The 220,298-nt window shown below is 39.5% G+C and overlaps 1 protein-coding gene and 2 long non-coding RNA genes across 9 annotated transcripts; 1 reads left to right on the top strand and 2 right to left on the bottom strand.

The window, feature by feature from the left end:
• Positions 1 to 23,557: 23,557 nt before the first annotated feature.
• Positions 23,558 to 59,158, bottom strand: LOC145545214 (uncharacterized). The gene is made up of 3 exons (XR_014081947.1): positions 58,994 to 59,158; positions 44,043 to 44,130; positions 23,558 to 28,002 (listed from the first exon to the last, which is right to left on the bottom strand). It is a non-coding gene; the product is annotated as an uncharacterized LOC145545214 (long non-coding RNA).
• Positions 59,159 to 65,579: 6,421 nt separating this feature from the next.
• LOC145545023 (uncharacterized) lies at positions 65,580 to 76,660 on the top strand. The gene is made up of 3 exons (XR_014081798.1): positions 65,580 to 65,693; positions 72,607 to 72,759; positions 74,714 to 76,660. It is a non-coding gene; the product is annotated as an uncharacterized LOC145545023 (long non-coding RNA).
• An 11,425-nt stretch (positions 76,661 to 88,085) lies between these two features.
• Positions 88,086 to 213,619, bottom strand: RERG (RAS like estrogen regulated growth inhibitor). 7 transcript variants are annotated; one of them, XM_081589162.1, is made up of 7 exons: positions 213,403 to 213,619; positions 209,237 to 209,397; positions 107,773 to 107,882; positions 101,512 to 101,568; positions 91,838 to 91,911; positions 89,622 to 90,060; positions 88,086 to 88,562 (listed from the first exon to the last, which is right to left on the bottom strand). In XM_081589162.1, the coding sequence occupies exons 3-6, from the start codon at positions 107,858 to 107,860 to the stop codon at positions 89,653 to 89,655; spliced, it is 627 nt and encodes a 208-aa protein (XP_081445288.1). In that variant the 5' UTR covers positions 107,861 to 107,882; positions 209,237 to 209,397; positions 213,403 to 213,619; the 3' UTR covers positions 88,086 to 88,562; positions 89,622 to 89,652. The 7 variants fall into 7 exon arrangements, with proteins under 7 accessions (XP_081445288.1, XP_081445291.1, XP_081445290.1 ...); XM_081589165.1 differs by lacking the exon at positions 107,773 to 107,882 and having other exon boundaries at positions 88,086 to 88,565; XM_081589164.1 differs by lacking the exon at positions 107,773 to 107,882.
• Between the last annotated feature and the right edge of the window lie 6,679 nt (positions 213,620 to 220,298).

Genomic DNA, 220,298 nt, shown 5'->3' with positions numbered 1-220,298 from the left:
TAAAATCAGACTGAAATTGAAGAAAGTGGGGAAAATCACTAGACCATTCAGGTATGACCTGAATCAAATCCCTTACAATTATACAGTGGAAGTGACAAATAGATTCAAGGGATTAGATCTGATAGACAGAGTGCCTGATGAACTATGGACAGAGGTTCATGACATTGTACAGGAGGCAGGGATAAAAACCATCCTCAAGAAAAAGAAATGCAAAAAGGCAAAATGGTTGTCTGAGGAGGCCTTATAGATAGCTGAGAAAAGAAGAGAAGTGAAAGGCAAAGGAGAAAAGGAAAGATATACCCAAAAATAGCAAGGAAAGATAAGAAAGCCCTCCTCAGTGATCGATGCAAAGAAATAGAGGAAAAGAATAGAAGGGGAAAGACTAGAGATCTCTTCAAGAAAATTAGAGATACCAAGGGAACATTTCATGCAAAGATGGGCACGATAAAGGACAGAAATGGTATGGACTTAAGAGAAGCAGAAGATATTAAGAAGAGGTGGCAAGAATACACAGAAGAATTATACAAAAAAGATCTTCATGACCCAGATAATCATGATGGTGTGACCACTCACCTAGAGCCAGACATCCTGGAATGAGAAGTCAAGTGGGCCTTAGGAAGCATCACTATGAACAAAGCTAGTGGAGGTGATGGAATTTCAGTTGAGCTATTTCAAATCCTAAAAGATGATGCTGTGAAAGTGCTGCATCGATATGCCAGAAAATTTGGAAAACTCAGCAGTGGCCACAGGACTGGAAAAGGTCAGTCTTCATTCCAATCCCTAAGAAAGACAATGCCAAAGAATGCTCAAACTACTGCACAATTGCCCTCATCTCACATGCTAGCAAAGTAATGCTTAAAAATCTCCAAGCCAGGCTTCAACAGTACATGAACTGTGAACTTCCAGATGTTCAAGCTGGTTTTAGAAAAGGCAGAGGAGCCAGAGGTCAAATTGCCAACATCTGCTGGATATTTGAAAAAGCAAGAGAGTTCCAGAAAAACATCTACTTCTGCTTTATTGACTATGCCAAAGCCTTTGACTGTGTGGATCACCACAAACAGTGGAAAATTCTTCAAGTGATAGGAATACCAAACTACCTGACCTGCCTCCTGAGAAATCTGTATGCAGGTCAGGAAGCAACAGTTCGAACTGTACATTGAACAACAGACTGGTTCCAAATCGGGAAAGGAGTACGTCAAGGCTGTATTTTTCCACCCTGCTTATTTAACTTATATGCAGAGTACATCATGAGAAACGCTGGGCTGGATGAAGCACAAGCTGGAATCAAGATTGCCGGGAGAAATATCAATAATCTCATATATGCAGATGACACCACCCTTATGCAGAAAGAGAAGAACTAAAGAGCCTCTTGATGAAAGTGAAAGAGGAGAGTGAAAAAGTTGGCTTAAAGCTCAACATTCAGAAAACTAAGATCATGGCATCTGGTCCCATCAGTTCATGGGAAATAGATGGGGAAACATTGGAAACAATGACAGACTTTATATTTTTGGGCTCCAAAATCACTGCAGATGGTGACTGCAGCCATGAAATTAAAAGATGTTTACGCATTGCAAGGAAAGTTATGACCCACCTAGACATCATGTTAAAAAGCAGAGACATTACTTTGCCAACAAAGGTCTGTCTAGTCAAGGGTATGTTTTTTCCAGTAGTCATGTATGGATGTGAGAGTTGGACCATAAAGAAAACTGAGCACTGAAGAATTGATGCTTTTGAACTGTGTGTTGGAGAAGACTCTTGAGAGTCCCTTGGGCTGCAAGTAGATCCAACCAGTTCATCCTAAAGGAAATCATTCCTGAATATTCATTGGAAGGACTGGTGTTGAAGCTGAAACTCCAATACTTTGGCTGCCTGATGCGAAGAACTGACTCATCGGAAAAGACCCTGATGCTGGAAAAGATTGAAGGCAGGAGGAGAAGGGGACGACAGAGGATGAAATGGTTGGATGGCATCACTGCCTCAATGGACATGAGATTGAGTAAACTCCAGGAGTTGGTGATAAACAGGGAAGCCTGGCGTGCTGCAGTCCATAGGGTTGCAAAGAGTTGGACACAACTGAGCGACTGAACTGAACTGAACTGAGGCCCTTCAGTTGTATTGACTCATTTAGTCTTTGCAACTACTGCCTGTTTTACAAATGGAAAAAACCAACACAGCTTATCCAATTCAAATAGTATTTCGATTATAAATCTGTTAAACTTTTTCCTTAGAGCTTATGCAGTTTATCATTCCATAAGACTACCTCTCGAGAGAAAGTGAACCTCATCAAAGTATGCAGATGTTTGCTAACATTTAATACTCCTTAATGTGGGGAAGGCCATAGCATGTAGTTTTCCTTAGGAGTTCCTCCCGACAAAAATGGGATCCAATCATCATCCTATCCTCATCCTGACCCTGTCATTACAGCTAAGACATCAGAGAGGACGTTAACTTCTTACTGAGAAGCATTTCCATCTGCTGACCTTCCACAGGGGTCAGTAGCGTTACCTGTGACTTAGATTCTTCTTCACAATTCCATGAAATTCTTTGTTGTGAAGGTTAAAGGCACTTTCTATCAGAATCATTTTTTTTTTTTTAATGGGAAAATCTAACTTATGAAAAAATACATGAACCTTTGAAGGCCAAGTAACCTGTAACCTGACTTCACAGAACAACTGACATTCACATGCTGAGTTTCACTGTTAATTCATCTCGATTCTTGAAGACTGCTCAGAAGGTTCATTGCATTTTTAATTTCACTGCTGGCTTAGCTGATGGGCTCTGTTTTTCTTATCTGAGTCCTATTAAGAGTCAAGCAAGATCTTACATCATTCTACAGGAATAAATTTATAAACTCTGTTTACTTCAAATTTCTAGTTGACACATAAATTTAGCAGCTACAAATTACAGATAGCATTACCAAAAAGCTATTAGGCTATTCTCTTAGAGATAATATTTATAAATGAAATATAATTACCACCTAAAGCATGCTCTTTCCAGAGCTAAAAGCAATAAAGCTAAAGTAATAAAGAGTTTACAATTAGTTCTCCTGGCAGGAGGAGGCCTCCAGCAGAGTGAGAAGAAGCTGGGGTGATTCATGGGCCTGGGATGGGGAAAGTAGGAAGAAGAGAAGGGGATAAAGAGAGGAGCTTGGCTTTTCCAGACAGTGGGTATATTCCAGGCTGCGCTAAGAGAGCAGACTTTGGCGTCCAGAGAGACCAAAAGTCTCTTGCCCTCACTGGGGGAAGAATTTTTAAAGTACTTTTCCAACCTGATAGAAACTTTCTCATGGGAATACTTTGTTCACAGATGTTTTCCCCGAAGAGTTCTCTTATTTTCCCAGATAACTGCATCTTGACAACAAAATTAAATGAATACAACCCCAATAACCTACCTAGTATGTGGCCATTGTCCTTGATGTTTAAATTCAGGTCAGTAAATAATTATCGAGCAGCTACTATATACAAGATACATTGTAGGTATTTTGAGAGTATCAACATGGAGTAAGATATGATCCCTGTACTCAGAAGTTTAAGATTTCGAAGGGGAGGGAGTTTCCTTGTGGTCCAGTGCTTAAGACACCATGCTTCCACTGCACGGGGTGCAGATTCAATTCCTGATCAGGGAACTAAGATCCCACATGCCATATGGTGTGGCCAAAAAAATAGAAAAAAAAAACCCAGTATAATGAGATAGCTTTTTTAAAAAAAATTTCAGTTATTAAAAAAAAAAAAAATTCAAAGGGGAGAGAAGATATGTGATTGCAATCACTAATATTAGCTATTCTGTGCCAGGCTTTGTTCTCAATGCTTTACACATGTTAACTCATTTAATCCTCGTAGTAACCATACAAGAAGATGGCGTTATTTAACTTAATAGATGAGGAAACTGAGTTTGAGCCTTATTATATAACTTGTCAAATGTTACACAGCAAAGTTGAAACTCGAGACAACAAGAGATGAAATATTTGCCTTTAATTCTTACACTAAATCATTATCAGAGCCTGGGCTATAATTCAGTTGGAGCCCCCTGATTCTCTGCACAAGGCTCCTTTTATTAAAGTACGAAGTCTTTTTGTTTTTTCCTTAATAATGAATGGGGCTGGAAAGGATTTCCATGCTCAATCTGAGACTCCTGCTTGCTTATTCTGAGAAAGCAATTAACTTTAACTCAAACTTTGTTTTTCTAAAGAGCCCCCAAAAGTATTCACTAAGGGTTTTATGAAACCTTAAGCAAAGAACTGTTTGTACAAATACCATCTTGAAAGAGTTTTCTGGCTAGAACTAATATAAACGTACATTTACTGTTGACTTTAGGAAGGCCTTCATATGAATATCAGTTTTTGAAGTTTATTTATTTTTAAAAAAATCTCTCGTTTATCTAAAAATGTATGTTTTGGTTCAGCATATTGGAATCAAAGTTTGTTAGATAATGTTTTTATTGGGAAAACTGGTTTTATTTACATAAAATATCTAAGGCACAACTTAAAAGAAATACAGTGATTTTAAAAATATCCTCGAAGCGATTTTTATGCTTAGTGAAATGTCAGACAAAAACAAATATTTTATGTTATCACTTAATGAGTATAACAACACAGAAATGGACTTAGCGAGATAGAGAACAAACTAGTGATTACCAGGCGAGTGGGTGGGGGTGAAATAGAGGTATGGGATTAAAAGACACAAATTACCATGTATAGAATGAATAAGCAACAAGGATAAATTGTACAGTACAGAGAAGTATAGTTATTTTTAATAACTTTAAATAAAATATAATCTACAAAAAATATTGAATTACTATGTTGTGTACCTGAAAGGAATATATTGTAAATCAACTATGTGAGCATGTGTCCCTAGTCACTTCAGCCATGTTCAACTCTTTGAGGCCCTGTGGACTGTAGCCTGCCAGGCTACTCTGTCCATTGGATTCTCCTGGTAAGAATACTGGAGTAGGTTGCCATTTCCTTCTCTAGTGTACCTTCCTAACCCAGGGGTCAAACGCACCTCTCCTCTGTCTCCCACGCTGGCAGATGGGTTCTTTACCACTAGCATCACATGGGAAGCCCAAAAACCTATTATAGTGCAGTACTATATAACTGATTGCACTATTACATATGGTACCCAGGCCAACTTCTTCAGATCTACAAACAAATTTGACTTATGAAAGCACTCTTGGAATGGAGTAGAACTCATTTGTATGTCGGGGGCTTACTGTACTGTTTTGTCATAATTTTAGTCTCCTTTTATGTCTGATTGGAAATATCCAATGATCTCCTTTAGTCCGACATCATCTCAAAAAGTCGTGGTGACAAATGTCCTTATGACTTAGGAGAAGAGGGAGGGTTACTTTGTTCAGATTAATTCATCAGCTTTGCTAATTACCTTTCTGAAGAGCAAATAGAACTTTGTATGTCTTAAAAAGAAATGATTGTTAAAAAGGAGAGACAGTCACTTGAGTATGGTGGACAGACTTGAATTTTTAGTGTTAGACCAACAGTTTGAGTTTCAGTACTGCGTGTACTAGTTTCCTAATCATGAGAAACTCTCTTAGCAACAATCTCTGGGAAATTAAACTTACATCCAGGTTTGGTTATTTTCAGGATTAAAGAAAGACACAGTAAGTATTCATAAATAATGGCTAGTATGTTTCCTACATTATTAGTAGTAATAATAGTAATAATAATTAATAATAATACAATAATAATAATGTTACCCCAAAGAGATAGAAATGGCATCTGAAATGCATTTCATCTTTTCACAATTTTGAGGAAGTTAATCCTATATTCCATACCCAAGAAGGGAAGAGTAAGCTATCTTAGAATGCTGAAACAAAAGATTCAGTATTTATTGGCGTGGTCAGACCTCCAAACTCCTCATCCTTTGTAAGCTGTGTTCAGCTCACCTATGTCTCACCTCCGGCAGAGTAGCTGTGTTGGACCTGCGAACTCCCAGGCCCAGACCCGCTCTTCACAATGTAGCAAAAATTCCACTCTATAACCCTCCCTTGCCCACAATAATTTTGCTGTGCCAAGAAGGTAATGCGTGGAAGTTGGAGAATTTCTGAAGAGCTGGCCATTTCTTTCAGATAGCATCTTTCAGGATTCTGACTACATGTGAATTTCAGATTGGTCAGTTTGGTTTTTTACCATCACCTGATAGATCAGCTTCTTGCTCACTGCCTCTCAACCCCTCCCGTTAGTCCCTGGTTTCCAAAATAGAGTGCTGGCTGATCACTGAAACTTGCTTAAACCTGGCTGGCTTAGTCCACACAGTTTTTTTTTAATGCATTAGAGAAACTTCAGTAGTCATTCCACACCAGTTTTGGTCTCTGTATTTCTGTCTCAAGCTCTTTGGTGGCTTTCCTGCCTCTCCTGATCTGCTCCCCGTATCAGCACTACCATTAGCACCAGTCTGGCCCAACAGTCTGTGACTCTTCCTCTGGCTCCTGGAATAAAGCATTCAGGCAGAGATGTCTTTCTATAAAGTGCTCACTAGGGAGCAGCACATTGAAAGCTGTAAAGCCCTTGTGTATGCTTCCACTGGGTGGATCCGTTTAACCTTCTATACAGCATTTTTTTTTTTATAAAGGTAAAATGTATACTTTCACAAGAAGTTCTTAATTGACTATTTTAAAATTAGACTTTCAGAACAAAAACAAACTGGTGATAATACTGACCTGGCACTGACTTGTTAGAGAAGTTAGGTTTTGTGGTATGGTAAAACAGGCCCTGATGCTGCAAAAGATTGAAGGCAGGAGGAGAAGGGGATGACAGAGGATGAGATGGTTGGATGGCATCAGCAACTCAATGGACCTGAGTTTGAGCAAGTTCCAGGAAATGGTGAAGGACAGGGAAGCCTGGCGTGCTGCAGACCTTGGGGTTGCAAAGACTCAGACACAGATGAGCTACTGAACAACAGCAATAAAAAGAGATTCAAGGTTTACTTTGCAAAGGTCAGAGGACACCTTATTTTTCTTGTCCTAAATGACCCCTATCCTTCCATTTTGAGGGGAAAAAATCAAGAAAAATGTTGTCACACAGTTCTCTCCACTTCCTTCATTCTGTCTTTTTTTTAAATATGTGCTACTGCCAACAGCAAAGAACTTTCTAAACAAAGCAAAAACTTGTCTTTGCCAAAGGATAAAAAACAGTCAAGCATTGGGATAGACTCCAATAGTGAATGGAAATTAATGCGGTCCTAAATTCCTCTTCTTGGCATGATCCTTAAGCTTGGAACATTGACATGGAAGAGCAAAGGGTCATTGTGTTATGTTGGATGTACTACAGCAGCCAGGGACACAGGTAGAAACTTATTTAAGAGAAATAATTTCTGTGACCTTTGTGTGAAAGTGAAAGTGTTAGTTGATCAGTTGTGTCCAACTCTTTGTGACCCCATGGACTGTAACCCACCAGGCTCCTCTGTCCATGGAATTCTCCAGGCAAGAATACTGGAGTGGGTTGCTTTTCCCTTCCCCAGGGGATCTTCCCAACCCAGGGGTCCAACCTGGGTCTCCTGCATTGCAGGCAGATTCTTTACAGTTTGAGTCACCAGGGAAGCCCCATTCTATGACCTTTAAACATCTGAAAATAATATCCTTTTTCTCTTTTTTATGATGGTCTCCTTTTCTCTCCCTCTCACACGTACATACAGTCACACACACACCCCACAGGTGTTAATTTTGCTAATTTTGTTAATTTTGCTCAAAACTGATCGTGGAAAAGAAAAATGTTAGGAGAGCTCAAGCCCCCTTATCTCAGTAGATGAATCAGACTGTGACAGGTGGGTTGTAGTCAGATGAGATGAAAGCTCAAAATAAATGCTGTTTTCCATGAGCAGTGACAAGTAGAACTTACATACCCATACAGTTTCAATCCTAATGTACAAAGGGAAAAGAACTGATGTGTGCACATGTCATGTTCTGGTAATAGAAAGCTGCAGTAAGAGAGGGACGATTAAAAACTAAATGCCTCTGCAGTTGAAACTGGAAAAATGTCAAGTAGAGAGCGTGGAAAAGTGTCAAATGTGAAACAAAGGTCCAGAGGGCAGATAACAAAGATTGGTCCCTGGATTTAAGCTACGTGGGAAGGGAGAAATTACATTGGATTGGGGGAACTGGAATGGGAAAGACAGAGGTTTAAGGAAAATGTTTTTGAATGTTTTTCGAACATTCGTTTTTTGAACAAAAAATGTTTTTTGAAAAAAACATTAGACTTAAGTAATGATAGCACATTTATTATTTATTTATTTAAATTTATTTATTTTTAACTGGAAGATCATTGCTCACAACATTGTGTTGGTTTCCATCATACATCAACATGAATTAGCCATAGGTATGTGTATGTCCCCTCCCTCTTGAACCTCCCACCTCCCACCCCTCTAGGTTGTCCCAGAGCACCTGATTTGAGCTCCCTGCTTCATACAGCAAATTTCTACTAGCAGTGATGATGCATTTAAAATACTGTGATACATGTCATGAATGTAAAAATGGAGGGACAATGGTGTAAAAGGACATCTTTGTCCTTTGAGCTGGTCCCACGTGAGGGGTAGACAGGAGGAACTAAGAACAGAATTGACAATGCCAGAGAGGAAAGAAAGGAAGCTTGTAACTCAGAGCAAATTGTTGTTTTGTCCTCGAGATGAAATGGAATTTTGCTCTGCTGGTTAGAAATTTACATGACACAGGTCTCAGAATGAATTTTTATAAATATTTCATTCTCTAGATGGAATGGAATTAGAAGGCCTCCAGCTCTGATAGATTGAGCAAAGGCAGACCACGGATTTCACATTCAGGTTCTCACATCTGCACTGTGATTCTCACCGTGGGATACTATTTTTTTGTAAAAAAATATACTTTTTTTCTTTTAATTCTGAAGGCATAAGCGTTTCCTGTAGTTGCCTGGGACTCATTTTACCCAGAACCCACCCAAAGCAGGAGATCCACTGTGGAGCTCACACAACAAACCTTGAGTGTGTCTGAGATGGAGAACCTCATGGTCACATTCACGTCTCTGTTTTCCTCACTTGGCAAGTCTGCTATGTCACCAGGAAGCAGTCTTGCAAAGCTAATGTGATTTTATGGTGTCAAGAATGACCAGGTCACACAGTCCAACTAGGCTATTACTTCAGTGACCTCACTGAAAACACCACCCACTCTTGCCACTCTCCACTCCCCACTCCATTGAATCCTATTACTTTCTCCAATTTCCATGGTGACAGAAAGTCCTGATGTTGGTCATTCTTTGGGGGAAATGGTTGTAATAAATATTTCAGGGTAGATTAAAGCTCTAAGTCAAGGTTTTTCAATCTTTACATTTGGGATGCTATTGATGTTTGGGGCTAAGTAATCTTGATGCTGGGAAAGGTTGAAGGTGAAAGAAGAGGGGCCAGCAGAGGATGAGATGGTTAGTTCATATCATTGACTCAACAGACATGAATTGGAGCAAACTCCAGATAGTGGAGTGCAGAGGAAACTGGTGTGCTGCAGTCCATAGGGTCCCAGAGAGTAAGACATGACTTAGCAAATGAATAACAACAATAGTTGCCCTCTACCCAGTAGACCCTGGTAGCACAAAATGTCCCTAGACATTGCCAAAGGACACTTTGGGGGATAAAATCACCTTCTCAATCACCATTGAGAAGCACTGCACCAAACCACTGTCTCCCATTAGTTATTTATGAATCAGTCAAAGCAGTCTAGCAGGGCACTGAGAAAAATGAGAGGTTTCTGGAGCTCAGGGAAATCATCACCTCAGGAAGCCTCAGGAAGTGGCTACAAAGGATAAATACACACTGGCTCTTATGGGGCAGAGGTAACTTCCAGAACCACTATCAGAAGACTGATGAGGGGAAGATAGAAGTAAGGGCACAAAGACAACTGAATAGAAAAAGAAATATTAAGAACAATGTTGCTTTCACTCTATGACTTACACATGTGTGCTTCCATGCTAAGTCACTTCAGTCGTGTCCAACTCTTTGTGACCCTATGGACCTTAGCCCACCAGGCGCCTCTGTCCATGGGATTCTCCAGGCAAGATATTGGAATGGGTAGCCATGCCCTCCTCCTGAGGATCTTCCCGACAGAGGATTGAAACCACATCTCTTACATCTCCTGCATTGGCAAGGGGGTTCTTTCCAGAAGGAAAACCACAGTGAATAGTCAGGAAACCAAGGATCTGGTCTCCACTGTGCTCACCTCTTGGTCTTTAGACCATGGGTTTATCCTTGGTTTCCTGATCTATAAATTGTAGCAGTGTTTCCAGACCTGGTTATCTCAGATTGTTGTGTTAAGGTAACACATGAGAACATGTTTTTTAACTGTGTTCTCTATGAAATTGTCAAGAATCACTGTTTTTGTACAGCTGTGCCTCACATATAAGTCAGAAGGCTGAGAAAATGTTTCTCAGATCTGTAGAGGGCATGGGGCTGGAGTGAGTCAGATTCATCCTAGAGCACAATCATGTAGTTTGGTGAAAACCCAGGTCATACTTCATAACCTAGCCCTGGATTCTTGGGCATCTGGAACAGTTATAAACAGCATTTAAGAGTGTGTATATCTGGGACATCCCTGGCAATCCAGTGGTTAAGAATCTGCTTTATTACTGCAGGGGTTGCAGGTTTGATCGCTGGTCAGGGAGCTGAGATCCTGCATGGTGTGTGGTATGGCCGCAATTTTTTTTTTTTTTAATTTAAAGAAGAGTGTATATATCTGAGTATATAGCATAGTAAAATTTAACTGTTAATATCTCCCATATAAAGGAATTTCTGTTAGTCTCAATACATGCTTACGCGTCTTCTCAAAGGGAAAACCTTAGTAAATACAAGTAATAAGCCCACGATACTGTTCATACTGCTTGTGTTCTGTAGTAGAAAGAAGATACTTGCCTGGCAAAAACTTAAAAAAAAATTAGGTAACTGTATACAGTTATCATTTCTATTTCACGATAAATCTTTTCTCTCTTCCGACCTTGCTAATTTTCTTTTATCTACCAGGACCATTGAAACCTGGGAAACGTTTTGCAACCATGCACCATGAAACCACATGTTCTTTCCCATGAGAAACAGTAGTGTAATAAATGTCTCCTTCCCTGCCCTGCTTAGTAGGGTCAATAAACGACGCCGTGAAACACTATTTTCTCATCACAAAATAGACAAGAGAGAAGCAGAAGATATTAAGAAGAGGTGGCAAGAATACACAGAAGAACTATACAAAAAAGATATTTATGACCCAGATAATCACGATGGTGTGATCACTCATCTAGAGCCAGACGTCCTGGAATGCGAAGTCAAGTGGGCTTTAGGAAGCATCATTATGAACAAAGCTAGTGGAGGTGATGAAATTTCAGTTGAGCTATTTCAAATCCTGAAAGATGATGCTGTGAAAGTGCTGCACTCAGTATGCCAGCAAATTTGGAAAACTCAGTAGTGGCCACAGGACTGGAAAAGGTCAGTTTTCATTCCAATCTCAAAGAAAGGCAATGCCAAAGAATGCTCAAACCACCGCATGATTGCTCTCACTCACATGTTAGCAAAGTAAAGCTCAAAAATCTCCAAGCCAGGCTTCAACAGTACATGAATCGTGAACTTCCAGATGTTCAAGCTGGATTTAGAACAGGCAAGGGCACCAGAGATCAAATTGCCAACATCCATTGGATTATCAAAAAAGCAAGAGATTTCCAGAAAAACATCTGTTCCTTCTTTATTGATTACGCCAAAGCCTTTGACTGTGTGGATCACAAAAAACTGGAAAATTCTTCAAGAGATGGGAATACCAGACCACCTTACCTGCCTCCTGAGAAATCTGTATGCAGGTCAGGAAGCAACAGTTAGAACTGGACATGAAACAACAGACTGGTTCCAAATCGGGAAAGCAGTACGTCAAGGATGTATATTGTCACCTTGCTTATTTAACTTATATGCAGAGTACATCATGTGAAATGCTGGGCTGGATGAAGCAAAAGCTGAAATCAAGATTGCTGGGAGAAATATCAATAGCCTCAGGTACACAGATGACACTATACACAGTGAAACTAAAGAGCCTCTTGATGAAAGTGAAAAGAGCAAAATGAACACGCTGGCTTAAAGCTCAACATTCAAAAATCGAAGGTCATGGCATCTGGTCCTATCACTTCATGGCAAATAGATGGAGAAACAATGGAAATAGTGACAGACTTTATTTTCTTGGGCTCCAAAATCACTGCAGACGATGACTGCAGCCATGAAATCAAAAGACACTTGCTCCTTGGAAGAAAAGCTATGACCAAACTAGACAGCATATTAAAAAGCAGAGACATTACTTTACCAACAAGGGTCCATCTAGTCAATGCTATGGTTTTTGCAGTAGTCAAGTATGGATGTGAGAGTTGGACTATAAAGAAAGCTGAGTGCAGAAGAATTGATGCTTTTGAACTGTGGCATTGGAGAAGACTCTTGAGAGTCCCTTGGACTGCAAGGAGATCCAAGCAGTCCACCCTAAAAGAAATCAGTCCTGAATATTCTTTGGAAGGACTGATGCTGAAGCTCCAATACTTTGGCCACCTGATGCGAAGAACTGACTCGTTGGAAAAGACTCTGATGCTGGGAAAGATTGAAAGCAGGAGGAGAAGGGGATGACAGAGGATGAGATGGTTGGATGGTATCACCGACACGATAGACATGAGTTTGAGCAAGCTCTGGGAGTTGGTGATGGACAGGGAAGCCTGGCGTTTTGCAGTTCATGGGGTTGCAGTCAGACATGGCTGAGCGACTAAACTGAACAGACTGAACTGTATCCAGAGTAATCATGGATTTTTTTCTCATATTTTATATGGAGAGCTGATAATATTTCTTAAAACAATTTTTTTTTTTAAGATGAGGATTGGCTAGTGGACAACAGGGAACAACAGGGAAGCAAGTGAAAACACCAGGTTGAAAACTTAAGACATCAAAACCTTTTGGAACTTCCTAAAAGATTATGTGGAGAATCCACTCGAGTTTAAAAGAAAGATTCAGTGCTTATTTGTTTAACTGCAGTAAAAATAACTAAATCATGTTTGCCCTCGGGAATCTAGACTATTGTACCTGGCCAAAAGGAAGAACCATGTTAGCTAAGATTAACCCAGTTCTTTCTGGAACATATGTGTGGTAGAATTGAGAAGTGTAGGAAGCACAAGAACTGGATCGTCCTCACTTTCTATTTACATAGGAAGTTGGACATCACCTTTTCTCATTTTCAATTTTCTGTTGCCCAAACTACAAATGGGGTTTCCCAGGTGCCTCCAGTGTTACAGAATCTGCCTGCCATCCGCAAGAGACGCAGGTTTGATCCCTGGGTTGGGAAGAGCACCTGGAGGAGGAAATGGCAACCCACTCCTGTATTCTTGCCAGGAGAATCCTACGGACAGAGGAGCCTGGTGGGCTGTATTTCATGGGGCCACAGAGAGTTGAACCTGACTGAGCAACTAAGCAGCAGCAGCAACAGCACAAACTACAAATAAAAACTGTGTGGAAAATGTTTCTGGGTTTCTGCCTCTGAAATACTGTTGGAAGTTGCAGTTGTGCTAAATTAGATACTGAGAGCTTAATTATAGTAAAATCTGGTAGTGTAGGAGGTAGCCATTAACTGCTGAGACAGCAGACTGCTTTTTGTTTCTGTCTGGTTTTTGTAGATAAATTCTCACTTTCCCCTTTTATACCTGTTTCACATTCCACTTCCCCAAACCAGAAAGCTTAACCTATTTGCAAAACATTGTTATTGCAGTCATCTCCTGGTGTATAATTAACCAGTAACCCCCAGTTTAATGATATAAAGAATAGAATGGCTAGTTGCCAAAAAGGCAAAGGTGACTTGAAAGATGTTATAAGATTTTGAGGAAAATCCTTGCTTTAAACTGGTATTGGATAGCTGCTTTATTTCTGTCAAATTCTGGGATTTCAAGACAAGCATCTCCAGGACAGTATAGAGAGTAGTGTTAAATTTCAATGGTGAGGTTTATTAAAAAATGGGGTAGGCACCCTCAAAGTTTGTGGGTTCCCTATCACTGAATGATTTCTGATAAGAAGAATGATTTCTTTCCGTGTTAAAGAAACACACAAAGCAGATAGACAAACCCTTATGTTTCCCACTTAACTTGAAATTGCATGATTTATACATGGTATTGGCTTCTTAGAACTTTTGGGAGAGAAACACTGAAGCCATGTTTAAAAAGCAGGTCCATGGTATATAGTACAACATGGATGATGCTGGAGGACAACAGTGTGGTGGTGGTTTAGTCGCTAAGTGGTGTCCGACTCTTGCGACCACTTGGACTGTAGCCTCCCAGGCTCCCCTCTCCATGGGTTTTCCCAGGTAAAACTACTAGAGTGGGTTGCTATTTCCTTCTCCAGGGGATCTTCCTGAACCAGGGATTGTACTCAGGTCTCCTGCTTTGTAGGCAGATTCTTTACCAACTGAGCCACCAGGGAAGCCCTGGAGGACAATGAGCCCATTACAAAATGAAAAACACTGGATGAGTCCAATTATATGAAGTATTTGAAGCAGCCAAACTCATAGAAACAGAGAGTATAATAATGATGGCTGCTGGTGGCTGGGGGAGGGAGAAATAGAGAGTTGTTTAATTGCTGTAGAATTTCCAATTTGCAAGATGAAAAAGTTTTATATATCTGTGGTACAACAAAGTGAAAACACTTACCATCAAGGAACCAAACACTTGGAAATGGTTACAATGGTCATTTGAATGTTGGTTAAGTGACTTAGAAAAAGATGTATCATGTAGTCTTCCAAAAAATATTTACTGAAAAAAGAGGAGGCCAATCATTGTGCCAGGTGATAGGGATTCAGTGATGAATAAGACTGGTTTGCATTTTCATACTTCAGTCTACTGCAAATTTCCTCCTGCTGAGGTTGTCAATGACCTTCTAGTGACTAGTTACATTAGAAGCTGATTTACAAGGCTTCCCTAGTGGCTCAGATGGTAAAGAATCTTTCTACAATGCAGGAGTCTTGAGTTTGATCCCTGGGTTCGTAAGATCCACTGGAGAAGGGAATGGGTACCCATCCAGTATTCTTGCTTGGAGAATCCCATGGACAGGGAAGCCTGGCAGGCTATAGTCCATGGGGTTGCAGAGAGTCGGCACTTTCACTTTTACAGAGCCTGATTATTTCCTTCTTGAAACTTTCTTCTCTATTGGCTTCCTTGACTTCACCTTCACCTGATTCTTTTTTAACTTCAGCAGCTTCTTCTAGCTACTCCATAAATATTGGTATTCTCTAGAGTTTCATCCTAGACCCTCCCCCCTCTTCTTCCAAGTACATACACTGTAGGAAAAGTCATCAGTTTGCTGAAGTGAAAGTGAAAGTGTTAGTTGCTCAGTTGTGTCTGACTCTCTGTGATCCCATGGACTGTAGCCTGCCAGGCTCCTCTGTCTAAGGACTTCTCCAAGGAAGAATACTGGAGTGGGTGGCCATTCCCTTCTCCAGGGAGGTCTTCCCAACCCAAGGATCGAACCTGAGTCTCCCACATTGTGGACAGATTCTTTACCATCTGAGCCATCAATTAGCTAATGACCCTCAAATCTTACCTCCAGCTTAAACATCTTTATCTGGGCTCCAGAATGCTACATCTTATATACATACTATCAGAGAGCTCTACCTGAATGTCCCAAACTCAACAGATTTAAAACTCAACTTATTATCTTTTCTGATACTCTTTTCTTCCTACGTGCTTTTAAATATCAGGAAAGCACAGCATCAGTAATTCGATTGCCCAAGCCAGAGCTTGGGAGTCGTTCTATATTTCTTCCTCTGGGTCGTCCTCATCAAGAAGAACCCAAAATAGTCTGTTAATGTCATCTTTTTTATAATGCTTAAATATGATTCATCCTCTCTTTCATCCTGCTGTCACTGCTAGAGTTCTCATTTGAATGATCGCAATTGAATTATTTCAATAGACACACTGGTTTTCACCCACCTTGGCTTGACTTTCCTTAACCCATCTGACACGTTGCTATCAGGCTGACCTTGCCACACAAAATCTGATTATGTTGTTTTCTCTGAAGAAAATTCTTTAATAGTTTCCCATTACCTCTAGGATAAAATCTTCACCCTTGTCAATGTCTTTTGAGATCTCTCTTTGCCCTCTTCTTAAAGCATTGTCTCTTGTTACCTTTGCATCCAACTCTCAAGCAGGATTGAACTCTTTAGTTTGAGACTCTTTTATAAAAGAGATGCACTTTTCTTAGCCAGATGGAGTCCTATTTATAAGTGACTCATGGCTATGTTTTTATTATTTTATTGATTTTACTGATAACGCTCTTGTTGCTGATCACTTTCCCCATAAACCTAAAATTACTAAAAAAAAAAAAAGGTCTATTACATATTTTAAAAGTATACCCTAATTCCTGAAAACAGACAAATAATCAGTTTGTTTACCATTTATCTCTGCTTTATTAAAACTGGTTCCCTGATAATACTGAACACAGGAATGTTAAGAAACTAAAGACGGTATCAGGGAAACACAGGCAGACACTTATTCCTTGGTCTTGTTATAGTGCCGAACATTATGGGGGAAGAACTGGTGATTCTTGGGACGCTCGTGAAAATTTTGTCTTTCTGTGAAGTGGAATAGATTCTCAAACGAGCCGGCACTGCCATACCATTGGGAGCAAATGAATAATTTGTCATTTAAAGCAAGGAAAAAGTATCTAGTTAATAGCTATACATCTTCCAAGGAGAGAATCTTAATGACCATACTACTGCATTTGAAAAAGTAAACTTGGGATTTCTCTGATGGTCCATGCTGCTAGTGCAAGGAGTGTGGGTTCAACCCCTAGTTAGGGAACTAAGATCCCACATGCTGTACAGTGAGACCAAAAGATAAAAAATAATAGTAATGTAAAAAAAAAAAATCTTAATTCTCCTGATGATGATGGTAATGATAGCAGCAGTGAGCATTTGTTGAAAAACTTATCCTGTGCCAGGAACTAAGCATTTTTACTCATGAAGTAGATGTCATCATTAGGCCCATTTTCCAGATGAAGACTCACAAAGCTGAAATCTCTTGCTGAAGGTCACTCAGCTATTAAACAAAAGTGTAATATGAAAACCTCTTTGGCATTATAGTTACTACTGCCTCTAAGAGAATGTAGAAAAAGAGAATTTGGAAGTGAGAGAAGGTTTGGAGATCTAACTTCTTAGGACCTGACACACCAAACATTTCTCATTTCTTTACTCCAAAAGCTCTCCCTCATTTCAAGAGATCTGTACCACTTCAGCCAAGACATGTGAGAAAGACCTTTGTCATAGTTTTTTTAAAACCCAGATTCTATGAGAGCTGTAGCTTCATTATCTCTATATTAAGTCACAGCTGGAGGAAGACGACATGAAAAATGAATATCTGATAAGTATTCTCAGCCTTGGGCAACATCTTCCTTTTGAATTTAAAAGAGAGAGAAAATTGTATATCTCTGTTATGAATGTGGGGAAGGGAAAATTCATAAAACTCAGATCCTTTGTTAGAGATTCACACAAAACAACAAAGGGAGTGTGTGATTGCTTTTTGCAGAACGGAAGCTCCTTTGCTGGCTTAGGCTGAACATGAAACAACATTGGAGCAGGGTTTCTGAAAAGGGAATTAGATATCTTGAAATTTCCAACAAGACAGAACACAACCAGACTCACACTGCTTACAAAAGCCATTTGGCACTAAGTGGAATGCAGAAAAAGCCTTGAAGGGAAAGATTAAATGGGTGACTCATAGCCTCTCCCCTCTCTGCAGCCAGTCACACCAGGGCAGTAAGCTTTCAGAGAGAATTTTCCCTGGAAAAACAAAGGTATGGATCCTATCTTCACATTTCATCATGCTTTATTCTTTCCCAATCATGTTCACATTTTATCCTCATGACAAATTTGTGATGGCAATAAGGCAGGTACTAGTATTTCTATTTATTCAAGAAAAAAAAAAGTCAGAGCCAGTGAGGTATTATCTGGGCTGAGTTCAGGGAGCTAATAAGGGGTGGGATATGTACTAGAAACAGGGATGGTTCTGTACTCATCGCTCATTAGGTCAAATCAAATAGAAGGAAACACTGGACCTCACACATTCTACTTGCAAGGTCCAGGCAAGTGTATATGAAGTGCAGAAACATGCAGTGGAAGAAAAGATCATGTAAAGCCCACCAAAATTCACTCTTAGATTTGTGGAGTGAATGTGTCTTATTTTGGGCTTGTAATGAACAGATCCCAATGCAAGGATGTTAATGCAAGAAATTTGATTGAGAGGTGGTGATTCCAGGAAAAACCAGATGGATAGTGGGAAATCAAGAAAAGGGAGGGAAATAAGTTAATAAAGGGTGCAAATCAATTCAGTTACCACTGTTTGTAACAGGAGTGTAATTCTCTCAATATGTTGAAAATACACCTCATAGTTTGCTCCTCCAAAGCGTGAGGGTTCAGAAATGTCACAGAGGTGGGTGTGAGGTGGAAACATTGATTCCTCAGCACTTCTAGCCAGATTTATGCAAGCTCTAACCTGCAGAGAAAGTCCTCAGAAAGTTGAAAATTGGCTGGTTTTTACTCCAGTGATAACATCAAAAGAGGGTGTGAGTGGGGACTTATAGGATCCACATCATAGTATCTCCAACAGAGTTCAAAAGTGGAAGAGGAGACATAGAATATTCTCATTCAGAGAAATATGGTATCATAATTGATTTTTCTCAGCATCAGAGGTAGTATCAGAAATGTGTGTGTGTGTGTTAGGCACTCAGTTGTGTTGACTCTGTGAACCCTTGGAATGTAGCCCTCCAGGCTCCTTTGTCCATGGAATTCTCTAGGCAAGAATACTGGAGTGGCTTGTCATTGCCTTCTTCAGGGGATCTTCCCAACCCAGGGATAGAACCTGGGTCTCCTGCATTGCAGGCAGATTCTTTACCATCTGAGCCACCAGGGAAGTCCTCACTTTGTATCAGAAGACCACTTTCTAAAAATTTTAATTAACATTTCATTGATCTTTTCCTGTATCAGTACTATACTCTTTTAATTATTTCAGCTATATACTAAGCCTGAATATTGGGAAGACTGATTCCTCCCACTTTATTTTTAATTTCCAAAATTATTTTGAAAAATAAAAGTCTAGAGTCTCTTCCCTACTGTATAAATTTTAAAGTAAGTTTATCTATTTTTGCATAAAAGTTTCAGAGATTTTGATAGGAATTTTGATAAACATATACATAAATTTAGGGAAAATAGACATTTATTACATGGAATTTTCCAATTCATGAATATGGCATGTTCTCTCCAAGTATTAAAGTCTTCTTTGATTATTTTCCTCAGAATTTTCTTATTTCCCCATACAGATCCCATACAAGTTTTGTTAAAAGACTCTTTTGCCCTCTGATGCTGTCCTTCTGTACCAGTGTAAATCCAATGATATTTCTGTTACCACAATCAATGTTTTTGGAAGGGAGATTTTTGAGGATTTTATGGAGCTAAAGCTATAGTAACTGTCACTATATAAATATATGTAATATATGTAACACAAAACCTGGAAGTGACAATACCAATATAAAAGTTGTGGTAGGGTAGCAAGGTTATGGGATTTTATTTCCTCATGAATTCTGAAATAATATTCAAATTTAGTTTGGAACTTAATATATTGTATACCTTATAGCTTTGATAGGAAAAAAAGATGTAACTGGGATTTTAGTTGGCCCAATTTACCTGCTTCCAGAGAGAAGGGAACATAGGACTTTTTATGGAAGTATAGTTTTCTCACGTTCCTCCCCATCCTGCAAGGAGCAATAAGGGAATTTTCATGATTGCAAAAAACAAAGAAGGAAAGGACAGCTCTGGCATAGTGGGGAAATTGCTGTATTTTGAAGCAGTATGTTTATGTTCAATCCCTGATCCTAGAATTACTAACAATGTAATTTAGAAAAAAATCACTTTGTATCTCTTAGCTACAATTTTCTGTTCTACAGAGCAGAGTGCTTACTTCTGAAAGGTACCCAGATTGGTTCTCCAAAGTTGCCTCCATGTCTCATGTTAGAAGAGAGTTGTTTCCTAGTGCAACTAAATAGCTGTTTCCACTAGATGGGATTAATCTCTGAGCATTACTGATGAAAACATTTTATGCATTGGTTCCGAAATTTGACCAAGCTTTAGAAGTTATAAAAGCTGGGATTTAGATCCATCCTAAACTAAGTGAATCAGAATTTCCATGGGCAAGATACATGACTCAAAATTTTCAAAAGCTCTTCTCGGTGATTTTGATGATTGGCCAGATTTGCGAAAACTAGGGCTTTTTAAACTTTAAAGTGCACATAATTCACCCAGGGCTCTTGTTAAAATGGAGATTCCAATTTATGGACCTGGGCGGGTGGAGGGAGTGGAGCTCAGGTGTTCTCAGGGGACACAGATGCCATGGATTGAAACAGCAGTACCACTCCTTAAGCAGCAAGAAGACTCTCCTTTGGGTCTTCTTCTCTTTAAAAGGGCAGGTCACACACTGTCAAGGAGGTTCTTTCTAGGAAAAGAGAAACATGATTTTAATTCAGAGATCCCTTAAGTTCTGAGTATTTCAAATACTAAGGAATCATAAATTATTTCTGAAAGGATTAAAATATAAATGCTTGAATGTGTAATGAAAATGTCAGCTTCAGTTCAGTTCAGTTCAGTCACTCAGTTGTGTCCGACTCTTTATGGCCCCATGTACTGAAGCAAGCCAGATCTCCCTGTCCATCACCAACTCCCGGAGTTTACTCAAACTCATGTCCATTGAATCGGTGATGCCATCCAACCGATTCATCCTCTGTCGTCCCTTTCTCCTCCCACCTTCAATCATTCCCAGCATCAGGGTCTTTTTAAATGAGTCAGTTTTTCACATCAGGTGGCCAAAGTATTGGAGTTTCAGCTTCAACATCAGTCCTTCCAGTGAATATTCAGGACTGATTTCCTTTAGGATGGACTGGTTGGATCTCCTTGCTGTCCAAGGGACTGTCAAGAGTCTTCTCTAACACCACAGTTCAACAGCATCAATTTTTTGGCACTCAGCTTTTTTTAGAGTCCAACTCTCACATCCATACATGACTACTGGAAAAACCATAGCTTTGACTTGATAGACCTTTGTTGGCAAAGTAATGTCTCTGCTTGTTAATATGCTATCTAGCATGGTCAAAACTTTTCCTCCAAGGAGCAAGTGTCTATTAATTTCATGGCTGCAGTCACTATCTGCAGTGATTTTGGAGCCCAAAAAAATAAAGTCTGTCACTGTTTCCATTGCTTCCCCATCCATTTGCCATGAAGTGATTGGACCAGATGCTGTTATCTTAATTTTCAGAATGTTGAGTTTTAAGCCAAATTTTTCACTCTTATCTTTCACTTTCGTCTAGAGGCTCTTTAGTTCTTCACTTTCTGCCATAAGGGTGGTATCGTCTGCATATCTGAGGTTATTGATATTTCTCCCGGCAATCTTGATTCCAGCTTGTGTTTCATCCAGCCCAGAATTTCTCATGACCTACTCTGCATAAATTAAATAAGCAGGGTGACGATATACAGCCTTGACGTACTCCTTTCCCGATTTGGAACCAGTCTGTTGTTCCATGTATAGTTCTAACTGTTGCTTCTTGACGTGCATACAGATTTCTCAAGAGGCAGGTCAGGTGGTCTGGTATTCCCATCTCTTGAAGAATGTTCCACAGTTTTTTGTGATCCACACAGTCAAAGACTTTGGCATAGTCAAGAAAAAAGAAGTAGATTTTTTCTGGAACTCTCTTTTTTGATGATCCAACGGTTGTTGGCAATTTGATCTCTAGTTCTTCTGCCTTTTCTAAAACCAGATGAACATCTGGAAGTTCACGGTTCATGTACTAGTGAAGCCTGGCTTGGAGAATTTTGAGCATTACTTTGCTAGTGTGTGAGATGATTGCAATCATGCGGTAGTTTGAACATTCTTTGGCATTGTCTTTCTTTGAGATTGGAATGAAAACTGACCTTTTCCAGTTCTGTGGCCACTGCTGAGATTTCCAAATTTACTGGCATACTGAGTGCAGCACTTTCACAGCATCATCTTTTAGGATTTGAAATAGTTCAACTGGAATTACATCACTTCCACTAGCTTTGTTCATAATAATGCTTCCTAAGGCCCACTTGACTTCGCATTCCAGGATGTTTGGCTCTAAGTGAGTGATCACACCATCATGATTATCTGGGTCATGAAGATCTTTTTTGTATAGTTCTTCTGTGTATTCTTGCCACCTCTTCTTAATATCTTCTGCTTCTCTTAAGTCCATACCATTTCTGTCCTTTATTGTGCCCATCTTTGCATGAAATGTTCCCTTGGTATCTCTAATTTTCATGAAGAGATTTCTAGTCTTTCCCATTCTATTGTTTCCCCCTATTTCTTTGCATTGATCACTGAGGAAGGGTTTCTTATCTCTCCTTGCTATTCTTTGGAACTCTGCATTCAAATGGGTATATCTTTCCTTTTCTCCTTTGCCTTTTACTTCTCTTCTTTTCTCAGCTATTTGTAAGGCCTCCTCAGACAACCATTTTGCCTTTTTGCATTTCTTTTTGTTGGGGATGCTTTTTATCCCTGCCTCCTGTACAATGTCACGAACTTCCGTCCGTAGTTCATCAGGCACTCTACCAGATCTAATCCCTTGAATCTATTTGTCGCTTCCACTGTATAATCGTAAGGGATTTGATTCAGGTCATACCTGAATGGTCTAGTGATTTTCCCTACTTTTTTCAATTTCAGTCTGAATTTGGCAATAAGGAGTTCGTGATCTGAGCCACAGTCAGCTCCCAGTCTTGTTTTTGCTGACTGTATAGAGCTTCTCCATCTTTGGCTGCAAAGAATATCATCAGTCTGATTTCCGTGTTGACCATCTGGTGATGTCTATGTGTAGAGTCTTCTCCTGTGTTGTTGGAAGAGGGTGTTTGCTAAGCCCAGTGCATTCTCTTGGCAAAACTCTATTAGTCTTTGCCCTGCTTCTTTCTGTACTCCAAGGCCAAATTTGCATGTTACTACAAGTGTTTCTTGACTTCCTACTTTTGCATTCTGGTCCTCTGTAATGAAAAGGACATCTTTTTTGGGTGTTAATTCTAGAAGGTCTTGTAGGTCTTCCTAGAACTGTTCAACTTCAGCTTCTTCAGCATTACTGGTCAAGGCATAGCCTTGGATTACCGTGATATTGAATGGTTTGCCTTGGAAACAGAGGTCGTTTGTCATTTTTGAGATTGCATCCAAGTATTGCATTTTCGACTCTTTTGTTGACTATGATGGCTACTCATTCCTTGTAAGGGATTCTTGCCCACAGTGGTAGATATAATGGTCATCTGAGTTAAATTCACCCATTCCAGTGGAAGAAAAATGTCAACTTCAAGAAGACATTAGAAGAAAAAAGACAGTTGATCAAATATCATTCCTTGTTTTTATGAGATACTCTGGGAGATACAAGCAGGAGTCATGGTTTGTTTTGCAAGTTCATAGATAAGGAAACTGATTATTATAACAATTTAGAATCATTTCAGACAATGGCCCAGGTGATAAAATTCCTTTTTTATTGGAAAATTTCCTCAACACTGGAAATTAACTGGGAAATTCCATGTTTAATCATTCAAATTCAGATTTCTCATAAATATTGAAATGGGGTCAATAAACACTTTTAATAATCAAAACAAGCTTTAATGTTTTAGATGAAGTAAACATTAAAAGCAACAAACTGACTTGATGAATTCATCAAGATCCAAGATCTCATTTTCAACTTTGTATGTTCAAGATACTGTGTTATAAAATTTAACCCTAATATCAACATTATTAATTTACACTAAGAAATAAAGCTGTTTGGTACAATTGTTCCCTTTTTTCTAATCCATACAGATTTTCCTATAGGCAAACTAATTATGATGCTACCCAGAGGTATGGTCTCAGAACAAAAGAATTAATTATAAGCTCTAAATAATTAATATTATCAAATTCTGATAATTTGTTGTTTTGATCTCCACAGTGGGGTTGCCTCTATAATAGGTAAACACATACCTCAACCCAAACAAATTGGTACTGTCCTCAGTTAGGACTCTAGCTATAATCTACCAAAATGCTTCATACTTGCTGAATACCAGCCCTGTGTACACGGTAAATAGGACATCTGAGTCCATCAGGATGTTCTAATCTTGAAACAGTGAATGACAAAGTCAGTGTTTCTTATTTTCAAGCTTGTATTCCCAATCACTACTGTCTCTTTTCTTAGTCACACATTAAATACTGCTTTTCTCTTCCTTTTGGGGAAAAGAAGAAAATTGATCATACTCCTCAAGTTATGGTTAATTATGGTCATGTTTATTTTGTGATATTTATTATTTTCCTTTACTAGCAACTATGCTCAACCCCATTTTCTTATCTCTTCAGTAGGTACCCACTTTGTATCTGCCATGTAAGTCTTTCCAATCCACCTTCCACAACATACTTTAGTTTTTGAAAAATATAAGGTGTGATTTTCTGTCAGTTTAATACATGTAGACTTAATGCTGTAAAATAAAAGTTATAATTGTATTATCTTTCTTACCATTTCCCCGCAATATTAGGTTCTCAATGACCATCAATGTTAGGAATTCTAGTTCATGACTTCTGACTGTTGCAATAATAGTTCCACTGTATGGGTATATTGTTACTTAGCCATTCTACTGGTGGTACTCCAGAGGTTATGTCCACCTCTGCTACTACAAGAACTACCCTGTTAATATTTTGGTGCACTCAACATCTTGATTGAGATTTTTGGTCTAAGAATAAAATGACCAAATTAGAAGTTATTTACATTGGGTGTCCAATATTTTCCTTACTTATTTCAGGAGTTCCTTGTATATGCTCAATATTGAATTCTTGTCAGTTATAAAAAAATACAAATATTTTTTCCAGTCTATTTATTACTTTGTCTAAGATGTCCTTTATTGAAGAACAGTTTCAATTTTGATGTAATCTAATGAATATATTTAATTTTCCTCTTATGACTTGAACTTTTAGTATATTAGTTAAGACATTGACATCTTAGGAATACATGAAATAAAATGGATGGGAATGGAAGAATTTAATTCAGATGGCCATTATATCTACTACTGTGGGCAAGAATCCCTTAGAAGAAATGGAGTAGCCCTCATAGTCAACAAAGAATCTGAAATACAGGGAAATCTCAAAAACAGCAGAATCTCAATTCACTTCCAAAGCAAACCATTCAGCATCACAGTAATTCAGGTCTAAGGTCCAACCACTGATGCTGAAGAAGCTAAAGTTGACAGGTTCTATGAAGATCTGCAAGTCCTTCTAGAAGTAACACCAAAAAAAATATCTTTTTCACCAAAGGGGATTGGAATGCAAAAGTAGGGAGTGAAGAGACACCCAGATTAACAGGCGAGTTTGACCTTGGAGTACAAAATGAAGCAGGGCAGAGGCTAACAGAGTTTTGTCAAGAAAGCACACTGCTCATAGCAAACAACCCTTTCGAACCACACAAGAGATGGTTCTACACATGGACATCACTAGATGGTCAATACTGAAATCAGATTCATCATGTTCTTTGCAGCCAAAAATGAAGAAGCTCTATATCCCTATTGCAAAGTTCAGGCTTAAATAGAAGGAAGTAGGGAAAATCACCATGCCATTCAGGTATGACCTAAATCAAATTCCTTATGATTATACAGTGAAGGTGACAAATAGATTCAAGGGATTAAATTTGATCGACTGAGTGCCTGAAGAACTATGGATGGAGGTCATAACATTATATAGGAGGCAGTGACCAAAACCACCCCGAAGAAAAAGAAATGCAAGAAGCCAAAGCAGTTGGTTGAGGCAGCCTTACGAATAGCTGAGGAAAGAAGAGTGAAAGGCAAGGGAGAAAGGGAGAGATATATCCAACTGAATGTAGAGCCCCAGAGAATAGCAAGGAGAGGTAAAAAGCCCTTCTTAAATGAACTGTGTGGGCTACTGATCACAAAGAGGGCTAAGCCTGCCAACTGCCATCAGGGAGAGCATGAAGGGAACCAGCTGGCTGTGAGGCAGTGCAATACAGGGAAATAGCAACATCCCAGGCAGATGTAATCACTGGAAACACAGCCAGAGCTGGTCTCAACAGACCACATCATTGGAGGCAGAAGGAGAATGCTGCCAGGCTTAATATGAAGTTTGCTCCTTGTTTGATTATTTCAGGATAAAATAAAACCAACAAGGAATTATGTATCCAATCCATAGTTGAGGTAAGCTACAGCTGTTTCTGGCATTTATTCAATGAGACAGAAAAAATTCATGAACACTATTCCCTTATAGCAATTTCTTAAGTACCTTGAAATACATGACGAATGGACACCTTAACCTTAGACTCAGATTTAAAAATCAGATTCGGTTAACTTTTCCTAGGTTCCTTTTGCAATCCTTTCATTATTTTTCTTCCCATTTTCAGGTCTCACAATCTTCATTTTAATTACGCAGGACATTGAAATACCATACACATATCAGTAAATCTGAAAGGATAAGAACAGGGGCTCAATAAAACACAAGAATTCTGCACATTAAATGGGAATCACATGAACTGATGGGACATGAAATTGACCTGCAACTAAAGATAATGGTTCAAATTACACTGGCATTTTCAACAGAGCAAAGCTGTCAATAAAGAAGTTCTAAAGCAATGTACTGCATCCAGAAAGGGAAACTAATTTTTTTTTTTTAAATGGGAACATGGTGAGAGGTCCAAAAAAGGAACATTTTTGCTTCTGTAAAGTCCTCGTCAGGCTCAGCAGGCTTGTCAATTGGATTTGCATGTGAGAAGAACTCTTTCCAAATGTGCAGGCTTCATTGCCATCTGCAAGATAGGACTTTGTAATCCTTCCATTGGCTCAAATTCAGAAATGTCTTCCTCCATAGAGTGTCCACTTACCCATCTTGATCTCTTTTCCTTGCATTTTTTTTTTTTTAAATTCAAGACACTAGGAAGCCCAAGCAAGCAAAGCTTCCTTGAAATGTTTAGGCTTGGAGACAGGGTTTTCAGATGGTTCTTATTTTTTGCTTCATGGAAATGGAAAATTGCACATAGCTTTTCTTTGCTTAAGAGTGAAAAATCACTTACACAAGAAAGAAAAATAAGGGAGGGGAACCCGCGTAATTAGTCTGTTTCTATTGTGTTTAGAATTAAGATATAGGCTCTGTTAAATATTTGTAGGTGTGTTCTTAGCCATTAAACTCTCAGCACTGCATTTCTGGTATATGGAAGTGGCTTGAGAAAGACAAAAATTAGAAAGACACACTCTCTCAGCTTGCTATGTGTAATATTATACATTAATTTAAAATTTTTATTTTGGTACCTGAATATGGTTCGGAAATTTCTGTAACCTCACAGGCTTATACTAAGTACACATACACACAAACACGCAAGGAGTAATCACATGACCCATTTCTTATCCCTGAGGGCTACTTCTCAGGGAGAAGTGTTGATCAGCAATTTTGGATACTGCTTCTAGAATTTACATCCATGTTTCTGTAGTACGCTTATTGGCTATTTCTTGATTTTTTTCAACTTACATACTGGCTTCCTACCCTGGAAGATGAAGATTTAGTTCTTCTTTATATCCTGCTCCTATGCACTTCAATTTCTCATCCTTGCAACACATTTGGTTAAATCAGCACTAGGTTTAGATTGCTAGAACCATGTACCCGTTGTCCACGGAATGTTTGGTATACTACAACTACATTTTTTCTTGTGTAACTTTTCATTTCTCTTGAAGTTAACAATGGACTTTTTCTTTTTTTCATTTGCTTTGTTTTCTAGGTACTGTCTAGAAGGTGAAGGAAAGCCTTGAACCTCCTGGTATTTCTGAGGGCATGGATTTCCAAAGCAGCTTCATTTCTGAGATCCACTGAGAGTAACTCTCCAGCTGGCACATGTGTAGGGTCAATGGGGAAACTGGTCCTAGGAGACAGGATTCATAGGCAGCATATGATTGCAAAGTCTTGATATCTTACTGGGGTGCAGAAAGGGATAAAAAAGTCTGCAAAGAAAGAAGGGCAATAAATTGCTTGGAGAAGTTGTGTGTTAAAAATTAGAGAAGCTCTACTTATAAACAAGCACCAGTGGTTATGTGAGAAATAATTTACACCAAATTCTTGCCCGGGCTACTAAGTACATTTTCTAAGGGAAAATGCAAATTAAAACTTTTTAAATATGTGGGATCGAGGGGCAAAAAGAAGGGTTATGGATACTCAAATGTCTCAAATACTCTGAGAGATAAAGCAGTGCATATAGACGGATTCTACCCCCAGGATGGAGCAAGCATATTATGACAATTAACCTCTCCGTGGGAGGTTTCTTAGAAATGAGTTTCAACTCATAGATCATGAATTTCAGACTATTGTTCACGGACTGAATGGCATCCTTATCTAGGATGTCCTGAAGGCAAGACATTTCTTCCTTTATCTCTTATACTTCCTGTCTACCATTCTTTCCAAGATAATACCGGCACTTCTGTAGGTATGTGTAGCCTTAAATTCTTGAATATATATATTTTTTCCCCTAGGAATATACCCACAGGGGCCAAAGTTTGTTTCACAGGTTTTATGGGTATGAGGACTGTGATATGATAAACTGTATACCCTATTGAGTGTGACTGGAAAAGAGGTACACACAAGTTTTAAAGTTGAAATAGCAACAGCTTGGGAGTTGCCAGTGGAAGACAGGACAGGATGCACCAAGCTGCTGAAGAAACCGAGATTAAGTGAATATCCTCTAAGCTGAGCTAAAGAGAAAACTGATTTTGAACTTAAATTTTTTTAATACATGAGAAGGATATTCCATTTAGGAATTTAATCTCTCTGGCAACCTCATATTTAGACAATCTATGTTATTACTTTTTAGGGCATTGTATTATTTGGGGTATTATTTATATTGTCACATGCTTCCCTGGTGGCTCAGATGGTAAAGAATGTGCTTGCAATGCAGGAGACTCAGATTCAATCCCTGGGTCGGGAATATCCCCTGGAGAAGGAAATGGCAATGGCAACCCACCCCAGTATTCTTTCCTGGAGAATCCCATGGGCAGAGGAACCTGGCAGGCTACAGTCCATGCGGTCTCAAAGGGTTGAACACAACTGAGCAACTAACACTCCCACTTTCACTTCAGGGAAAAAATAAGTTAAAAAAAAGTGAAATGTCTCTCAGTTATGTCTGACTCTTTGCAACCCCATGGACTGAGGCCTCTAGACTCCTTGGTCCATGGGATTTCCCAGGCAAGAATACTGGAGTGGGTTGCCATTCCCTTCTCCAGAGGATCTGGAGATCCAGGGGTCAAACCTGGGCCCCCTGTTTTTCAGGCAGATTCTTTCCCATCTGAGCCTCCAGGTTACTTTGCTCTAATATGAGGAAAATGGCAACACTTTTGTCAAAAAAGGCAGTTGATTTCCCTTGTTCTTCTAGTCCCCTCGATGAAAGAGAAAGGTCCAGTTATCCAGCTCTCTTTGTTCCAACTTCTTTAGCTTGCAATCAGGTGAGTACATCATATCAACCCTGTCTATTTTTGATGTTGGCAATTTGGGGTTGGAGAAAAAATGGCCTACTGGGGTGCTAAAATCAGTCTTGCCAAAGAACACTGTGCTTTAGGAGAGAAATGAACAATCCGACTGACCATCAAGAAAGCTGACATCTTAAGTCTCATTAACTATACTGTCTTTGTACCTATACTCTATTAACTACGGGATGGTGAGTCTTGCCATTCCCTCCTTCACAAGGCTTTCCAACTCACTGAATGACTGTGCAATAAGCTGAGATATGGCACCTGTAGCTGCCAACCATGACCACATCGATACACTCTTTGGTAGGCCAAGCTGACAAGCACGTGGCAAAGGGGGTCTCAAGCCTGGACTAGAATTCCCTGGGGGGTATTTTAAAAATTATAATGTCCAGTCCTATTCCCTGGAGATTTGCTTTAATTGGACTGCGTTGGAGTCTTGGCATCAATGGTTTTATAAAAATCTAAGAGTTTTTAAAAATGCAGAGTTGAGACCTAAATCAAATCAGAAGCTGAACAATAAATCCTCTTACTTCCCCTGAAACAGACAGGGAACAGGTTTCTCAGTACTAGAAATGCTCCTTTCATTAAGACTTCTGTTTTCTTCTCCCATTCCTTCACTCTAGTGTCCTCAACAGGGGAAGAGCTATCATTAATAATTTATAGACATTATGTGTTCCAAGAGCCATAAGCAGTATAGTTTCAAGTATTTAATACTCACCACAACAGTTATATTTTCATCTAATTGTAGAATCAAAAGCTAAAGGGAGGAGCTTCCCTGGTTGCTCAACGGTAAAGAATTCTCCTGCCAATGCAAGAGATACTAATTTGAGCCCTGGTCCAGGAAGAGCCCACATGCCTTTGATCAAGTAAGCTGGTGTGCCACAGCTATTGAGCCTGTGCTCCAGAGCGCAGGAGCCTCAACTACTGAGCCCACACACTGCAACTACTGAAGCCCGTGTGTCTAGAGTCCATGCTCAGTGACAAGAGAAGCCACTGCAATGAGAAGCCTGCATACCACAATTAAGAAGTGGCCCCTGCTTGCTATAACTAGAAAAAAACCCATGCCGCTACGAGAAGCCAGCATAGCCAAAAATAAATAAATAAATAAAATTATTTTTTAAAAAAGCTAAAGGTGGAATAACTTTTCTGAAACCACACTTCATAAGTGAAAAAATAAGATTAGAACACCCATCAGTTTGAATTATTCCGTTATTTTATTGCAAACTTACGTAGTAAATAATTTTAAAAGTTTACATTTTTGGGTGGTTGTATCTTTATTTAAATTCAGCTTATTTGCAACTGTTTTAGGAGAGAGAAATGGAATAAAAATGCCTTTGCCCTACTATTGCAGTTGTAAGTCAGGGGTGCAATTTCACCATGATTATTATCTCTAGTTCCCCAAATGCCAGAGGTGGTATAATTTAGTAGTTAAAAGAGCATGGGTTTTGGAGTATGACCGCATCAGTTCAAATCTCAGCTCTGCTTATCTCTGTAACCTGAGAAGTCTACTTAATGCCTCTTGACCTCAATTTTCTCATCTGAAAAGTGGGAATTTTTTTTTGGCTTTGTTCTGAGGCTTACATATGCTAGTTTAAATTAAGTGTTGAGAACAACATCATATTTAATCAAAAGCGGGCTTTTAATATTATCTTGGTGTTGATGAGTAGCATTTGATCTAGTGAAAGTACACTGTTGCTACAATAGATCTTCACTAACTTACTTTTTGTCAGAGAAGAAGATACTCTAAGATAGGTCGATTCTAGATCCCCATTAAAAGGATTTGTTCACCAAAAGATGTACAATGAATTTTGACTTTCTTGAGCATTTGCTCCATGTCTGGCACTGTATTAAGCATTAATATCATTCTGTTTATTCCCTACAATTGTAAGATGTATTATTTCCTAACTGTGTAATGGAGAAAATATTTTTGCACAGTACACTATTTAAAAAACTTACAGAAGAATCCCTTATATATTTTCTTTCTCATGTATTTCTCATTTGTTTAAGCACTAGTGTTAATAGTTGTATTATTGGAGTATTGGTTTCAGGTGTTAGAATATTGGTCTTAGGTATTGCACACTAAGGTTTTCTTGCTAATCCATCAATGTTCCCATTTTTGCCTCAGCCCATTCCTCATTTTTAACCCTTCAGGAAATAGCTGTAATAGCCTAGTAGTCTAAATAAAGTTTCTTAGGCTTAGTGTGTTGCAAGCTACCCAAATATTTTTTCTTGAGGGTAGTACGCAAACCAAAACTATTTTGACGGCAGGTGTTAAAACTTGTGGGTCTTGGCAGATTTAACAAATTCTTGATGCTGACAGAATAAGCAAAATGCTTAGGACTCTACCCGTTGGGTAGGATTGTGGCTTGGGAAACTCAAAACCTGTAAAGATGGCTGCGTGCCAGCCCTTTGAGGTAGAGGCTTTGAATGTTTCTATAGAACCTCTGTTGGCCAGCTTCATGACTCCAGTGGCTGCCTGCAAAATAAATAAATAAGGGGCTGATGTGCTGTACAAGTTACAAGTACTGTAACTTGCTTGTCGTGCTGGTTTAGAAAGCAAGGGTGTCTGTTCGAAACTTGTCATGTCGAAAGCTGTGAATTCCTTTTGAGTCTGGACCATTGTGAGAGAGAATAATTCAAATTTATCTTGGCAAGAGTACTAATATGTACCTGTGATTTGTAAAATTATTCTTCTTATCTGCTTTGCTGCAACAATGTCATTACCTATGTTCTTAGCCATTATTAATAATTTATAATCAATTTTCATATCTTGTGTCACCCTTTTCAAGATTACATGGTAATTACAGAAATATTAAACCATTCAAGTATGCTGAGTGTCTCTAATTAGTACATTTATAACATCACTGAGCAGACAAAAATATCTGACCAATGTGAGTTTGCAGTTTAGATAATAGGATAACACATAAAATATGGACAACATACAGGACAGTATACAAGTATTCAACGTCACAAACTTCAAAGACAAGACATATGATCAGATAAGTTTTCATAGAAAAGGAATGGCTTGAAGGAAAAGCCCTAAAGGAAGTTTCATTTGCTTGGCAAGATTTTTGTTATATGGTAATGACTTGAATTTTGGTACTGCCACAGGAATAAGTTAGAGAAGATCACTAATGATAAATTATCAATAGATACATCAGCTCAGCTGGAGGAAAGATTTGTGTTCAATTTAAGATCTCTTTTGAGAAAAACACACATCTAAAAAAAGTCAAACATTAATTGGAAAAGATACATGCATCCTAATGTTCATAACAGTATCATTTACAACTGCCAAGATATGAAAGCAACTTAAGTGTCCATCAGCGGATGAAAGGATAAAGAATATGTGGTCCATATACACAATGGAACACTACTCAATCAGGATAAAAATGAATTTTTCTATTTGCAGCGATATGGATGGACTTGGAGAACTGTACAAAAAAGATCTTCATGACCCAGATAATCATGATGGTGTGATCACTCATACTCACCTAGAGCCAGACATGCTGGAATGTGAAGTCAAGTGGGCCTTAGAAAGCAGCACTGCGAACAAAGCTATTGGAGGTGATAGAATTCCAGTTGAGCTATTTGAAATCCTGAAAGATAATGCTATGAAAGTGCTGCACTCAATATGTCAGCAAATTTGGAAAACTCAGCAGTGGCCACAGGACTGGAAAAGGTCAGTTTTCATTCCAATCCCAAAGAAAGGCAATGCCAAAGAATGCTCAAACTACCACACGATTGCAATCATCTCACATGCTAGTAAAGTAATGCTCAAAATTATCCAAGCCAGGCTTCAACAGTACATGAACCGTGAACTTCCAGGTGTTCAAGCTGGTTTTAGAAAAGGCAGAGGAACCAGAGATCAAATTGCCAACATCCTATGGATCATCGAAAAAGCAAGAGAGTTCCAGAGAAACATCTATTTCTGCTTTATTGACTATGCCAAAGCCTTTGACTGTGTGGATTACAATAAACTGTGGAAAATTCTGAAAGAGATGGGAATACCAGACCACCTGACCTGCCTCTTGAAAAACCTGTATGCAGGTCAGGAAGCAACAGTTAGAACTGGACATGGAACAACAGATTGGTTCCAAACAGGAAAAGGAGTATGTCAAGGCTGTATATTGTCACCCTGCTTATTTAACTTATATGCAGACTACATCATGAGAAACGCTGGGCTGGAAGAAGCACAAGCTGGAATCAAGATTGTAGGAAGAAATATCAATAACCTCAGATATGCAGATGACATCACCCTTATGGCAGAAAGTGAAGAAGAACTAAAGAGCCTCTTGATGAAAGTGAAAGAGGAGAGTGAAAAAGTTGACTTAAAGCTCAACCTTCAGGAAACTAAGATCATGGCCTCTAGTCCCATCACTTCATGGAAAATAGATGGGGAAACAGTGACAGACTTTATTTTGGGGGGGCTCCAAAATCACTGCAGATGGTGACTGCAGCCATGAAATTAAAAGACGCTTACTCCTTGAAAGAAAAGTTATGACCGACCTAGACAGCATGTTAAAAAGCAGAGACATTACTTTGTCAACAAAGATCCGTCTAGTCAAGGTTATGGTTTTTCCAGTAGTCATGTATGGATGTGAGAGTTGGAATATAAAGAAAGCTGAGCACTGAAGAATTGATGCTTTTGAACTGGGGTGTTGGAGATGATTTTTGAGAGTCCCTTGGACTGCAAGGAGATCCAACCAGTCCTTCCTAAAAGAGATCGGTCCTGGGTATTCATTGGAAGGACTGATGTTGAAGCTGAAACTCCAAAACTTTGGCCACCTGATGCGAAGAGCTGACTCATTTGAAAAGATCCTGATGCTGGGAAAGATTGAAGGCAGGAGGAGAAGGGGCTGACAGAGGATGAGATGGTTGGATGGCATCACCGACTCAATGGACATGGGTTTGGGTAGACTCTGGGAGTTGTTGATGGACAGGGAGGCCTGGCGTGCTGCTCTTCATGGGGTCACAAAGAGTCAGACACGACTGAGCAACTGAACTGAAGTGGCTGGACTTGGAGGGCGTTGTGCTAAGTGAAATAAGTCACACAAAGATGAATACCATATGATATCATTTGTATGTAGAATCACACACACACAAAAAAACAACAGCTAGTGAATATAACAAAAAAGAGACAGACTCTTGGATGGATGTAGAGAACAAGGTAATGGTTACCAGTGCAGAGAGGGAAAGGGGGAGAGGCAGTATAGAGTTAGGAGAACAAGAGATACAAATAAGTAAGTACAAAATAAGCTATGAGGATATGTTGTACAACAAAGAATTATAGACAATATTTTATAATAACTACAAATAGAGTATAACCTTTAAAAATTGTAAATCACTTTAGAAAAGGGCTTCCCTGGTGGCTCAGATGGTAAAGAACCCACTTGCAATGCAGGAGACCTGGATTTGATCCCTTGGTTTGGTTTGGAAGATCCCCTGGAGGAGGGCATGGCAACCCATTCCACTATTCTTGCCTGGAGAACCCCATGGACAAAGGAGCCTGGTGGGCTATAGTACATGGGGTTGCAGAGAGTCGGACATGACCGAGTGACTAAGCACAGCACAGTATTTTAAAAAAGACACATTTATACATTTACTTGCCTTTTTGATGAAATTCTATTCACTAATACAGAAGTCATGTTGAAGTTGCTCCTTTTATGTACTTTAAGAGCATATCTCTTATATTAACTTGTTCACTAAATGTTTATTAGTATTAGTGCTAATTAGTACTGATCTCTGAGATCATCCTTCTCTAGTAGTGGTAGAAAGCAGAAGGCTGAAGACTACATTTTCACTAGTAACTGTTTATCATCAACCTACTTTTTTGTGCTTGTCACATTAATGATGCTGCATGTGTGTGTGTGTGTGTGTTAGTTGCTCAGTTGACTTTTTGCAACCCCCTGGACTGTAGCCTGCCAGGCTCCTTTATCCATGGATTTCTCTAGGCAAGAATACTGGAGTAGGTAGCCATTCCTTTCTCCATGGGATCTTCTGGACCCAGGGATTGAATCAGGGTCTCCTGCTTTGCAGCCAGATTCTGCTGGAGAACTTATTTTCAATCCCACATAGGCATTCCTTTGCTTCCCTTTGCTGATAAACTAAAATCTCTTGTATAAAGTCATATTGGCATCTCTTTTTGTTTATTTTTTAGTTTTTTTTTAAAGAATTTAATAAACATGGATTTAATCTTTCAAAAATAACATACTCATAATGACCTTTTATTGATGCCATGTCAATGATATTCTAGTAATAGTAATGATTTATGGTAAATAGTTTACAACAAATTTTGTAGTTTAACAAGTAAGAAATTAAGTTGAACTAGATATAGGCTCATAGACAGAAAATAAACTCATGGTTACCAAAAGGGAAATGCAGGTAAGAGATAAACCAGGAATCTGAGATTAACACATGCACACTACCATATACAAAATAGATAACCACCAAGGACCTGCTATACAGCACACTGATTGTTTGTTTTAGCTCTTCCTACTAATAATTGAGTGGAGGAGGATGGATATATGGGTATAAGAAATACTGAAATAATCCTTAGATTTCTGAGAATGGGCTTATACTTCCCCTCTTCTCAAAGTAACAGTAACAGAGATTTGATTGATCAGTTCAGCATTTCTATGACACTGTGGTTAAGATTATGAATTATGGAACCAAATTGCCTGAGTTTGAATCCTGGCTCTACTATCTTCTAGCACTGATAACTTGGTTAAAATATATAGTTTCTCAGTCCATCTGTACTTTTATGTGTAAAATGGAGATAATAATAAATATCTACCATTTTGGATTGTTCTGAGGTTCAAATAATTAATACTTGCATTTTTAAAAATGCGAGGCGCAAAGAACACAAACTGTTATATAATTATGGTAAAACATTTTCTCTTTTATTTACCACTGAATATCTTTTTTTAGCACTGAAAATTTACTACCATACAGGCTTTAAAAAACATACTTGGTGACTCAGTCAGTAAAGAATATGCTTGAAATGCAGGAACTCATGCTCAATCTCTGGGTCGGGAAGATCTCTTGGAGAAGGGAATGGCAACCCACTCCAGGATTCTTGCCTGGAGAATTCCATGGACAGAGGAGCCTGGTGGGCTGCTGTCCACAGGGTCGCAAAGCAATTAACATTCTCACTTTATACTTTTTATCTTTAACTATCATCTAAAATGTGTATTCTACTGGATACAAAGACTTGCTCTGCTACAAGACTCCCAGTATTCTACCTTGACTTTCCAGGGATGGAAAAGGAAAAACAAAGAAGGATTTTCTACTTGCACTCTAATCCTCCCTCATTGCCTCCCCACCCCCAAACCTGCCACACGCACAGACATATCGGCACTGATTTATCTTAGGAGAATATAATAAGAAAACATGAATAAGGACTTTCAGTCTTCCACTTTTGAACTTTTGGACATAACTTTATACAAGTTTGGCATATGTTAGCCATATGTTTAAACGTCAGCCAAGTACTTAGATGTCTAATATTTGAACATAAACTGCAAAGTGTGGAATTGCAGTAGAAAACTCCCCCTTTGTTCAGAGCTAGATTCACACAGTGGAGTTTCACGTTGCATGATTTGAAGGGCACCGAACAGCTTTTTTCCTCTGTCCCAAGAATATCCCCTTTTCCCATCTTGTTCTCAATGTCTCTTCCTTTACTAATTATCTTTGGGGAAAATGACAAAGACTTGCACGCTAAAGCAAGTTGGATTATTTTCTGTCCAGGGAGTACTAGGAAGCATGGAAACAGCCAATGTATAGGAACACAGAAGTAAGAAGAAAGATGGGGAAAAAAAGAAATATGGTTCTAAATTAAATCTTTGCTCATATTATTTTCTTACTTAAAGGGTTTCTGTTTTCACTTATATAAAATTCTTTGAAGACAGATTGGTTCAATATAAGTCCCCCTATGTTATTGGGCAAGACATAGTTACCTTTTAAAAAATGAAACCACCAAGACTGCTAAGAACTGAACAATATTAGCTAGATCCAAGGACTATGCCAATATAAACAAAGACAGGGACATTTCCCTTTGACAAATGATCTAACACAGTGTCTGTGATATTGAATGAAAAATATATTCACTTAACGGAAAACAAGGGTAGAGTATCCACTCTTTAAGCATAAATTATCCATTTCTTCAAAAGTGTTGCTGCTTATTTCTCTCTCTTGTTGCCGAATAAGTGCTAGAATAGAAGGAAATTCACAAAGTATCTGCAAGCCCCTTGAGTTGTTCAGTTGCTAAGTCGTGTCCAACTCTTTGTGACCCCAAGGACTGCAGCACACAAGGCTTCCTTCACCGTCACCTGGAGTTTGCTCAAACTCATGTCCAATGAGTCAGTGATGCCATCCAACCATCTCATCCTCTGTCACCCCCCTCTTCTCCTCCTAGGATGGTCTTTGCCCAGCATCAGGGTCTTTGCCAATGAGTTGGCTTTTCACAGCAGGTGGCCCAAGTATTGGAACTTCTGCAGTCCTTCCAATGAATATTCTGAGTTGATTTCCTTTAGGATTGACTGTGGCCACTGCTGAGTTTTTCAAACTTCCTGGCATATTGAGTGCCGCACTTTCTTTCCTTCCAAGGAGCAAGCTTCTTTTAATTTCACGGCTGCAGGCACCATTTGCAGTCATATGAGAAAAATTTTTAATGGATAAAGATAGAGCTGATCTATTCAAATTTTGGTTTTACCTCCATTTTCTTATTTGGAGTCTGTCCTTTTGACACTGTGTGTCAACACTTCTACTTCACGGATTTAAATTCTTGATCTTTAGACTTTTGGTATTAAAGGCTTGTAGGTTTGCTATTTCCCTTGGCAACCAGCTTTAATTACACAAATAAGAGTACTTTCTGTGATCATAAACTAGAAGGGCTATTTGTAGTTTACCTTTTTAAAATATTCCCTCTCATCTAAGATCTCTCGTGTTCTTTCATGTTATAAAAAAAAGCAGAAATTACTCATTACTACACAGGATTTGAAGTCCAGAGTGTATCTTTTTTTTCCCCCAGGAGATAGTTTCCCTCACTTTACTCAGTAGCAAATCACAGTATTTGTACACTGTCTCATCACATAAATCACTTTCATATTCTCATCTGAACTTTATAATAAGCCTATGAAATAGTAGACTTGCTTAGTGAACCCTTGGATTTTAGTAGGTCCTTAAACAATGACTGAAGGAAATGTAGATTTTAATTGTTGTTGTTGTTCAGTTACCCAGTCATGTCCCACTCTTGCGACCCCATGGACTGCTTGCTGCACGCCAGGCCTCTCTGTCCCTCATCATCTCCCAAAGTTTGCCCAAGTTCATCATGTCCATTGCATCGGTGATGCCATCCAGTCATCTCATCTTCTGACGCAGATATTAATGACTTATTTTTTAAAATAAGTATCTGAAGTATGCGGAGTGAAAATGATTTTTTAAGGTCACTAGGTAGAGTTTGAACTCACGTTCAGCTTTTTAGATCACAGGGCAAGTTTCTTTCTATCGTATTATGGCTTTAGTTTTTGTAATTGTTGTTTAAGGTAAAATTTAGAGTGAAATGTTCAGATACAAAGTGCACAATTTGAGTTTTGAGAAACACATTCACCTGTAAAGCCACCTGTAAAGCCAACACAACAGGCAAGATATTGAATATTTCTGTTTCTGCAACATTTCCTGGGGACATTTTCTGTAACTCCCAGTCCAAGCAATCACTGTTATGACTTTTTTTTAACCACCATAGCTCAGTATTGCCTGATCTAAACCTTCTGATAAATGGAATCTTATAGTAAATACTCTTTTGTATTTTGCTTCTTTTACTCAGCATAAATTTAAGATTTACCCACACTTTGCATGCATAAGAACTTCATTCTTTTTAATTGCTAAGCAATAGTCCATCACACGAATGTACCACAGTTTCTTCATCTGTTTTTCTGCCAATGAATCAAACTTCTATAAACATTTGTGTACCAGTTTCTTTATGGATATAAATTTTCATGTATTTTTTTCTTTTTTGAAAATTGCTGGGTTTACATGCTAGATGACAGGACATATAAGAAACTGCCAAATTTTTCCCAAAGTGGTTGTACTATTTCATATTCCCACCAATAATGTATGAATATTTCCCAGTGTTTCACATCCTTGTTGATATTTAGTATTGTCAATATTTTAAATTGTAACCATTGTGATGGATGGTGTTGCAGTTTGCATTCTCTTGGTTAACTTGCAGAGCTTTTTTTCACATGCTTATATGCCATTTGTGAATCTTAGTGAGGTGTTAAACCTTTTCCTTCATTTTTAAATAAGATTGTCTTTTTGTCATTGAGTTGTTGGCATTCTTTCATATTTTGTATGTATATCTTTTGCTAGATACACTGTGAATATATTCTCTGCATTGGTGGCTTGTCTGTTCATTTTCTATTGCTGTGTTGACTGACAGAATTGTAACAGTTTTTCTTTCGTTGCTATTGCTTTCTGCACTCTAAGAAAGGTATGCCTTACCCCAAACTGCAAAGATATGTTTTCTTCTAGATGTTTTATGGACTTAGATTTACATTTTGGTCTATAACTTTAACATTTACATTATGTCCATTTTGTGTTAACTTTTCAGTATGGTGTAAGGTGAGTGGTGAGGTTAGCTTTTTCCATGTGGATAGCCAGTTGTTTCAGCAATTTTCATTGAAAAGATGTTTATTATCTTATTGAATAATTTTGTCTTCTTTCAAGTCGATTGTGTAAATAGGTTTATGCTTGTACTACCTCTTCTGTTTGATTCTTATGCCGATACAATATCTTAATTACTCCACCTTAATGTGTCTTCCAATCATTTTGTCAAAATCTCTTTCACTAATATAGTCTCTTTGTATTTCCATTCGAATTTTAGAAATAGATTGATAATTTTGATAAAAATCCTTCTGGGATTATACTTAGAGTGTATTCCAATCTATTTTGGAGAGAATTAGTAGCTTAACAGTAATGAGTGTTTCAATCCATGAATTTAATATTCCCTTCATTTACTTAGGTCCTTAATTTCTCAGAAACCTGTGTGCAGGTCAGGAAGCAACAGTTAGAACTGGACATGGAACAATAGACTGGTTCCAAATAGGAAAAAGAGTACATCAAGGCTGTATATTGTCACCCTGCTTATTTAACTTATATGCAGACTACATCATGAGAAACACTGGGCTGGAGGAAGCACAAGCTGGAATCAAGGGGAGAGATATCAATAACCTCAGATATGCAGATGACACCACACTTATGGCAGAGAGTGAAGAGGAACTAAAGAGCCTCTTTATGAAAGTGAAAGAGGAGAGTGAAAAAGTTGGCTTAAAGCTCAACATTCAGAAAACTAGATTCATGGCATCTGGTCCCATCACTTCATGGCAAATAGATGAGGAAACAGTGGAAACAGTGGCTGACTTAATATTTTTGGGCTCCAAAATCACTGCATATGGTGATTGCAGCCATAAAATTAAAAGACACTTACTCCTTGGAAGGAAAGCTATGACCAACCTAGACAGCATATTAAAAAACAGAGACATCACTTTGCCAACAAAGGTCCATCTAGTCAAGGCTATGGTTTTTCCAGTAGTCATATATGGATGTGAGAGTTGGACTATGAAGAAAGCTGAGCACTGAAGAATGGATGCTTTTGAACTGTGGTGTTGGAGAAGACTCTTGAGAGTCCCTTGGACTGCAAGGAGATCCAACCAGTCCATCCTAAAGGAGATCAGTCCTGGGTGTTCACTGGAAGGAGTGATATTGAAGCTGAAACTCCAATGCTTTGGCCACCTGATGCGAAGAGCTAACTCATTTGAAAAGACTCTGATGCTGGGAAAGATTTAAGGCTGGAGGAGAAGGGGATAACAGAGGATGAGATGGTTGGATGGCATCACTGACTCAATGGACATGGGTTTGGGGGGACTCCAGGAATTGGTGATGGACAGGGAGGCCTGGCGTGCTGCGATTCATGGGGTCGCAAAGAGTCGGACATGACTGAGGGACTGAACTGAACTGAACTTAATTTCTCAAGGCAATGCTTTGTAGTTTTCAGTGTATAAGCCTTCAGATATTTTGTTAAATTTATTCCTAAATATTTTGTTTAGATGTTATTGTAAGAAGAAGTTTTGAATTTTATTTTTTACCTGTATTGTGCAAGTATAGAGATTCCCTGGTGGCTCAGACAATAAAGAATCCACTTACCAATGCAGGAGACCTGGATTCGGTCCCTGGGTCAGGAAGAGTCCCCTGGAGGAGTGCATGGCATCCCACTCCAGTATTCTCACCTGGACAGTTCCATGGACAGAGGAGCCTGGCAGGCTATAGTCCATAGGGTTGCAAAGAGTCAGACATGACTGAGTGATTAACACAGACATACACATACACACACGCCGACACAGTGCAAGTATGTAGAAACAAATTTTTTGTGCATGTTGCCTTGTGTAGAGAACTTGCTAAATTCACTTTGTAGTTGTTTCATAGATTACCTCAGGTATTTTTACATAAAAAATAAATCTGCAAATAGAGACAATTTTACTTTGTAATGCACTTTATATTTCTCTTGTCTTGTATAGTTGCACTATATAAGACCTTGTAAGGTGTTGAATAGAAATGATGAAAGTAGATATGCTCTTTATTCCTAATGTTAATATGAAAAGTGTTCAATGATGCACCATTAAGTAAGATATAGGTTTTTTAATATGTACAGTTAATCAGACTGAGGAAATTCTGTGTGATTCCTAATTTGCTGTGAATTTTTAGTAAGCCTGGTGAATAATTTTGTCAAGTCCTTTCTGTATCTGACGAGATGACCACCTGACTTTTCCCTTTAAACTGTTATTGTACTGACATACTGATTTTCAAATGTGAAGCCAACTTTACATTCCTAAAACGAACACCACTTGCCAAATTAATATGCTAAAATTGTTAAGAATTTTTACATATCGTTATTGCAAGCCTGCAATGCAGGAGACTGGAGTTCAGTCCCTGGGTTGGGAAGATCCCCTGGAGAAGGAAATGGCAACTAACTCCAGTATTCTTGCCTGGAAAATCCCATAAACAGAGGAGCTTGGTCCATGGGGTCATAAAAGAGTTGGACAAAACTTAGTGACTAAACAACAACAATATTCCATTGTATATATATGTGTGTGTGTGTGTGTGTGTGTGTGTGTGTGTGTGTGTGTGTGTGTGTGTATACCACATCAAGTCATCTGTTGGTGGACATTTAGGTTGCTTCTATGTCTTGGATGTTGTAAATAGTGTTGTTATGTACATAGGGGTGCAGAGATCTTTTGGAATTGTAGTTTTATATGGGTATATGCTCCAGAGTAGGCATGCTGGATCATATGGCAACTCTTAGTTTTTTGAGGAACCTCTATACCCTTTTCCATAATGGCTGTACCAGTTTACAAGGGAGTTCCCTTTTCTCTGCACCCTCTACAGCATTTATCATTTATAGAATTTTTAATGATGACCATTCTGACCTGTGTGAGGTGGTACCTCATTGTAGTTTTGATTTGCATTTCTCTAATAATTACCAATGATGAGCATCTTTTCATGTGCTTGTTGGTCATCTGGATGTCTTCCTTGGGGAAATGTCTACTTAGGTCTTCTGCCTATTTTTTGATTGGATTGTTTGTTTCTTTGCTGTTGAGTTATATGAGTTGCTTGTATGCTTTGGAAATTATGCCCTTGTTAGTCTCATTATTTGCAGATATTTTCTCCCAGATCTAGGCTGGTTTTTTGTTTTATTTGTGGTTTCCTTTGCTGTGCATACAGTGGCTCTGGTCTAACTACTGGATGGCTTGTTCAGCTTCTGCCTAAGTTCTGTGAAAACAGAAAATGTGTCTCAAACTTACCTGATTCCATAATTTTTTTTTATAAATAATTTTAATACAATTGCTATAGTCAGGTCACTTTCTTTGCCTCCATTTCTTAAAATGATTCTTCTTTTTCCTCATGTTCCAAAGGCCCATGGGTCTTCTCCCAAGGTTTTTTGGAACATGAAAAAATTTTCTTCATGTGTCTAATTGGTTTTGTTTTGTGGAATTATCATACTTGATTCTTCAGGGAGAAAAAATCGACTAAGAAATCTGATACATTTATTTATGGAGTAAACTTGTTTAAAGGAACATTATCTTTGTAGTTTCAAAGTTGATTACCCTTTTCAGGTTGAAATAGACCAGGGGAAATTTCCTTCTCAAAGGAATTCTGCCTTTAGGAACCTTATCAGTTGCGTTTTGTAGTTATACCAGGCCCTAGTGGAGAAATGAATGCCTTAGGATATAGTGGTTTGTTTTCTTGCCTCAGAAGTCAGGTCGTATCATACTAGTATCTCAGGGACTCAGAAAGTTAACAAAGCAAAACAAAAAATTGTTGCTCAGTGTAACTAAAAGCACATTCAAACAAAGATTGTGTGGTGAGTGTTCTAGAATTATTCCTGACTCTAAGCCAAATTTCTACGGGGAAGTTACAGGACTTTTTAAACTTCAGGTTCATTTTCTGTAAACTAAACATGATGTACAAGGTACCTCCTGTATGAAATCTGTTTATTCTTAGTTGTCTTACACTTTCATTCTCTTTTGCATCACAAATTTCTTCTTCTTGACTGGAATATTCCTGTGAAAATACAGATTTTTCAATATTTAAAATTTTTTTCATCTCTTTTTTGACCTCTTATCTCTACAACCACTGAAGGAAGTATCTCATCTTTCAGTCAGAAAATCTTTATTCTACAAAGCATTCCATGAGAACTTACTTAAAAGAGGAAGGGACGGGGTCTTTGAAGGCATAGCATGAATTTTATCATGAATCCTTATCATAGATCCTAATAAACACTAAATTTGTTCTAAATTGTAGTATTTATTATCCTTCTACTAACCTCGTAGCCTCAGAATTCTATGTATTGTTATGGCTTTCCCAGTGGCCCAGTGGTAAAAAATCAACCTGCTAATGCAGAATATGGGCTTTTGATCCCTGGGTTGGGAAGATCCCCTAAAGGAGGAAATGGCAAATCAGTCCTATAATCTTGCATGGAAAATTCCATGGACAGAGGAGCCTGGCGGGCTACAGTCCATAGGGTCGCAAAGAGTCGGACACAACTTAGCAACTAAACAACGACAACAACAAGTGGCACTTATCAGTTCTCTCCTTTACAAGTAAAAATACATAAGTTGGACACGACTGAGTGACTGAAATGAACAGAACTAATATATATATATTCAATTCAGTTGAGTTCAGTCACTCAGTCGTGTCCAACTCTTTGCTACCCCATGGACTGCAGCATACCAGGCCTCCCTGTCCATCACCAACTCCCAGAGCTTACTCAGACTCATGTCCATTGAGTCAGTGATGCCATTCAACCATCTCATTCTCTGTCATCCCCTTCTCCTACAGCCTTAAATCTTTCCCAGCATCAGGGTCTTTTCCAATGAGTCACTTCTTCGCAACAGGTAGCCAAAGTTTTGGAATTTCAGCTTCAGCATCAGTCCTTTCAATGAATATTCAGCACTGATTTTCTTTAGGATTGACAGGTTTGATCTCCTTGCAGTCCAAGGGACTCTCAAGAGTCTTCTCCAACACCACAGTTCAAAAGCATCAATTCTTCAGCACTCAGCTTTCTTTATAGTCCAGCTCTCACATTAATACATGACTACTGGAAAACCATAGCTTTGACTAGACAGACCTTTGTTGGCAAAGTAATGTCTCTGCTTTTTAATATGCTGTCTAGATGATCATAGCTTTTTTCCAAGGAGCATGCATCTTTTAATTTCATGACTGCAGTCACCATCTGCAGTGATTTTGGAGCCCCTCAAAATAGTCAGCCACTGTTTCCACTGTTTGCCCATCTATCTGCCATGAAGTGATGGGACCGGATGCCATGATCTTAGTTTTCAGAATGTTGAGTTTTAAGCCAAGTTTTTCACTCTCTTCTTTCACTTTCATCAAGAGGCTCTATAGTTCTTCACTTTCTGCCATAAGGGTGGTGTCATCTGTGTCATCTGAGGTTATTGATATTTCTCCCAGCAATCTTGTTTCCAGCTTCTGCTTCATCCAGCCTGGTATTTTGCATGACGTACTCTGCATATAAGTTAAATAAGCAGGGTGACAATATACAGCCTTGATGTACTCCTTTCCCGATTTGAAACCAGTCTGTTGTTCCATGTACAGTTCTAGCTGTTGCTTCCTGACCTGCATACAGGTTTCTCAAGAGGCAGGTCAGGTGGTCTGATATTCCCATCTCTTGAAGAATATTCCACAGTTTGTTGTGATCCACACAGTCAAAGGCTTTGATGTAGTTAATAAAGAAGAAATAGATGTTTGTCTGGAATTCTCTTGCTTTTTTGATGATCCAACGGTTATTGGCAATTTGATCTCTGGTTCCTCTACCTTTTCGAAATCCAGCTTGAACATCTGGAAGCTCACGATTCACGTACTGTTGAAGCCTGGCTTGGATAATTTTGAGCATTACTTTGCTAGCGTGTGAGATGAGGGCAATAGTTTGAACATTCTTTGGCATTGCCTTTCTTTGGGATTGGAATGAAAAACAGACCTTTTCCAGTCCTGTGGCCGCTGCTGAGTTTTTCAAATTTGCTGGCATATTGAGTGCAGCACTTTCACAGAATCATCTTTTAGGATTTGAAATAGCTTAACTGGAATTACATCACCTCCACTAGCTTTGTTCATAGTGCTGCTTCCTAAGGCCCACTTGACTTCACATTCCAGGATGTCTGGCCCCAGGTGAGTGACCACACCATTGTGGTTATCTTGGTGGTGAAGATCTTTTTTGTACAGTTCTTCTGTGTATTGCCTCCTTTTAAAATATCTTCTGCCTTTGTTAGGTCAATACCATTTCTGTCCTTTATTTTGTCCATCTTTGCAAGAAATGTTCCCTTGGTACCTCTGTTTTTCTTGAAGAGATCTCTAGTCTTCCCCATTCTATTGTTTTCCTCTATTTCTTTTCATTAATCACTAAGGAGGGCTTTCTTATCTCTCCTTGCTATTCTTTGGAACTCTGCATTCAAATGGGTATACCTTTCCTTTTCTCCTTTGCCTTTCACTTCTCTTCTTTTCTCAACTATTTGTAAGGCCTCCTCAGACAACCATTTTGCCTTTTTGCATTTCTTTTTCTTGGGGATGGTCTTGATCCTTGTCTCCTGTACAATGTCACGAACCTCCATCCATAGTTCTTCAGGCACTCTGTCAGATCTAATCCCTTGAATCTATTTGTCACTGCCACTGTACAACCGTAAGGGATTTGATTTAGGTCATACATGAATGGTCTAGTGGTTTTCCCTACTTTCTTCAATTTCAGTCTGAATTTGGCAATAAGAAGTTTATGATCTGAGCCACAGTCAGCTCCCAGTCTTGTTTTTGCTGACTGTATAGAGTTTCTCCATCTTTGGCTGCAAAGAATATCATCAATCTGATTTTGGTATTGACCATCTGGTGATATCCATGTGTGGAGTCATCTCTTGTGTTGTTGGAAGAGGGTGTTTGCTATGACCAGTGCGTTCTCTTGGCAAAACTCTATTAGCCTTTGCCCTGCTTCTTTCTGTACTCTAAGGTCAAATTTGCATTACTCCAGGTATTTCCTGACTTCCTACTTTTGCATTCCAGTCCCATATAATGAAAAGGACATCTTTTTTGGGTGTTAGTTTTGGAAAGTCTTGTAGGTCTTCATAGAACCGTTCAACTTCAGAGTCTTCAGCATTACTGGTCAGGGCATAGACTTGGATTACCGTGATATTGAATGGTTTGCCTTGGAAATGAACAGAGATCATTCTGTTGTTTTTGAGATTGCATACAAGTACTGCATTTCAGACTCTTTTGTTGACTATGATGGCTACTCCATTTCCTCTAAGGAATTCTTGCCCACAGTAGTAGATATAATGGTCAGCTGAGTTAAACTCACCCATTCCATTCCAAAATGTCGACGTTCACTCTTGCCATCTCATGTTTGACCACTCCTTGAATCATGGACCTAACATTCCAGGTTCCTATGCAATATTACTCTTTACAGCATCGGACTTTGCTTCTATCTCCAGGCATATCCACAGCTGGGTGTTGTTTTTGCTTTGGCTCCGTGTTTTCATTCTTTCTTGAATTAGTTCTCCACTGATCTCCAGTAGCATACTGGGCACCTACTGACCAGTGAGTTCATCTCTCAGTGTCCTATCTTTTTGCCTTTTCACACTGTTCATGGGGTTTCAAGGCAAATTATATATCGCCATATCCATATTATGTATGTGTATATACATATGTATTTAATTTATAGATATTTAATTTAAGGGTGTATATAGTTGGCTCAGAGGGTAAAGAATCTGCCTGCAATGTGGGAGACCTGTGTTCAGTCGTTGGGTTGGGAAGATTCCCTGGAGAAGGGAACAGCTATTTTGGCCTGGAGAATTCGATGGACAGAGAAGCCTGGCAGGCTACCGTCTATGGGGTTGCAAAGAGTCGGACATGACTGAGTGACTTTCACTTCACATATAAAATGTATATGCATAATGTAGTATATGTTTAGATGACATTATAATGTGAGAAGTATGCTTCTTTCTCTATGTGACCTATTGGAATGTTCAAATCTACTAATACCTTTCATCGTTGTCTTTTCTAAAATCTAATCAAAAGCCTTTGTTTTATAGGAGGCTCACTGTCCCACAGATTTGCTTCTAATATCAGCAGATTGAGAAATCTGGGATTCATGTTTGAAAATTTTATGCTTTGTAGTTTAATATATGCCTATTTACTGCTTTGAAAAAAATAATCAGAGAGAACAATGGTTAATCAAGTGTGCATCATTGCTTCAGACATCCTAAGCATCATTTTTTTCAACAGCAAATATTGTAAATGTTAGCAGGAAATGCTTGTTTATGTCCTAATGTTTTGTCTTATGTGAAATCTAGGCTGCATAAATAAAATGAGAGCTTTTACTTTCTCAGGCAAATCTGTTTTCAGTATAGTCACAGAGAAATCAGTTACCATGACTGCAAGATCATCTGGCCATTTATTCACTTATTAAATTACACTTTAGCAACAGTCATTCCTACTTCCTGGCCCAGGGATATGGTTTGACCCTTCATTTTGAATTGCTAAGTAAAATTATAAATTCATGTATTCAATTTCCTATTTAAAAACACTGGTTTTTATGTTTCCTTGGTTATCAAAGTTAATTTTTTCAGATTGATTATACTCAATGTTGTTATATGAGCTCTTGGGGGTGGAATCAGAGGTTATATTGGTGTCACAAGAACTCATAAAAGTTAATTGACTGCCTACAATGGAAACTGAAGTTTCTTTTCTTGGAAAATTATAGCATATTGATGAGTATCTGATACTGATGTTGCTACTGCTCACATATGGGATTTCTTGAAATGAATTCAATCATATCAGCTAGTAATGACCAGAAATTAAGTTTGAGGTAGAATTGTAGTAGTGATTCTTTTTTGCTCTGATGGTCAAAATTTTTTACATTAAAAACAGTACCTTTGGAAATAGAAGGCATATACAATATTTGCACATTATTTCTGTCAATGAAAAAATGTTGCCTGCTATATCAGTAAACAAAAGATGTTGCCTCCATCAAGCCAGCATATTATAGCTGCTTCGATGGTGAGCTCCGAGGGAACTCAAGATAGAAACAGGATGCCTACCATCAAGCCTTCAGCCACTGCAGCAACCTGCCAATGTTTCTGACGAGACTCAGGATGGGAAAACACAGAATATTGGCCCAGATAGCAGAGGTGTATGTCAAACGAATGATTCAATGAGCCCAGAATTTTGCATCTTCCCATACATACAAAAAGGCTAAATTCATTAACTTGAAATGTCTGGGGGGAAAAAAGTGTGTTTTAGTTGTTCAGTTGTATCCAACTCTTTGAGACCCCATGAACTGTAGCCCTCCAGGCTCCTGTGTTCATGGAATTCTCCAGGCAAGAATACTGGAGTTGGTTGCCATGCCCTCCTCCAGGGGATCTTCCTGACTCAGGAATCAAACCTGGGTCTCCTGCATTACAGGAGAAGGGAATGTCTACTCACTCTGGTATTTGTGCCTGGAGAATTCAATGGACAGAGGAGCCTGGAGGGCTACAGTCCATGGGGTCACAAAGAGTAGACATGACTGAGCAACTAACATGTAGATCTGGTTGGGAGAGGGGCAAAATTTTTGCATTTCTAACAAGTTCCCCAGAGACGCTGATGCACCCTTTGTGAATCAGTGGTCAACGTGATATGTTAAAACATAGTGTGCTCTTCACCAAAAACATTGTGGTAACACTTTGTTCTTGAAATGCCTAAAATATCCTTCACTTCCCAGTAGTCTAACAAAACAGAAGGTACTTGTATTGTACATCCTTAGCTCTGCCACCCACTCAGGGTGATCTTAGGTAAACCACAAAATCTATTTGTATTTAAACCTCTTACAAAGGAGAGCACAGTAATACTCTTACTCTGCAAATTCTGATTTTTCTAGATTGAAAACTCTCTGACTACAGAATTGAAAGTATGTAAGACTTTTGTGGGGGCTTCCCAGGTGGTACTAGTGGTAAAGAACCTGCCTGCCAATGCAGGAGACATAAGAGACACAGGTTTGATTCCTGGGTTGGGAGGATCCCCTGGAGGAGGGCACAACAACCCACTCCAGTATTCTTGCCTGTAGAATTCCTATGGACAGAGGAGCCTGGTGGGCTACAGTCCATGGGGTCGCAAAGAGTCAGACACGACTTCAGTTCAGTTCAGTTCAGTTCAGTCGCTCAGTCATGTCTGACTCTTTGAGACCCCATGGACTGCAGCACACCAGGCCTCCCTGTCCATCACCAACTCCCGGAGTTTACTCTAACTCATGTCCATTGAGTCAGTGATGCCATCCAACCACCTCATCCTCTGTTGTCCCCTTCTCCTCCCACCTTCAATCTTTCCCAGCATCAGGGGCTTTTCCAATGAGTCAGTTCTTTGCATCAGGTGGCCACACAAGCCTTTTGTGAAGAATATTAACTAAGCTCTAGTAATTCAGTTACATTTCCCCCAGAAGTTATTTTTATAATATTCTATCATCAGCCAAGCCTGGAATAATAACAACTGATATTGAGTATAACTCAAACCAAAGGTTGACCTTGACCAGTCTTTTATGCCTTCCCTAGTACAAAGATACTGGAAGTGCCTGATTTAGTTGGGGATATTGTCTCTCTTCTTCCCCATCACAGAAGGGCAGGCTACCCAGAAGAAAGTAGCCTTTGCCTTCTTTTATCTGTGTCCCAGGAGCACCTTAGTTCTTAAGACCTACACACATTCATTTGAACAGAAGTGTCATCCGAAATAAATGAAGTAATTTCCCGTTTCCCTGAGGTCTCAAGGCAAAAGCATTTCACACTCGATGTCTTTTTTCTTTTCTATTACAGAACAAGGTTCATGTTCTAAATTCAGTTATGTGGGATGAAATTTTTTACTCTATTCTTTTTTCCCTAAAGATTCAAATTCTAGAATCAGAACAGTTTTTAGGGGCTCTGTCTGTTCAAGGCTTGTGGATCTATAATAGCCGTATATTTTTGATCTTCTCTGTATGGTGATGCATGCACTGAGTTAATTGTGAGCACTTCAAGTTCACTTTCTCACTATTAGTTTCCATGCTTGTTCATTTTTTTTTTTTTTCTTTTTTTTCTTTTTTTTTTTTTTTATAAATTTATTTATTTTAGTTGGGGGCTAATTACTTTACAATATTGTAATAGTTTTTGCCATACATTGACATGAATCAGCCATGGGTTTACATGTGTTCCCCTTCCCGGACCCCCCACCCACCTCCCTCCCCATCCCATCCTTCTGGATTATCCCATTGCCCCGGCCCTGAGCCCTTGTCACATGCATCGAACATGGAATGGTGCTCTGTTTCACATATGACAATACACATGTCTCAATGCCATTCTCCCAGAACGTCCCACCCTCACCTTCTCCCTCAGAGTCCATAAAATTGTTCCATGCATCTGTGTCTCTTATTCTGTCTCGCATGTAGGGTTATCGTTACCATCTTTCAAATTCCATATATATGCATTAGTATACTGTATTGTTGTTTTTCTTTCTGGCTTACTTCACTCCGTATAACGGGCTCCAGTTTCATCCATCTCAGTAGAACCGATTCAAATGTATTTTTTTTAACGGCTGAGTAATATTCCATTGTGTATATGTACCACAGCTTCCTTATCCATTCGTCTGCTGATGGACATCTAGGTTGCTTCCATGTCCTGGCTATTGTAAACAGTGCTGCGATGAACATTGGGGTACACGCGTCTCTTTCAATTCTGGTTTCCTCGGTGTATATGCCCAGCAGTGGGATTGCTGGGTCATATGGCAGATCTATTCCCAGTTTTTTAAGGAATCTCCACACTGTTCTCCATAGTGGCTGTACTAGTTTGCATTCCCACCAACAGTGTAAGAGGGTTCCCTTTTCTCCACACCCTCTCCAGCATTTATTGCTTGTAGACTTTTGGATAGCAGCCATTCTGACTGGTGTGAAATGATACCTCATTGTGGTTTTGATTTGCATTTCTCTAATAATGAGCGATGTTGAGCATCTTTTCATGTGTTTGTTAGCCATCTGTATGTCTTCTTTGGAGAAATGTCTGTTTAGTTCTTTGGCCCATTTTTTGATTGGGTCGTTTATTTTTCTGGAATTCAGCTGCAGAAGTTGCTTGTATATTTTTGAGATTAATTGTTTGTCTGTTGCTTCATTTGCTATTATTTTCTCCCATTCTGAAGGCTGTCTTTTCACCTTGTTTATAGTTTCCTTTGTTGTGCAAAAGCTTTTAATTTTAATTAGGTCCCATTTGTTTATTTTTGCTTTTATTTCCAATATTCTGGGAGGTGGGTCATGGAGGATCCTGCTGTGATTTATGTCGGAGAGTGTTTTGCCTATGTTTTCCTCTAGGAGTTTTATTGTTTCTGGTCTTACGTTTAGATCTTTAATCCATTTTGAGTTTATTTTTGTGTACGGTGTTAGGAAGTGTTCTAGTTTCATTCTTTTACAAGTGGTTGACCAGTTTTCCCAGCACCACTTGTTAAAGAGATTGTCTTTTCTCCATTGTATATTCTTGCCTCCTTTGTCGAAGATAAGGTGTCCATATGTGCGTGGGTTTATCTCTGGGCTTTCTATTTTGTTCCATTGATCTATATTTCTATCTTTGTGCCAATACCATACTGTCTTGATGACTGTGGCTTTGTAGTAGAGCCTGAAGTCAGGCAGGTTGATTCCTCCAGTTCCATTCTTCTTCCTCAAGACTGCTTTGGCTATTCGAGGTTTCTTATATTTCCATACAAATTGTGAGATGATTTGTTCTAGTTCTGTGAAAAATACCATTGGTAGCTTGATAGGGATTGCATTGAATCTGTAGATTGCTTTGGGTAGAATACTCATTTTCACTATATTAATTCTTCCAATCCATGAACACGGTATATTTCTCCATCTGCTTGTGTCCTCTTTGATTTCTTTCATCAGTGTTTTATAGTTTTCTATATATAAGTCTTTTGTTTCTTTAGGTAGATATATTCCTAAGTATTTTATTCTTTTTGATGCAATGGTGAATGGTATTGTTTCCTTAATTTCTCTTTCTGTTTTCTCATTATTGGAGTATAGGAATGCAAGGGATTTCTGTGTGTTAATTTTATATCCTGCAACTTTACTATATTCATTGATCAACTCTAGTAATTTTCTAGTAGAGTCTTTAGGGTTTTCTATGTAGAGGATCATGTCATCTGCAAACAGTGAGAGTTTTACTTCTTCTTTTCTTATCTGTATTCCTTTTATTTCTTTTTCAGCTCTGATTGCTGTGGCCAAAACTTCCAAAACTATGTTGAATAGTAGTGGTGAAAGTGGGCATCCTTGCCTTGTTCCTGACTTTAGGGGAAATGCTTTCAATTTTTCACCATTGAGGATAATGTTTGCTGTGGGTTTGTCATATATAGCTTTTATTATGTTGAGATATGTTCCTTCTATTCCTGCTTTCTGGAGGGTTTTAATCATAAATGGATGCTGAATTTTGTCAAAGGCTTTTTCTGCATCTATTGAGATAACCATATGGTTTTTTTCTTTCAATTTGTTAATGTGGTGTATTACATTGATTGATTTGCGGATGTTAAAAAAACCTTGCATTCCTGGGATAAAGCCCACTTGGTCATGATATATGATCTTTTTAATATGATGTTGGATTCTGTTTGCTAGAATTTTATTAAGGATTTTTGCATCTATGTTCATCAGTGATATTGGCCTGTAGTTTTCCTTTTTTGTGACATCTTTGTCTGGTTTTGGAATTAGGGTGATGGTGGCCTCATAGAATGAGTTTGGAAGTTTACCATCTTCTGCAATTTTCTGGAAGAGTTTGAGTAGGATAGGTGTTAGCTCTTCTCTAAATTTTTGGTAGAATTCCGCTGTGAAGCCGTCTGGTCCTGGGCTTTTGTTTGCTGGAAGATTTCTGATTACAGTTTCGATTTCCGTGCTTGTGATGGGTCTGTTAAGATCTTCTATTTCTTCCTGGTTCAGTTTTGGAAAGTTATACTTTTCTAAGAATTTGTCCATTTCTTCCAAGTTGTCCATTTTATTGGCATATAGCTGTTGGTAGTAGTCTCTTATGATCCTTTGTATTTCTGTGGAGTCTGTTGTGATCTCTCCATTTTCATTTCTAATTTTGTTGATCTGATTCTTCTCCCTTTGTTTCTTGATGAGTCTGGCTAATGGCTTATCAATTTTGTTTATCTTCTCGAAAAACCAGCTTTTAGTTTTGTTGATTTTTGCTATGGTCTCTTTTGTTTCTTTTGCATTTATTTCTGCCCTAATTTTTAAGATTTCTTTCCTTCTACTGACCCTGGGGCTTTTCATTTCTTCCTTCTCTAGTTGCTTTAGGTGTAGAGTTAGTTGATTTATTTGATTTTTTTCTTGTTTCTTGAGGTACGCCTGTATTGCTATGAACCTTCCCCTTAGTATTGCTTTTACAGTGTCCCATAGGTTTTGGGTTGTTGTGTTTTCATTTTCATTCGTTTCCATGCATAATTTTATTTCTTTTTTGATTTCTTCTGTGATTTGTTGGTTATTCAGAAGCGTGTTGTTTAGCCTCCATATGTTGGAACTTTTAATAGTTTTTTTCCTGTAATTGAGGTCTAATCTTACTGCATTGTGGTCAGAGAAGATGGCTGGGATGATTTCAATTTTTTTGAATTTACCAAGGCTAGATTTATGGCCCAGGATGTGATCTATCCTGGAGAAAGTTCCATGTGCACTTGAGAAAAAGGTAAAATTGATTGTTTTGTGGTGGAAACTCCTGTAAATATCAATTAAATCTAATTTGTCTATTGTATCATTTAAAGTTTGTGTTTCCTTGTTAATTTTCTGTTTAGTTGATCTATCCATATGCGTGAGTGGAGTATTAAAGTCTCCCACTATTATTGTGTTATTGTTAATTTCCCCTTTCATACTTGTTAGTATTTGCCTTATATATTGTGGTGCTCCTATGTTGGGTGCATATATATTTATGATTGTTACGTCTTCTTCTTGAATTGATCCTTTGATCTTTATGTAGTGTCCTTCTTTGTCCCTTTTCACATCCTTTATTTTAAAGTCTATTTTATCTGAAATGAGTATTGCGACTCCTGCTTTCTTTTGGTCTCCATTTGCATGGAATATGTTTTTCCATCCTTTCACTTTCAGCCTGTGTGTGTCCCTAGTTTTGAGGTGGGTCTCTTGTAGACAGCATATATAGGGGTCTTGTTTTTGTATCCATTCAGCAACCCTTTGTCTTTTGGTTGGGGCATTCAACCCATTTACATTTAAGGTAATTATTGATAAGTATGATCCCGTTGCCATTTACTTTGTTGTTTTGAGTTCGTGTTGAAACATCCTTTCTGTGTTTCCTGTTTAGAGAAGATCCTTTAGCATTTGTTGGAGAGCTGGTTTGGTGGTGCTGAATTCCCTCAGCTCTTGCTTGTCTGTAAAGCTTTTGAATTCTCCTTCATATCTGAATGAGATCCTTGCTGGGTACAGTAATCTGGGTTGTAGATTATTCTCTTTCATTACTTTAAGTATGTCCTGCCATTCCCTTCTAGCCTGAAGGGTTTCTATTGAAAGATCAGCTGTTATCCTTATGGGGATCCCCTTGTGTGTTATTTGTTGTTTTTCCCTTGCTGCTTTTAATATTTGTTCTTTGTGTTTGATCTTTGTTAATTTGATTAATATGTGTCTTGGGGTGTTTCGCCTTGGGTTTATCCTGTTTGGAACTCTCTGGGTTTCTTGAACTTCTGTGACTATTTCTTTCCTCAATTTAGGGAAATTCTCAACTATTATCTCCTCGAGTATTTTTTCATGGCCTTTCCTTTTATCTTCTTCTTCTGGGACTCCTATGATTCGAATGTTGGGGCGTTTCATATTGTCCCAGAGGTCCCGGAGGTTTTCCTCATTTCTTTTGATTCTTTTTTCTTTTTTCCTCTCTGCTTCGTTTATTTCCATCATTCTATCTTCTACCTCACTTATCCTATCTTCTGCCGCCGTTATTCTACTGTTGGTTCCCTCCAGAGTGTCTTTTATCTCCTTTATTTCATTATTCATTCTATATTGATTCCTTTTTATTTCTTCTAAGTCCTTGATAAACATTTCTTGCATCTTCTCAATCTTTGTCTCCAGGCTATTTATCTGTAACTCCATTTTGCTTTCAAGATTTTGGATCATTTTTATTATCCTTATTCTAAATTCTTTTTCAGATAGATTCCCTATCTCCTCCTCTTTTGTTTGGCTTTGTGGGCATTTCTCATTTTCCTTTACTTGCTGAGTATTTCTCTGCCTTTTCATCTTGTTTAGATTACTGTGTCAGGCGTGGCCCTTCTGTATTCTGGTAGTATGAAGTTCCTCTTTGTTGTGGAGGTTCCTCACTGCGGTTGGGGTTGGATAGGTGGCTTGTCAAGGTTTCCTGGTTGGGGGGGCTTGTGTCGGTGTTCTGGTGGGTGGAGCTGGATTTCTGCTCTCTAGAGTGTAATGGAGTGACCAGTATTAATTTTTGAGATGTCTATGGATTTGGTGTGCCTCTGGGCAGCCTGTATATTGATGCTCAGGTCTATGTTCCTGCGTTGTTGGAGAATTTGCGTGGTATGTCTTGCTCTGGAACTTATTGTCTCTTGGGTGGAGCTTGGTTTCAGTGAATTTATGGAGGCTATTGGATGGTCTCTTATTAATTAATGTTTCCCCTGGCTTTCAGTCTTATTCTTGCAGTAGCCTCAAGACTTCTCCTTCCATACAGCCTCAATAATAAAACTTTTAGGTTAATGGTGAAAAGATTCTCCACAGTGAGGGATACCCAGAAAGGTTCACTGAGTTACATGGAGAGATGAGGTGGGGGGGGGTGGGTTGGGGTGACCAGGAGGGGAAGAGGGGAATTCAAATGTGGAGAGAGCAATCTAGCCAGTAAGCACTTCCCTCTGTGCTTTCCACAGTTTGGAACCCTCAGAGTGATTCACAGAGATACATAGAGGGGGGGGAGGAAGGTAACAGAGGTGAGCATGAGTAGAAAGGGAGGAATTGAGAGGGGAGAGAGAGATCTGGGCAGTATCCTGTTCCTGAAGTGTTCTCCGGTACCCAGAACACCCTCAGAGATTCACAGAATTGGGTTGAGAAGAGAAGGAGGAGGGTGGGAGATAGAGGTTCCCTGGGGGAGAAGAAAGAGCATCAATAGGGGGAGAGAGTGATCAGGCCAGTGATCACACTCCTGAGTGAAAATGCGTCCTAAAGATTGGGTTCTTAAATGTACAAAGTTGATATCAAATATGTAAAACAAAGATTAAAAATCTAGAGTAGAGGTTAGACTCTTATAAAACTTACAATCTAAAAAAAAAAAAAGAAAAAAGGAAACAGTGTAAAAAGAAAAAAAACAGTAAAACAGTAAAAAAAGAAACAGTAAAAAAATGTAGAACAGGAAAAAAACATTAAAAAAAAAGAAAACACAAAAGGTATAAGATATATGTATGTAGTTTGCTTCAAAAATAGGGGTTTTTTTTTTTTTTGCAAGTTAATAGTGGGTTATGAAGATGAAAGTTAAAGGTGTAATAGAGGACTTGAAGAAAAAGGAAAGAAGAGAAAAAAAAATTTTTTTTAATTAAAAAAAAAATAATAATAATAGTAAAAAATATATATATCCCGGACTTTCTCTGGAGCTGTTGTGAGCAGTGTGGGATCTGCTCAGTTTTAGATAGATCCTTATTCCTGCTTATACTTTTCAAGATCTATAGGTCCTTTTTAATGCAGTCGGTATTAACTACAGGGATCTTAATCTGTTGGCCTGTCCCTTCCAAAGCGCTTCCCTCTGTTTATTTGGCTTCTGTTTGGAGATCTCTTCAGTATCTAATTTCCGCCCTGCAACAAAGCGGTGGAGGTGATCTCTTTAGGTTCGCTTGTTCAATCGTGCTGTGGGGAGGAAAGAACACTGCAATTCTGGCGTGTGTGTGGTAAGCTCGCAGTGTCTCGGCCGCACTGGGTTCGCCCCCGCTCACGGCGTGTGTGCTTTCCCCGTCTACCCTGCTCAGGCTTCAGGTTACTCGGCCGGGGAGCGGGCCCTGAGCTGCGTGCACTTCCCAGGTCTAAGCCGCTCAGGTTCAGGCTCCCGGTTGCTCCACAAGGGCGCAGACTCGGTTTCGCCCGCGGCTTGTGCCGTTCCCGGTCGGAGCTGCCCAGGCGGCCAGGAGTTTGGCGAGGGCGCTGTCCCCTGTTGGGGCGGTGCGGCTTATCACCTCCCTGGTCCCCGCCTCGGTTTACGGGCGCGCCCGGCTCCCGTGTGCTTTGTGTCGGTTCTGAGGAGCTGGTCTCTGGCTGCGACCCTCCCGGCGGCTGTCGACCCTCCGGGATCTCAGGCAGTCTTTGCTTAGAAACTGGGAGCCTGTTTGCAGTTTGGTAGGGGGTGCCCTCTCTGGAGCCGAGTTTGCCCCTTTCCGGCTCTGGCGGGCCCCGCCTGCCCGCTGTGTCCCGCGGGGGATGGGGCGATCCGCAGCCGGCTAGCTCTCCTCTGGTATCGCTCAGTCCTTTGTTCTGTGAGCGGGCCGGCAGTGCCTTAGAGTTGGGCTTTTCGCGGGATAGTTCTCTCTCTCTCTCTCTCGCTGTCCCACAGTTTAGGTTACTATCTCACGTTAGCTCCCTCAGATTGCCCTCGGGGCACTCGGGCCCGGTCCTTACCCTAGGCAATGCCGCCCGCTCCTCTCCGTTCAGCCCCCACTTGCTGGTGGCGGATGATGCGAGCGTCTGGGGTTCTTTGCTGGGAGTTGCTTTAGGCACGTAATCTGTGGATTTTATTTATTTTTTCCTCCCAGTTACGTTGCCCTCGGAGATAAAAAAATCCTCCCCCACACCCGCCGGTGAGAGGGTTTCCTGGTGCTTGGAAATTCCTCCTCTTTTACGACTCCCTCCCCGGGACGGCTCTCCGTCCCTAACTCTTTTGTCTCTCTTTTAATCTTTTATAATTTCTCCTACCTCTTTTGAAGATAATGCGCAGTTTTTGTGAAAGCCTGACGTCCTCAGCCAGCCTTCAGAAGTAGTTTTGTGAAGTTTGGTCAGCGTTCAGATGTTCTTTCGATAAATTTGTGGAGGAGAGAGTGGTCTCCCGGTCCTATTCCTCCGCCATCTTAGCCCCGCCTCGCTTGTTCATTTTTTTGAGGGATGACATTGATTGATACTGTCTAGACAAAACCATTGATTCTGTTTCTCACTCTATAGTTTGGAGTGGGATTGATAGAGCATTGAAAGAGGTCAAGTTCCGATGTTGGACAGGTCAGATTTTGAATTTTCTGTTTTGCATATTTGTGAGTTCTCTTCATTGGACTGACATTTAGGTTCCAACAGACAGGAGAAAATGTTGCAGACAGAAAAAGACTGCAAACGTTTGATGAAAAACATGGTACTCTTAGAGGAATAATATACTTTACATCACAAATTACCTTTCCTTGGTATTGTGGCAAAAGTGTATTTATGAGTAGGATGAACGTAACAGCCATTTTTCCTGGGACAGTCTTAGTTTATGCTTATTTTCTTGGCAAACTTATTAATAATCCTCTCTTAAGCTCCAAAGTGCTTCAGTTTGGATGGTAAACATGGTCACCTTATTTTTAGCAAGTGTAAACCGTATTCAAACAACTACTTTTTGGTGTGTTTTTAAAAAGTAAGCTGGAAATATTTTCCAATTCCTTGAATGTTACTAGTCTCTAAAATATTGGGATAAACAACAAGCATTTACTTCAACAAATAATTAGCCTCTGATTCCAAGAAGGTCTACCGTAGACACCCTGATGGTATAATGGTCTCAAAACTTGAGCTGTGGCACCGGCGTGGCACACCAGTTCTTTCATCAGTGATAACTGGAAATTTATCACCAGTTGCTTCTATATCTGGAAGAAATGACTTGACATCATACTAAATATACTTTGGATTATAATTATTGCTGTCTTCAGTGCAGATAAATTCTAGCAAATAATTCTGAATTATACAAGAAAATAAAAGCAAATGTTATGGGTTACATTTATAAGTAAAGAGGTCCTCTATGTAGGGAAGAGCAGAAAGTTTTTTGAGTACAAGGGGTCTTCCCTCTGCTGTTCATTATCTATTATGCTTATTATTATCTACTTATGTTCATTATCTATTTAAGTCATAGGTACTCTTTCACAATATCAATAAACATGTTTGTCATAAAAGTTATATTCTGACAAGCTCTTTTCTGGTTTTAAATAAATGAAATCGTTGGCACCAACTTTATTTTTAGTACTGTCTTAGGTTCAAGAGTATATAGAGACATAAAGTTCAGTGAGGAAGCATGAGACCATTATACAAATGTAGATTCACAATAAATAGGATATAAGATTATGTGACAGAATGTATGACTTGAAAAACTTTAAAGACATTTTAGAGGAGGCAACTAGAATTTACCTGCTATTTGGGCCTTCGAATGATGCACAAAATACCTGTGCTTGGCATTTATATGCCAAACACTAATGCTTTATTGTCACTCATGCCAAGTGCTTGGGCAAACTGCTGTCGAATATGAAGCCAGAGGAAACAATTGGCATAATAAAGAACTGCGTTTTTATGTCTGAATCAGTTACTCAGACTTAGGGGCCATTTTCTTCTGCATGGAATAAGGCTGCTCCCTGGAAATTCTGGGCACAGAAACAGAGATGGAGGAAGAGATTGAAGTAATTAATGCTCTGAGAACATTAGAAGAAATTGTATTGATATGAACTGACATTAAATAACACCAATTCGAAAAATCCAAATAGCTACCACATTTAGAATTGCCATTCTTAAAGCTGCAGATTCAATTGGAGAGCAAGTGAGTACATGCTGAGAATTTACTAAAAACCCTTTTCCTCTCAGGAAGATACTACAACAGAAAGGAGCTTGGAACTATGGCAGTCTTTGCACTCCAGGATGAAGGTAGCTGATCTTGACCATGTGAAGAACTTGGCATCAGCTGAGTGGCAGCCTCTAGTTCCTTACTCTCTCTTTCTAGAACTATAATACTGATTTTTCTCTTTCCATTTACCCAGACCAGGGTAGTAAGCAGCACTTTTCATACATGCAGTTGTCATAAATAGCTACTAAAATAATGATTTTTCTTTAAGCCTTCAGGAGATACTGAGAAAAAAGGTTGCTATTTGTGGCATTTCAGGTAAGAAGAGGAACTAACAAATGTCCTTATTAAAGGAAGTAAGTTTTTCTTATTGTGAAGTTCAAGGTAGGATATTTTGAGACTGTGTTCAATGGTTTTAGCACTGTCATTTCTATTACTAACATCCCTTTGGTCTGTACTCTCAAGAAAAGAGGAGGGTATAACACTGTAGGAAACCTAGAGTCAGGAAAGTGAGGTAGACTAAAGCTACCCCCAGAGGGGAGCAGAGTCAGAACTTAAACTGTCCTCTCAACATTTAAGCTACGATAGCAAATTTTCCTTTAGGTAGGTGCCTTCCATAGCTCAGATACAGAAAAATTCTCAGTAGAAATATTTGAACAAAAACTAGGTAAAGCTAATTTCCTACTGTTTCAAAAGCTTATATTGCCCTACATAATATTCAGACATTCAATTTCCTAAAGGAAATCATTGGAAGGACTGATGCTGAAGCTGAAGCTCCAATACTTTGCCCACCTGATTCGAAGAGCTGACTCATTGGAAGACCAGGATGCTGGGAAAGATTGAAGGCAGGAGGAAAAGGGGGCAACTGAGGTTTGGATGGCATCACTGATTCAATGGACATGAGTTTGAGCAAACTCCGGGAGGTTGTGAAGGACAGGGAAGCCTGGTGTGCTATAGTTAGTTCATGGGGTCACAGAGAGTCAGACACAACTTAGCGACTGAACGACAATACTGAAAGAAACATTTTGTAAATACATCTGAATTATTGGATATTATTCTTCTCCATCTATTAAAGATTGTATTTATCTAAAAGGACCAGTTTTAAAATTCTCCACAGACAGAATTGATCTGAGACTTCCCTGGTGGTCCAGTGACTAAGACTCCGCGCTCCCAATGCAGGGGGCCTAGGTTCAATTGCTGGTTGGGAAACTAGATCCCACATGTGGCAACATGCAATTAAAATCCGGCATGCTGGAACTAAAAATCCTTTATGCTATAACTAAGACCCTGTGCAGCCAAACAAACAAAAAAATAAAATAAATATTTTTAAAAAGATGCTGTAAGAGTAAATCTTAAAAATTAAAAAAAAAAAAAAAAAAAACACCAGAGAATTGATCTAAATTGAAATAAACAAAAACCTGGTACGTAAGCAGCACTCTTTGCTTTTTCATTTGGCTGGATATCAAACCAATCAGTCCTAAAGGAAATCAACCCTAAATATTCAGTGGAAGGACTGATGCTGAAGCTGAAGCTCCAATACTTTGGCCACCTGATGCAAAGAGCAGACTCATTAGAAAAGACCCTGATGCTGGGAAAGATTGAAGGTAGGGGCAGAAGGGGGCGACAGAGGATGAGATGGTTGGATGGCATCACCAACTCGATGGACATGAGTTGGTGATGGACAGGGAAGCCTGGTGTGCTACAGTCCATGGGGCATGCTGCAGTCCATGGGGTCACAAAGAGTCGGACATGACTGAGCGACTGAACTGAACTGAAGTGAAGCAGCACTCCGGCCAATTACATCTATCTCTGGGAAACAGGAATGAGACCTTATTCTTGAAGGGCGTGTGTATTCGTTTGTTATAGCTGCCACAACAAAGCACTACAGGCTAAGTGACAAACAGCAGAAGTTTATTTTCTCACAGTTCTGGAGGTTAGAAGTTCAAGATCAAGGTGTGTTCATGTTCTTCTGAGGCCTCCCTCCTTGCCTTGAGGTGGCCTCTTTCTTGTGCTTTGTCCTCACATGATCATGTTTCTATCTGTGTTGTCTGTTCCCCTGTCTCCTCTTCTTATAAGGACACTGGTCACAGTGGATGAGAGCTCATTTTCATGCCTTCATTTTACTGTAATTTCCGTGTTTAAGGCCCCACTTCCAAATACAGCCACAATCTGAGGTACTCTGGTTAAGACTTCTACAGATGAATTTGGGTGGGGGCAGATGACAGGGAACAGCACAGTTCAGCTCAGAATAGCACACACTGGTTAGAAGTCCTACTTTAGGGGATCTCTGAGCTACTTCGTGACATTGTACAGGAGACAGGGATCGAGACCATCCCCATGGAAAAGAAATGCAAAAAAGCAAAATGGCTGTCTGAGGAGGCCTTACAAATAGCTGGGAAAAGAAGAGAAGCAAAAAGCAAAGGAGAAAAGGAAAGATATTCCCATCTGAATGCAGAGTTCCAAAGAATAGCAAGGAGAGATAAGAAAGCCTTCCTCAGCGATCAGTGCAAAGAAATAGAGGAAAACAACAGAATGGGAAAGACTAGAGATCTCTTCAAGAAAATTAGAGATGCCAAGGGAACATTTCATGCAAAGATGGGCTAGATAAAGGACAGAAATGGTATGGGCCGAAAAGAAGCAGAAGATATTAAGAAGAGGTGGCAAGAATACACAGAAGAACTGTACAAAAAAGATCTTCACGACCCAGATAATCATGATGGTGTGATCACTCACCTAGAGCCAGACATCCTGGAATGTGAAGTCAAGTGGGCCTTAGAAAGCATCACTACGAACAAAGCCAGTGGAGGTGATGGAATTCCAGTTGAGCTATTTCAAGTCCTGAAAGATGATGCTGTGAAAGTGTTACACTCGATATGCCAGCAAATCTAGAAAACTCAGCAGTGGCCACAGGACTGGAAAAGGTCAGTTTTCATTCCAATCCCAAAGAAAGGCAATGCCAAAGAATGCTTAAACTACTGCACAATTGCACTCATCTCACATACTAGTAAAGTAATGCTCAAAATTATCCAAGCCAGGCTTCAGCAATGTGTGAACCATGAACTTCCAGATGTTCAAGCTGGTTTTAGAAAAGGTAGAGGAACCAGAGCTCAAATTGCCAACATCCACTGGATCATCGAAAAAGCAAGAAAGTTCCAGAAAAACATCTATTTCTGCTTTATTGACTATGCCAAAGCCTTTGACTGTGTTGATCACAATAAACTGTGGAACATTCTTCAAGAGATGGGAATATCAGACCACTTGACCTGCCTCTTAAGAAACCTGTATACAGGTCAGGAAGCAACAGTTAGAACTGGACATGGAACAACAGACTGGTTCCAAATAGGAAAAGGAGTACGTCAAGGCTGTATATTGTCACCCTGCTTATTTAACTTATATACAGATATGAGAAACTCTGCTGCTGCTGCTGCTGCTGCTAAGTCGCTTCAGTCGTGTCCGACTCTGTGAGACCCCATAGACGGCAGCCCACCAGGCTCCGCCATCCCTGGGATTCTCCAGGCAAGAATACTGGAGTGGGTTGCCATTTCCTTCTCCATGAGAAACTCTAGGCTGGAAGAAACACAAGCTGGAATCAAGATTGCCAGGAGAAATATCAATAACCTCAGATATGCAGATGACACCAACCTTATGGCAGAAAGTGAAGAAGAACTAAAGAGCCTCTTGATGAAAGTGAAAGAGGAAAGTGAAAAAGTTCACTTAAAGCTCAGCGTTCAGAAAACTAAGATCATGGCATCTGGTCCCATTACTTTATGGGAAATAGATGGGGAAACAGTGGAAACAGTGGCTGACTTTATTTTTTTGGGCTCCAAAATCACTGCTGATGGTGATTGCAGCCATGAAATTAAAAGATGCTTACTCCTTGGAAGGAAGGTTATGTCCAACCTAGATAGCATATTTAAAAGCAGAGACATTACTTTGCCAACCAAGGTCCATCTAGTCAAGGCTACGGTTTTTCCAGTGGTCATGTATGGATGTGAGAGTTGGACTATAAAGAAAGCTGAGCACTGAAGAATTGATGCTTTTGAACTGTGTGTTGGAGAAGACTCTTGAGAGTCCCTTGGACTGCAAGGAGATCCAACCAGTCCATCCTAAAGGAGATCAGTCCTGGGTGTTCACTGGAAGGAGTGATGTTGAAGCTGAAACTCCAATACTTTGGCCACCTCATGTGAAGAGCTGACTCGTTGGAAAAGACCCTAATGCTCGGAAGGATTGGGGGCGGGAGGAGAAGGGGACGACAGAGGGTGAGATGGTTGGATGGCATCACCAACTCGATGGACATGGGTTTGGGTAAACTCTGGGAGGTGATGATGGACAGGGAAGCCTGGCGTGCTGCGATTCATGGGGTTGCAAAGAACCGGACACAACTGAGTGACTGAACTAAACTGAACTGAGCTATTTAAATGTACTGCTTAAACGTACACCAAGGAATGATTGGAAAAAATTCCATGTAGTTCAACACTTTGCTAACAATAGGCTGAGTCATGAAGGCAGTCTGTTAGAAGTCAAAAGCCCTGTGCTGTGAAACAGTATGGGATGGTAGAAACCTACAGTATTTGTCAATGGCAAAGACAGCTCTTATGAGCTGTCATATGTTCATATCATATGAACACGAATGTGAAAGTGAAAGTCCCTCAGTCATGTCCGACTCTTTATGACCTCATGGACTATACAGTCCATAGAATTCTCCAGGCCAGAATATTGGGGTGGGTAGCCTTTCCCTTCTCCAGGGGATCTTCCCAACCCAGGGATCAAACCCAGGTCTCCCACATTGCAGGCAGATTCTTTACCAGCTGAGCCATCATATGAACATAGGTGTGTAATTAACCGCTACTTTCTTTGTCTGAAAAATTGGAAGAACATCCCTCTTGCAAGTTATTTTGTAGGCTATAATATGTGAAGTGAGAATATAGTGCTGACAGATGGCAGTACTCAAATATTAGTAAAAATAGGGTAGTTTGCCCTCTGCCATGTGTTAACTTGTGTACATGTACTCATTTTCTGTTGAAAAAATGACCTCAAACGTATTGGCTTAAAACAATGTTGATTTATTATCTAACAACTCCAGAGGTCAGAAGTCTGACACTGGTTTAAAATCAAGGAGCCTGCAGGGCTAGTTTCCTTTCTAGGGGGTGTTGGTGAGGGGAGAATATATTTCCTTGTCCTTTGCAGCTTCTAGAGGCTGCCTGCTATTCTTGGCTCATGGCTCTCTTCCTTCATCCTCTAAGCCAACAATGGTGGGTTGAGTCAATATCTCTCTGACCCTGCTTCTGTCATTGGTACATCTCTTTCTTTGACTCTAGACAAAGAAGGACCAATGTGATTAGATTGGATCCACCTGGACCACTTAGGCTAACTTCCCACTTCAAGGTTCTCTACTAATTCACGTCTGCCAAGTCACTTCTGCTGAGTAAGATGACATATTCAGTGATTCACAATAATAAGGGCCATTATCCTGCCTACGACACTGGGGGCTCAGACAGTAAAGAATCTGCCTGCAAAGCAGGAGACCTGGGTTCGATCCTTGGGTTGGGAAGATCCCCTGGAGGAGGGCATGGCAACCCATTGCAGTCTTCTTGCCTGGAGAATCCCCATGGACAGAGGACCCTGGCAGGCCCTCTGAGGCTCCACGGGGTCACAGAGAGTCTGACATGACTGAGCAACTAAGCACAGCACAACACAGTATGCTTGAACACATTTTTCTTATGAGCCAATTCTTTAACAATAAAATGAACATATTTATTTTAGTTGGGGGCTAATTATTTAAAAAAATAAATAAAATAAAATGAACATATTATGGTCCCTGCCTTGACCTTGAGAGGTTTGTAAAATTTAATACAGGATTTTCTATTTGAGAAACAATACTTCAATAAGATTCCTTATCTTTCTTCTATAGCCATATGAGAAACCAAGACTAATTATCAAAACCATAAACAAAAATTCTATTGTTTCTCCTCACGTTCTGATAAAATTCTTACCTTTTTTTCTCCCCTGCACCTGACCTGACTTTTATCTCACTGATTCTCTTTTACTTTAGTGCTTTAGTAATAGTACTCTCTTATATTTCAGTTCCTATTACTATGGATTGGTCAAAAAGTTTGTTTAGGTTTTTCCATAAGTTATTACAGAAAAATCCAAATGAACTTTTTGGTCAATCTAATACTTTGGAAATGGACCCATAATATCTACCACATTTTAAAATTAATTAGAATACTTCATTTTCCAAGTGTTCTACACCAAATTTTTTTTTGAAACTTGGACATGATTCTTATATGTTAGATACTGAACTTGAAGCTGAGGTTAAAGCCATATTCTAAGATTCCTGAAAGCCACAATTTGTTGAGCTAGTCCTAAAATAAACTAAAGATATAATTTGGGAGTACATGTGAATATTTTTCTTGGTATGTTAATCTTTTCCAGTATGCATGTAGAGACGAGTCCCATACAATGTATGAGAAATAAGCGATAATCAATATATATTATATTTTAATCTGTTATATTCACAGTATAAAACAATACTTCATAATTTGGATATTTACAGTCAAAGATATAGAGGTTTAATCCTTGGTCTGCTGTTATTTACTAGCTGAATGGCCTTGGGAAAGTACCACCTTATATAAATTTTCATGTCCTCATCTGCTAAAAGGTGGTAATATTCTAACTTACAAATTTAATTTGAGGATTAAATAATGCATGAAATTTATTGACCACAGTGTCTAGCACACAGGAAGCACTCAATATTTAAATTTTCAGGTTTTCTAATGACTGATATGAAGAAAGTGGGAAAGGAGAGTAACTTAGACTGATGTTAATAAGTGAAAATGAGTTTTTCTTTCCTATGTGAAGACTGACAGGTATTTATAAAAGGCAGACATGATAAGCAAATTGAAAAATATAAACCATTTCCAGGTGTTTCCCCTCTCCCTTGTCACCAAAAATGGTTTCAGCTTTACTCTATCCATTTTTTTCCTCTTTATTGTCCACCCAAAGAAAAGCTTGTCACTTTTAGGTTTGTCCTTTGAGCTTCTATAATGCAAAATCTGGACAAATGTGCAAACAGGAGGAGAAATAATGGGAAGAGTTTTTAGCTTTTTTTTTTTTTTTTGAGGATTTGAGCAGAAATGTGCCAGAAGAGCTCTACTAGGAGTAAAAAGAAGAAAGGGAATTTAAAAACGTATTGTGGATTATCTATTCACTTCAAGATATTAAGGAATATAATTAAGACGTTATTTTCTGAGATTAGGTCTTAGTTATAAACATTCATTTGCTATACAGCAAATTGTGATAAGCAGACACTGAGAGAGAAAGAGAGAAAGGGAGGGAAACAGACTGGTAGAAAGAGGAGAGACAAATAAGGAAAAAGGAGGAGACTTAAGGCAAATTGCTTATTTCCAAATCCTGACTGAGGCTGGTCCAATCCTGCAATGTGAGTTGGTTGGGTCCATATTTAACTACGCAGAGTTCACATTTAAGGTCATATTTTTGGCAAGCCAAGACCACAGATCAATTTACTAACCTCAGATTAAAAAAAAAAATCTTAACAACTGTTTTATTCTGGGCCCCCTGGAAACAAATAACTAACTTAACTAAGCAGACATTTTTAAGCTAGTGGTTTTGGCTCGGTAGTCACAGCCGGGATCAAGGATCAAAACCAAGCCTTGATGGTGACTGTGTGGACACAGACATGTCAAATCAAAAGTGACATTCCTATCTCAGACCGAGATTACAGAGTACAGGCTCCCAAAGTTTAAATTTTGGTTTTGTCATTGGGCTATAATTCTAGTTCTGGTATGTTGTCCCTTTAATTTCACTCTTTTCTGGGAACAATAGCAATTTTCACCCAGAGACTGGTCTCATATTTAGGTAACTGATATCTGATGGCTCTTGTGATCAGATGCTGTTTTAATTTTTTTTCTTAAGTTCCTTGCCACATCCTCAGAAGCTCATTATATAGAAGATAGAAGCTGTCACAACAAAAAACTGAGGGAACAGCAATTTTTATGCTTTCAATTTAATACAACACATTGCAAATGAGTACTAAGCTTTTAGAAGACCCTGGCCTCAGGGCTATGGAAACCAAAAGCAAATAAGACACAACTTTTACAGTTAACTGAATGGTTATCTGATTCATGAGGCTGAAAAAACTATGAATCACCACAGTTCAGTTTAGTCGCTCAGTCGTGTCTGACTACTTGTAACTGCATGGACTGCAACACACCAGGCTTCCCTGTCCATCATTAACTCTCAGAGCTTGCTCAAACTCATGTCCATCGAGTCAGTGATGCCATCCAATCATCTCATCCTCTGTCGTTCCCTTCTCCTCCTGCCTTCAATCTTTCCCGGTATCAGGGTGTTTTCCAATGAGTCAGTTTTTTGCCTCAGGTGACCAAAATATTGGAGCTTCAGCTTCAGCCCTTCCAATGAATATTCAGGACTGATTTCCTTTAGGATTGACTGGTTTGATCTCCTTGCAGTCCAAGGGACTCAAGAGTCTTCTCCAACACCACAGTTCAGAAGCATCAATTCTTCGGTGCTCTGCTTTCTTTATGGTCCAACTCTCAAGTCCATACAAGACTACTGGAAAAACCATAGCTTTGACTAGACAGATCTTTGTCGGCAAAGTAATGTCTCTGCTTTTTAATCACCACAATGGAAGTTAAAAAGGGCTCATCATAAGCCAAGCAATCTGTGAATACAAAGAAGGAAAAGGAGAAAGGTCAGTGGAAGGTTCACTGAAAAGATGATGTTTAAGTTTAATCCTTAAGATTGCTGCTGCTGCTGCTGCTAAGTCGCTTCAGTCGTGTCCGACTCTGTGCGACCCCATAGACGGCAGCCCACCAGGCTCCGCCTTCCCTGGGATTCTCCAGGCAAGAATACTGGAGTGGGTTGCCATTTCCTTCTCCAGTGCATGAAAGGGTAAAGTGAAAGTGAAGTCGCTCAGTCGTGTCCGACTCTTAGCGACCCCATGGACTGTAGCCTACTAGGCTCCTCCGTCCATGTATTTATTTTTAGTACTGCAGATAACTTATTTTTCTTCTGAAAGTTATGCCTATGCAGATTATTTGACAAACACCAAAACTAGTAAAAGATAATTTTATTTAAAGATTTCATTTTTCTTCTTTTTAGACATAGTTTTTATATGGTTGAGATTTACATGAATTATTTATATCCCATTTATCTTTTTAAAAGTTTTCATAAGCACTTTCTTGTATTTTTTTAAAACTTGTAAATAATGGAAAATTCAGCAGTGGCCACAGGACTGGAAAAGGTCAGTTTCGTTCCAATCCCAAAGAAAGGCAATGCTCAAGAATGCTCAGACTACCACAAAATTGCACTCATCTCACACACTAGTAAAATAATGCTTAAAATTCTCCAAGCCAGGCTTCAGTGATACATGAACTGTGAAATTCCAGATGTTCAAGCTGGTTTTAGAAAAGGCAGAGGAACTAGAGATCAAATTGCCAACATCTGATGGATCATCGAAAAAGCAAGAGAGTTTCAGAAAAATATCTATTTCTACTTTATTGACTATGCCAAAGTCTTTGACTGTTTGGATCACAATAAACTGTGGAAAATTCTGAAGGAGATGGGAATACCAGATCACTTGACCTGCCTCTTGAGAAACCTGTATGCAGGTCAGGAAGCAACAGTTAGAACTGGACATGAAAAAACAGACTGGTTCCAAATAGGAAAAGGAGTACGCCAAGGCTGTATATTGTCACCCTGCTTATTTAACTTATATGCAGAGTACATCATGAAAAACTCTGGGCTGGAAGAAACACAAGCTGGAATAGCGATTGCCGGGAGAAATATCAATAACCTCAGATATGCAAATGACACCACCCTTATGGCAGAAAGTGAAGAAGAACTAAAGAGGCTCATGATGAAAGTGAAAGAGGAGAGTGAAAAGGTTGACTTAAAGCTCAACATTCAGAAAACTAAGATCATGGCATCTGATCCCATCACTTCATGGCAGATAGATGGGCAAACAGTGGAAATAGTGTCAGACTTTATTTTTTGGGGCTCCAAAATCACTGCAGATGGTGATTGCAGCCATGAAATTAAAAGACGCTTACTCCTTGGAAGGAAAGTTATGACCAACCTAGACAGCATATTAAAAAACAGAGACATTACTTTGCCAACAAAAGTCCGTCTAGTCAAAGCTGTGGTTTTTCCAGTAGTCATGTATGGATGTGAGAGTATAAAGAAAGCTGGACTATAAAGAAAGCTGAGTGTCGAAGAATTGGTACTTTTGAACTGTGGTGTTGGAGAAGACTCTTGAGAGTCCTTTGGACTGCAAGGAGACCCAACCAGTCCATCCTAAAGGAGATCAGTCCTGGGTGTTCATTGGAAGGACTGATGCTGAAGCTGAAATTCCAACACTTTGGCCACCTGATGAGAAGAGCTGACTCATTTGAAAAGACCCTGATGCTGGGAAAGATTGAGAGCAGGAGGAGAAGGGGACAATAGAGGATGAGATGGTTGGATGGCATCACGGACCCAATGGACATGGGTTTGGGTAGACTCTGGCAGTTGGTGATACAGGGATGCCTGGCATGCTGTGGTTCATGGGGTTGCAAAGATTCAGACATGACTGAGCAACTGAATTGAACTGAACTGGACAAGCAAAATTCATAGAGAAAATATAAAGATGATCTAACTTTTTAGGGATGAAATAGTGGGACTGAAGGAGGAGATATGGACTGGAACAACCCTGGCATGGGCCCAAGAGATCATTTCTTTTTTTAAATAAATATTTATTTATTTTATTTATGGCTGCGCTGGGTCTTCATTGCTTTGCCTGGCCCTTCTCCAGTTGCAGTGAGTGGGGACTACTCTCTAGTTGTGGTCCATGGGTTTCTCATTATGGTGGTTTCTCTTGCTGTGGAGCACAGGCTCTAAGCATGTGTAGGTTTCAGTAGCTTTGGCTCCCGGGCTCTAGATCACAGCCTCAGTAGTTGTGGCACAAGGACTTAGTTGCCCCACAGCATGTGTAATCTCCCTGGATCAGGATCAAACCCATTTTCCCTGCAATGGCAGGTGAATTGTTTATCACTTAGCCATCAGGGAAGCCCAAGCCCATTTCTTTTGGTTAGAACAGAGGGATCATGGAAAGAACCTTGGGAGGAATTTTTGGATGTTTTTTGGGGGAGCCTAGGTGCTGAGTGACATGAAACCACTTCAGATCTATCTGGAAGATCTTTTTTTACCAGGTCAGGAAACACCAGTGTGCCCAACCCAGCCACAAAGATTGGAGAGTTGAGAGTCTTTGCCTACTAGCTGTGATGGTTGTATGGTTGTAATAGAAGAAAACATCAGGCCAGGGGATGTTCTTTAATCAGCAATTGTCCCTTTTAGGGCTTCCCTGGTGGCTCAGATGATAAAAAAATCTGCCTGCAATGTGGGAGATCTAGGTTGATCCCTGGGATGGTAAGATTCCCCCAGAGAAGGAAATGGCTAGCCACTTCAGTATCCTTGCCTGGAGAATTCCCCCACGGACAAAGGAGACTGGTGGACTACATACAGTCAATGGGGTCACAAAGAGTAGGACACGACTGAGCGACTAACACTTTTTACCACTGAGCGATAGCAACAAAGAGAACTACATCTACTAGCACACTGGCTGTTTCACACAGAGCTCCATTTTGTTTGATTTTGTGCTTTAGAAACAAAAATACCCACTGCTAGATTCCCATTCTCCTAAAACTAGAACCTCTCTTTCTTATAGGGAAATCAGTGCATGTTATCTGGATGCAGCTGAGCTTTTCTCCAGCTAGAGGGGCTGGCAGCAAACATGATCGTGAGTAATTAGAGTACTCAACCTACTGAATACAATGAATGGCTTAAGGATGAGTTTAACACATGTGTCAGGACAAGCAAGGTATGTGGAATTTTTTCATAGCAGAAAATATCATCAAAAACTCTCTCTCCTGGGCTGGCCAGTAACTGTTTTTTTTTTTCTTCTTCTTCTTCTTCTATTTTTATGCTGTAATTGCATATTTATTTGCATAAAAACAGAAATATGAGTAAAATAATCAGGATACAGGAAAATCACATACAGTACTTTAAATATATATTTTCATTAAAGTTGTGGAGAAGGCAATGGCAACCCACTCCAGTACTCTTGTCTGGAAAATCCCATGGACGGAGGTGCCTGGTAGGCTGCAGTCCCTGGGGTCGCGAAGAGTCGGACACAACTGAAGCAACTTAGCAGCAGCAGCAGCAGCATTAAAGTTGAATATGTCTATTTAAGTCCTTTAGTCTCCTTTTAATCAAGTTATTTGCTTTTTTGTTGTTGATGGAGTGAGATTTTAAGAGTTGGTGTGTTCATGTGTGTGTGTGCATACCAATGTTTTAAGTAAAATTTAACATTATGTGCTATACTAAAATTTTAGATACAGGAAAGACTTAAACTGCTTCGATTTTTTTGCAATGCCAGTCATTACAACACTGATTCAGAAGGAGCTGAGAAAAGTGGTTGGAGATCATTCAGGTTCAGTAACTTTTTTCTGTCTTGTGCACAGAGAATGAAGAGAGACAAGAATCCTTTTGTACTCTAATCCCCTGGATCCATCAATGCCTGAAGCCCTTATCCCTAACCTTCACAATCATACTTAAGCTAGATTGCATAGTTTCTGTCAGCTATGACTGAAAATGTACTGATAACAACATTTCTAATGCTTGTTTGTGTGCTAAGTTGCTTCGGCTGTGTCTGACTCTTGGTGACCCCGTGGACTGTAGCCCACCAGGCTCCTCTATCCATGGATTTCCAGGCTAGAATACTGGAGTGAATTGCCATTTCCTTTTCCCCATGATAGAAGAACTTTCCCTGGAAAAGTTCAAGAAATTTGTGTAACAAAAACAAGACTAGATGGTCAATGACTCTTACAAGTGCTTATTACGTTTAAAAAAGTCAAACAAATTCAACATCGAATGAACATCTTATTGATTTTTTTCCTTTTTAATCTCAATGCCTTTTATTTTATTGAGTTGGAATATAACTGCTTTACAGTGTTGTGTTAATTTCTGCTGTACAATGAAGTGAGTCAGCTATATGTCTACATATATCTTCTCCCTCTTGGACCTCCCTTTACTTTTGTATAATGGATATCAATGAATTCCTATATACTGTTCTTTGCTTGCTAGAAAGTTTTATGCTTACCTCTCCTCTACAATTCCAATACAGTGGTTGTAAATTTGTTTTGCTTTATTGTATGCTAAGAAGTATTAATATTCTTTAGCCAGAAATGGCCCCTTTTTGGGCTTCTCTGATGGCTCAGATCATAAGAACTCTGCCTGCAATGCAGGAGATCTAGGTTGATCCCTGGGATGGGAAGATCCCCCTAGAGAAGGAAATGGCTCCCCATTTCCTTCTACACTTCCTTCCAAATAGTCAATTCTTTCTAGATTTTATAACTTTTAATTATTGGTGTCTAGATAGAAGATCTTTGCTATATGCAGAATAATCCGGATGCTCGATAAAAAGAGCTTCAGATGACAGTTGTAGTTATCTCTCCATGACTCTCCCAATAGCTGGTTTTAACAATGTTCCCTTTTCCCTTTAAGTTTTAGTCGCTCAGTCATGTTCGACTCTTTGCAACCCCATGGACTGTAGCCTGCCAGGCTCCTCAGTCCATGGAATTCTCCAGGCAAGAATACTGAAGTGGATTGCTATTCTCTTCTCCAGGAGATCTTCCTAACCCAGGGATTGAACGTGTATCTCCTGAATTACAGGCAAATTTTTTACCGTCTGAGCCACCAGGGAAGTCCAGGTATAATTTGGCCTTGGCACCACCTCACAAGCTTGAAAATGCTTCTTTTTTCCCCCTCTGCAGAGTAAAGTGAAGAGGTTCCTATCCTTGTACTGATGTCGCTGAGGGTGTTTAACTATTTACAGCCTGCTGGGAGACGCTGACCTCATGGGATACTGCCCTGTGGAGGTGAGACAAGCTGGTACCTGGAATCCTTTACTGCAGTGCTACGAAGTTTGCACCTGGACACACCTCAACTTGAGCAACAAAATAAGAAGAAACTATATGGCAGTAAAGATAACTGTGTGCATGTGCCGTTGGGGCAAATGCTGAACCAAGAGACACAATGACAAGAAAACTCCAACTGCCATTTCTGAAGAGTTGGGAGCAAAAAATTGTGTGTCAGGAGCAAAAGCAGGGTAATACCCGTGTCCCCCTGCACTTCACACCATATAGGGGTGGGCAAACCACCTAAGCCACCCTAAGCAAGTAAGGGTATCTGTTACTTGTTTTCTTTCCCTCCTATAGCAGGCACAGGAACCCCAATAATGCTTTGCCTGAATTTCTTGTTTGACATCTACTTAATTTCTATTGATTGGGGAAGGCCAAGAACACTGGTTGGTATCAGAAAAGTCAGAAATTAATCTGTCTCCTTCCTTCCATACCTTAGAACCATTTCTGCCCAGTTTAAGTAAGAATTGCCCATTAAAGAAACCTGATAAGTTGATGCCAAAGCTATTTTGAGACAAGGTCTATTCTGGATACAAAAAAAGATTGATAGAGAGACTTTGGTATTCAGGTGCTGGATGGTGGCCTCATTCATTATACCATTTGAATTAAACAATATTACTGTAAAGTTGAAAGTGAGAGGTTTCATTAGCATCTCAGTTTCATCCTGTCTCCAGGAGCTATACAAATTACCCAGGTGCTTTTGTCAAAGCTCTTATTATTCGGAGGACATTGGATAACTCTGTCTCCTACACAGAAAAGTGAAGATGTGGCATATTGTTTTGTAGGGTGGCAAGAAATGGTAACAATTTAGAGATATTTTCTCACCCCACGAGATTCACAGATTTTTCAGAAAATAGTTACTTGATATATGTGATATGGGTTTCTTGCTCTGTCTCATTGGCACTCCAGAAAAGACTGTCATTGTACCCAGTGTACATAGATGTACACCATCATCACTTAGAGAGTTGGTTAAAATGCAGATTTCTGGGCTCTGCTCCTATATATTCTGGCTGAGTTGGACTGGAGTGGGTCCAGGATTTAAATTGTAAACATGCTTCCCAGATGCCTCTATTAAAGGTATTCCATGGGCTGAATTTGGAGAAACATTGCCATAGGGAGTGGTGTACTCAGCTGCATCATAGAAGCCCAGGGATTCTGACAAGCTCTATCGAAATGGGACATGATGCTTGGCTGTAGTGTGCAGCCAGTAGCATCTGACCAAGTGGTTCCAGGAGAAACAGTTATTTACTTATGGGTTCAGATTTTTGCACTCATGATTCACCCTTGACTCTTTTGAAAGGACATGATTTGCAACATGGAGGTAACATCTGGTGGGTTGGCAATCCAGAGTGCAGTTTAGGTCTAGTCCCTGCAGAAATCAGATACACATTATGGTTTGTGTACAGGTGCCCAGTCATTAGAGTTAGTGAGAAGAGCTCCAATCTGCTTTAATTGGTCATGAAGTTTTATGGTCAAGATCTGATCATTTATCAGCATCATTATTTGTCCAGCAGAATTTTTGTGCCCCACTCTGAGCTGTGACTTTAATGGATTGTTTCGAGCCAAAGTGGTAGCTGGAGACAGGATGTTGATTCACTGTTAATAATTTCAGCTGGAAAGATTATCACAATAGCACCTCTCTTATTTGGCTTTTTGGGGCATTATTCCTAAGATAATGTTAGGGATATTATTATCAGCACTCTATATTCCTAAGATACCTGGGTGGATAGGGCTTTGTCTGCTTTGTTCTCACATATCCTTGGATCATATTCCTTTATTCCCATAAAAGCTTTTGTTTGATACACTGGTTGACTTGGATGTTTCATATTTACCTTTTGTATTATTATTATTTTTAATTTTAAGATTGGAGTATATTTGCTTTACAATGTTGTGTTAGTTTCTGCTGTACAACAACACAAATCAGCCTATTGTATATATATACATCCCCTCCCTGTTAAGTCTGCCTCCCATCACCCCATTCCATCCCTTTAGGTCATCACAGAGCACCGAGTTGAGCTCCCTGTCCCATACAGCATCTTCCCATTACCTAGCTATTTTACACATGGTAGTGTATATATGTCAATGCTACTTTCTTAACTCATCCTACCCTCCCTCTCCTTCCCTCTCTGTGTCCACATGTCCGTTCTCTACATCTGTGCCTCTGTTCCTGCCCTGCAAATAGGTTCATCAGCACCATTTTTCTAGATTCCGTATATACGTGTTAATATTTGATATTTGTTTTTCTCTTTTGGACTTAACTACACTCTGTAAGACAAACTCTAGGTTCATCCACATCGCTACAAATGACCCAGTTTCGTTCCTTTTTATGACTGAGTAATATTTCATTGTATGTATGACCACATCTTCTTTATCCATTCATCTGTTAATGGACATTTAGGTTGCTTCCGTGTCCTGGCTATTGTAAATAGTGCTGCAATGAACGCTGGGGTACATATGCACTTTTGAATTTTGGTTTTCTCAGGGGTACATGTTCAGTATGTACTGACAGTTAGACCTAGAGATTAGGTCAATAATGCTAAACTAGCAAAACTATAAACCCATTTATTACAGAAAATCAATATGGATGTGAAATGTTACAATTTTTTATTGAAGAATAGTTTGGTAAAGATCGCATAGATAAATAAATCTCAATTTTTCTACTACATGTCTTATTTTTTTTTCCTATTTCTATTTTTTTCCCCCAAGGCCAATAGAATGAGCAGGCTAGAGAAACTAACAAAGTAAATTTTAAAATTCAAGCTGTAAGTGACATCATTTGGCTTAAGGACAGAAGCTGAGCACATGAATGGAAGCTAGATGCCTCTTCTGAGAGAAATGGAGAACGACCAGCATATTACTGACTTGGCTGTAGTTGCTGAGTTTGTTATATGTTTGTACAGCTGACTTTGGGGTCTCATACAATGAAAATATAGCAACAGACAAGGATTGCTCTTTAATCTACAACCTACGCCCCATTTTTAGCCTGGCACCAAAAATGAGCAGGTGGCATCACTTTATGCAGTAGATGAAGTCTGGAAAATGTGTTTGCAAATTGAATTTTTATTTTAAAGAATTAAGTATTAAATTTTCTGGAGGTGGACCACTTTCAAGGGGAATTCTGTAGTGACTGTTTTTTAAGGTAAAGCCAGTGATTCTTTTTATAAATTCAAATCTTAACGTTTCCATTTTAAAACCATACAGTATATCAGGGACCAGGAGAATGTAACCTGCCTGCCAACCTCATTGCTATTTCATTACTTTGATGTAGAATTGAGAAGATTGCACTAAATGATTTTCAAGAGCACATTCATGTCTAAAATTTTAGGATTCTAATTTCAATTTTTTATGACTGGACTTATTCAGAATAAAGGAGGATTAAGACAATAGATGTTAAACTATTTTAAAGCTGCACCATCCAATACAGTAGCCACCAGTCACATGTGGCTATTAAACTCTTAAATATGATTGGTCCAAACTGAGATGTGCTGTAAGTGTAAAAATACACAGTGGATTTCAAAGATGTAGTACAAAAAATTGTGAAATATTGTGTGAATTCATTTTATAATGATTGTAGGCTTCAATGATCATATATCAGACATGCTGGGTGAAACAAAATATATTAAAAATTTTCATGTGTTTCTTTGTACCTTTTAAAATCATTTTACATATTTTATTTTTTGCCACTTTATTTTTTTAATTGAAGGGTAATTGCTTTACAGAATTTTGTGGTTTTCTGTCATACATCAACAAGAATCAGCCATAGATACACCCATGTCCTCTTCCTCCCGAGCCTCCCTCCCATCTCCCTCCCCATCCCACCCTTCTAGATTGTCCTAGAGCCCTTGTTGAAGTTCCCTGAGTCATCCTGCAAATGCTCATTGGCTATTTTACACATGGTATTGTAAATTTCCACGTTACTCTCTCCATACATCTTACCCTCTCCCTCTTCCCCTTCCCCTGTGTCCATAGGTCTGTTTTCTAAGTCTGTTTCTCCACTGCTGCCCTGAAAATAAATTCATTAGCACCATCTTTCTAGATCCCACATATATGCATGAGTATATGATATTTATATTTCTCTTTCTGACTTACTTCACTCTGTATATAAGGCTCTAGGTTCGTCCATGTCATTGGAACTGACTCAAAAGTGTTCTCTTTTATGGCTGAGTAATATTCCATTGTATATATGTGTCACAGCTTCTTTATCCATTCATCTGTCAATGGACATCTAGGTTGCGTCTGTGTTCTAGCTATTGTAAATAGTGCTGCAATGAACATTGAGGTACATGTTCATAGGGTCTTTTTCAGTTTTGGTTTCCTCAGAGTATATGTCTAGTAGTGGGATTGCTGGGTCATTTAGACAATTAATAATGATCTGATAAATTGAAAATAGAAAATTGTGACTTCTATGTATGGCTCACATTATATTTTCATTGACAGGACTGCTTTAAAGGGATAGTACAACCTACAAAGAGATGCTCCATTATTAATGGAAAACCGTGATGATGTAGAAGACACATTTTGATTGAATGAAAACATTATTTCCTAAAGTATATTTCGCAGAATCCCGTGAGGTGCACCCCGTAGCCAAGTGAGTTTAGGCAACACTTACTAATTCACAGCATTCATTAGCATAATATTAATGCTTGAATGAATGAATGCTTGTCTTGTATTAACATGCTGTTTTCCAATCATTTGGAACATAATCCTCTTTTAAAAATGATAACCAGTAGCAGTCTCCAGACTCAAGAAAGGTGTTACTGCAGCAAATGCTGTTGAATTAAATGATCACCAAGCTCCTTTTGTCTCTGTTTATATAAACTGTACTTGTTTTTGTGTATGCATCCTTCTTTGCTAAAAAAAATCATTTCCCTATTTTGCATAAAATAATTCCTTTCACTTTTCTAGGCTACTTGAAATATTACCCATTAGATATGCTTGTGGAATCAATTTTACTCTTAAAAAAATCCCTGACTTGCCCCATTTTCCAAAGAAAGTATATATGGTGAAGGGTTCAAGGGACAGGTGGTGGTGGTTCAGTAGCTAAGTCATGTTCAACTCTTGTGACTCTATGGACTGTAGCCTGCCAGACTCCTCTGTCCATGGGATTTCCCCGGGCGCTAATACTAGAGTGGGTTGCCATTCCCTTCTCCAGGAGATCTTCCCAACACAGGGATTGAACTGGGATCTCCTGCATTGCAGGTGGATTCTTCACTGATTGAGCCACTGGGAAGTGGAGGGGGATACCAAAATGTGTGGGAAAGATGAGAGGATGCTGGAAAGATGTTTATCCTTTTTGAAATGTTATTTTAAAAGTATTTCTCATCAAGAAAAATGCAATGTTATGGGTTAACAGGCTGCCATGGACAGGTTGGGGAACCTAAATATGATTTATAACTTTGTTCTCCAGGGAAATTGCATTCAACATCCCAAGAAGCCAATTTACAACCAAATGCTAGGAGCATAAATTGTAGCTGGACACTTCCTGTGTATAGATTGACTCAGAGGCTCAGGGAATAGAAGCAATCAATATCTTGTATTAGTTTCAATACCTACCTTGTTTTTCTCAATAAGCCCTTTGCTTCCCATAACAAGGAGAAGATGAAGAAGGTGATGGAACGAAAGTTTTCTATGACAATGTTTACAGGATCTCATAAATCATTAAGGAGCATCAAGAAGGCATCAACAAGCACTTCCCTAGATTGCTGAACAATGAGATTTTATTCTTAAAAATACTCTGTCAGGGAATAAACCAAATTATTTTCTTCTTTCATAAAATATGTAAAGAAAGATTAGACAGACACATGTACACATGCACAGTCCAAAACTCCATAAGTTCAGGTGCTCATTTGTGATTCCAAAGGAAAAGTAAAAAGGTCTTTGGGCCCACAAAAGAACAGAATGACATTCACTTGCAATGGGTCTCTAGTGACTAGAGGTAATTCAGGCCAGGGAGCCCAAAATGACATAGGAGCATGGACAATTAAATAAACCATTATTTTAAAATACAATATTGATTCTTTATTAAGAGTGGGAAAAATACAAATTAGAAACCTATTCTGAGATATTGAACATTTGTTTTAAATAGATTTCAGGATGGTTTTCTTTGACATGTCCCCCTTGCTGAATTGCCAACTGAAAGCTCAGCATTCTTGAGGTAGAATTCACATACAATAAATAAGCCAATTTTAAGCTTACAAACTGATGAGCTTTAGAAAATGTATGTAGTCATATGACTATCATAGCAATCATAATATAGCATAGTTCCTTCACCCTGGAAGGTTCACATGAGCCCCTCTATGGTCTATTCCACTTGTTACAATTAACATAACTAAAGATATTAAATTTACCGCTACCGTATTGCTCATGTTTTCTATTTAGCTCATCTGTTATTTTTTCCTTATTTCCTTTTTCTGCCTTTTTTTGAGTTTAGCATTTCTTTCATTTTATAAACACTACTGACTTATTAGCTACATCTATGTTTTTGTTCTTGCCTTTGTTTTTGTTTTAAATGGTTGTTAGATTTACATTATACTCATTGAACTTATCATTGTCCATCTTCAAATAATATAATTACATTTTATCATCTTTTGTTTCACTGTACACGTTTCCACCTACTATCCTTACCCTTGGCTGCTTTTTAAATGTTCTTTTTTTCATTGTTTTTCAGGAATTTGATTTTGATGTCCCTTGATGTTGTTTCCTCTGCTTTTCATTACTTGATGTCTAGTGAGCTTCTTGGAGCTGTGGAGCTTATAATTTGAGAAAACTGGAGCCGTCATTGGTTCAAATAGTTCTTTATTCCACCATCCCTTTCCTTTATTTCTGGGAACCTAATTATATATATGTTAGATTGTTTGAGTTTGTTTCAGATGCTATTGATTCTTTGTTTATTATTGTCTTTTTTCCTCTCTTTGATTTACTTTGGATTATTTCTAGTACTATGTCATTAAATTCCCCTGTGAATTTTTTCATACCTCATCTGGTGTTAATCCTACAGTTTTGTTATTTCAGATACTGTATCTTCAATCTCTAGAAGTTACAATTAAGCCTTGTTTATATCTTTCATTTCTGTCCTCATACTGTTCATGTCTCTATCTTAAGCATATGTGTCATATTTATAAGAGCTAAGTTACTTGTTTCTTAATGCTATCATCTGGCATATCTTGGTCTGCTCCTATTGATTGAATTTTCTCTTATTTATGAGTCATATTTTCCTATTTCCCAGCATAAATGGTAATTTTTGACTAGATGCCAGACATTGCAATTTTTATCTTGAGTGAAGGATTTGTTGTATACCTTTGTATAGTGAGTTGGGTATTATTCCAGCACAAAATCAAGTTACCTGGACTCAGTTTGAAAACAATTCAGACATCCTTTTTTTTCTTTTCTTTCCTTTTTTTTTAATGACTAGTTACTTTACAATATTGTAGTGGTTTTTGCCCTACATTGACATGAATCAGCCATGAGTTTACATGTGTTCACCATCCTGAACCCCCCTCCCACCTCTCTCCCCATCCCATCCCTCTGGGTCATCCCATTGCCCCAGCCCTGAGCATTTGTCTCATACATCCTTTTAAGCTTTCTTATGGCAGCTGGGTCTAGGGCTAATTTAGACTCATAATTAACACTCTATGTTTTTGAAGTCCTGTGTATTACCTGATGCCCTGTGTATTACAAGGTGTTTTCACTCTGGCCAGTGGGAATACAAATACTATTGTCAGCCCTATGTATGTGCCTCCCAATTTTTGGCCTATTTCTTTCCAGTGCTTTTTTTCTCCAAACTTGAGGGATTTGCTCTCACCATGCAAAGATCCATACTCAGCCAAAGACTATACGGAACCCTTCTGAAGATCTCTCCACGTTTGTGCTTCTCCTCAGTTGCTTCGGTCGTGTCAGACTCTTGAGGACCCCATGGACTGAAGCCCGCCAGACTCCTCTGTCCCTGGGATTTTCCCAGCAAGAATACTGGAGTGGGTTGCCATTTCCCCCTCCCAGGGATCTTCCATACCCAGGGGTCAAACTCTTGTACCTCCTGTTTTGAAAGGGTTCTTTACCGCTGAGCCTTTCTAGGCATTCTGTCCAATAGGGTCTTATCAACTTGGCCTCCACAAACTCCCATCTTTGTCTCCTCAACTCAGTACAACTGCCAGGTTCTGTTTTGATATATATTGCTTCTTGGAACCTGCCATTTGGCAGGAAACTGGAACGATTATAGGGGTTACCTCATTCTTTCCCTTCCCTCAGGGATTAGCATACGGTACTGCTTGTCATTCAAAGACTGAAAACCATTGTTTCAAATATTTTGTCTGGTTCTTTCTACTTGTTTAATATGAAAAGGTAAATCTGGTCTGGTCCCTGTTACTCCATCATGGCCAGATGAACGATACAATTTTAACATGGAAAATAGGACTCTGTGCCTACTGAAGCAAAGTGAATCTTGCTTCACTGCCACTCATACACCTAGTAATATTAACTTATTTAGAAGTGACATCAGCAGAATGACTTAATAAGCTGTCCCTCGCATATATCCTCCCCTCGACAACAATAATTTGACATGGCTTCCCAGCTGGCACAGTGGTAAAGAATCTGCCTGCCAATGCAGGAGATGCAAGAGATGTGTGTTCGACCCCTGTGTCAGGAAGATTCCCTGGAGAAGGAAATGGCACCCCACTCCAGTATTCTTGTCTGGAAAAATCCCATGGATGGAGGTGCCTGGCAGGCAACAGTCCATGGGGTCACAAAGAGTCAGACAGGATTGAACACACAGCACTAGCATGTACAAAAGTGCCTTCGTGGGAGCTTTGGGATCCAGATTGGAGGTTAGGAAACTGAAGTGTAGTCTAAGATTGAGGGCCATTTTAAGAAGGTAGGTTCACCACCATATGGCTGACTTGTGAACTGTGGTCCTGCCTACAGACAGAGAAACAGCTTCATATCTATAAGAACTCAGCTACAGCCCCTTTGGGTTTGGGTCTGTTACCAGCACCAGACACCAAGGAACCCTGGAGGAGTTATGCCCACCTGTGCACTGGATAACAGAAATAGCTCATGAACCCACTCCAGCCCCCCTTGACCACAGTCTGAGAACCCCTAAAGGCAAGCCTGTGAAACTTGGTCTGAATGTAAACTCTGAAAGGGTCTTATAACTGGGCTCCAGTCCATTCCAGCCAGAGTCCATAAACAATTTTGTTGGCTCAGGAATCCTGCAGGAAACACTCCTGTCTGCACCCCTGGAGATCCTGAAAGGGCCTTACACTGGGGATCTAAGGACCTAAGCGTCCCCATCGACAGATGAGTGAACAAAGAAAAGGAGACGCATACATACACTACTGAATATTATTGCACCAGGCAAAAGAAGAAATCTTGCCATTTGCAGCAACATGGATGGACCTTGAGGGTAGTAGGCTAAGTGAAATAAGTCAGAGAAAGACAAATATCATGTGATTTCACTTATATTAGAATCTTTAACAAAGCCAAACCAAAGTAGAATGGTGGTTGCCAAGGATGCAAAGTAGGGGAAATGGGGAGATTTTGGTCAATGTGTACAAAGTTCTAGTCACTCATTCAGTTATAAAGTAATAACTTCAGGGAATCTAATATTCAGTATGATGACTACAGTTAAAAATACTGTATTTGACAGTTGCTGAGATACTAACTGTATTTGACAGTTGCTGAGACAGTAAATCTTAAGTAGTCTCACCACAAAAAAGAAAAGGTAATTATGTGAGGTGACAAATATGATAAGAAATATTATTGTGATCGCAATACACACATGCATTAAATCATCAGGTTGTACACCTTAAACTTGCACAGTGTTATGTCAATTATATCTCAGTAAGGCTGGGGAAAAATAGACACTGCCTTCTAAGCACAAATAGAAAATCTTCCTTCTGATTCTATTTTTAGACCAAATAGGTACATAGTCCCAGAGTACAGTAATGCCCAAATCAAAAAATTTATTCTTAATTTTGATCACCTCAGGGAGTATCACTACTCCAGTCACAAATAAGCAAGCTTACCACTCTTATTATTGTAATTAATTCAGGATGAACACAAAATTTTACATGAAAATAAAGCGCAAATGTTCTCTGAAAAAAAATCATGTTATAATAGGAGTAATTATGACATATTATTGGGCTCAAATTTTAACATATCGTGGTTCTAGAGCATGAACAAACCGACCAATGAAACAGAACAGTCTCCAAATAGACCCAAGTATATGGGAATACAGAATCTGCTAAATGTAACACGCCAAACCTATAGAGAAAAAAATCATTTGTCCTTTTTCTTCTCAGACTCTCCCAATAAGTGTTAGCTCAACAACTTTACCCTTAATTCAACTTTACTTTGATTAAATTTGGCCAAATGAACTGACTACTTTTCTTATCCTCAAAGTGGACAGAGGCTGTTTTAATAAGAAAGCTTGATTGTTATCACACTTGGAATGCAAGATGTTGTGTTTATCTATGTTTATGTACCACAAATATTATTTAAAAGAAAGATCCTGCCTAATGGGTCCCTTCTCTCTGTGCCGTGAGGCATATGAGTACAAACACTATATACAGAAAAAAGTCTTTTGACTGTTGAAAGAAGAACAATGATAAGAAAGCAAATATCGGTAGTGATAGTGTGGTGATAACAACCCATCATTACTATTCAAGAACACACAGGTTTCTGTCATTAAAATACTGTGTAAAAGAACCAATGTGTTTATAACCTTCACTTGTGGAGAAGCCTGAGGCATAAGAGGAATAACTAATTTATATTTGTGCAATCTCAAGTTCTTCTGTAATTACCAGTTGGGACTTCTGCCAGTGGTTCTATATTTTAACAGGTCTGGATTTGTATACATCTGTCTAAGGGAGACGCTGGTATTGGGGACTGTAAAGTTCACTTCCTTAGTGTTTGGCCTAAGAGAGCATCCAGATATTACAGTAGGCCTCCTTAGCAGCATATTATTAATGGGCACTGGCTGAGCTTCATCCCCAAGTATAGCATGAGAGAATGAAAGAGATTGCATTTCTAGAAGATGCCATATTAAAAACAAATTTTCTCTGCTTGCATTTTTCCTACCCTGTCTAAATGGACATTACTGAAACTGAATCACAGCTAAGTTACCTACTTGGTCCTTTAATATGTAGTTACCTAAACTTGTAGTTTTATGAATAGATGTGACATGTTTTCTTTACTTCCAAATCCCTTATCTTTTTTTCTTTCTCTTAATCCCTTCTCTCTCCTTACCTACTTTTTTTCTTCTTGAAGAATGATATATGTGGCTCTCTAAAGTCTTAATTGCTACATTACCATCACCTTTCATGTCTCCCTATTTTGGTTCCGTGCTATTCCTTTTGATTAGATACTTTACCATCTTTCTTTCCTAGATAACTTGTATGTACAGTTGACCCTTGCACAACATAGGGTTGAACTGCATGGGTCCACATATGTGCGGATTTTTTTTTGAACAAATACATTGGAAAGCTTTTTGGAGGTTTGTGACAATTTGAAAAAACTTGCAGATAAAATACATAGCCTAGAAATATAGAAATAATTAAGAAAAAGTTAGATATGTCATGAATACATAAAAATATGTAGATATGGAGATCATACAGGCATAAGGTGAGTGATATTTACTATAAAATTGATAATGTGTTAGTTTTCTTACCATTTATAACTTTGTTTTCAAAGAATCATATTACAGTACAGTATACCACTCTCCTAAAATTGAAGAAACTATGTATCAGCTTACTATCATGGGTAAGAAGTTTTTTAAAAATGTAAATTTTCCAATACTGTGTTATGAATTTGACTGTAATACTGTACACCATACACATTTTATAATGGAGTCATTCATTGTGTATAAGCTAGGCCATCATGAAGCAATCATATTGATTACACTAGGCTACTATAAAGGAATCATATTGCTGCTTCATCATTATAAATGCATGAAATAAATATAAATTTCTTTTTCACAGATTTTTCCATTGTTGACATCAAGTATAATACATAACATCTACAGTGCTTTGTAATACCTAAGACTATATTTCTATATGTACTGATAGATGATTCATTTTATAAACAGATGACACAAACTTATAGTATTGATAAACACAGTGCATGTATACATGTTCAGTTGCTCAGTCGTGTCTGACTCTTTGTGACTCCGTGGACTGTAGCCCACCACAGTATAGTGTTGTGACTGTGTTTTCTCTTCCTTATGATTTTCTTAATAACATTTTCTCTAGCTTAATTTATGTAAGAATACAATATATAATGCAAAAAGCATACAAAATACGTGTCAGTTGACAGTTTATATTATTGGTAAGGCTTCTGGTCAACAGTAGGCTATTAGTAGTTATGTTCTGGAGAAGTCAAAAGTTACACATGGGTTTTTAACTGTGTGATGAGTTGGCACCCCTAGCCCCCTCCACTGTTCAAAGGTCAACTGTATTCTTCAAGGTTCAGGTCAGAAATCATCAGATGGACTAATGTGTCAAGTTACATGTCCAGTTTATCTGTAAATATTTGTTCATGAATAAATGAAAGCATAACTGAAACAGTTGTTACTGTTGTTTAGTTGTTAAGTTGTATCTGACTGTTTTGTGATTCCATGGATTGTAGCCTGCCAGGCTCCTCTCTCCATGGGATTTCCCAGGTAAGTATACTGGAGTGGGTTGCCATTTCCTTCTCCAGCGGATCTTCCTGACCCAGGAATGGAATCCTGTCTCTTGCATTGGCAGGCGGATTATTTACCACTGAGCCACCAGGAAAGACCCATGAATAAAACAAGTCTTCCCTAAATTTTCTCCTTTCAATTTCTTCATACCAATGACTCAAGAAGATGTCTACTAAGATACTATGGTGGATCACAGTATAGGCTTACAGTCTGACTTTGCCTCTCTGAGTTCAAATCTTAGCTTTACCCGCTAAACAGCTGTGCAAACTTGTTTTCCCTTTTGGCTTGGTATCTTCATCCTTACAACTATGACCATAATACTATCTCTTGTATAGGGGTATTGTGAGAATATGATGAGATAAGACATGAAGGGCCTACAATAGCATGTAAGGACTCTAAAAATAGTAGCGATTATTATGAACAGGTGCTTATTTCTTTGCATCACATTCAATAAGTCATCAACTTTGCAATTCAATAGTCTTCCAAAATCGCTCCTAAAATGGCAAACTTCTCATGTTACCACAAGAAAGACTGCCCAAATGTGACAGAACGTGAAATTTATGCTTTTTATTATATTCACATAAAATAGTCAATTATACTGAGTTGTCCAAATGCATTGGTGAATTAAAGCCTCCAACTCTAACAAAGTTTTATACATATATCTATGCATTTATAAATACACACATATGTAAAAGATATATATTTTCTTCTAAAATAAAGTGCCCAAATCTTAATATATGGGGGCATAATAGGGAAAAAAGAATCATAAAGTTTTATCAGTTATAGACTGTTTCACAATATAAGAATCTGTTTTATGCACATTTATTTAGGTATAGTGAACTCTAATCACTCATTTTTTTCTGAATTCTAAGTGAATTAATTTATCCAATATATTAGAAGTCATGTAGCCAGTTTCAATGAATCAGAGGCTAATTCTTCTTACTGTGCCTGGCACAGAACCTGGGCTCCCCAACAGAAGAGTAGTTAAGCTTCATTTTTAATTCTCCTGTTTATTTGAATGTTGTCTTTCTGCTAAGATGATCAACATAGAGAGAAATGTAAATGAATAAACTTCCAATTCTAAATTCTCTATTAGCATTCAATAAAGTCAGGGTTTGGTGAAAAAATTCCTTTTGTCTTTACTTCACCCTGGGCTTGATGAGAAATGGCTTGGCAGATTTGAAATTAGGGGTCCTGCTGTCTCTGTTATAGTTAAGTCTTGTTGGAATCACAGAAGAATAATTAGGATGCAATGATCAATAAACAGATCAAGGAGACAGTCAACTCAAATTGAAATGAAACTCTCTATGATAATGGGAAACTTCGTGAGTGCATGTTTGAATTTAAGAACAGAAGAAAGGTTAAAGAAAAACTAGATGGTTTAAGATCATTCAGAAAAGCCTCACTTCAAATAGAAACTAAGGCTCTATTCTTCAGTACAACGTCTCAGCTACTCTTCCTGTGTTTTCACTGTGTTTTCTATTGTGTGCATGCATGCTAAGTCGCTTCAATCATGTCTGACTCTTTGTGACCCTATGGACTATAGCCCACCTGGCTCCTCTCTCTGTTCATGGGATTCTCTCAGGCAAGAATATTGGAGGGTTGCCATGCCCTCCTCTAGGGGATCTTCCTGACCCAGGGATCAAACCAATGTGTCTCCTGCATGGGCAGGGAGGTTCTTTACCACTAGCGCCACCTGGGAAGCCCGTATTTTCTGTTATCTTAGATTTTTAGGATGATTATTTGTAGGTGTTGACAAGGAATAGAATTTAAAACGCTTTTGAAAAGACTTCAACCTATGGAAGTAAGGTGAAGATGCCTAAAAATAGCTTAATACGAACCCAGCCATTTTAGAATCTGGTGATTACATGTTCAAACTGCAATAGAGCATGTTTTATTCAAGCAGGCAAAAGAGAGATTGTCAGCACTGAAGTTGCATTAAAACACTCTGCAACTTCCCAACATATGGAAGGCTGGGACCAGTGGGAAGCCCAGACTTTTCCCAGAGTCAAAACAAGGAATGTAGTATCTTCTTTTCTTTGGAGGAAGAAAAAGGGCAAGAAAATGTTTCCAATTACCCAAACCCACCTGAGCAGGGTCTTCCCAAGGACAAAGCTGCCTAACTGCTGATTTTGGTGAGCATCTTATTAATGGCTTGTTTGACGTGCGTGGTGGAGCTGCGTCGCCTCGTCTTGCCCTGCACCATCCTCCGGCGACGAACCTCTCGACACAGCTCGTAGAATATCTCGGTGATGTTCCCTTCTCCAGTGCAGGCAGAACACTCGTAAAAAGCGCATGCCAGTTCTGTGGCCAGCTTCTCTCCTTCTTCTGTACTGACCTGTCTGGAGTGGTCCAAGTCAGCTTTGTTTCCAACCAAGATGAGAGTCACGTTCTTAGGCTTTTTGATCTCATCCAGGATGTTCTTAAGTGGCAGCACTTCCTCAAAACTTCCTCGGTCAGTAATGTCATAGACCAGCACAAAGCCTTCTCCCCATCTCATGTGTCCTTCCCTCTGAATGGTGTCTTCCTGTTGGAAGGGAAAAAACAGCAGTCGGGAGACCTGGAAGTAATTGCAGCATATAGATGCTGCAAATGCTAACAGTGATCCTTTAACGACCATTCCTTACATTCAGCAGCGTTGGAAATTCTTGGTAGACTGCCTGAACAAGCTGACCCTCTCAGTTTGGAATAGAAGCATAACTTAGGGAACTAAACATTTTCTAACTGCGTGGAACCTAACTTTGTGCTTCTAACTTTTTCTTGCCACATCATTAAATCTGTAATTGCAAGGACTATAAAGAAATTATCCTCCTAGTTGAGCACACTGCCTCTGAGATTTTTCATTACAATTAAACAATTGGCCAATAGGTAACAAACAAGTAGACCTTACGCCATCCTCTGAGAACAGAATTAGAGGCATGGCTTAGTGAAGTAGTTTTTATTTTGTTTTGTTTTTTAATCTTCTTTTCTTCAGATTAGAGACAATTAGCCACCAAAAATGAAAAAAGTGAAAAACTGTGTAGAGTCAAAGTAAAAGCTAGGGGATTTGGTCTTCATTTTCTATCTCAGCACCTTTGATATATTATACAGTCTCAATAATGATAGAAACTCAATTGCAGTGATTCTCAAAAGGGGTGAGCCCTCCTTCTTAAGAAGGTAGCATTTGAAAGCATTCTTAAGCAGGTGTGATTTGAAAATGTATTGCCATTATAGGCTCAAATGACTTCTCCAGGCATGTATTTTCCTGCTGTCTCTCTCTTTAGAATCAGTACTGGAAGGTGAGAGCATGTATAGGGAGCAGGTAGTGATGAGAAGGAAAACTGTACAATTAGCTGCAAATATATTTCTTGGATTAAATACTTTTATCAAGTAGTAACTGAAAGGCACCATGATATCCTTCAGCTTCCTAACTCTCATTCTTAGTGGTCACCCCTATTCTTGGGAGTTTTTGCCACTCCTATTCATGGGAGGGCTTCCCTTGTGGCTCAGCTGGTAAAGAATCTGCCTGCAATGCGAGAGACCTGGGTTCGATCCTTGGGTTGGGAAGAACACTTGGAGAAGGGAAAGGCTACCCTCTCCAGTATTCTGGCCTAGAGAATTCCATGAACTGTATAGCCCAGGGAGTTGCACAGAGTTGGACATGACTGACTTTCACTTTCACTTCTTTCTATTCTTGGGAACCAAGCCTTTCTATAAACTGTTTATAATTTCAGAACTGACTGGTTGCAAAGCAAATGTATATTAGTTTCCTTTTAAAATAAGTTGTGACTGTTCAATGATATGGCTCAAATTTTTAATCAGATGAGATGAGGTTTAGAAAGAATATTACAGAAAAGATTCCTAAAATAAAGTATTCTGAAAAAAGATTCTAAGGTTATATAAGTCGAGAATATAAATATTGTAGATTCCTTTAATATTCAACTTATATATAAGCATATTCAAGGTGCTGAGAACTTATCCAATAAATACATATATTTAACTTGATCAGAGTATTTCAAAACACATTTAACCATGAAAACCTAATATTAATATCTTGTGATCTCCCCATAATAGAGGTGGGCAATCCTACTTTAGATGATAGCATATGAATGTTAGGGTATTTTCAAAACCCTCCTGGAGCACTGAGTAATTTATATAAGGACACATATATAAGCTATTGCAAATAAACTAATATAAAGCATAACTAGATAATTAAGTCTTTAGGCATCACTAGTTAACTATAGAAAAGTGTCTTAATTTTGTTCATATTATGCACATCTTATTTTTATTTATCCAGAAATATTAGAGCTGAATTCCTTGTTCACCTGCCCAGCAGTATCTAGTATCTCCATGGTGACAACTTCATCATCAATGGTTGCTTGGTGTCGGTAGGTTGATTCTGAGGGAATGAGCAAAACGAAGGTAAAATGGTAAATAAATGCATAATTAGATTTGATCCTCGAAATTATAAATTAGTCTCCAGTGTACACCTGTTTCCAGAGCATTAAAAAAACGTACAGTCTAAGGGGTGGAAGAAGGTGCCATTTTTATACTCTTAAGTTCTTGGGAGTAATAGATAGGTTCTAATATGGGATCCACAGATGCTCAGGATATAGCATGGGGGATTCCCTTTTTCTATTATTTTACTCTCCTGTGAGGCCAGCTTTCTGATACTCTTTTCTCTCTAAAATGAGACTTCCACATCCTAAAATGAGAAAGTGATTCCCACAAGGGCATTCTACCTTGAGACTCCTAAAAATACAGTTTATGGAATCATGTTAATTCCTGTTCCTGACAAGATGGCAGATAGACAGGAGCTGCTCATTTGCATCTAGACCTCCACCCTAGGAATGTATTAAACATTAGAGGGAGGCAGATAGATCGCTATCCATGTACAAAATTACTGTGTAAAGCTAGGAGGAACCCTTGGGGTGGTAGAAGGCGGTTGGACCCTGGTGTTCAGGGGTTGGTAAGGAGCGGTCACCCAGAGTAGCGGAGGACCAAGGGGAGAGAGAGAACAAAGCAGAGGCAGAAAAATGAGGAGACTGCTTAGTACCAGTTGGAGGCGGGTGGCTCAGACAGTAAAGAGTCTGCCTGCAATGCGGGGTACTTGTGTTCGATCCCTGGGTTGGGAAGATCACCTGGAGAAGGGAAGGGCTCCACACTCCAGTATTCTTGCCTGGAGAATTCCCTGGACAGAGAAGCCTGGAGGGCTATTGAGTCTATAGAGGTTGCAAAGAGTCTGGCACGACTGAGGCTAACACATTCAGTTCAAGATAATATCAGAGTAGTCTTCAAGCTCTGCTGGGGTCAGGAGAAGTCAGGAAGAACACAACCACTAGGTGGCTCTGAGTGTTCTGACATGAAACGAAAACCAGGCGTTCAAATGGTGTTGCTCTGTATGAAAACCAAACAAATGACATAAAGCACTCAATACATGATTGACTGAGTTGATGAAGTGCAGGTTGAAACATTCTCCCAGAAAGTACTAGTAAGTGATAAAAAGAAGGAAAATATGAAAGCAAAATATAAGAGATGTGGATAATAGAAATAGACATGTTATTTTCTCCCATAAAATGAGCCTCAAAGAGAGAATAAAATCCATAGATGAGTGGAAAATAGTTGAAGCGGAGGCTGTAGTAACTGAGAGTGGCTCCAGGACTGGAGCCACTGAACGACTTCACATTTAAAGGACTATTAGTATGGAATAGATAAACAACAGGGTTCTACTGTATAGCACAGGGAACTATAGTCAATATTCTGTGATAATCCATAATGGGAAAAGAATATGAAAATGATGTGTACATATGTATAACTGAATCACTTTGCCAGGCAGCAGAAATTAACATTGAAAACTGACTGTACTTCAATAAATAAAATTTTTAAAAAAGGACTGACAGGACACACAAGGAAAAAAGCCCCACTTTCAACCTATTACAACAAAATGTAAGGATTTCAATGATAAAGAGGAAAATCTTTAAAGATCTAGAGGAAAAAAAAGTCCATCACCTGCAAAAGCATGTGACTCAGACTGACACTGGACTTCTCATCAGCAAAACAGAATTCAAGATCCTAACAGAGTCAAGCAAAGCAATAAAACTATACCAGAAGCAATTCAGAATCACAATTCTAGATAACACCAAAATATCAGGGTGGAGATGAGGGAAGAGACCAGAGGCAGGTTTGAGGGAGTTAATGTACTTGTATTATTCCAAATGATGACATAATAAAAAGGCATTTAGAACAGAAAAAAGTGAACAAATTATTCAACTCAATGATTAGAAGAGGAAAACAAAGCAAATCCAAGAAGATATGAGAAAAGTAAAAGAGAAAATAGCGGAAAAAATTAGATAGGGTTAGCAAAAGCAAACATGGCACTTGAAAAATTTAAAAGAAGTAGGTGGGGGGAGAGGTAAAGATCAGAGAAAACTAACTAGTAAATTAAGAGAGAAGGTTCAATCAAACAAAAATGAGCATAAAAATAGGAAGTAATTACACATTCTGGTAAAATAGAAATAAAATAATGTTATGAACTGTATACTAAACAAATTTCAAAGCCTGCTTAATTCTTTGAGGAGAAAATGCACAGATTGGTACAGTGAGAAAGAAGACATTTAACTAGGTCAATAGCCTGTGAAATTTAAATGCTAACTGTAGATTTCTTATGAGAAAAAATGACTACCCAATTGGATTTATAGATTTCTATTAAATATTAAACAAGTTGTTCTAGGGAAAAAAAAGGATAGTAGCTACATGAATTCCAACAAGAAATATTAGAAAAGTAATAAGAAGAGAAGAGAAAAAGGAAAAAAAAATGTAGGTTCATTTCATTTTTGAACAGATTCAAAAATTCTAAAGAAGTATTATCCATTTGAATCCAACAGTATAATAAGAAAAATACATCATAAAATAGAGTTTATTTCTGGAACTCAAAGTGTTTATAACTATAAGTGCAATTAACACATTAAAGAACTAAAGAAAAATCACATTTGTTACCTCTATAGGTATATCTATAGCATGATAAAATGTATACAAATTTAAAATATGTGCATATATAGAATTTTTTTCAAACAATATGTAATAACGAACACGTACTGCTTACCCTTCGAACACAAATTGTTCTAAATGCCTTACTCATGTTAACTTGTTTATTCCTTACAAATATTTCATGACATATGTAATACTATCAGATCTATTTTATGTGAAGAAACTGAGGCACAGCAACATTTAATAAGTTGCTGAAGGTCACACAAGTGTTAAGTGGTAAATGGTACAGTTAAGACTGGAGCTCAGAAGACTGGCTTTGGGAATTTAGACTTTGAACCACTGTGCTAAGTATCAACTGTATTAGATTATATGCCTTTGGGAATAGAGGAAGGCAATAGTGTCAGAATAGGGGATGCAGGAAAAATAAAGTGAATCATTATAAAGCCTTCACATACATATGACATGGTGCTAGGAATAGAGCAGCATGATTAACTTAAGTATTGACTCAATTATTTGCCCCTGAAGTACTCAAGTTACTAACCAATCAACCAACTAAATAAACCTAGAAATGTCTTTCCTACCAGGGTAACCAGTAAGCCAGAGCTTTTATTTTTCCTATAATCTATCTATCTACCTCTTATCTATTATCTATCTATCTCATGTTTCATTCATTTCTTCAACTCATCAACTATTTTACAGTTCTTTCTTGACTACAGTTTTATGTTAGTTTGCTGTTAATCTAATCTCCTACTCAAAATACAAACCACAGAAAGGGAGCTTAATTAACTAAGCAGTGTAACCTAGCCATCAGTCCTATGTGATGATCATTCACAAAGGCATGACACATTGCAGATGTATTTTCTGAAAAACAAAAATTTAAAATGAGGTTACGTTTGTTTTATTTTTTTTTAGACTCCACATATAAGTGATAGGATATAGTATTTGCCCCTATCTAACTTATTTCACTGAGTATAATATCCACCAGGTCCATCAATGTTGTGGCGAATGGCAAGATATAATTCTTTTTTTATGGCTAAGCAATATTGCATTGCCTGCATGTGTATATGTATATATCTCACATCTTCTTTATCCATTCATCTGTCAGTGGACATTTAGGTTGCTTCTTTATTTTGGCTATTGTAAATAACTGTACAGCACAAAGAATATAACCAATATTTTATAATAACTTTATATAGTGTGTAATCTATAAAATATCAAATCACTATGTTGTACACCTGAAACTACTATAATTTTGTAAGTCACTATTTGTCAATTTTAAAAAAATGAAAATGAGATTATGTTCAATATATTTTAATAAGTGTATCTTACATTATCATCATTCTCCTGTAATACGTAATCCTTACAGGGTATGTATGATTCTCAATTTTAGATCATTCCACTCCCCTCTGTTATGTTAAATGGGAGATTATTGTTTTGTATAATTGAAGGCTCTAAAATACCATTGACAGCCACTACTCATTTCTAAGTGTTCTCTCAATTACTTCCTTTTCATCTTCCGGGCTCCAGTCTGAAGAGGAGAAGCCCAGAGGGCAGTGCACATGCTAGGATCCACACCCTTTTCATTTCTCTCTCCACTGTTCTGCCGTGACCTTTGTGCTGCTTTCCTTTTAAAGGACTGGCATCAGCCCTGCAGCCTGGAAAACAGAGTTCTGGGCTTTAGTCCATCTCTGTGCACCACAAGTTGTCTGACAGACAGGGACATTTTTCTGAGTTGCCTCCATGCTAAATAGGATATGTATTTCAACCACAGAAGGCCACAGTAGGGGGGAAATAAAATATAATGAAAATGGTATGAAGTTGTGTGATTCTTTGGCTGTTTGTTAACTGAAATGAAAACAATGAAAGGCAGGAAATGAGGGAATGTCGGCCACAGACAGCAGCGGGAGGCAGCAGTGATTTCATCTAAGCTGAACACTGGTTTCACGCCATTGGCAGAATATTTTCTTTAAGTCCCTTCTCTCTCTCTCATTAGGAACTCATGGCTACATGTAAAACAGTGGAAATATTGCTTACAGAGGCAAAATGTACATCGGTGTGCTAGCTTTTCTGAAGATGATTCTAAAAAATGCACTAAGTACTGTTAGAATGGAATGAAACTCTACTATTCATTCTGGAAGTTAAGGAAAAAATGTGTATGTTTTTGTTAAGAAAAAATGGAGAATTGAAATACTTTTTGTTCATACTCACAAAAAAATGATCATTTTAAGTCTTTTTTCTTGAAGGGTAAGGGCATGATTGTTTAAGAGATACTTCAAAATGAACCAAATATTGGATACCGTAAGATCAACAGTTGGCATCACTGATTCAATGGACATGAACTTGGGCAAACTCCAGGAGATGGTGAGGGACAGGAAAGACTGGCATGCTACAGTCCATGGGGTTGCAAATAGTCAGACAAGACCTGGGGACTGAACAACAAGATCGACATTAGTTTCAAGATGGAATTGTGGTGCTAGTGGTGGTAATAATTTAGTTGTGATCGATTTTTCGTGAGCCCTGGACTGTAGCCTGCCAGGCTCCTCTCTCCATGGGATTTTCCAGGCAAGAATACCGGAGTAGGTTGCCATTTTCTCCTCCAGGAGATCTTCCTGATGCAGGGATTGAATCTGGCTCTCCTGCTTTGCAGGCAGTCTCCTGCATTGCAGGTGGATTCTTTACTGACTGAGCCACCAGGGAAGTCCAAGATGGAATTAGGCATATTAAATATATATCTCAAGTTCACTGTATAAGAGAGATACATGATTGAAAACCTGCATTCCATATCATTTTATAAGCTGAAGTATATTTTGCATACTAAGAGAAATTGATGCTCAGAGGAATGTTTTATACCATTAATCCTTTTACTAATTTAGCTCTTTTGCAAATTTCAACATATTAATATGGACATTGGCTAGTGTAACAACAGCAACAGTAATGTTGATTTGTGCTAGAGTGGGAATTGTACTAACTGGAGTTCTACTGCTGATCTAACCACAAAATACCCACGTAATCTCGGATAAACTGACTTCATTGGACTTGTTTTCTTATTTGTCAAATGACGATCTCAAAGTTCCTTGCTGTGCCAATATTAAATAGTTCTGTGAGTTGGCTAAGCACCTCTGCTTTAGTATCCAGTTGAGACAATTTGTTCTGAGTGTGTCTCTTTCTTAGTATGAGTTTTTCCAATCAGAGGGAACGGTAATTCAGGTAGGGAGAACCAGTCACAAAATCAGAGCACCAGTGGGTCCAATATGTCTCCCACTTCCCACCCTCATTTGTGTCTGAGCCTTTACTAACCAAATAGAGACACCATAATCCATTCAAATGAGTACAGTGGCTCCTAAGTAGTAATAGTTTTCCTCTCTCTCTCTCCAACTGCCCCCAACACACATGGTGTGCATGCACACACAAGCATACAAACACACACAACTGTACATGATCGAAGTCTTTGTCTGTATTCTCTACCATGATCAGCATTTTCTGAAGGTAATATGACTCTGGGAGGTAGAGACTCAGCTCTTTTTTGGAATTTAAACAGGACGCGGAAGCTGTTCCTCACCCAGAAAACTGTTTGCCACTTCTATCACGCAGGGAGTTTTCTTGGTTAGATGGTCTAGTCCCAAATTCTATAGGCTTCAGTGTGTGTGTGTCTGTGTGTGTGTGCGTATGTGTTCAGTCACGTCTGACTCTTCTCCTCTATCCAAGGGATTTCCCAGGTTAGAATACTGGAGCGAGTTGACCTTTCCTTCTCCAGGGGATCTTCCCAATGCAGGGATCAAATCGGAGTCTCTGGTGTCTCCTGTACTGGTGGGAGGATTCTTTAGCACCACCTGGGAATGGGTAGTTTTTAAATGCGATTCACAGACCACTTCTGACCTCTGACAAAGATTTCACTGGCCCATGGTGAAATGAGAAAAATGTAAGGAAAAATAATATTGTCCAATGTCAAGGACTGATTTTTTTTCTTAGATTATATCCTTCAAAACACCTGGATATTAAAAATAGTTCCTTATTATACGAAAATGGAAGTGCCACTATAATTTTTAATTCTCCCTCACCCTCTGAGCCCTCCATCTGTAACGGGAATTCCTATGAGAGTTCCTCTCCTTAAAAAAAAAAACAAAATCTTAAAGTTTGAAAGTCACTTGTGCTTATACTAGCAAACAATTTCTTTACAGAATTATCTCAGAGCAACAGATATTCCAGGGCTCTTAATACGCTGAAGGATGTTCACAGTCTTCAGTTTCTCATGGAACAAAAATTTTGTTACAGGTTGAAAAAAAGCACCATGTTTTTGAGGACAGCTCTGGAGTCAGAATTCAAAACTGTTTTTTACAAACAAGCTACTTTGCTTTCAAAGGTAGCTTTCCTTTTGGGTGGTGGTTTTGAAACTCTCTAATATGAAGTTATGCCCAGGAAGGGCTTCCCAGGTGGCGCTAATGGTAGAGAATCTGCCTGCCTACGCAGGAGATACAAGAGATTCAGGTTTGATCCCTGGGTCCGCAAGATCCCCTGGAGGAAGGCATGGCACCCCACTCCAGTATTCTTCCCTGGGAAATCCCATGAACAGAGGAACATGGCAGGCTACATACACAGTAGTGTATAGCGTCCATAGCGTCACAAAGAGTAGGACATTACAGATGCGAATTAGCACAAATGCACGCATGCCCAGGAAATGCTTGGTTCATCTTGAATCAAATGGATTGGAACTCCTGTAAGCTAGAACTTTAGTGACTTCTTGTATATGAGTGTACACACACACACACACACACACATAAACACACACACACCCAGTTTCCAGGGTGACTGAATGAAAGCCTCACCTGGGAGTGAGTCATCTATCTGATACCCTGAAGTCAGATGAGCCCCCTGTTGCCTAGCAGCTGCAATTCTTGTGGAGCAGAACAGTACAAGGTCACTCAATAAAGTTTCCTTATTCATAGCGAAGGAAGCCCATGGTACAAATAATTGGTGCAGGAGATTTCTATTAATAGCATTTGTTTTTCAGAAGCAATAAAACCAAAGGGAAAATGGTTGACCTAAGACTAATTAAAAAGCAACATTAGTTACTGGAACAAATCTCAGACAACATTCAAAAATTTTTAAGATTATCTTTTAGAAGCGTCATCTTTTGTTGAGTTGTACCAGTATAGATAAATAAAATTAGTATTTTTCTATTAAACTCCCACAAATCATTAAGATTCTCAGGGGCTATAAAGCTTATATAAGTAATAAAATTATAAGAGGAGAGTAAGCATTTACATAGATGGGGCAAACAATAGATAATTATATTTTTCAAACCAAGTACAATGTTTTAGATACAAATATATTATCTTAAGATTAAATTGTGGTTATATTAAAACCATATCAAAAATTATTGATGTTGAAAAACCTTTTATTTAAAAGCAAAACCAGAGAAGACTACTAAATGTAGAAACATGCTATTCTCTTAGATTAAAAGAATGAATATCATAAAGCTGTGAATCTTCTCAAAGGAATGTATAATTTTAATGTAATTACAATCAAAATTATTTCATACTAAAAATTGACCTGGAAGAATAAACTAGAGATAGGAGTCAAGATAATTTTGTTAAAAAGTAAAGAAGAAAGCTTTCTCTACTGAGTATCAACATGTCCTAAGGAACATACAATTATCAAAAGAGTGTGGTACTGGCATTGGATGTGAAAAGCAAATCTAGAATTGCATCCTTGTGTACATGATTCCATGTATTTTTAAAAGGCAGCATTGAAAGTAGTGGGGAAAGGTGGAGATAATTTAGTAAGTCATCGGAGGACAGTTGGTCAACTCTTTGGAAAAAATGTTGTATCTTCACCTTGTATTTCTCATTACAATAAATTCTATAGATTAAAAAGTTAGAAATTAGATAAAATATAAGATCACTCTCTATCCCCTTTCCTGTTCAGTTTCTCTTCATGGTGCTTATCACTATTTGACATATATTTGTTTACTGATTATTCTCTCTTCACTAAACTGTAAGTTTAACAAAGCCCATGCTTTCCTCTTCTGCCTATTGGTTTATCCTCAGCACCTAGAACCATCTAACTCATAGGAGGCATTTAATACATATTTCTCAGATGAATGAGTGAAAGCTGTGAAAGCAGCTCACAAGGGGAAAGAAAGTCCCCTTTTAAGCTGGATGGTGTAAACCTGTAGTAACAAACACAAAAACAGAAAAGAAACCGGGAATCGTCTTTGCCCATTTCATCATTCTGAGTAAGGCCAGATTGGTCTGGGACACTGTGCTTGGTAACAGAATGATGTATGTCTTTCCTTCTTCCTCTGGATTTCAGTGATGTTGACCTTTACAAAACTAACTAGGGTCCCAAATCATAACAAACAAAAATTCAAAGGCTTAGTTCAGAATCAAACTTTAGCTCAATTTGAAACCCATGGATTTTCAGTGTTATTTTGAAGATGAGAACTAAATAGATGACCAATAAGGACTCTGCTCTGGACTACAAAAAATACAGTTGATGAATACTTCATCCATCAATATTATTGCTACTTTCAAGATCAACAGATATCAACTTTTGCTCCTTTTTTATATTTTAAATAGGCTTAAATTGGATTCATTGGAGGGAAGAAGGGGGGAAAACATCGTTTATTTATACATTTTCCCAAAATGAGCATATACAAGCTTTATATTACTATTAATCTCTTTTCCCCATGCCCTTCTCTCCCATGCCCAATTATCCACATCCATTGCATCCTCTTTCTCCCACTAGAATGACGGAAGAGCATCACATTGTACCCACTTCTTTCTTGTCTCAGGTTTGACCTGATTTCATCTATGCATTAAAATCCTGCAGAGTTCTAAGCACAGACAGCATACAACACACATCCATCTTCTTACAGGGCCCTTTGCGTGATTTGATAAAGCACTTCTCAAACAGCTGCAAGATGCTTAAAAATGTTGCAACAGAAAATGTCATTCTCTCTTTCAGGTCAAAACTTTGATTGGAGAGGAGGATAAAACAAAATTTGACCTACCGAGGGTGGGATCATATTCCCAGATGAACCGTTTGGTCAAAAATCTCACTACAAGAGCTGTGGAAAAAAAGAACAACATTTCAATCAAATTTGTTAATTTTCTTAATAGCTCTTAACCCTCCTCCAGAAAGAGGAATAGCCCATAAAACTATGTGCGTTTTATGGTTCCTTGGCAAATGAACTCAATATATCTATTTATGTTTATTCAAATATTTCAAAATTTCATATCATGGCCTAAAAATTGGTATAATGTTTTAATGGTCTGTTGTAACTTAATGAACAGCTTAGATTTTTTTCCTTGAATCCTGGAGTTGAAAACTTCACAATGTGAAAATGCACACATACTCAATTTTTAGCAAAACAATGAATTCAACCATAAAGCATCACAATACTGGTGTCTAACGTTTGAATACTGATAATGATTGATATAGGTCAGTTAAAATGTGATTATTTTTATTGTAATGAAAAGATATTTGTTTTATGCTGCTGCTGCTTAATCGCTTCAGTCATGTCTGACTCTTTATGTGACCCTAGGGACTGTCCTGTGCCAGGCTCCTCTGTCCATGGGATTCTCTACGCAACAGTACTAGAATGGGTTGCTATGCCCTCCTCCAGGGGATCTTCCTGATCCAAGAATTGAACCTGGATCTCCTGCACTGCAGGCAGATTCTTTACCACTGAACCACCAGGGAAGCCCCATTTGTATTATAAAAATATTCAAAATTAAGGATTTTATTAGTGAATCATTAAAGCCCATCAAAAGTAAAGCTGATGAGGTAGTTATAGAAAGAATCAGGATCTGGAATTATGCTAAGCACCTCACTTCCACGATCTCCTGAACCAGTACTTCATCCCTGTGAGGCAGGTACTAGGACTGATCCCATTTTTCAGATAAGGAAACTGAGGCTCTGAGATGTTAACTCATTTACCTAAGCTCATCTGGCCAGTTAGTGGCTGAACCAGGATGTGACTCCAAAAAGGCTATTTCCAAAACCTATAACTTCTCCATTGTCTAAAACTGATTTTAAGGCGGAGGCCACCTGGCTGATACTTAACTGGAAGATGAGTCAGACCAAGAGCGATGCTGAGAGAGGTGGATTCTATTGTCCTTAAAAAACTGATGGGACAAATGCTGGACATTTTCTTAGACTTGTATTATAGTTGAAAACAATGGTTTTTAATCTTTTAAAAAATGTTTTTTTGGAGGAGAGCATCACTGATACTTTAAAAATAGAATGAAAGCTTTGGATTCTTTCCCTGGAAAAATGTATATACACACAATCTAGTATATAATTTCAGCAGGCTCACTAGCCCTTTTAATACCCTCATGGTCTTCTTGGGATCTCACTGACCCTAACTAAAGCATCAGTGTTTACTGAAATTACATTATTTTAAAAATATCTATTAGGGTAGCTTTATTTTTACTGAAATGCCCTGTATGTAGTATTCTAAAGATACTCCTTGGAGAAACAAGACTATTTAATTGAAAGGCACTGTCAGTCTTTCCTCTTCCTACTGCCTCTGTTAAGATCAACAGAAGTATACACTCCCTACCACGGTGGCCTATATGAGAGATTGCAGTGCAAATAGCAATGAAAACCTCATGAGACAGACCACGAGGATACGTGGCCTGGCTGTAGGCCGAAAGCTGCAATGTTCTTTCTAACTAGAGTGTGAGGCTGGATTTGAGCCAAAATATTTGCAGTACCAAAAGTAGCAAGGCCACTGACCCTGTGGTACTTCCCACAGTGCATGTACTTGTGGTTTTATCTTCAATTTGCAGAGTCTGTCACCATTCACTCTCTTGAGACTGAGCCATTTAAAATTTTTTTTGCATGTAAGAAGTAGAAAGCTCTAGACAGAATTTTTCTGCTTTTCAATTATCAGTGTGAGTAAACATAACTGCCTGCAGTATTCAAAGCGATTCACACTTTTGTTGGAATATGGAGTTTTAGCTTGAAAGTTTGTGACCTAGCAAAATTTATTTATCTGGCATCTTTAAGCCATGAGCTATTAAAATTAACAAAATTTCTCATACAACTGAAGTTTGAAGTACCCTGGTTCTTAAACCATTTAAACTTTAATAATTCCTCAAAGAAATCTTTCTAAAATATTTTAGACATGCCATTACCTTTCAAAACCTAGTATACTGAATGGAACTAAATCACTTTTAAATGTCTAGATCTTACCTAAGAATCTATCGGTGCCCTGTGTAGTTGTGGAAATACTTCTAGAAGCTGCAGAGTGGTAGAGGCAGAGCAATTCTAAAGTGCTATGGCTCTTGAATGATTTTAGTTTTTGGTTCTATAAATATATTTTTCACATTGTGTGTGTTCTCAGTTAGTCATGTCTGACTCTTTGCAACCCTATGGACTGTAGCCCACCAGGCTCCTCTGTCCATGGAATTTTTCAGGCAAGAATACTGGAATGGGTTGCCATTTCCTTCTCTAGGGAGTCTTCTTGACCCAGGGATTGAACCCCCATCTCCTGGGTCTCCTGAATTTCCAGGTGGATTCTTTCCACTGAGCCACCTGGGAAGCCTGCATAACACGTGATAGGCATTTAACACACACTAGGAAAAAGGAGAAGAGGGCAGCAGAGGACGAGATTGTTAGATAGCATCACTGACTCAATGGACGTGAATCTGAGCAAACTCCACGAGATAGTGAAGGACTAGGGAGCCTGGTGTGCTGCAGTCCAAGGGGGCGGGGTCCCAAGAAGTTGGACACAACTTAGGGATCGAACAACAACAAATAACCCAGTAAACAATTGAGACAAAGATTTTTGAACATACCAAGCTTATATTCTACTAGGAGACAGATAAAAAAAAAATAAATTATATAGTCTGTTAGAGGTGATAAGTACTAAGGGATGAAAGAGGGAGAGTAAGGTAAGGGGGAGTCCACACTGGGAGACGAAGGTGCGAGAGTTGCTATTTAAGACTGGGTAACCAGGGTAATTCTTGCTGAGAAGGTGATAGAAGAAAGAGATGAGGGAATATATGTTGGGGGAATAGTATTGCAAAAAGAGGGAACAGCCATTGCAAAGGTCCTAAAACAGGAATATGCACTTGATATGCTCAAGGAACATTAAGCAAGCCAGTATGGCTAAAGTAGAATGAGCAATAGCGAGCAAAGCTGATTAGATTATTTCCTTCAGTCATGCCTTCCCCTTCCATAAATCTACCATCAGCATCACCACCACCACCCTCACCATACTACTAATAACTAAAACAACTAAAATGCTTCTTTGTTATTATCATTATTGTTATCATTTTACTTGACTCCTTCTTTAGAATGTATATTTCATGAAGACATGGAATCTGCTTTATTCATCACTGTTTTCTAGAGTCTGGCATATGTAGACTTAAAAATATTAATACTTGCTGAATAGAAGAAAAAAGATGTATTAATCCACCATTCACTCTTCTTAATAGTTAAGCAATAACCAGGCATTGAGAGAATAAGCAGAAAAATTAACCCAAGAGAATTCATAGCAGAATCATGCCATAGTGTTTTCCTAAAATGTCATGTAAATATACAAGCTGAAATGTCTATTTTATGATGCTTATACAAATTACATTTCTTAAAGGTTATTAAAACTGTAAAATTGATCTAATTATCTTTTAAATATCCTGTGGTCTCCATCCCAACAATTCTAAGCAAAGGTCTTCTTTTAATGTAAAATGGTGGTATTGATAATAATTACTTCCACTAAGAGTCTGACATATGGTTTTGTTTTTTCCTAAGTTTTAATGTTTGACATATTTGATCCAAAGAATTTGATCCAAAGAAATATTATTAAAAGTGACATCAAGGTAATAAATAAATAGGGTAAAAATTCTGTTTAAAAGCAAGAGCTAGCAGGCAAAATTTCTACATTAAAATAGTCAAATTATTTCTAAAGGTTAACAAGGCGGGGCTAGTTATTCAAAATAATTCCTGATGTCATTATCACAATGAGGCAGACATCAGACGTACCAGCTTTAAGAATTAGAATAATATATTTAAATGAAAATTTACCAGATATAATCTGCACAATAAGCTAGCTTTTAAAAAGAAATGAACTTTTCAAAGTAAATGAAAACTAACACCCATGATATTCTTCCACTCAAAAAATAGTTAAGAGATATACTCAAGAGACATTCAGAAAGAACTTTCAAAGGTTACTTTTTGAGCTCATATTCTTTACAAAAAAGTTCTGTTATATCATTATTTTTTACTTATACCATCATGAAATAGCCTAATTAACAAGGCATCTGGTACAATTGTTTCATAAGACACTCAGGCATACTTAACCCCCTAAATATTTGTGATCATTGTCATTTCTATAGTTCTCTTAAAGACGTATTCTTATTATTAAAAATTTAGTCTTTTTGTCTGAAAGGAACTTTTATCTCGTTATGGATGTGTATCGAATGTGTTCTCAGTTAAAGCAGTTGCCAATTACCTGTCCTCTCCCAACTCTGGCTTTCTCATGAATAATATAATGATAAGAGCATCACCCTGTAGCTCCTGGATCCTCACTCTCATCTCCTCTGCAACATGAATTTCAGTCACTTTTCATAGCACTCCTTACATCACCCCAGGAGATTGATTGTACTAAACTAACATCATAGAAATTCATCTCTTAATGCTTCTAATCACATTGTTAGAAGGCAGCAGCCTTGAAAGTCTTTATGCAACTAATGAAATCCTAATCATCCTTCAAAATCTAACTCAAATATAACCTCCTGTATGAAACCTTTCCTTTCTGTATCAATTAGCATGTAACAATTATCAACTGCCATGTAACAAATATATTTAAAAACTCAGCAGCATATAACAATAAGCATTTATTATAGGAAAGTTACCGTGTGCCTATAGAATTTTGGGCAATTGATTGAAGAAAAGAATTTAGCTGAAAAGTGTTTTAAATGGCTAGGTCAGAATTTTTAGGATAGGAAAAGAATTTCTGCTTCAATTGAGAGTACTTCAAGGAATACTAATTTTCACCTGCCATTTTGGATAACTTTTGAACTTGCCATTGATCCTGGTAACACACTGAGTGAAAATCCTTGAAATCATATATATGCTAAGATGGTGCTTATTATCTTGTCTATTCACATCATAATGAAAACTTATTATGAATAATACATATTAAGTGATGTATGTGGTTTTTATTTGTAACCTGCAGGACTTTCATTAAAAAATATATTTACTTCCAAATTGTAAAACCAGGTAACTTTTAAATAATTTTAAATGACTTTCTACAAGAGTCTACTAAATTTCAGTTCAGTTCAGTTCAGTCATTCAGTCGTGTCCGACTCTTTGTGATCCTATGAACTGTAGCACGCCAGGCCTCCCTGTCCATCACCAACTCCTGGAGTCCACCCAAACCCATGTCCATTGAATCGGTGATGCCATCCAACCATCTCATCCTCTGTCATCCCCTTCTCTTCCTGCCCTCAATCTTTCCCAGCATCAGGGTCTTTTCAAATGAGTCAGGTCTTCACATCAGGTGGACAAAGTATTGGAGTTTCAGCTTCAACATCAGTCCTTCCAATGAACACCCAGGATCGATCTCCTTTAGGATGGACTGGCTGGATCTCCTTGCAGTCCAAGGGACTCTCAAGAGTCTTCTCCAACACCACAGTTCAAAAGCATCAATTCTTCGGCACTCAGCTTTCTTTATAGTACAGCTCTCACATCCATACATGACTACTGGAAAAACCAGAGCCTTGGCTAGACAGACCTCTGTTGACAAAGTAATGTCTTTGCTTTTTAATATGCTGTCTAGTTCGGTCATAACTTTCCTTCCAAGGAGTAAGCGTCTTTTAATTCATGGCTGCAATCACCATCTGCGGTGATTTTGGAGCCCCCCCAAATAAACTCAGCCACTGTTTCCACTGTTTCCCCATCTATTTGCCATGAAGTGATGGGACCGGGTGCCATGATCTTAGTTTTCTGAACGTCGAGCTTTAAGCCAACTTTTTCACTCTCCTCTTTCACTTTCATCAAGAGGCTCTTAAGTTCTTTTTCACTTATTCAAAACAATTATTTCACAAAGAGGTTTAATCATTCTGTGAAAAACTAAAAAGTTTGTTATAGGAAAAGAAAGGAAATATGGGCAATATTAGCACAGAGTACATTCTGAGTTGTAAGTATATTTACCACTTGTTACCTGAATTATTTTTTCTATTTTTTTTTGCAACCAATTTCTTCAGTGTTTAAATGAATATATAAGATTAAAAACCATGAGAAGACATTATAATAAACTTACACAGTATCCTAAATGCGAAACGTCTCAGTATTGTAATGCATAGGAGATAGAATAGCTCTTTTCTTCTTCCTCCTCCTCTGCACTTCATCACACTACTGGCAGTTTAATCACTTGGCCAGAAAAAATGAGAAGAGATGGTGATTACCAAGATTAAACGGGTGGCAAAAATCAGTATTAAATTGCTTTCAGCTTGAATTTTGTGACCTACAGGGAAGATATCACAATAGGTAAAGCATTTGAAAAATAATGGAAAAGGAGGAAAGGATTCAATACCACTTGGGAACGGTTTTCTCACTCTACTAAGCACAACATCAATCTAAACAATATCATAAAGATTATAATGGGAAAATAGTCAAAAAATAGGGCAGTTTTGCTCCATATTGTTATCAGGCTTTATTTATTGAGTGTGTGCTCGCAGGTCGGTGCTGTGTTATATCTCTACACGTACATCTTTACTTTTCATTGTTCCACAGCATGGGATACATATAGTACAGTATGTGACTACGTATATAGATGCACCTATATATAGGTATGTGCGTACTTCATGGAAGAAATTGAAGCATAGATCATTTACATCTCTTCCTGAAATATGAGCCAACTCCTGTCTGACACCAGGAACCACATCCTTTCAGTGTGTCACGCTCCCTCATTCAGTGGATGTCCCTTTTTTTTAAAAAATACAGATGAGGAATTTGCCACTGGAAAGTCTTGTTGGTATCCTCTTCTTTTGTTACTAAACTGTTAATTTGAAAAATTTCTGGGAGAAAGTCGTATGTACTTTTACATATAGGTCCCATTTTGAAGAAAATATATTCTTTAGTCACCTAAACACTGCTTTTGTGGCAAAAAAGGGATCAAAACTGTGGTGAAAATAAAGGCTTGAAATGTCTCTAGAAAAAAGTGAGTTTCTAGACACATGCTTCTGAACATTCCTGGGCTTCTTTTATTGCTTCTGTATGAAGCAGTGACTCACTCTTTTCATTCAAAATCCATGATGTACTAACACACAGACAATGCAGTCATCTTCATGATATATTTTGCTTCATGAAGTGGTTGGTTGTTGTTTTTGTTGTTCAGTCGCTCAGTAGAGTCCAAATCTTTGCGACCCCATGGACTGCAGCACGCCAGGCTTCCCCTGTCCTTCACTGTCTCCTGGAGTTTGCTGAAATTCGTGTCCATTGAGTTGATGATGACATCCAACCATCCCTCCTTTGCCACCTGTCTATTTATTACAATTTTACATACAATGTGGAGATCCTCACTTTGAATGTTCTGTAAATGATTTCAGGGCTTCCCTGGTAGCTCAGCTTGTAAAGAATGCTCCTGCAATGCAGGAGACCCCAGTTTGATTCCTGGGTTGGGAAGATCCCCTGGAGAAGGGATAGGCTACCCACTCCAGTATTCTTGGGCTTCCTTGGTGGGTCAGATGGTAAAGAATCTGCCTGAAATGTGGGAGACTTGGGTCCGATCTCTGGGTTGGGAAGATCACCTGGAGGAGGGCATGGCAACCCACTGCAGTATTCTGGCCTGGAAAACCCCCACAGACAGAGGAGCCTGGTAGGCTAAGGTCAGTGGGGCTACAAAAGAGTCGGACACGACTGAGCAACTCAGCACAGCAAATAAATGATTTCAGGCTGGTCCTTTTTTTAATTTTGCACCCTGGAAAGCCCAAAGAAGCTAAAACCTAGTAAGCATATTACGTAGGCAACCCAGAATGGAACTAAATGAAAGAAAGGGATAATGAAATATGTATTTAGAAAGCAATGAACTCATAGATAGTTACTGCTCACCCGAGCATTTCTATTTACGGTAACTAGTGAAGCACCACTTCCTCTTTCAAGTTTTTCTTGACTTTCCCAAGCCATTAATCACTGCCCACCAGTTCAGTTCAGTTCAGTAGCTCAGTCGTGTCCGACTCTTTGCCACCCCATAAACCGCAGCACTCCAGGCCTCCCTGTCCATCACCAACTCCTGGAGTATATTCAAACTCACGTCCATTGAATCGGTGATGCCATCTAACCATCTCATCCTCTGTCATCCCCTTCTGCTCTTGCCTTCAATCTTTCCCAGCATCAGGGTCTTTTCAAATGAGTCAGCTCTTTGCATCAGGTGGCCAAAATATTGGAGTTTCAGCTTCAACATCAGCCCTTCCAATGAACACACAGGACTGGTTGGATCTCCTTGCAGTTCAAGGGACTCTCAAGCACTGCCCATGGTGATGTGAAATTGTTATTTGTTTCTTCTCTATTACAGAATGTGCACAACTGCCATATAAAATATTCACTTACATTCCCGTATGTCTTACAAATTATGAATAATCTGAGGTCAGAAATTAAGCCTTGTTCCCCTTTGTCTCCTGGGGCTGGAATACTGCCTGATACATAATATGTGCTCAATAAATATTTGAAGAGATGAATGAGGAAGCAATTAAAATCTGGACAAACTATTTGACCCCCATATTACTACTGTACTCAAGTCAGTACTCTAGTGTGCTTTTATTATTTGAAAAAATCTTCTTTACAGTGGAACTTCCATTGAATATAAGGCATCACTTCTCAGGTTCAATGCCTAGTTCAGATGTCTATTGAAAATCTGATTGGTCAACCTAGAGACCCACCAGGCCCCTTCTCTTAGGCCAGAGGGAACCACTCTGTCCTAGACCTCATACTACCATCAGCCCTAAGTTTAACTCTAAACCTTCAGTGGTCATAAGCTTCAGAGAAATAAAATGAGCTTATTTTTCAAAAGTAGGTTGAGTTCTACTCTAGATCTGTGTAGATAGTTTATTCCTGAATGAATTAATCTTGTAGAACTCAGTACCCAGTTAATAACTATATGAGCTGTTGGATTAAAGTATATATACTTTTAGGAACGGAACACCAATAAGCAGATTTTAGCTATTATTTAAATAAAGACACTAATGGGATTTCTGGAATGGTAACTACCAAAAGGGAGTTTATATTGAATATTGACTACAAGCTTATTTATTTCTCATAAGCACTCTCAAAAGTAGGAATTAATGTTCCTATTTTACACATAAGAGATCTGCACTGAAAAGTAATAAACATGTCTGTTTTGCAGAGCAGGCAAGTGACAGAACTGTATTGAACCAGGTTCATTTACTCTAAAATGCATGCTTTTTCTAATGTCCAATATTTACCACTGTATTTTAATATTTCTATGAATATGATTTAATTCTGAATGGTTGAAATTGTTTTCCCTATGAGCTTACATCTGACGAAGAAGCATGCTTTGAAAAGCGCATTTTTTGACTGGATTTCTTCATCCAGAGTGGAGGGAATATCCATGACCAGAAACCATGGCAACACAGAAAGAGAATATGAATTTCAAGATGCAAGAAGGAAACTTTTACATAAATAAGATTTTTGTTTTTCTCTTGAAAAGGTCTTTACAAGATGCAGCAAAGGAAAAAAAAAAAACAGGTATGTCATGATACAGACATAAATTAGTATATGATAAACAACTGTTTTCTTACTTGTTTCCTCAGTCATTAACAAGTTCCTTCTTTCAGTAACGCCAATGGGAAGTCAGGGAACATGTTAGGCAGCAAAGAGGGCAGCACAGAAAATAAGATGCAGTCTCTACGTTTGAGAAGCTGAGAATTTGTACTTTTGCATATTCCAGGAAAAATCAAAAGACATAATTTAGAGTATTATCTAATTTGAGACCTGTTATGATGCCCAGGTAAAAGAAGGAAGGCCAGACTGAGGTGAGTTTAACCAACTTAAGTGCCTCAAAGGGAGAAAGCCTTGTGTTTTCCAGGAAGGAAAGTGTAAGAGACAAAATCAGAGTAATATATATAAATTGTCAATCCTATGACTGCTTCTGTTCCATCTTCAAGATGGATGGGGTTTGGCTAAAAGGTAAGAGGAAGTTCAGTTTTATCCTTTTCCTCCTTCACCTGGACCTCTATCATCCTCCTGTGAAATTAAGCTTCCAAATCAAATTTCCCTATTCTCCCCACCCCCATCGCACCTGGATCTGACCCTTCTGTACCTTAATCCTGGGTCTCTCTTGAACCACCAACCCAAGGTTCATGTTCTTCCTTTTAGCAGTCTTTTCTTTCTATGACTACACTAACCTCTCCCAAGAAACATGGGCCACTGTGCCTCAAATCGAGGAGGAAACTCTGCAAATCTCAGCACAGAGACTTGATCTAGAAAGACCTGTGGGGGCCAGCACAATTCTTTGAAGTCTGGGCTTAACAGTCACAAGTGGTGGCTGAAACCAAGAATATGGCACTTTGGAATCTTAGGACCCCTAGTCAAAGGGGCTAAAAACACTTTCTGAACTGAGAAATTTAACTGAAAAGGGATGGAAATAGGCTGGACTGGAAATGAGATGTCAAAAAAGCACCAGGAAATTGTATGACTTGAAATGTCAGTTTTTTTTAAATTTTTGTAAATTTTATTGAAGTATAGTTGATTTACAATGTCATGTTAATTTTTGCTGCACAACAAAGTGATTTAGTTATACACATTTATACATTATTTTTTATCTTTTGAGATGTCAGATCTTACAGAGAGGGGTTCAGAGCAAGGAATGTATACACAGAATTCAGATTTCAGATAAAATTACTGATATCTAAATTTAGTAATTTTCAAATGCTTCTCCATCTGGTTCTCTCATTAAGTCTTTCTCTCCTCCCCACAGATATGAGTTTTAAACACATTTATTTAATCATTAAATATTTATTGATCACTGTGCTAGACATGAAAGAAAGCAAGATTGAGAGGATTCCCTAAGCAAGATCTTCACAGTGACTTCATATTAGACCTAAATTGAGAGCTGAGTCTTGGATGAATTGAAAGTTTGCTAACTTAGGGAGAGCACCGTAAGCAAAGAGCACCATGTTCAAAGGCCTAGACATGGCAGACTCTGGTTGGTTTAGGAGTGTAAGTGGTTCAGGGTAGGTTGAGTGGTGTGTGGGTGGAACTATGCAAGGGGTAGTTTGTGAGGTTCTTCAGAGACCAGTCTATGAAGGAGCTTATACATCACCTTGAAGAGCTTGAATTTTACTCTGAAGTCTATCGGCACACAGATTCTGAGTAGAAAGATGGCTTAATTTGAGCTGGTTACCTATAGAAACTGTTCACTGACTAGCTGTAGAGAGTAATAGAGGGACTGGCCCATACGGAATAAAAGTATAGGAGTAGCATTATTCTCTGAGGCAGAATATAACGAAAAAATCAGTTAAGAGCATGTGAGATTGGACTTGAACATGAGACATTAATGACAATATCCAGGTAGAGAAGTACTATCTCTCCTTCCATCCATCCATCCATCTTATATCCTTTCATTCATTCACTCATCTATCATACACTCAATGTATATCTATTAAATACCTGTCATATCCCAGTCACAAGTAAGCATTGTCCCACAGGCAGCTGACATCACATCATGAAGCTGAACAGAATTGATCACTGCTAGAATGATCTAGGGATTTGCAAACGCATTGGGCATGGTTAAGATGCCCCATGTAGAAAGTTTAAAATAAGAACAGAGGACTGAGCACAGAACTCTATCTTCAGTCTCATCTTAATGGTGAACTCTTTCACTTCCTATGTCCTTCTCCATGTCAACTCCTCAACTTTCTAGCCAAACTAAAAAACTGAACAGATCAAAAAGTTGTTCATACAGTTTCTGAAGCAATACCACCCCCAATCCTCTACTCCCTGTTCCATTTCCTGTGATGGTCAAAATAAACTGAAATAAAAAAAATGAAGCCCCATAAAAACATAGAAATTGAGAAATTTAATGGAAATTGAAAATTAATGCAATATAAAAGTGGGTGCTTTATAATGCCAGAAGTTCAGATGAGAAATAAATTGGTTCCAGATGGGGGTCTAAGTATTGCTTTTAAATTATTATTTGTTTAAGCCTGAACATTTTGACTTGTCCTGTATTCTGACAAAAATATCACTTTGAGAAAGAGTTACAAAATTAATGTCAGTTCTCTATGCAGGGAAATTCTTAAAGATAAATGGTGTAATCTTCAAGAATTATTAGAGATGCGTTTGTATCTGGAAACCTAGCCACAGAGTCTAGCTTCAGTGCATTTCAAGTCTTGAAAATCGACTTATTTTGCTATGGAATGGTAAGGCAAGGATTTGGTACTGACAACAGGGCTTTAGGATGACAAATCAGAATGAGGAAAATGATAGGACCATGACTTGTAATACTTAATGTTTGATAGAGAGTAGAGGTTTGAGGATGCTTATAAAGAATGCAAAATCAAGAAAAAACTTTATTTTAAATTAAAAATTAACTTGTCTGATTGACTAACAATAAATTCTTCCTGAATTTAAATTGAAAGTAGAAACAAGAGAAGTTAACTTTGAAATATGGTAATCAACTATTTTGGTTTTGTTTCCTAGTTTGTATTTGAAAGTTAATAAGTGAAAAGCTTTGGATTCTGTGCCAAGGAATTCAAACCAGCTTTATATAAGTTGGAAATTATTATTCATTTCAATTATAATTTAATTGTAAGTGATGCTTAAGAAATAAGTCACTAAATTTCCTAGGAAAGAGTTTTTATTTTAATAATTTACAATTTATAATTATTTTCACTAGAATAATATTTCATACTAAGGCACTATATTGAAATAGAATTATGCATCTTATATTAAAGATTTTTCTAAATTTTTCAAAGGATTTGGTCATAAAATTTTAATTTTTAATTTTTACTTGTTTTTGGAAGAGAAACACGTTTGGTGTTAATTTCTGAGTTTCTTTTCCTGGGCTAGTGTTACTAAAACACCCAAGAAACTGGCAACTGGAAATGTATAGAATTTGTTGGAGCATTAAAGTGATTCAGAGTGACTCAGTATCCCAGACAGGCAGACAAGCAGAAGAATATCTCATATGATCCCCACTGAATGCCTTCTTTTATAAAGAACCAAGTATCTTACAATTTATTCTGCTTTCACATGGCCTCTGCTCCAGACTCATTTTGCTTCCTGCCTATATGGGCTAAGATCACGGCATCTGGTCCCATCACTTCATGGCAAATAGATGGGGAAACAGTGGAAACAGTGGCTAACTTTATTTTTGGGGGGCTCCAAAATCACTGCAGATAGTGACTGCAGCCATGAAATTAAAAGACGCTTATTCCTTGTAAGGAAAGTTATGACCAAACTAGATAGCATACTAAAAAGCAGAGACATTACTTTGCCAACAAAGGTCTGTCTAGTCAAGGCTATGGTTTTTCCAGTGGTCATGTATGGATGTGAGAGTTGGACTATAAAGAAAGCTGAGCACCAAAGAATTGATGCTTTTGAACTGTGGTGTTGGAGAAGACTCTTGAGAGTCCCTTGGACTGCAAAGAGATCCAACAAGTCCATCCTAAAGGAGATCAGCCCTGCGTGTTCATTGGAAGGACTGATGTTGAAGCTGAAACTCCAATACTTTGGCCACCTCATGTGAAGAGTTGACTCATTGGAAAAGACCCTAATGCTGGGAAGGATTGGGGGCAGGAGGAGAAGGGGACGACAGATGATGAGATGGTTGGATGGCATCACCGACTCGATGGACATGGGTTTGGATAAACTCTGGCAGTTGGTGATGGACAGGGAGGCCTGGTGTGCTGCAGTTCATGGGGTCACAAAGAGTTGGACATGACTGAGTGACTGAACTCAACTGAAATTAATAGATTTAAGTGGCTGTGCGTATGGCTCTAGTCTGGGGGTCTCACCTCTAGGAGTTGGGTGTCTCCATTTGTAGTCCCATCATCACTCCTACAGATACCTTCATAACCTCATAAGATAAAACCAAAACACAGGGCCTTAAAAAGTCACAAAGTACATGGAGAACTAGAACCTGGCAAAATAAGAGTGTAACTAGGAGGAGTTGTGAGTGATTAGACTGGAAAAGGACCCACATAATGAAGAGCTAAGACATTTCTTTCTAATTAGGTTTAAGATGATACCAAGCTAAGTTCTAATTGCGTTTAAGATGATGAGAAGCCATTAACATAGTATAAACACAAAGATGACATGATGCCTTTTTGTTTTACAAAGGTCATTGCTGTTTCAGTGCCAAGATGAACTAGGGGGATGTAGGTAAACCTGGAGATAGGAGGACTAGTGAAGGAGCTATTTTAGTACTACAGAAGAAAAAATTAAAAAACAGAATGACTGCTCCTTCACTCCTATCCACTAGTAAATGTGTCTAGTCTTAATTAGAATTATATGTGACCTTTTCAGTCTGACGTCTTTCCCTAGCAATGTGCATTTTAACTTCTTCCATGTCGTGCCCTGGGTTGCAAGCTTATTCCATTGTATGGGTATACTATAGTTTATCCAGTCACCAACTGAAGAATATCTTGGATGCTTCTAATTTTTGGCAATTATGTTTTGATCATGAATATTCACATGAAGGTATTTATGTAACCCAGACAATTTGGGTGAATATTTAGGAGTACAATTGCTGGATCATAGTAAGATTTTGTTGTGAATACTTCAGTGGGTTGCCATTTTCTTCTCCAGGGGAACTTCCCGGCCCAGAGATCGAACCCACATCTCCTGCGTCTCTGCATTGGCAGATGGATTCTTTGCCACTGAGCCACCTGGGAAGCCCCCTTCACTGTTTCAGGTTATAGTAAATCTTGAAGTCAGGTGGTATCAGTTCAGTTTGGTTCTCCTTCAGTACTGTGTTGGCTATTCCGGGTCTTTTCCCTCGCCATATAAACTTTAGGATTAGTTTGTCTATGTTCACAAAATAACCTTGAGACTTTGAATGGGACTGTAGTGAATCTTTAGGTTGAGTTGGGGAAAACTGTCATCTTGACAATACTGAGTCTTCCTATCTATAAACATGGAGTTTTTTAGGTTTTGGGTTTTTAAAATCAGAGTTTAGTAGCTTTCTCCTATACATCATAAACATATTTATTATGTATCCACTCAATCGCTTCATTTTTGGGGTGCTAATAAAAATGATATTATGCTTTTAGTTTCAAATTCCACTTGTTCATTGCTAGTATAAGGGCTTCCCTTGTGGCTCAGATGGTAAAGAATCTGCCTGCAATGCAGAAGACCCTGGTTCAATTCCTGGGTTGAGAAGATCCTCTGGAGGAGGACATGGCAACCCATTTCAGTATTCTTGCCTGGAGAATCCCCATGGACAGAGGAGCCTGACAGGCTATATAGTCCATGGGGTTGCAAAGAGTAGGACACGACTGAGCAACTAAGCACATTGCTGGTGTAAAGGAAGACAATGGACTTTTGTATTTTAATCTCATATGTTGCAACCTTGCTATAATCATTTATTATATCCAAGAGGTTTCTTTCTATTTGTCTACTTTTTGAGATTTTCTACATATATGATGATGTCATTGTGAACAAAGACAGTTTCTTTCTTTCTTTCCAATCTATTTCTACTCTTTTCTTGCCTTATTGCATTTTCTAGAATATTCTACACCGTGGAAAAGGAGTGGTGAAAAGGATCGTTTTTTCCCCCTGTTTTTGATTTCAGCAAGAAAACTTCTAGTGTCTCACCATTAATTATAATGTTAGCTGTTGGTTTTATGTAGATATTCTTTATTAAGTTGAGGAAGTTCCTCTCTATTCCTAGGTTGCTGAGAGTTTTCAGCATGAATGAGTGTTGGATTTTGTCAAGTGTTTTTTTGCACCTCTAATTACGATTCTGTGATTTTTCTTCTCTTGCCTGTTCATGTGATAGTTCTATTAGCTTATGTCCAGGTAAGCTAATCTTGGCTATCATTTTCTGTATTCACTTGTCTTTCTAGATTTCAGGATATGGTATATTGCTTAGCAATTTCACTTTTTTGGTTGGACCAGAAAAAGTAATTAACTTTATGTGTTCAGCTTTTTGTTGTTGTTGTTGTAAGGATAAAAGTGATGATTTAGAAGCTCTTTACATTTCAGGGCTGAAAGCAGATTGTGGTTTAGATTTTTTTACAGGATAAGTAGATTCCAGGGCTTCTTGATCTTATTGTTATTTCTGCCTCTTCAATACTCTCTTACTATTCTTTTAGCTCAGCTGTATGTTATATATATTCCAGCACTTTTCATGTGGGCAACGCAAAATGGATTTCCCTGACCTACAGTGGCATCATAGGGCTAGAAACAGCTCAATTAACAAGTATTTAATAATTCATTTTTAGTTTTATTTAGTTATTTATGACTCAAGTTTCTCACATTATCTAATTTCACTGACTATGTAAAAAATATATTTGGGACATATATATATATGAATACATACATATATGAATGTGAATATACATAGCATATATATATATATATATATATATGTATGTATGTTAGTGTTAGTCACTCAGTTGTGTCCTACTCTTTGTGACCGCATGGATTGTAGCCTGTCAGGCTCCTCTGTCCATGGAATTCTCCAGGCAAGAATACTGGAGTGGGTTCCATGCCTTCCTCCAGGGGATCTTCCCAACCCAGGGATTGAACCTGAGTCTCCTGCATTACAAGCAAATTCTTCACCATCTGAGCCACTAGGGAAGCCCATCTGTGGAAAATTCTGAAAGAGATGGGAATACCAGACCATGTGACCTGTCTCTTGAGAAACCTGTATGCACGTCAGGAAGCAACAGTTAGAACTGGACATGGAACAACAGACTGGTTCCAAATAGGAAAAGGAGTACGTCAAGGCTGTATTGGAGAAGGCAATGGCACCCCACTCCAGTACTCTTTTGCGTGGAGAATCCCAGGGACAGGGGAGCCTGGTGGGCTGCCGTCTATGGGGTTGCACAGAGTCGGACACGACTGAAGCGACTTAGCAGCAGCAGCAAGGCTGTATATTGTCACCCTGCTTATTTAACCTATATGCAGAGTACAACATGAGAAACGCTGGGCTGGAAGAAACACAAGCTGGAATCAAGATTGCTGGGAGAAATATCAATAACCTCAGATATGCAGATGACACCACCCTTATGGCAGAAAGTGAAGAAGAACTAAAGAGCCTCTTGAAGAAAGTGAAAGAGGAGACTGAAAAAGTTGGCTTAAAGCTCAACATTCAGAAAACTAAGATCATGGCATCTGGTCCCATCTCTTCATGGCAAATAGATGGGGAAACAGTGGAAACAGTGGCTGACTTTATTTTGGGGGGCTCCAAAATCACTGCTGATGGTGATTGCAGCCATGAAATTAAAAGACGCTTACTCCTTGGAAGGAAGGTTATGGCCAACCTAGATAGCATATTTAAAAGCAGAGACATTACTTTGCCAACAAAAGTCTGTCTAGTCAAGGCTATGGTTTTTCCAGTGGTCATGTATGGATGTGTGAGTTGGACGTTGAAGAAAGCTGAGTGCCAAAGAATTGATGCTTTTGAGGGACTCTTGAGAGTCCCTTGGACTGCAAGGAGATCCAATCAATCCATCCTAAAGGAGATCAGTCCTGGGTGTTCATTGGAAGGACTGATGTTGAAGCTGAAACTCCAATACTTTGGCCACCTCATGCGAAGAGCTGACTCATTGGAAAAGACCGTAATGCTGGGAAGGATTGGGGGCAGGAGGAGAAGGAGATGATAGAGGATGAGATGATTGGATGGCATCACTGACTCAATGGACATGGGTTTGGGTAAACTCCGGGAGTTGGTGATGGACAGGGAGGCCTGGCGTGCTGCAATTCATGAGGTCGCAAAGAGTCAGACACGACTGACCGACTGAACTGAACTGAACTGAACTGATACACACACACACACACACATATATATATAAACTACGTACTCTTTCTGTTGTTGTTTAGTCTCTCCATTGTGTCCGACTCTTTGTGTCCCCACGGACTGCAGCACGCTAGGCTTCCCTGTCCTTCACCATCTCCCGAAGCTTCCTCAAATTCATGTCTGCTGAGTTGGTGATGTTATCCCTCTGTGCTCTCTAACCAGAGGATGAGATGGTTAGATAGCCCAGAGGGATGAACCTGCCTGAATATCAATGCCAGCAGACACCTGCAGGGACAGTGGTGAAGAACTTCCAGTGCTTGATGGAAATCCATGCATTAATATCTTCCACATCACACCAGGAGATAAATAGGCAGCAACAAAACCCCACAGTGGACTGTAAGTCCACTGCAAAAAATCTGAAGTTTCAGACTAAACTCATAAAAATGGGCTATTTTAAGTTTATGACAGAAAACAGAATATGATTGGAGATTGAAATTAGGTGGTTTTAGAAAAAATTATACCAGCCACATGAGCCCACAGTTACACAGAAAGTGTGTTTACAAGCTCTTTGGGAGAAATTGTGGTATAGGGAAATACAATACTCTACACTTGAAATGGTAAGAATTAGATTTGAGTCCCACCTCTGCAACTTTCCAAAGAATTTAAAGCAAGGGAATTATGCTCTCTGAGCTCCAGTGGTTTTATTTGTAAAAGGAGAACAAGTAAATATTACAAGACTGCTGTGATTATAAAATTCCATGCTATATATAAAAGTGTTTTAAAAACTATTAATGTTCCAAATAAAAGGTAAAGAAATTGACACCAGATGCTACAATGTACCAGGCTCCTTGTATTATGATAAATATTATATGTATTATGTTATATTTAATATAGGTAATAATTATATTATAGGGTTTCCCAGGTGGCACTAGTGGTAAAGAACCCGCCTGCCGGTAAGAGATGTGGATTCAGCCTTTGGGTTAGGAAGATCCCCTGGAGGAGGGCATGGCAACCCACTCCCATATGCTTGCCTGGAGAATCCCATGGACAGAGGAGCCTGGTGGGTATAGTCCATAAGGTTGCAAAGAGTCAACATGACTGAAGCAACTTAGCACACACATAATTATATTTTATTACATTACCAAAGTGCCTTAGTATGCACATAATTATATTGCATTACATTATATTACATTATATTATGTTATATTATATTATATTCCTGGCTTTCCAGGAGAGCCTTATTTTACTGCTATTGCCTTGGCATAATTTTTAAAAATACCACTTTTACTCTCAAATGTATTTTTGGTTTAGATGATAAATTACATGGTCACCATGTATATATGTTTCATACAATATCCTTGCAAGATAAAGTAGGTATTTTTATTTTCTTTTCATAGATGAGGCACCTAAAGTTCAAATGGCCTGAGCAATTTACCTGTGCTCTCTCAGTGGGTTACACTGCCTTATCAGAAATCAAATCTAAGCCCACCAACTTGAAAGGCCAGGCTGTTCTATCTACTTTGCCATCATGGAAAGTACAAAGTTATTCTTTTGATTTGCCTTAGAACTGCCTGCGAGCATCTCAGTTGCTAAGTCATATCTGACTCTTTGCGACCGCATGGACCGTAGCCTGCCAGGCTCCTCTATCCATGGGATTATCCAGTCAAGAATACTGGAGTGGGTTGCTATTTCCTCCTCCAGGGGATCTTCCTGACCCAGAGACCGAACCCTGGTCTCCTGCATTGGTAGGTGGATTCTCTACCACTAAGCTACCTGAGAAGCCCTTGGTGTATAAAACTGAAACCATTTTTTTGAGGCACAGAAGATGGGACCCACCTAGATTGAAAGCAGCAAGTCAAGAACATAGTGAAGGTTAATCCTTGAATTTCTGAGCAGGCAGCCTTCCAAATTCTGTTTATCTTCAGGGATTTGGCCTTTGCATTGGACTGGCAAGCAATACAAAAGCATGCAGATTAGCTATAAGCAAATCAACTTAGAAAAAAATTACATTAACAACCCCTCTCTTCAGTTTCCTTTTTATTTTGGTTTCAGTCAAACATTCTTAAAAGAAAATCTCCATCTCCCTCAAATCTGCCTTTTCCTTGGTATTCTAAAGCTTTTAATTATGTCCAGTTTGTAAATCTAATTTAGTGAAACCTCAAAAAAGTGGGGGTGGGGGGTGGGGGGAGCTATGTTTGCTTAGGGAAGCCTGGAGTAAGGTTCATGCCAGATCTCATCTTAACAAAATGAATTCACTATCCCCTGGTAAACAGAGGATGAAAGTTATAATTATACTGGTGACCAGAAAGACTCTCTGGCTTTGGTTCACAGAATTCTGTGACCTTAAGTTAATACTATAAATCAAAAAGATGAAAATCTAGGTATGAAAATGAACATTATTCATACTGTAAAATTTGCTCTAAGCAAAAGAGTGTTTTGTAACATTCTTGAACTAAAACTGTGTCTTTAGCAGCCAAATGAGATGACTATTTGGGGGGATGGTTTTTAGTTAATTTTGGCTGAAATAATCTGAATAAAGATGGAAGAAAATGAAATTATTTTGTAACTGTAATTTTGCAGATATATTTATTTTTTAGAACAGTTAGTGCATAAATTAGCATCCTCTTATACTGACATAAAATGGAGGGAGACTGAAACTTTGAAAAAATAATACATGTATGTGTAGAACTTGTATCTGAAATTATACCCACTGATCCAGAATACCTCCATCAAAATGTGATGAACTATTTAGCAACATTCAACAGCAAACAAAACATTGTTCTAGAATGATTAACTGAAGACAAGATCCAAATGCATTAGAAGGTAGATTGTGAGACATTCATGTATTAAAATGCCAAACCAGAAAAGAGAGACCACTGGATTATTTTGTACTTGCAAAAAGGTATGTTCATAAAATTGGGGCTAATCCCACCACTTCTATAAAAATATGTCTCTGGAGTCAGGCAACATGTCTATGAGTCTTGATGGATAATAGTAGTCTGTGCACATGAAACATGCCAAACATATATGTAAAGTACATCAGGTTCCCTCAGAATAACATAGAGGCGTGTAAAATCTGAGATCTTCTCTTAAAGAGAAAGTGGTTAGGTAGACCTAAGAAAGCACTGCAAAAGTTGAAAGCAGAGACACAACCCAGCCAATGAGAGCAGTATCTCCTTAAACAACTGAACAGAGAGAAAAAAGCCAGAGGGAAAAACTTTGCAGAAGACAAGGTTACAGGTGCATTCAAAACAAACTGTAAGTGAATTGTAGGTAATAAAATCAAAGGACACAGAAGACTAGGCAGACTGGCCATCACAGGGACTTTTTGTATTTTCCAAAAGGAAAATACAAAATATTTTCCAGCTTTTTAACTGGAATAAAACAAGAAGGAACGAATAAAATATGTAGAGACCAGTGGAGCCTGTAATTGATCAAGCCTTGTTCTTACAAGTTTCCATTACACTCTGCTCTTATGGAACAGACATACTCTTCTTTATCACTTCCTGTATTTTCAAATAGTTTTACAAGAATCATGTTATTAATGTATGCTCAGTTGTGTTAAGTTTCTGAAATAAAGCTCAACTCAAATGATAAATATTTTTTTCAAAGAAACAGTGAACATCAGGCGTAATGGGGGGCAAATGACTATAAGGTGACTGAGCAAACAAGATACACCATCACTGCTGTAGTGTTCTGGGTGAAAACACATAATAAAATCATAATGTAAAACTAAAAAAAAAAAGAGAAAGTAGAGACCAAACCCAAAATGACCTAAAAAACAAAACAAAAACAAAACAGTAAGTGATGAACAACGCCAGTAATGGTCTGCTTTAGTGAACCTTCCTGTTTCTGAAAGAATGTGGAGCTGAGTCCTGCAAACATAAACACTTAAACATCCTGGAAAAATGTCTTTATGATGTTAGTACAAGAAACTTCATATAAAATAATCTAAATATATTAATTATCAGGGGAAAAGCTTTATGTAATAAATCAGTCATTGATGCCAAGGGCAGAGACACTGGGAGGGGCACGAAGTGAACTAGACAAGGTCACTTTTGTTACAACCAGTGATATTGTAGGCATTTAGAGATTTTTTTTTTAATATTCACATATTCCCCCTCTGATATTAAGCTCTACAATTTTGGTCTCTACAATGAATATCAATGATCAGGACAATAGTTCCATTAAATTCATTAGCGCTCCTTTAACTGTTACTGTTGTCCATAATCATAACTGAGAAGAACAAGACAGTGTTTGTTTCTTTGTTCTATGCTAAAATATAGAAAATGTTCTCCTATTTTTTTATTAATTCACCGCAGGCTTTCCTTATATAAGCTGAATTATGACACAATTCTTAGCATTTCTTTAAAATGTATCATTATTATTTAAAGCAAAAATATGCAACCGCATTTATTACGGGAAAAGGAAACACTGCGCTAGGCTCAGCTGGTGGGAGAGAGGCATGAAATAGAGACAAAGGAGACGGAACTTACACCCCAGGGCTTTGCGGTTCTGATGGGGAGATAGACATTCACCATAACAATAGCATAGGGCAAAATGTGACCTGAGTTACACGTTGGCGAGGCAGAGTTCAATTCTATAGCAGAGTATGGGAGATTTAGTGCTAATGGAAGAAATTCCACTTTTAGTAATTTATCCCCAAAGCTATTTTGGACAAATACAAAAAGATAATATGTACCTAGGTGATTCCGACGTCACAATTTAGCCTATCTTTACCAATTAGCTGTCTGCTTGATTATGCCAACAATCACTCTGTTACCGAGTTTGGAGTTACTAGGAAATAAAATATGTAAAAGAAAGTGTGTCTATATTAATATATATCATATATATAAATGATATTTAAGGCCAGCCTACAGATACTCACTATCCCCTTCCACACCTGTGACAGGCATTACTAATTGATCATGGCGTACTTTGCCCTGTGCTCTCACTGTGGCCTTACGATCTTTCCTTGTCATATTGTTCCTGAGAGTTGCTACCTACTGGCTGAGGTCATGCAAGTTGAGTGCATTTTATCATCCAGGATATAGGCCTTCGTTCTCATGTCCTGCTCCTTGGATCTATCATCGTCTCTGGAACTTGCCAGGAGCAATGAAGGGAAGCAGTACAGGGAGATCAGAGGCTTCTCACATTCGTTCTAACATAGCAGCTCCTCTGGTTAACATTTTGCAATTCAAAATAAGATTTCTTTTGAGCAATGGATTTTCTACTAAGAATTTGCAAACTATTAGGACTTTCTAATGGGATCCCTTTCTGTCTTTTCACAATCTTTACAAGTGATAAAGACAATATCCCTGATATTAAACAGCTAGTTCTGTGTGGACGCACACAGTTTATGGATGGCTATATAATATGCTTCCAAGCACATCAGCAAGCAAGCTATTCTGTCCATGAGTTAATTTGCCATAAATACCACAGCTTTGCTTACTCTTTATATTCCTGTAAATTTCTGGATAGTTTATTCACATGATAGTATTTAACTACATCAAAAATGAGTCATTTCTATTGTGTAAGTAAATTTAAACTCATGCACTTTTACAGGAGCAACTAATTATTAACTGATTTTCTTTTTTAAATCCAAAAATTATTTAGAACAAATTATCTTTTGTCCTAATGGTTTTAAAAATAAAAAGTAGCCTCTAATTATCTTAAGTAGGTTAAAAGTTAACTCTCTAAGGAGTATAAATTGCTACTATTTTGGAAAAGAATATGGCAATACATACTAAAGCTAAAAATATGCTTGCTAAAAAACCCAACAGTTTCGCTCCTAGATGTTGTTTTTTTTTTTTTTTTTTGACTGCACCACTCGGCATCCAGGATCTTAGTTGCCCTTTCAAAGATCAAACCCACACCCCTTCCATTGGAAGCCCAGAGTCTTAACCACTGGACTACCATGGAAGTCCTCCCCCGCACCCCTACTCCTATGTCTTAATCCAATGGAAAGTATATGTATAGTCACCAAAAGTCATGTACAAACATTATTATAGCAGCAACATTCATAACAATATTCATATTTTGGGGCTTCCCTTCACAGCTCAGTCGGTAAAGAATCTGCCTTGCAATGCAGGAGACCTGGGTTTGATCCCTGGGTCAGGAAGACCCCCTGGAGAAGGAAATGGCAACCCACTCCAGTATTCTTGCCTGGAGAATCCCTTGGACAGAGAAGCCTGGCAGGCTATCATCCATGGGGTTATAGAGTCGGACACGACTTAGCATAATAGCACATAGCACAATATTCATATTAGTCCCAAACTGGAAATCTTCCAAATATCCAAGAGTAGAATGCATGCACTGGGATTTGTCAATGGATATAAACTATATAGTAATGAAAATGAACAATAAAGATGAATCTTGCAAACATAAAACTTAGTGAATGAAGTCAGACACAAAAAGGGTTAAAACAGGCAAACCCATCTGTGTCTTGGAAATGAGCTTAGTGGAGACTATTGGAAGCATTAGTGACTGGATGCAGCCATAAGGACACATCCCAAGGATCTGTCAAAGTTGTGATGCTCACTTCTCAATTGACTTCATTTGTGAAAATTCACATAGCTTTAAACTTGTGATTTGTGCATTCTTATACATATATATATAATATATCTTATACTTCAATAAAAATTAAAGAAACAAAGTGATAGTTAACCCACTACATCCAAAAAGGATGGAGAGCTCAGGCTTTATGATAGTCAAATCCAGGCTAGGATTTAGGTCTACTGGTAACTTGCTGTGTGATTTGGACAAGTCACTGAGGTTCTGTTTTATTTTTGTTATCTGAAACAGGGTAAAGCACATCTAACTCACAGGATTGTTATGAGGGTTTAGTGGCATAATTACTAAAAAGAATGTAGTGTAATGTCTGGGGCTTCCCTGGTGGCTCAGCAGTAAAGAATCAGCCTGCAGGCAGGAGATGCGGGTTCGAACCCCGGGTTGGGAAGATCCCCTGGAGAAGAAAATGGCAATCTACTCCAGTATTCTTGCCTGGAGAATGCCATGGACAGAGGAGCCTGGCGGGTCATAGTCCATAGGGTAGCAGGAACTGGACACGACTTAGCGATGAAACATACAGGCACAGCATAATGTCAAATATGTCACTACAATAGAGTAATGACATATTTGACATTATAGAGTGCTTCCCAGGTACCCAGGTCTGTTCTAAGGACTTAGTTTTCTCTTAAAAACCCTGTGGGGCAGGGCCTTTATTGACAAACCAGGAAACTGTAGAACAGACTTTAGGCTCACGCATGATCACACAGCTCTGAGGGGGAAAAGCCTGAATTAAAATTCAAGGCTACACACTTAACCACTGTATTATCTTCTATAATAAGAATCTAATCAATGGCAGTTATTATTATTACAAGAACAAATCCTGGCAGAGATGTGGGAGATTATAGGGATGAATCGAGTTTGGGCTGAATCGTTATTCTCCAGGAGGCAAATGGCAACTCTAAGGTTAGGCTTTGAAATTCTGTGCTAAATAAATAAATGGCTGCTATTATTATGCAATTACCGGACCTAATTTGAGACAGAAAATGAAAGTAAACAAATGCCATATTATCATTGCACTTTATAAATTGAGAAAACAGCTGCAAGGGAGGTTAATGACACACTCACTCTCAGTCCCTGAGGACACACGGGGGATAGGCTCTAAGGTTCCCTGGTCCAGGGAAGCAGGCTATCTCGTCAGGCTACATCTAAAATCCGCCTTGGCTTTGGTGGAATTCCAGGTGATTTTTTTTTCCCTCTATCTTTTCAACATTTTCTATAATGAACACACTTTATTTCACCGTGGAAAACTCAATTTAAAAAAATAAAATGAAATACAAACAAGGACCAATCTCTGTAAGGCAATAAGAACCACATGTGTTGTAAATGGAAAACATGCTGATTTCTCTTTTGTGTCTTGCAAGCAGCATGCCAGACACACAATCCACAGCTTTGAACTGTTTACATAAACACACCCAAGCCAAGGGTTTGCACGCAACAGTTAAATTCCACGCATGCTGGCATCTGAATGACTTGGAAGGGTAAAAACTGGTATTCACTTCAGTTGAATTCGCAAAGGGCACACTAGCAACATTTGTGGTAGACTGTAGCATCCCAAGTCACTTGGAAAGAGAAATCTGCTGAAATGGAGTGGGGTTGGGAGAGTGCTAAGTGATAGTTGAAGGTGAAATGAATTGGAGTAACCCAAGAGGATCGTTATCAGCCGCTAGAGGGCACTACCAGTATAAACAGCACTTCATCAGGAAAGGTATGAACCTCCTTGAGAGAAAAAAAAAAAAGTGAAGAGGTCTCTTGGAGACCCCATGGGCTGTAGCCAGCCAGGCTTCTCTGTCCATGGGATTTCCCAAGCAAGAATACTGGAGTGGGTTACCATTCCCTACTCTAGGGGATCTTCCCGACCTGGGTCTCCTGCCTTGCAGGCAGATTCTATACCGTCTGAGCCCTCAGGAAAGACATGAACATCCTTCTCACCCTCCAGTTCTAAGCAGAGAAAGCTGACAGGATTAGGTCAACAGAATTCCACTTTTATTTTGCTTGCTCTTTCTGCATAAATTAGATGAGGTTTTTCCTCCTTGTGAAGGGATTGATGGACAGAGGGTCCCCTTACTGTTACGACTCTTAAATTGCCATAATCATTTGATTGTAAACATGTCATTTTACAACAAATGTTGAATCTTTCTCATGGGCTAAGTCCTGAGCTTGTCACCACCATGGTATAAATGAACTCCAAGACCACCCTCTTGCCTGCAGGTTGGAGACAAATAGCTTCTGAGATAACCAAGAGGCACATGAGATAACCCAGGAAATATAAAATATAGAAGGTTGATGTTATTTTGTTGTGCACTGCAAATACTGTGGTTGACCGATGGGAATATCAGCCATGGTCATTTTGGAAAGCCATCTGAGAAAAGCAGAGAACAATGTGCTACTAAAACAGGCAGAAAAGAAAGCTGAAACCAGCATTAGCAAAGTTATAGAAGTAGAAACTTCATGACTAAGGAAAACCAAAGTCTTTCATTTAATATTTCTGACAGTCTACATGGACTTAGAAAACTTTCACATGCACCAATTTACCTCTTTTAGCAATCAAGTGATATTTCTGTCCCATCTACTGTAATAGGTCGGAGAAGGCAATGGCACCCCACTCCAGTACTCTTGCCTGGAAAATCCCATGGACGGAGAAGCCTGGTAGGCTACAGTCCATGGGGTCGCTAAGAGTCGGACACAACTGAGCGACTTCACTTTCACTTTTCCCTTTCACGCACTGGAGAAGGAAATGGCAATCCACTCCAGTATTCTTGCCTGGAGAATCCCAGGGATGGCAGAGCCTGGTGGGCTGCCGTCTATGGGGTTGCACAGAGTCGGACACGACTGAAGCGACTTAGCAGCAGCAACTGTAATAGGTGTTTTGTTTTGTTTTTTTCTTTTCTGAAGCTGTTATCTATAGTGTTCAATTTTTCTTAACAGAGTAGACTATGAAGCAAGCCACCTCTTGGAGACTGAGGTCCTCAGGGTGTCCTGCCTGATCCTGGACACAGTAGAGCTTTATTCCAAGAACAGAGAACACAGGACACCATCCCATTTCTGCTTCTGAAATTCAAGTTATGTAGCAGTGCGCTAGGAGTGAAGTTTAACATGGATAACTTGACTTGAGAAAATTCAGTGCAGCTGGAACACCTCCTTGTGGTTTTCCATGTACTAGGAATAGAAATTTGCAATAAAAAATATATTTAAAAAAAATTAATTTTCCCATAGGATTGGAAACTTAATAGAACTTTTTTTGATTGGGACCAGATCTACACATGTATTCTTAGATTCTAAAGCCTAATACAATTGCATTATTATTTGGGGTGAAAAAACAGGATTTTTTTTTCCATCATAGCTTTTCAAAAATAACACTGCTTTCTACTTACATTGACTTCTCTACTGTTTATGTTATGCTACTTAGGAAAGTGCTATTTTCTTGTTAAATTAATATGTGCAGACAAGCATTTACTCACTACACGTCAACATGACCTCCTTATAAGTCATCACTCCTAATATTTATGGTCTAGGAATGAGGTAGTTTGGGTGAGTCACAGATTTATACTTAGCCCAGAGATTAAGAAAAAAATTAACACCACAACGTCCCTTAAGTAATGGAAAAAATGTGACTTGTTACACATTTCTTTTCTGGGTCAGTGTTTTTCCAGGCAATTCACAGGGTCCTAGGATCACCCAAGGTTTCTTTAGTTTCTTTTGAATGGAAGAATGGGGAAGCACTTCCCTGGGGGTCCAGTGATTAAGACTCTGCACTGCCACTGCAGGGGCAGGGGTTCATCCGTGACTGGAGAAATAGATGCCATATGCTGCACAGGGTGCAGTCAAAAACGAAAAATGAATGGGGAGAGTTGTGATGGGTGCTTAATTTTAAATTTGATTACAATCGTATGCTACTTTAAAAGAACATAGATAACCACTGTGAAGGTTATTGTTGTGGACAATGAAAAATATTAAGCAGTGGTACAGACTCTGAAAGTTTCAATGAATGAAATTGAATCAAGTTTCCCAAATAGCAGGGTCTCAGATGTGTACTTTACTTACAAAAGCAATCCTTTACCCATTCTTTAGACGTGTGCTTATCCGGCATAAAAGAGGGAGAGTCTAGTGTTTATGAAATGTAGGGGGAGCAATGAAATTCAGAAAAATGCTGACAAGGTCTATGAGAAAACAATAGAGAACCACAGTCCCTGGAAAATGTAGGAATAATTGAATAGCATTGATAATTTATAGAACAAGAACATTTATGGTACTTTTGGTATTCTATCATCTAAATAAGATGTCTAGAATAAAAAAATTAACAGAAGCTAAACTGTAGGATTCACATAAATTTCACTTATAGTTACAAATTATTCTCTCTGGTGGTTTTTCACGATAGATATTGTTATGAGTTGAATTGATATTGGGGTCTAGAATGGCTCAGATGGTAAAGAATCTTCCTGGAATGCAGGAGACCAGGTTTGATCCCTGGGTCAGGAAGATCCTCTGGAGAAGGGAATGGCTACACACTCCAGTATTCTTGCCTGGAGAATTCCATGGACTGAGTTGAAATTGATATTGAAGTCCTAACTCCCACTGCCTTTGAACATGAAATTAGAACTTATTTGGAAATAGAGTCTTTGCAGATGATCAATGTTTAGATGAGATCATTAGGGTGGGTCCATCCAATGTGACCACGTTCTTATAAAACGGAGAAATCTGGCCACAGAGACAGACATGTGCAGAGGCGAGATAGTGTGAAGACACAGAGAGAACGCCATCTACAACACAAGGAATCCCTGAAGCTACGGGAAGCTGGGAGAAAGGCAGACACAGATTTCGCCTACAGCCTCAATAGGTACACAATTGGGACTTCCCTGGTGGTCCAGTGGCTAAGACTCCAGGTTCCCAATGCAGAGGTCCTGGGTCCGACCCCTGGTCAGGAAACTAGATCCCACATGCCACAACTGAGAGTTCACAGGCCATAACCAAAGATCCCACATGCCACAAGGAAGACCTGCACAGCCAACTAAATAAACAAATATTTAGAAAGGAAGGAATGAACCATGCTGCTGACATCTTGATTTGACTCCTCGCCTCCAGAACCATAAGATAACACATTTCTGTGGTTTGAGACACCCAGTTTATGGTACTTTGTTATGGCAGCCCCCAGAAATAAATCCAGATATCTATTCCTGATGTCTGTCTTGTAGTTTGCCCTTTACCTCCAAGTCTCCTGCAATTAACAGAGCACAGAAGTTGTATCCAGATTGCCCTCAGAGCCAACCACCTGGTCCAGTGCTGGACCATCTCATTCTACCATTCACATAAGGCAAGTTCCTTTTAGAATTGGCCAGAGAAAAGCAATTAGAAGGGTGAATCTGCTGCAGAAACTCATATATTGCATTATGAAGCCAAATACCTTCGATTTTGATTATTGTTCAAATAATTAGAAAAGAATATGGGGTTGACTGCATTTCATGATCTTCAAGGAAAATTTTGCCAAATGGCTAGAGTAGGTCTGATTCGTGGAATATTTTGCAGAATGTAAAAAACACTGGGATTACAAGAAGCTATCATGGACATCTATTGATACCTCCGGTACTTCCGTAATGTGGCAGTTCATTGGTCCCCTGCCTAATGGGGCAATAATGCAGATTAGAACTTGCCTTAGTCACACTCAGAAATCACATTTATGAACATTACCTCTGATATCATTTGGGTCAGATAAAGACTTAAAAACTTGCATGCATGTGGAATTTTTAAGATACATTAAAATTCAAAAGGGACTTGTCTTAGTATTTGATGAAGGAGCTTCAAAGAAGCTAGCTTAAATGTGATGATAGTATCATACATTTTCCATTTTTGAAATGTAAGTTACATGTGCTGTTGTGCTAAGTCGCCTTAGTCATGTCTGACTCTTTGCGACCTAATAAACTGCAGCACACCAGGCTCCTCTGTCCATGGGATTCTCCAGGCAAGAATACTGGAATGGATCACCATTTCTTCCTCCAGGGGATCTTCCCAACCCAGAGATCGGACCTACATCTCTTATGTCTCCTGCATTGGCAGGCGGGTTCTTTACCACTAGCATCACCTGGGAAGTCCCATAAGTTACATGTGCTTAGGCATTTAGATGCCACACTGTCTTGATCCTTGCTCCACAGAGACTTGGGAAAGAAACTGAATAGTTTATGTATAAAATGAACAGTTCTGATGAGCAACTCAGCTAAGAACTATTCAGACTGCATAAATAAATAAAATAAAGTAAAATAAAAAGATCAAATAAGGAAACCTAGAGGAAGAATATATGAAACAATAAGAAAACAAACAAACAAAAACAAACAAAAAACAAAAAGGAAAGGAAGCAAGCATTTTACTTGGAACATATAAAGAAATCTAACACTACTAACTTTCATCTTTCATTTTCCAGCAAGTGTCCATGATACATTGTAAGTATCAGGAAAACATGCACACACCCGGTGCCACCTGTGTAGGTGTGACCAGAATTCTGCCTGTTGCAAAATAAAGGATTAAAACACATGAAATTAGAGAAAATGACACATAAAAGAACAACTGAAGTTTCCAGCAAAGTAAATGTATAGCTAAGTTGATCAACCCTCCAGCAAAGTCCTCCTGGGCTGTGTTTTCTCAGGAAAATGAGGGTGGAGAGAGTCACAAAAGTCTTGGCTCTGATCCACCCTCATGGCCTGCTGACACAGGCCCGGCTCCGCAGAGCACTGGGGTCGCACTTGAGCTGCTCCCAGGAGAGCTGCTTTCATTAAAATTGAGTAGGAAGGAGTACAGCAGTGGGGCTGAGCAGAATAACTGCCCAAACTGCTGGATTCTGGAAGGGGCTGGGGCTGGAGCGGGGAGAAGGTTGCTGAAGCACTGGGTAGGATGTACTTGGTAGAACCTAACAATTATCTTGTTCTAGCATTTAGAACTTTTATTCACTCCTGGGGTCACTGCAATTTTCCAGGGTACCCTGGAAGCAGCCAGCTGTTAAGCCAGGCTATTCCCTACTCAGTCTATGTTGGGGTTTCTGCTACAGAGCAGAACTCCTAACCATTTGCATGCCATGCACCATTTTGGGATAGCTAGTAAATCAATTAACAGGATAACATTTTAAAATATATACTATAAAAATATAATTACAAATAAAACCTGGGTTGAAATACCATTATTAAAATATTGATGTACTGTTTTAAAGAAATAAACTTGTGATATAGCAATTACACATGCTTCTTGAACATTTTACATAAGATCTAGTCATGAGTTTAATAATAATCTAATAATTATCATAATTTCAAGTTAATTATGAGTACAGGTGAGATTTTGAAATAGGAGCAGCAACTGATAAGACTGAAAATATCTGTGGTTTCTAGTGTCGACAGGCATGGTATTGCTAACAACACTTTGATCTGTATCACCATCATAATGGAAGACAGTGCTAAATTTCACTTATATGAAATTTAAATGTTAGTGAAAATGAAGATGAAATATATACCCATCCAAGCTAACAGACCCTCTGGAGACTGTTTGGTGCGTCTGGACCTCAGGTTAGAAATGCTGCTATAGAGGTTTACCCATCCTGATACAGAAGTTTGCCACAAACACCTCATCGGTTTTAGAGCAGTCATATTATGATTACCCACTTCATAAAAGTGTAAACTTGGGAACTCCCTGATGGTCCAGGGGTTAAGACTTTGCCTTCCAATGCAGCAGATATGAGTTTGACCCCCTAGTCCAGGAGCTAAGATACCCCATGCCTCGCAGTCAAAAAAACAAAACATAAGACAGAAGCAATATTGTAACAATTCAATAAAGACTTTAGAAGTGGCCCACATCAAAGAAGTGTTAATCTCTACCTCTCTGAAGATTCAGAAGTCACTTCAAAATCTTATATTAATAGTATGCCAAGAGGTAACGCCATGAGGATCAAATACTATCAGCCTGTAGATTTGAGGATGTTTGTTAATGAAATCACTGAGTTCAGAAAACAGATAATAGTTTCTAAACCAAGATGTGCTACATATTCTGCAAGAGTGGTTGACATTATCATTGCACCACGAGTCCTCAGGGGAAAAAATGTAGAGCAGGGGATTCATTACAGGTAATAAAACAGGGCACATGGGCTTCCCAGGTGGCTCTCAGTCAGTTCAGTCACTCAGTCGTGTCCGATTCTTTGCGACCCCATGAACCGCAGCACGCCAGGCCTCCCTGTCCATCACCAACTCCCAGAGTTTACCCAAACTCATGTCCATCGAGTCGGTGATGCCATCCAGCCATCTCATCCTCTGTCGTTCCCTTCTCCTCCTGCCCCCAATCCTTCCCAGCATCGGGGTCTTTTCCAATGAGTCAACTCTTCGCATGAGGTGGCCAAAGTATTGGAGTTTCAGCTTCAACATCACTCCTTCCAATGAACACCCAGGACTGATCTCCTTTAGGATGGACTGGTTGGATCTCCTTGCAGTCCAAGGGACTCTCAAGAGTCTTCTCCAACACCACAGTTCAAAAGCATCAATTCTTCGGCACTCAGCTTTCTTTATAGTCCAGCTCTCACATTCATACATGACCACTGGAAAAACCATAGCCTTGGCTAGATGGACCTTTGCTGGCAAAGTAATGTCTCTGCTTTTTAATATGCTATCTAGGTTGGTCATAACTTTCCTTCCAAGGAGTAAGCGTCTTTTAATTTCATGGCTGCAATCACCATCTGCAGGTGGCTCTAGTGGTAAACAAAATCAAAAGTGAAAGTCTCTCAGTCCTGTGGACTCTGCAAACCCATGGACTGTAACCCTCCTGGTTCCCTTGTCCATAGGATTCTCCAGGCAAGAATACTCGAGTGGGTTGCCATGCCCTCCTCCAGGGGATCTTCCCAACCCAGGGATCGAATCCAGGTCTCCTGGATTGCAGGAAGATTCTTCACCGTCTGAGCTACCAGGGAAGTCTCAGCCTGCCAATGTGGGAGACATTAGAGATGGGTCAGGAAGATCCCCTAGAGGAGGGCAGGGCAACCCACTCCAGGATTCTTGCCTGGAGAACCCTATGGACAGAGGAGCCTGGTGGTCCACAGTCCATAGGGTCACAAAGAGTCAGACATGACTGAAGAGACTGAGCATGCATGCAAAGCCTAGTAAAGCCTACTCTGAAGTCAGGCAACGTTTCATTCAAATTGTTCAAATCACAACCCTTCAGCTCACATTTGCCAAATCATTTTATTACTCTAAACTTAGGTTATCTGAGTTGCCAAGTGGAAATAAAAGTAGTGCCTGTCTCAGAAATATTAACGGATCAAATGAGACAATGTACCCTAATGTACTAAACCGGTGCCTGCCGTAAAGTATCCCTCACCTGTCATGAAATGAAAAAAGGAGGGCCAGCTACATATTAACAGACATCTCTCAGCCTGTCTTCCTTTTCAGCTTCTTTTCTTTGACCTGCTCTAGGATCATCCCTTTAGCGGATGAGCTCTGTTTTTTGTTCTGACCTCTGGATCTCTTCGGTTCAAGAGGGCAAAAGAAAAGAAAAGAGGCCACTTAGATTGCATTTGAGGCAGATGTGCAGGACATACCAGAATAGTTTAAAACTATGTGCAGTCAGCAGATAAGAGCATAAGTCTGGTATCAGCTCCAAAATATTTTGTAATTTTGGGAAATAGTTTACAATCCAGCCACCCCCATTTTTGCTTTGCCAAAATGTCATGAGGGACATGCAGGAAGCCAGCAAACTAGCAAGTAATTTTTCATATGAATTCCCACTAGTTGGGGCTGAGTTGAAGGATGTAATTTATGGCCATTCTTGGGAAACAACCATACTCCCGTTTCATGAAAATATGGTCCTAAAACTGATCAACTGCTTCCTGTCTTAAAGTGGTAGGGCTAAACTTAATAGGAGTGTCCCTTTTTCACTCTTTTTGGTTTCCACTTTATACCTTAGGATGCAAAAATCAAAACAAAACAAATCAAACCAAAAAAAAAAAAAAAACTAAATCAGAACTTGTACACAAAGATAACTGATGACTAGGAAATGACAGCTTTGGCTGCTTATTTTTGGAAGCTGGGCTTTACTTTCTTTCACTGCATTTCATCACAGTGAAATACAAATGATGGCATCTGCTGAAGGGGAAATTTTGCTATCCAATATTTTGGTCACTTTTTTTGGACACTTAGAAAAACTTAGAAAAAAGCTACAAAAATAAAATAAATAACTCATATATTCTTTATTGAGATCCACCCATTGTTTACAATTTGCCTCATTGGTTCTATCATTCTCTCTCTCTCTTTATGTAATATATACTATATACAATCTGCATATTTTTTTACCATTAGAGAGTAAGTTGGAGATATTGTACATCCTTACCTCTAAATATTTCAATATGTGTACTTAACAAGGATATTTTGTGTTATAATAATATAATTACCAGAATCAGAAGATTTAACATTGACATACTAATATTATCTAATCCACAGTCAATATTCACATTTCTTCAAATGTCCTCATAATACTCTTTATACGGTTACTTTTTTTCCTCCTGTCCAGTATCTAATCCAGGAGCAAACATTGAAACTAGTTATTATCATTTCAGCTTGCTCTAAAATTGGGATATTTATTTACTCATATATACATATATATATATACATTTCAAGGTTTTGACATTTTTGGAGAGTACAAGGCAATTGACTAGATTCCGCTTACACATCTGGGGAGAGAAATGCAATAGAAGTTACAGTATGTCCTTCTCAGCCAATTATATTAGAAGGCACAGGTTGGTTTGTGCCTCCATTGGTGAAGTTAACTGTAATCACTTGATGAAGGTGGCATTGTTCAGATCTCTCCACTGTAAAGTTGCTACTTTTTTGTTTCCAATGAATAAATAGGTGAGAGATCCTCTAAGACTATCTAATTATTAACATCCTGATCCTCATCAAACTTTTACCCATTTGTTTCAGCATCCACATCTGACACTTACTTTAATCAGTTAGTACTACAATGGTTCTCAAATGGTAGTTACCTAAATCTGCTGTTCATATCACACCTGATATTCTTAAGTAAGTCATTTGTTTATATCAACCTGGACTCATAGGGACTTCCCTGGTGGTCCACTGATTAATAATCTGCCTTCCAATGCAGGGGATGTGCGTTTGATCCCCGGTCAGGCAACTAAGATCCCACATGCTATGGAGCAGCTAAACTCATGTGCTGAAACGACTGAGCCTGTATGCCACGACTAGAGAGTATGTGGGCTGCAACGATAGACCCCACGTGATGCAACTAAGACCCTATGCAGCCAAATAATAAAATTAATACTTTTAAAAGACATAGACTCATATATTATTTTATTCAAGGTTGTAATCCATTATTTTAAATATTTATTTTGTCCCAGAATTGTCTAGCAAGTACCCTTTCAAGCTGACTCCTATGTCCTTTTGACAGGCTCCCATTATTTATTTGTTGAACACAACAATAATAGTATTTCATTCTCTGCAAAATTTGTTGCCCCGCTAATACAGAAATAAATCTTTGATTCTTTCATAAAGATGATTCATTTTGCTTTTACAGAAAGGAGAATAATGACTAATGATTGATTTAACTATATATATGTATTTTTTAAACTGTGTTTTGCTTTTCATGATTTGTGGTTTTCTTTATGTCAGTTGTTGATTTTAGGCACTTCTTTATACTTATGGATACAAGCATCAATCAGGCCAAAGACAAAACCAATGACAAAAATATTTTAACCAAGTTTATCTTCCAAGAATAGAAAAACAGAGACTCAGGGGCTTAGAGACTCAACAGAGTCTTTAGACAAGGAAGGAAAATTGTGATATTCTATCGTTCATATAAGAAGGAAGAGAGCAGTAGAGATTGCCTTAAATGTTGGAAAAGAGAAAAATGCTCATAGCTACTTCACATCTATGACAAATTTGTTTTGTATAAAACTGCAAATATGTTTCATTATAATGGCTGATATAGTATATATCTATAGTATAGTATAGTATATATATACTATATATCTATACATATAGATGCATATATAGATATGTATATATATACATATATGTATAGTATATATTACATACATATATCTATATAGTAGCACATTTATGTAATTTTTCTTTTAAATCCTTTCCTTGATACTGAACTGAAAGTAGTGTTAGATTATGTCGATTTCACTGATTCTCAGTCTGAAACACTATGACCCTTGTTGGGTAGCATAGTAACCCTGCTGTTTCCAAGCCACTTCCTGAGCTAGAATGCAGCACATAAGGATTGAAGCAGATGCAAGAGACATGTAGATACAACTGAAATATGGCTCCTTAAAGCCCACATATTTGGAAAATTCTGAAAAGTTTACATTCATAAAGAAAACCTAAAAGAACTGCACAGTAGAAGGTATGTAGAATTTGTGGTGTGACCTTAAAAATGTCTTTTAAGCTTTTAATCATAATTCCATCATCTCTAAAAAAGGGATGATAATAATACTTACCTTACCTATCACACACATTATTATAGTAAAAGAAAATCTGCACAATAAGATACTCTGCATGTGACAGAGTCACATTAATTATGATCACACACATCATTCAAAGACATTTGAGGACATTACACTGATTATTGGGTTAGGAATTTAATTGCTCCCATCACATGGGAGAGATGGAAATTTAAGAACTGAGTTGGGAAAATACATCTTGGGATGCTCAACAATCATTAAAGCCTTAGGGAATAATGCTTCTTAATAGCAGGGGCATCACTGAATGTTCCAGTCCATCTGGTATAAATAAAGAATGCCACTGTATCACACTATCCTGGTGGCTCAGCAGTAAAGAATCCATCTGCAATACAGGAGACATGGGTTTGAGCTTTGGGTCAGGAAGATCCCCTGGAGAAGAAAATGACAACCCACTCCAATATTCTTGCCTGGAAAATTCCATGGACAGAGGAGCCTAGCTGGCTACAGTTCATGGGGTTGCAAAAGAACTGGACACGACTTAGCGACTCAACAACAATAAAAATGGGCTATCATAAGGAAAACCTCAGAGTCAACAGAAGTATATTGCTTGGAGCCTCTTTATCTCCTCTGGAAGCCTTTCTTATCTCAGGAGTGAGCTGCTGCTGCTGCTGCTGCTGCTGCTAAATCACTTCAGTCATGTCTGATTCTGTGCAACCCCACAGATGGTAGTCCACCAGGCTCCTCTGTCCCTGGGATTCTCCAGGGAAGAATACTGGAGTGGGCTGCCACTTCCTTCTCCAAGGAGTGAGCTAGTCACTGAAAACCCTGGTGCAGTGCACAGACCTGCTCTCCATATGCTTTGGACCCCACTTCTGCCCTCTTCTCATTTGTATTTTGCCTCTTCAGGAACTAGCCAGATTCCCTTCACTCAGTCTGAATGGCTGAGGTACTCAATTAATTCTCCTAGAAATACATGCATTTTAGAAGAGATTTTAGAGATTCATTCATTCACTGTATATTTATCAAGCACCAATTCTAGGTTAGCAGTTCAGGCTCTGATCATGCAGAAGAAACATACAATCTCTGCTCTCATGTAGTTACAGTTTGGTGGTGGAGAGAAGTGATCAAACAATCAATAATATCAACAACAATCATAATGATAACAATTAGGGCTTCCCTGGTGGCTCAGTGATAAATAATCCTCCTGACAATGTTGGGGACACAGGTTTGATTCTTGGTCTGGGAAGATCTCACATGCTGTGGAGCAACTAAGCCCATGAGCCACAACTACTGAGCCCATGCACCCTAGAGCCTATGCTTTGCAACAAGAGAAGCCACTGCAATGGGGCAAATTACAATGAAGACCCAGTACAGTCAAAACAAAATTTTTTTAATTAAAAAAATAATGATAATATTAACAAGAACAGGTCATATTGCTGAGCACTGACTAATTGCCAGGCACTATTCTAAGTACTTCATGTGAAAAATCCTCCCCAAAACATGGATACATATATATGCATACTCAGTCGTTCAGTCATGTCTGACTCTTTGCAACCCCCTATGGAGTGTAGCCCACCAGGCTCCTCTGTCCATGGGATTCTCTAGACAAGAATACTGGAGTGGGTTGCCATGCCCTCCTCCAGGGGATCTTCCCAACCCAGGGATTGAACCTGAGTCTCCTGCATTGCAGGGTAATTCTTTACCACTGAGCCACCACGGAAAGCCATATATATATATATACACACACATACACACACACACACACACACACACACACACACACACACATACATACAGTTATTATTCTCACTTCACAATTTTAAAAATTAAGTCTTGTGAAGCTGAAGTAACTTTCACACAGTTACTACCTGGCAGAGGAGGAATTTAAAACTTGGTTCCAGTACCTGTACTCTTTGGTAAAGAAAGTATAGGGCAGTAAGGAAATATACTCTAACACACGCTAGGGATAGAAATGAAAAGGTTTCCTGAGAAAGTGTTGTATAAACTGAGACTTGAAAAATGAGACACTACCTTTGTCAAAATGAATCTCTCAGGCAGGACAGCAGGAGGGGATTGAGAAGAGGAAAGTGTGAGGGCAGAAGAATTCAAATCTCATCACTGAAATGGCCGCCCACTCTAATTATGCCCAAAATGGAACAAGGCCCATACATCACCCTGACAGGAGAAAGAATGGGTGGGTCAATCAGGATAAAGAAAAAAAAATCAGGGGACCAAGTCTTCCACTATACCAAAGTTAAGATATTCCAAGCTAACAAGGGTGGGAGAGCTTGAGTATATGAAAACTAACTATACAAACTGATGTAGAACCAAAAACCCCACTAGACTTTTGTCTCACCCTTAGCACTGCTTCTATCATGCTTTAATGCATGATACATTAAAGGAAAAGGGGGGTTAATATGGGTAGGAATATTGAAGAGGGAAAAGCCAGCAGAGAAAGAGTTTTCCTTCTTTGTTCATAACAATCTCTTTTGCTCTCAAGGAGGAAAAATAAAGCATAATGAGTGTATAATATACATCTATATTGTGAAAAATTTAAATCCTACCATTAGAATAGCTTTATGGGATGATTAGTAGCTTTATGGGATGGTTCATGGTATGCATAAATTTTTGCTAAGAATTTTGACAAACTTTGCTGAAGCAATACAAGCAATAACCAAATTTACTGTACAGTTATAACTTTATATTTATGGGCTCTTAGAGACTTGTTGTTGTTCAGTCACTAAGTCATATCAGACTCTTTGCAACCCCACGGACTGCAGCATGCCAGGCTCCTCTATCCTCCACTGTCTCCCAGAGTTTGCTCAAATTCATGCCCATTGAGTCCAATTACCTTATTTTGTAAATGTGAAAATAAACCCAGAAATGCAAGTCTTGCTTCTGGTCACACAGCTAATTATTGGCATCATGAATAAGTACCAGAACTTGGAATCCTATAATATACATCTATGTCGTGAAAAATTTAAATTCTACAATTAGCAATTGCTTTATGGAATGATATTCATGATAAGCATTAATTTTTGTTAAGAATTTCGACAGACTTTGCTGAAGCAATACAAGTTACTGTTTTCTCTGGAGCCCCTGGCTGTGTTAATGAGGATCCCTAGCTTCATGGTGACATGGCATTTCTGCCTTTTGTTGAACCATGACAGATGTAGGTGGAGATCATGAGAGCTTTCCTTTTGCAATGAGCCAACAACACCAGAAGCGCTACATAAACTTGGGCAGACGCTACCCCTGCCAGGTGGCCTGATATTCAGATAGGAGAAAGGAATAACATAGTAGGAAAAGTAGATGACTCAGGCTGCAGAGAAGAAGAAGGGATAGGAATTAACATCTATAATTTCATTTTGTGACTCATAGGTCCATTTTTCCTGGGTTATATTTCAAATGGTGCCAGCTAACTTTAAGATGAATGTACAGATTTGAGATGAGAAGGACACAATGACCCCAAGAAACTAAAATTAACCATGGATATGAAGGATAAGGCAAGAAAGGGGAAGTGTGGGACTTCCCTGGTGGTCCAGTGGGAAGCTTACGATTCCAAGCCTCCACTATGGGTTCAATCCCTGGCTGGGGAATTAGGATCTCACATGCTACAGCACAGCAAATAATAATAATAAATAAAATAATCTTGAAACACATCAGAAGCAACTCAATTTTTAAAAAAAGGAAAGAGGAAATGTTTCCAGTAGAGGATACGACATAAATCTGAAACAGGGGAAAGGACGTAATTTAATAGTCAGATGGTCTCTGATGCAATTCCACACCTGTTCAGCAGGAGTGTACCCTAGGGTCTTGCCAGGAACACAGGAAACCACCATGGGTCTTTCAAACAGAAGGCCTTTAATAGAGGGGAATTGCTACTGAAAACAATGAAAGAATGGAAAAGCCAGATGGAGATGGAGATGGACACGCAGAAGCGGAAAGCTGTAACCACAAGTAGAGGTGATGAGATAACAGGAGGAAATAGGTAACCAGGGCCAAGCATCTGGAGCCTTCCAGAAGGATATGGATGGAGTCAGTGTAGAATGACTTGTGGGAGACAGTCTCACAGAAGGAAGGGCTTTTTTGAAGTAATGAGAATTCGAGAAGAAATGTTGTTACTACAGGAGACAACAAGGAGCAGAGACAGAAAGAGGGAGACATTCGATGGTTTTCTCTCCTCTAGCTCTTCAGTCTTCTGTCATTGCTTCATACTGGCCAAACATATAAGGGGGGCAAAGGACATGGGAGCCTAAACAATGTAGTCCATTTGCAATGTAGTCCATTTGCAAAGCAGAAAAAGGGCAGAAATGAATCCGAAATTACTATTTGTTGACCAGAACACATAGCAGAGTTAATAAAGTCTGACTCCAACAGATCCCCATTGCATTGATCTCTGAGCCAGTCCCAAGTAAAGCAAGTTTTCCATTAGGACCTCTGTTACCAAAGGGTCTGTATTTGTCCATCCTCCTCTTCAGTTCTTTTGAAGTAAGCTCCAAAGTCATTGTCTACTTGCCAAACTTGAGAGTTTCCCTAAACAACCAAAGTGTCTGGGCTGTTACAAAGTCAACCTCCAGCTCACCACAAGAATCCATTCTGATCCTGAAGCATTTTTCTGAGACTCTGAAAGTCTGTTAGTAAGCAGCTCTTATTAACTCCCTCTTCTAAGGGATACAAGGCCTAAAACCTTAATTTTGGATGAAGATATTGATCCACAATGAGTAGATCATCAGCCACCTATGAGACATCCTGGATCATCACCATTATGACCCCAGAATCTGTGTCTCCATCCACCAGATTGGACCTCCTTGATATGGCCAATACCAGAATTTCCCAAGAAGCACCATGTCTTCTTTCTGAGGCTACCAGCCTTGGGGGCAACTGAGCCGCCATTCAGTTCTCTGCACTTAGATTGCCCCTGGTCCATAAGCAGTCAAATTGAGCTTCCTTCTCTATCTGTCCTTCAGTCATTTGCAATCCATGAGAGAGGTTAATCAAGACAAAAGATTCAAAGGTGTCTGAGAACAAGATGGAAACACAACTAAGTTTCCTTTGGAATCTTGATCTTTTATCCCTGGAGAGAATCACATGTGAGCTAAGTCACTTCAGTCATGTCTGACTCTTTGAGACCCCATGGACTGTAGCCCGCCAGGCTCCTCTGTCCATGGGATACTCCAGGCAAGGATACTGGAGTGGGTTGCCATTTCCTTCTCCAGGGGATCTTCCCCACTGAGGGACTGAACCCATGTCTCTTATGTCTCCTGTATTGGCAGGCAGATTCTTTATCACTAGTGCCACCTGGGAAGCCCCAGAGAGGATCAAAAAGGGTGTTACTGAAGTTTTCCATTGAAGTGCTCTCTCCATGAAGTCAGTGCACCACTCTGAAAATGTAAATAGAAGAGCAGATGGCACATAATCCTCTTAGCATGGAGGATTCTGCTCTTTCTTCAAGGTTTCAATCTGCTCCTTCAGAGCAGACGCTGAGCTAAATAAAGATGGGAAACAGGGTGTCCTGAAACCCCAGTGGATCCGAGGACACAATCAGCTGTCAACCCCTTTCCTTCTCCCTAAGGCACTTGAGAGCTGAGGATGAGAGAAAGGGTCCTTGCTTTGCTGCTGAGCCCTGGTGGCATTAGTCATGACAGAGCAGTGGCCACTCACAGATTGCAAATTACAACCCTCTGCCTTTGCATGTAAACAGTCCCAGTACCACTCAAGAGACCAGGATTGGAAGCTCACATACCAACCCCTTCTAGCCAACAATCTTTTAACTTCTGCCAAGGCTTTTCTCACTAAAACAAAGTTGCTCGGCCTCCAAAAATAACATCTGTTGCTCAGAGTAACATTTTCAAACAACATAATAAACTGTACTTCCAGAAAATATACACTCTGTGCTTCCCTGAGGGTCCTCACAGAATGGATGATGTGGGATTCTGGGCTCCCTCCTTCCATGCATGCACTGTCTACCCTTGGGCAAATGGTTTTGTTGTCACGGGTGGTGCTAAGAGTTACCATGGGAAGGTGTTTCCATCTGCAGCATGCAGGGACCAGAGAGGCTTTAAATAACAGTCCTACTCAGGTTTGTGATGTAGGCTTTCACAAGTAGAACATTTTTTTTTCCCCCAAACCCAGGTTATGGTGCCCTGGAGTTAGTGTCAGGGAGACCCAAGAAGTTTAAACAAATAGCAATAACCATAACACTCCAAGCATGTACATTTTTAGATTCCCTGCAAATTAACTCTGCTTTCAGGGATCAGCTAACCCCATCACTCCAACCCCACAGGATTCGTCTGCAATTCGCTCATCTTAGAATATTATCTTCTCTATCTCTCCCTGTCAGTCTTTTTGAGATAGAAGGACATGCTTGGATCACAGTCTGCTCCATGACTATACTGAGCTTTCCTGATCATCTCCTCAGTGTAATTACAGGAGCTCTGAGAGAGGATGTGTAAGTGGTGGACAGTCAGCATCACTGGAGATCATGCAAGACACTCATTTCTGTACGCACAGGGTGGGGAAGGACTTAGATCCATGAGGACCCTATCATTTGTAGTCTCTCAAATGTAGACTATCATTTGTAGTCTGAGCAAAAATTCCAAAGACACTTCTATTATTATCAACCTCTTCTGCCTTGGAAGAACTCTATTTCAGCCACTCCCACTGCCCATGACAATGTTTGACTCTCCTGGAGCAGTTGTTTTCAAAGTTCAGAATCACTAGAATCACCTGCTGGGGTTGTCATTTAGATTCCTGGACCTCCAATTTTAGAGTTTCTGATTTAGTCAGTCTGGGGTGGTGCCTGAGAACTTGCATTTCCAAGATGATGCTGACACTTGTGTTCCAAGTACCACACATTGAGAATCACATTCTTTGGGGCCAGCGTCTATCAGTTCAGTTCAGGTCAGTTGCTCAGTCATGTCCAACTCTTTGCGACCCCATGGACTGCAGCATGCCAGGCTTCCTTGTCCATCACGAACTCCCAGAGGTTACTCAAACTCATGTGCTGGCATCTAAAATAACCTTTAAATGTGCCTTAAAAATAAGCAGTCTCGTGAGTTGATTCTGATGGCACCTAGCATAGAAAAAAGTGCTTTTAAAAAGGTAGATAATGAGGCTTCCCTGGTCACTCAGTGGTGAAGAATCTGCCTGCCAATGAAGGAGACAAGGGTTACCCTGCACCACAACTATTGAGCCTGTGCTCTCGAGCCTGGAAATCTCAACTATTGAGCCCACATGCCTTAAAGTCCATTCTCCACAATAAGAGAAACCATTGCAATGAGAAACCTGAGCATCACAACTAGAGGGTAGCTCCCGCTCACCGCAACTAGAGAAAAGCTTGCACAGGAATGAAGACCCAGCACAGTCAAAAATAAAAGTAGATAATGCATACAAACTTTTAAAATAGATAGCATCGTGATATAAATTATATCCAAATAATATTTTTTCACGTAGACTTCACATTTTAATATTTGTATAAAGACACAAAATCATCTTATATTGTTCATTTGTTTAATCTTTTTATACACCTCGAGCTATTAAAACTGAATAACATTTTAACTGGTTCTTTAATCAAATCAAGGTCAAAGGCTTTCAGATGGGCAATGCAGATTTACAATTTGTCCTTTGGAAGTAGAATAAGAATTAGGAATTACGCCTTGAGAGAAGGTAAGGTCCCTTTTAGATCTGTTTCCCCCTTCATTATACTTGCAAGTTTGGCTTATGATTGCTTCCCATCCATTAAAGTGAAAGGAAAGTGAAGTCGCTCAGTCATGTCCGACTCTTTGCGACCCCATGGACTGTAGCCTACCACGCTCCTCTGTCCATGGGATTTTCCAGGCAAGAGTACTGGAGTGGGTTGCCGTTTCCTTCTCCAGAGGATCTTCCCGACCCAGGGATGGAATCTGGGTCTCCCGCATTGTAGGCAGATGCTTTACGGCCTGAGCCACCAGGGAAGCCCATCCATTAATAATTAACCAATTAAGCTCTTAGCCTTTCTTGTTGTCACACTCAGAGCTCCAAGCCTCCACTTTAATAGTATACTGCATCACAACAAAATGTGTACAGCTCCCTAATTTCCTAAAAAGGCTACATTTCCTGAAATTTATGTGCTCTTTTTCATTCTCAGTATTAATGACATGGATGTGTCCCCTCTAGCTTCAATCACCCACTATTAACCAGAGTGAAGTGTTAGCACGGTCCAACCTCTGCCTCACTTGGCCCGCCTGCCTGGCTAGCCAGTGAGCAATCCAGCAGAGTACGTTCCTCTTCTGAGTCTAAAGACAGCCTCTATCCAGCTTTAATGCCCATTGGTTCCAGAATCTGGAGAAGCCCTTGACCCCCCAGGCATTTTTCCATTGTAAAGTGGAGCCAATAATCAGTGCCTGGGTTACTTCACTGTGCTGTTTTGATGATCAAAATAAGAATGAGATAACAGGAGTGACTGCATTTTGGAAACTTGCGTTAGAAAACAGCAAGGTTTCCTTCTGCTGGGTGTTGTGTTATGGGCGCCCTGTATTCACAATGATGGATTGTTAGCTCGCCCTGGTCCCTGTTCATATGAGCAGTTTCTCAAATGTATGCCTGGACTGTGATAAGAGAAGATGATGGCTCCACACCCACTGACCACCACAGCAGTGCTGACATTTCTTTGCTGTGGTGTGAGTGGTAAAGTCACATTCAGATACATGATCCCTCTCAGCTCTTAAATCCCTGTACAGTTATAATATGATTTCCTCTACTTTACAGATGGATAAACAAAAATACAGATTCTTATTGTCTTCCCAAAAATACAGTAAGGAGCAGAACCCAGTCCTCTCAAAAAGTCCATGGTCTTTCTGTCCCTAAGATGCTTTTCTTACAGGAAACCAAATTTAAATAATTAAAGAACAGGTAGGTAGGTACATAGACAGGTGATAGGTAGATACATAAATAATGGATGGGCAGATAGATAGCCAACCAAAGGGTCTGATTCATCCATATACTAAAGTTTTCTCCTTTGTTTGTGAAGAATATTACTTTAACGACTTTTGGGACAAAATAGTTTGACTTAGTTTTCAGAATTTTTTAAGGTCCACTTTCTGGAGTTGCAGGCTTTAGGATCATGGCTATTAAGTACCTTTCACAAACATGCAGGGGCCAGTGCTTCCAATCTCTGAGTGCAATAGGTTGGTCTGAAGGCTAGATTCTAGTGTAACTTTTGGTCACAGACCCTTGTTCTGAATGAACGTGTTTTGTAGACGAGACGATGAACAGCCACAAGGGATCCCAAAGCAGGAAAGTAAAACAAGAGAATGGGAGTTACCTCTGATTTGCCAGTGAAATGAGCCATAAGCCCAAATTTTGATCTATAATGCCCAAAGCAGTGTGGTTTAAATGATTTCAGCTCATGACAGGTTCAATGCGTGCCAGCCTATAAAGACAGATCTGTAGCATTTCTTTCAGATGGAAAGCACTCCCTCTTAAATGTGTGCAGAATTTTATTTTTATGAGTCCCTAGCCAGGCATTCATGTGACAGCAATTCCTGGCCTGTATTAAACTTCCTCTTTTAATGACTAATCCACACTTCTTTTAGATAGCAGGAAGTGGGAACATTAACGGAATGTAGACATAAGCAATGAAACAAGGAGGGCACACACCAACACATCATCCATTTAAATGTGTGTGTGCGTGAGAGAGAGATCTCAATGCAGGAATTCTGAGACCAGATATTAAGACCCAGACTGCACAGTGCTTTGTATTTTTAATCTTTGTAAACCCTACCAAATATAAAGTAAGACATAAATATACAAAAATGGCCATCATGACTGAATTCAACTACTCTAATGATAATCAAGAGTTTGGACAACTTTAACATAAAAACACAATTTTATTTAAATAAAACTTATGTTCTAAATCTTTTAAAAATAAATATTAAAAGAGTGAACCCTAACATAAACTTGGGTGACTATGATATGTCTAACTGTAGGCTCACTGATTGTAGCAAATGTACCCTCTGGTGTGGGATGCTGAAACTGGGGAGGCGGGAGGAACAGTAGAAGTTAATATGGGAACTCTCCGTACTGTCCATTCAGTTTAGCTATGAATGTAAAACTGCTCTCAAACACAGTCTATTGTGAAAAAGAAATAGTCTTCATTTTTAAGGTGCACTGTCTGGAGTCGTAAGCTTTAGGACCATAGTACATTTCTTAAACATGCAGGGGCCAGTGCTTCTGATCTCTGAGTGCAATATGTCTGAAGGCTAGATTCTAGTGTAACTTTTGGTGACAGATCTTTGTTCTGAATGAACGTGTTTTGTAGAGCAGACTATGAGCAGCCACAAACTAAGGAAACCTGCAGAATTCTGCAGTGTTAAGGCACTCTAGGTCAAAATGACATTTCCAGCTCTCACTGAAGATAACATAGCTTTCCCATACATGCTGCCTCCTAAATACTTTAGCTCTGCAAAGAGAAAATGACCCTAAACAATCACGTTTTTTTTTTTTTTGGCTGCACACTGCATGCAGAAATCTTAGTTCCCCGACCATGGATTGAGACTGTGCGCCCTGTACTGGAAGTGCAGTTTGGGAAGTCCCAAAAGTCACCTTTTAAAAATATAAGTCACTTCCCTAACAACCAGAGGAATAGAAATCACCTTTTTCTTTTACTATATTTGTGCATATTGTCTGCTCTGCAGACAACTTATGGAAGCTTTAGAAAAACTCACTTATATGCATAGGTTATTATTGTCTTTGATTTACCAACACAGAGGCTTTAACTGATGTATTTATTGGCACTCTGCGTAGCACAAATGACAATTTTCAGGTCTCTTTGGCTTATGAGGATCACTGCAGCATGATGTTATTGTCTTGCTTTGGGATGTGTGCATCCCCTTGTTTGGGAAGCTGTAATCAGAGCTGGGAAGCTGTGTGGATTACAATAAACTATGGAAAATTCTTAAAGAGAAGGGAATACCAGATCACCTTACCTGCCTCCTGAGAAACCTGTATGCAGGTCAAGAAGCAACAGTTAGAACTGGACATGGAACAATGGACTGGTTCCAAATTGGGAAAGGAGTATGTCAAGGCTGTATATTGTCACTCTGCTTATTTAACTTATACACAGAGTACATCATGCGAAATGCCAGACTGGATGAAGCACAAGCTGGAATCAAGATTGCTGGGAGAAATATCAACCACCTCAGATATGCAGATGACACCACCCTATGGCAGAAAGTGAAGAAGAACTAAAGAGCCTCTTGATGAAGATGAAAGAGGAGAGTGAAAAAGCTGGCTTAAAATTCAACATTCAAAATACTAAGATCATGGCATCCAGTCCCATCACTTCAAAACAGATAGATGGAGAAGCAATGACAGTGACAGACTATTTTCTTGGACTCCAAAATCAATGTGGATGGTGACTGCAGCCATGAAATTAAAAGACACTTGCTCCTTGGAAGAAAAGCTATGATGAACCGAGATAGCATATTAAAAAGCAGAGATATCACTCTGCCGACCAAGATCTGTATAGACAAAGTTGTGGCTTTTCCAATGGTCATATACGGATGTGAGAGTTGGATCATAAAGAAGGCTAAGTGCTGAAGAATTGAAGCTTTGAAACTGTGGTGCTGGAGAAGACCCTTGAGAATCTCTTGGACTGAAAGGAGATTGAACCAGTCAATCCTAGAGGAAATCAACCCTAAATATTCATTGGAATGACTGATGCTGAAGCTAAAGCTACAATACTTCGGCTACCTGAGGTGAACAGCTGACTCATTGGAAAAGACTCTGATGCCAGAAAAGATTGAGGGCAGGAGGAGAAAGGGGCAACAGAGGACGAGATGGTTGGATGGCATCATCAATTCAATAGACATGAGTTTAAGCAAACTGCAAGATATAGTGAAGATCAGGGAAGCCTGGTGTGCTTCAGTCCTTGGAATCACAAAGAGTCAGACGTGACTGAGTGACTGAACAACAACAACAAAAATCAGAGCTGGTGACTAGAGCTGATGTTGGGCCTTCTTGCCGCATATGTGTGAATTAATACCATTATTTTTTACTCCACCTTGTGGTCTTCTGATTTTTCCCCACATATCTAGACTTTGAGCTTATAGTACTTATAATACACAGGAGATATGGAACAAATATTTTAATTAAAAGACTAATGAAATAAATGATGAATAAATGCCAGATGAGTTCAGAGACCAAATAATTTGAATGATTTACAGGGTTTATGTAAGAATGGCAGATAAGACTGGCCACTGGATTGGAGTTAGGCTGTGAAATCCTACATGGTCCACAGAGAACCCTAGGGGGGAACCGAGAAAGGGTTCTCAGTGGGGCACGAACACTGAGAAACAGTGAAAGCAAGAAAGCACACTTCAGTAAAACCGTGATTAGGAGTGATGATGAGTCAAAATAAGTATCTAATAGACACACTGACAATGCTTGCACCTTGGAAGAAAAACTATGACCAACCTAGACAGCATATTAAAAAGCAGAGACATTACTTTGCCAACGAAAGTCTGTCTAGTCAAAGCTATGGTTTTTCCAGTAGTCATGTATGGATGTGAGAGTTGGACTATAAGGACAGCTGAGCACCAAAGAATTGATGCCTTTGAACTGTGGTGTTGGAGAAGACTCTTGAGAGTCCCTTGGACAGCAGGGAGATCCAATCAGTCCACCCTAAAGGACATCAATCCTGAATATTCATTGGAAGGACTGATGCTGAAGCTGAAACTCCAATACTTTGGCCACCTGATACGAAGAACTGACTCACTGGAAAAGACTCTGATGCTGGGAAACATCAAGGGCAGGAGGAGAAGGGGACGACAGAGGATGAGATGGTTGGATGGCATCACTGACTCAATGGACATGAGTTGAGCAAGCTCTGGGAGCTGGTGATGGACAGGGAAGCCTGGCGTGCTGCAGTCCATGGGGTCGCAAAGAGTTGGACACGACTGAGTGACTGAACTGATAAATAATACTGTTATAAACATTCACTTGTATGATTCTATGTAAACATATGTTTTCTTTCTATTGGGTGGGTATATAGCTAGAAGACTTGCTTGACCATGTAGTAACTCTTTGTTTAACATTTTGAGGAACTGTCATTTTTTTCCCAAAGGGCTACACCGTTTTATACACCTATCAGCATTGTTTGAGAGTCCCAACTTTATACATCCTTGTCAATATTTATCATTGTCTGTTTTTCATCATAGCCATTCTAGTGGGTACAAAGTGATATCTCATTGTTGTTTTTGATTTGCATTTCCTTAATGGCTAATGACGTTGAGCATCTCTTTGTGTACTTATTGTTCATTGTATATCTTCCAGGGAGAAATGTCTATTCAAATCCTCTATTCATTTTTAATTTGGGTTATTCATCGTTTTTTATCATTTAGTATAAAGCTTCTTTATAAAATTCTGGATATAAGTCCCTTATCAGATATTTGATTTGAATGTACTTTCTCACACTCTGTGAGTTGTTTTTCACTTTCTTTGTAATGTCCTTTGATGCATGAAAAATAGTTAATTTTGGTGAAGTCAAACGTATCTATTTTTTCCTTTTTTAGTTTGTGTTTACATGTCATATCTCACAAATCCAAAGTCACAAATACTATTATTCTTTTTTCTTCTAAAAATTTATAGGTTTAGCTCTTGTGTTTAGATTTATGATCAATTTTGAGTTAGAAATGTTATATGGTGTGGTACATGTCCACATTCATTCTTTTACATGTGTATATTAACTTGTCACCAAACCATTGTTGGAAAGACTATCCTTTCTTCATTGAATTGTTTGATACTTCAGTCAAATATTAATTGGTCATAAATATGAATTTACTTCTGGGCTGTCAATTCTGTTCCATATTTCTATGCTTATGCCAGTGGCACACTTTCTTGATTATTGTAGCTTTGTAATCAGGGGCTATGAGTCGCCAATTTTGTTCCTCTTTATCAAGATTGTTTAGCTACTCTAGATTCATTAAATTTCCATATGAATTTTAAGACCAACTTACGAATTTCAGCAAAAGTAAACCTTCCAACCTTTTCTATCAGACTCCCTGTGTCTTGGGATACAATTTCAAGGTCTAGGCAGTCAGTACAACTCTGCCTCAGACTTCATTTTCTGCTTGCACAGAGCTTTCGGATCAGCCACACATGAGAGACTGAAGCCCTCTCAGGTCTTTTCTGAGCGTGCATATAACTTTGTACATGAGTCCAACCTTCCAGATCCCCAGGAACACTATAGAGCTTTTTAAAACCCCCTGTGAATGTCACATTTCCTGTACCTTCCTGTTAACGTTTCTAGTCAAGCTCGTTTGTCTATGATGTTAAACAATCACTACTGATTTTTTTGTTGTTGTTGTTCTGACAAATGCCCTGGAGATAGGGTTTTTTTCTCCAGCAGGTATCCTGAGTCAGATCAAATAACAACATCCTGAATTGGGCTTTTCCCCAGGGTGTGAGAAAAGCCAAATAGTGACAATGCTCTCTAGGTAGAACTTTCTGTGGGGCTCCAAACCCAAGCTGACTGTCCCTCCAGTGACTCCGAGTCTGCCATTTTTCACAGTTAAACAGTTGTTGGACTGGTTTTCAAGGTCACTGTGCAGAGCTGGGAAAAGAGTGATGATACTGTTAATCACTGACTGTCCTTGGTGGCTCAAATAGTAAATAATCCACCTGCAATGCATGAGACCCAGGTTCAATTCCTGGGTCGGGAAGATCCCCTGGAGAAGGAAATGGCAACCCACTCCAGTATTCTTGCCTGGACCTGCCTACCCCTCCAGTGACACCAAGTCTGCCATTTTTTACAGTTACACGGTTGTGAGACTGGTTTTCAAAGTCACTGTACAGAGCTGGGAAAAGAGTGATAAAATAGTAGATCAAGTTAAAATGCCACAAACCCTATAGTTCTTAAGGTTCAGCATTTTTTTCCGGAATAAACTATTCTCAGATTGTTACAAGACTTTAATTTCTTGTAGTCTAAAAAATTTGATTTTGATGGTTTTGCCAGTGTTTTCGTTGCTAGTTTGGGAAGATGAATTTACAGAGGTCTTCATTTGGCCACTCCATTAGTCTCCTACCATTATTCATCCTTAAAGAGAAATGTAATTCGATTGAAACTTTTCATATAGTATAAGTAGTTGTTGATCTTTGTTTTCATCTAATTTATTTAGGAGATTACATATATTAGTTCAAAGTTCACGAATTTATGACATATGGCATAAACATAAACTTTCCAACTTTTTTGCAGTTCCTTCTTCATATCACATAGTTCCTCATATTACCAATAACATTAAATCTCCTATGCAGCCCTCCTTTCTTTCCCCTTATTTTGATTGTGCCTTTGTTGCTGTTGGTACTCAGAATATAACACAGTATTTCTATGCTGTGTTCAGACCTTTGCAGACATAGGAGAACTTTTTTGTCTTCCTGTAATAGGTATTATGCTTATATTGCTGTTGTTTTTCAGTGTACACATCTGCTTGAGTACATGAACCTGCATAGATTCTTATCAGCTTAAAACAGGACACTGAAAAATGAAAATTGTAAAACATATGCTGAAAAAGTTAGTTTTTCACTATTGAAGGTAAGGAACATTGACCATTGAAAATGGTCAGAAGGCTAATGGTCAGAATGCTGACACATGTCTTTCAAACTGCCTACCACAATGCATAACTACTTTAGGAAATAACGGAAAGAAAAAATTCCACCCATCTTTCATGATTATAAGGATATAATTTAAAATACCAGCACACACAAAATTTTACTTGGTACTTTCTTTGTATTCTTTAAAGATATTTTAATTGTTTTTTTTTAATCCTAGATTAATCTAGTTTCTTCTTCCATTGGGAAATGCATTGCGTTAGAACACTTTTCTAATAATATTTGATCTTTCAACAAAATAACTCACTCCCATTAACTAACTGGGCTTCCTAGGTGGTTCGGTGGTAAAGAATCTGCCTGCCAATGCAGGAGATGTAGGAGACACGGGTTCGATCCCTGGGTCAGGAAGATCCTCTGGAGAAGGAAATGGCAACCGACTCCAGTATTCTTGCCTGTAAAATCCTACAGACAGAGGAGCCTGGTGGGCTACAGTCACAAACAGTTGGACACAACTAAGCACGAACACATTAACTAATTACCCCTTACACCCCTTAAGTACCAATAATGCAAACAAAAAAGGTAAACGCATTTATTTGACTACTATCTTTCTGATATCTTACTAAAATGTTATCATAATGTATGAAAATGATTGATTTTCCTGAAAATGTCATCACTCAATTTTTCTACATCTAAATGGTATACAGGTGTGCATAATCTTTTCATTTACTTTCAAATCAATTTAAGAGTATATTTTGACATGATCACTGCTAATTTCTTAAAAGCTTTAAAATTCATACAGAAAAATTCTCCCTCTGTAATTTAGCCAATTTGTTTACAAATTTCTTCTGTGATTCCTACCACTGCTTATTGTGCATGCTAAGTTGCTTCAGTCATGTCCAACTCTTTGCGACCCCATGGACTGTAGCCCACCAGGGTCCTCTGCCCACAGGATTCTCCAAGCAAGAATACTGGAGTGGGTGGCCATTTCCTCCTCCAGGGGATCATCCCGACCCAGGGATTGAACTCACATCTCCGGCATGTCCTGCATGGGCAGGAGATGCCCACTAGAGCCACCTGCGAAGAGAGAACCTCAAAGTGCATTTCTTTCTAGTAAGTCCAAAGTCTCCATGTTTGACCATTAAAGGCAGCAAAAATAATCACAGTACTTCAGAATTGAAAGCCCCTAAGCTGTCAACTTAAAGGAGCATTTTTATCAGTATCACAGCCTATAAATACATTGACTACAGCTGAAAATCTAGAGAAGAGACCAAATACATACACACACACACACACACACACAGTAAGTCCCTGACACACAAACCTGCAAGTTGTGAACTTTCAAAGATGTCAACATAGGTTTGCATGTCCAATCACGTAAGTTAGTTCATGTGTTTGGTGTACACTGTCATGCGTGTGCATCTTCAAGTGGTCGTGCTTTTGTGTACTTTACTGACTGTACTGTATAGAGTATAGCGGTACAGGATCTCTATTTCAAGCCCAAAATATCCGGAAGCAAGCCTAAATGCAGTGGTGAGGTGACTGGTACAGTACTACCTCGACTCACCAGGCTGTTTCTTCAAGAGAGTAGACAGAATTGAAACCATCAAGGAGCCAGAACCTGTGCCATCAACGTCAGGAGTGAGCGAGCGTGCAGCTTGCCCTCTGTCTCTGCTGCTGACGATCCTTCAGCTCTGCCATCTCCCACCTCCTCCCTCCTCCAGTCAGTAACTCTTCCTGCCTGTTCACTCGATGCCAGCCCTTGTGTGCCAGTTGCTGTACTGTACTATTGTACTTTTCAAAGTACTATAAGATTAAAATTTTTTTTAAAATTTTTTGTGTATGTTTATGTATTATTTGTGTGAGAAGTATTATAAACCTATACAGTACAGTACTATATAGCCAATTGTGTTCGTTGAGTACCTAGGCTAATTTTGGTTGGATTTACAAACAAATTGGATTTATGATTGTGCTCTCAGAATGGAACTCGTTTTTATGTAGGGGACTTACTATATATATTATTGTATTATATATAGAGAGAGACAGAGACAGAACCTATATGAAGGACATGAGGAATAAAGAAGCAAGAGACATAATAAGAGGCTAAAATTGTGTTCTCTCTTGATTCCACCTCTTTTCTATTTTTATCATCTATTATTTTTGATGCTTAAAAACATGATATCACACTTTACTGTTCGTTGTATTAACCAGAAACTCAGAGCACATAGAACAAAGGGAGCTGGAAGCATACATTTAGACATTTACATGCTATCATTTCCAGATTTGCCTTTTTCAGTAATTTTCCCAAAATATTTTAAAACCCTTCCCCGGATGACTGACGAAACAGACTTCATATTTTTAATGCTAAATTAGAGCAAGGAAGGGGAAAGCCTAATGGTATAATAGACAGATACTCTGTAGTTCTTGCATTTTGACTATGTGTTAAGAACTTGATTCTATAATGTAACAGATTCAAGAGAGGCTTCAAGCTCTTTAGAAATTTACTGATGACATTCTTCTTATTCATTTCAACCATTCTTCTGACTGAAGCTTTGTACTTTCCCACTCCATTTAAAATGAAACTCTTGGGTTTTCTGCAATATTTACTGTTACATATTTGAAGGATTATAGTAAAAATATGAAGACTGGGACCTTGGCAGTAATGAATAGGCTTGATCTATACTCTGCAAAGTTAAAATACCAGAAATGATCGATACAGTACAAAGGAAAGTACCCAAAACAATACCCATTTATTTTCTTTTTTTTCATCAATTTTACAGACTGTTTTATTTGGGGAGAGAATATGCTTTGGATTCATATTTGAGTTCCAAGCTCATCTCTTACCGTGTGATCTTATACAAGTTATGTATTATATTTGAGCATTAATTTTCTCATCTGTAAAATATGGATAACAAAACCTGATGTGAGGGCCAAATCATAAACATAAATTAAATGATTGCATTGAAACAAAAGTTAAACTCCTACAAACCCCAGAACATCATCCAGTACATGTACATTGCAACATTCTCCAGATTCCTCTGTGTATTGGAGATTAGGTATAGGAACCAACCCTTGTTGTTGTTAGTTGCTCAGTCATGTCTGATTCTTTGAAACATCATGGACTGCAGCACGCCAGGCTTCCATGTCCTTCACCATCTCCCGGAGTTTGCTCAAACTCATGTCCATTGAGCTGGTGATGACATCCAACCATCTCATCCTCTGCCATCTCCTCCTGCCCTCAATCTTTCCAAGCATCAGGGTTTTTCGCAGTGAGTTGGCTCTTTGCATCAGGTGGCCAGAGTACTGAAACTTCAGCTTTAGCATCAGTCCCTTCAATATTCAGAGCTGGTTTCCTTTAGGATTAACTAGTTCGATCTCCCTGCTGTCCAACGGACTCTTAAGAGTCTTCTCCACCACCAGTTTGAAAGCATTAATTCTTTAGGGCTCAGCCTTCTTTATGGCCCATCTCTCACATCCATACACGAGTACTAGAAAAACTATAGCTTTTACTATAAGGATTTTTGTCGACAAAGTGATGTCTCTGCTTTTAGAGATGTGAAAAAAAATGGCCTTTCCTGAAGAGGATCTGTAAATAACTGTGTGCTTTTCTAGAGTTACAGTTGTGTTCAAAATCAGGTCAACTCTTTTATCTCAGTTATAAGAGGTGAATACCTACAATAAAAGTTTTTTAATTATTTACTAAAACTTCGTGTTGAAATTATAACTTGACTTTCTTTAGTTGGTGTGTTGCCTAAAACACAATCATTTCCCCATGTCCCAGTTAAATGAAGATTTTGGACATCAGAAATATAAAAGGAAAAGAAATAAGGGGAGGGGAAGAGAGAGCAAGCGAGAATGTGTAATTATGTGGGGTGAGGGGATGAGGAAGAAAGGGTGGTAAGCATGAGTGTGTGTGTGTATGTGTGTGAGTAGGGGGGAGTGGCTGAGGGTGGCTGCTGTTGTTGTTTTGTCACTAAGTAGTTTCCAACTCTTTGCAACCCCATGAACTGTAGCCCACCAGGCTCCTCTGTCCATGGGATTTCCCAGGCAAGAATACTGGAGTGGGTTGCCATTTCGTTCTCCAGGGGATCTTCCTGACCCAGGGATCCAACCCACAGCTCTTGCATTGACAGGTGGATTCTTTATCACTGAGCCACCACAGAAGCTCCTGAGGGTGGCTACTACTTAGTTATCCTGGGACCAAATTAAACTCTTCTATTGTCAGATTTAAATTTGTATTATATTAATTAAATACAATTGCTTCTAAAGACAGCAGTGATTTTCTCTTACTTGATCAGCCATAATTTTCTTGCAATCTCAAAGGCAGTTTAGAAGGGAAGGATCTTCAAAACCAGTGCAATTTGGAGCAAGGCTGAAAGCTAGGGCTAGGCACTGTTTTTATCTAACTATTAATAAATTGAACTGCAGAACTGCATTAAGGTCTCTGCTAGCTATCCCTGTTCAAGCCAGGATGAGAGTTCTGTACCTGGTTGAAAGCAACCTCCTGTCCCACCAAACTGCAGTTAAATGTATAGATTTTGTGAATTTCCATTAAAAAAAATTGAAGTGTCTGGCTTATTCCTCTGAATGCATTAGCTTTCAAATTTAGGTTGCCTTTTTCTCCAAAAAATTGTTAGGAAACATTCGCTTGCTGCCACGTAACATCCCAAAATATCAAGACATTAAGAGATGTGTGAGAAAATGCCTGCGGGTTTTCTTATTCCAGTTGCCATCGCTGAAAGCCACAACAGAGTGACTCATGGCTTTTCACGGAGAAAATTACCAATCAACAGAGAAAGCTAAATGAGGCACTGAGGGATACAGTGTGGGCAGCTGCAATTCTGGTCATGCTTTCTTGCAGCTTCTCCACCACACAGCGGGAGCTTCGAAAGATCGTGTCTGGAAGCACATAGAACAGTACTTCCCAAGCTTGGACCAGATCATCAGGGTCAGTGGCCAGGCCAAAGTTGTAATGAAAAGCAGATGGATTGAGTTTAGTAGTTGGGGAAGAAGAAAGAAGAGACAAGAAATTCACCCATATGAACATAGCTGGGGAGGTTTCCAGTGCAAGAAAATAATTAAAAAATAATAATAACAGTATTTCTTGGCTAGAATTGAAATTTTTCTAGACTGAAAAGTCAAAAAATCTCATGTAAGACTGTCCTTTCAAACAGAGAAGAATGTCATTTCACAGAAGATCTTGGAATTTTACTGTAAAAGACTGATATAGGAAGTAAACAACGGTTTTTTAAATTATAAAATTATAAAGATGTATTAAAGTCTGTTAGTTGCTCAGTCATGTCTAACACTTTGGGACCCCATGGACTGTACCCCACCAGGCTCCTCTGTCCATGGAATTCTCCAGGGAAGACTACTGGAATGGGTAGCCATTTCCTTCTCCAGGGGACCTTCCTGACCCAGAGATTGAACCCCGGTCTCCGGGATTGAACCCCGGTCTCCAGCATTGAACCCAGGTAGCCTGATTCTTTATCATCTGAGCCACCAGTAAAGTCCAAAGATATTAGGAGTGATAAATTAGGAGTTTGGGATTACCATGTACACACTGCTATATATATATAATTGATAAAAAAAACAAAAAAACAACAACAAAAAAACAAGGGCCTATTGCATGGCACAGGAAACTATACTCAATATTTTGAATAAACTATAATGGGTTTCCCAGGAGGTGGTGGTACAGTGGTAAAGAACCGGCTTGCCAATGCAGGAGACATAAGAGATGTGTGTTCAATCTCTGGGTTGGGAAGATCCCCCAGAGGAGGGCATGGCAATCTCCCTCCATAAACTGAGAAGCCTGGTGGGTTACAGTGCATGGGGTTTTAAGTGTCAGACACAACTGAAGTGAGTTAGCACGGCACAGCACATCAGGGAAAATAATATGCAAAAGAATATCTATCTATCTATCTATCTATAACTGAATCACTTTGCTGTGCACCTGAAATTAACACGACAGTGTAAATCAAATATACTTCAATGAAAAATTAGAAAAAAGATAAAGCTGCAGCCCGATTTTCCACATGCAATGAACCCATAAGACATGCACTGTGGATCCTGAGAGCCCCTTCCTAGGGCCATTCAGGCCCTCAGGAGCCCTCTTCAAACCACCTCTTCCTCTCCTGGAGTACGGGGGGAGACCTGGGGCCCTGATTGGGGAGGCCTGAGGCCCCAGCTCTGATTCTGGCAGGAGAAGGAACCCTGCCTCTCTGCAGTTCCAACAGCCAAGCTTCCTGTGAGCAGTAGCTGCCTAGGCTGTGGCCAAGAATGTTCAAACGCAAAACTCTACACCCTTAAGGCAAATCTAATAAATCATCCCCAACAGCCTCCAACTGGAGGCACAGGCTTGGAGACTGAAGTCATACTGGCTGAAGGCAACAGGGAAAATGTGGAGCCCTCCTGTCTGCTAGAAGCTGGGTGACTCAAGCTCGTTCACAGCACTGCTGATAAACCCGAGGTGGCTGTCAGCCTCACTCAGCGGTAAAAGCCTCACTGAAGACTCCACGGGGACATATTTTCCCCTTCTGATTTGGCGAGGCATGGAACTGGGGGTGGTGGGCCCTAGCTTTCAAAGAGGAAAGCAGAATTATCCAGTATTCTTCTTTTTTTTTCCCAGGCAAATCTTTCTTGGGGCCCCTGCTGCAGCTGTAGGGAGTCAGAACAAACAACAGGTTCCCTTGCTTGCTCCCCAAGGTGGGGGTGGGTTTGTTCTTTATACAGGGTAGGGGTGTGTGCAGGGGTCAGGTGGGAGGGGTGGCTTAGGTGGTCGGCCCACCCCTTAGGTGGTATTGTGGGCAAGGGGCATGAGTAGTACCTGCTTTTGTTCAGGGCTCTTCAGAAGTGGGAATTGTTTTTTTCAGTCTCTTGGTATCTTTTGTCCAAAATTTGCCCTAACTGCTATATACTCAGGCAGAGCAGCTTCATAAATTTGGCAGGGAAGTATCACTTCCCTTGTCTGGTTAACAGTTAAGAAAGCCCAAAGTTTACCTGGTTTCTTCCTCTCTTAGGCCCTTCAGTGGCTATTGTTGTTCTTCTCCTTATTAGTTCTTGTCTGTTTAACCTTTTGGTTAAGTTTGTGTCTTTTAGGTTCCAACAGTTTGCAGTAAGGCTCATAGCTCAAGGAATTCAGCCCATTCCAGCAGAAAGTGGCCCAGGTCCTTGTAACAGTCAGCGAGGGACTTCTATACCTCTAAGGTAGGCCAGGGTCTGAGGCCCCTGTCCAGCAGGAAGAAGTTTCAGAAGAGACCTGTGGCTCTTTACTCCTTAAGAATAAGGGTGTAGAGTGTCTCGTGGAGAATGAGACAGGCTGGGATATGGGACCCTTTGCAGTGCTGCAATGCTTGCACCTGGACACACCTCTCCTCGAGCAACAAAATACAAAGAAACTACATGGGACTAAAAATAACTTCTTGCATGCACAGTTAGGTTCAGTAGTCTTTGTGCAAACTGGGGAATAAGACCACACAGCCAGGTTGCTCCTAGTTTTTCAGGCAAACCATGAATTAAAAAGATATCTCATGCATTCTCAGTCTCGATTCTTCTCACGTGTACAAATGATGAAGAGTGACAATTCTATTGCATCCAGACATTTGTTTTTTACACTTATTTATTTTTTTCCCTTGAGAAGAAACCAAGCACAGACATCAATAGCTTTGAAAATCTGTTTTTGGTTCACCTTCTGCCTCCGAGACTCTGATTTCATTTAGAACCAGCATATACGACTTCACTTTCACTTTTCCCTTTCATGCACTGGAGAAGGAAATGGCAACCCACTCCAGTATTCTCACCTGGAGAATCCCAGGGACGGTGGAGCCTGGTGGGCTGCCGTCTATGGGGTCGCACAGAGTCGGACACGACTGAAGCGACTTAGCAGCAGCAGCAGCATACGTAGCAATCCAAAGAAAGCCCTCAACCCTCCTAGTGGAGGTGCTGAGCCATTCCCATAATGACCGAGTCATGTGGATTTAACCCAGGAACCCAATCGCCAGTAAAGGAGTCCTCTCTGTCATGAAGGATTTTAACAATCTGAACAATACGTGAAATAGTAAGCTAGGACACTTTTATGAAATTCCACATCCAATTCAAAAGCTGGCATGGGGTTTATTTCCTTGTTTGTGTTCACAGATATGCCATTTATCAAGTTGGCTAATATCTGGGCTTTGAAGACTTAAAGACAGAACAGGAAATAATTATAGGGAGATAGCATCACCAACTCAAGTGAATTTGAGCAAACTCCGGAAGATAGTGAAAGACAGGGAAGCCATGTGCCCATGGGGCCACAAGGAGTTGGACACTGAACAACAGGGACATAGTACAGGGTGCTGGTGCCAGTGTTGCTAGGTTTGAAATCTTGGTTGTGCCACTTCCTTACAATTAACCTCCTCTCCTCAATTTCCCCATCAATAAGCAAGGGATAATGCTAACTGTTTCATAGAGCTGTTATAGCATAAATTAATATATATATAATGTTCAGAACAATTCCTGGAACATCAGAATAGCTCCATAAATGTTAGATTTTATTATTATATCTGTATGAACGTACACTCTATCCCACATAGGAAGAAAGGAAAAGACAAAAGCCTGCTGCGATGGCCCTCTAAACTTACATCAATGAGAAGAGAGCGGAGAATGGGAAAAAGAAGGTGAGAAGTGAAGTCATACTTATAGCCAGGTGAAAAATGCCCAGGGAGGTTGTTACAAAGGTACGGCCAAATGGTTTTGATATTTATACAGTAAAGTTTGGAAGAGTGTCATTGTGACAACTGGCAGGAGCCACCAGAAAATGCAGTCACTTCCTTTTTTATACATTTTTTTTTTTAAAGTACCATATTTAAAAAAAATTTATTATGAGAAGGCATTTAAAAGATATTTATTTTTATTTCATTTATTTGGCTGTGCCAGGTCTCAGTTGTGGCATGTGGGATCTTCCATATGCAGCAGGTGAACTGTTAGTTGCAGCATGTGAGATCTAGTTCCCCAACCAGGATGGAACCTGAGCCCCTTGCATCGGGAGTGCAGAGTCTTAGCCACTGGACCACCAGGTAAGTCCCTCTCTTTTATACTTTGAAGAATTAAATTATAGTTCATGAGACAATTTGATCTCATAAGAAGAAATAACTGGCAGATTAAGCTTGAAAAAGGCCTCCTGGCTCCTTGCTAAAAGAACTGTCCATCCATACAAAGAAAGTCCTGCCAAGGGTTAACCATACTGGAACCAATGGAAGGCTATTGGCTAGTAAGAATCTCAGAGGTTAAAAAAAAAAATCAAATATTGACTCAAAGATGTAAGATCACATCCTAAAGTACATATCTTTTTTCTTCTCTCCTCCTCTAAAGCCATTAAACTGTATATAATTCTAGGAAAGATGAGTCAATTTCCAAACTGCAAAACATGTGCTTTCTACATAGACATGTTGATTTCAGAGTGACATCAACATTGAATGATATAAACAGTTCATCTTTACGTTCTGACTTAACAATAATGATCTTTCACTTCCTGATGACCTCAAAATATTTTATAGACATTATCTCATTAAGAAGGTATTAAAGAGAGGTTTGTATCCAAACATTATGAAAATGTATGATGGAAGATATGTGGGCTGAAAGACATAAATTGCAGTGAAGGTAATAATAACTTGAAATGTAATAATAATGTATGTAATAATATATAATGTAATAATAAATCATATCATATAATTTTTTATGGTTTAAAAATCTTTTCAGTCATGATGTTATTTAAATTTTAACATAAACCTGTGGCACAAACAGAACATATAATAATCTGTGATTAAGAAAGCACTAGAGTACTAACACTGACTAAGCAATTTAGCTTAGAATTTTAAAAAGTAAATGCTAAACAAAAATAATTTTGTTTACAAATTCAAATGTGTAATGTATACTCATTATCCATCTTGTTTGAAACTCAAAAATTTCTGCCATCTTCCTGAAATATATACTGATTCACAAAAGCCTTTCTTTTTGGCAGCCAAAACATGTAAGCATCTATCTCAATTGTTTGGAGAAGGAAATGGCAACCCACTTCAGTATTCTTGGGCTTCCCTTGTGGCTCAGCTGGTAAATAATCCACTTGCAATGTGGGAGACCTGGGTTTGATCCCTGGGTTGGGAAGATCCCCTGGAGGAGGGAAAGGATACCCACTCCAGCATTCTGGCCTGGAGAAGTCCATGGACTGTACAGTCCACGGGGTCACAAAGAGTCGGACAGGACCGAGCTTCTTTCACTTTCAGTAATTTTGCTTGGGAAATCCCACAGACAGAGGAGCCTGGCAGGCGAAAGTCCATGGGGTAGCAAAAGAGTCGGACATGCCTTAGCAACTAAACAACAACAACATCTCTATTGTTAAAGAAAACCAATGAAGGCAGGAAATATGGCATTCAATATAAACTTCTAGTTCAGGTGTACAGTTTCTAACACAGGAAGAGTATTTTCCCTGATGTTATGTAAAGTTTTATGCCTTAGAGTATGTTTATTTTACAGTTTGTCATTCTGAGATGTCAAAAAAAATTAGAAAGCGATTAAGATGTTTTCTTTTCCTTAAATAACTGACCTGCATATATCATTTTAGAAAAAATATTTTATTACAGTTCAGTTCAGTTCAGTTGCTCAGTCATAACCTGAACACTCAGGACTGATCTCCTTTAGGATGGACTGGTTGGATCTCCTTACAGTTCAAGGGACTCTCAAGAGTCTTCTCCAACACCACAGTTCAAAAGCATCAATTCTTTGGTGCTCAGCTTTCTTTATAGTCCAACTCTCACATCCATACATGACTACTGGAAAAACCATAGCCTTGACTAGATGGACTTTTGTTGGCAAAGTAATGTCTCTGCTTTTTAATATGCTATCTAGATTGGTCATAACTTTCCTTCCAAGGAGTAAGTGTCTTTTAATTTCATGGCTGCAGTCACCATCTGCAGTGATTTTGGAGCCCCAAAAAACAAAGTCAGCCACTGTTTCCACTGTTTCCCCATCTAGTTGCCATGAAATAATGGGACCAGATGCCATGATCTTAGTTTTCTGACTGTTGAACTTTAAGCCAACTTTTTCACTCTCCTCTTTCACTTTCATCAAGAGGCTATTTAGTTCTGCTTCACTTTCTACCATAAGGATGGTGTTGTCATCTGCATATCTGAAGTTATTGATATTTCTCCGGCAATCTTGATTCCAGCTTGTGATTCATCCAGCCCAGCGTTTCTCATGATGTACTCTGCATATTAGTTAAATATACAGCCTTGACATACTCCTTTCCCAATTTGGAACCAGTCCGCTGTTCCATGTCCAGTTCTAACTGTTGCTTCTTGACCTGCATACAGATTTCTCAGGAGGCAGGTAAGGTGTTCTGGTATTCCCATCTCTTTAAGAATTTTTCACAGTTTGTTGTGATCCACACAGTCAAAGGCTTTGGCATAGTCAATAAAACAGAAGTAGATGTTTTTCTGGAACTCCCTTGCTTTTTTGATGATCCAACGGATGTTGGCAATTTGATCTCTGTTTTCTCTGCCTTTTCTAAAACCAGCTTGAACATCTGGAAGTTCACAGTTCACATATTGTTGAAGCCTGGCTTGGAGAATTTTGAGCATTACTTTGCTAGTGTGTGAGATGACTGCAATTGTGCGGTAGCTTGAACATTCTTTGGCATTGCCTTTCTTAGGGATTGGAATGAAAACTGACCTTTTCCAGTCCTGTGGCCACTGCTGAGTTTTCCAAATTTGCTGGCATATTGAGTGAAGCACTTTCACAGCAGCATCTTTTAGGATTTGAAATAGCTCAACCGGAATTCCATCACCTCCAGTAGCTTCGTTTGTAGTGATGCTTCCTAAGGCCCACTTGACTTTGCATTCCAGGATGTCTGGCTCTAAGCGAGTGATCACACCATCATGATTATCTGGGTTGTGAAGATCTTTTTTTGTATAATTCTTCTGTGTATTCTTGCCACCTCTTCTTAATATCTTCTGCTTCTGTTAGATCCATATCATTTCTGTCCTTTATTGAGCCCATCTTTGCATGAAATGTTCCCTTGGTATCTCTAATTTTTTTGAAGAGATCTCTAGTCTTTCCCATTCTATTGTTTTATTACAGTTTATCCTAAATCCATAAAAAGCACAGTTCTTACACAGGCCCATGAATAGGGTAGAAGAAAAAGCTCATCCTGATTAAACGTAAGCTCACACATTTTAGGATTAGCCTGCCATGAACCCAGCTGGGAATAATGTTCAGGGTTTTTGGGGTTTTTTTTTTAATGTATTTATTTATTTCAATTGGATGATAAAATACTGTAATGGTTTTTGCCATACATCAGTATGAATCAGCCATAAGTATACATGTGTCCCCTCCATCCTGAACACCCCTCCCATCTCCCTCCCCACCATCCCTCCAGGTTGTCTGGAGTATAGTTGCTTTACAATGTTATATTAGTTTCTGCTGTACAGCAAAGTGAATCAGTTATACATATACATTGTCTCCTCTTTTTTAGATTTACTTCCCATTTATGTCACCTGATAGCTCAGTTGGTAAAGAATCTGCCTGCAATGCAGGAGACCCCAGTTCGATCCCTGGGTCGGGAAGAGCCACTGGAGAAGGGAAAGGCTACCCACTCCCGTATTTCAGCCTGGAGAATTCCATGGACTGTATAGTCCACGGGGTTGCAAAGAGTCAGACACAACTGAGCGACTTTCACTCAGTTCACTTAAGTCAGCACAGGGTTCTGAGTAGAGTTCTCTGTGCTCTACAGTAGGTTCTCATTAGTTATTTCAACTATGTATCCCTTCATCTTCTCCGAAGAGTCTAATGAGGAGTCCTAATATCTCTGCCATCACTTCTCTGTCCTACTATCAAATTTTTGTAGGAAGCCAACTAACTTTTCTAAAAATTAAATATATGATGTGAATTTATGGAAATGTACTCTAATTGCTGTCACTCCTCATCTCCTGTAACCAAGACACCCACATCAAACCCAACGACACTCACCCGTCAGAATGTGACAGGGAGCACCAATCAGAGAATGGAAGAAAGGGGTGAATCACCACACCTTTTATCCCATTTCCTCACCCACAGCAATAGTCTTCAAAGGGACGCAGGAAAAAAAAAAAATTCAAACTGCTCTTTCTATTAATTTTAATCTCATCTTTTAAAAATGTCTACATTTGATACTTTTTTGTGATGAAAATAATACATCAGTACCATAGTGACAGGTAATGAAATTAAATGGGCCTAGTTCAAACATAAAGGGAAAGATGCTCCTTTGTATATAGGACTAGTTTCGCAGGAAAGCAGGTCTTATTTCTCCTCAAATGGATGTTGTTGGTTTTTCTAAACTTTCGGCTTGCTTCTTCAAAAAAAAAAAAAAGAAAGAAAGAAAGAAATCTGAACTATGACTTTTTTTTCTAGAGAAGACACAATAAGTCACAATGCCTGAGCTTTTAAACCCAGTTAACTTTCCCTATGCATGCTACGTGATCATACCAGCCTAATTCATCAGGAATGAGCACAGATCCAGACCATTATTACAAGCTGTAAACCTGGGAAGAGAGTGTGTTTGAACTGATGAATTTAATTAAGCATGCAATGACAGCAAATTACAATGACAGAGTGTGTGTTATTAAAGCCATCAGAAGTGAATTATGAAAAATGTATATTACCGAGTCAGTTTTGGGGCAACTGTACTTCTTAAGTGGGCTAACCCTCAGGAGTTCTTTCAGAGTATGAACTGAGGTACTCATAATGTCTTCCTTAGGTGACAAAATTTGAAATACCACAGAGAAGAGTGGTAGCAGGCATAAAGGATATTCTGTCTTACATATAATTTTATTTTCTCTTAACCCAACTCTAATGGAAAGTGACAGAAAAGCAGCTCCAGTAATTTGTCAAACACAGACATGTGTGTTTCTTATGCATGGCACAAAAAGCCTCCATATAATTTCCCCAATATTTACTTTATTCCTAAGCAGGCAACGTCTTAGGGAAGGGTGCATGTCCATGATATTTTTTTCCTTGTGGCTATATTTATATAATATCCATTCCCCCTAAAACACTTAGATCTTATGTTGATTGCCGCAGTTGCCAGAATACACATACCTTGAATCCAAATCATGCAATGTTTCAACAACTAGAATACAGAACACAAAATATTTAGTTTCTTTGCTCTGAAGGTATGTTCTATATTCTTAAAATAGTATCTGTTAACAAGCTAAACCTCAAATGCATTCCTTAAAAAGGAATAGTATGGACTGGGATAGAATTCTGTGAGTTAAAGCTTGATATTCTAAGACTTTCATTATAAACTCCATGTTAAAAAACATGTGCTTCTTTCACCCTTTTTGTAGGGAGGGAAAAGTCGTGGGTAATTAAATTACCTCAATTTGTCTGATTATTTTTCCCTCTATATAATCTGGCCCTGGAGGATTCAACAGAAGGCTTCCCCTCCATATGGGGATTCATACTAGCTAGAGAAAATAAGTTATATTGTTGCCAGATAGGTTGCTAAAATTCCAGGTATTGAGTTAAAGAATAATTTAATCTTGTTGACTTGATTTTGGGATTAAAGAACGCAGACATACTAAAATAATGTCTACCGATCATGCTTTTTAATGAAAACTAAGATTGATTGGACAACATACAGGAATTTTCAAATGCACATGTAAGTTAATCTTTACAGCTCTATAGAGCAGATGTTAGATGTTCCCACTTTACTGGAAATAAAACTGAGTCTCAGGATTTAAGTAAATGGTCAAAAGCCATGGAGATACGTGATTGCAAAGCACATTAATCCTAGGGCTCTCTCTTCTACTCCACACGATGTCAACTTTACTGAGTTGGTTCTAATAAATCAACAACTTCAGTAAAATGCCTGTTCAGAATGTTGTGGTCAACACACACAGTACAGTCACAGCACTGAGTCACAACGTGTGTAAGCCACTCCCCCACCCACTTTCTTGAGTGTAAAGCCTGTGTTTGGCTTCGAGTCAACGAAATATGGCAAAGGTGTTGGAATGTCCATCCCATAATCATATGTTACACAAGACTGGGATGAGAGAGAGTCCCTGGCTGGGTTTGAAGAAGTAAACTGCCATGTCGCAGGAAGGTTGTGTGGCAAGGACCTATGGGCACATCTAGAGCTGACAGAGGACCCTAGCTGACAGTCAGCATGGAAATGGGGACCTCAGACACACAGCTGCAAGGCAATATATTCTATGAAAATCCTAAGTGAGCTTAGAAGCAGATTTTATCTCTAGTCAAGCCTCTCGATGAAACTGTATGCCAGCGATTCCTGGATTGAGATCCTGAGAAGAGAACCCACCTAAGATGACCCCTTAGCAGAGGACCCATCTGAGATGATCCCAGACACCTTTCCCATGAAAACTGAGATCATAAGTAGGAATTGTGTGAAGCCACTAAATGTGCAGAAATGTGTTATACAGCAATAGAAATCTAGTACAGATATTACCTATCTTCATAACACACAGGGCCTCAGACATGCAAGGTATGTGAAGATGAAAGAGTTAAACTGCTTCTTCTATGGTAACGCACTTCTGAACAATGCAAAGTCAGTCTCCTTAATGATATTCATCTGTGCCAATCTATAAGGCACATCCTATCCACCCCCTCAAGGAATGCTAACGAAAGATGAAGTTTTAAGAGTTTCCCTCCATGGCATGCGAGTGTTGCAGAAGCCATCAGCAGCACACTGGCACTGCGTGCTTCAACATGAATCCGTTGGCTCTGAGGTTTGGTTTGGAGGTCAGAATTCCTTGATTTCCAAGATGGTAAGGAAACCACAGTGAAAAGTGATATTCACTTTAAGTCTCTTCTCTTCCTTCACCTCCTGTCTCCAAATGTACAATAAACATTCTCTGACTTCTGGGAGTGAATGTTACCTTGATCCCCGTGGATTCTTTTTTTTTAATAACAATTATGATTTCATTGTTTTAAAGTCTTTATTGAATTTGTTACAATATTGCTTCTGTTGTTTCATGATCTGTTCTTTTGGCCATGAGGCATGTGGGATCTTAGCTACCTGAGCAGGGATTGAGCTCGCACCCCCTGCATTGGAAGGTGAAGTCTTACCCACTAGACCAGCAGGGAAGTCCCGATCTTCGGAGATTCTTCCCTTTACCTTATGTTGCTGTGAAATCCTTCACTGACACTAATAATTAATTCCAGAGCTAAAGCCTCGGGAAGTGCCTACCAAGCTTTATGTGTTGAACGGTCAATGTCCTCTTGAGAGAATCATCTGTTTGCTTTGGTAAGGGTAACAAAATACCTGAATGATCAACTGGCAGAAACAGAGGCTCCCATTGCTCTGTTTCCCTTCCTGAATCACCGTCTTCTGCCACAGTAGTTCTAGAATTGTCTGACTACCCTAAGAACATAATATATTAATTTGACAGCAAAGATGAGCACATGCAAAAAAAAAAAAAAAAATAGTAATAACAAACATTCATTCCTCAAAGCTACAAATTAGTTGCTCCTGTCTGTTTTGAAGTCTTGTAGGGCTGGTTAATTCACTATTTGGAAAACACTGCTGTTTGCTCTCATTCTCAGCTATGACAAGCTAGGAAGGAGTTAGGTAACAAGTGAGAGGTTCAGTTATGCAATTAGAAAACAGACTATGAACCTCCACTGTGGGCAACGAACTAAGCTGGGTTCTGCGCTAGGCGATAGCTCTCAATATTGGCTTCTCACTGAAGTCAGAGGGGGACTTTAAAAAATACTGATGCTGGGTCTAGGATGTGGCCAAAGATTTTTTTTTCAAAGCTCCCAGATAATTCCAGTATACACTGACAGCGTGAGAGTCAGTGGATAAGGGGGCCAAAGTGGATATGAAATCCCTCAGGAAGTTTGCAATTCAGTTCAATTTGTTGTTCTTGTTGTTCAGTCCCTAAGTTGGGATTCAACTCTTTGCGAACCCATGGACTGCAGCATGCCAGGCTCCCCTGTCCTTAACTATCTCCCAGAGTTTGCTCAAATTTAATGAAATAAAATTTGAACCCTCAAAGAACAATCAAAACATTTTTTCCTTGAACTTCCCTGGTGGTCCAGTGGTTAAGACTCTGTGCTTCCACTGCAGCAGGTACGGATTTGATCCCTGGTTGGGGATCTAGATCTGACATGCCACATGGCAAAACAAACAAAAAACAAAAACCAGTTTTCCTTGAGAGGTCAGTGGTTTTTGACCACCTCTTTTCAGCGTCCAAGTTTCTTTTCTCTACCAACCAGGTAATCTGCACCTTTGGAGGTCTAGTTCTCCATGTCTTCCTCTCCTTTCTGATTCATGACAGCATTCTGGGCCATTCCAGCCTTTTGGGTGTGTGTATGAAAACCATATTAAAGGAAATCATTCGTTCCCATTCATTCAAAAATATATTTATTGAACAGTTACTTTGTTCTGGGTATTACACTTGGCACTGGGTTATTAAGCAAAATCATTTAGTTCTGGCCTTAGTAACTAGAATCTAGTGGGAATATACCATGCATGCGTGCTCAGTTGCTCGGTTATGTCTGACTCTACAACCCCATGGACTGTAGCCCGCCAGGTTCCTCTGTCTATGGGATTTTCCAGGAGTGGAGTGGGTTGCCATTTCCTCCTCCAGGGGATCTTCCCGACCCTGGGATTGAATGGGCATCTCCTGCATTGCAGGTGGATGCTTTATTGCTGAGCCACTGGAGAAGCCTCAGTGGGAAGATAGATGAGTCTTTTAATAAACAGCATACTTTCTACACTTTTCAAGGAAGGTATAAAGTGCAGGAGAAAAATTACCAAAAGAAAACTTAAGTCTGATTGCATGTGTGCTCAGTTGCTTCAGTCATGTCTGACTTTTTGCGACCCTAAGGATGGCAGCCCACCAGACTCCTCTGTCCATAGGATTCTCCAGGCAAGATTACAGAGTGGGTGGCCATGCCCTCCTCCAGATTAGAGACATGGAAGAATGCTTCACACACAGAAAGCAAGCTAAGCCTGGAAGGATATATATTGCTTTGCCTAGTAAACAAGGAGATAGCTTCTTATGGTTAGAATGAAAAACAAAAATAAAACTATAGAGGCACAAAAGAGAACTGTGAGCACTGGATCATCCATGTGAGTTTGTAGGAACACAAACAAGATAGCTATAGAACAATTATCATGCTAAACAAGGCCTTAATCATTTACCAGGTTCTTGGGAAGTGTCACACATTAGGTGTGTGCTTTTAAAGTGTATTCTTGCTGAAATTTCATGGGACATATATGCATTAGGTAAATTATTCCATTTACAGATGAGAGAATTGAGGGCCAGAGAGGCCAAGGGCATTGCTCCAGGATTGTAGGCAGCAGTGGTAGTTCTTCTCTGGGTCTAATTCCAGAGTCTAATCATCACTTGATCCACTATACTGTCTCCATGTAAGGAGAAGGTGATACAGCTAGGCAGGTGCCAAATTTATAACCATGTAATCACTTGGCCTCCCATGAGAGTTCTTAGTCATTTCTCATCATCCATGTCTCCTTTGAAGTTATGAAATTAGTAACCTCTCCCTGTAACAGTCCCCTCTAGCATTGGTCTTGGCTATGATCTAGACATCAAGATCTTGAAAGCTCCCCCACCTAATTCCAATGTGCCCCCAAAGACTGAGAATCAAGTGACAGGGGAAACGAAGATGGGAAGGAATATTCCATAGGGAGTTTGCAGTTCAAATCAGTGAAAATTCACCCTTAGAACCCCTCATTCCCCTGGATCTCCTGGAAAGCCACTACTTTTCACTGTAGGAAGACATTTCATTTACTGTCAAGAAACCTCTTCAACATGTGTGAAAGCAATGGCATCACTTTTGAGCAATAATAAGGTATCTTGGGCTTCCCGGGGGGCTGTGGTAAAGAATCTGCCTGCCAAGGCAGGAGACACAAGTTCAATCCCTGGGTCAGGAAGATTCCATGGAGAAGGAAACGGCAACCCACTCCAATATTCTTGCCTGGGAAATCCCATGGACAGAGGAGCTTGGTGGGCTCTATAGTCCATGAGGTCGCAAAAGACTCAGACACGACTTAGTGACTGAAAAACAACAACAACAAAAGGTATCTTAGGCAAAAATTCTGAGGTTGGACTCTCTGGGGAAAATAATGCTTTTAAGAGATCTTCCTATATTATTATTAAAGTGTAGTCCTTGTTATCACAATTAAGCAATGCTAGTGCATGATGATGTGTAAAATAGACAGCTAATGGGAAGTTGATAGCACAGGGAGTTCAGTCTGGTGCTCTGTGACAACCTAGAGGGGTGGGATGGGGTGGGAGATGGGAGGGAGGTTCAAGAGGGAGGAGACATGTGTACATCTATGGCTGATTCATGTTGATGTATGGCAGAAACCAACACAGCATTGTAAAGCAATTATCCTCCAATTAAAAATAAATAAAATTTTCAAAAAGAAATTGCTAGCATGATGACAACATTAAGAAGTGAAATTGCTGATTCTTTCTCCTGTGCTGCTTTCATAGCCATCCACGGTGCTCAAGACAAAGATTAACCCCCTATTGGGGGGGGGGAATAAAAAAGCAATGCACAATAAATTCTAAAGCTTTAAATCTTCTTCTAGGGAGGAAAAGGTTAAAAGGAAAAGGAAATAGTGAATATCAATCTGATATATTATTTAGAGACTCTGTCTTGGAGTCAAAGAGATGAAGGAGAAGAGAAGAGCATGGAGAAGGAGGAGAGAAAAGAAGGAAAGGTTGGGGGAGGAGGGGGAGGGAAAGTGGTTGGAGGAGGAGGAAGAGGGAGGAGGGGAGGGAAAGTGGTTGGAGGAGGAGGAAGGGGGAGAATGGGGAAGGGGAGGGAGGGGAAGGGAAGGAAAGAGGGAAGAGAGAGGGGATGGAGGAGGAGAAAGGGTGGGGAGGAGGGGGAAAGAGGAGGAGGGAAGTAAACTGCTTGATTCAGAAGGAGAAGAGGAAGAAATAAAAAAGAGGAAAGATTTAGAGGCTACTTTTTCACAGCCATATGGGGTAAGTGACAAAGAACAGGCCCTGCTATTAATGAAAATAAGCTGCTAAAGTACAGGACCATGCAGAAAATAACAAAGCATTTAATTATACAGTGACAGTTGCAGCCCTGGGGATTTCCCGGAGATTAATGGAGCAGCTGGGAAGAGTCTATGGCCCTGGGGACAGCCAAAATGATCCCAGTCAATGAATAATACCCAGGAAAAGCCTCTTGTTAACTTCGCTATAAAGCGGAAAATGGAGGAGGACTTGGGTGCTTGGTTTTTGCCTTCTTCTTTCTCTCTTCCTATTTAAAAAATAAGATTAACAAATGGGACAATTTGGTTTCAATTAAGATTCCTCCGGAGATAATCAGACTGCCTATTTCATCTCTCACTCTTCAAGTCTCTAAACTAGGGGTAAAACTTTTCTGTTACCCCAGGCTAAACTGGGAATCATGACCAAGGTTATTTTTGAGAAGGTGGGAAGAAGGATGAATAGACATTATGAAAATTGGGATTTCAAGAGGTGGGAGAATCAGAGTTCGAGTTAACCAGTAGGATTAAGGCATCATGATGAATCCTAATTAAAAGACACTCCTCTTTTTGGAAAGCAAAGCTTACAACGAACCTGAGAGTAAATGTAGTATTTAGCACAACCAAATGCTAAGTATGAATATATTAACGCAAAACATAAATATCATTTGACTGTCAGTCTGAAAGTTTTTTAGGTCTGGAGTTTTAGCACTATTACTAATTTGCTCTCACGTCAACAACCAGACATAACACTGTCAGCTCTTAAGTTTGACAATGTTAGGTACAAACGGGAATTAAGGTAGTACATCCACACTGCTTCTTCTTGGTATTTTGCTTATTTTTCTTTTTGTGGCCACACTGCACTACATGTGGGATCTTAGTTACCTGACCAGGGACTAAACTCATGACCCCTGTATTGGAAGTACAGAGTCTTAATCACTGGATCGCCAGCAAAGTCCCATTTTTAATAACAAAATGAAATACTCTGAGACCCTGTTTGACATTATACTAGGGGAATTACACTGACGCAAAGACTTTATGATAATTTTATGACTGCATATTGCTATCCTCTATATTATCAGGAAATAAATACCAAAGATACAAGGACCTAGAAAACTTTTTCCTGTCAGAGCAAATAAGACTAAAGAACACCAAACTGAGTTCTAGAGTTCCAGAGCAAGAAAGGTGCTTAGACAGGCAGTAGTCATATTTTAAGGATGAGATATGGATATCCAGAGAGATGGATGACTTACTTGCTCAAAGTCACAAGGCCAATTACTGGCAAAGTCAAGACCATAACTTATGTCCCCCTCCTTCACCCAATCCAGTGTTCATGTACCGCCACCAGTGTTTCCTTTTGCTCACATGGCCAGCTTTAATGCCTTCTCAGTGAAGAGATGTTTATCTTTCACGCTCTAACAGAACAGGCTTTTAACAAAGGATAAGAAAGCACAGTCTGCTCAAAGATCCAAGGTTGAGTAACCACTATTACTTGAAGAAGGTCACAGTGTCTCTACAGCTATATTGAGGAAGTTACACAAACAGATATACAGAGAATTCGAATGTACTAACATTCTTCTTTGATCATCATGCATGAAGAAATGCTCAGAAAGGAGGCAGTGCAAAGTACAACGACGAACAGGGAATGGTCTTTGGGATCAATTCTTGTTCCAATGCTAGCTCCTATACTGAACATGTCATTAATTTTTTTCTGAACTGTGATTTTACCAAGAAATAAAGATATCCTTAATATACTTAGTGTGGAGCTAAAAATGAGATACCATCACAATATTGTAAAGTAGTTAGCCTCCAATTAAAATAAATAAATTAATCTAACAAAAAATAAAATTTTAAAAATGAGATACCATTTAAACTGTATTTCATACATAATGGGCACACATAATGTGTTCTTATACCAATGTGATACTAAAATTGTATTTAGCATGTAATGGATGATCAATAGCTAGATTTTATTTGCTCTTCCTTCAAATAGCTTTTCTAGCCCAAATTAAAATTATTAGAAATAAGGGGGCTTCCCTGGTGGCTCAGACAGTAGAGAATCTGCCTGCAATGCAGGAGACCCAGATTCGATTCTTGGGTTGGAAATAAACCCTGGAGGAGGAAACGGCAATCCACTCCAGTATTCTTGCCTTTCTACCCAAATTAAAATTCTTAGAGAAAAATAAATGTTCTACTTAATAGAAGAAGGAATTCCTTCCACAGCTCTCTGTTCTCCACTGGCAGGAGTTAAGGGAACATCCTAGCCCCTCACATCTTTTCAGAGTAAAGAGATCAAGCAATTTCTTGACATCAGTCCCTAGAAGAAGCCAAGGTATTGCAGACTGTCCCTCTTCGTGATAAATCGAATAGAACTTTCTGTGATGATGGAGTTGCTCTGTATTTGCACTATGTTACCTGAATTATTAAATAGTCTCCTGACCAGCCTCTCTTTCTACCTTTGGTTTCAATCTCTTTTCGACAACACACACCATATTGTATACTTGGTGTAGAAATTAGAGTAGTTGTATTAAAACATAAGCTATATCATGTCATCCCTCTGCTTAAAATATTCAAATGGCTTTTTGTGTCATTCCGGTAAGAGTCAGTCTTTACAGTGACCCAGAACCAGCGTTATTTCATCAGCCTCAAGAATCACTTTGATCTCTTTCTCTTCCTTCTCTCCTCTCCAACTAAACTGGCTTCCTTCTTGATGTCCTTGCCGACATCAGACCTTTGCACTTACTGTTCCCTTTGCCAGGAATGTTCTCTATTCAGATAACCACATGACTCACTTCCTTATTTTCTTCAAATCTTTGCTTTAATGCAGTCTTACTGAAATCTTCTCGGATCAGTCTATTTAGAATTGCAATCCTCAACACTGTTTCTATTCCCATATTTGTATTTTTGTTCCCATTACAGCCATCATCATCTGACGTAACACACGTTACAAATATTCATTTTATCTCTGACCCTTTAGAGGGCAAATTCCATTGTTTTTTAGTTTGTTCACTGCTACATTCCCAGAGCCTCAGACAGGTGGCTGGTATATGCTGCTGCTGCTGCTGCTGCTAAGTCGCTTCAGTCGTGTCCGACTCTGTGCGACCCCACAGACGGCAGCCCACCAGGCTCCCCCGTCCCTGGGATTCTCCAGGCTGGTATATAATAGATGGTAAATAAATATTGGTTGAGTAAATGATTCTACAGCTAGAGTGTTAGGAAGAAAGGGCTTCTGGGAGAGGAATTTACATGACCTTCTCCATAAGTGAGAAGTAGAGAGCAGGACTTTCCTGGTGGTTCAGTGGTTAAGACTTTACCTTCCAACACAAGGGGTACAGATTCAATCCCTGGTTGGGGAGCAAAGTTCCCACATGCCTTGAAACCAAAAACCCAGAACATAAAACAGAAGCAATGTTGTAACAAATTCAATAAAGACTTTAAAAAAAATGGTCCACATCAAAAAAATCTTTAAAAAAAGGGGAGAGCTTGGTATGAATAAATCCCATCCTCAAAAATTCATGAATAAGACAGAAAGCCACAGTCTCCTAATTATCACCTACTTCAGTCAGGATATAAGCCAGACATTAAGGAATCCATATGATATCTTAGACACTGTACGTTTCTAATTATGCTCTTTTCATAATCATCTATCCATTTCCTAATATTAATTTAAAATGTTAATTTTCTTTGTAATAATAAGACAGAGAGGAGTTGGGGGCTGCACTATATAGACTCCAGCTGAGAGATTAGATTAAGAGGTTCAAGAACTGCAAAAATTAAGGCAGATGTTGACAGCCTAAATCCTAAATCCTAAAAACATCTTCTATCAGATGTTTTTAACAGAGCCTATGGTAAGGGATGCAGGAGAGCTGCAAGGCAGCTTGGGTCTATGACAGGCCCTCAGAGATTGAACAATGGGAAGACCTTTGGGTTGCTCCAAAATCTGGAAGCAAATGTTGCTGGTCATGGGTTACGTACACATCATAGCTCTAGAGTTGTGCAAAGGTGGTAAGATGTTCCTTAATTTTTAATTTAACCCAGGTTCTGGTACTAGAGCCAAAAAGATTTTCTGATTTTTGGAACATTCGGATTAAATCGCTGAAAATTTAAGGATGGATAAAAACAAGAAGATCTCTGGTTAAAGATACAGACATAACGGACAGCAAAAGAGCAAATAAAGGCATCTGAAAAAAGTGTATTCATTTTCTGTGGCTGCATAACAAATTGCAACACACAGAGGGGCTCAAAACATACTAAAGGTATCTCATAGTTTCTTGTTCACTACACTGCTCAGGGTCTCACCAGCTGCAATTGAGGGGTCAGTTGGGGACTGTGGTCTCCTCAGAAGCTTGACTTGGGAAAGATTCATTTTCAAGTCTCTTCAGATTGTTGGTAAAATTCAGTTTCTCATGGCTGTGGGTTCCTCATTTTGTGCAAGCTGTTGGTGAAGAGGGGCTCTCAACTCACAGAAGTTACCCCATAATTCCTTGCCACTCAGCCTTCTCAAAACCAAGCATCTTATTCCTTCAAAGCCAGCATCGGGGTCTCTCTCACTCCAGTCTGCTAAGAAAGAGTCTTTTACAATGTAACTTGATCACAGGAAGTGACACCCATTACCTTTGCCATTTTCTGTTGGTTAGAAGCAAGTTACAGATTCTACCTGAACTCAAGGGGAAAGGGACTTAACTCATTAGGGATCATCTTAGGGTGTGTCTGTTACACTCACACTAGCATCATCCTAAATCTCCAAATAGTCATATTTGAGTCCCAGGCCACTGCCATACATGATAGCATCAATCTACCTGTAGCCTAAGAAATGATTCATAGATTCCAGATGCAGAATTGAACATCTAGAATTGAACAACAGTAAATCCTCTCTCTGCTTCACCATCCTCTTATAGTCCAGCATTGATTTCTGTTGCTTATACCTTCCCGAAACTTCTTAAATCTCTCCACTTTCTCTTTAAAGTTTTCCTGGTGGATCAGACAATAAAGAATCTGCCTGCAATGCAGGAGACCTGCCCTCACCATGGTGTCAAGGCCATTGCTATCTCTTGCTTGGACTCTTGCAGTAGTCTCCTACTTGGTCTCCCTGCCTCTCTAATTCTGCCCCACCCTCCTGTTTAACCTAGTCCTCACTTGGAAGCCAGAGTGTTTTCTAAAATACAAAACTAATAACAAGTTAGCTATTTCTTTGTTTTTCAAAAGTTCTATGCTTTTTTTTTCTTTTGCTCTAATTTTTTTTTCAAGAATTTTTTTTGACATGGATCATTTTAAAAGTCTTTATTGGATTTATTACAATATTGCTTCTGTTTTATGTTTTGCTTTTTGGCCTTGAGGCGTGTGGGATCTTAGCTCCCCAACCAGGGACTGAACCTGCACTCCCTGCATTGGAAGGTGAAGTCTTACCACTGGACCACCAGGGAAGTCATCACTTGCTTCCACCTTGATATATTGTTTCTACTGTCTGTTACCCACCCCCTCAACCCTATATCCCCTCTCCACTCAACCAACTTGGCTTGTTTGTACTCATCTTCAGCTTTGTGACTTCTGATTCTCCAAGCCTAAGTTAAGCATTGCTTCTGTGTTTTCATATAGAAGCATGTACTTCCTTTATCCTGGCACTTACTGCTTTGTTAGGACCTATCTGGCCGGTTAGCTGCTAAATCTCTGAGTAACTGTTAAATGAACAAATGCCAAGTTTTCTTGAAAGCTGCTATCCTGCCACCATCCCTGATGTCTTACACTCATGTATTTTCCAGTGTTGAAAAATACAGAGTGAGAGCTCAGTTAGTAAAGAATCCGCCTGCAATGCAGGAGACTCCGGTTCAATTCCTGGGTCAGGAAGATCCACTGGAGAAGGGATAGGCTACCCACTCCAGTATTCTCAGGCTTCCCTTGTGGCTCAGCTGGTAAAGAATCTGCCAGCAATGCAGGAGACCTGGGTTCAATTTCTGGGTTGGGAAGATCCCCTGGAGAAGGGAACGGCTACCCATTCCTGTATTCTGGCCTGGAGAATTCCATGGACTGTATAGTCCATGGGGTCTCAAAGAGTTGGACACGACTGAGCAACTTTCACTAATTAAAAATCACAGATGCAGTAATTTTTCATTTTGAGATAAATTGAGACTTACAGAAGAGTTATAAAAATAGAGGGTTTCGTATACCTTTCACCCACATCCATGTAATGATAATACCTCATGCGACCATGGTGCAATGATCAAAACTAATATATTAACAGTGATACTATACTTTCAACCAAACTACAGATTTTATCTGGATTTTGCCAGGTTTTCCAATAACTCCCCTTGCTTCCCTCTTCCAGTATACCATCCAGAATGCTATGCTGCGTTCTATATCATGTCTCCTCAGTTTCCCTATATTCTGTGACAGTTCCTCAGACTTTCCTTTTCTCAACTTTCCTGACACTTTTAAAGAGTACTAGCCAGCTGTTTGCAGAATATCCTTCAACGTGAGTTTGTCTGGCATTAATCCATGATTAGAGTAGGATTATACATTATTGGAAAGAATGACACTGTGGTGAATAGTACCATTTCGATATGCCTTATACCTAGTGATTATTTAATTGATTAACATTTATTTATTTAATTTCCCCCTTAGCACTTGTTTAAAGTGGTTCTTGTCAAGTTTTTTCACTGTAACATTACTATTTTTTTCTTTTGCAATTAGCAAATGTTTATTTTAGGGGAGATCTCTTGAAACTATGCAGATATCCCATCTGGGCTTAAACTTTTACCCATGAAATCCATACATGGTTGCCTGCAGAAATAATTACAGTGATGTTCTGGTGTTCTATTCCCCTCATTCAGCCTGTACTTATTCACTGGAATTGTTTTGTAAAGAAGGCTTGCTATTTCTTCCTCTTTTACTTATTTACTTGGTTATTTGTTTCCATCAGTGTGGACTCAAGGATATCCATGTTATCCACTGGGTTATAATCAATACTGTTATTGGATTGATATTGTTATTTACTTTGCTTGAATTCTTCCAGCTCTGGCCAGTGGGAGCCCTCGCAAGTTGGTAAACATGCCTCTCTCCTCTCCTGTTTCTCAGCACTTCCTTACTTTCAGGTGCCACAAGACGCTCACCTTTCATTCGCCTGGCTCTGCCTTGGGACCCCTTCTCCAAGGAATTCCAGTTCCTTTCAGTACAGAATTATACCTGTTCTCTGACACTGTGACAGTCTTACCTGTGCACTCATTCCCACATTCCCCACAATGGGGTCCCCTCTTCTGTTTTCTTCAAAGAAAGACACACTTACAATGAGTTTTAGAAACTCTGTGGGTCCAGGACACAATAATGGAGACATGGCAGTACAGTGTAGCAGGAAGAGCACTGAACCTACAGCTGAGAGATATTTCGAATAATCTGGCATTTTGACTTGGGGTCTGGATTGGAATGAAAAGATATTGTAAGTAAAGGAAATGATGAATACTATTTCAAGTGAGAGAAATCTGCCTGTGAACACTTCGCTATTATTTCACCATTCATTCTCACATTCTAAAATTTCAGAGGCAGGCAAACAATTCCAATTATTGTCATTGTTCAGTCACTAGGTCATGTCCAACTCTTTGTGAGCCCATGGATTGCAGTATGCCAGGCTTCCCTGTCCTTCACTATCTCCTGTAGTTTGCTCAAACTCATGTCCCTTGAGTTGGTTATGACATCCAACCATCTCATCCTCTGCCACCCCCTTCTCTTTTTGCTTTCAATCTTTCCCAGGATAAAGGTCTTTTCTTTTTTTTTCCCTAACTTTTTTTTAAATTAGTTTATTTTCTATTTTTTAACTTTACAATATTGAATTTGTTTTGCCATACATTGACATGAATTCACCATGGGTGTACATGTTTTCCCCTCTTTTCCAATGAGTCTGCTCTTCGAGTCAGGTGGCCAAAGTATTGGAACTTCAGCTTCAACATCAGTCCTTCCTATGAATATTAAGGGTTGATTTCTTTAGGATTGACTGGTTTGATCTCCTTGCAGTCCAAGGGACTCTCAAGAGTCTTCTCCAGCACTAAAATTCAAAAGCATCAATTCTTCGGCACTCAGCCCTCTTTATGGTCCAACTCTTACATCCATACATGACTACTGGGAAAACCATAGCTTTGACTATATGAACCTTTGTTGGCAAAGTGATATCTCTGCTTTTTAGTACTCTGTCTGGGTTTGTCATAGCTTTCCTTCCAAGGAGCAAGTGTCTTTAAAATTCATATTATTTTTATACTATAAAACAGCGTGAATGGGGAAAAGAGGCTTGCTTCTTTTTCTTCTGACTTTCCCACATTTCTTTCAAGAGAATCTGAATCTGAGATTTTCGATTTGACAGCAGGAAAAAAAAAAAAAGGTAAGCACCTTTACAAGAACAATCAAAACAACAATGACTCACAAACTCAAGGCAGGATTTAAGATTATTTTCCTGGTTTGAGAACTTTGGGGATTATGTTACATTATTTGCTGAAGGGTGAAAAAGAAACCTTGTGGGGTTGGACAGCCATGCTTGCCTGACACGCATTTACAGGATCCAGGCTGGACTCTAGACAACAAACCCTGACTTCCTTCAGTAACGCATTCCAGGCCTGCTGTGCAGGGAGCAAAAGCAGAAGGCATTCCAGAAGGATGGTAAATGATCCTTCCCAAGTCACTAGAAACGGATCTCTTTAAACACCCTCTTCCTATCCGCTCTCACATATGGTCTGCTGCTCCTCAGTTCCCCACATTCTCCTTCCAGAACCTATGCTTTTGACAATAGGCTTTATTAGACGGAATGTTTCTAATTAAGAGAGGAAAAAAAGAAGTTTTCTGATCTCCTGGAAAAAATAAAACTAGTGTTCAAGTGAAATCTGTATGAGGAATGTTTTACTTTTTTACTAGTATTTCATTAGCTCAGACTCATCCACCGTATATACAGTTGTGGTGTCGTTTAAAAGTCTTGATCTCATCTTTTCCAGGAATGCTTTTCATGATGTCCAGTTGGCAGTTACCAAGAAAGAAGTCCTCATTTGCTTTATTGGCTAGAGCAATGCTGCTGGCAACACCAGGATCTCTTGCTATGTCAGTTTTTCAACTCTTGGTTGCTGCAGGATACTGGGTTGACGGTCTGACCACTAAGAACTTGATGAAATCCACAGAAAAAATCATACCGTTGATGTTATGTTCTCCAGCCATAATTTTCATGCATGCATGCTCAGTCGTGTCCAATTCTTTGTGATTCCATGGACCGTAGCTTGCCAGGCTCCTCTGTCCATGGGATTCTCCAGGCAAGAACACTAGAGTGGGCTGCCATTTCCTCCTCCAGGGAATCTTCCCAACCCAGGGATCAAACCCAAGTCTCCCACATCTCCTGCATTGGCAGGCAGATTCTTTCCCCCTGAGCCACCTAGGAAGCCCATGATTTCCATAACCAACTCAAAATGTATTACCTCAGCAAAACCAATTTCCAGTTGCCAGATGGTATGCTGTAACTTATGTCAAGGAGTCATCCCTTTACATCCATCAGAAATGGAGTTTTGGGGATTGCTCTGGTTTTTGAAATATCCTAACTATATTATCTTCCAGAATACACTGGGTGGAGAAGTTTAAGGCATCAGCCAGGAAGCTAGAGAGCTTCTCAAATGAATGCTTGCAAAATGACTTGGGTTGAGCCCTTCTGAACATCATTATAGTCATGGCTAACAAACAAACAAGTGTTGAAATGGAAAGATTCTAATTAGCCACCTGGAGATGGTGGAAAAATTGAGATTCCCATACTGCCTTCAGGAGTAAGGTCCTGCTTTGGGTAAGGTCCCATACAGCTAAGAATGGATCTAAGGTGGCAGAAAAGGAATGAGGTGTCAATGCTATAGGACCATCTCACCCCCCTCCTTCCCACTTCATACACAAAGGGTGCTGCCCTGAATGCCAAGCATGCCTAATTAGGAAATGAACAGTTGGATCAACAGAGGTCATTGTTAATCTCTCAGTAGTTTCTGCCCACTCATTTTTTTTTTCCTGCTAAGTAGGTGGCCTTCACTCTGCCTTATGGATGATTGTGCATCCTGGTTCTGTAGCCATCCATGGAAAAATCTCCATTTACCTTGTTAATGCACAGCAAACTTGGCTGTGGGTTATTAATTTTTTTTTCTCTTGTTAGTTTAGTTAATTACCCACATCCATCAGCGTTTATTTGTCTCAAATTGAACTGAGGTCAAAAGAAAATCTGTTCAGGAAGGTGGAAGGAAACCAACATGGGTTGCCACAGGGCACCACACTGAGGGAAGCAGATACCCGGAAATTATATCACTGATAATGGATACACCGCTCATATGTCATCTTTCTATCCAGAAGGCTCACAGCTTCTGTTTTGTCCCATGCTCCTGTCCCCTGATCATGGCTCAAATTGGACAACAGAAGGTGAAGAGTTGCTCAATCAGATGGTTTTAGATTTTGCATATCGTGAGACACATTACAGGCTAAACAGACAAGCATGTGGATGGGATATAGCCATATCCACCCATGAAACTCAGTGGGCTGCTAACATGCCCCATGAAAGCTGAGTGTGTGAGCCCTCACCACCTGAAGAATATGATCCCATCACTTCCTGCCTCCTTTTAGGACATTTAAAAATCCAAGAAAGGGGTTGCTACTCCTTCACAAGTTTGTATAAGTGAGACCTCTCTAGTCAATGATTTGGTGAACAGGAATCATCTTGAGCCGAATGAGAAAGCAGCCCAGGAGGAAAGATGCTGTGAGAAGGAGCACACCACCTTTCCCAATAAAAGGGTGTGGAGGCAGAGCTTTTATTTATTTACAAGAAAAAAAGAACATTATGTTCTGTCCAGGCAGAGCTTTTCTGATGGAAGAGTTGACCCTGGCTTCTCGGAAAGAGATAATTAACATTATCAGCTTGTTACGAGGTTGGCAGAAACATGCGAGAAAAATGACACCTTGTCTGCATCATCCTTTTCCCCTGAACAAGTATTTCTCAAACAGATGCAACCCCATGCTTGGGCTTCATATTAAAGTGAAGCCATGCTCAAGTTTAAAGCCCTGGCAGAAAGGTCAGTCAGGTCTCTTCTGCTACAGAGGCTGTGAATCTTACACAAAAATATATGCTAAGAGTCAACTCAAGTAAACACATTTGAAGGGAAAGCTTTCTGATGTCTTGTGAGCTCTTGGTTTACACTGAAAGCAAAACCCACCTCTCTGGGCTGAGAAATGGTTTTGAAAGACCTTTAGAAGTGGTGATTCGCCAATTACTGTCAGTAATTCATTCGGAGAAAGGTATTTTATATATAACAATACTGCAGAGGAGAGATTATTCTTCAGCATTCATAGCACAGTTTATATTTTAGAAATACTGCGTAATCTTTAATTGCTGCCACTGAAACAAAACAGTCTTGGGTGAGGCTGAGAAGAGAAATAAGAAAGGTCAGGAATCATATAACAACCATACCTCCTCAAGGGATCACAAACCTCCTGGACCACAGACCAACCACGTCAGTTTCATATACAGTAACAATTGCTCACATTGGCAGAGTACTTATTCGTTGTCAGCCGCCGTTCTAAGTATGTTCATGGATTCTTCCACTTAGTACTTACAGTGGCAACTGAAGCAGTCATTTATTCTCCAAATATTTATTTAGCACCTACAAAGTGTCAAGACTTCCCAGGTGGTTCAGTGGTAAAGAATTCTCCTGCCAGGGCAGGAAATGTGAATTTGATCTCTGGGTCAGGAAGATCCCCTGGAGGAGAAAATGGCAACCCACTCCAGTATTCTTGCCTGGAAAATCCCATGGACAGAGGAGCCTGGTCAGTTACAGTCCAGGGGGTGGGAAAGAGTTGGACAGGGTTTAGGGATTAAACAACAACAATGTGTCAAACCTAGTCTGGGGGCTGGGGCTACTGTGCAGATCAACACACACACAAAGGCCTGCATTCTGTAACTTAGATTCTAGCATAGCCAGGATTTGAATCCAAAGAGCCTGGCCGCTGGGCTGTAAAATCATCACAGTTGTTAGCAGGTGTCACAAAACGAAGCATCTTTTGGGGATCAATGAGAATCTCTTAGATTGCAAAGAGTTAAATGTGAAGCAACTGGGAGAGATGGGTGTTCTGTGACCGGTGTGGCTGGATTACTGAGACTGAGCTCATCTCCATGGGAATAGTTGGAGCAGGGCCTGAAACTGAAGAGAGCTGGTGTTTGGAGTCAGCCAACTTGGGTTCAAGTCCTGGCTCTGCCATTTATACCATGGATGCTTAGGGGCAAGTGGTTAAACCTCTCTGGTATCATCTGGAAGACAGAAATTATAACAAGACCTGCATTTGCTATGTTGTGGCGAGCTATTAAATGAGATAAGAGAAATAAAATACTGGGTAAAATGTCTGGAATTATAGAAAGTAAACTATTCTGGGACTTCCCTGGTGGTCCAGCAGTTAAGACTCTGAGCTTCCACTGCAGGGGGCACAGGTATGATCCCTGGTTAGGGAACTAAGATCCCATATACCTCCAAATGCAGACAAAAAGTTTTTTTTTAAGTAAACTATTCTTCTTCTTTGTTGTTTAGGTGTCCGCAAACCCAGGCAAGAGAATACCAGAAACTGAAAGAAGGCATCTTGGAATGTCGGCCCTGCACTGGATCAATGCCTGACTGCACAGACTGAGGGGGGTGGAGTTCTCCGGCCCATCTGTCTTCAGTGTCCGTGTGCATGGATGTAGGCAATAGAGAGAGAAAGAAGGCACACCGCCCTGCATTACCCAGGGGCACTGAAAGGGAGCTCTCTGTGTCAAGAAGCCTGAGTCTTTCATCCCCTACCATCAGCTCTTTAGGTCTCTGTCTTCAACATGACCCGGTCACCCAGGGCCCATTGAAAGCAGAGATGCTTGAAGCTCACTTATCACTTTGTCCATGAGGCTGTCTCTTGGTCTGGCTGCTCTACCCCTGGCGCCTTTGTCCTCTTTCATTTACAACCCCTGTACCTAACTTTCTTTGCTTTCTATCCTCCTCTCTCTTCGTGGGGATGCTTCCACTGGTCAGTCTATATGGTCTGATCTGTTAGTAGCCTCTCTCTGTGCAGTACTCACAGGCAACCCCCTTCTTTACCAAGAGGGATGCAGGACTCAAGTCCTCTCAGGTCATGCCTCACCCAAGTGACCGCTCAAGGCGATTCCCTAAACTTGGAAACTAACCAGCTAGGATTCTTCAGGATATTGGTTATCCCCATCCACTTGGTCACCCTCAAGTCTGATTTGGGTTTCATTCGCAAGTTTTCACAGGTTTCCCTGGTGACTCAGATGTAAAGAATCTGCCTACAGTGCAGGAGACCTGGGTTGGATCCCTGGGCTGGGAAGATCCCCTGGGAAAGAGAATGCCTAGCCCCTCTAGTATTCTTGCCTGGAGAATTTCATGGACAGAAGAGCCTGGTGGGCTATAGTCCACAGGGTCACCTTCCAGAGTCTATCCATAATTCTTGGCTAAAGTTCACCTTCTTCTACCCTCAAAGCCAGCTGCATTAAGTATCTGTGTCCATTTCTTCTTATTCACATTTCCTCTTAACCTTGGCCTCTTACCTCAGCCTGGAAAGGTTCTTCAATGTCAGAGAGTCATGTGACTCCCTATTAAGCTGGGCACACCTGAATAATCTAGGATAAACTCCCCAAGTTAAGGTTCATAACTTCAACCACACCTTAAAGTCCCTCTTGCCCTGTAAGGTAACACATTCACGGATTCTGGAGATTAGGACATCTTTGTACATCTTTGTAAAGACATACAGATTTGTACATCTTTAGGGTCATTATTCCACTCATTGCATTCCTCTCTCCGACCCTTAAAGGGAATTCTTTGTGCAAATATATTCATGCCATCCTAAGATCCTCAATATTTTCAATGCATTCCAGTAGCTACTCAAAGTCCAAAAATCCCAAACCAAAAGTCTGGAATCTTATTATCTATTTCAGATAAACCAGGATGGCTGAGGCTCTAGGTGGCAACATAAGATAGCCTTTTTTCCAATATGAGTGTTTTGAAATAACTCAATTGCTGTTTCTGTAGTTTACACATTTTATAAAGGTTTCTACTTGGTGATGAAACTGTATTTGGAAGTGTTTTTGTATTGAAAGTGGTTTTTTTTTTTCTTGCATGTCCCACCATGCCCACTGTAGGCCATTATTATCTTCCCATTCTGACTACAACTCTCTGCTCCCAGGGTAGAGCTAGTTAAATGTTTTTTTCTAATATTCCTATAGTCTACGTTCATGCTTGCCACATATGGAGGGAAATGCTAAGTATGAGACTAAGTAGAGACTAAATATTAAACCCACTAGTATCTTAAAATTTTTCATGCTTTAAAATGTAGAAAATATAGCCATTCATAATTGGTTGAGGTTCAGATTTTCTGGTCTAACACTCTTAGCTAACACACAGACACACACATATAGACACACACAGTCACATACACACACTCATCAGATAACAGTGGGGATTTGAAAATTATCTAATTTGATCTAATGGCTAGTCCAGTATCTTTAAAATGTGGAACCTGAAGAATTCAGTTTTGTTTCTAACTTTATCAATGCATCTTTATAGAAACAACATTCCAAGATTAAAATGAACTTGATATTTCCTGGCAAATTCTTTTTGCTTGCATGTGTCTCTCAATAAAATGAAATCCTTTCACTTCAATAAAATTACTCTACAGTAATTTTTGAGCCATTCAAACTAGAACACATTAGAAATAAAACCTATTGGCACTGGGCACAAGGTACATTAGACTTGACTGAGCAGACAGACAAAGGTATTTGGGAGATTATAATGAACATACTGGGGGCTTCCCTGGTGGCTCAGTGGTAAAAGAATCCTCCTGCCAATGCAGGAGATGAGGGTTTGATCCCTGGTCCAGAAAGGTCCCTAGAGAAGGAAAGGGCAACTCATTCCAGCATTCTTGCCTGGGAAATCCCATGGACAGAGGAGCCTGGAGGGCTATAGTCCATGGGGTCATAAAAGAGTCGGACATGACATAGCAACTGAACAACAACAATGAATAAACCAGAGGTGACCAAGTTAAATAAAAGTGTTCACTAACTATGGAAATGCTACACTGCATAATTAAAAGATAATACCCCCCCCAAAATTTTTGTTTCATTACACCTTAAATAAAACACAATTAACAAAAGCTCATGTTTCCTCATGATGGTTGGTTTGAGAAATTTCTGAATTCATATGGAACAAAATCTCCTTTTCACTGAATCTGAAAAAATGACTTAAGAAAATTGTATGTAAAGTTTCCACTTCACCATCAAGGCTATTTACAGCAATTATTCACCCAAAACACCACCACCATAACGTAATTTTGAATAATGAATTACAGTATCAAAAACAGTCATCAACAATGATTACAGTGGTCCCTTTGCCTTTATAAGTATCCTAGTCTTCAATTTATTGACCTATAAGTCTCCAGCAATAATTAATTATGAATTATTCATAGCAGATAAAAGATCTCTAGTTATCTGATGGGATCCAATCCTACCCAATCTGCCCTCGTAAAATGTTTGAAGGCTTCTGGCATTTTGCCCTGTGTAGGAGCCTGAGTCTTTCAGCTATTTGGTTCACAAGAACATTTTGTATTTTGGTGGAGGAAAAAAACACCCTCCTATTGTCATAAATAATGAAGAAACTCTGCAATCCAATATTTTTAACATATCCCATCATTTAAAAATTTTGACTTGACTATCTATTTTCCTTAATGTTGACATCCCAGGACTTGCACATTTTAAAATAGCTTCTGAGTTTTGCTTTTGGTGCCCTTCCAGGTCAAATTATTAATGTATCCTCCCTTCCCACTGAGGATATTTAACACACTTCACATTTTTCACATATTCAATGTTAAGCTCTCCCATCTTTCTTTACAACTTCCACTCTCCTCCAGTAACACCTCCTTCACATACAGTTGCGCCTCCAAGTCCAATAAGAGGTTTTAGCATGAAATCATAGGTAGAATTTGGAATAGAAATATTATTTTAAAAACTGAGCTGAAGAAAACTGTAATATAAAGCTAGAAGTTCTCTTGGTAGTTTAATCACAGTTTCCTCTGTACTGATTCTTCATTTTTCCTTAGTAATGGTTCCAGTGAAGTGAAACACTTTTCTTTTTTCTTTAAGAAATGCATTCATTTTCCTTTTTAAAATTATTTTATTCATTTAAAAATTTTTGGCCACACCCTGTGGCATGTGGGACCCTAGGTCCCTAACCAGGAATTGAACTCATGTTCCCTGCATTGGAAACTGGAGTCTTAATCACTAGCCACCAGGGAAGTACCCTAAAGTACTTTTCATGCATGTGTGCATATGCAATCACTCAGTCATGTCCCACTCATTGCAACCCCATGGACTGTAGCCCGCCAGGCTCCTCTGTCCCTGGGATTCTCCAAGCAAGAATACTGGAGTTGGCTGCCATTTCCTCCTTCTGGGGATCTTCCTGACCCAGGGATCCAACCCGCATCTCCTGCGGCTTCTGCACTGGCAGGCAGATTCTCTACCACTGAGCCACCTGGGAAGCCCAGAGTACTTTTCATAGATACTGATACTGATTAATCTAAATGAAAGTTCCCAAGTAACACGGAAGAGAAGACAAGAGAAGGAGAAAGGAAGAAGGCATTCTCTGAGCATCTACAACTCTGGCCTGGCATTTTGTTAGACATTTTTCAAGTACTGAGGATAAAAGCACAGACACAGGAGACAAACTGCCTGGGTTTGAATCTTGATCCTCTTGGAGTCCCATCTCTACCTGTAAGATTCTGGGCAACTTATTTATATCCTCCTCAATGTCTTCATCTGTTAAGAAGGCATAATAATAGGGCCAGTTCTAGAAGAGTGGCAATGATTATTTGAATTCATATGTGTCAAGTCCTCCAACAGTGGTTGGCTTATAGTCAATGCTATAAGCATTAGCTAATTATTATGATTGCTGGTTATCATCATCAGATCTCACATGGGTTTGGTGCACAACAGCCCTAACAGAAGATGCTTATTATCCTCTGCATTTTACTGAAGACAAAACTGAAGTGCACCAAAGTTAAGCAAGCTGACCACACACACAGTTAACATATGGCCTGTCAGGCTCCAAACCTGTGTTCTTGCCACTGAAGGGAAATGAGGGCTGAAGAGCCGGCACTGGGGAGCTTTAAAAGGGCCTTTCCTGCAACGGAATTAGCAGGATTCCCAAAGCTCTTCACTCTCCCTAAGCATTATCCAGTTCCTATCCCATTCGTTTATCACTTGGTTATTCGTTTTCCCCTCCTAACTCCAATATTCATGATATATGTGAATTGGTATGAAGAAAACATCGTAATTTTGGAAGATAAGAAACGAGAGAGAATCATAAAACCCCCAATGAACGTACAGTATTTCACTCTCAATGCCTCCCTCAAAACCTCCCCAAGTATTTCCCACTGATTTTTCTCTCTCTTCTTAATCCCTATAGCACATATGGCCTGAACTCAATTGCTAGAATGCCATCTTATGTACAATTTAGACGCTAATTTGCACAGATTTCAACAAATATAATTTCTGATAGTAAATAGCTTATTGAATTTCACCTTTTAAAAACTCATGATGAGATCTGAGTAAACCCTTTCCAGACAAAGATGGACAAATTTGAACCTCAACAAGAATGACTACAGTAAAATAAAATATGCATTATGACTACATGACAACAGCAAAAACCACAGAAGGGTGAAGATATATCACTTTTTGAGAGAGAAAAGGAAACAACTTATTATTCTGACAGCTGATAATCAAGAGTAAGAAGTAAGCAATTTTTTTCTATCTTTTCTGTATAAACTGAACTTCATAGTAGCAAAGTAGTTGTTAAGAGGAAGTTTCTCTTTATAAAAATATTACAACTAACAAATATAAATAGATATGGACCTCTTCCATCACCAGAGAAATTTCTATTGGAAAGTGTTGTTCTAGAAAGCATAACTCTAGACAATGAACGTCAATTTCTACCAGACACTGATTGACAGAGGTACATAATAGCACCTTGCAAAACAGACAAATTAAAAAAATAAACCTGAATAAAATGAAGCCTTTGGATCTAACTACCAATTTCCTGTGTTTACAGGAAATACAGGGGACAGAGGACTTTTCTTAACAAAAATAAACTTTGAAAATTGATGGAGGGGGAAACTTAAATCTCATAACTTTTTGTGAAATGAAAGAAACATATCAAACAAAATTACAATCCACAGCCCTTATTAAAAGCCTGTTTCAAACAAACTATTAAAAAAAAACTACAAATTTTAAAACAATTGAAGTCTCTCCTTCTGTATTGCTCTCCCATTGTCTTTTCAAATGGACCCTGAGACTGAATGTGTCAAAAATCAATCATTCTAAGAGTTGCAGCTTAGTTGTATCCCTATCATACAACTGATACCCTGTCCATGTCAGATAATGTGCTGTAGTTATGTGAGGTGTAATCATTGTGGAGAAGCTAGGTGAAGGGTATACAAGTGCTCTCTGTCTGTTTCTGCAACTCTGACAATTTTCTAAAAATATTTCAAGACGTAAATTTGCCAAAATCCATCAATGGGCTAGAAACCATCACCAGCTGATTTCTAGTCATACAGGTCCAACAAAACATTAAGGTCCTTGAAAACAAAGACAGTCACAGAGTTCTCTGGACTTCTCCCACAAATACTGGCATTTTATTGGGAATATGATGGGAAGGTAGAGAGGGTGGAAGAATTGGGAACATAGAAAGAATTTCACAAATCTTTGTAAATTGATAAGTGGGAGACATTAAGAAATCATGGGTTAAATTTTGGGACTCAGGTACTTAAATGTATGGTTACTGTCCTCCTGATTTCACCTCTTTTTGGAACACTTCTAGAAAAATAAATTCAAGATATAAAACATCTGAATGGAAAAATAGTCCCAGGCTTTGGAACAGACAACCATTACTCACACTACCAAGTGTGGCTGAGTCTTCCTTTAAAACATCTAACTCAACACATGTTGCCAAATGACTAGGAAGCTGGCTCATTTATAGGTTCACTTGTAATTTATGAGATTCTTAATGCAAAAAGAAGTCAAATGCTTTTCAGACAGATACATATTCCCAATTTTTTATTCTAACTTTAAAATTTTTGGCTTCACCTCTTCAATGACTACCCAATGGCATAAAACAAAAGAGGACTTTAGAAAAATATTTTTCTAAAAAAACAGGAAATGCATCATTGAGAAAAAGATGTTATCTTTCAATCCAAAACAGTGGAAACTCATGAACTTTTCTCAGTATTGCAGTTCTGTCTAAACAACCATTGCATAAGTTTTATAAATGCCACTGTCAGCAAATTATTTTTTCCAAATGTTGGAGAAAGAATAATTATTGTATATTAATTAAAGCTACTCTACATTAGTGGGCTTTCTCTAGTTGTGGTGCATGGGCTTCTCTTGTTGTGGAGTGCAGGCTGTAGAGCATGTAGGCTTAGTAGTTGTGGCATGCTGACTTTCTCTAGTTGTGGCTCGCAGGCTTAGTTGCCCTGTGGCAGATGGGATCTTGGTTCCCCAACCAGGGATTGAACCCACATCCCCTGCATTGGAAGGCAGATTCTTAACCACTGGACCACTAGGGAAGTCCCCAGCATGGTTTAATAAACTCAAGCTTATCAGGTTCGATTCCTATGTGGTCTATTTAGCTTTTCTCAGTATAATATTTGATACCATGGTCTTGGACCATATTTAATTCCCAAACTCAAGTAGTACAGCCCAACCTACGTCTGTGGTGGTGGTGGTTTAGTTGCTAAGTTGTATATCCAACTCTTGTGACCCTATGTAGCCCGCCAGACTCCTCTGTCCATGGGATTTCCCAGGCAAAAATACTAGAGTGGGTTGTCATTTACTTCTCCAGGAGAATTTTCCCAATCCAGGGATCAAATCTGGGTCTCCTGCATTGCAGGCAGATTCTTTTATCAACTGAGCTACCAGGGAAGCCCTAACCTACCCCTACTATTGCCAAATAGCTCAAGGTATCATCTTAAAAACAAAGGTCAGTATGTCACAGTTGTTGAAGCTTACACTGTTTTATGTTTTAAACAAAACTTATCTTGCTATGAAGCGAATAAAAAGTCTACTCTTAAGAAACTACAGAAAAGTCTCACATTTGCTCTGCCCCAGTAGAATATTTTTGGCTCACCTAGTCTACTCCCACTAGAATATTAGCTTCATGAGGGCAGAAAGATTGCTTTATTTACCTTTGTATCATCAGTTACTCATGACATTCTTGGCACTCAATGTTTATTACATGCAGCTCACAAAAAGCTATATGCCTTTTCAAAGCTGAAAACACCTATTTAAAATGGAAACCGAACACTCAGCAAACTTAAACAATGGTTCGCAAAATGCAGTCCCCAGACTAGCAGCACCTGCATCCTCTTGGAATTTGTTAGCAATACAAATGCTCGGACCCTACTGAATCAAAACCTCAGGGATGGGGACCTGAATCTATATTTTAACAAGCCTTCCATGTGATTCTAGGAAGCCTCCCAGGTGGCTCAATGATAAAGAATCTGCCTGCCAATGCAAGAGACACTGGTTCGATCCCTGGGTCGGGAAGATCCCCTGGAGGAGGAAATGGGAACTCACTCTAGTATTCTTGCCTGGAGAATCCCGCGGACAAAGGAGTCTGATGGGCTACAATCCGTGGGGTCGCAAAGAGTCAGATATACCTAAGCATGAGCGTGCGCATACACACACACACACACACCCATCAGGTTATCCTGAGGCAGATTGAAGTTTGTTATCTCTACCCGTACAACCCAAAGAAGAAAACTCTTTCCCCAAATCATCTCTGATTTGCATCACATAAGCTCAATTATTTTAGTACAGAAAATACATACATACATATCCTGGAATGTGACTAGAAAATGACTTTCTGTATGGAATAGATATTTGGACAAATAAGAGTGTATCACTGTTATGCCCTTTATAGAACAAGATGCCTTGAATCCTAAGACGAGAATATGAGAAACAAAAAATGTTAAATAAAATGGAAAACAAGGGATTATAACTGCAAGGCTTTCTCCCAGACAACCTATTTTATGGCACATCTAAAAGAACTTAGTTAATGAACATAGAAGTAATGTGATATGGTGTTAACGTCCTCACACCAAGAGCCAAAGAGCTTTGTTTTCCTTTACTAGCTGAAAATAATCCAAAAAAACTCACTGGGATCCTTCATCATTTCGATTAGCTAATAATACCAAAGTGGAAAATTCTACGATTCAATAAGAGCATCCAGGGCCTAAAATGTTCCAAAACCAACATATTTCTAGATGACAGAAAGGAGAGAAGGATGATGCACATGCTGGATCCAAAAGGCTCCTGACAGGCTGGAAGAATAAATTAAACTTAACAAAACAGTATTTAAGGGGACAAAATTAACTTCTATTCCTGAATGAAATGTACATATCCTCAGGTATAGGCTTGGGAAGACTTGACTCAGCAACAGCGTATATATGTGTGTGTGTGTGTGTGTGTGTGTAGCCTGAACTGATATAAAAGACTTCATTTGCAGTATACATTCCATGGTCAACATTGTGCCCATCGTCACTGGAAAAGCAACAGTGACCTTAGAATGTCTAAGCAGAAGCAAAGAATCTAGTATCAAAACCACAGCTGTGATCCGATCTGGACTGGACATCCCACATCTGAAACGCCTACACTCATTTCCAAGCCCCACACTTCATGGAATGCACAGCTAGAATAGGACAGAAAGGATAATGCTGTGACCAGAAACTATGATCTCTGCAGAGCTAATGAAATGCCCTCTGAGTACTAGACGATGGAAGAGAAAACTCAGGCATGGGTGGAGGCAGGCTATGCATGCATTCGTGCTCAGTCGTGTCTGACTTGACCCCATAGATTGTAGCCCAGTGGGCTTCTCTGTTCATGGAATTTTCCAGACAAGAACACTGGAGTGGGTTGCCATTTCCTCCTCCAGGGGTTCTTCCCAACCCAGGGATCAAACCCAGGTCTCCTGAATTGCAGGCAGATTCTTTACCATCTGAGCCACCAAGGAAGCCCCAGAATACTGGAGTGGGTAGCCTATCCCTTTGCCAGGGGATCTTCCCGACCCAGGAATTGAACCAGGGTCTCCTGCATTGCAGGCAGATTCTTACCAGCTGAGCTACTAGGGAAGCCCCCAGAGGCATGATAGCTGTCTTCAAATACATTCAGGGATATCTTAAGGAAGAAAGATTTAAAGCGCTCTATGGAACTCTCTACTCCAGCATTCTTGCCTGGGAAATCTCATGCACAGAGGAGCCTGGAGAACTATAATCCATGGAGATGCAAAGAATCAGACACAACTTAGCGACTAAACAATAACAGTGGAACTTAAAGGGAGTTAAACTAATGAGTAAAAGCTGATGAACAGCCTTTGGTTCCAAAGAAGGTAAAATAACAAACTGGAAGACTTGTGATCACTTCATGAGACAGTTTGGCTGGGCTCTAGGACCCAGTTATTCAATCAAATCTTGTAGGAGTTGCAGTAAAGCTATTGTGTAGAGATGGTTAACATTTACAATCAGTTGACCTTAAACAAAGAAGATTATTCTTAATAATGTGGATGAAAGAAAGAAATGTGGGTGGGCCTCATCTAATTATTAGAAGGCTTACAGTGCAAAAACTGAGGTTTCCCACAAAGAAATTCTGCTTTGAGATTGCAATATTCACTCCTCCTTGAGTTTTCAGTCTGCCGCCTTCCTTTACAGATTTCAGTCTTGCTAGCCCAAATAAATACAGACATACATAATTTGTGCGAGTGAGTGTATGTCTTATTGGTTCTGTTTCTCTGGAAGACTATAACTGATACAGTTGCCCAAGAATGGAATGGTCTATTTCCCATCATGCTGAGTTCCCTTCACCTAAGATATTCAAGGGCAGGCGAGGGAACCACTTTGGTTATGATAAAGAGACCATTTAAAATATGTGATTCTTGGACTTCCCCAGCAGTCCAACGGTTGAGACTCCATGCTTTCACTTCACAGGGGCAGGGGTTTGATCCCTGGTTGGGGGTCTGAGATCCCATTTGCCTCAGAGAGTGGGTTCCCAGGTGCCACTAGTGGTAAAGAACCCGCCTGCCAACGAAGGAGACTTGGGATTCGATCCCTATGTCAGAAAGATCTCCTGGAATAGGAAATGGCAACCTTCTGCAGTATTCCTTCCTGGAGAATTCCATGGACAGAGGAACCTGGCAGGCTACAGTCCGTGGCGTCACAAAGAGTGAGACATGACTGAGCACGAATGCATACACACACTCACATATATATATGATTCTTGATGAAATTATGTAGCATGTAGAGATCATATGGTAGTTTTAGTATTAGTTGCTCAGTTGTGTCTGACTTCTTGCGACCCCATGGACTGTAGCCTGTCAGGCTCCTCTGTCCACGGGATTCTCTAGGCAAAAATACTGGAGTGGGTTGCCATTTCCTCCTCCGGAGGACCTTCCCAACTGTACATAAAGGAGACTTCATTAATGTGCATTAGAGGATACCCCAGGTTAACCTGTTATAGAAAATTGTCTCTTGAGTCTTTAACTTTTATACCAATTCTATACCTCTGGTTGGCCTATTGTTTCTTTATTTAGGTTTTAAGGTTAATGACGTGGTGCTATTTGTTTCCATCAACCTGATTGCGAATCTAAAGGCACAGTTGAAATGTCTATTTTTCTTGCTATCCTCAGAACAGACTGCTGCAAATCTACTCTATGATTCTCATTCTTTTCAGCTTACAATACAAATAGCTTATTAGTTTTTACAACCTATGTCTTATAATAAAGCAGTGCTGAAAAATTAAATAGAATAAAGTTCAGTTGCCATATAGGCTACGAAAATGATTTGCTGGTGGTGATTTTTAAGTTTGATTCTAAACAGATTTATGAAGAATGGCACTTGGAAGACATGGTTCAAATTTTGCTATTTAAGGTATCTTGAAATTATAGGCTCACTCTCCCTAAAATTTCAAAAAGCATAGAGCTTAGGCTCTTAAAGGTATAGCAGTGATAAAAGCTTCCATAATCATTTCTAAAAAGCAACACTTCATAGTTTTCTCTCTCCAATGGTTCTCTAATATACTGTAGAAGGAAGGCAATGGAAAACCAAGAATAAAAATAGCTGAGCTCTCCACAATTGGGCTTCCTGCCTACTTTCCCTATTCAAAGAAGAGAGGAGACACCATCTTGCAATAGAGGCTTCATAGACAACTGGGCTTCTCCAATGACAACTGGTATTTGATGACCACATAGTCCAACTCAGTTTATTCAGCGTATTGAGGATACTGTCTTCATCTGCTCTGGGGACATAATAAAGAGCAGCAATAGCTACTACTCTGCCTTTTTAGAATGTATATAAATCCTGTACCATGAGCAAGCTATTCTAGAACACCGAGTTGGTATTAAACACATATTTGTTGAATGAATAATTGAATGAATGAACAAAAGCATAGTTTAAGATTATAGGGAAACATATAGATACATATGGGCTTCCCTGGTGGCTCAGATGGTAAAAGAATCTGCCTGCAATCCAGGAGACCTGGGTTCAATCCCTGGTTCAGGATTGAGAAGGAAATGGCAACTCACTCCACTATTGTTGCCTTGAGAATTCCATGACTGAGGAGCCTGTCAGGCTATAGTCCATGGGGTCACAAAGAGTCAGACACAACTGAGTAACTAACATTTTACAGATACATATATTTATATATACTTTTGTGAAATCTTCCTGTCAAAAATGTATAAATGTTTAAAACTTTAATTTTTTAATAAGGATAAAATTTGACTATCAAAAAATTGTATAACATGCCATACTTCCTTCTCCAATAAGGCATAAGTTCAAATTATTTTCCCAAACCCACCTCCCTTTTTGACTCTCTTACATAATGATCCTAAAAAAATACCCCAACTCAACGTGCATTCATTTCACACATTTGAAAGTGCAAATTCCTTCAGCAGAAAATCTACAACCTTCCGATTGTCTGTAACAGTACACATTCAGTGGAAGAACACTCACAGATGACTACTGGCCTGAGTGTATCCATCCAGCCCCTTGTAATGGACAGCCAGGAAACTGACCATACTGCTTTTCCAAACACAAATGTTAAGGAACACAGGCGAAGAATTGCACAGACATCAACAACAAGAGCATGATATGACTTCTCTGGTGGTAAAGTGCATAAGAATCTGCCTGCCAATGCAGAGGACACGGGTTCCATTCCTGGTCTGGGAAGATTCCACAGGCTGTGGAGCAATTAAGCCTGTGCTGTGCACCACAGCTACTGAAGCCTGCATGCCCTCGAGCCCAGGGTCCGCAACAAGAGAAGTCACCACAATGAGACACATGTGCACCACAACTAGAGAGTAGGCCCTGCTCTCCAAAACTAGAGAAAGCCTGTGTGCAGCAACGAAGACCCAGGGCAGCCAAAATAAAATTAATTAATTAATTAATTTTAAAGAGTATGATAATATTAGCGGCATATTTTATATCACACTTGTACTTTTTCAAAGCACCTTCAAAACCTGACTGGCATCACAGAAAAAAAAAGCAAATAGACATATAATTTGACAGATGAATGAAAAGAGAGAGTGATGGATGGTTTGAAGTTTAAACCCCAATCCTGATAGTCCGTTCGGTTGGGCATGTTTTTTAAAAATTAGATCACATTGACAGAATATGGTACATCATATTCTTCTTTAATAACAGCAAAAAAATGTATCCCTTAGCAGGAGTTGATTCAACAGCCTTCTTATGTTTGATCCAAAGCTGTAAGAGATGGAATACCACATTATAGGGGAACGTCCATACGCACAGGTTGCTGAGAATGCTTACTGAATTGACTGGCAACTTATCTAGGACTCCCAGGAGCCTTTGTCACGCATTGGCAATTCATTGATTACTGTAAATCTCTGACAAAAATAAACTCTTTAGTTTTTTTAACAAAATTCATATTACAAAATTCTAATGATCATTTAATTTTCTAACATAAGGTGTTTGAAAGGAATAGGGTATTACAAAATGAAAACATTTAGTAGCAAAGTTGCAAAAGCCTTGCACAGTCATAAACTGGGCTTCGTGACTTGCTGTGGCTCTATGGAGCCAGATGATCTAGGTAATAATCTTTCTCATATATATATATATATATTTTGTGACCCCATGGACTGTAGCCTGCCAGGCTTCTTGGTCCATGGAATTATCCAGGCAAGAATACTGGAGTGGTAGCCATTCCCTTCTACAGGGGATCTTCCCAAACCAGGGATCAAACCCAGGTCCCCTGCATTGCAAGAAGATTCTTTACTATCTCAGCCACTAGGGAAGTTGTCTCTCTCATATATATGTATAGGAGTTTTACATATTTTCTTATTCCAGGCTGAAATTAGCTACTTCAGGCTGCCTTGTCTTCATAATAAAACTACTTTCATTTTTAATGGGATGGAGGATATTATGGCTGTTTTTCTGAAACCACATCAATTTTCAAAGGCAGCGCGAGCAACAAGGACGCGTTTGCACTGGAATTTTGGCTTCAAGGCCAGTACCACCTTGAAAATTTGGCTGATTTCCCCAAACCCATAAGTTGGAGAAATACCAGTAATAAAAAGGGGAATTATAAGGATGATTTACAATTTTCTTCCCTCCCTTTCCTCAAAGTTATTCTTTGTCAGTTGCCAAGAAAACAAGATCAAAATGAAACCAGCTAGTGACTGATAATTAACTACAGGGAAGTATTTCAATGAGTAAATTAGCTATCACACAAAAATAAAGGACAACTGAATTCTAATAATATATTTCAACAGAAAAAAAATAGGACAGAGATATGCCCTTTTGACTTTGAAAAGCAGTACTTGATTTTGTTTGTTTTGTTTTCCAGTATCGTTTCTTCCTAATTATATTTTTTTAAGAGAAAAGTTTAAGAATTGGTCACTGCCAGCCTACAAAAATGTTTACCCATCAATAAGCAACTGATTTTGATGATTTTAATTTTTTTCTTTCCTCTTCTTTCTTTCCTTTCCATTTTCTAAACCCTTATAAGCATGATTCTTCATTTTTGCTTGACTTCCTGGACATGCAAGAAAGGTCAGCGTGACTTAAGCCTTGCATAGAAGTCTGACTTTTTGTACATTTCCCTAGGTATAACCTTCCCTAGTGACTCAGCAGTAAAAGAATCCACCTGCAATTCAGGAGCTTCAGGAGACATGGGTTCAATCCCTGAGTTGGGAAGATCCCCTAGAGGAGAGCATGGCAACCCATTTCAGCATTCTTGCCTGGAGAACTCGGTGGACAGAAGACCCCACAGGGCTATAGTCCAAAGGGTTGCAAAGAGTCAGACACGAATAAAGCGACTTAGGACGCACACGTAGGTATACACCTGCAATTTGAAAACACACTTTTATTCTTTTTGGGGTGGAACAACTGAAAGAAAATCAAATTGTTTTGGCTGTTTGCTTCTTTCTGGTTTTCCATCTTTGCAGGTAAAGGAAGGTATAAAAGCTCCAAGGCCACATTACCATATTTTATGACAAGAGAACAGCTATTTTTCCAGCCCCATTGAAACTTCTCAATGCCACTTTCCTCTCTTTGACCCAATCCACTAAAAAAACCAATTACTACTTCTCTAACTGCACAATAATCAACTAACTGCACAATAACCAATGGACCTCATTGCTGGTAATCTTTAAATTTCAGCAACTACTTAGGAAAGGCATCTTCATACACACACACACACACACACACACACACACACACACACTTATTCCAGGAGCCATGGAAGTTCTGCACCCACCTGAAACACAATTTGTCCCTTTTTTTACCTAAACAAATAGCTAAAGAAAATTTACCATTAAGATTATACTGTATAATCTTAGGACAAGAATAAACAAGAACTTGAAGAGCTGATTGGCTCTTAAGTAGGCAAAGTACAGGAGTCAATGCTCACATCATGTGATGCACACAGCTGAACCTGCTTGTTCCTGGAACTGCACCCAATGCCTAGGTGTTATGGAAACCACAGATCGACTTGCTATATCTTCATGAAGAGTCCACTTTAGTCACTGATTTTGGGAGAAAATAATTTTTATATTCAAACAAACATGGTATGTTAATATTCACACATTACTATTAATAATTTAATGCTAATATTATAAACACTATTTTAGTTAATATTATATATTACTATTGATATTAGATTTTGCCTATATTTATATAATCAATAAAACATGCAATAGAATTACATGACTGTAATGAGATGCTTGTATGACCCAACCCCCTAGATCTTTCTCCTTCTTTTATTTACTTAGTTTTTTAAGATTTTTTTGATGTGGCCCATTTTTAAAGTCTTTATTGAATTTGTGATAATATTGTTTCTGTTTCATGTTTTGGTTTTTCAGCCTTAAGGCATGTGAGACCTTAGTTTCCCCATCAGAGGTCAGACCCACACCCCCTGCATTGGAAGGCAAAGCCTTGACCACTGGATCACCAGGGAAGTGCCCTTCTCCTTTTGTAAAGTACCTTGGAGACAACGTTTAAGAAGCATCATACTACACTGTTCGGTATAAATGAAGGATACAGACTGGTGTAACTACTTGGGTAAAGAAAAAGTTCTAAAACATAAAGCTTAGTTCTATAGTATTAAGGAAATTGACCTACCAAAGACACTACTGATATTGTTTTTATTTAATACATTAATTATATGTGATCTCATAAACATAACTCAGCCATAAAGGACACATACGTATTAAAGCAGTGTACAATGCTCATTGGAAGAGTTACATTTAAAATCAGCATTGTCCTTGCCTGTCCTACTTGAAGATAAAATAAAAAGAATTTTCAAAACTTTTTATAATTGAGAGAGAGGGAAAACCAAACAAGAGCAAGAGAAGGGAAGAAAAAAATCAATGTCTTCGTGCCAAGGGAAATGAGCACATGCTTGTTTGTGTTTGGCACCTCAATTTACAGCCCAGCAATCTGAGTCTATGAACTTAGGCCTTCACAGATGAGTGAATCAACTGGCTTTTGAATTAGAGAACAAGCGTTACTCCATTAACTTCGAGACTAGACCTTTCAAGAAATATATTTAGCTAAGGCACACGATATTTCAGTCCTAAAATGAGAGTGTCAACTGTGAAACGGAACTGAAAATTTCAGTTGTTTCTGTTCTGGCTCCTCCCACACATACTACTCATTTGAATACTGTGAACCCAGGAAGCATTTACATAATAAATATGGTGTGCATTCTAGGTTTTACGATAGGTCTTTTTGCTTTCATTACTTGTCACATTAGAGGCTGATGCAAACATGTAAGGAAATCTATGTCCTACATCCCATGTTATTATTGGCTGCCTTATCCTTAGCCAGAGAAGAAAAATATTTGCTCTGCTGGGGCAACAGAAAAAGGAAAGTGTTGGGAAAACTTGGGGCTTCCCTTGACTCTACACTTTGAAGCATCCACACAATGCTCCCCACGCTGAACCAGTGAGCTCGCTAAGCCCGAAAGATCACTTGAAGACAGAACTGCAAGAACTGCCAAAACTAGACAGAAGGAAGAAGAATCTTCCTGATCCAAAAGACCCCGTAAATACTACAATACACATACACACACAGACATACTCCATGTGTTTGGTAATTAACACATTATTAAATTTCGCCCATGCTGACGCTTCTAATGTCAACCTGTCAACCGAAGAGTTCTGGTTACCGTTAAAGTCTGTTTTAAACATGGAGGGCTTATCTGTTACCTAGGCTTAGGAAGCCATCAACTACATACCAGAAGCGCTTTCAAATTTAAGAGGTTTAATTTATTAAGGACACCAAAATATTTCTGGCTGTTTTTTCCCAAGATTTCCAAGATATTAGCCAGGAGAAGTATTGTTATAATCATCAGTGGTCAAGCTGTAATTGACATAGACCAGACTGTGGATTTAAGAGGAGAGAGACAGAAAAAGCATGTGTGTGTGTGTTTGTGTGTGTGTGTGTGCTGAGCAGTGATACAGAATTTTTTTATTATAAGTTTTCTGACTTTTACCGAAAACCCAAATACTCCCTTGAGTAGAAATATATCTTTGTATGTTTTCACTAGACAACTAACAAACTTAAAGGGTACACCTTGAAAACTGTAATATAATAAGATAATACTTGAGTACTTACTCTGTGCCGGATACTGATCTAAAAAACTTGTGTATAATATCTCACTCAGTCCTAACAACAATTCTTTGAGACAGGCCCTATTATAATCTTTTTATAATTGCAGAAATTGAGAATTTAAGTGCCGTGTCAAAGTTGCCAAGTTGACACAGCTAATAAAGTGTAGAACTGGGAGTCAGACCTAACAGTAGGACTCCAGGGCTCTTGTACTTGACCCCAGGCCACCGGAGCCACTGTTAGCAAATAGACAACTGGTCTTATTTACCCTAAATGCCTGGGCTTCCGTGGAGACTCAGACTGTACAGAATCTGCTCGCAATGCAGGAGACTTGGGTTCGATCCCTGGGTCAGGAAGATCCCCTGGAGAAGGAAATGGCTACCCACTCCAGAATTCTTGCAGGGAGAATCCCATGAACAGAGGTGCCTGGTGGACTACAGTCCAAGGGGTCTCAAAGAGTTGCACATGACTGAGTAACTAAGCACACTAAATTCCATATTGGTATCGAGTGTGGGAGAAAGCAGACAGGCCATGTCAGACTTGAAGCCTATGAAGCAATTCACACAGTTGTTGTTCAGTCACCAAGTCGTGTCTGACACTTAGACCCAGGTTCAAAGCAGAGACTCAGTTTCTACCACTCCAAGGTCGCATGCTGCCCTGCCTTTCCTGGGAATACTTCTCCTGCCGGGTGTTTGGTGAGAAATGGATTGTTTGAGCCCACAGGTAGATCACGATCATTTGGGGAGGCATTTGAGTAAGTGAGGAGCCGAATACATTCCAGAAGGTATAATTTCTTGCAGACTTAAAAAAAACAAAAGTTACTTACAAGACAGATACAATCTGTACAATAGGAAGGTGAAGGTAGAGTACAGTGACAAGGCAGAGATGAGCTATCCATATTAATAAAGAACTAGAATAAACATGAATTCATGGCTAAAGTCTGGTTTCAAAGCTGATAGGTTATCAAGTCCTCCGTGGTTGTTTTCACTGAACTCTGGGAAAAGGTCTCAGAACTGACTCCCATACATAAGTTAAACCAGTACTTCTTTTTAAATGGGAGGTGTGGTTACAGTCTCGGGAAAACAGTCTCATGTTGAAATAGGAAAACACTGCCTGTTTATAGATGACAGACAAAAAGGCAATTGTTTAAAGGCATGTGGTCTATCACTGTCATCTTCACCTAAACGAAAATAAACACCCATGGCAGAATGTATATAAGGTGGAATGAGAAATCAGTCCAAAGAAGAGTTATTAATCAAGAATCATAGAATTTAAGACTTGGGAAGGACCTTAACAAAGAAGTTCCACTTCTGCACTTTCCATAAATTAAAACCAAGGTCAGCAGAATGTGGACTTCTTGTGCAGGTATTATCTTCAAGCTCTGGAAGTGAGGGCTCACACCCTGAGGGTATGGAGTGTGAAGACAAGAGAATAGTATGTAGAAGCTGGAAGCCCCGATCTTTGAGAGGTAGGCTAGTAAACAGCAGCCCTGAAACAGCTGCTTAGGGAACAGAGAAGTGGCAGGAAAGCCAAGCAGGGTGATGTGATGGAAGCCTGGGAAGGCAGGAGTTTTAGGAAAGAGTAAGTAGTAGTGTTAAACAGTAACAAGAGTTCTAAGAAGATCAAAACTGGGAAAGACTCATTAGATTGGTTGGTTATTGATCAGTGGTGTGTGTGTGGTCAGTCATGTCCAACTTGATGCAAACCCATGGACTGTAGGCCAACAGGCTCCTCTGTTCACAGGATTTTTCAGGCAAGAATACTGGAGTGGGTTGCCATTTCCTCCTCCAAGGGATCTTCCCCACCCAGGGATCAAACCCTCATCTCTTGCATCTCCTGCATTGGCAGGTGGATTCTTTACCACTGGGTCACCTGGGAAGCCCTGACCTTTGTAAAATCAGTTTCAGCAGTATGATCACAGTAAAAGATGCTTAAGCAATGAACAGGAAGTCAAAAAATTTAAGACACTGAGGCCAGAGCCCATGGTCAATAACCTTGGAGAAAAGAAAAAGATGGAGTGGTGGACAAAGAAATGCTCAGGGGAAAAGGTCAGTAGAGAATGAGAGGAATCCTTGAAACAAGGATTGAAACTACTTTGGGGAAGACAAAGCCAACTGAGGTCTATGCTCTGACTGATGGATCAGCCTTGACAGAAGGAGACGCACAGTTGGTTCAGAGATAATACAGATGAAAAAGGGGTGGTTATAGGGTACATGGGCTTCCCAGGTGATGTTAGCGGTAAAGAACCTGCCTGCCAATGCAGGAGACGTAAGAGATGCAGGTTCAATCCCTGGATCAGAAAGATCCCCTGGAGGAGCGCATGGCAACCCACTCCAGTATTCTTGCCTGGAGAATTCCATGGACAGGAGAGCCTGGCGGGCTACAGTCCATAGTATCGCACAGAGTCAGACATGACAGAAGTAACTCAGCATGCAGCACGCATATGGTACAGAAAGTAAGTGGTTCTCTCAATTGTATTTTTATTTTCATGATTCACTTTCCAAAGCATGTAGACTTTCTTTTGCTGATGACATAAGGTTTAAAAATTCCCCTTCCCTTATTGCCTGTGTTAAATTGTGAATGAATGGATGTTAAACAGTGAGCTCTAAGTCTTAATCCCTCACTGGTGAAAATTGAGGGCAGTTCTTGTGGGCAGAACGGATCTTCCCACACACTGCCTCATCCTCATCCTCCACTCACTGAAACAGTTTCCTCATTCTCCAGATCCTTCCACCAGCTACAAAAGTTAGGTTCTCACACCATCAGGAAGGCTTCCCAGGTGGCGCTAGGGGTAAAGAACCCGCTTGACAATGCAGGCAGCATAAGAGACACGGGTCGATCCCTGGGTCAGGAAGTTCCCCTGGAGGAGGGCATGGCAATCCACTCCAGTATTCTTGCCTGGAGAATCTCAATGACAGAGGAGCCTGGTGGGCTACAGTCCATAGGGTCACAAAGAGTAGGACACGACTGAGGTGACTTAGCATGCATGCAAACAAGCATGCATGCTTGCCATCAGGAAACTAAGATGAATAGGGAGGAGTTTAACAATCTTAGAGCTTGTGAAGGCTGGCAGTTTCTTAGCCTTGCCAACTGTCTATTACTTTCTTTACCTGGTTTCTGCCAAAGGCCAAAGCAAATAGTAAGTGGGAGAAACGGGTGATAGCAGAGAAGAGCCCTCTCAAGAAAATTAAAAGAGAGAGAAAGACTTACAGTAGGCAGTATTTACTGCTGAAATTAAACCAGAGAGCCAGTTTGGAAAGAGAGGTTGGTCACAGAATTAATGACTGCTCATATGTGTTTGGGATATGAATTTGAGCAAACTTCGTGAGACAGTGGAGGGCACGGACGCCTAGTGGGCTACAGTCTATGGTGTCGCAAAGAGTCAGACATGACTTAATGACTGAACAACAACGATGTAAGTGTTTAAGATTACATGAATGACCTGTTGTATCGGATGATCTGAACAGGCTTCTCTCTACGAATACACACGCAGTATGTCTGTTAGAGTTCTTTCTTGAGAACCAAAAGCTCAGTGGACAAAGTCAATTATGAGTCTTTCTTCCAGTAAGAGACCAAAGCAATATTCTCTGAAAAACCACGTTGCCCTGGCATTTTGGCAACATCTGCTTAACACTCTTTAATTATAAAATCTGAGACTTGTTTTTCAAATTGGACTAGATACATTTTTCACTTCTGCCATTTTGCCCTTCACCTGAAAGGTCTGCAAACCTTTCCTCAGGTGTGGAACACTAAAGGCTCTCAATTACTGAGGAGCACCACAATCTGGTCATTTAAATTCACCCTAGAGGTGCTGGCAATATCCGTCTCACTTGAGGTCAGGCGCATCCCAGCCTTCACAGTCCTCCCTGATTTTAGACGTGTCGAGTGACAAGGAAATGGAGCAGAACCCTATGGCCCTTCCCCCCATGTCCTCTGCCTGCCTTTCGTCTCTGGAAAAACTTTAGCCAAAGAATATGTTTAATCAGAGAAGTGAGAACATGCAGAAACAAAGGAAAATAGCCAAAGGAGACCAAATATTAATAATGTAGTCATTAAGCAAAGTCAAGGACCCTTAGTTCCTTCTCAAGGGTTGTAGATAATATTCTGAGCCATATCCTGTGAGCTGTCTTATAGATACTGAAAGCCCTACCAGGTGGAGAAGTTAACTACAGGATGACTAGACTATAGCTGTGACATAAGGTGCCACAATTCCGAGAACTGGCCTCAAGGAAATGGGAACAGACTGACCCAGGAACTGAAAATTAACTGTACTAAAAACAATCAAGACGATGCTGGTCAGACCATCTATGACCAATATCAAGATGACTGTCAGGGCTGACTGCGCAGTTTCTGCATGTAGCCCCCTCCTTCTGTCTATAACAATTCATGTGCCCTGATTGTCTGGGGTGTAGGGGAGTCAGCCTTTGGACAGATGTCCTCTCTCCCTGCCTGGTTGCCAGAATCCAAAATAAAGCAAACTTTCCTTTCCACCAGTCTGGCCTCTTTATTGACTTTTGAGCAGTGAGCAGTCTAACCCCGCTTTGGATAACGATAATAGAATTCTTCTCCTTGTAAAGACGCATTTATTCAGCACTCAATACATGCTTGACATTGCGCTGGTTGCTGAGCATATCGAGTTTGATGAGATATTACATTGGTCCCTCAGGATCTCATATAGATGGAAAAAAAAAGAGCAAATGTATTTTTTAATTTCCCCAATCTTATTTCTCTGGAAGTCGGACATCCTTCCTTGGAATATCAAGACCTCTGACGTATCCATTGCCTTGTGTATTATCAACAGTGTTGCTTTACCATAAAGAAGCAAAAGAGGACATAAAACCTGATTATGCAAAACAAAAATCTGAGTTAAAGAGAAAGAGGCTTCATCTAATAGAGCCACACAGGAGAACAGGAGATATGCCAACCACTCCCTCCTCCTCCCCCTCCCCCTGCTCAGTCAGTAACAAAGCACAGTAACAAAGACACACAAAGACACACACACACTACAGTCACCACAACAAACACCTTACCTGACTTGCCCACGCCTGCTCTCCCAAATATTGCCAGTTTGACCTCTGCACTTTTAGCCATGCCGGGTGCTGGTAGACAATTCACTGTGGTTCAAACTAAAGAGCTGAGATCCTTTTGGTTCCAGCCCTGGGATTCACCATATCATGGTAAATCTGCAATCCTTAAACAAAAGAGATTTGGGAATTCACAAATGGCTGGAGAAAGAATTTCATATCTATTAAGCATTTTCTGTGTGCCAGAATCATTGACTTGATCAGCATCTTCCCTGTTGATCGCCACCACCATCCTGTGAGAGGGCTCGAGCAATTTACTGTAAACCATTCAACTAAAAAATGATAGTTCCAGGACTTGCTCTTCAATCTGTCTGGTTCTAAAACATACTTTTTTTTTTTTTACACAAGATAGCATTTTCCAAAGCACTTCCCCAAAGAATGTTTTATGTCAGTAATTGATAACAAATCCCATCTGTGAATACATGTATTTACCATGTGCCTGTAAACACCCAATATCCAGACACGCATGATGAGGACAGTCACATTGGGAATTCTATTTCCCTTTGGGCTGACTGATACACATTCCTTCTAGCTAACCCCACTGTAATATGATTGAATTTGCCTTTCCAGGTATAAGTTTTATCTCCATTCACTAGATCACAAGGTCAAGTCATGTGACAGATACCCACGTTCCTAAAATTGATACATAACATCTAGATATTTTCACATTGGACTTCCCTGGTGGCTCAGAGGTTAAAGCGTCTGCCTCCAATGCGGGAGACCTGGGTTCGATTCTTGGGTCGGGAAGATCCCCTGGAGAAGGAAATGGCAAACCACTCCAGTATTCTTGCCTGGAGAATCCCATGGACGAAGGAGCCTGGTAGGCTACAGTCCACGGGGTCGCAAAGAGTCGGACACGACTGAGCGACTTCCCTTTCCCTTTATTTTCACATTTTCCTGGGCACAATGCCCTGGAACACGAAAGATAAATGCCATTATAACAGCCTCAAGTACATCAGTTTATGGCATTGTCTTAATACTTAGGTGCTCAGTCATGTCTGACTCCTTGTGACCCCATGAACTGTAGCCTGCCAGGCTCCTCTGTCCATGGGATTCTCCGGGCAAGACTACTAGAGTTGGTTGCCATTTTCTCCTCCAGGGGATCTTCCTGGCCCAGAGATCAGAACCCGGTCTCCTGCATGTCTCCTGCACTGGCAGGCAGATTCTCCACCTCTAGCAACCACCTGTGGTGACATTATGTAAGTGACATTATGTAAACGTAAGCTTCCCAGGTGGCGTTAGTGGTAAAGAATCTGCCTGCCAATGCAGGAGACATAAGAGATGCAGGTTCAGCCCCTGAAGACCCCCTGGAGGAGAGCACTGCAACCCACTCCAGTATTCTTGCCTGGAGAATACCCTGGACAGAAGAGCCTGGTAGGCTACAGTCCATAGGGTCATACAGAGTCGGACACGACTGAAGCAACTTAGCACAGACGCAAGCCCACTTTATATTATGGGAGCTTGAGGAATGACACCAAGGTCCTCGGTACCATGGAAATATAAAATTGGAAAGAGTCTTGAAGTTAACAACAACAACAAAAATCCTCCTGCCATCACAGGAGCCCTTTCATATGACCAGGCAACCATCTAATAACCACTCAGGGTCTAATTTACCACTTCCGGGGGCGGGGGGGAGAAGCATAACATCCACTTTTTTCTTTTCTTTCACTCAGAGCCCTTCAAGTACCCAGCAATTACTAGGAGCCTTTGTCCCATTCTAGACTTCTACTTTCTAGGAAAGTGAGACCCAGTCCTCTTCCTTGGTTCTACACGGACACGTCTGTTCTTGTTTATGCTTTGTGACCCTCACCTTCCCTCTTGACCATATGCAGCTCCCTTCTCTGGCATTTGCCATTTTAATCACTCTAAAAACACGGCATCCTCTGCATTCAACCCCTCGAAATGTAACCTGACAAATGACCCAGCACAAGTTTCATGGGATTCTTCCTCTTCTTCATCAAGGCATGGTGGTTATATTCCAGCACAGTCACTCATATTAAGGCTCACATTTTTCACATGAACTTCAGGCTCCCCCATTCTGAACTTCTGCAATTGATGTTTTCATCTTAAATACAGGACTTCACTTTCAAGTCTGTTATCTAAACACATGAACGGCTCCTGCCAGGGTTTTGGCATCTACAAATTTTCTAAAAGAGCTTTTCCAGAGAAAGGTAAAAGTTCTTCTGAAAAAGTATTTCTACAAAGACATTAACATGTGATTGTTTCCTTCACTATGCATCTAAACCATTGACCTCTGCCTCACAAATTCTGTATTTGCTGACTTCCACAGTGTCAGAGCTTCCTCCGAAGGACAGAAAGGTCAACATTAGCACTGGCTGTTGTTTATTTCATCAAAATAATGAAAAAACTCCTTAGTGATCATTAGTAGCACAAAACGCAGACGTTGTAACATCTGTAATTTGTCCAGTCCCACGCTTTCGGCTAAAGATAAAAGAATTTCGTTGTCATTTTATGTGCATTCATTAAGAAAAGGCCTCTATGTTTAAGGTTCAGTGCTTCATCACAGAAACATCACAGAAGCATAATCTATTGAGATATATTAACTAAATGAATTCCAAATGAAAATGGCAAGCATTTCTTTGAAACATAGAACATGCAAGTGTCTGGAGCTTGTATAAACAATAATTTGTTATTTCATGCAGGACTGCTCATTCCCATGCCCATAAAAATCCAAATAATTTACTATCTGATTTATGGTTCAAGAGAGTAGCCATCAAATGTGATTTAAAAAAAAAAAAAAAAAACACTTGTTAAGTCAAGTTTTTCAGTAATTCCCAAATGGCCTCAGAGGCATAGGAATTTCCCATAAGAAAGAGAAATTGTGTGGGCTGAATGTTTCATATGTAATGTAATAAAGATACAGCTAGTTAGTGTCAATTTTAGGTTATGTTAAAAACCCCTTAAAGGGAGACACAAAACTGACATACATCTTTGAACATTTTCTCACATGAATATGTGAAAAAGTTACATTTGATAAAATCAGGAAACAAAGATAAATGTGTCAGTTGTGTTAATAAGGGACCTGTTGCCAAGTCTCTGATGTTCAAAATAATTCATGATCCAAGACCTTCCATAACACGGATGGAAGAAAACATTTATTTTCATGTTGTTGGGCAGAAGTATTCTGTCTAGGTCTCAAAGCTGGCGTTCAGTTTTTAGGTGGACAGTGTTTTAATAGGAAAAAAATTCTCAGTTCCTATCACTACTAAAGCTAAAATCACAGGTAAGAGGTTCATTTGAGAGATTAAAGGTGTATTGATCTTTTTTCTAAACAGAAAGGTACCAAAAGAAAGCTTAGGAAGACTCCAAATTCTGTTACTATTAATGCATGCATTGATTCATCCCACATTCATGCTAATCACAAATGGTCATCTTCAAAGAGCTTACAATCCAATAGGCCTATGACATTTAGTTTACTAATAAGCTGATCTTATTTATTTAAAAAAAATTTATTCATAATAAATCCCTAAACTATTATACTTACCACGGTCCTTGCTTTCTAAGTCTTTCTTGGGGGGGGGGGGTGTGGAAACACAAGCATCTTTATAAGGTAATAGTTGCTTCAACTTCTGTGTTTATGGTCTCATCAAAATAAAGTGCAGGTGTTTAGGGAAACAAAGAATCTAATATGACGGTGGGGATGAGACTCTCTTTGGGCCACTCCTTCTCTAGCTCTGAAACCAAGTTTTGCCAGTCTCATTACCAGGAATTGTCCCTCATCTTATCACAACGCAGCATGTACGGGGAGGAGGAAGATTGTAGGAGACCCCTGGCTATAGCGTTGCTCAAAAAGCAACAGGTATCCTGGAATGATAAACAAGCCAGTCGTGGATTGCCGGTCATTTGCTCTCAATCTAGGTGGCGAAATGGAACCTAAGTCAAAAGGGCATTTCTGGTCTTAGCACCAGACGGAGGGCGCTGTCAAGCCCCTGGCGCTGGCGCTCACATCACCCTCTCGGCGACCCCCAACCCCCGCCTGGGAGGACCCAGGGACCAGGAGGACCGCCCCAGAGGCCGAGCGTTCAGGGGCTCCGAAGGGTCTGCAGGAAGTCATCCGGAAAGGGCCACCTGGGCACGTGCGTTACACTCACCTGTTCACACTCTCCAGGCCCGGGAGAGCCGCGGTCCCCTGGCAAGTTCGGAAGCCGTTCCCCGGGACCGCTAACCCTCCCACGTTGCGCAGGGCAGTCTGCGGGGAGCGTTTCCCAGCGGCTGGGCTGAGATCGTGGGTGAGAGCGGCGGCAAGTGCTGGCGGAGCGGCCGGGGGCTCCTCGCTGCCGCTCGCTCCGACTAGCGGCCGAGGACTGCGGCAGGACGCGAGCTCAGCCCGGTAGGCCGCCGGGATGCTGCAGTGCGGCGCTCCGGCGCCCCCTACCGGCGCCAGCGCCCGGCTGCCCCCGCGAGGCCGCCTCCGGCTGCAGAGTGCGAGCATCCATATACCCGCCTTCGCTGCACCCGAGACACTCTTCGCTGGGCCCCACTAAGTTCCCGGCCTCCGGGTTCTCACAGAGGGACCTCTTCCCTTGGTTAAAACCTCGCGTGTGAAAGGATCACTGCGTGATGTTTTCTATTCCCTACTTCAAACCATCCTCACAACGTCCTTTAGAGGCATGTTTATTATCCCCATGAGACCCAAGAGGAAGCTGAGGATAAATAACTTGTCCTGGGACTTCCCGGATGGCTCAGCGGTGAAAAATCCGCCTACAACGGGAGGCGCGGGGTCGATCCCTGGGTGAGGAAGATCCCTCAGAGAAGGAGACGGCAACTCACTCCAATATTCGTGGCTAGGAAATCCCGTGGACAGAGGAGCCTGGAGTGCTATAGTCCATGGGGTCGCAGAGTCGGACACGACTGAGCGCAGAACTTGTCCCCAAGGCTAGTAAATGGTTGGAATGAAATTCAGGCCGGACTGGAAGCTGAGATGCTAGAAGAGACATACATACTGAATTTAATGGAAATTCATACCTGTATATTTGAGAAAGTTCCAAAAGTTTCACACTCTCCTTACAAGATCAGCATTTATAATGGTTGAATTGAAGTCACTGTCCATCGTCCTAGAAACCTAGCAAAGATAATTAATATTCGTGCTTTGCTAGACCACCTTCACATCTCTTATCTCATTTGGTATTTTTACCCTCCTTGAGGTAAGCGCTCATATTTAAAATCATTATCCTTTCAGAGATGAGGAGGTGCATTTCAGAGCGGTTAAATGATTTTCCAAGGACTATGACACTTCTGGTTAGAGGAGCAGGAAACACCTAGGTTAGTTGTTTTCCTTTGAAACCTAGGCATCCTTAGCAAGATACCAGGTGGACTCCAGGAAACTGTCACACACAGCAGACAGGGACCTGGGGCTGAGCATACAATCTGCAGTGTGTTCTTGATGGAAGAGATGTAAACAGGGAGGCTGTTTCCAGGGCCAGCTCACCTGAAAAGCCACTGCAGCCATGAGTTGTGGGCCACACTGACCAGAGCAGTTGGGTCTGGGGCAGAGGCAGGAATCTTCTTGCAGCTTAGGAGTTGTCCAAAGAATTCTTTGAGAAATCTCAAATACTGTCTCCTCTGTGATTTTTCTGATCACAAACCTATGTCTTGCTCCCAAATACACACCTGCATTAGATGACCCAATTCTATACCTCCTAGCACCCCGTGCTCCATCATCACATTTGCATTGTACTCATTTTTATTTCTCAGTCTTCTCCATGAAACTTTGACCTTCCTGAATGTAGGGATATAGCATAATTGTCTCTGTACTTCCAGGCTCTACGATCATGGTGGCACATAGTGGGTGTTCAAAAAATAGTTGAGTGAATGAAGAGAACAAATTGGGGCTGTGCATATTGGATTTATTTGCACATGCTTAATTTGGGATAGAATAGCTAGTAAGTAGTTGAACATATGAGTCTGAAGCTCAGGAAAGAGGTCTGAGAGAGAGATTGGAGTGTCTTAGCATACAGGAAGTTTTCAAAGCCTCTGTTGTGGAAAGAACGATCCAGGTAGATTATATGGAATTTTATAGAAATCCAATTATGTGGAATTCTGTGGCTTTAGGGTGTTTAGGTTTCACATGTTACCTTCTTCGCCTATCAAACCATGTATTCATGGAAAGAAAAAAAAGAAAGTGAATTCGCTCAGTCGTGTCCTACTCTTTGCGACCCCATGGACTGTCCATCCATGGAATTTCCCAGGCAAGAGTACTGGAGTGGGTTGCCATTTCCTTCTCCAGTATTCATGGAAGGAGTTAACAAAAAGATCTGTATTTACATATCTATATGTAGATACCTATTTTCCTACTTACAGAGACTTAAGTTGAACTCCTACTTTGTCACTCTTATCTAATTGGAATTATTGAAGAGGGTCCAAGCCAGGCTCCTTTTGTAACAGTTGTAGGAACTTGTCTACGGTATCTGTTCTCTCCATCCTCCTTCTTAGCCCATGTAGGTAGGCCAGCATTCCCCTTTCAATCAGGGAAGCACTTGCAGACATACCTACAGCTCTTGACGCTCTGTACCTACAGAGATGAAGTAGCCATATTGGAGCCTGATACCCATTGTGTGATATTTTCAGTGCACGCATGCGTGCTCAGTCGCTTTAGTCGTGGCCAACTTTTTGTGCCCCTATGGATTGTAGATGACCAGGCTGCTCTGTCCACAGAATTCTCCAGGCAAGAATACTGGAGTAGGTTGCCATGCCTTCCTTCAGGGACTTTTCCCCACCCAGGGATCCAACCCGTGTCTCCTGTGGCTTACGTATCACAGGCGAGTTCTTTACCACTGATCCACTGGAGAAGACTCAAATCTTCAGTAGCCTCTATTCTATGAGAGTCATATCCCAGCATTTTTGCTTGCTAGGCAGCAATAGCCCTCAGGAGAGTTCTTGTTATCCTCTGGTCCTTCAGCCTGACTTCAGGCTTAAGCTAAAACTGCTAACACAAAATTAGTAGATGAATCATCAGTATAAGCCCCAAATACCCATTACAGACTGGAATGTGTGTGTGTGTGTGTGTGTGTGTAGTTGCCAATCATGTTCATTGCAAATAATTGGAGTAGTTGAAAAATACAGAGTAGAAAATCACACTCCAAATGATGTCATCCAGAAATAACCGTTGTTACCATAAGAGAACCTCATTAAAGATGCTGTAGAACATAAATGAATCAATGGATGGATATACTTATATTAAATGACATGTAGATATGCTGAGTGCAATCATATCCTTTTAATAATAAATAAATGCTGTTTTTTAATTTAATAAATACACTAAATTAAGCAGAAGATAAAGAAATGAAAGTGACCCTTAAAAGATTGTCTTCATTTTAGATATTTACTCACTTTGAAAGTGAAAATGTTAGTCGCTCAGTCGTGTCCGACTCTTTTTGACCCTATGGACTATAGCCCGCCAGGCTCTTCTGTCCATGGAATTTTCCAGGCAAGAATACTGGAGTGGGTTGCCATTTACTTCTCCAGGAAATCTTCCTGACCCATGGATCAAACCCAGGTTTCCAACATTGCAGGCGGATTCTTTCCCAGCTGAGCTACAGGGGAAGCCCCTGTATGGTTCATATTTAACCATATATTTTAGTCAATGTCAATTGACTTCTTGCCATTTAATAAGGAGGAAATTAGCCTCTTACTCCCCCATCCCTCTTCCTATATTTTTACTTCTGTATTATTTTTTATCAAGATTTTATAATATCTGCATTTGTTCTGTAACTGTAAGTCTCAAAGGGCTTTAGACTTATTTCTACATTTAAATGAAATAAATTTATTCAATTATTTTGCTGAAGTTTTTCTACTCTTGATTATTTTGATTCATCCCTTTTCATTTCTTCCTGACGTAATGTTCTCAAGAAAGTCTTGGATGGGCTCTATTGTATAATTGAGTATATTCAACTGTTTCTTTCCTTGCTATTTTTAATTTATTTTGTTATTACCCTTCTTTTGTTTATGTGATCCCCTTCCTCCCCTTTTCCTGCAAAACATATTTTTCTGTTTATCATATTGTTTATTTTAATCAGATATCTTATTTACTGCAATACATAATAAAGGAATTCTTCCTGGCTCTGTTCTTCCCTTATCTGAAACCTGTTTGTTTTTTACTGTGAAGCCATGGCTTGAGCGCTAAGCATTTCACTCTGTCTATCATGCTGAGATGTGAAGATAAAGCAAAGAGGAGAGGTCACTGCAGTTTCTGTGTAGCCTTGTTAATGGCCGAGTGCCAGGATTTACTGTAGGCAATCAGGATCGACACTATTCCAAAGAAAAGATTTTCCCAAGTTTGAGAGGCTCCATTCATTCTGAGCTCTCTACACTCTTTCTTAAGCCATTGCCACTCACCCTTTCCCCTCCTGTTAGAAAAGGAGAAGGATAGTTGCTCAGTTCATTTCTCTCCAAAATTGGAGGTATTCATTATTGGTGAAAAGAAAACTCAGGATTTGATGACTCACTGAAACTGCTCCAGGAAGTAAGAGCCTGTCTATACCATAATCTTTTGTTTCATTAGAAGATTCATTTTAAAGTTTTATGGCAAGAAATCAAACCCACTTCCTGATTTTGTTGCTGCAAATGACTTTTTTTGGCTGTGGATGGGCGTTATTATTGTTATTCTCTATTTAATTAGATATTGCTCATGCTCAGTTGCTTCAATATTAGGCAAAGGAAAATCTGATTTGGGCCATGGCTGGACATTCCCTCTGCCTGGGAACAGATGTAAAATCTTGTAGAAGATAGTCACAGAGAGAGAATTCCAGATATTTGCATAGGAAATGCCCCTGGGACCTTGGCCAGTCCATGAACTTGCACGTCATCTCGGGAGTCTCTGGGAGACCTAGAAGAACAGCTGTGTGGTGTCTGAAAGCTGGGCGGAGATTTCAGAGATCTCAGAGTCCTCGAAGAGACACTGGAGCTGACCCAAGCCAGAGTTCAGAGAACTTGGTGAACATCCTGGACGTTTGACTGAGACTTCAGTAGGCCCATATCCTAGGAGTGAGAGCCGTGCTTGGGAGTAAGAACAAGAATCTAAGAAGAATGGTAAATGTGAAATACATTCCCTCCCCTGAATGAAAACTAAGACGAGACCTTGAGAAGGACAAGCTAATCCACCAGTAAATTAACCGCCTGCTAAAACAAAACTGTTGAGAAAGAGAACATGATCCAGAGCTTCTCTAATCATCATCTATAATGTCAGACATTAGTATTTGTCTGGTTGGACCGCCATAGCAAAATACCACAGACCGAGTAAAATAAACAACCGAAATTTATTTCTCGCAGTTCTGGAAGCTGTGAATTTCAAGATCAAGGTTCTGGTTAAGTAGGTTGCATTATGAGGCCTCCTTCTTCTGCTGGCTCTTAGGTGGTTGTTATTTCACTGTGTACTTACACGACCTCTTCTTTGAGACTGCAGAGACCCTGGTATCTCTTCTTACTGTGCTCTGTACTGTGCTCAGTTGCATCTGACCCTTTGCAGCCCCGTGGACTGTAGCCCACCAGGCTCCTCTGCCCATGGAATTTTCCAGGCAAAGATACTGGAGCGAGGTACCCTTTCCTACTCCAGGGGATCTTCCTGATCCAGGGATTGAACCTGCTTCTCTTGTGTCTCCTGCATTGGTAGGTAGACTCTTTACCACTGTTCAATCAAGTTCAGTGGCTCAGTCATGTCCAACTCTTTGCAAACCCATGGACTGCAGCACATCAGGCCTCCCTGTCCATCACCAACTCCCGGAAATTACTAAAACTCATGTTCATTGAGTCGGTGATACTATCCAACCATCTCATCCTCTTTCATCCCCTTCTCCTCCCACCTTCAGTCTTTCCCAGCATCAGGGTCTTTTCAAATGAGTCAGTTCTTCACATCAGGTGGCCAAAGTATTGGAGCTTCAGCTTCAGCATCACTCCTTCCAATGAATATTCAGGACTGATTTCCTTTAGGATGGACTGGTTGTATCTCCTTGCAATCCAAGGGACTCTCAAGAGTCTTCTCCAACACCACAGTTCAAAAGCATCAATTCTTCAGCACTCAGCTTTCTTTATAGTCCAGCTCTCACATCCATACATGACTACTGGATTCTTTACCACTAGTGTCACCTGATCTCCTCTCATGAGGGCACTAATCCTGTCAAATCAGGGCCCCACTCTTAAGGTCTCCTTTAACCCTACTTCTGTAAAGGTCTTATGGCAAAATAGAACCACATTGATGGTTGGGGCTTCAACATACGAAATTTGGAGGGACACAGACCTTTAATCTGTAGTACATACAACAGAAATTACTAAATAAAAATGGTACCGGAGAACCTATTTGCAGGGCAGAAATAGACATGCAGATGTGGAGAACTGACATGTGCACACAGCAGGAGGGAAGAGGAGGGTAGGTCTAATTGGGAAAGTAACATTGACATATATACGTTACCATGTGTAAACTGACAGCTAGTGAGAAGCTGCTGTATAGCACAAGGAGTTCAGCTCGGTGCTCTGTGATGACCTAGAGGGGCGAGGTGGGATGGGGAGGTGGGAGGGAGGCTCAGGAAGGAGGAGATAAATGCATAGATATAGCTGATTCATTTATTGGACTGCAGAAATTAACACAGCATTGTAAAATGATTATTCTCCAATAATAAAATGAAATAGAATAAAATTACCATATAATCAAGAAGCATAAAATGATTACTAATAATATAGAGATAAAAGTCAATAGAAGTAGACAAATAGATGACCTAAACACTGGAGTAACTAGACTAGAACTTCAAAATTTCTAGGATTATTTTTCTAAAGCAGATAGTGAACAAAATACATAAAAATATAGAATATTTACTATATTTTGTCCATTTTTGGATTTTAATAGAGAAGTAGAACCTATAAAAATGATGAAGCCCAGATTGACCAACGTGGAGGAGTAAGAAGATATGGAACTCACCTCCCTCCCACGATACATTGACATATGGAACAGTTCTACTGAAACCTAACTCTAAGCTGGCAGGACTCAAGTGTGACCAAG

This window comes from Giraffa tippelskirchi, chromosome 4 (assembly GCF_054371585.1).
Source record: "Giraffa tippelskirchi isolate mGirTip1 chromosome 4, T2T-mGirTip1v1.2.pri, whole genome shotgun sequence".
NCBI classification, from domain to species: domain Eukaryota; kingdom Metazoa; phylum Chordata; class Mammalia; order Artiodactyla; family Giraffidae; genus Giraffa; species Giraffa tippelskirchi.
This window is presented reverse-complemented; position numbering and strand designations above follow the sequence as displayed.

Bases quoted from the DNA above. Each gene is read 5' to 3' on its own strand.
- RERG (XM_081589162.1), bottom strand. From the start codon at position 107,860: ATGAAGTGCAGAGGAGGAGGAAGAAGAAAAGAGCTATTCTATCTCCTA. The intron at 101,569-107,772 runs GTAAGTTTATTA...TTTTTTCCACAG, and splicing joins TTTCGCATTTAGGATACTGT to CTCTTGTAGTGAGATTTTTG. The intron at 91,912-101,511 runs GTAGGTCAAATT...TCATTCCCTCAG, and splicing joins GGAATATGATCCCACCCTCG to AATCAACCTACCGACACCAA.